Consider the following 211,036-nt stretch of genomic DNA (forward strand, 5'->3'; position numbering starts at 1 on the left):
TACTAAAAACATCCAAAGAAGAAAAAAAAAAGTCAGGCTGGGTAGTTTTTTTGTCTAAGCAACATGGCTCTCCACCCAGGGTGTCATTTGTGTCATGGATGGGTACCTGCAATCCATGCAGATTGATTCATAGTTACAGGGCCTACTCATTTAATAAAACCTAATTCACAATCAGACAGCTGAGACATGAATTGGATTGTTTCACAATGTAAAGATTATAAAACCTTTGCTTTGTTTGTGGAAACTTAATTATTAGAGAGAAGTTTTTAATGTTGTTTTAGGATTAATGGATTGCACAGAAAACCAAAACTTAACCTCAATTTAACTCATTAAACTAGATATATCTGCCAGGTGTGTATTTGTGTTTTTCTTGGAGAACAAGACCTTTGTTTTGAAAGATTACTTGTTTAAGTTTTCCCTGAAAATAGCTGCTTCCAGTTGCATTGAATATCCTCCATTAGTAAAACGTTTTCTGCACATAGGAACTGCTGAATTCAAATTCTTTTTAGATCTTTTTAAACTGTTATCCAACTCACTTCCTTGAAAATGCTGAGTAAAAATCTCCAACAGATATGAAACACTATTTTGGTTTTTAGCCATTGTAAGAGGAAAAAGATGTTAAAGTTTATTTCTTATAGCATTTTCACCCATTCCAAAAGACAGACATAAAATCCAAAAAATACGGTTTAGAAACACTTTTTGAACATTGTTAATACTTGTTGATGGGATTAAATTGGTCATGGTTCATCCTCCAATTTGTGCAGACAAAAAAAAAAATCCATTGTAATTTTATTAATCGCATAATTCTTCCCAACAAATACAAATTTCATTGCCAGTTGCTGAGCAAACATGAATGTGATCAAAAAAAATTAGCCCGGGTAAATCATGAAACGTCCTGAGGAGGGTAGTGTTTGTTTTAAGGTGGCGCGGCGGATGGCGCGCGCGTGAAGCTGCGGAGAGAGAGCAGCGCGTGAACGCCAGGGACCGAGAGGTGGGGTCCAACACGCGGGATCTACTTCACGCCCAACTGGGGAAATTCAATTAACTCAAAAGTTATCGTGTAACTTGAAGTTCCTTCAAACAATAAAGGCCTCCTTTCAGGGCGAACAGAAAGTCCGCGGTGCCTCCTTAACTGAGTGCTGGCACTTCAGAGTGGGGAGTGCAAAGGAGAGGGTCAGAAAGACTGGTGGGTGGGGATAAAGCCCTTTTGGGAGCGAGGGGGGGAAAACTGAAAAAGAAAAAAAAAGAAAAAAATCACGTGTTCGGAGATCAAAGGAGATCCGCTTTGTAGAGGAGGAGGAGGAGGAGGGTGAGAAAGAAAGAGGGAGGGAGACAGCGAGGCAGCGTTGAGGCAATGTAATTGACAAGGCTCGCAGTGGAGAAATAAACACGCTTCGGCGCAGGGGCTCAGCTTTTTTGCACAATCCCGACTCCTTTTTCTTTTTTTTTTTTTTTTTAGGGAGGCATCACCCGCAGCGACTACACCTGATTCCATTTACCTTCACCCGATTAATTAATCCGTGTGAAATTATGTCCCGATCGGCGCAGATCAAGCCGGCAAGATGATGATTTTCCCAAGGAGAGGCTCGGCTCGGCTGCCCGACTCGGTGGTCCCGGTGATCTGCCTGCTGGCCGCTTCTCTGGGCGCCGTCCTCGCCAAGGATACAGCCTTTGTGGAAGTGGTGCTGTTCGAGTCCAGTCCCAATGGGGATTATACTACCTACACGACTGGCTTGCAGGGACGGTTCTCCGAAGCTGGAGCCACTATCAGTGCGGAGGGGGAGATCGTTCAAGTACGTGTTTTTATTCTAAGCTCGTCAGCAGAACCGGGCGACACCAGAATCGGGCTGCAGTTTCACCAAGCTGCCCTCTATAAAACTTTTTTCCACAGTGGCTGTGGGGGAGCTGACAAGATATGTGGTGTGTGTGTGTGTGTGTGTGTGTGTGTGTGTGTGTGTGAGAGAGGATGGTACTAAAGCCTGCAAGCATATGCGGTCACAAGATGGCTCCTATCTTGTGGAATTCATTCACAGGGAAAACATGCTCTTGCAAGTTATTTTGTTGATAACTGGTGCGCACTTTTCAGTTATTTGCGCTGAAATAGTAGCGGAAGTTATTCTAGTAACAAATCGCAGAGCGCTTTGAAAAGTTCGTTCACTTTCGCCGAGTAGGTTTTGTGTGTGTGTGTGTGTGTGTGTGTGTGTGTGTGTGTGTGTGTGTGTGTTTCGCAATAGCAGCGTGTATTTCTGCTCATGTTTGACTTTTTTTTTGGATCACGTTCTAAAGCAAATATCCGCGTAAAATTATTTTGCACACATGAAGCGTGTTCCAAGTTCCAAACATAAACCTTACTTTGTACTTTGCCAAATATAAAAAGGCTTCATTCTCCCACATTAAACTTTATTTTTTATTTTTGTTTAGCTGTTGTTGCATTGAAAAAAATAACTCTCATACAAATATGTAATATTTAATTTCCTGGATCCTTAACGCGTCAAGTGCACTTGGCCGGAGCTGCATGTGTTCGGATCAGGGGAGTCTGGGGGGAAATATATGGAGCTTTTCCTCGCTGCAAGGTGTTTATTTGAAGTTTTATGGGCTAATTCTTTCCTAATCTGCTTGGCCACCGACTACAGGGCAGCAGAGTTCTCTTCTTGTGCAGTGCCAGGGTTTCAATGACCTTAAACTTGATAGAATCCTGATAGATCCTTTTTTCCTCTTGCCCTTCATATTTCCAAGCCTCTTCTGGGTAATGCATATATTTAGTTGCCTTTAAAACCAAAACTGCAGTAAAGTTGATCTGCACTCACAAAATTATAGACACAAGTTCTCTTTTAGTTTCGGGTCAGTTTTCTGGAGATGAAACTCTGCTACTACTGATTTGTTGCAGGGAAGCTGCAGAATGAGAAGCTAAACGTGCCTTTTTGATCATGTTTGACTTTGATGCATCATTTGAGGGATGCTGGGTTGTTGTATTGCTGCAAAGTGTCCACCATGACACATTTATCCTCCTCCTCTTTTCTCATCTACATCGTTTGTACAACTCAGCATCTTCTAAATGCGTCCCTACAGTTTTGTTTTTCGCCAAAGAGCCTTTGACGTTAGGAGAAAGCCGATATGTGGTGATCAGAGGTGGGGATACACAGTGATGGTCACTCGGCGCCACTGCGTAACCGCACAGCCATGCCGGACCTCAGCTTTACATCAGAACCCGCATCTATTTAGGTTTCCTTTCTTTACAAACATAGCTGCTGACCACTTGGCGACGGCTTGGGCTGTAATGAGTGGCGGCCCGTCCAACGCAGAGCAACTGTCTTAAATTTCTTGTACCTTGTATTCTGCCAAAGATTTTCCCCTCCCCCTTTTCGGTTTCTGAGTCGGAACTAGCAATAAATGACAATCTGGAGAACATAATTTTTAAAGGGTATCGCGTTCTATAGCGTTACAGAAACATTCCTCTGAAGTTTCTGGAAATCCTTGTGATGTTTTAAGAAGTGGAATGATGTTAAACCAAATATTTAGGCAGTATTCAGTTATCAAGTGTGAGCCCTCGGAACCTTGACTTTGGGTTTGTGGAGTATTTTGGTTTCCTTTTGCTGCTTGATCAGAATCCTGAGCAGGTATGGGTTCTAATGGATGCAGACGGAGTTGGGGGGGGTCAGATGGGTGTGTTGGCTCTGTTCCTGAGTAAAGATCCAACCACAATCACCACATGTACTCTCCCAACTCTCCTTTTCGAATTCCCTGAAGTTAACACAGCCTCGGCTCTGCCTGAAGAGTGCGAAAAGTGGCACACGCCGCCGGGGCCAAAAATAATAAATTAAGTTAATTTGCTTTTGCTCTCTTTCAGAGGGTCGGGGTTGGGGAGCACGATGATGTAAATTTGGCCCCGGTGCCAAAACCCCAGGCTCTTCCAGCCAGTCCCCACGTTGCCACAGCTCAATTCTGTAAATCATTTTAAAGCGTCAGTGTCTGCGTAGCAACAGGAGCTGAACGGCAACTTTGACTGAGCTTTGATTTATTTATTCAGTTTATTTTATTTTTCAATAAAAACACAGTGCAACATTTCTAAATATAGATAGTTGTGTATGTATGTTGTCTCCTTTTAGGAAAAGAACAGTTTAAAGCTTTTCTTAAGTGTCTTGGAAAATGAAGAAGCAGCAGTTTTGTGTCAAGAGCAATTAAATGGAGAAGCTTTAATGTAGAAAACTGGATGTTTGTTCATTTGATCCACTAAAGTCTACTCAGGTTTTGATACTCTGCTTTCCAAATATATCCATTCATTGCATTTGTGATTATCTCTATTTGCATTTCTCACATCACTATCACAGACTTCAGTGTGTTTTATTGGGATTTTATGAGAGGGACGAACACAAAGCAGTGATTGATTCTGATGTGGAAGGAAATGATGCATACTTTTCACAATTTTTATCAAATATTGTAAGCATGTATTTGTATTCAGCGACCCTGAATCAAAACTTTGTAGGAGCATTGTTTGCTGCAGTTACTAATGTAAGTCCTGGGTTACCAGCTTTCCATGTTTTAAAATTTCTTGCAACAGAATTTTTCTTTCTCTCTTTTTGATTTAGATCAAGGCTTTGACTAGGCCGTTTAAACACAATAATGTGTTTTGGTCATAGCAGTTCTGCTGTATGGTTGAAGTTGTCCTGCTTGTGTCTTCTCTCAGCTCTTCTTCCTGTGTTGCCCTTTAGCTATCTCCATCCAGCTTCTTATCAACTCGCTGCAGAAAATGATGCATTCATGATGCTGCCACTACCGTGTTACACACTGTGGATGGTCAGGGCCAGATTTGAGGCATGCTGTGCAGTCAGTGGATTCTCCTTCCTCAGAGGTTCATCTTCTCTGCTGCTTCTTTTGATTGCTTCATTGCATTTAAAACTCTGTTTCAATGAACGGCCATGTGATGATTTGGAGTTGTTGCATGATTTTTCGGGTCCCAGGTGACTGACTGACTCTCTGAGACGTTCCAAACTTGAAATATTGTTTTATAACCTGATCCTGCTTTAAACTTCCCCACATCTTTCTCTCTGACTGGTCTGCTGTGCTCTTTGGTTTTCGTTGGTAAGACAGATTCTTCAACGATGTTCTTCTGTCCTCTGAGAAGTTCACAGAACAGCTGTATTTATGCTGAGAGGAAATCGCACACAATATTTACAATTTCTTCTGGAGGGAAAGCTGGCTCCTCTGGATTTCATTTAGGGGCTTCAGGTTAAAAGGGGCAAATTCCTTAAACACCAAATGTTTTATTGTGGTCTTCATTATAGCTATGCACCATTTTGTTTGAACCATGCACCATTGAATCCTCACTGGATACATTAGAAATTTGTGTAAGTTCAAAGGGTTTAAATACTTTTGGAAGACACTGCAGTCCAATGCTGCATTTTCTCTAAAACACAAGTAGTATTTAAGCGAGAGATGGGTGACTTACGAAGTAGTTCTCTGAAAGGTTCCCAGTGGGGCTGAAGCTAACGTTTATGAATATGCTGACAATCGGGGAAAAAACAAATGACACACTAAGCAAAATTTTCATTTATCTTCTGAGCCTCTTTCATCCAATATTAAAAATACATTGAAAGATGTGAATGAATAAATATTTAAATTCTCTTTCAAATAAGAAAATGTTTTATTGCCTAAAATGCAGTAACGTAGCATTACTTCAGTGAATTTGAAATGAATGAAGCTAACACTATGCCACTTGAGGAATTCTGGATAAAATATTTACAGACAAAAGTGTTTTTCAGCTTAAATGCTAAACGTGTGTATATTTTATATAGTTGTGGCTCAATTTCTGCTGTGTTGGCTTGCATCAAATGGCCTTCTTTTGAGTTTGTATACTTCAGTTATGCCACGGACGGACGTTTCTCAGTTTTAATCCTTCTCCTCGCTGCCGACAGCTCTCCTGATCGGTACAGCTTCGCAGCGAAGCGCCATCTGCCGCTCATCATTCCTGCGCTCTTCATCGCTGCGCCGCTTCGCCTGTTGCTGGGCGACCTGCAGATGCACGAGCTCACATCAGCCTCTGATTTCCAACGGAGCCGTGCTTGTCGGCGTGCGACTGAAGAAGCCGGGACGTGGCAGGGACACGCAGAACTCCAGATGGAACTCATAGCGTCGTCAGCCAGAACCAGAGGGAATAATGTGGCTTTTTCCTGACTTCCTGTCTGAGAGGACAGAGCATCCCTTGAATCCTGCTTCAAAAAAAGAAAAAAAACAAAAGATCCAGCTCCAGTTTTCTCAACTTCCACGAGCGGTTTGACCTTTGAACTTGATCTCCTGATGCATCTGAAGTGCCTGCAGCCTTTTGTTTCCCACTGACTAAACGTTCAGGGGGGAAAGTGGTGGTTTTCAGTTGAGACAACGATGCGCTGGAATACTGGAGCTCCTACCTTGCAGTTGGCAGGGCTTGTGTCGCGCTGCATTTAGACTATAATGAGAGCTTTAGTGGTTTAAGGCATCCAGCGCGCGTTCTCACCGCAGCCTGGAAACCCCAAGAGGCTATAATGGGGCCCGGGCCCAGACAGTAGGTGCCCCGGTTCGGGGCCACTCCCAGCGCCAAAGCAACAGTAGCAGAGTACACAAACGCTGGTTTCGAAAGGTTGAAAGCGACGCTCCCTACTTTTTTCCAGTTATTGGCTTGGCGGTTGCAGCTGTATTTTAAGTGCTATCGTCTCTTAACCGCCACCCTGCTTCACTTTCATGTCTCAGCCAAAGTAATTTGAGGCTGCGTTTCTCCTCTTTTTGGAATAGAACAGACTAAACTGTTTTTCTCTTGCTTAACACCCCCTCACCCCCTATCCTGCCCTTTCCTACACACTGTCTCGCCCCCAGTGTGGTATTTAAAATGAGCCAAAAACTGTTATGCTTCCTAGGCTACAAGTGGATGATTTCAAGTAATGTTTACAAACCAATCAGCTAAGGCTAAGTAGTCTCTCAAACTAAGTTGAGTCCTTGGGAGCTTGTATATGGAGGCTGTTTTATTGGCAAATGTTCCTATTTACTCCTTTTATATCATTTGATGTTACTTAGGCAATGACAACAGGAAATGCCTATTTAATTTTTGGTTGAAGTAATTGTGTACTTCAACATGGTGTGGTGTTTTTTTAAAGGAATTATATGGAGCATTTGCTGCCAAACCTTAAGCTGGTAGCCGTTTGCACATTCACTTCAGTTGAAGAGCTTCTTTTTGAAACTTCACTTGTCTGAAGGCAAAATAAGTTCAATACATTTTCCAATTAATACATTTTGATTAATAAGTATAGCACTACCAGACTGCTACACTTATTGAATAAACGTTATGTGTATAAATAGAAGACATATTGATATTTTAGCTTGAGTTGTTTCGATGAGAGGTAGACAATGCACTAAGGCGTGGGCTAATTCCTCTGCTCTTCTTTGCTTTGTCCACACCTGATTTCACTCCCTACCAGCAGCAGGTTCTGCACAGTAACAACACAAGCTGGGTTCAGAAACAATGTGGCATAATCTAAAACTGCTTATGCTGTTTAATATTACGTATGACGCTATGGGTTTGGCTTACTAGAACATTTTTAATAACGGATCATCGCAGAGGGATTTGTGTGTAACAGGTGCTAACACTTGAGGCACCAAGTTGTTTGCTTCAAGAACATGTATTTTTTACATGAAGTAGTTAAACTTTTTTCCAACAAGTTTCGAGGTTTATTGAAAATAAAAAAATCAGAAGTTAATACCAATCATTAATCTTCGAAATTGTCATTAATTTACTTGGGATAGCATTATGTAATAAGAAATATTTAAAACACTCTAAAGAGTTTGAGTGTGGAGCATTTAATGTTACAGCAAGAATGTGAAGAATGTCAAAAGTAAACAAAATATACCAAAAAGACATCAAATACTGACCTTATTCTGGGAAGAGTGCAGCAGTGTACGTCATTGTCGATAGGAGTTGCTACAAGCATCAGTGATCTGATGCTTTGGTTTATTTTTAAATGAGGAAATTATTATTATTATTATTTTAATAGAACTGAGAGGCATTGGGTTGGCATTTCAGCATTTTCTGTGTTTACTCGTGAAACTCTTTGCACTTTTCTAATCTTTCTCAAACGTTATTACTGTTTTCTAAACTCTTTCCTCGCTTGCCTCTGGCTCTTTTGTTCTCGACTTCTACACCTGTGTCTCTGAGCCTCACTCTCTCCCCGTCTGAGGACAGATCTACCTAAAACGAGTGCGTGTTGGTACTGGTGGCCCCAGCAGCGCCTGACTGACTGGCCGAGCTTTGATGTCGTCCGACCAGCTTTCTCTCCTCTCAGGGGACATCTGCTCCCTCGTGTCACTCCCCTCCTGATCCAACATTGATTATGTGTCCAAGTTTGTATGTCGGAGTGTCTTGTTTTGTCCCACGATGCTTTTCTGATTAGGAAGCATTAGTCAGTTTGCCCAGAGGTTACACATTTTTCTTGGGAAAGATGCTTGGGAAAAGCATCTAGGCGGGTGGAGAACTGTTTTATCTCCGTCTTCTGTTTTTTTTTTTTTTTGTTTTTTTTCTCGGGTGGCTTTGAAAACTCGCTGACTGACCGGAGTCCTGAGTGGGATTTTGGTTTTGTTTTGTTTTTTGCTCAACGCATGATGCGCCTTCCCTTCGTTTTATGAAACGGCACTGAAAGGCACAGTCCATCCTGACATCCCACATTTTTATCCACTGACACACGGGGTCCACAGAACAAAGGCTAAGGGGTCGAGGGTTATAAAATGACAATGCTTGTAGTAGCTCATCCAGGCAGAGGCATCCTTTTGTTGTTGGTTAGGAATGTGCTGACTAACTGAAAGGCCACAATGCCAACTGCCTCCTTTGTTGAACTTTTTTATGCCAATGGACTAGAAAGGTAGGTAGACAGAAGGGCAGGTTTCCTGCTTAAATGTTCCTTGTTCTGATTATTTTAAGATGTCAGTTGTCTTTCTGATCTCTTTGTTTTTATAAAAGGAGAGCTTGACTTATCAGAGATCTTTCTTACTTACCCAACTCCAAGAACACCGGGTTCAAAGTTCTGTCTTTTGTGTGCATCATTATATAATGTGCAAGTCCATCCACAATGTTGCTGTCAATGCTGTTTTAATGTACAGGGTTTTGTGAGGAATGTCACTTTAGATTCCTGTTGCGACTGGTTGTGCACGTTTCTTTTTTTTATCAAAGGCATCAGAGACGGTTTTTCTTTCATCTTTTCATAAATGCATTCCTTCGCAGCTGTTGCAGAGGTCATTAACAGCATTCCAGTTGATTTCAGGTGAATGCTTCTGGCCCCAAATGCTAATATCTTCTCACATCCTAGTCCCCCCTTCGCCTGTGGGAACAGCGCTTTCCAAAAGTTTTCGTACCCCTTGAACTCTTTTGGTTTTCATGTAAACTTTTTTACTTATAAGCTTAAATAGTGTGCTGTGCATTCATATTCATCCCTCTTTTTACTCTTAAAAAATCTAATTGCCTTCACTCATGTAATTACTAAGTATAGTCTGCTTTCCACATTGTGAACATCTTACAAACCAATGCTCCATCCATCATCCGAAAATGAAAAGACTATTGCACAGACATGGCTGCCCATTGAAAATGACTGATGGGCCAATAAAGAAACAGCCAGGAGGCTTAAGGTAACTCTGGAGGAGTTGCAGGAGAAAACGACTGTTAGTTGTATACTCGCGAAACCTATGAAAGAATGCAAAGACAACGGGGTAGGTTGAAAGAAAGTCACTACTTGAAATTTGCTAGAAGCCATGTAGAGAGGCAGCAAACATGTGGTAGAAACCAGTATGGGACACACTAAACGCCACGTGTGGAGGTTAAGTAAAGGTAAACATCACTTTGAAGACACTCTCCCCAGCATGAAACCTGGTGTTTGCAGCTCCCTGGTGAAGGGAATCAAGAGGAGTTGGACTGTAGAAAATGCAGGGAAGAGATTGAAGAAAAACTGTTAAATGTTGGAAGAAAATAATTAATCAGAATTTTTCTTTGCAGCAGGAGAAAAACAGTCAGAGCTTCAGTGGATCCTTCAAGCATATTTATGTGTTTAGAATGGTCCAGTCAAAGTTCAGCAATAAATCCAATTGGCAACTCTTACAAAACTTGAAAATTGATGGTTGCAGATGTTCGCCGTCCAATTTGACTGAACGTTTTGTTATAGAAAAAAGACTGGACAAGACTGGAAACAAAGTATTGACTCTTGGTGGTTGTCAATACTTGCAAATCAAAACATGCAAATCTTTCACTCATAGAAAAAAAACCTTAAACCACGTATATTCATTTCACTATTATCCACTAATTTGATGTGGTTCGTCAGATAAGAACCTCAGAAAATGGTTTTGTGTGTGAAATGGGACGCTAACCCTTACCCTACCCCAAGACTTAAGTTGTATGAATATTTTCACAAAGAGCTAAAGCAGTAAAGAAGAACTAGCATAACATAATGAGGCCAGAGGCATGATGGATTGGACCTGCTTGGTCAGATGAGAAAAAGCTGGGTTATCTCTGCATGCTTATTTTTCCTGCAGAGCGCTGTACTGTAAGTCTCCTGAGTAATGAGATATCGCTGCATCTATCGCGGCTCCTGCTCTGGCAATAAGAAAGCGGCCTAGATTTTCAATATAAAAAAAATGTCTTTTATATTGTTCCTGTATCAGGGGTACCTCTCAAAACACAGGGGACACATGACTCTTTTTTATTTATTTATTTATTTATTTTTTATAGGGTTTGTCTTTCCTGAAAACTATTTTAAAAAGGCAAATAAGTTCCCTTTCTGCTGTTTCTGGACTGATGGTACAATGTAGGTAGAGTATCAAAACTCTACTTTTCTTCCCCTCTCTCTGTCAGCGACCCTGGCCATGCCGCTGCCGCCGCCTCTTGCTCCGACTCCTGGACCCTGAACAGGGAGGGGCCTGTGTAGCTGGGTGAATAGCTTGCCGGGAGTCTTGCCGCTGGTGTAAACCACATGAATGCGCTGCCTGAGCAGATAGTATCAGTCGAGGCGGGGAGTCCTGGGAGGCCACGGTGCTCGGCGCAGTTCCGCGTGCTAACATCAAAGGCAGAACCAAAGGGGGGGGGAGCGGGAGAGAAGCAGAGCGAGGAAAGAGAGAGTGAGAGAAAAAGGAGCGAAGGCTGGGCCAAACTCTTCAAAGGCCCCTATGACTAATGCCAGCGTTGATATGCGGAGCTGCAAAACTGAATGATGATGTAATTGCAGGCCTTTGAGCTAAATCCGCTCCCATACAAATAAAGGTGGTGTTGCTTATATGCAAGAAGACATACCCATCTAGTGTTTTTAGGCTTAAGGTCAGAAAGTTGAACATATCGCTCTTCTGCTGCAGGTTTGCAGTATGACAGAAAACTTTGATTCTGGTGGACGTTTTCAAAGTACACATCAGGTGGAACAGCACGATGTCTCTGTAATGTTTATATAGAGCTTCTGTTTGTGTTTGATAAAATGTGCACATCTACTTCCCTTGTAATGTGTGCTACGCTAAGCGTGACCACAGATCTTTTTAAACTGCCTCCAGCAGGCTGATAACTCGTAATCGGCTTCCATGATGGCACAAAAAGGTGCTTCATGCCGGACGCTGTTTTGCTTTCAGAGCGCACGGCTATAATCTGCTATTGGCTATTTGCATATCTTTGCACTTGTTTGTCTGATCCCCATTTAGTGATTGTGCTTCCTTTTTGATGTTTAACTGACAGTAAACACCTGCACCGTCTTTCATGTGAAGTTCCTGTATCCTGGGTCGAATTTGGAAGCCAAAGCTTGCAGCATGAAGCCTTTGTTGCTAGTTGAAGAGATGAAGAGACCCCTTTTTTTTTAGGGCAGTGAGACTGTAGCACTTGTCAGCAGTCGCAGGATCGTCCAACTGGTTGTTTTTTCTTTAAAATGGGGAAACGGCACACAAAAGTTTTAATTTTCTCAATTATAGCTGCTGCCATTTGCAAATGTAATTCCTAAATGGAGTTGGAAAAAACTTCTGCTTTGTGCTTGTTAGAAATGTACCTGTCTACTAAAATTTCTAGTACTTTTTATTAAGTAGAAATTTTCTTTACATTGTCATAGAAATATCAACCGCTTTTTACATTTTTTTTATTTCCCATATTTGAACCCTGATCAAATATGGGATTGTAGATACCTAGGAGGTATCTACAATCACTTCCTAGTAGATATTTATAAAACTTCGTCACTGTATTTCCTTACAGTAAACCAAAACATTATTGGAATTATATTGGAAAAAACTGATTTTTTTTTTTTTTTTGGTAACTGATACATGTTGTAATAGTACTGAGATTTTCAAAATTTGACTTGAATACTACTATAAGTCTGTCGTCTTGATGACAAATAGAGATCGTACCTCCATATGTTTTTTGTGTGTGTGTGTATTTGAGATTTATTGCTTGTTTTGCAAAATTTAATGATAATATTAGTAAATGCACATCAGCTTTATTTACAATTGTTAATTGCTATATTGACAATATAGCTGTCAATATAGCAATTGTATCACAAATGACTGTCATTTGTGATGCATATTTTCCTGTTTTCTGTCTTTCTCATGTGCTTAAATCACTGTGCATCACTCTAGCATTTTGGGGGGCATTGTTGTTGTTGGTGTCCAGTGTGAGATTCTGTCCAACTGACTTAATATCACATACACATGGAAACTACAAGTTCATATCACTTGGAATGTATTTGCCAACAACTATTAACCCCAAACAGTCTTTTGCAATATTAATATTGCACACACTGATATTGCAATGACAGTATGTTAATAATGTGTTTTGCAGCCCGAGTACAAAATATCTTCCTGGTGTGAAACACTGTAAAAGTGCCAAAACAGATGGCTCCGTTTTGCACCTGGAGAAACTCAGGGATGAAATGATTGAAAATGCAAAAATATAAAATTCTAGAAGGATGAAAAGACCAACATGCAAAGCCCACATAAAAAAAGAAAGTCAGTCCAATTGTAATGCATAGTTTTGTGTAAAATTGTTCAGAGTCATAAGCATTGATTCTAAATATTTACACACATTTCTTTTTGTAGAGCTTCTTATTCATACTTTCCAGCCATGTGCATTGTACAAAAACATTGTGAGATACTGATAAAGCTCAAAGAATATCACTGAAGTAATTGGTGCTCCCAAAAGAACATTTTGACTTTTCTCTAGACTTTGATCAGTTTGCCTGATCAATTTGACATTTGCTGTCTCGTGCATTGCCATCTTATACTTAATCATAGGATAATTCATTACCCTCATGAAAAGGTCAGGACAATAACTCCTGTCCAGCTGTGGCCATTTCTTTGTCCTTGCACTCCATCTGTTCATCTTACTTTATTACCCATTACAGCAGGTCACTAAGTTGAGTGACAACAGGAAGGAGTGATCATATTTTTGTGGGGGGTACATATATTGTGCACTTCATCATTTATATCGCTCTGCTTCCAATTTAACACGCCTCACATTCATCCAGGTCCATTTCTTTGTCGCATGTCTCTGTAGGAGCAGCACTTTTCATTCTTGGCTGTTTTTGAAGAGGCTAAGCTATTCTGGGGTGATTCCATGGGCAGTTTGTCCAAACACACTTGGCTCTCTAATGACAAGTTGTCCCTTGACATGTCAGGAATGTAACTTCTCAGAATGCTGTTTTGAGAGGAAGTAGAAATGGGTTTTGAATTGACAGGAATAACAGAAAAAGATGAGCCAGTTCAGAGCCGTCGCTATTCTGTCTGCATCCCACAGGCATGTGCCAAAGTCCAACTGTCACCCCGGGGTGACATGCATCCCGCAGGCATGTCGAAGTAAACATCTCTGAGTATGTGGCGCTGACATTTGGACAGTGGCCTCATCGTATACACTTGGAAGGAACATTTTATCCTTCAGAAAATATATGTTCACACCAGATTTATCCAGAAGACATAGTTTCTTTCCTAAAGTTAGCCTTTGGTTTACTTCTAGGAGTATTTATATGTTTACAGCTCTAACCTAAGCTAACTTTTGATTTTAGATGACATGTTTTCAGACATGTCAATCTTTTAATTATTTTCATAAAACCAGTGCTATCGGAGTTTACTTTTAGTTTAGCTTCTTCTGAAGGCAGCATTTAGACATCTTCAGGTCTTCTTTGTCATTTCTTGAAGGAACCTGTAACTAGTTGTTTCTCACTAAGTTGTTACGATTGACAGAAAAGACAAAAATTTTGTCGAAAGTGGTAGGACAATGATGGCACAGCATGTTTTTAAATGACTTACTGTGTGACCAAACTTATTGACATGTGATTTTGTTTCTTATTTAATGGAAACACCACAACTGCAGATTTGTTTTTTCAGCATCAGTGGAACATCGACCAAGTTCTGCATGCATTTGTAAAGAAACACGGCTACTGTTGCACCTTAAATCCTCAAAACAAGGTGGATATGGATCCATATGAATGGCTGATGTCATGGCTCGAAAACGTGACGTCGTATTGATAAAAGCTGTGATACAGGATACAGTTCACCAGGTGCATAAATGTCCATCAGTTGCCCATATGGAAGAGATCGCACTTCAATCCACTGTAAATTGTAGCTGCAGGTAGAGTTTATCCTTGAAATCATAAAACAAAATCAAATATGGGTGTCAACATTGTGTGGTTTGTGGTCAAACGTTTATATGATTTGATACAATTTGAATTGAAAATATTTATTCTGCATGTTATCAGAGGTTTTACCAGTTAAAATCATAGAGATATTCAGCATGTGTTTGTGTCAAACTCCCAAGTGAATTATTCTCCAGACCCATGGAGGTTCTTTATCGTTGGCCTTATCTATAAAAGTGCACACCTGAGTGGGGTACAGCCACCTGTATTAAATCATGCAAGGCCAGAGACTGTGTAAAGACAGATTTTTTTTCTTTGAGGCAAAACTGTTTTATGAAAGATTGACTTTAAAGTAAAACATTACTGCTACCTTTGGCAAAAATGTAGAAGGGAAGTAAACAACCAGAGATATGAAAGAAGTAAAAAAGGCTTTTCTAGTATCTATCTTCACTGGGCATATTGTTGAATTGTTGTTTGTCATCATAGCTCAGTTTTTAGCTTTTTTTAAGATGAACCATCAAAGTTTCAGAAGTTGCCATTGCCACAGTTCAAGTTACAGGTGGAAGCATTTACCAATTAAAATAAAGCAAAGTCTGAAAACTATAACATCAGTTATATTGTTAAAAAGTAACAAACATTGAATTTTAAGGATTAGTTAGAATAATGCTGTGGAAAACAGAAATAAACACAAAAGCATATTGATTGTCTGAAGCTCTAAATGCAGGTATAGGCCATTTGTTCCAGTTAGCCTGTGCATTTCCACTTCATTACAACAGTGTGATGGTTGTTTATTGGAAGACTTATATTGTTGCTCTAAAGAGGGATGTCCTAATTTTCTCCATCTTTTTCCCCACACAACTACAACACAAAACCCACTCATTAGAGATAAGATACTGTGAGGTCCTATACCTTAAAGTTTTGGATTTTCCACTTCATGTTTACGGGTCTTAGTTTGACTGAGGTGTCTCGATTATCTTCAAGTTGCTTTTTTCTAAGTGCATCATGTTGCAGTCTGCACATCTTTGCCATTACGAGAGTTTTTGGCGCAGTTGGTCATCGCTTATTTTGCAGTTGTGGTCCAACCACTGTACTATCTTTCATGATTTGTACTTTAATAGCTGGTTTTAGTTGGCATCACATTCTCTGATGGTGTTTGTCTGCTTTAGGTCTTCTAGAGTCAAACATGCCTCATCCGTTTCAAAAACCCCAAGTTTGTTCAAATCTTGTTGGCGAATGGCCCACAGCTCGACTCCATAGACGAGGCTGGACAAACAACATTGGTCTCTGGGGAGGGTTTGAATTTCTTCTTGGTGTACCATTGGAGGGATGCGAACGCCAAAGCCCAAGAACCAGCTCAGCAGTGGCTTTTCACTTCTGAAGCCTTCTTTTTCTGATTACATTGAGCAGAGGTATTGCAACTTCCACTCCTGTTAAGTCGGAACTCTTCAGGTGATTAACGATTAATGAAAATCACACATTATTAACAAATATCTGTGCTGGTTTTAAAATAGAATGGTGCAGTTTATCTACAAGATACCTGTAGCCTTGACAGCAACTTATTACAGAATTTTTTAATTTCCTTTTAAAATTTCTTCAGAATGAAAGTATTTGCACCAACTCTAGTGCTTTAACTTTAGGGTTGTGCAGTTTTCTAGAATCCAATATCTGAAACAGAATTGAGACATATTGTCTTTAGACCAAACTGTTGAAACATCTTCATAGTTTTTGCTCATACTGACAACATATTTTCTCTCATTGTCAGATTGAAATTTAGTAATCACTCCATTTTATTTCAAATACCTTCTACTAAAAATGTGGTTTGTGTTTGCTCTGATAGTCTTGTATATCATATGAATTTCTCATCGTGCCCTCTGCTCCGCTGAGCTTTTCTGGAGCTTTGCTGCTTCTAAGTGATAAGAGGATGGTGACAATTTTACAGTAGGCTAACTGGCAAAATTCAGTCATGCATTTTTTTTTTATTATTACATCCTCCATCCTAAAGGAAGAGGTTATGACTTTTCCTTTGGCAACCACTTCTGTAGTTGGCTTTTCTGCAACATTGCTTCAAGCTAAGCTCACGGACAGAGGATTTGGTAATGTACTGATGCATGCGTTCATCGTAATTATTGTTTTGCAGAAGCCGAGGTTTGTACTGCCCTGGCAACGAGAGAGGCTCAGAATTTAAATTAGAGTTTGTAGTGTTTTGGACAAAGTTCTTGGTTGGTCTGAGTTGTGCACCAAAACCTTTAAGCTGTGTGTTAACCTGAATGGATGGATAATCCTGAAGCTTTCTGAAAAATCTTCTCCGTAAGATTACAGGTTCATCTATTTGCTTGTCATTTCCCTTCCTCTCTTTCATGAGTTGCTTTTTTTGTTCTCTCTGTTCAGTCCAGGAGGAAAAGGGGGAGGGTGTATAAATGTGAGACCACACATGCTGTGTCAATGTTTGCTGGAATAATTAGAGACAATGTGGGCCAATAACAGGAGGAGTGCAGTAACCTGAACTCACTTTGTTCTGCCCCGACAGCAACACAAAAGCCATTCAGAGTCCCGCGGATCGGCGGGCTCAGAACGGGAACAACTGCAGTTTTCCGCCCGGCCGCAGTGTGCAGCTCCGAGGATCAGCGAGAAAACAGACCGGTTTCCAGGGACTTTGCTTCCTGTGCCAGCTCAAAGTGACGCTGATGTCACTCTAAAGGCTTTTTAAGCACAGCCTGTAAATCCCTGCCACCAACCTCATCCCAAATAAAAAAAAAAGGGAAGAAAAAAACAAAACCCTACCCCTTGTCACCCTTCCCAGTCATCCAACACATGTCCCTGGCTTAGAGGGCCCTCTTTAACTAGAGGATATCCGGCTGCCCGGTATGCAAAGAGCCTGTGGATTCCTGACACGAGTGCTAGAGCTGGACTCAGAGGTGACTTTCAGCATGGCCAAACAACTGTTGGATTAGTGGGACACTTTAAGTTGATTCTGAGCCAATGGGAGGCAGCAAGGCCCAGAGCAGGGCATAATCTATTTTAATGCTGGCTTGAAAGCATCTCCATTTATTTACATCTAAAACATGGCCGCCTACAGGATGCAGTTAAACAGCAAGCACAGCCAAAAGGGGAAATTTTAATGTTGAAATGAACTTAAATAATCTTTATGATTGAGCAAATTTCTGTTCAGTCTATGTTAAGTACCAAGATCATGCCGTGAAGTTGACCAACTGGTTCATCCCAATGGTGTCCATGTTGGAAAGGGGACACCGCTATGGGATGCATACATCCCCTGGAGGTCGCGGGTGTCATTGTGGCACCTGTCCCCACCACTCTCAGCTTGTGTCAGCAGCTCAGATTTATTTACATTTCCCTTTTTTCAGTTTGTTCCGGTGCACTGTCAGCTGGAAGCAATGGCAGACTGGATTGTTCGATCTGGGTTCTTGTCAGATGGATAGTTGCTTTGTTTTCTTTTTTTGTGTGTTAATCCTAAGTCATGGTTGATTGTTCAAACTTCTACATCAGTGAGGATCTCAGATTTCACAACAGGGTTACTGTATCGTCTAAAGACAATTGGTTTAGAAATGTAGCTTTTGCTTCCTCGTCCTTTTTTGTTTTTACCTGCTTCTTCTTCAGTTTCTCCATCCGTCTCCTCCTCCTACCATTCCTCTGCGCTGAGGTACTCACGGCTGGCAATGTGTTCTTCATCACAGCTTGTGTTTCCTCTTATCTATAGCCCTTTTATCATCGGCCGCCACACATGCCCAAAAGAAAAGGAGGGGAGGGAGATCCTGGAGGGCGGCTGATATTATCAGCAGGTGGAGATTTCTGAACAGGAGTTCAGGGGCCCAGAGCAGCCAAAGGAGGGCCCGGCCGAAAAGGGTTCAAATTAAAGCCGACACAAATTCCTGCAAATTTCTAAATCATCCAAGTATCTTTTTTTTTTTTTTTTGTAATATCAATAGACTTGCATAACATTTCCAGTACAACACTTTCATTTGTGATTGAGAAATTAGTATTTTATGTTGCAGTTTTAATGTTTTTTGTCTGACTGTTCAAATTTATTATTTATCATTATTAGTATCAGTGCTTTGTTTAAAAATTAAGTCAAATGAATTTCAGTATCAAAACGAAGAAATAAGATGTTTGAAAGCAAAATGCAAACTATTTTATGTTAAAAATAAATCAAAGATCTCGAGACTAAAAACTTCTACAGAGTCTATTATGAAACAGAATAATTTTTACGTGTAATGCATATCTAATGTATTACAATTATTTTCACTTATACAATTAATATGCACTGGGGAAAACGTTTTTGTAACCAACAAAATGATCAACAGATAAAGGAGAGCAGGGATGAAGGGATTGAGCGGCGGGCAAACTAAAACACAGCCTCACAAAAGCCTAAAACGATATCGCTGGTGGATATCTGGATGCTTGGGATGCCTTGGATGGCTGCTCGTACACTTTTGGCTTTGTCTTTGTGGGGATGAATAGAGGCCTCTGTGGTAGCGTTGACAGGTTTCTCCAGGCTGAGACCTGACTGGCTGGCAGACTAAGGTGCTGGAGCTCTGGAGACTTCATCTCTTCCATAGGGGCAGAAGCCTGACAGGGGATGCTGGTCATCATGGTTCTCCCTACAAAAGGCTCTCTGTTGTCAGTTCTTACTATTGTGACATACTTGTTACACTAATACACACGGGTCGAGATGGCAGCTGAGAATCCACAGGACCAGTTGAATTCTCCATTGTGTTTTTACATGGATATATCGAGAGATCAGTAATAGGTACTGGTAAATATTTTTATAATTTGGTGGGTTTACCTTGTTGTGAACCTGCCAACATAATCAGTGTTCTGAAAATGTGCCTGGGTGCAGCATCAATGCTGGTGATGTAGGTCAGGGTACTGATTAAGTTTTCAGACAGACTGTATGACTTCCACAGTTTTGAAAGGTTTGCTGCAATCTTGTGTTTGGAAGAATCCTGTATGTGACTCAAAAGCTGTGAAACTTGATGTAGCATGTCTTTAACAACATTGTAGCTTTACATGGACAGTCAAATTATAGTAAAAGGTAGAGTGCACTGACACTCCCATGGATATCATTGACATTCTGTTCATTTTTTCCACATACTATGGATTCTGTTCACTTACAGATAACGTCTAATTAATACATTTTATATGCCATTATTTGTATTTGTACACTTTGAACTGCATGTTGCTGAAATGCGCGATACAAATAAAGTTGACTTGTGTTGGTTTCTTTGAGTGATGGTGAGATGAAAATTTGTATTTATAAAACAGCTTGGGGCCTTGTCTGCAGTAAAGCAGTTTACCAGCCCGTCTACTTTCCAAACCTTGCCTGTGGTTATTAGGTGTGGCTCATGAAATAAAAAAAATGAGACCCTAAATTGAAGCAGTCAAAATGAGCTTCCTCTGCAATAAAGATGAGGTGAGGAACTTTTTCCTTCGGGAAATTCAGATTAGAGCCACTGGTTCTCCACCTAAAAATTAGTTTTAAAGAGGTGGTTTGGTCGTCTGATTATTCCTGTCTTTGGACGTCTTCTTCCAAAGGGAGCAGAACCAGAACTTTAAGTTTTTCTTCTATACCACAGACATATTGGGCTCTTAAAGAATAAGTTAGCAATTGTAGCTTGTTTTCCTTCTCAGCTACTTACCTCCTCAAACTAACCTTAGATAAGTTGAAGATGATGGATGGCTGGTCTTAGTCGGGCTAGACAATAACTCAGTAACAATATAACAATAAAATTATAGACACGTCAATATTAATAATACCATCTAATAAAATGTTCAATAATTTCACTGAACTGCACAGCATTCTGGGAGATGTAGGCAGAAAGGCTTTAGCTGCTCCACCTCTCACAGATAATCAAGGTTAGTGGTATCAACTAACTCACTCACTCTTTGGTTACCTAACAACTGCCTGTTGAGTAACTTGCACTGCAGCAGTGTGCTTCACAACTGCTTAAAAATAAAACAGGTGTGATGTGAAAACAGGAAAGGTCAGAGCACATTTTGACAGTATTTCAGATATTTATAGCAAAAAAAAAAATCAATTATCAATATTGACTGATGTGATATGTTTATATTGTGGTGTGTTTTTCATTCAGTCCTAGTTTTATGCTTTCCAACTGTTTTTCAACAACCGTATGATTCACCAGTTCAGATTGAGTAACATCATCCATAAGAAAGATGGTCATAATGTTTCATTATATCAAGACAAAAATACAGGAAAAATGTGCTGAATTTCAGCATCACGCAAATCCGGTTGCAGCTGACCTTCCAGCAAACTTCCCACAATGGTCATCAGAAGAGCATCATCCCGCTCTAGTACCACATTGATGACCAAGAGAAACTGCTTGGCTCAAGTGTCAGCAGACTCATGGGGGCCTGAATGGCCAAGGCCGAGTTAACAAAATGCAGAGGAGCCATATACAGTCTAAGCGGAGCATGGGGCCTTCACACGTGATGCATGGAGAGTGAGCGTTCTCCAAGGCCCTTCACACGCCCTTGCCGTCTGTCCCAACTGCCCATCTTGAAGAGTCACAGTATCTCTTTGATCTGAATGCTGTCCTCCCAGCTGGAAAGCCATTGGGATGCAAGCAGCCCTTCTGGTCTCCCGTTTCAAGTCAGGCATTCTTTCCTAAGGACCCAGAGGTCCTGACCCACAGCTGTAGTGGAATTTCATATGCAAAAATAGGCCCGACTTACCACGCTGCCTGAATGTCCACTCATTCTCTTTTTAGTATGCATTATCATGGGATGTATTGAAGTAGGTGTCATACTTGAATGAGAAGGATCAGAGTTGGAAATGCCTCTCATTGATCGTTTGTCTTCGTCTTTTCTTCTCATTTATTTATTTACTATGTCCAGGTTTAAAAAAGGGGAAAACAAACATTCTATGGATGTTCTCCAAACTCTTTTTTTTCTTTTCTTTTTTTTTGTGCTTTTGATCAATTTTGACCTTTAATAACTGATATTATTAGAACATATGGGAAGAACATTGAAGTTCTGAGAGCTGTTACTGTTAATATATTGGAAATAGAAGCAACACCATGCCATTTTTGAAAACAGCCATTTATCTTATAAAAAAGGGGAAAAATACATAATTTAGCATCTCATCGTGGGGATTAATATGCTTAGCTTGGTTAATATTACTAAAACAGTAGTTACTTGTATATTTCTTTAAATATTTTTTAATTTTTCTTTTTTTTTATTTGTTCAGAACTTTTAATTTCATTTTCGAGGATGCCCTGGCCAAGTAGTGCAAGTTCAGGATGCATCAAATAAAATGTACATGCATTTTCTTTTACATATAATAAGACATCAAAGGGCATTAAAGTCCAATTAAATGTTCAAAATGTCTTTTTGAAAGGTAAAAATGATAAAAATGGAGCTTCTTTGCTGCAATATGTTTGGTCGTTCTGTGATCTACTGAAAGTCCTTGTCAGGTCTGCTTTTTAGCACTTAAATACTGAATTAGTCTGTCACCAGACTGAGGTAATGAAGCTGGAAATTAGCTGAACAACTTCAGGTTGTTCAGTTTAAGGCAGAATCTTAAGAGACAAATAAACTGCAACTATTGTCGTCTAACATGAAATCTCAGCATGAACTGCCCAACATCACTTGTTTTATGTTTTGCTTTTTTTGCCAGACTAATTCAGTTATATTGTGATGCATATTGCACCGTTACATATTCTTGCACATCTATGATTAGGCCTCTTTAAGAGGATTTGGTTTATCTCTCTTTTTTTCTGACTTATTTTACTCTGGGTTTTGTCTTGACTTTTAATAATTCTTGAAAAAAGATTAACACCTGTTATGTCAAAAGTTGAGGAAATTCTTGGGATGAATGAGCCTCCAAATATTTCTAAATGTATGTAGGGAACAGAAAGTCTTCAGCTGAGAATTTTCAACTTGACGTTGGAAGTTTGGAAATTGAGGCTAAAGAAAGTTCCTGTTTTCTCAACTGTGAAACAGCCCGCTCTTTTTAGATGTTGCTCATTAGCTTTTCAAAGCGCACCGTAGTCGTTCCTAACAGAATGTGTGTGTGTGTGTGTTTTTTTTTTATATGAAGTAGGTTTGAAGTTTAACTCTTGAGCGGCAGTTATCCCCAGGGTCTGCCTTTTCCTCAACCCTCTGCTCTCCTTCTCTTCTGCTTTCCTCTCGTTCGGTCTCCGCCGACTCCTACCTCTGGCAACGCAGCCAGTGAGAACGGGGGGGAACAATACTGCATTTGTGCACCGCTCTGCACTTGGCCTGCTGCTAAACAAATGTTCGGAGGAATTCTAGTGGCTGGCCTTGCCCCTGAGCCCAGGCTTATCCCACAGTGACTTCATAAACGCTCTCTGGGGTGATCAAAAGAACAAATAATCCTTTATGTGATAGCTATATGGTAATGGAATTATTTCCACACCAATTAGAACTTGCTTTTCTCTCTCTGTGCCCCTCGTGTATACCATTTATTTTGCCCCTGCTGTGGAAATAGAAAGATTCTGTCACACTAAGGAACAAACTTAAACTTTTGAGGTGAGAGTATGTGTGCATAAGTTTTTTTTTCTTTTCTGTGACAATAACTGCTGCCTATATTGAATTAAAACATTTTATTTTATTTTTTATTTTTTGAAAAATACATTTATGCACAGTCACAGCAAATTTCTTTAAGGCATCAAAAAGCAAAACCACTTGAATGGCCGAACGAAGTGTATGCCCTCCATCACTGGAATGTATGAAATCCACAGAGTTTACCCCCAGGCGGTGGTGTGGGTTAATACTCGGTGGTCGGATGACATGGATCCACGCCCAGACCTTCTGTTCATGACGCCCTGAGGTGACGACCGAAAGCCACTTGCAAATCCATTTTTCTTCCTTTTTCAAGGATGAGTATTACAGTATAGTTTGGGGAAAAAATAACAATCGTGACACTAACGTGACTGAAGTTATGAATAATTTCTCTTGGTTCCACCTATCTGTTCACATCTCCATTTCTGATCACCTTCACCAGATCTCACGTTTGCACCTTGATGTGTTTTTATCTCCCATTAAAGCAACCTTAATGCTTGCACTGCCACCCCTCCTCAACTTTTTTTCTTTTTTCTCCTCTCTCTGCTGTGCCCCTTGACAAAAGGGGCGCTCGGCTGAGGTCCAAGAACTCTGTTTGTTTGATCGCCCCTGCAGCCCCACCCCCATTTTTATTACCGTACACAGAGGGACAGTGAGAGTGCGTAAAACGTTTGTGTGCACATTGATTATCAAGAAGCCAGAAGGAGGTGTGGCTGGATCTTTATGGAAAATTAAATTGGACATAAAAGTGCTTTGTAGTTGCTAGTTTGTGGGATCAGTCTACAGAGAGTTCTAAAAATGGGAAAGATGTTTTAATATGTTGTGAAATTGCACATACAAACGATAGTTAGTGTGACTGAGCTGTTATAAAAATGTCCATTAAGGTTTTTGTTTTTGGGGGAATTTTTTTTCAGCAAACAAGCAAGATAATATTCCTCTGCCTCTTTCTTTCTGTAATAACCCTGCCTGAGGTGGAGGTCAATATTTAGCAAAGATGCTCTGTTAAAAACTGTTTCATGAGCATGTGAGCAGATCAGTCACTTACAATGCTAAAGTTAATGTCTGCATTGCAGCTTCTCATTGGTCCAGTTTTGATTACAGTCTAAAATGTTCAGACTTTATAGACAGTTTTAGTAAAACCACCAAAATGGAGCATTTCCTCTGCTTTTATGACATGGGAACCGTCCTAGAATTAGAAAACCATAAACCACAATGTATGGACTACTCTAACAAAAGTAGTTTCACAAAACAGAAAACGTATAAATGAGATTTCTTGGTTTTCTCCTAAATGGAGCTAAAATCTTGTCTGTGTGTTGCCATCTACTGAGCTTCTTGCACTAATACTCAAACTCAACCCTGCATTGATCTTTAGTTGAATTGATTACTGCAACAATGTCTTCACAAGTCTGCCGAAAACAGTTCCTAGTTTCAGTTCCAACTAAAACCAAGAACAAAAGTTCTCGGGTTTTAGTGAGAATCAGTCTTCTCACTAAAACATTTTTTAGTTTACAAATCACGGCTTAGCAACAAAATGCATTAAATATCTGTTATAGTTGTATCAACCTTCCAGACCACTCTGGTCTTCTAGTTCAAGTCTATTCTGCACCCTCTGATGCAGCATTCAGTTTTTATCCACCACAAATCTATCCAGAAAATAAAAAAAAAATACTGGAAAAAAACTGAGTTCCTTTTAAATCAAGGCTAAAAATTCACTTTATTAGAGCTGATTAAAAACAGCTGGAGCACTGATACATTTGATGTGTGCTGGATTATTACTATTCTTGACGGGTTTGACGCCATTTGACAAACTGTAATGTTTATCGCTTGTGTTGTGGTCTGTTGCTGTGTTTTGATTGCACTGAGCCTTTAAAATTGCTCTGTTGCCTTGACTTAAACCCCCAAACTGATGAGATTCTTATCACTCTGTGAATGTCAGTATTTCAAAAACTCTGTGAAACATTGTATTTTTAGCATCTACAGATGTAAGGAACATATAGCACCTCCCTTTGTGCACATAGTTAAGGACAAGGTGATTCTCAGTGTCTTGAAATAATTGAGAGTGCTTCATGTCGAGCATCCCAGCTCCATTTTTCTCTTATTCACGCAGCTGACCTCCAGGCTCGCTGAGACGCACCTCTGCGGGGCCTGGCCCAAAGCCGGACAGTTGATGTGGACATTGTTGCAGCTCTGAGTTCTCCTCACTGGGGTAACCAGGCCCTATTGAGCCCTTACCCCACACTGTTTGACTGCAGCCACTATTTTCCTACTTGGCCTACTCTTCCTCTTTTTCCATCTCACCACTGAACTTAAAGAAAGCTGGAGAGACAGTGTGCTGTTTTTGTGCTAGCTGCTTGGTTATGCTGCTGGTGGCCGACTTCCTACGGTGCTCCAAAGGTCCCGTTTACTTTCTTTCACTCCCGTTTGTTTGACCTCCTCCAGGGAATGGACCACTGTTTGATCACTTTAGGGGAGAAAAAGAGAGATCAGTGGTTCTTTTGACATTCTTTCTAGCTTTTGACAGCCTATATGCAGCTGATCAGTTTTCTCGGCATCAGCGAGTGGCCTCTTTTGATTTTTCATCCTTTTTTTTTCTTTTTAAAGCCAGCCATTGTGAAGCCTTTTGATTAGATCACGTGGGTAGAGCTTAGAAATACTGCCACATCATTTCTTATTTCACACTTTTCTACTGATTCTGCACACCATTATGTTTAGGAGGAAAGCTCATGTTTTCTATAAATGTCAATGTCTTTTGATCTTATTAGTCCAAAAAGCCTCCACGCTTTGATGCGATGTGCCACTTAGAGCTGCTTTATTACTAAAAAAGTAATAAAGTCAATTATTTCTGTTAACATTGAAATCACAACCATTTGTCATAATTACTCACCAAGATTGGAAACAAACTCAATTTATTGCTTTTAATGGAAGTTTTTTTCTGGTCTAAAAGTTTAGACACCTACACAAATTATTGAACTCTGGTTTTCTTGTCACTTTTGAAGGCCATATGTGTCTAAACCGAGCAGTTAGACATGCGATTTACTGATACATTTATAAAGAAATGGTTCATTTTCAGGAGCTCAGGGAATTTTTCACTTGGCACCACAACAGACTGCACTATAAGTTACTAAACAATCCATGGCAAACTATTTGAGGGATCCTAACAAAATGAAAGTAGTTGAGAATAACTGTAACTTCGGTAAACCAGATGATCTACAGACTCAATTAACTCAGGACAGTGTGTAGAGATATTAATGGAACATGTTTCTCTTCCTGGCAGATTGATGGCTATGGTTTGGTTTGGTTGGCTTATTGGGAGAACAGTATTGTAAAGTTTGGTGGATGGAAGATATGGGTGTCTGATTGTTTTTCATTAGACAACCCCTTAATTTCCATAAAACTAATTCTTAATTCTGCAACATACAGAGACGTTGGTGCCCAATAGTGCATTTTTGGAATGAGTTGGAGTGAAGAATTCAATACCAGAGCACCACAAATGTTTGCATGGTAGAATAGTCAAATATTCCCTGCAGCACTACACTCGAACCCAGTATTTGCAGGGGACATAGCTAAAATCCACAAATACTCAAACGCTGCAAACATACTTATAACTATGTATTTTGATTGTTTTGGCACAAAATATTGACTGATATGAATTGATACACATGGTGAAAATCATCCTGATACTAATATTCACAGGTTTCCTTGAGTAGATAAATTTTCACAAATAATTGGGAGCTGCGTTCCACAAAAAAATCTGTGAATACCAAACCATGAGCAGGCAGGGATCCACTGTAATTCTTAATCTTGTGGGCATGAGAAATGTGGAGTTGTAATAGCTGCAAAGGGTCAATCCTATCTTAAAGTCTCTGTATGACGATTCAGATTTCATCATACTGAAATCTGAAAGTGTTTAAGTAATCAAAGGCAAGCATACCAATGAAATTTTAGTAAGTCAAAAACAAGAAATCCCACATTTATTTGTTTCCAATGCAAATGTTTTCTGTAAAAGTTTACAAACTTCTGCTATGGAAGAACAATTAGTTCACCCAACCACATAAATTGCTAAAGTCCAAGATATTTGTGTACAATCCAGTTCATTGTAATGGAAGTGGACCGTGGCCATATAAGTTTAATAAAAGTTTTTAGTTGATTATATCATCGTCCTAAATGTTTGCCACACAAATCTAAGCTAAATTGGTGCTCATGTCTTCATTTTCTGATTTCTTTATTTCATCTCATTATCATCATGATGATGACATTCTCTATTCTTTTGGGATCTGAAGGGTTTTATGGACGAGTGAGTTATTTCAGGGATGACATTACATTTATGCCAAAAAAGAATTCATGAAAGACTTAAAGGTGAGGGCTTCTGGAAGCTTGCTTTATTTATGCCAAAAATGCTTGGCCACAATTAACCAGCCACAACCTCTCTGAATGTCAATTTAGGTCATTTTCTACCCTCACAAAAGCCCCGGACTTGGAGCCCGTGAAGCAGAAAAAAGCTGATGTAATGGGTTTAAGAAAATCTCCAAGGGGAGTCAAACCTCACCCACACAGCCCCAACTACCCCCACTTGTCTTCTGTCCAAAATCCCACCCCTCATCCAAGCCTTTAAACTCTTTAAGTGGTCTCCACCGTTGGTCAACACCCAGATCGTACCGCTTTGAAACACACAAGTCAGAAACTACTATTCAAACAACACAAAAGTTTATGATAGTGACCAAAAACACAATCAAAGAAGATTTATGATTTGCTGATTTTGGTGTTTGAAATGGGGGAAGGAGAGCAGGAGATGAAGAATGAGGGAAAGAAAAAAAAACGTGGAAGGGGGGGTGAAGAAAAGAAATCCCAGCCTTGGCGTACACAGCAAAACGCACAAAAGAAACCTGTAACGCCTCCAGATTCCTTCTAGTCGACTATCAAAGACATGCTTTGGTTTAGAACAAGAGACTGGTGGGTAAGATAGGACTGAGCGAGCCAGTGAACCCGGCAGCGGCTCGGTTGGGTGCTGCGAGTTAATCTCTCAGATAGGATTTTTCTCCCTTCTTCTCCTCCACCTCCTCCCTCTCTTTGGGGATATCGCTATTGCTGTGTAGCTTTGAATAGAGGGACTTGTCTAACCTGATCACTGGTCAGAATAAGCACAGGGAGAGGCTCAGAAAACACATGCAGAGATGACCGCTGCTTTCAAGTTCAGAGGTGTGGAAAACCTGCCCACTGATCCATCTTAATGCCTTGAGCACAATTCCTGTCTCACACTCCTGTGAAGGCTTTGAAAATGGGCCTCAAATGGAGTCTTCAGGTGAAAAATATCATAAAATTACACAGTTTGGCTTGAAAGCAAAGCGTAGACGGTGCGATGTCTAGAAAAGGTTGCGTCTAGTTGACATATTTTACTCTGGCATTGGAGACAAGAACGTTCCATTATTGTTAGTATATACTGTAGTTAAATTCTAAAAGTATAACTTGATTTGATTTAGTTTGTGGAAAATAAACTGGATATCAAAGATTACATGTTGGTCTGAAGAAACTTAGTCAGATAACTCAAGTATTAGCATTAATCTGTTGACATTTTTCTTCTGATTCAAGTCTATAAGTTTGTTGTGTGACAGAGGGCAAAAGAAAACATGCAGTCTTTTTTTTAAAAGCAATTATCAGTTTGAAGTGTGTCCAAATATCCTCCTGTTCTACTCATTTTCTCCCCTTTAGGAATGCCAGAACAAAACTGATCGACGATGCTCCATTTTCCATGTTTAACTCTATTTTGGTCCTTGTTTTGTTTGTGTTCTTTCCTGTGCAATATCATTAGCTGCTTAGGAAGTCTTGAGCTCCTGGATCTTGCTCTTCTCCGGAGACCCCCCACTCCGTCAGGTTGTCCCAAACATTGATTAAGGAAGCAGAGGAATACAGAAAGATGAAGGAATGACTCTGGGACATTGCTAGTTTTCACAAGAAATATCAACCTGTAAATTCCCCTTTTAAACCACTGATTGATTTTGTTTTCCTTAAATGTCAGAACATTTTAAATGAAATCACAAAGGTAATTGCTGGAGACACTTAAAACATTCCACATGAACTTTAAACGCTCTCCGGTTCCCCAGTCTTCAGTTCCCTGAGATTATTGCAGCGTGACCTTGGCTGTTTGATCCGGAAGTGATGTAGGTGAGCGCTTCCTCAGATGTAGTTGGTGCTCCAGTAAGTGTTTCCTAAAGAAAACAAGTCAGAGGCAGGAGAAACCCGAAACCAGCCCTAATGCTGACTGCCGCTCCACCTTGCTTCCCTCTCCCAGGGCTCTGTGTCCACAGAGGAGCCGATATCGGAGGAAGGGGAGTAGCTTGTACTGCCTGAACCCCTCAGTCTGTGTACACATTTCATTTAGGTGTGTGAACATGTACATGAACTGTAAGGCCAGCTCACATTCCTCTCAGCTCCGACTGGCAGGCAGCAACAATCCTCTGCAAACAGGCAGCGATTGCGGTTGTAGCCGGTGTTCAGGTTGGCCTGACAGACACCGGCATGCCTGGCCAAAACGGCTTGTTTGTGCAGTTGTCGTGAGGAAGGTCAGTCACCAAGTTAAGTGTGTGAGAGGACAAAATGAACCTGACCTTTTGAAGAAAGCCCCGTCTGTCTCCCCTCTGAGAGTGGCTGGATTACAACACTCATCTCCTGCTGTAACTGTCGCACACTCCCACACACACACACACACCCGACACGCTGTGGGAGAGTCCACGGTCACTCTGATTTCATGTCGGGCTCTTCTCTTTGATGCGCCGGGGCTTCTGTGCATGTTTGGCAAATGGTCATCTGAAGTGTTTCCATCCCCTTTAATAATATCTCAAAGCCTTGGGTTTAGGTACAGCTTTTGATTGTGTGCCAGACGTGGATGGTGGGCTGGCCTGAAGCTATCCAACATGTCTGATCTAAAGGACAAATCTCTGTATTGAAGAACAAGCCAGATTTTTCACTATTTTCACTTGCGTTCTGTTCAAACGCTTCACAAAGCAATTTTCCACTGTAGTATGGATGGTTTTTAATGCACATTTGCAGCATTGACAAGCTGAGCGCAGCAGATGCGTTTGATCCCTCAACAGATATTCTTTTGAATCAGACAAAACCATATTTGAGAAGGAAATATGGTCAAAAAATATTTTTGAAACTTAATGGAAGATATTTACTGTTCTCAGTTTAGACAATCAAACATTTGACAATTTGTTTTTATTTTTTATTTGTGAAAAATTACTTTTCATTGTGTGAGCTTTTGTTTTGGATGCATATTTGACAGGCATTACTACAAAAACAAAATCACACCAAGTATTTGTGGTCTAATTTTTACTGCAAATATCTTTGCACACTTGAAATAAGATAAAACTAACTTAAAAGTAATTTTTAGATGCTTGCTTTGGTCAATACTTTCTTAATGCAGATGAAACAGTAGTAGTCATTTGTGAAATAAACTGCCAGTACTTTTTGAATATGTATTTTGACAAAAAAGTAGTTCTTTGCTAGTACTTTCTCAAGATTAAGAAATGGATTTAAATCAAGCTCATATCTCTTTCTGAAAAGTTACTAGTGAGTTAGTGTGTATTATTTCTAATGACCTGATGTCGAGATGTCATACCAAAATATGGTACCATTATGTTTTTTGCAGTGAAGCTCTTGACTGCGACGTACTGCACATTTACTGCGTCGACAGACGAGTCGAGTGTTGTGATGCAGCTGGACAAAAAAAATAATGTTGGCAAATGCACAATGTCAAATGGTTTTGCACTAGGACATGGAAAGTATTCAAAAGCTTCGAGAGCCAGTCCCAAACGGCATCTCTTTTAAATTCTCCAGGTATGGGTTGTATTGCACTTTAGAGCCAAACCTTGTTTGCTTCACCTCGGGTCTTTAGAGGTATGATGTTTTCCGACTTGCATCCGAATAAGGCTGTTACCTTACACTTCTTCTGGGACTACCTTGCCGCCATGTTGTCCTCTCGAGAGGGCAGGGTCGGATAGAGATGAAGGAGGAGGAGGAGGAGGGGAGGAAGGGGCAACATAGTCTAATCCCATTCCAGCAGATCGAGCAGCAGCAGCTTGCACTGCATTCCACAGCACTGGGGGCTTTAAGGGGTGGGGAGGGAGGGCAAGCAGCATTCCTTCATGGCTGGGGCCATCAAAGATGCCGCCTGACTTCAAAGGCCACTCAGAGCCAAGGTGTTGATGACTGCAATCCTCCCGTCCGTCCACTTTTAGCAACCTCAACCCCCTCAGCCCTCGAACGTACGCACGCACCCACACAGAGCAGGCGGGCCGTGGCAGGTATGTGCGCCCTCCGGCCTCCGTCCGTCCTCACCCGCTGGGCTTCAGCAGCATTAATCATAGCTCATTAAGTAGTGACATTGACTTTTGTTTTTGTGGTGGCGGGTCAAAGATGAATAGCTTGAGCCGAAGCGAGGGAAGCCTTTGAACGTAGCTTTGAAAATTGACAAGAAAAGGCACAATTTTGTGTCATCACTGGTTGCAAGTTTTTACTTTTAGGCACCTTACTGGCCTTTTAGAGGTTTCAGTGAATGTTTTTGGTTTGCAAAGAACATGGAGTGCCAGAAGTACCTTTCAAGTTAAAAGTTTGTGATAAAAATGTAGAGAAAAACATGTGCACTCAGTTTTCAGCAGATGTCCCTCTTCCTCTGACGTTGTTAGTCATGCTAATTAATTCACACTTGCGCCTTTATGCTGACAAGGAATTTATGCAGGTGTTCACATTTATAGCTGCTCTTATAGGTGCATTGATGCAATTACCATTGGGCTGGAAGCATTTTTATTGTTTAATATCCTTGAATGAAAAGGTGGAAAGATGGGACAAAATTAATTTACAGCAATTGGATCCAACATTTATGTTAACTTATTTATTTTATAACTAAGCTTTGTATTTGTAAAATTAGTATACCATAGAATATATATATATTTTTAATCTGCTCTTAAGACTATTAGAGGAGCAATCTGCTCATATAGCTAGCTTGCAGTCTGCTGGTTAACAGACGTGTATCGCAGCTTATCGAGCTGAGCACTACACAATGCAAGTCGTAAGTCTGGCTGTATTCGTTTTTAAACAATGACTATTACTTTTCTTGAAATGTATTTTGTGTATTTTAGGATATAGGGATCAGGAAATTTCAGCTGAGTTTGTTTTAGGGAAATGTGCCTGTAGCGAACAAAGTAGGGGGAAGGAGAAGGTTGCACTACGTTTCTCCTGGGATAAATTACACAATTAAACTCTCAGTAAAATGAATTTAAACCACAGAAACGACATGATGGAAAATTTAGGCAGTTTTAAGACTTTAGATTACCTGAATATCAGCTGAAATGAAGCACTTCCATGCTGCCAGTTTGATTCTTTTTCTTTGTAAAGTGGTGCCGTGATGATCCCATCAGAAGCCGGTGCAGTTGTTTCCACCCTGCCCCCTCTCTAACATGGTGGCATCCTGCCCAACGTTGACCCCTGAACTTTGTCGGCCCTTTCTTTGTTCGTGTCATTCTAGGTTTTGAAGCCTGAAGAGCTGAAATTGACACCAGAAAGACTTCTGAATGTGTGTATGCGCACACGCACACACACACATGCAGGCCATTGACGGCTTCAGGATGCACTTGCAGAGAGTTAATAGAGTCACAAGCTCGCCGTCCTGCTCAGTGTTATAGCTGTCAGCCCCACTGACTTGTGCTACATATCGGGACATTTACATGATATTGGGTGTCCTCAGCCAGCATCCCTGGTTCATACTGAAACCATGACACTTGTTTGCTTTGCCCGTTGCTATGAAGATGCAATAGAGGTGATTTTCAGTGAAGGTTAAGCAGGGGCATGCAGTGGGACGGGGAGGACATGCAGCCATAAGGTGACTTCTCTGAAGCACTTATATACACTTGATATTTCATAGGACTTTTTTTTTTTTTCTCGTTGATCGGTTTAGCTTTTTTAATTGTTGCATAACAAATACTCAAGCTTTTAGTTGGTTTATTATAAATGTTGGATGGATGACTACCTTGGCTGATTGTTCCTTTTGGCCCCAGTGGAGAACACAAAAAGGAGGAAGTCTTTATGCGAGAGGAGAAGCAGAGGGATCCCTGATAGTGTTACAGGAGGAGGAGTGCCAGCCCCACCTGTAGGGCCCTCCCAGCTGCTCTGCTGCAACCGGATCCCGATCCCCCTCTCCTCAAGGCTACGAGCACTCTTTGAAGTTATTTCTAGTGCTGGGAAAAAGAGCCAGGGAGCAATCAAGAAGGGGGTAAAGAGTGCCTGAATGAATGATATTGCAAGGCGTACATGTATATGCACCATGCAAAGGAACGCTGTTTAGTGTGTTCTTACTTGTAAAGACTCGTAAAGGCTCATTCTGTTTGCTGTCTGAACTTTTTGGAGAAGACAAGGTTGGAATGGTTTAGAAATTCAAATCCATAATCAGGGATTTTTATTGTTTCTTAATAAGATTAGTATCTGGATACTAATTCACTTCCTCTAAATCCTCATCTTAACTTGACCCAGTAGCACAGACTGAGATGGTTTGGCTAACACAGTTTAGCTTCACAGATTGCCTGATTTTGGGGTAATTTTCTGGATTAGGGCTCAAATTTCCTGATGTCTGAGCTATTGGAGTTCACATAGTTTGACCTAGACAAAGACAAAAACAAAAAATATACTTTTGGGTTATTTTATTTTTTAAGCTTGTGCAATTTGGAACAACTTTTTTTTTTTTTTTTTTTTTTTTTTTTTTTTTTTTTTTAATTTGAAGATCTAAACCTAGTCTGACTGTGTGGAGGAACATTTCAATAGAGATTCTGGGGTTAAGCACCAGCACATTTGTTATGGGATGACGCATCCTTCCATGCCAACCCTTCAGGGCAAAGGATGGCAGGGGACCTGACTATTTCCTGGTGACCAAGCAGCTTGTTAGGTTTAGATTGTGATGTTTTGTGCAGCTTGATTCATACTGCTCACCTACAGCATCCACTGTATGTTATACACATTATGAATAATGTTACATAATATGTATGCTCAAAATTTCACAGCTTAAAGCGCTTTTGTTTATATTCAAGACTAATTATAAGTTGAACATACTAACTTAGACCCTCCTCCAGGCTCTGATTGGTTGTTTTTGGTCGGGAGGATTGCATTTCTTCAGACATCAATAGTAGCTCAGGGAGGAAGTGGAGGAGCTCGAGTTTTCAGATTATCTGTCTCTTATTACACGATATGGTGAGTTTGAACAAATATGCAAAAACCATATATATATATATATATATATTTTTTAAATGTTAGACTTTAGACTCCTTTATTGTCCATTAAACTTACATAAAATGGAAATTTATCTTTGGCAACGGCACAAGAAACACACAACACAACACACATCACAGTCACCACAAAACTGTATGCACAATGAACAAACAAGATCTGTAAAATGAAATCAAGTCATACTACTCTACTCATGTCATTCAATTAAATATTAAAAAACCATTTAAAATTTACTATACTACTGCTAAGAGAGCACACAGAACTTCTACACTGAGTCACAATGCTGAAGCTTTAGCTATATCTTGGATTTCCCAAAGTCTTTCTCTACTCACTGCTTAATAAGTTGGACAAAATATTGGTCGTAAAAAACTCCAAGACAATAAAGGCGGTACTAAATGGTTAAAGGTGTTTTTTTGTTGTTGTTGTTGTTGTTGTTGTTTTAAATAATGGTGGCATACAATGATGGCTTAAGAGACTTTAGGGAAGTATCACATCTTCTAATCAGCTGCATCTCAGAATCTGTTGAATTTTCCTTGTTGAATTTCCAGCGAACCAGGCCCGCATTCATACCAGAACATTGAAGTTGAATTTTTCTTTCTCTGTCCTTAGTTGCTAAATCAACTCCCACTTTACCTTTATCTGCTCTTATCAAGACTCAGTGTAAGAATGAGGGATTGGGGCTCTAATAATGAGCATACAGTGACAGTTTGACAGTGCTGGTTTTATTCCAGGAAGTTTACAAAACTCCCCCAGTAATGGCTCGGAGACGGTTGAGGCGCAGGGCCGGGGATGAGCACTGAAGATGGACTGGAAAGGGGCTGAGGGTGACTGAGTTCAGGGCGAGAGGATGGTCAGGGAAAAATGCCACCGGGTTACCCCTCGGTCAGCCATGATGCATTTCAGGCTGAACACGCTAACCTCTTACACATGCCTGTGCTCAAACAGAGAGATGTGTAAACACATGCATGGTACCGGGGAAGCAGGTGGGTGTGAGCTATGGCTGCTTGCCCAGGTTTTTCTTCTTCAAGATGGTGTGTGCATGTGAAATAGGTGCCAGCAACTCTCCCAAAATGTAGAAAGGATGCAAACAAGCAAGAGTTCCCCAATGCTAATTATTTGCAGCAACTTTTCAAAGATGATGCAGAAATTATCTGCAGAAAACAAAGCAGCTTTTATTGTTACAATAGCCTCTGTGTATCTGCTGAAATGTTAAGAAATGTATACAAGTCATCTCACTAAGCTTTACAAACATCTCTTCTGGATCCACTCACGTCTTTCCCTCGCTTCCCTTTGATGTTCCATTTTAAGGTCTTGCCGTGCTGAAACGAAGATGAGCTGCCGAAAAATGCAAAACCATCGCTCATGTTTTTCCCAGTGTTTGGCCTTAAATAGGCATGCAATTCAGCAAATTTGTACGTTCATGTTCTCCATGGGTTTTCCTGGCTGCGTCTGCTGGAAGCAAAACGGGCCTGTAATCTTTTTGAAGTATCTGCTTTGTTTCAGAAAGAAAAGTTTAATTGGTCCTAGGGATATTCATGTACTCATAAAGATGTTCAAAGAAGCTGCACAACAAATGGAGATTATTAGAGTTTCTGCTCATGTTGTGGTGAGAGCAGCAAAGGTTGGCTGGTTTTAAAATATATAATGGGAAAATGACTTGGGAGATGAGAGGTGGATGTGCCAACATTTCTATCAAATGTTGATAGAAATGTGTCGCAATCAAAGAAAGGTTTAGACGGAAGGGATATTGTAGTTATCATACATTTCTTTTATTTGTCATTTATCGCAATAAATTGCAATTAAAGATGTTTGCAATCACCCAAAAATGACTGTATTCATCAGAGCTGCTTTTATTTCTTCGTGTCCAGTTTACCTAGAGATCAATACTGATCAATTTGCAGGCTTAGTGTCAAAAGTAGTGAAAAAGAAGCCAAAGTAGGTCAGGAAGTCCTGGGAGAAAATGAGCTAGACTACCATGAAATATTGCAAAAGTCTGGCTCCTTGGAGGCAAAAAAGTGGCTTAAGATTATTGCACGGCAGTATCACAAGTACTTTTACCACAGGTGGATGGTTGGAGGGGAGTGGTGAACTTAACTGACAGGTGGAGGTTAAATCCCTGCCAGGGATTCATTGAGAGTGTGGTCTGTGTAACTGGATATTCATGTGAAAGGCAGTTTCCCCCTGAGGCTGGACAGACGGGGGCAGGAACAGATCTGCCTCCTCGTGGCACTAAAGGGGCACCAGACACCCTCACCCATCAACCCTGAGTGCCGAGAGGAAAAGCAAAGTTTTCTGGTAGAGTTTGACTTTTCGGTCCAGAGTTGTCTACAAGGACAGGTTTTCAAATGCGTTGGTGTATCTTTTGAAGGCGTGACCCACTTCAACTCCTCGTCATTCTCTCCTCCAAATCGAGCTCCTTCCCATCCCCACATCCATCAACGCCTACGTCAACATCTGAGAAAAAGGAAAAATCCCCGCGCGGTCAGAGATAATGGCGCAATGGCCAGCCTCTAAAATAACAACATGCTCCACAACAACAACACTGCCCCATTTGGAGTCCAAGAGCCCCTTGCACAATGGCCTAGTGTGCAAGGGCCTCCCCGCTGCCAACCAAACTGTTAGCCAAGCAGGAGAGCGAGGTCACAATCACACAGCCAACAGGGCTCCGCTTCCTGGTCCCCGCTTAAACGGAGACGCTGGCAAACAGAGGCGAAGCGAAACGCTTTGTGTAAAAATTTCAATGTTTTGAAGGAAATCTTGAGATTTACTTCTCCAGGTTTGACACTCCTTACAGCCGCAGGGGAAAAGAGAGCATCTTTAGAAAAATATTCCAACAAACCTGCATGTTGTGTTTTTAGTTATGCAGCAGAATAACTCAGTCTCTATGCTGAGAAAAGTGTAAAAAGGGAAAAAAAGAAATAATATATGGAGAAAATGAATGTTAATCTTTCTGGTGAATGGAGGATGATAAATAGATGGATAATTAGTTCATATCTTAATCCATCAGGTTTCCATTTACAATTTGACATTTTAATTCAGCTTAGAGCTTCAATTCACAGCACTTTACAAAAAACAATCAATTCAACCCAATAATACAGACAGATTCTGAGTCTATTATGCACCATCTTACATGATCCTTATCAAACAGTAACATGAGGTTCACTCTATTATTTAAGTTGATCATTTGTAGTTCTGGACATTCAGCAGATTTCATCAACTCATTAACGTAAGAACAGTGGATTGTGGCCTCCATAATGTTCAGAGTTCATAGATATTACTTTTAGATTTTTACTTAAAAAAAAGAACTCTGGAAATATGTGTCAAAATTATGTTTCTTCCAATAACATCAAAGCAGCTTAAAGAAATGGTCGGTAAATCTATGCAAGGCTGCAGCCTGTGGATTTGTGAAAAGGGTTTTTTTGTGTTTTGCAAGCTTAGCCTGAATTTTTAAAAATCTTTCATGTTTTCCTTTGTGCTGTTGAAAGACGCATCCGTTTGTCTCAAAGGTTTGCAGCTGAACATCTGAGCTCATTCTTTAATGTTTCATCATAGTCCATCTAGTCTGTGTGGGAGGACTGAGGAGGAGGAAACGGATTCAAAGAGGACTTTTTCTTTTTTTTTAATTCTTGCTAGGTCCATTTTAGAAATCCAAAAGAAAACATATTAGACTTGTATTCCTCAGTTTGGTCTTGTATTTTCTGTCAGATCTCCATATTGGGTTTCATCCTTAATGAGAAGCTGCTTCTTCATGACTCACCAGTTGACCATCTCATTTGCATTTAACCTCCTTTATATCTGGGTAAACCCTCCCCAAAAACACTTCAGGTCAGGCGTGTGACCCCCGAAGCCTGACCTGAAGTGGGTCAGGCTTTGTTTTTAGCCTTTTTCTTTCCATTTGGGCTACTGCACCGCTAACCTGCTCCAAGCGCACTAAAATTGGGCTTAAAGGTCAGGTGTCACACGCAAGAGAAGGGTATCTTGGGTCATCGGCAGTGGCCCAGGGGCCAGAGTAGTTGGGAGCTCCCTGATTGGAGAGCCGTGGTCTCTGGGTTAATGGGATAAGTAGCCTGCAGGTCAGCTTGGCCCAGTTCTAATGCTAATACTTGAGCCTGTCTTTGCACTGTTGTCAGGTCGGGTAAAGGATTCAAGGATTTAGGGACTCCGCTTGGTTACAGTTTTAATCCAGGCATGTTTAAACTCATCATCATTTCATCCTCGTGAATGGCTGTCAGCCACTGTTGACCTCTGATCTTCTTGAATTTCTTGCTCGTCTTATTGTTCATTGTTTACTTTTTATGACTCGGTGATTTTGTAAAGGATTTTCTTTTTGTGTGAGACGATGCGCTTTGCAAGAATTTCAGAAATTTTAAAATGTAAGAAATATGTAATTAAGGGAAATAAAATAAGTTTCATCATACCATTAGCTACAACAATCCATCTTCTGTCTGCTTATACATTATCCCTCTCTGACATGCTGATTGTATGTAGCTCTCAAATTAAAACTGAGTAATTACCTTTTTTGTGAAAGTGCCCTTAAAGCAATGATTTAAGCCACTACATTACAGTTTTAAATTTCTAACAATATGAAAATTGCCATTCAGTCGCTGTCTTTCTACATTATTGACCTACTTATAATTGCAGGTAATTCAAACAGTGTGTTCAGTTTTGAATTTTTTAATAATTTAACAAATCCCCTGGAACTGAGACCAGCCCTTTTCTGTTTTTAAAATGGGAAAAAGTTTTATGTTAACCTATATCAGCATCTTTCTATTGCTGAACAAGTAATAAAGAGCCTCAGAGTGAATGCCTTTGTTTGTTTGAAATTTTAGAGGCCACCTACATTCCTGTTCTAGGCCGTTGTGCAGCAGTCGGTGTTTGTGATGTCTGCCACCCTCTTACCTTTAATCCGCTGCTTAGACGTTGTGTTGGTGCGGCTCTAAAGAGCTTTCTGGCTGAGAAGTGGGCCAATTCAGCAGCCGAAAACATAATGAGACAACATCTGAGGAAAGTTTGATACTCTGCATTCAGTGTGCTATAAGACATCTTTGTACTATTTGCAGCATAATGATATACAGAGTAATCTCTACTGTCTCTCACTGATACAATGGAAATGTCAGCAACATTAATCTTTCTAGCAGTAATGTAGACAAAGATTGAGAATTTCAGCAAAAAACCTGCATTCTGTGCAAATAATTGAAGGTGAATAAAAGCCTGTTTTTCTTATTTGCTACAGTAGAAAACCCCAGTGTATCTTTTAGAACCGATAACTGGTTGCAGAGATGTGAAATGGTATTAAGGTCTTCTGTTTCATTAGGAAAACAGTTGATTATGAATTGCCAAATTAGCATATTCTCAACAGATTCAAGTGTCCAAGGGAGAACTGTGCAGCTAAAAGCTGGCGCTTTACTTCAGAACAACAGTTTTATTGAAGTGTGATGGAAAAGACCCCCAGACTTAAAAGGCAATTATTAGATTTTTTACACAAAAGGGTATAAAATGAGAATGCAGCTGGCTACATAGGATTCAAAGGAAGTTGCTCTTCTTACCCATTTCTTTCATCTTTTTCAGATGCATCCTTTGGGACTATGCAACAACAATGACGAGGAGGACCTTTATGAGTACGGCTGGGTCGGCGTTGTGAAGCTGGAGCAACCGGAGCTGGACCCCAGCTGCCTCACGGTCCTGGGAAAGGTAAAGAACAGACTCTTTCTGAATTGAATCGCAGAATAAAATCCACTCACCAAGTCGACACAGAACAAAGATACAGCTGTGCTCTATGTCTACTTAAAATGAAAAACAATATCTCAAAAATTATTTGCCTGAACAAACTGATCAGATAACACCAAACATAAACCTTTTATGACTGCAGCTAGGTATCACCATGAATGCCATACATCCACAGTGAAACACAGTGGTGGCAGAATCATGCTGTGGGCATGCTTCAGCTGGATACAGGGCAATGCTGAAGGAAATTCTGAGGAAAGACGTCTCTTAAAAGATGCTTTCAATCGAAGTATATTAACTGACCAGAAGTTATTTAACAAAGCAGAATTTCAAACTGTAGATCTGCAAAGGTAGATGAGACGAAAGGACTTGTGGTTGCATTTGTAGTAAAAGACGGTTTCACAAAGTATTGACCAGGAGCAGATGAATACAAACAGACCACTTCGATGAAGAGGATATTTAATATCTAATTGATACTCAACGATTTTAAGTGATTTCCTGCCATCAAGTCATACATTTTTATAAGGAATACATAATAAATGCCAGCAAAAGGAAGATCAGAGTTTAGTATTCATTTACATGAGTCATCTGGCGCAGAATCAATGAAAACAATGTATGTTAAAATTCAAATACTGACAGATTTGGGTATTTTACAAAATGTAAACACAAGATGGCCTGTTGACAAATATGTAATGGCAAATGGGCTCTAAACTTCTGACAGAAATGCTGTTGCAATCACAATTCCTAGCGCTGAAGTTAAAGCTAATTCAGCCTTTTTTTGTTCGTTCCTCCTTAAATATCACCATCACCTTAACAAAGGCGATTTTCCAGCGAGAATTTCTCTGGTACAGCTGAGAGGAAATTCTGCTCCGTTTCTGGGTCTCAGCATAAACTCGGTAGCAGGAAAGTGCATTAGCATGTCTAGACGGCATAAGGGCTCCTTAAATCATGAATGGCTGCTCCCTTTCTGTCAGTGGGAAAGCACAGGATAAATGAGGCTGCAGTCATTCCCACCTCATAGCCATTCTCTGGGGAAATGTTGGTACATTCCATTAAGGAAAACATTTAATTAGAGCTTGATAAAATATTGCTCCAAGACTCCAGAGGGGTCCGAGGACAGTAAGGGGGGAGGAAGGAATCTGGGGATGGGTGTGGTAAGAGATTTCGTTTGTATTCTCCTAGCAACGGAAAGCAAGAAACAAAATAAAGACGAGGATTAACTATAAAAAGATCAAGGATAAGTTAATTAGGGGTTTTAATTTGGAAAAACAAAAAAGGATAAGCTAACAAATACACTTGAAGTTATCTGTTTCTCCAGAAGTCTCTTCAAAGTGAATTAGTATTTAAAGTGGCCTTGCAGTAGTCTACCCAAAATATTTTTCCCATTTTGTCACATTAAGTCCACAATAACATGTCAAATATATAAACTTATTTGATGGAGCAGAAAGTTTTTTTGCATTACTTCGCAGTAGGTTTTTAAAGTAAGAGTTGACAAATACATTTTTTATGCAGTCATAAATGTCAAATATATGTATGTATTTAAAAAGCCTCAGTGAAAACATGCTTCAATACTCTTAACTCTTTGGTGCAAAAAACTGATTGAAATTCCATTTATTCAATGTTTATGTCTGTTTGTGAAACTACCAACACAAAAAAAACCACAATGAAAACTGTCAGATGATTTTATTACGCCATGAAAATAACTCATAAGTAGTCCAAATTTTTTAGATGTATTTTTTAGATGTATTATATCTTATGAGATGGGAGGCCTCGTAAGACGGAACGTTTACATTTTGCACATGGATGCATTTTCTATCCTAAAGGAAAAGTTATGAAAACTTCAGATATCTCACAACCAAGATCCTGTCATATGAAATCCTACTATAGCAGAAAGTATGATGGCCACCATCAGACTTTCAGTATTCAGTTATACTCCATGTACTGATCAGTACGTCATTGAGAGCGAACCCAAAACCTATTGCGAGGGAACCAAGAGTTATTTGAGGTAATCCTTCATACTTTTTTGTTTTGACTGTTTTTTTTCTTGCAATTAAAATAAGAGTAGGAGGAAAAATTCCTCCATGTTCATCCACTGTGCTGTCCCACATCCAGACAGTCTTCAGTTCATTTGGAGAATTGGTTTAGTGATGAAGCTCAGATCATCACAAAAAATGAAAAAGAAAAGCCATTGTCACCAGAAACTACTTAAAAAAATGATAGTCAGGTTAGAGCTCTGATTGGTTTATAGTAGAGTATTTGGTGTGTCAAACAGAATCAAAGGTCACCCCAAAGATGAAACACCCTCACCTTCTACTCAGTGGACTCAATCAAAGCAGGCTGCTAATGAGCTGGCCATTGTAGACCACCTCTTTTGAAGTTTTGCTAAGAGACACTTCGGTCAGGATGGCAGGAATCTTGCCCTGTGACCTTTTGGCCTCCATCCAGCCTCCCCAACTTCTAGACCACTCGGTTTCCTCTTTGTTTATCCAGCCAGAACTATAATTAGAGAAGGGAAAGTCCATTGTTGCATCTTGACAATCCCTCGCCCCCGGGCCCAAACACAGCTGGGGGCTCTGCGATTGGCACCGGCACGATTGCCAGGCCAGACAGGGCAATCTGCTTGCCCTGTCTGGTTGCTCTTCCTGGCCAGCCAGGCCACAATGCCCAGGCCTATTCTGAAGCCTGTGCCCTCCATCACCCTGTACAGTCTGGCCCTGTGATCTGAAACCCCTGCCCTGCCCAACTGGCCCCTGACTGAACCCACTTTGCTGCCACTTTGCTGTCCATGGTGTTGATATACATTTATTTCTGCTCAACATGCATTACTCAGAGTTGCAGTGAAATATGCAGAAATACTTTAATTACAAAAATATAAAGTAAGAGGGATCATTTAACATCTGTGGGAGTAACACTATTTAACTTTGTTAGCTGATATGTACACTTTGTACACTTCTGTAGGTTTTGGTGTGCAGTAGCATTCTTCATATGAAGAACTGTTTTTCTTTCCTTTATTTGATTAGTTAGTGAATCAGGAGTTTTATGCTGCTTTCACTGAGACCGAGACGCTCCAACATCGAACATATTTACAGTTGAGGAAGACATGGAAACGAGGTCGGTCACACCACCCTCTGAAGTCTGGTTGCAAACCAAACTAAAGTGCTGCTGTGTCATATAGATGTACACAGTTTTTTCCCATTCTTCCTGTGTGGTTCCTGTGAGAGCTCCAGGACTGTTAAACCTCTGACCTCAGTGTGCCACAGCAGCAGCTCCTCCCCTCAAAGCAGGAAAAGAGTTACAAGAAATCTGTTCCAACTGCAGCAAAAGGCTTTTTCAGGTGTTTTTCATGTGGTTTGATAAAAAAAAATGTTTTTTTTTGTTAAACCCCCAAACGTGTCTATATATTATTCAGGATTTTAGAATCACACTGCATAATTGAAAATCTGCAGAAACAGTTTGTGTGGTGCGGAACATTTTAAAAATGTAGCTTCTGAGCTATAAGCTACTTGATCAGGAAGGCTAAACACAAATAATAACTTCAATGCAAGTCTTTTGGAGTAAATGTCTACCTGCTTTCATATCTACAAACAGAATTTTGTTCTTTTTTTAGTCAGTTTGATGTCCACAGTGTCTGGTAAAACTTGAAATTTGATGTTACCAAAGACTTGTGCTTGAACTTTGGCCAGGTCTTTCTAGCTCATGAACATGCTTTGCTATCGCTGTAGTTTTAACTGCCCCGGTTTCAGGTCTTCTGTCTGACAAGTTTTGATGGGACTGCCCTGTATCAGCTGCTGTAAGGTGAAATGAAGGGGTGCTGTCCTGATTGTAGCAAAACATGAAACTGCTGCTGCGCCAGTTATTAAAGTTGCACAAGATGTGCAGGTTTTTAGGTAACCAAAGAACGAGGTGAGTGGTTAAGCTAGGTGCCACTCACCTCTGCCTACATCCCCCTGAATGCTGTGCAGGTCTGGATTGGAGTTCAGTGGAATTATTGAAGAATCAGATGAAATTTCTACTAATATTGATCACATGCCTATTATGATATATATTGTTAGTGATTTATTTTCCTGCCTTAATTTGAAAAGTTGTGAAACCACTTTTCTTTCCACTTCAGTAATGCTCTTTGGTCTATCACAGAAAATCTATTAAAATTTGTGGTTGGAAGGAGAAGCAAAAAAAAAACGGGGAAAGGTTCAAGATATATGATTATTTTAGAAAGAGTCTGTCTTGCCAGAGCTCCACTACATAACAAAGAGCCCTGGTGTTGCATGTTAACTCGCTTCAGCTGCAGCTTATCAAGTCCTTGCCTCCTCCGGGCTGTTTGTAGATGTTGTAAATCATGCTCACACCTCTGCATGCATGTATCCGTTCTCCAGTTGGACTATTTATTGCATTCGGTAACGTGTTCTTAGTAGTCATTTCCTTCCTGCTGCTTGACTTTCTCAGAACTGACCTTCGTCCCAGCTCTGCGTGATTGCCTCGCACACATACTCTGCAGTCTTTGGCAGCTCCTCTGGAACATAAAGTCATGCCACTGGCTTTCGGACTGGTCGGGGGGTCTTTGACGCCGTGCCAGTCCCATAGATCCTCTTTCAAGGACCGTGGTGTAAGTCCAGCAGGCCAAACCGGGCCCCTCTGTCTTTCATCCTGCCAGAGGCCCTTTTAACATAAAGACAACGAGAAGAAGGAGATTGTGTATTGGAAATTAAAAAGAAAAAATATGACCCATCGTCCCACAGAGTTATGCAGCTTGCGGCTGGCATTACATGTAAAACTCCCTGGTATGTGATTGTTGTGTGGCCTTGTCCTGCCCTTAACCAGTTTGTCTCGAAGTTGTGATCATTTCCACTAAACTCCAGCCAAACACAACAGTCACAGCTGGTCTCAGTCCGGCTGCTAAAAAAGCATTTAAGAATAGCTGGGGCAAGGAGAAAAGTTCAAAAGTCTTTCTTGACATCCTTCCAGAAATAAACCTCACTGCTTTAAAGTTCTTTTGCCAGAGGCACACCACCATAAAAAGCGCATCCTGTGTGGGAAGCGCTGTCTTTGACACAGACGCAAATATGATCCTGAAACCACAGTTGCCATGGAACAATGCGAGTGAGCGAACGAGCGTGTCTTTTCCTACGAAGCTGGCACTGCGGGACAGCGGGCCAGAGCAAACAGCTGCTGCATCTTAGTGCTAAGTGGCTTTCGGACTCTTAACTGTGTCTGGCATGTCGGCTTTAGCTGCCAGAGTGCGCATGAATGTTTGCAAAGCAGCGGGAGAGAGGGGGAAGACCAGGGTGCAGAAGGCACACAAGAGCATCTAGGAGAGGGTAGACGCGTTTAAAAAAGAAAAAAAGACGAGGAAAAATTGCAACAGACAGATAAGTGTGATGTTACTGGCGACTGGTTTTCCAGCCTTTGGCCAGGTTGGCTGTTCTACACACTCAGGTGTGTGTTAGAGGTCACCCCGAGGCCACAGCAGTGCCAGTAGGGTGTCATATGGCTTGTTGTAACAACTTTCCTCTAAAAAGGCCTGTGCTTGACCTTGCTTTCAGGCCCAGCTACAGTAAAAAAAAAAAAAGGAATCAGCCCAATCAGTGAGATGATTGGCTACTTTGAATGAAAACATTATATATGCTCATCATCAAGTGTTGAGTGGTGTGGAAAAGACGAGCAGAAGGCTGGCCTGTCAGCTTGTTTTGGTGTGCAGACTGCTGAATATGACTCACCGTCTCTGTCTCATCATGATCTTTTTTCTGTGCCTTTTTCTTCTCTCACTGGAGAAAAAGTTGGTGAAGAATGGAGCCTAAAAGAAAAGAAAAAAAAATCAATACAGCTCTTCTTTCTGCAAACTCCAGACCCTGTGTGTAAAGTACTGTGAAGCCACAGTAGTTATCGATTAACAAGAGGCTCTTTTGTTCGATGCAGAAGAACTTTGATTATGCTCCGACTTTGTGAAAGAAATCTTTTCATGGTGCACCGTATTGACGAGACAATTTTTCCCTGTGCTTGTGCAAAATTGATGGGGCTTACTTCCTTTCAGTCGGGAGATGAAAACTGAAAATCAATATCTTTTGTTGTGTAAAACACTGTGGTTAACTCAGGCAGCTGTTCCATGAACCAGAACTGAGGCTAATTACTGGTAACGTCACAAACCTCTCGTCTTCGTCAATTAAGCTCCGCTGGGCTTCAACACAACTAAAGTTCCCTTTCAGAAGTCCTTTTCTTTCACTCTGTCTTGAAAATATTTCATAAAATTCAAAATAAAATCATCTGCACACTCATTATCAGGTTGAGTTCTAAAAAGATGTGGTTTAAAATTTATAAGTGGAAATCAAAATTGGTCATGTTTGTTCAATAAAAATTGAAATGACAGATGGTATCTGTATAAATTACAGGCTGAGTTTGAGTGTCATCCAAACTTAAAAGAGAAGAGATGCACCAATCAACTGGCCAACATCAAAATTGAACAGTTGTTACTTGATAAATACTGAAAATGCATATTAAATGCATGATAAAATAATAGCTGGAATTTGGGGTTAATAAGCAAAACTGACAAGATGTGCTTTGGTGGACCTTTAAGAGTTTGAGAGATTTGATAAGACTTGCATTGATCCATGAATAGAGCTAATCTGTTGAATTGGAAACTACTAACTCAGTCAGAGTGTCTACAGGACATTATAGTTCAGACAGGAAAGAAATCAGAATCGGTAAGTAGAACCATAAACAATATAAAAAGAAAAAGTCTGGTGTGTCTCTTTTTTCTCGTTTAAAAACAAAAATCACTCCAGACTCCACCTGGACTCTTAGTTGCCAAAAAAAAAACTTTTTCTCATTCAACCAAATCACATGACCCAAGTTCAAGTCCCATTAGAGTATAGGACATCTAATATGCGCAGTAAATCTTTTAAGTGGGGAAAATATGCAACAGTAAGAAAAGATGAATGTAATTTCAAGGCTATTTACACATCTTTACAGAGATGCCAGAAGTTGTGGAGGGTGATGCAGCTTTCTTCTCAAGGATACTCTTTGTTTCCTCTGATCCTTTTAAGACTAATGCTTGTGTGTTAACACTTTGAATCCAATCAACACGTTATTAAATGAACTTTACGACCAAATCCAGCTCAGCTCCGCAGCTGCATTCTGGGCTTGCGGGGTAAAGTGCGCGCTAACAGCTTAGCCGTTTCTCCCCCTGCTCCGCGCTTCAAAGCCACTGCACAAACACAGCAGCATGGAGGGAGGGATAGAAAGAGAAACTGCAAAAGAGAGGAGGAGCAGCAGGGAGAACACAGAGGGGAAAAAAAGGTTGAGGAAGTAAAAGGAAAAAAAAACTTGTGAAGCATGGAGCACTCAGGGGCTTGCCTCCCAGGCTCTCCTTTCATGTTTGTGTACGCCTCAACTTGCTGATATTATCTTGGCCGCTCTTCCTGGCGGGGTGTCGGGAGAGGTTTCCACTCTGACCAGCCTATGAGCCCTCACCTTCCTTCCTATTTCAATCCCAAATAACCCCCACCCCAGCCCTCTCCTCTTAAATCACTGCTTCACCACGTTTCACGGCAGTTGGAGGCACCCGGGATCCCACTGCGCTTGTTTCCATGGTCACTGGGAAGCTCCTTGTGTCATGTGGCTCAAAGTGAGCCGTTCCTGGGCCGAATTACCCGCCTTTCAATAGGAGGCCAAATGACCATTATTAGACTTCACAGCTCAGGCCTCTATTTAAAGAGAGAAGAAAGGAGCCCCGGGGACCTGAGATGAGAGAGAGATTGGGGAGAGAAAGTGGAAGGTGATGGGAGGCGACAGTCGGAAATGATGGAAAAGAGGAAAGTTTGGTTAGCGTCTCTGACAAGTTGTTTTTCTCCTCTAACCGTCATGTTTCATAATTATAATTATTCAAAAAGTCACACTCCAGTTTTAGGATAAAAAACGCCTCAGAGATGGTCTTGCGTTGGATCAAAAGATGAGCTTTGGAAGGAGTAAATCTCAGAAAAGACAGACATCCGCCCACACCAAACAAAGCCCCGTCTTTTCTCTCTGCTGCTCCCACTAAGCCCACACTTGTGTGGATGAGGATCTCTGCTCTCCTGGCTGTGTGAATCAGAAGGGAAGTTGTCTGAAACCTGGGCACATGGCCTGGCAGTGCAGCTGGAAACTAAGGCTTCCTGGTCCCACACAGCTAATCTGATGCACACACAAATCCGCTGGTGGAGGGTTAGCAGGGGTGAAAACTATCCTGCTCTTGCGGTTCAAACGCTCTCTTAAGTTGTGCCAGGGCGGCAAAGTTGGAAACGGCAGAGGGAGACAGACGATGTGTGTGCGGATATATGGGGGCAACATCGGAGCTGGCTGCACTTTAAGACGGTGAGGTAATGGAAGAGGAGAAATGAAACATGTAGATAGGAAGCGGACGGAGAATAGGAATGTGTCTGGCAGAGAGTTGGGCTTTTACTTATTAGAGCCCAATATGACAATACAATTAAGGGAACACGACGGAAATGTGGCAACACATGATAAATCTGATGTATTTTGTGAGTGACAAAACTCTTACATTTGCAATTACCAGCCACTTTATGGGAAACTCTTAGCTGGAACGGCCTTACTACTTCATGACATACATTCAGAAATTTCTTTCATTCATTTTGACATGATGGCATCAAGTTGATGAGGATTTGTTGGCTTTGCATCGATGACTCATATCTGATGCTCCATCCTGAAGGAGCTCTGTTGGATTGACATTTCATTGTTGATGTCATTGGACTGTTCACTCATGTTCAAGAAACCAGTTTGAGATTATTAACTTTTTTATCTGGTACATCGAGAAGGGATTGGTACACTGTGGCTACAAAGGGATGGAGATCACGACCGTCAGCCGGAAGTGTTGATACAAGGCAGGATGGATCCATACTTTTTATGCTGTTCACACCTGAATCTGAATTTTGAATCTAGACTTAAGACTCCTTTGTTGTTGGTTGACAGAAGTGACACCTAGTAACTTTGCAGTTCAGAAATTGTTCTTCTGGGTCGCTGGGTGGAGTCATCAATGCTGCATATCTTAGTTTTCAAGCGTGTGTTTGTGACCTGTTGCTTGTTTTTTTTGTTTTGTTTTTTAATCTGAAACCAGTCTGTCCATTCTTCTCTGACCTCTAATGTCGATAAGGAATGTTTTGTCACAGATCTGCCACTCAATGGATATTTTCTCTATTTTCAAACCATCTCCAGCAAAACCGTGATAAGTTTGTGTGTGGTCAGCAGTTTCTGAAGTACTCAGACCAACGTTAAAGCCAAGCATGTCTTTAACATGCATATGCATAAATCCATTGAGCTGCTGTCATTATTGAATGATTTACTATTTCTGTGGGCACGAAGTTCTCTTATGTTGACCAATCTGTTGTATAGATCACAAAAGATGAAACAACACACCAGATGTCTTAAATTTATATCTGAGGAAGTGTTTAGTACTTTGGATTCAGCAGGCCCACCAGGTCATGTCTGCATGTGTGTGATTAACAGGAGTCATCACTCTATTATCAACTTACTGACTTTTCATACAAAAATAAAAAAAATGTATCGGCTAAAATCAGAATTGGCCGGTCAGCTTTTAAGATTCAGAAAACGGTAATCAGCGCAACCCTAATGAAATGAAAATCCTTTTCTTTTGTTTTTTTATGCTCTCATCTGCTTTGTGATCAGTTGGTGCGTCTTCTGGAAGAATGCAAGCCTGGCATTCATCACTAAAAGCAGAAAAATAGCAATGCATTCTCAATTAGTGTCTACCTGTTTCCACCTCGATAAATGCTGCTGTGCATGTTCTAGTGTGTAACATCACTTTGTTCAGGAAGGATGAGCTAAATTAACTTTGTAGGAGCCTCCTCCAGCTGTAGGCCTGAAATGTGACTAATGTAGATGCCAGTTCTGATTTAGATGAATTCATGAACTAAAAACAATACATCTCGCTCTGCTGCCTCGATTTTGAGCAGCCAGTGAGAAAGAAGCTGTTTGAAGACACATGTTTGAAGAGAGCGAGGCACCAGGAGCAGCAGCAGTTTCCGCTTAAAGCAGGGAGGGACACGGTTCCCTTGAGCAGATTCAAAGTGAGATTAGTGAGAATCTGACTTCAGACGAATTAGGAGTGAAGGAAAAGTGGCAGTTTGTGAAGAAGGCTTGGCTAAGATCTGTGTTTGGATTTTATTTGAATAAGAATAATCATCTCAAATGGCCATCACTGACTTTATCTTTAAAGATCTGTAAAGACTTACCTTCAGTTAAAAGTATAAAGCAATGATTACAATCTGTCACAGACATGCACATTTACTGTGGTTCTTAGATTTCTGACCTGATTTTTCCTTTTAAAAAACGTGCAATAAAATAAATTGGTCACATTTTGCTGATCAGTAACAACAATGTGTACACAGAGAAAAGAAAGATGTGTTGCTCAGACCTTGATGAAGTTGTGAATCAGACAGAAAATGAGTCAAAGGTGATGATCCTTATTTTATGCATGAAATCATACATCCCTGACCTTAAACTGATTTTTACTGAGCTCAAAACAAACAGCACATTGTTTGTTGACCTGTTTACATACTGAAAGAAATGAGATTTCTGAGTCTTTACAGATGTATGTTGAGTGTTGACTATATTATTGTTTTTACATTTCAATTTTGTTTTTATTTACAGTAAAAAACATAAATGTTCAGATTCTTCTATAGTGACTTGATGGGAAACAAAATTTTCAGCTTGACCTTCTGGTCAAAGAAGAAAAATTGTTTTGTTTTCAGTTAATATTGTAACCAATGACCACAATATGCTTGTGCAATATTCTTTCAATGCTTCTGGTTTTGTTTTCTACTTTCTTTGTCTGTCATTGTTTGAAAGATTTGAAACACTTTGTTGTAGGGAAAGCTCATCCCACCATTAGTTAAGAAATCTAAACTTCAAAAATAAAATCCTGAAACTGAGATGAATAGAGCTGCTTCAAAGGGAAATTATGTCTTCTATGAATTCATATAAAGCAGTGGGTAGCAAAACTTAACACAAAATAATAATTTAATCAATATGCTCCACAAGAAAAGGAGGAAAAAACGCCGTTCATCTGTCATCGCTTCAGAGACTTATGTAACTTTTCTCTAAACAACTCCTGTTTAGACAGTAGGAGGAGAAAAAGGCACTTAAAGCGTAGTGTTCCTGGGCCTCGCCGGAAACCATGTTTGTTTTTCCTGTGAATCACAAAAGACCAGAGACCAAAACCGGTAACAAAACAACATGGAAGGGGACGGGGAGGAAAAGAGGAGGAAATTTAATTAGCGGTTGTCCGCTCCTCCCGGCTCGGTGTTTGTTCTCAGCAGGACGGGAATGATGGGCTGCGGGAGAGGGAAGACTAAAGGGCTTGTTGATTAGTGGTGGTCTGAGTCTGTGAATTTGCATCTGCGTTCTTATTTTGTGTGCGAGCAATTCTGAACGACATCGAGCCGCTTGGAGAAAGGCAGGAAATGCTTCCTGCGGTGCACAAAGCAGAAGAAAATCGTATGTTTAGAGATGTAAACGACTCTGCGCTGCTCAGGAAGGTGGAATCAAGGGATTGAGACTCATCCATCACTTTATGTTTATCCAATCTCACGAGTTCGGAGAGAACTAACATCATGCTCCAAAAAACCTGGGTTCTAGAAAGTAAAAGAGCTTAAAAAGGAAATCTAACTCTGAGCTTGAACAAACTTTGAAATGTGTCACTTTATAAGAACTTCTGAGTTCAGTCACTCAAGTTGCATAAATTAAACATGAAAATGATTAAGAGTGTGGATGAGATGGATGTTGTTGTTTTGACTATTCAGAGAAAACATGGAGAAAACCTTCTTGCTGTGTGGTCAAAATGCTAACCAATAATCCAACATGAAGCCCTGATTTATATTCTCTCTTTCTCACATAATTCCAGATTAAAGCTCTGCGCTGGTTCATTTGATGTTGAAACTTGGTGAACTTTGTTCTCCAATCAGTTGTTGGGTTTCAATCTCCAAAACATTTGTTTAACTTTCACTTCAATGTCTTGTTTGTGCATTAAACAGCTATTGGGACATATTTCATCCCCCAAAATATGATCAAGGTATACAACATAGATTTGATTTTGCTTTAATAACAAAGCCAACATATTTTCTTTATGGGCAGAAAATAGTGCCAATATTTATGGGATTTATGTTTGAAATGGAGCAAGTTAGCTCATGTTGGTTTTCTCAAGCTAATGAGTAAAGGAGAAAAATCCACCCCAACATCCCAAACTTTCCCATTAGGGATGCCTATGTACACTTTTGTCCATCCAGGATATTTATTTCTCAATTTTTTTTTTTTTTTTTTTTTCCCGCCAGAGCTGCATATAAAAAATTTAATATGACAAAAATAATTGCAGTTTTGCTAAATGGTATTGAAAACAGAAGAAGCTTAGACTATTATGACAGTATAATAACTTGAATTTTTTTTCTCAGATTGTTTTTTAAGAATTTTTGGTATTTATAAGTGATATTTTAATGATAAAGCACCACAGTTTTATCTCTACCCATGTAATTTATAAATCAAATATTCGCTACTTTTGTCAAAAAAAGGTGAGACAAACCCCAGAAAAGTTGCTTATTAATTTTTCTCCCAAGTTTCTGGTTCTTTTATTCCCCATCAGCTTCTTTTTATTTAAACTCATGATTTAAAATTACATTTTATTTCAATTTTGCAATCAGGCTGTAATAGAAAGCTGATCTATGTAGGATTTTTATAGTAGCTGCAGTGGCACTCATTCATTATTTTTTTTCTTTTTCTTTTTTTATTTCTGATGTACAATGTTTATTTTAGTGATTATAGCTGCCATGGCAATAATCTGGGAAAAACTTTCTTCTATAAGGACATGTGACAGGAAGTTATGCTTGGCAAACATTTGATCTGCTCATGTAATTATAATTAGTAGTGGCAATCACATGCTGTGAATTACCCACTGCACACTGCTCTATATACTCTGTAGACATTCAGCATGTGATGATTTTTTTAATGGACTTTTTTCAAAGTAACATCTAACACTTGCAAAGACTTCTAATTAGATTAGAAACGATTCATTTATAGGAGAATATAGTCAAGAAAATTACCCAGTTCAGACAACTTTCTGTTCAAATTGGACACGTTTTGGAAAACCTGACAAAGCAGCTTCAGTTCTGTCACCTGAATGTTATTTCAAGGCTTAATATTGCTCGTAAGTCACTGTAACACAAGTACCAAACACATGTCTCATGATGAGAGAAAGCACCTCTCAGTACACCTCTCTCCCTCCCTGAACTCTTTAATGGGGCCGGCTGGCTGCCAAGTTACACTGGCAGGCCTCCTGAGAGGTGCCTCCACGCACACATACATGCACGCCTGTGCAAAAACACATTTTGATCGCACAGTTCACTTGTATAATTGATGTTACGCAATGTTGGGTGAATAGCCACCCTATATTGTGCGCTGAGGCAAATGCAGAACAGGAGAGAGGTTGTTGTTTAAGTTTTTAGCTGAGATTTGAAGATAGCCTGAACTGGAAATGGAGGCAATCAAAATGTGTAGCAAGTGATTTTTTCTTTTTCTTTTTTTAGCTTTAACAATTTGTGGATTTGGAGAAGTATAGAAGCATCCAGAATTGAACCTCTGATGAAAACCGATTCCAAAAAGTCTTCATGTGGCTTTGTGTTTGTTGCTCAGCTCCTCCCTGCGCTTGGGGATTTAAACCACCCATGAGAACGGGTTCTCCCTCCTGACTGGCATCACTGCTTCACTTTTTGTAGTAGTGTGTGGATACTGGTTGGCACAGACTGGAATGAATCATTGCAGTCTTACCTGGATGTTTCAGATCTGTCGCTCCATGTCTCTCAGTTCTTGGGTATAAATTAATCTGGCTTTCAAATCAACAGTTCTTATTTTTCATATTCTTGCTCAGATATTTTCATATTTTCTGAAAATATCTGTGAAGGCACTGTTGCAGTAAGCGATTTAACCAAAGATAAACACATGGATGAGTTTCTCAAGCTCTTTTTGGGATGTTCTTCAGGTGATAAAAGGCTGACTTTGTCATTATCTTTATGCGTCGCTGAAGGTTCAGTTACGAGTCCATCGTTACACCCAGATTTCAGGCCTGATCTCTGGTTTTGAGCTGTAATAACGAGCTATTTGTTAACTCTGTAACGCTTTATTTAACAGGTTGTGAATAAGACTGTCATGACACAGTCATAAACATGACATAACACCTGTCATGAAAATGAGTAAGTCTTCATGAATGTTTATGACTGTTATCATTATTTGGTAAATCATGACACTTTTAATACAAAGTTGACATCATTCAAAATGTCTTTATGACAACTTGACATTAACCAAGAAATCATGATCTGACATAAATTTGTTATAAAAGTAGTACTGACTAAACTTTCAAAATGATGTAACTTTATGTTATTAAAGTTAAAGTTTAATCAATATTGAATCAGGGTGAATAATATTAATCACAGCCTGTCAAATAAAGTGTTACCTCTAACTCTTGATCGTTCCTCTTTTAGATCCAAAGATAACTTCAGAACTTCAGAAACCTTGGCACATCCACGCAATAATTTGTTCAGTGTTTGGTTTGGTTCAGAGTCATCTGGTGACATCACAATGTAGAAATCTGCATCATCTGTGTAATCTTACTTGTAGAACAATCTGAGACTTTTCTTAGTGACTTGCGACAGCGAATGTCAAAGTAAATCATTTTTCATATTGAAATGATTTTGAGTAACAGTCAAGCTAAATGCAAATCTTATAATTCTAGCTTTGCATTTAGACATTTTGCAGTTCAGCTGCACTTCTGGTAACTCAACACCAAACTCAAGCTAGCAGCTTAGGGTTCATGTTGTCTCAGAGTCGGCTTGCTAGGGATCAGACAACTTTAGTGAAAGATTTTCTCAATGCTGTAAAATGTAGCTATAATACCACTTATGGTGGATATTTAGTCATTTGTTTTAGTTTATATGGTGGAAAATTGACTGAATGTAATATATTTTGCGTGGGTTTCTGAATGATTATGTGCCATATTTACCAGACCAGCCCATTAACTCCTGACTTGTGGGGACATTTTATTTTTAGTCTATTGCATCAACATTTTATTGGTCTCTGGGAAAGAAAGAAAGTCATAGTCTTGCAGCCAATTTTAGGTCAGTTATCCCCACTTGTTAGAAGAACAGTGATCAGTTCACCCTTCACTTTGTCTCCCTACCTCCTGTGGGCATGTTTGATATTAGAATGGTGGTCAAAGAGTCACAGAGTGGTTCAAACCGTCTTTGTTTTCTTCATATTCAGGAAACCTTAAGTTTATATGCAGTTGTTAAGAGGAGAGGTGTTTGAGGAGACGCACTCACCAGTAGGTCAGAGGAGAGGCTTTTAAGAAGAAAAGATGCATCAGACTCTCCAAGAGATTGCTTTAAAATGTCTCAACTGAAGGAACATTAATATTAAACGGGAAAAAAAAGAGAGTTCAAGAGTTTGAGAATATGCAATAATTGTCAAAAACGACAGTCAGACATAGGATTCTCCTTTCTCCAGCTGGAGACGTAGGAGAAATGTGGAATCTAACTCCAATAATGTTGAGACAAAATGTGCTCAGATATACTTAAAACTGCAGTGGTCAGGTGTGACTGCATTAAGCTGTGACTTTTTCCTTCATCTTTTCTGCATGCACAAACTCTTACCCCCTGCTTGCATCAGACCTCTGCTAAGTCCCAGGAGGAAACAGAGACAGTTTATGAGATGAGTGCATGAGTTTTCTGTTGATATTATGTTTAATATCAACAGGAATATGATGCAGAAATACATTTTCAATATCATAGAGATATATGGGGAGTGCACAAAAAACATAGCATTCACCACTTGTAAATATTTAGGATCTTTTCTGCATTTTATTATTTTTTTAATTCTCCGTTCACGTCTTTCATTTGCTCTGTGTGATATCAGGGAGAGGTTTGCTCATCTCAAACTGAAAACTTTCAAACAATTAAAAAAAAAAAAAGATGAAACATCATCTTTGGTCTTTAGTATAAGGTGAACTCTCAAACTAATCTGTATGACCTGAAGAGTGGTGTGGAGGGGTGGGACTTCTCAGGCACTTCAAAACACTGCCAGCTTAGCAAACTGCCCACTGGCCCTAAGGCATGAGAATTAGGGAATGATCTTCCAAGAGCGAGCAGAAAAACCACAGCAGAAAGTACTAAGAGCCCAGTCTAGACACAGAGAAAAATGAAAGCTATGTTTAGCATCCCTAAGTAAGCCCGCCAGCTTGTAAGATCTGAGGGAGAGACGTTTTCGCTCGTCTAGAGAGAGACTTTTCTCAGCCTTGCACCCTATCCATCACTCACACAGACAAAGGCTTCTCGGATTTCACACACCTGCAAAATAATGCATTTAGTTATGAACACATGAACGAGAGACTTGCTCAAATCCAGCCAAACAAACACTGATACACCTGCAAAGCATGGCCGACATGCTTGTTCCTTTATCACATTACTCCCTCCGTCTTCCCTGCTTTCTTTTCATTTGCTCTTTTCTTTTTTCCCTCCTCCTCTCCATGCATTCCCTTCCCTCTCTCTGCACTGCTATAATTAAGGCAATTAAGTCTTCAGAAGACTCTCCACTGCTATTATGCCGTAATTTCATGTTGCCTCCTGGCTTTACGGTTTATTAAAAGATAAAGGCATACTTTTCTCCCATGGATTTTCTCATATGTGGTCTCTCCTCCTCCTTTTCCCCCCTCTATCCATGTCGCAGCAGGCGAGTGTGCCAGGGCATTATTTTCATTCAGCTAAAATAAAATCCTGCTTTTCAAACGAGAAAGCAAAAATGAGAGCTGCTGTATGTTTAGAGGGATGACTTTTGTTTTTTATGCTCCCTCATGAAGTCATCAGTTGTCCAACATCCAGTCAGACAACATTAATCACTCTGTTTATCATTGTTTGATGTTGGCGTATAATGTTGATGTGTCAAAGCATGTTTTTTTTAATAATTTATATTGGCTGCGGATCATTTAATCAACAGGTTTGGTACTTGTTCTGCTGGATCTGCTCACTTGCAAAGTGCAAAATTAGGACTTTCTTGTTCTTGCGTACGCTCAAGGTGTTCTCTGCAGGTGTTTCTGTGAAGGCAAATAACCTTTGAATCTGCTAGTAATGACTTTTCATAAATCCACTTTTACTCGGATGATGAGAACTACTTTGGAAATGTGGAATCTAACACGAGTTGGGATTTGTGGCAACTCACGAGTTTAACCAATCATCCAGAGTTCATAGCAGCTTGACTTTTTCAGATTTGTGGAAGTTCCTGGTGCCAATCTCCATGAAAATACAGAAAGGACTGCTTTTTTTAATATAAAACAGTTTAGCCTCATTAGAATGACATTAGAGTTAGACGTCGGGTTGCAAATGCTCTGCAGTTACATTTCATGCTGTATGCATTTTTAAAAACGTAAATATGTTGATTCGTGATTAGGAAATAAATTGACAATGAAATCATTTCAGAATGATTAATATTAGTGGTGTGGAAGAAATTGGCACAACACTCAGATATTAATTCCCATCAATAAAATTTTTGATGGTTGATGGGAAACTTTTTGTGTTTCCATGACATCTGGATTCTTACAAGATCACAGGCATGCAAGGATCCTTGCAGGCTTTCAGCACCAGGCTACACTTACAGGCCTGGTGATAATAAATTACAACTACAGCAGTTTGCAGTAGATCATCAGCAGGTGGTGGTGAAGATGGCTTTACAAGTTTGTCATCAAATGATCAGATTTTGCTAAGTAAATTAGAAATCTAGCTGTGCTGTCATAAAATCTCCATGAGCATCTCACAGTCAGATGTTGGGGTGCAAATCCTGGATGCCCACTCCTAGTAAGTCTAGCTGCACTCAAGTTTTTTCCACCTATAAATACTTTTTCTCTCTAATGGCCCTAAATAGATTGTAAATCACATCAACAATTGTTCCTCATCAACATGTATGCTCTAAAACAGCAAACTGGCTGAGAACTGCTTTGATAGAAGTCATAAATACTGATGATCACCTCGTGATGTACATTAGCAGCTGCTGGCTGCTACTTTCAAACTCAACTCATTTGGAAGTAGCAAGGTTGCACTTTCAATCTCAGCTTTTTCATTTCAGCTTCCTTGTGATATTAGAAAAATGTGTGATATGTGATAATGAATGTCTCTCTCTTGGTTCTCTGTGCTAAATAATAAAATTTCCAACAGTGTTGATATCTTTTTGAACCTAAGACTTTAGGTAAAGAGAAGTCTATCCAGCCCCAGAAAAATATTGAATTCATGTTTTTGGTAGATAAACAAATTCATAAAAATTATCAAGAATTTCAGCTGCTATGCAGTTTTCTGGAAATTTGTTCCAGATGTGGTGCATAAAAGCAGAATTACTTTATGCTAATTGGCTAACATTAGTTGCAGTCCAAGCATTTCTCTCCACTTTTCATAATATATTTGCCATAATTTTACATTTGCAACACTTAATGTACAGCTCTGTTTTTGTGTTTTATTGGCAATAAGGGATTTGTATCAGTGTTTTCCTTTAACCTTGACGGTACGACTGAAGAAAAAAAAAACTTTGCTAAAAAGTTGCAAGAGGAGTTTCTTGTTTTCATAACTGAATCTATAAATCTGAGTATTACTGCAAAACTCCTCACTGCATGAAGCTTTCATCCATCTTGACTCGGTGTCGTCTTCAAGCAGAAGCACCTGGTCATTTTACTGAACGCATTTCCTTAAAAAAAAAAAAGAAGAAAATCCCCATTTGGTCTCAATAAAAAGCGTATAAATAAAAGCTTGCATTTCCTATGTGATTCTGCCTTTTAAAAAGTTTTCCACAAAAGACTGAATGCCATCTCAGATTGCCTGAATAATATCTCCTTACACAAGAACGCTGCCACTTGAAATTCTATAGCCGGTTTGAGGCTGTGAAGTAAACGGCATTTGCTCAATGAAGCGTTTGGGGTTCTTAGCAATCTTTTAGAGAGTTTATCCTTCCTGTGGTGTCCGAGGTTGTAGTTTTGTGTCATGTTTTTGAAGGAGGAGAGGTTTGCCTGTGGGTGCATTTTTGTTGTCGTCAGGCAAGTCCCTGCAGTGCAGGCCTGCCCGAGTGGAGATTCTTCAGGAGGGAGATCTCTTTCTTCTCAAAGCGTCTTACCAAGAGCTATTAATTATTAACTGTGAGAGCTAACATCAAAGCTGCAGACTTGTGCTGAATTAAATGTCCGGGGGGGAGGAGGGGGGCCGCAGCAGCATCAGTGTGGAGCTGAGAGAAAACTGGGTGAGAGGGAAACAGCCGAGCTGAGATTCTGCTCTTCCCTCTTTTGAACTTTCTGAATACAAAAGTGGATAAAAGCATGAAAAGGCTGATGTTAGTTTATGTAGAGGAGGCAGGGCGAAGGAACAGGAGACTCGTATTTATGGCGCTTCGCTGATTTCACTACTGGGAAAGACGGAATCGGCTTGCTGGGTTAATTGGCCTTTAATGAGATCTGAAAGACTGATTCATAAACATCTTCTCTGTGGATTAAACCGAGGGGAAATCTAATTGAGTCAGAGGGTCATGATGTGTTTACATTCAAAATTAAATCAACAGAAAATGATAAATAAGCGTCTCAGCATTAGAGACCTCTGATAGTTTGGTTATGTAACTTTTCTATTCAGCCCAAATGATGAGCAGATTATATCATAACTGACGTATACATTATATAAAATGAATAAAAATAATACATTTGTAAAAGAAAACAAAAAAAACTTAATTAAATATATTTTCAAAGTGAACATTACGGATCTTTATCCAGCTGCATAATACTTGACAACATTGACACAATGTTGTCAATTGACACTTTTGTCAATTGACACTTTTTCTTTTTCTCTAAGGAGTCTTTTCCAGTTTTATCAAGTGAAAAAGTCAAATGGGACAGTCTGATGCATAACAGGTTTCAAATTTTGTCTTTTTCTTGTCACGCCAAATTCAGGTTAAATCCAAAAGGGCTGCAGGAGACTATGTGGCTCACGGCTGAATTTGTTTTTAGCACAAACCAGAAGCTCTGAGTGTTTGATGTATTAGTGTTTCCCAACCCTGGGCCTCAAGGCACACTGCTTGCAGGTATTTCCTTGCTTCAGTCCAGCTGATTTCAATCGATGACTGATTAAGAGGTGTTTGTTAAACTGCAATCAGGTGAATCAGGCACATTAAAGGATGGAAACCTCTAAAACATGTAGGACAGTGTGCCTTGAGGACCCGGGTTGGGAAACGCTGATGTATTAGTCATAGTAAGAAAATGCGTAAGACACTTCACAGTTCTGAATAATCACAAAGTCAGAGATATGACTCATCATACGATCAGCAAAAGTCACTTTACATTTGATCAAGTTTTTGATGATTTAAAAGATGAAAAGTTAATCAAATCTTTGGAAATATCCGATGTTAAAGTTACCTAGGAATCTGAAATGTATAATGTATAACGTCTTAAGACTTTAGCTTGCATCCTAACGCCATTCTGTTTGAAGTATGATAGATGACCCTTGACCTCTCCAAAATAACTCGAGGCAACAACTGTAACCACATTTTCTTGTCGTAGACTGACTAGATATCAAAAGGTTTCTTGTCAAAGCATGAAATGTCCACAAGGCGGGGATGAGTTGTCCCAAAGTCGGGACATAATGTCGACTTTTCGTGGACAAAAAGATTTGCTATGAAACGATCCCCTAAAAGTTGAGTTTTGCCTAGATTTGAAACAACCGTTAGGGATGCATAACTGAGGCTTTTGCGATAACTGACTTGAAAAGGAGATTATATCTTCTGTTTATGGAGTAAAAAATGAGCGACTAATGAATAACAGTGCAGTCTTTCAGAATTCCTTTGTTCTTAAACGTCACTGAAGTTTCTTTTTGTTTTAATTCCTTGAACCTGTTCCTCTCTGGGACAGATTGTCCCGAAACTTGCTCCACATCACATTTTTGAAAACGTCACCACAGGATTCAACGTCACACTCTGTGAAAGCCTCCCCCACACATACCACCATGCAACCGCTTTTCAGCTGGCCTGCAGATTGGCGTGGAGACACCATCCAGCCAGGCGGCAGCAGAGTCGCAGCATTGCGCGTTGTCACTTTGATCCTCACCCCCTCCTCTTCCCGCCAGTTATTAAGAGTGCTGGCAGGAACCCAAGGGCACTTGATAATACCAGGATATGATCCTAGCTGCAGTCCTTTAGATCTTGTGGAGCAGACATCAAAACGTTGTCTAAATTGGGCAGTACGAATCAAGATGGTTGAGGAAGGATGGTTGGGGAAGGCAGGAGTTAAGATAAAACAACAGCTTTCCTTTCCTCCTTTTTGACGAGGGAATGCCAATTTGGATTCTGCAAGGAGATACCTTGGGTTCTGCAATGCAAGCTTTTCTTTTATCTCTTGCCTGTAGCAGAACTCTTCAAAAGGGCCTCTGCGCTGTAACTTTTCCTGCCTCTCACATGAAAGACGCTCACATTTTCTAACAGCTGGAAACCCCTGATAACGTTGTTCAACTTTTCGAGCGCGCTCCGCAGACTTCAGTTCAAATTCCACACTTGCTGTGCAGGGTTGCATCACATAAAATTGGTGTGTTAGTCCTGGCTTTGGGCAGGGGGTGAATAGGGGTTGCTTTTGGTTTCTGTCACATGGGTTTGCCTTAATGTGGTGCTGATTTACATGGGATGACATCACGGGACGTTGGAGGAATGAACCAAAGGACCACATGTGCATCACAGCAAATGTAATCACTTGACTTGTTTATTTCTCTCTGTTGGTTCCCTCTTTGATTACTCTCCTTTCTCATGGCACGCTTGTAGAGGGTTAATCTCTGGGAGACGGCTCCCTCTAGTGGCTGTCAGTTTAATAAGTAAGATGGTTGCAGATGATCATGCAACCTGTTGTGTACATTTGTTGATCATGACTAATTACTCCTGTGCTCTGTGTTGGCAGGCGAAGAGAGCAGTGCAGCGCGGAGCCACGGCCGTCATCTTTGATGTATCCGAGAATCCAGATGCCATCGATCAGGTTTGTACACACCTAGAATTACCCAGGCATTCATTCTCTCCACTTAATCCTTCTTGTTTGGCTTTTTGATTTTTCTTATTTCTGAAAGTGGCTCGGCCACATACCCTGCCCTCCTCGCCGCATCTGCATATTTGTTGTTTGTCTAAGCAATATACTTTCTTTGCTGCTGTTCTTCTCCACAACTCGTACTTTTGAAGAATTCATGCTTAGCTTCTACCTGACCATGACCAAATGCTGTGAAGCTCATAATTGCACAGGTAGAGAACATTACCTCACCTTCTGAGACCTCAAAGCATGCTGTACAGTCACATAAATCTGCTGTCACATACATCCACATGCTTGCCCTTTTCAGCCTTTCTGATTCCCATGTCTTTGCTGCATAATGCCTCAGTTGCTCCCTTAAGCGCCTTTGTCACAAGAATTCTCCTGTGGTATTCATCCCTGCAATGCCAGGCCTGGACTTGCAGAGAGAGTTTTTTTTTTCCTTTCCTCTTCTTCTCTGCTGCTGGGTCGTAAAGTGCGTAGCTGAGAGATAAAAGGGATTGCGCACAGACCACATGAAAGGCAGCGCTGGGCGGCTGTGTTATATTCCCCCGAGAGGCTTTTCCAGTCAGAGCAGAGCGATCAGCAGAGACAGGAGCCGCAAGGCCGAGGGGCAGGGAGGAGGAGCTCGGGGAGAATTAAGGTCCCTGGGCCAAAATTAGATGAAGTCTTGTAAAGTTAATACACTTGACCTTGTTTTTTTTTTCTCTCCAAATGTGTCATATAATGCAAAGCTGACTGCTGCTTTGCAAGAACTTTCCTGAAACGAGATGCAAACTGAAGAAATGAAACCTGCAGAGGGGAAAGTAGGACAGAGAGGACAGATAGGACTGACTGAAAAGTCTTTCTAGTCTCACTGGAAAACTGGTTTCCATATCTTTTATCCAATGCGTAGTTTCACCTTATAACTGAGAGGAGACGTTACCATTTGTACTCAGTGATGTCGATGAAAACACGTCAGACTCTGTGCTGTGACACATCTCTGAGTCATGGCTGCATACGTTTCATGCTGCAGCGTCTTTAGCATGAATGGCGTCCTGGTTGAGTGTGTGTGTTTTTGGGGGTTTTTGTGTGTGTTTTTTTTTTTTTACCCTCTGATGCAGTTTTATTGGTTTGTGTCTCTGTGAATACCATCTGATCAGAGGATGATTTTTTGCCTCTATGTTTACACTTTATATTTAGAAACAATAATATGGAACAATCTTTGTGCAGAAAATTTACCTGGAAAATTAAATGTTGTCGTAAGTCATATCCACATATCTTCAAAGAGTTGTTGTGGCAGGAAAGATTTGTGAGATACTGCACAGTTCTTCCTTTCTGGATCCACCCAGAGACTCATGCTGGTACAGTGGTGCAAGCTGGACCGAGCGGGTACACAAGCAGTTTGACTGGCTTGTTGTTTGGCACTTTGATTTATGTCAAAACATCTCCACCACCATTTTCCCAATCAGACCATGTGAGCTAGCAAGAGGCAGAACCATCATTCCATGGTCAAATCTTGATGTCCAAACCTTTTTATTAATTGTGGTGCATTCGGTGTCCACAACAAACACCGAGAGACTTTGGAGAAGCTGACTACACGCACAAAATGACATCATCAGAGTGTCGACCACATGGTGAGGAACACTTTACCAATGCAGACACACCCATTTTGGCTAAAGCTGAACCATTAACTGTTTAGTGCCAGACTTGACAGTTGAGAAGGGTCTATAGTAATATTTTTGAGTGATATCAAAATACTTCACTCAAAATATTTCAAGTTAAGTTTTGAGTTAGACTTTATTGCTTCTAACCACAAAATGAAATAGTTAGACATATTGCCCCTATAAAAACTGCAGGTGGTTTTTTGTTGCCAATTTGTTTTTCCCTGGCGGAGTCCAACTCTCACCAGAAACGAGCCCGGCTTATTGCCGGCAATGCGGACCAGACTCTGACACTGGTCATACAGGGACCTGACAGCCCGTATCAAAGGGTTCAGTACCCCATACTCCTGGAGAACCCCCACGGGGCTCCCCGAGGGACACGGTCGAACGCCTTTTCCAAGTCCACAAAACGCATGTAGACAGTTGGATGAACTCCCACGCAGCCTCCTGGATCCTGCTGGTACAGGGTCCTGGTGTGTAGGACCAGAACCGTGTATGTATCCTGGTACATGCTCAGCAAAATGAGCAGCATTTTAAGATTAACAATATTTTTCTTCTGTCTCCAGCTCAACCAGGTTGCAGAGGATCCTCTGAAACGGCCGGTGGTTTATGTGAAGGGCAACGACGCCGTCAAGCTCATGAACATCGTCAACAAGCAGAAGGTGGCCCGGGCTCGGATCCAACACCGGCCGCCAAGGGTAAGAGTTCACCTTCACGCCTCCAACTTCAGAGCAAAGATGCTGCTCTGAGACAGATCTGAAGCACATGTTGGATCACGACAAAGACGTGGAAAATGTCTCTGAGCTTCTACTGGTGGTGAAAGTTTCAGATGTAGGAAACCCGTGTAAATTCCAGCTGTGAAATCATTCTGTCTTTCTTCTGAGTTGCTTGGTGCCCCGAGGCTGAAAGCTTTTTCACAGCTCTGTGACAGATTAATATCAGTCGGTCAAAGGCCTGTTTGTTTGCTTGGCTATTTGATAAAAGGCCAGCAAGGTTGGAGGTCAAATAACTTAGCATAATGAAATTCTGGGATAAAAGGCCGTTTTGTTTTTTTTCTGGTGAGGAATAAAATGAACTTCTTTGAAGTATTAGTATTCGCCTTTTATTCTAGATCTTAACCCTCAATTAAGAACAAAGCAATGAGTTTTATGAGTTTAATGGGACACAAATAATCAAATACTGGAAAAATTGACGGAAAAAAATGTAAATCTGTCTTTCAGTTCTGAATTTTGTTTGCTACATAACAAAACAAAATTCAGAACTTTTTTCAACCGCAAGATGACAAAACAAATCTGTTAAAGGGAAAGGTAAAAAATCAGTGTGACAAAATTTCAGCACTCAGTCATCATTTAGTGAAAGGATCAGGAGCGTTGAGTCACGCTGTGAAGAAAAGTCATTAATAATATTAAGCGATGTTGGACAGCAGCGACATCGAAAAGTGAGGAAAAGAAATGGAAGCTGATTCAGGCAGGTTGCCGAGAGGGTCCATTTTCTACAGGGTCCATTTTCTACATAATCTCCTTTATTCTCATATTCATGGCCTAAAGCGAATGGCTGGAACAAGGAAGCCTTTTCCTCCAAAGAAAGCATCTACGTCCATCTAAAATCTCCCAAAACCTGGAGGGAGAGTTGATTATAGTCTAATGAAACCATTCCTGACCAATTCCTACAGTGAAACATGGTGGTGGCTGCATCATGTCAGGCTTTCTGGTTGAGCGGATTGAATTATTCCAAAAGACCAGTACATTTTCTCCCAATATGCTCAGCTTTCTGATTAAAGCAATAGAATAAGAGGTATTTCAGTAATAAGAATCACAATTAGTTCATTTTGACTGAAAATGTCTGTGGTCTGCTATAGGGAGATTTTCTCAATAACTGACAGATGAACTGATGAACTTTTGCTCAGCATTTTGGGTAAATATGACCAAATCACTTCTACCAAAGAAAACTGAAATCTAAATCTGAATAAAAAGAGGGTTAAACAAAATATTGCACACTTTCTTTTCCCCATAACAATTTGTCTGTTCAGTCGCGTCAAATTTGGTTGTTAACCAATGCAAAGTTGTAACTTGAGAAAATTAGTGTCATAAAACTTATATACAAGGGAATACATATTTTAAGTGAATAGAAATAAATAGATATGTCTTTGCAGTCAATGTGAACCTTTTTTATTTGCTGCATGTGGAAATTTCTTAACATTGATTATTATTTTTTATTAATTTTTTCCACAGCAGCCTACGGAATATTTTGACATGGGCATCTTCCTTGCTTTCTTCGTCGTGGTGTCGCTGGTTTGCCTCATCCTCCTCATCAAAATCAAACTAAAGCAAAGGAGAAGTCAGGTCAGTAACTCACTCAGCTACAAACATGTGAGCGCCGAAGCACAAGTCTTTTTTTTTGTTGTCTTTTTCTACAGAAGCTCCACTGCAGGCGTCGAGTCATGCGACAGTAGCTCCGCCGCTGATGGATTCCTCTTGTGTGTTGACAAAAGCCTCTCAGTGGAGGCTTATGTCGAGATGCGTGAATTGGAATTAGCATTTAATTAATGCTGATGAGAAGCCGGCTGACGGCGCCAAGCACACAGATGTCACGACAGGGCAGAAAACCTGCAGGGGCATCCGTTAAGATGAATGTAATCCAGCCAGGAAATGAGCTGCCTGGTTTAGATTTTTAATTTTCCTCAGAGTGAGCTGATGCGCTCTGATATAGGCCAATGTCTGGCTCAGTTTTGATTTTTATTATTGATGAAATTAATTCAGAGCTTTCCTCAAAGCCTCGTCTTGGAATTATGTTTTGGCCAAAGTTTTATTGTTGATCTGTTGTCTCCATCTTAACCATCTACAATTATCAACACAATGAAGAGGCAGAACACCCACCTTGCGGTTTAATTAATTGTTAACAGAAATATTTCTTTCTTGAGTTGCCATCTGCTTTTAATCATCAAATCTGTTGGACATGACTCATGAGTTGACCTCTACAAAGTCATTTATCCATTAAGGTTACAGGAAGCAAATTATAGACAAAGAGGATAATTAGACATCTGGCTCCTAATGTGGCTTCTGTGAATGTTCCTTACATGTCACCAGGGCAAGTCTTGACTTATAACCTCCACTCTCTGCCATAGCTCTGATCTGGGATTTATAAATGCTTTAGGAAATGATTTCAGCTATTGTGCAGATTCCACAAAACTTTCTCAAACAAAATATATATCTATATAATTTTTATTTTTCTGTGTACTGCAGAGCTCCATGAACAGAATGGCCATCCAGGCGCTGGAAAAGATGGAGACGCGCAAGTTCAAGGCGAAAGGGAAGGGCCTGCGCGAAAGCAGCTGTGGAGCCTCTGATTCGCTGAGCAGCAGCTCCACCTCTGACTGCGCCATTTGTCTGGAGAAATACATCGATGGGGAGGTAAGAAAAGAGTCCATTTTATGGATGTTGTGGCATAAAACTTGATTAAAAAAAACTTTTTTTATTGTCCTTTCAGCTGTTTCATATAAGTGTCACTATGTTTTATTGGAATTTGGGAAAGTAGTTAAAAGCTTTGAAGTATAACAAAAATGATGCTTGTTTTTCTAAAATCCGGTGCAACAAATTACCTTCAGAAGAATGCTGATTTGTAAAGTGCCATTATTGGGAAAAAAACCCAAAAGAATAAATCTGTTTGAAGCTTATCACAAGCCGTGTAGGAGAGATTCTGCAGCTGCTCTGGTTAAACAAATGTAAACTAACATATAAGTTTTCATGATTACTTTTTGTTTAATTTTTATTTTCAAAATCACTAATTTTGTGGTGCTACCTTAGAAATATCTGCAAAGGATTTTGCAATATTTGCATTTCTGTATGATGGGAAATGTGACTTTTTGTTACTCACAATATTTATCACACTCTATAACTTGGCATCAAGTAAGACTGATGCAACAGTGTAGTAGAAGTAAGAAATACTGCCGCCACCATATGGGAGTTAGCTGTCACTTAACACTTTTTTTAACCATTCTTTGCTAAACAAATTGCAACAAGCTCATAATCTTACCGTAGTGTAAAAAATGTGGAGATCTGTATTTTTTATTTATTTATCTATTGCATGAATTTCTGCAATTGTGTAGTCACAAAAAGTTTGATTTACAATGGCCCATTAAAAGTCCAGGGTGAGTTCTGAAAATTCTTATCTGCAGATGCTAAATTAGTCTGAATGACTTTTGCTATTTTCCAAGAAATTATGAGAAAACGGAGAGATCTCTAGATATGCAAGATATACCTTAAAAGCCTACAAATGTTCCTCCTTCAAGCATTCTCTACTTTCAGTTATCACTAAAACTAATTAAAACATACTGAAGTTCAACGGCTGACAAGGGTTTTTCAATGTACGTTAAATGTTTGGCTTAATGGGATCATATATAAAGAAAGTTGACCTTTGTGTTCATGGAGCCACTGAGTTTGTTTTCTGTTCATGACATATTCTGCAGACATGAAACAAAATTGCAGTGGACAATAGAATGGAAGTCCCCCTGATGTGCTTGGGGACTGCAGCCTTGAGGGGTTTTTTTCTTCTTCTTCTTTCCGCCACCTATTTAGACATTTAGCTCAGTCTTTCACAGCACCTGGAGAGATAAGGGGTGCCCAGAGTACACCAGGCTGTGATTACACTTCCTGTCCCAGCAGCCCCTAAATATGACCTTCTTTAAATCTCCATGGAGTTACCGTCAAAATATGTATCCCAGTCTTGAACTTTAGGGTTTTACTGTAACTGCATTGCTCATCATTTATTCATGGATGCTGGAGGGACAAACCCTGCTGCCTCAGGGGGCACAGAGTCTGCGAGTGTGTGTTCTCTGTGGTTATGAGTTTTTTTGGTGAGGAGAAGAAAACACAACAAAGCATGGCGCCAGGATTGCACAGAAGGAAGTGGCGATATAAAAGGCTGAATGGCATCAAAGCAGTTTTTGAGGAGTGAACTCAGCGACAAAGGCTTTGATGGAAAAGAGCTTGAAGATGAGTCATGTATTAAGCCATCGAGTTTTAAAGGCAACGAGAGACTTCTTGGTGGAGAACGTTCTAACTGTTCCAGCTTTTGTCTTCAAATTCCTTTTAGCCAATATGGCAACTAAATCCAATTATATTTATACTAATACTCAAGCGTGAGCTTCTTGTTTTGTTGAGAAAAAACATGTTATTTTTGTTCTAAATCAGTTTAGTTTGAGGCATGTGTTGAATCTTATTCTTCAAGCTATGGGCTGTATTAAACCCTCAATTGGGAATTGTGTGGCTCTGCTGCCACCCTGTGGACAGAGGCAACATAACGCATTCCCACAACCAAATAAATAGCTAACAGATATTTACACCAAATATTTGATTTGAACCATTACTCATGTGATCCAGTAGATTTTTTTTTTTTGATATGCATTCATGAAGTTGGCCTTTAAAATATAATATTTTGGGCGATTTTATTAATGACTGCTCAGATGATGAGCAGGAGGGATTGCTGCAAAGGACTCAACTAACCTAATCTGAGATTGACTGGTTTATGTTATAATTAGGACTAAATTCAAATAGAGCTATACACATGCATTGTAGTTCATTTAATTGATCATATACTTATGCTTATAATGAATTAAAACCCCTCTGTTTTGGAAAGTACTTCAAAGTTACATTTTTTGTGAATTGGTGTCACCTAAATAAACTGAATTGATTAATTCCTCCTCTTTTCATTTACAGGAGTTGCGGGTGATCCCTTGTGCTCACAGGTTTCATAAGAAATGCGTTGACCCCTGGCTGCTTCAGCATCACACCTGTCCCCACTGTAGACACAACATCATCGGTATGTTTTCTACATCAAGCCCATGTGCTTGGGGTTCTAAAAACAGCCCAACCACTTAAAAATGCCGCCTGTTTTTTTTTTTTTTTGTTGTTGTTGTTTCTTTGGTGTCTACAAAATTAGCGGAATATAAAGTCACAAATTAGTAGGCACTGCTCGTTACCTAGTGACCTCAGCAGAGCTCAAGCACGTTTTACAACTGTGTGCAATACAACAGCTGCTGGAAAAGACAAGTGTTTTGTTATCTTAGCATCCGGAAACCACTTGCTGCACTCTTGCTGGTTGTGCAGGAGGCTCCGCTTATGCTTTTCAATAAATTGTGCATCTATTTGCAGCTCTTCTCATGTGCAAATGTAAAAGTTGCATTTTGAGGAACGTGGTCAGAAGCAGCTTATTTGGATTAAAAGTGACAGGAGGCTCTACAACAACTTATTCCAAAAGCTTAAAATGGGCTGAATTGAGCAGACAAAAGTCATTATCTAAGAATTTGATGTTGTGAGAAATTGTAATGAGTATGTGTTTTTTATATGGACCTGTTTGAACCTGTTCAAGGTCAAGCTTCAGTCATTTTTAGCAAATGTTTAACCATTTGTTATTTTCTTTTGTTCTATGATGCAGAACAAAAGAAGGGAAACCCAGGACCAGCATGCATGGACCCTGGCAGCTCGCTCCATGGCAGGCAGCGGGTGGTGCTGCCGGTCCACTATCCTGGCAGGGTGCACCGTGCCGGCCAGGTAACGGCATACCCGACCAGAACCAGCATGGACCCTCATGGCAACCCTATCACCGTTCTCACGGTGGACCAGCACTCGGACCCTCAAGGCCTGTACCCACCCCAGTCGACGTCGGCTTTCCTCCGGAGTTACCACCCCGCCCTCCATCTGGAACATTCACTCAACCCCCACCACTGCAGGTTGGAGCACCGCGGGCCCCCTGCCTACTCGGCGCAGCAGCATCATACCGCTTTTAAACGACCCAAGTTCCATGGTCGCAGTTTCTCCCGAGCAGCTTGTTTTTCCCAGTATGAAACCATGTATCAGCACTACTACTTCCAGGGATTGTCATTCCCTCAGCAGCCAGAGGGGGCGCAAGGGCCTTTGGCTGGGCAGCTGGGAGGAGGGGCAGGAGCCCACAAGGGCCACCACAGCAGAGCCTTCCAGCAAGGACTCCTGTACCCCACAGTGGTACACATGGCGCCTCCTTCTTCTTCACGGGTAGGGGACAGTGGCAGCACTTCTGGCCTGAGTTGTTACCATGGCCACCGCTCTGTGTGCAGCGGTTACCTGGCCGACTGTCCAGGTAGTGACAGCAGCAGCAGCAGCTCAGGCCAGTGCCACTGCTCCTCGAGCGACTCCATGTTGGACTGTACCGAGGTCAGCAACCAGGGGGTTTATGGAAGCTGCTCCACTTTCCGCAGTTCGCTGAGCAGCGACTACGACCCTTATGTCTACAGGAGCAAGAGTCCCTGTAGGGGCTCCACGGGGGAACCGGGTGCTTCGGGTTGCACCACCGCTCCCACTGAGGACTCAGCAATCCCCGCTCCACTGGGACATGACTGCCTCCAGCTTCCGGCTGGCGCATCGGGATACAACTCGGGGGACCATCACTCCAACTGCAGTTTGGAGCCCAACTACAGCAGTCGTTTGTCACTGGAACCCAGGGAGAACATTAACACGAGCACTACCTCAGCTGGGGGCCCAGAGGCCGCTGCAGCCGACAGGGGGACGGGGGCTCAGGAGGAGTCGGGAGAACTTGGGGCTGCAGCCTGTAGCTGCTGTTTTGAGGTGATTCCTCCCAATGCAGAAAGCAAAGGGCAGGACTTGGACCAAGCAGGGCCTGTAGCCTCGGGACACTGTCAACGGGGTGTAGACTTTCAGAGTTCCTCCCCTAAGAACTACTTCACACCCGAACACTTGTATCCTCCTTCTGAGCAGGTGAGCTATGAAGGGCTGCCCTGCTGCTTCTACAAAGAGATGAAGGTGCACAGGGCCACGGCGGGACATTTCACGGAGGACTACGCCGTTAATGTGCAGTACGCCCACTCGGACTCGGATGCCTGCTCAGGACAGGGCTGCTGCGAACTCAACCACAGGATACCCATAATTCCCGAGGACACAGACTGTGAAATGGGTTTGGGGGCAGAGACCCAGAGCAGCTTTTTACCTGTGAGCATAACAATGGAGGCAGAGCTGCAGACAGGGGAGCACCAAGAGCATAAAGAGAGGTACTTCCCCTCAGGACAGCTGGGTCAGGCAGAGGAGACGAGGGCTTTATTCCACCCTCAGCTCTCTGCGAGCCTGACCATACAGGGAACTAGTACTTCAACAAATGAGGGAGATCTGGGAATATGAGCACGAGTCCGGAAAGGTACGCTGTCAGCAAGTCGTTTAAAACCTTTAGTTGCCTTGCTCTAAAATTGCTCTCTGAGCGCTGAATGTTATCATCTAAGATTGTGTGGATTTCTACTGAAATGGTATCGTTTCCCCCACCCCCTAAGATAAGCAATGCATCATGTTCATTCCTGTGGCCCCAAATGTCTCAAAGCTGATTAGGCTCATTGGCATCGACTCAAAGGTTGTACGCCACCAAGAAAGGCCCTAATTTTAGATAAAATCAATATTTAAACAATTTTGTAAGTGCAAGCTGAAGGAACAAGAACACAGTGGACCTCTGCTTATTCAGATTTTTCTTCTTTTTTTTTTGTAAAGCAAATCAAAAAATATTCGAACGGATTGGGAAATAAAATGCCTTCACTTTTCTTAGTGTTGATTGGTGTAACCTTGCTTCTGCAGTAGTGCCAGGACCGTTTCCACTGAGTGTATTGTTGCATATTATGATACATTTGGTGTCTGAACTATTAAAATCAGACAGTTAAGCAGTTTTAGAGGGACCCCCAAGTATACATGGGATCAGCTCCTACAAATACCAGGGGTCCACTGTCTACTATTTATGGAAGCATGTCTGCATTTGTATATTTTCTGTATTTGTGCAGATGAATAATGACAGCCTATAAAGCTAAATAATTATATGGATATAGCTATACCAAAACAGAAAGACATGTATTTTTTTTTCTTGTTTATTTGAAGAGCAGAAAAATGGGTCTCTAGTTGTGGGCCCACATAATAAAATACAGAAGAGCAAAGAAATGTGAATGCAAGGCTGACACTGGTTTATATTATAGTCACTATAAAGAATTTGTTTATGCATTTCATTTCTTTACATTGTGGCCTATCTGTATGACATAAGCAACATTAGAGCCTTATTATAGTGAGATATTAACAGTGATCTGAAACACTGCGTAAGGTCAAAATTCAGACTCAATTTGTGTCAGGTGTTTTGGAAACCCGAAAGAAATGTATTTTTGCTGTCAAATAAGCAGTTTCCTCTATGAGGTGTGCTCTTATACCAGTAAAAGATTCTAGTTTGCATCTTAAGGCCAAAGGAAAGTAGCTAAAGTTGTATCTCATAAGGGTTCCTTATTGTACTGTGACTTTTTGTTAAATGATGCAGTTCTACATACCACAGTGTATCAGTTTGAATCATAACGTGCCGTGCATAATACATTCATGCAATATCAATGCTTGTCATTCATGCCTTTCTGTTTGTACTGCAGACTGTTTTGTTTTTATACTGTTTCTATGAAATATACATGTTCTCTACACAGAGGAAAACCTGAAATAACCCTATTTATGAAAGTTAACCCAGTGCTGTAATCAAGTGAGAATCTAATCTTTGCCTTTGCAATAGAGATATGTACCTACGGCAAATATAACATTTTCGGGTACTTGAGTCACTATTTAATTTTTCTGTTGTTTCTAGCACTTAAGATTTAAAAAATGTGTAAAAAATTAATATTTTTTAATTTTCTAAGAATAATTATTTTCTGTCATACGATTACAAATGTTTAAAAAGAAAAAGAGGCTAGAAATCGATCTGTGTATATTCTGTACCTGTATAGCAAACACATTTCATAAATGGAACTATGTTCTCTGAATATTTATTTGCTAATATATTTATCTTTAAGCCATGTCTTATGTTCAGTGTATGAGCGTTTGAGTTATTTGGTTGCTTTTTGTTTTCTTTTTGAGAGAAAAATCACTAACATGAGACTTTGTATATACATGGTAATTGCACACAAGACGATTAAATCTTCTCTGACCAAAAAAACTGATTTTAAAACTTTAGTACTATACAGTTTTGTTAAAGTGTACAAAGATGTGTAAAATATACAGTTTAATTCAAGCAACTGTGTGTATATTCTGTTTTATTCAGATTGTACAGAAGGTATCAAGTTATTCTGTTGTACTTTTATTATAACTTCATTGAAATATCTTTCCTAGTATTTAAACTTAGATTATTTTGGCAAAATTCTAGTTTTAAAAACTATTCTTTTTTTATATCAGTTTATGTAGTTTATCTCCATTTTGCAAGATGTCAGCAAAACAGATTTACTTGTGATTGTTCAGGTAAAATCTTTTGCTACTGAAATATTCTTATTGGTCAAATGCATTTTTCTGATTCTATGAAGCTGAATCTTGGATTTTCACATTAATTAAAACATACCTCATGTGTAATAACTATAAATTTAATTTAAAAAAACAACTATATTTTTACTTGGTCATGAAATAATGAGAATCTCATAATTGACATCTTAATTGGAGCAAAATAAGCAAACTATTGTATATGAATGACAAATTCAAACACTAAAATTAGTTATTTAAGGTTTGATTTATTCAAATGAGACTAATGTTGCAAAAATATTTTTGTACAGCAGAGGCAGGACAAACAAACTTTAGTGCGGAGTTATCTGAATAACCATAAGTGCAAACACAAAAAACACTTTCCACATATTACAATAAATAACCACTGACTTCTGCATTTCTGTCATTATGCAGCAGAATCTGCCAAGAGCCTCTGAGGCTTCGTGTCTGAAATCAGTCCGTGACACATCAGCTTCGACAGTTTTTTTTTTTTTGACTTCCTACGGGAGGCATTTAGAGTGCAGCTCACAGTTTGAAACCTGAGTGAAGAGCCACCACTCCACCTGTGAAGTTGAAGTACTGCACACAGAAGAAACCTGCATCTTCAATCATTCCTTTGAACTCCTCCTGCAGAAGAGAAGGATAAAAAGGAGAATCCACAAAGTGACATGCTGTAAAGTTTCTGAGTTGAACTGCAGTTAAGCTTAACTTTGGAACTCCTTCAGCAGCAGTCTTTGAAGCAAGTTTTTTTCTGATTTTATATAAGCAAACATTTCCAACATGTTTCCTTTTAATTTGGAAACTTATTTTTTCTTTCAGAGAACAAATTCCGACTTTAAAATGTACTAGTGGGAATGTGGCCATGATGGTGCTTCCAGCGTTCACAACAAGACAAAACAGAAAAATTTTGTTCTCTATTAAAATTAACTACAATCAATGTGTCAAAGCCAAATCCAAGACTATATTTCAATAAACCCAGAGGTTTATTCACTTCACTGTTGCCACAACACAGAAATAGATTTATATTTCAAACCAGAAATTTACAGAGTTGTGCCTTAATCAACTCCAAAGTTTCCAAAACAATTACATCATCATTTGGTCTTCCTCTCATTGAATTAGTTTGTATGTAAACTTAAGATTTTTAAGACAATCAATAAATCTGACATTTTTTCTTTCTCATTATTGTGGCATTTAGCAAATAGAAATTATTTTGGTAATTCCAACTGACCTAAAACAAGGAAAGCTTGGACTGATTTAACTTTATACAGTGAAGAAACAATTTGGTGTATGTGAACTTATGCTTTCAAATGCATATACTATTCAGTACATGTGATCTGTTCCCTCAGTTTTATTAACAGCTTAAAAAATCAATTTAAAATGCATCAATAATTTTGCCAAAATAATCTAAGTTTGCTTCACTCATTTAATATCTTGTCAATTCATTATTAATATTATGCAAACTTCAGATAAATGGTCAAATATTATCCTAAGATAAAAATATTACCTTTCTCAATGTCATAATTTTTGTCTTTACTCGTTGCTCACAAAATAAGTATGAGCATCAAATACTGATAAAATATAGAATAATCTTTTTTAAAATGTTGATAAGAGTCACCTAAATACTACAAAATAACCATACTGGAAATACAAATCTAAAAGAAATGGACAATTTTTTTCACCTGATCAGGGAACTTGCGAATGCTCTCCACCAAATACTGATATGACTTCCAGTCTCCAGCGATCACCTCTCCTAAAACTGGGATCACCTGGAAGCTGTACGTATCGTAAAGTCTGAAAAGTGAAAAGAAGACAAAAGTTATCATTTCAGCTCAAAAGAAATTAAGCTCTAAATCTTTCAAATGTTTCAAACATCCAGCTCCATCCAATCATACAGTGTTACATTTAACAATGAGACTTACTTTGCAAGTACAGGATTGGTCACTTTGCTGAACTCTAAGCACATAAATCTTCCACCGGGCTTCAGGACACGCAAAGCCTCTTGAAGGGCCTATAAACAATAATGAATGAATTATTAAATTATTTATTAGGATAAATATTTGTTAGCTTTTTATAAAATCTGTCAGTGTTTTATTTTTAACAAGGCCTAGTTTGAGGATCCCAGCTCTAAGTGGAAAGTCCTGATCGCGAAGTGAAATTGTCTTTTTTTTTAAATGAATGTTCATTTATATAAGTGTTCTCTGTCAGGAATGCAAAAAAATAATTCCATAAATAAGCTGGCTAAAGCCAAAAACTAATAAACATTTGATAGAGGACTGAGGAATATAATTTGTTAACATTTTTCTATGCATTTAGATTTTTCCCCCACCTAAACGTGGAAAATGCTAAAAGCAAATTCACTTTTTCTAAGAATGTGCATATAAGAAGTATTTATTCAATAAAGCTAAAAAAGAACGATATATCCTAAAATAAATATACAAACTTCAGGCATCTGAATCACAGTTTTCAGTTAATGCTTCGACTGTGGATAAGTTCACAAGATATAAAATTTACACAACAGTACAATTTTCATTATTTTATTATCATAAAAAAATTCTTATGGATCACATCTGATAACATTTTCCCTAAAAAAAATGTCAATTTCAATCTTTCAATTTTCTCTTGATTTAAAATTTGCCATGAAAAAGAGGTCAAATGAATCTAAAAAACAGTTTTTAACTAACAGGCTGTACTCTTATGTGTTTAAAGTAGAGTTATTGAGTGCAATTTCTCCAGGTTTTCATAATTTTCTCTGTTACCTGATCAATATGAGTGACGTTTCGAATGCCAAAGGCGATGGTGTAAATATCAAACTGGTCATCATCAAAGGGCAGCTCCTCTGCATCTCCCACCACCCATGACAGCCCTGGTACACAGAGGCAATCAACAAACAGCAGCTGTTCATCAACTGAAGTGAGTCTTCCACAGTGCTAACTTTTATTTAAATTCTGATCTGCTTTTCAGTCCTTCACACCAACTTAACCTGCACTCGTCTGAAGCCTACCCGATGTGATGCCCAGGCTGTCCGCTCTCTGTTTGCCCACTTTCAGCATCTCCTTGTTGATGTCACAAACGACAGCCCTGGACTCCTGGGGTCTGTCCTGAGTGGGATACTTGTCAGAAATGTCCTTCCATGATGGGGTCTGGCTGGACCCCGCTGCTCTGCGCTTCTGTCTCTCTTGTTGATACAAAACATAGTCCAGGAAACGAAAAGAAATATCGCCTGGGGGTGGATAAAGGCACAAGATGCAACTGTGATGCCAGCGGAGGATTCAGCTGGACGATCAGCAAACTTGTGTCTACCTGTTCCACCGGCCACATCGAGAAGCCGAGCGCCAGGCTGTGGGTGCATGACATGCAGCAGCATGTCCTTCCACAGCCGATGAACGCCAAGGCTCATGGCGTCATTCATGACGTCATATTTCTGCGCCACATTCTCAAACACCTTGTAGACTGAAATTAAAAACAAAAAGGACAAACTGTTACAGTAAAAGCTTCTGCAACTAAATAAAAAAATACAGATTATGGAGAGTTTACCATGCCAAAGAGTCAGAGCCAAGGTTAAAGAAGAAATTAGAAACAAATAACATCTAAATGTAAGAACTAATAAGCTGCCTTTTGCATTATGTTATAACTCTCTTTTTTCCATAGGAATGATCTTTAATCAAGAACTTAAATTTAAGTTGCTATTTTAAAACCACAATTTAGTCAAACATTTCCTATTGAAAGTTCATTAAACATGTTTAACTCTTTTATCATTCTTACATCACATGTGTTTTGGGGAGTATGCAGCTACATGCTACTTTTTGTTTCAGCTCTTATCATTTTAAAGTACTTCATAAATAAAGCTGGTAGGTCATCTGACTTTTATGTTGTGAGGTTATAAATGTCTTGTCTTCTGCATGTGAATATGATCATAATACTCAGTGTTTTGTTTGCTTAGGTACTTTTCATTAAGCATAACCAGTCAGTCAATTGAGAACTGGAATAATTTAACTGATTTTAATAGCAAGTGAATATAAACAATTTTAACTTGGTTATCTTGCATTCAGTAAATATGACGGAAAATTACATATTTGCAGTTTATATGAAATTCCGTCCTTGTGTGTGTTAACCCTGCATTAGTTCACCTGGTCTGAGCACCAAAGCTGTCGAGATTAAAATAGTTAAGGTAATTATAGTAGAACCATAAAGCTAAATTATAAGCCGAACTTTCAAACAAATCCTCAAGCTTTGTTTGAGGATTTGAACTCCCCCTAAAGGTTTACGACGAGAAAAGAAATAAGGGTGAACAGCTATAAACAACGAGATTTCCAACGGACTTCTGTGAGGGTCGACCTGTCTTCACTGACTTACCTCTCTTCGCCTTTTCTGCCTCGGGCACCGTTTCAAACCCGAAGTGTGTGCTTCTGTCCTCTGCTGTGTCGCTAATGCGGCGAGAGGAAGACGGGCCCAAACAACAGCCAGTGGCAGCTGAAGAAGTAATGCTTTTGTGGGAAAGGCGAGCCAGGCGACGGACCAACAGCCTCACGGATGCCGCCATGTTGCCAAGTTGCGCAACCCAGCTCTTCTTCCTCTGATGAGGTGACGATGGATTGCTGCGGCTGCTCTCTGCTGGGCAACTGTGGAATTGCAGTGAAATGTTAAATCCTAATCAGGTGGTTTAACAGTGTTGTCGTTTCACTAAAATCTTGAATCAATCGTGATAAAATTAATTTGGGTCCTACCGTAGCGATGCATTACGAAGCAAGGCATTTCAATGCCTCCATGCTATGCATTGAAGTCACTTATTACTCAAAATAAGTGCCCCGTCCTTTCACCGTTAATGCAGCTGTGCATTTTCTTGTAATGAAGTGCCACAAAGTAGACATCTGATTTTTACTTTTCCAAAAGTAAAAATTAGAAGGCAGTGCATTAACATGAGCACAAACATTAGGATTTTATTTCCAAATGTTTTATTAGAAGGCAACACATTTGAGAAGCTTCAATAAGTACATATAGCATTTTCCTAAAAAGTTCTTAAGTATTTGTAGTACCTTGAGGGCAAATCTGTAATCTGATTCACTTTGGCCACTTCTTGGGGGGGGGAACACTGAAAAACATGACAATATTAAAAAGAAAAGCAGATCGAAACAGTCAAGTTGCTCCATCACCTGTGAACTATTTTCCCAAAACATATTTGACTAAAATCTCAGAGAAGAGGAACTAATGCAAATCTGCCTGACTCCAGATCTCTGAGTACAAAAAGGGGCAGCTTTTGTCCCCCTTTCTTCTCACTTTCCTATCCCTGCAGTAACCAGACACTGCCTCCTTTTGTCTCATTGTTCCCTAAATTACTTGTCGTCTTGGATTCAGAGGGATCCGCTTACAGCGGAGTCTTTTCCCCGGCTTTGGGAAGGCTGACCACAGGGGAGCTGCAGGCTCTGACTTTTTACAGGAGACAGAGAAATGATGAGAAAGCTCCGCTTAAAATTTCTAAATCAAAGGCCGTAGTGGAGATAGGCTCTGGTAGCTTTACAAATGAATGGAAACAACTGTTTTATTATAGAGCTGAGTTACAAAGATAGCTCTTATATTCTGCCACCATTAGAGGGAGCAAGAGGATTTTGTTTTCCAACAGATGGCCATTCCTGCAGATGCTTAGGAATGTGAGGCACCGTAGAAGTTTCTTATAGGATGTAGGACTGAGATGGTTTAGCTATATCTTTTGGATCAGATAATATTTTTTTCAGCTAATATGAGTATTATTCAACAGAGAAACAGTCCCATAGCATCACAGATCCTCCACTGTACCTACAAGTGGTGATGAGGTCTCTGCACATGTTTGGCACGTGATGATTTGTTTTTACAGAAACTGACTCATTCTTTTGGTGTGATGCCTTTGTACCCAGACGTTGGATTTCACAAGCACCCAGTAGAAAAAACAAGAATCTCCCCCTGCTGTGAATACAGAATGATGTGATTATTGCCAGTATAAATCCCCTTTTATCAGCTCCGACTGTGTTGTAAAATATCTCCCCTTTGGTGTTTCAAGACATAAAATAGAGAGAAATATATGATCAATTTCTGTGGCTCTTACTGGAAACTTAAAAACAACAGCAACAGCAAAATGAGTCAGAAAATAGTTGTGAAAACAAAATATGTGTGTAGGTTTATGTCTGGTTGAACGATGTCTGTGCCCAGTTCATTCTTTTTTGGGGGGATTTTATTATAATCCGCAGGGGGGCCCAGAAAATCTTTGGGAACCACTGAATTAAGAAATAATCTCCAGAGTGCCAGCTTATCCCACATCTTCCTGTGTTTTCTTTTTTTGCTTTTGGTCCTCAAATTATAAAGCTGGTCTCCTGCTGATCCCTCCAAAACACACACGTTTCACCTCAAGCCCAGAGGGAAACCAACAGGTCACACATGCTTCTCCAAATCCTTATTGTGTGATGGGTCTGTGTCATCATTGCATATGTGTCATAAGTATCTAGCTTCATGAAAAAGTAAAACAAAAAAAGAAACTAAGGAAGGTGGAGCAGATGCCCAAACCTGCAAGCAATGAAGCCCTGATCCATTAAAGGAAAAAAGATGTTCAGTTTTGCTCTTTTTTGCGCAAGAGGCTTTAAATGGATTGCGAGGGAATGGGATTTGCTTGATCTGATATTTGTGGCCCATATGCTTCTCAGGGACTGACGCTGATTATGGTGATGATATGAGGCCTGTTTTTTCATCATGATGAAGCAGAAAAAAGAAAAAGAAACAAACACAAGTCAGCCTTAAGAAACATGCATACAGTGTTTATTTACAACCAGGACACATTAAATAAAACTACAAAGATACTTCACTTATACAAAAGATAGATTATATCCCATTCACATACAAAATAACAATAATTTACTGTATAAATTAACATTTCACTATATTTTGCTATTTACAATTTGATGAAAACAACGTTTTGGCCCCTTGTGACAGTTTCCCACAGGGCCTATGCTATTGTTTTCATGTCATTGAGCACTTCAGGACATTCGCAACAATCTGAAGGGGGGGAAATGCAACATTTTTGAGTACTCCGAAAGAGACGTAGCGTGGAATTTTCCGACCGACTGGAGGACGGGACAGAAGACGGGAGTTTGCATAATTCACCGGGCTAGCCAAACAAATATACCCTTGTTAGATACCAACTATCACATTTGGTTAGTTTGTGTTTGATTTGAAAGCGCATTAATTTCCCCGTCCCACTCCTCTCCACGCATGGTCAGCTCTGAACATTGCAGACCCAGGGGCGTCTGCAATGCAATGACTGCAGCTGAGCAGAAGACAGCATTGAGTCAATTTTTTATTTTTTTTTTTTACAAACTTCTAATTGGGAGACAGCGATGCATTATTCTTGTTTAATTGATTCAGATCCTGCATGAATCTGCGCATTGCTTCAAGTGCTCAGGTTGTTGATCAGGTCATTTTGGTTCATTTTCACCATAATCTAAATGCAACCCAGGATAAGTACCATTTTGTTTTGTAAGTACGAGCAAAACTAAGTGCATTGAGTGAAGAAACCACCTCAAGCATAATAACCCTATGCAAGAAAAACCAACTGCTGATGGCACAGTAGTAGATTCTGACCTTTCTGTGGTGGTTAATATGTCACAGCTGCAAACTTAACGGCGGCTTGCGGGTGGCACCGCTGAGCACTTTCTGAGTGTACCGTTTATTTCAACCTATCGGGCCTGAAATCTGCGTGACAAGTCCAAAAACTCGAGAGTCTGTTGATTCTCAAGACACTTTAATGCTGCCTAAGCGTTCCACTTTTGAGCTCGCCAAATGAGGACGTTTAAAATAAAAGCAGATGGGACTCTCGAATGGTTTGCTGAGACAATAAAATCAAAGAGTGGTCATAAATATCTCTGTTTCCACAATGAATTATAGGGTATACAACAATATTCACCCCCTTTCTCCTGCAATCAAAAGACTGAGAGTTAATGCGAACAATATGTTCAGTAAATGTCCAAGACTACAAGTAAGAGCATACAAATTAAACAAAATATAAGTTTTTTATGAAGAGTTGCTTTCCTGATGGCGGCAGATCTACTTCCCCTCACACACAAGGTCTGGCATTTTTTCCAACGAGAAATCCTGTCTTGGGAATCTCACTCCTCATATCTTCATCAGTTCTGAAGACTGTGAGGGTTCCCGGTCGATATAAAGACAGAAACAGATGTGTGGAATCTGATGCAGGGGAAGAGGAGATCCTTAAGGCACTTGAACACCATGAAACCGGAAAGACTCCCACCCACAGCCCAAGCAGGAAAAACAAGCCCCCAGATCTTCCCAAGACTCCCAAACTGGCAGCTTGTCAGGAAGAAAACAAATTCCAAACCTTCCTGTGACTTCTTCTGTCCACCCAAACGTTGGAGCAAAAGGTGGGTGAGGGAACTCTCCTCCACTCTGATCTGCACCTAAAGTGCTGTGATATCTCAGTGTACTATTGATTTCCTCTCCTCATATACCCAGGTTATCATGTCAAACACATCAAAGAGAAAAAGAAAGAAACTCAAGATTAGCATTTACAAACAAAATAGAAAAGACAAAGATATACAAGTCTTTGGAAGGAAACGACTGGCTTTTGACAGAAAATGTTCTTCTGTATGAGGCAGTTAGGAGTTTAAGTGAAACTGTTAAGCTTTGACTGCAGATGTTTAGGTGTGAGTTTTCACTGACAAAGCTGCAGTCTGGAGGGATTTTAGAGGTATGCTGATTGCTGAGGACGGCTGTGATGGATGAAAATGGCCCCCTACGTGTTAAGATCTTCTTCCATCCAGTCTTTTAGCTCTCCTCTCTGTCACTGTGGCCCCTTATGCCCCTGTGTGACCCTCCTTCTTTGGTGTTAAGAGGAATGGGAGTGCCTTGTCTTTTTTTGTTGTTGTTTTGGCCAAAAGGCCATTTAAGCTGCAGTCACTGAGTCAGTTGCCATTAGTCACTCAGTTGTTTGCTTGTTAGTGAAGCGCCTTGTTGGATTTCACTGTCTCAGGGCCACATTATCCGACGGCCCTTGAGCAGAGTATTTGTGGATGGCGATAAAGGTGGAGAGCAGCAGCAGCAGCATTAGTGGCCCACTAGAGGGCTGAGGTCCCCATGGTGGTTCTTTAGCTTCTTCTTGAAGAGGGAGATGGTGGAGGGCCGGTACAGGATGATCCATGGCTCGGAGGACACTGTGCTCTGGCTGCAGCTGTCTGAGCCACTGACTGTCGGGATGTTCGGCGTCCTGGAGGAAAAGATAAGCGGGAGATTAAACAAAAAGCAAAAAAGAAAACTAAACTCAGAGCAAATACAGAAAACACTCTAGTACTTGTTATTAATGTTAATTTTTGACAGTTTAATCTTTCTCCAATATTTCCGGTGGTCAACTGGAGTTCACAATTTGAGCCACTAGATGGCACTACATCCTTCAGACTGGATCTTTAATCGTCCACCTTTGGTAATTTTGATATCAAAAATCTACAATAGTAACAGTTAAAATGGTGTAAAGTAAGGAGTTTATTGAAATAAGGGGTCAATAGAAAAAATATAATGATTCTGGTGTGGAAGAATATTTATTCAGTTGTTTTTTTTTTTTTTTGCTCGTTTGTTTTCGTCCAATTTAAATGTTTCAGATTACAGAATAATTGAGGCAGTTTCAATCATTTATTTATTCATTTTAATCTTCTGTAATAAAACTGAATTTCAAAGAACCTCTGTTCCTTTTGCAGTTCAGATTTGACCAGTAAAAATAGAACATTTTGAGCTGGAGACGATTAAATGCTGCCCAGATTCTAAAAGCCTTTAAATGAGGAATCTCTGAATCACACATCAGAATGGCTAGTCAGGTCTTTAGTTTAATTTTGTTCACATTGTTTGCAACACCAAAAATCAGTCACAGAGAAAGTTCACATCGACTGGAGTTGCCAAAAGCAACTCCAGGTTTTGCTGCCCATAGTAGATTAAACAATTTTGTTAATAAAATAAAATCAGCAACAAAAATAATGGACAAATATGTTATTAAAATAGAGGCATACAACTAGTCACATTTCATGATTTAGGAAGCATAAGATGATGATTTTAAATTAGCTCAAGGTGACATTTAAGTCTGTTTATACTGAAACTGAATGTGGACTTACAATAGTCTGATCCAAGACGGACATTGTTGCAAGCTACTCATTTTGCTCTTTTTGTTTGTGAAAGCAGGTAGCAAAATATTAGCAATACACATGGCTAATATTTCATATAAATACCCTATTATTCTCTGCACAATTTACATTTTTGTTTAACAGCAGATTTTTTAGCTCCCACAGTTTGTAATTTATCTAAAATAGTTACATTTCCTTCTCAGTAAAGTTCCGTCTGAACTGCTGTGAGCCTAAAGTTCTCCTAAACAGCATTTCATCAGTTTTCCCTTAGTAGGATTTAATATTTAGAAAAGCATCATGGTAAAGGGAAACAACTTTTGAGGCTTGAGTGCACAGAATGCTTCACCTTTTGGGAACTACTTTTCGCATAAATATAACTTTTTACACTCTGAGGTTTGAAATCTGCAAATGTCATGTCAGGAATGCAGTGAAATATCACAGATGAAGGGTTTAACATTTGTCGCTTGGAGGCTCTCGGTTCTAATATCGTCATACTTACTTGACCGTGACGTGGAGCAGCAGCTTGGCCACCATCGCCACCACCGTCAGTATAAGCAGAGCAGCCAGAGCGTAGATGGTCCACACTGCAGAAAAAGTGGAGCGACTTAGTAACAAGACATCAAACATCCTGTCACAGTAACAAAAACAAACCCAAGCATGCTGGAAAGATTAGCAAGAGAAGAGCTATTTGAGCGCTGCTGGCACACCTGTTTATAGTGTTCAGCCAGCAAATTGTCAAGAAATGGTGACACATTATCAGTGCACATCTGTTCTCCTCTGGCTGAGGAAAACACAAGGTAGTTGGATGAGGCAAAGCATGTGGGACTCTGGGAGAGGAATGTTTGCAGGAATCGGCAAAGCACAGGACGCCCGCGCTTTGCCTTGACAAAATGTCTGGTTGGGATAATTGGGGGAAAATTCAAAGTTTCTTCACTTCTGAGTGATTGTCAGGTAGAAAAAGCTCTTCAAGTTAGAGTCACACTTGGTCTCAACATGTAGAAACATTTCTGCGGGAAAAAAAAGTTAATCTGAACAGTTTCAGAGGGAAGAGTTCGTGCTCAGATTTGAGTACGGTGCGGTGTTAACATACTAGCACTGTGGCCGGTGGTCTCGCCGCGTCCAGCCCACTGACCTGGCATGTTGTGCTCGGGTTTGCCGGGGCTGGACGTGATCACGTAGAGGATGTGTGAGGTGCGTCCGTTGGCGGTGCTGTTGGATCCCTCTGTGACGCTGCTGGACAGCTGAGGGCCCAACGTGCTCGAGGCGTCTTTGCTTTCTTTTTCATCGGAGCCTCTGGGAATCGTGGTCCTGGTGTCCTGCCTTCTGAGAGCTACACAGACACAAACATGAAAATTAATATGCTTTTTGAAACCATCTTCCAGCAGGTTTAAATTTTATATTTTCTCTTGAATGAGCTGATCCCAAAATTAACTGATGACCTGGAGGAGGATGTCAAATTATACAGCAAAGGGAGGAGTGAATATTTCGTGCTAACATGATTTTCAACACCAGTTCAGAGTTGTGAGGCTGATCAGTGTCTTCAAAATTTGCCTAAAATTGGCAGCTGCCCACATGTACAAGCCAAATAAGTTTCAGAAAATGGATAAAGAATTAGTTAAGTAGTTTTTAAAATTATTATTCTTATTAATTCTTCTTCTTTTTCTTCTTCTTCTTCTTCTTATTATTATTATTATTATTACACCCTGTAAAAAAGAAACTGTTCAAATAAATGGTTAAAATTTAGGTAATAAGTAAGTAGGGTGTATTTAAACTTTACATACTGATATAGTAAAGTGCCAGTTAAAAATGAGAAGTTTAATTTGACATTTTTAGCCTATACTTTATTCATTCATCATTGGTTGTAATTTAATTAGACTTTGTTCAGGAGAACTTGCACGTTTCTGCTTTTTTAATATCAAATATTATGTTGTTTTAAATTTGATGCAGTTTTTCTTGTAGAAAACCTTTGAAATTAAAATCTGTTTATCCTACATGTAATATGCATGTGTGTCTTTGCCAATGCTGTTTCAAATAAATGTACCTCAAACTGATAATGTATTGAAGATTATGAAGAAGTTACTCTCATGAAGTCAACAGCTCATTAAGTAGTCTTCATTAAAAACATGGACCCATAAGTAGACTTCTCTGTCCCTGCTCGTTTCTGTCCTCCATGAATGGTGGTCGGATTCGAAAGCAGCGTGGGATATTTTTCCTACTTTTCACGTAATCGCTCGACTTGACTGTGATGTTCCCGGAACGTCCCACATGTTTCCCATTTGCAGGCAAAATGGCATGCTTCAAACCCAGTCACAGCTGAAATGCACCGCCATCCTCATCTGAGAGCATTTACCCTGAAATTACAGCCCAGCCTCCCAGCCTGCCACCGTGGAGATACAGAGCGGATTTAGTGGCGATAATCAAACTCGGTCATCTTTCTTCTCTCTCTGCTTGGCTCCTTCTTCTGTTCACCAACTGTATCGATGTAAAGTTTGCTTTCAGCCTTTCAAAACAGAAGCTTTGACTCTACGTGGTGACCTTTTCCTGCATTGCGTCTCTATTTCTTGGCTACACAGCGCCTCAAAGAAAACAAGAACCATGCCTGTGAAGAGGTCAGGAGATTCTGACCTTCTGATATTGTTTCAGTGTAACTCCACCGAGGCAGAAAAATGACAGGAATATAAATAGCGACAGAGAGGGAGGAGCAGGAACAGACTGCATCGCTCTGTGCCAGCCTGTAAGATTAAATGTCACCTATACCTTGTTATATTATCTTACAATTTATGCATCCCTTGGAAATTAACATCATATTAAAATTGTGTAAAACACAATTAAAAAAAAACATGTAGCTTTAAATTCACTGCAGTTTTTCCAGCTGTGCTTCACAGCAAAATTTGATTATAAGAAGGTGCATTGACAGAACTATGTACATAGTTGTCCAACATATTTTCTTTGAGGTTCAGCAGGGAGCAAACTCTGGAAAAGCCAAGCAGCCTGCTGACAATGGAGCAAGTTCCTTGAAAAACAAATTTATCCAGACACGCGGGATCATCTGCAGCTGCGAAGAGAGATCTACAGCGCCTTGCGAAAGGTTTCGCATAACTTGAACTTTTTCACCTTGTCATGTTACAGTAATGAATGCCAATGTATTTATTGCAAATGTATGTCACAGACCAGCATGAAGTGGCTGAAAACTTCAAAATGGAAGAGGAAAAAAAACATGGTTTCAACATTTACACAGGTAAGATCTGAAAACTGTGGAGTGCATTCTTATTCCTGTGAGCCAAGACTTTGTAGAAGAGTTTAAACACAGTCGGGTTGGATGGGCAGCATGTGTGAACGGGAACTTTCAACTCTTTCCACAGATTCTCAGTTGTATTTAGAGCCAAACTTTGACTGGGCCATTCTGAAACCATGATCTTGTTTCTCTGTACATGTCCCCGCAGTATGATGATGCCAATATGATTTAGTTTAGTTTAGTTTAGTTAATTACAACTCATATCTCATAATATAAATTTAGATAGCTATTTTCTTGAAAAGGAGTTAGGAAGAAGTATAAACTTATTTGATCCTGCCAACTTTCTGTTTCTATTTGTTTCTTTTTGCACATTATTAATGTATTTGACTTTAGACATTATTTTTTGTGGTATACTTCAAAGTAAACTTATATGGCATTACTTTAGCAATGTTTTTCTTTCAGCTAGTCTTTCATAAAAGGCAGACTTGTAGGATAAATGACTGATAGTTTTACCTCATGAGCATCAGACCTAACAGGAGATAACTTAACCAAAACTGCCGAACAAAATACTATCAAGTCAGCACACAAAGGATGCAGTAGTAATGGTTGTTCATTGATCTTACCTTGGTACAAAAGAGCAAAGCCATGAGCCTGATTGGTGCGATCTGAGAAGAAGTACAGAATAACAAAGTCTCCTGTGATGTTCACCAGCCCCCGCGGTGGACTGCGCCAGTCGAAGCGGGCAACCACCTCCCTGGTGTAGCCATCCAGAAGCTCCACCATGTCGGTCTGGTCGGAGATGTCGAAGAAGGTGAAGTTGAAGAGGATGGCGTAGGATCCGGGGACCTGGATGGTCCAGTAGCAAACGCGGCTGGCCGCATATTTGTCAGGGAAGTCGGGGGAGTAGATCACTCCAGCGGGGGACGTGTAGTTTCCACCACAGGCGCCAACCCGGACTGAGGGCAGAAGGAGACGAAGCACGGTCAGAGATGAATGCTTTTCTAAACTTGGTGTGAACCTAAAATAAGCTCAGGTATGAACTGATAACAGCTACTTAGAGATACTCAAATGGCAGCACAGCATTGGATTTGAAAAAAACCTATGTAATGTAGAAGGTTTCATATAGGTAAATAATTTAAGAGCAGTTTTAATCCTGATAAAAACATTTTTTTACATAAATTGTCTTCGGCTGGTAACTAAAGCTGCAGGCAGACAGGAGTTGAATTACATCATAATTTCAGATTTTTACAGATTTATTTAAGGATTTAACAAACAACTAAGCTAACTCTGAGAAATTATCATTATTGGTTGATTGGTACTGAAAGTAAAATATTAGATTTGTCCATGATGTCATTGCAAAAGGAAATTTGTACAGAAAAGCCTGAATAGGTCACCAATTTATTTTAGGGCAACACAGAGACAGACATGACAAACAACCATTCACAGACACACTCACACCTAGAGAGACCAATTAACCTAACAGTCATGTTTTTGGACAAGCAGGCATTGGGTGCTATATTTTAGGCTCACAGAAATAGCTGCACAGTTTTCACCACAGTTTTTTCAAACTTTCCCCTAAGAACTTAATTTTTCCACCAAACTGAAGCACAAGCATGGGAAAAATGCCTCAGTGGCGTTTACCGTCAAAGACGATGATCCAGCCGTCTCCTCCGCAGGGCTGAGTGTGATCGCCGAAGCAAACGTGGTTACACTCCATGCTGGATGACTCCACATGGTCTTGCAGGTTTGCTTCGTTGCCACAGAAGCAGGCATAACCTGACTCCATGCCGGCAAGCTGCAAAACAAAAAGTTTGGAACAAACTCCAGTCAGTGATTTTCATTTGAAATCAATTTGGCAAGGCAGACACGGAGACAAACCCTTCGGGGTCTCAAGTCTGCTGACTGAGAAGCAACACAATGAGATATTCTCAGCTGCTGGAAAAAAATGCTGAAAATATACTAACATACACCACAAACTGTTGACTTTCTGTGGTCTTCTAAATATCAGAAATCACATTTATGTTCATTGCTGTTTACATTTGATTTATATAGATTAGCAAACAGTATTTTCACCCATTGATCTTTTCACATTTTCCCAATTTACAAACATCACAGCTAAAGATCATCTGTTGGAAAAATGACAGTATTAATTTGGGAAGTCTAAATATAAATTTATGCCAGTTTTTAGGTTTTTTTTGTTATAAATAAAGTAACTCAAACAGTTTTTACCATAAAAATAAAAGTTAATGATAATTAGCTCCTTAAAGATTTGGAATATAGTGGCAGAAAAACTAAAAGCTTCACCCCTAAACGTCCTCCCAGACACTGGGAACGCTTGTTCTCAAAAGAATCATTGTCTTTCATTCGAAAAAGACACCATTGTTCCAATTTGTGGGCTGAGATGAATTTGGTGAATTGAAGGTACGGGCAACATTTTTGTGTCATGAAACAGGAATTCATTCAGCCCCTGCTCTCCACACAAGCCGTTCAATGAAGTCAGGGAGAGACAGATTCATGGCGCACTCAAAAAGTCATGGGAGCTCTAGATTCTCAAGTGGTGATTGTTCGTCAAGGACAATAACAATAAAACAAAAACCAGTAGCCTCTTTCTGCAGCATGTGCGTAGCGAACAGGTGACGAAGTTAGGGCGGATCTGCTGGGACAGGAAATCAACACCTGGTGCAGTCTGTGGTGGGCAACAATTGTTGTGATGGAAAAATGAAAAAACCTTGCAGAGGAGGTGTCCAGTGGGCTAACAGCCATTCATTTCCTGCTGTCAGGCCTAATTACTGGGATAATTTGTCATCTACAGACTGATTTAAGGCAGCATGTTTTACAGCTAAATAATAAGGTCATTCAAATGACAATAAAACAAACCATTATTCATATCAAAACTGGGCAGAAGACTAATTTAAGTGAAATATGAACAGTTTTCTGGACAATATTTATTCCAACAGGTGGATGAAAAGAAGGATCCCATTGTCCTTCAGGTGTTTTTTCGTCCTTGAAGTTGCACGTTTTCGTTTCTTTCAGCATATTATGACGTCATGATAAGTCTCACCGAGTATTTCTGACTTCGACAGAAGTTGATGCAGGTCTGGATGGTGAGTTTGTTGGAGATGTCATGAACGCCAGGAAGAGTCGGAGGATGACCAGTGTCTTTGAAGCAGCCCAGATTCCCAGGCACTGCAGAGATACGGGAGGAGGGAGATTGGGATTATTTTTAAGAAATTTATTGAACCTTTAACTTAACATTGTGCAATGTCAGAATTAAATACACATATACTCCATTGAAATTGGTCAATTATTGAATAAATAAACTGTTTGCACTTCTTGATATTAGCATTCTAGAAAAATATGCAAAAAGAGAATGAGTCTGGAGAGGAGCAATATGTATGAATAATTGTATTTACTGTCTTTCATTCTCTACAAACTGTTTCCCTCCTTCCTGACCAAACAGATGTAGAGAAGAGATGGAACATTTTAATATCACAGCTCTGTAGTTTTATCTGTTTGCCTCCTTTAATCCACAGTATATTTACTAAATGGAGTCCCATCTCAATACTATCTCTTTAAATCTAGCAAACTGATTACACACTCCAAAGCCTTTAAATTCAGCATAATAGCTCAAGAAGAGCCAATAAAGCCTCTGGCAGTCCATGTCCCATTTATGATTTGTTTTTCATATAAATTGGCTTTCTTGTGTTTTACTGCAGCAAATTTGACAAACAGTAATACATTCACAAATTGAAAGCTATTTCCATGGGAAGCAAGAAAAATCCAGGGCGCAGAAGACCTCATTAAAACAAAGATGGACGAGACATGAGCAAAGTTTGTCAATCATGTTTTAGGACACAACTGAAATGCAAAATCGAAAGCCCTGAGATATATATTGCTGTTACATATCAAGGGATTTATTTGATCACAAGTTGGATATCACACAGAGGAACGTTTGTTTTTGGCGCAGCAACAACATCTTGGTCTCTGGATGCAAAGTTTGACAGTCCGGAGACTGCAGGGCTGTTCGTCCCCCGATGCTGCATCCTCCCAGAACTGAGACTCCCAGCAGCAGTCGTCAAAATAACAAACAGAGCCGCTGACGACAGCCAACACCAGCGAGAAACATTTTCACTCCGCTGTCCTGATTCTGTTTTGGAACGTACCAATAATATGCAAACAAAAACATCATGGACAGACCACAAATTTGGAATATTTACAGCCTCGCTGCAGTCAAAACATCTTGCGTCGAACTGACCTTGATGAAGACCACACACATGCACGCACGCGCACACCCCCCCCCCCCACCCCACCCCCACACACACAGTTTTGGTCTATGGTGCTGGTGCCAGTGTTAACTTTTCAGCTGGCACGAAAGCTCGCTGCCATCCCCAGTCAGATTCTGCAAATTCTTTCTGTTTATGAAGGAATTAAGCACAAAGGCTTTACAGAAAGAAAAGTGTGACATGTTTAAGATTCCGCCACAGACTGGTGGGTACAAGGAGAAACGACACAAAACAGACACATTCTCAATTGTTGGCCGCAAAGTGACCGTTATTTGGTCTGCCATCGCACTGTGTTTGACAAATGACTCCGCATTTGAAGACAAAATCATTTAACTCTGTCGCACAAGCAGTAAATCATGTGCAACATTCTTTTTTTGTTGTTGTTTTTGCTGTTTTTTTGAGCTCCAGCCAAGCCACAGCTTCAGAGGAGGGTAAATATGGTTGCCTGGGTCATTTACTGTGACATGAAGGAACACACTGCCTAAGTTAGGAGCTGGATTATATGACAGGTTAAAGGGAAATAAGAAAGTAATGAGAGTGTTTGAGGTTTTCAGTGTTTCATACAGAGCTCTCTTTGCTCGGTTATGCACTGGACTGACCCCTGAGGTGTGTGCTCCACGGGAGCAAAGATAAACACCTGGCTGGAAACCAGCAACCTCCCTCCAAGCAAGGCACTTCAGTGATGCCTTATGAAAAGCAGAGTGAGGGGAAAACTGCTACTGCAGGACTCAGCAGCTCAGATTAAAGGCAGAAATAATCTTATTCTTCACTGTGCTTTGACATGATGATTTCAGACTGCAGTTAATTTATCGCTCTTTGTCCTCGTCTCGTCTCACTTCGCGTCGTTGAGCAGCAGGTGGGGTCGTATCACGCCGGAGCAGCTTTGCATTTTACGCGGATCTTGCAACATCGCTGTCCGTCTTTATTCCAAAAGTTGTCCTGCCTCAAAACTTCCAGAGAAAACAAGCATCACAAACATCTGTGCTGCAGACTCAACAAGCACAAATATCCACTTAGAAAAAAAACACAAAAATGTTTAACACACTTCAAAGCTGCTGGTGGAATTTGGGCTTTAATGAGCCAAAGGGGAGAAATGGAGGAAACACAAGCAGCTCCAATCCAGACCTGTGAAAACCTTTGGAGATCCCAGCAGGACTGGGGCTCAGTTGGACTCTTACACTCATAGCTTGGTTTGTTTACCTTCCTGCAGAGAAAGGCAGTGTGCCTAACCTCAGATACATGTTCCTCGGTCAAGAACCCCCCAAAAAACACAAGAGTGGTAAAGAGAAGAACAAAACACACAGGGATGGGGTTGAAACATCAAACATTTTGCAGCAGGCAGGCACTGGCAGCGAGTTCATGCAAGCAGGTTGATGAGCTGAGGTGACAAACGTGTTATTATGGGAAAAAATCAGAAATTCCTACGACATCTGGAGGGTTAAAAGCAAACACAGAAAACTCCAAAAGCACATTTAGAGGTTGTCCCTCTAATTATAATAAATTGACACAGTTATGGCTTTCTGCTTGATCTTCATAACAGTGTTCAAGATGAGGCAAGGCAGGGAACATGAGGTCAAATATTAGGTCATTGGAGTGCTGCAGGGATTCAGTTCAAAAGCCAAGATCACAATTTGTTCCAGCCAAGAAGACTACAAAGACAAGCATTGATTGATTTTTAAACATGGTTATTTTTCTCTATTTCAAACAACTTGATTACTTGGAATTGTCTTTCTTGTGCTCTACTGAATGTAATAAATCAAGGAAGTGTCCTTCGGGAGTTAAAATATAAACCAAAAGTCCACAACAAAAGGCTTTAATGTTGTTTATGGGTGTATTTTTTTTCCCACTCTGAGCAATAACTGGGACAAATCTTGATGTTTTATGGGAATGGTTTTTGATTTACGTATTCAAAAACAGGAACATTTACAACAAGTTAGCAAAAAGCATTCAACATCCCTCTGTCTTAAGTAATTAAATGAAGTGTTAATGACATCTGCCTTACATACGGAACTATGTAATGCTGTGAAATGAGATTCTAAGACTTAATTTTTTATGTCTACAAAAAGAGTTAAGGTTTTTGTTAAAATTCAGACCAGATTTAGTATTTGTCTGATTCTAATTTGGTTCTAATGCTGAAAATACATCAAAAATTCAGTTTTTTATGTTTTAACAAAACATAAAAAATGTTTTCAATAAATCTGAAACTGTATTTTAAAAATTCTACGTTCAATGTGTAGTCACGTATCGACTAGACTTATGTAAATGCTACTTTAGTTTACCCTGATAGAAAGCTTGAAATCTAAAGTTAACATTAGCGGCTACCTAGCTATTCTGAATATTTGTAAGTTGGTTCCTTTTTCTGTCCAATATTCAAAATACTAATAAAAATAAGTTGCTGTGGTGAAGTTGAATGCTGTAGTTATCAGGTATTGTCAGCTAACTTGATGAGAAGCCTATATTTTCCACTCCATCTGAAGAAAAGGGAAATTCAAGAGCAAGAACACGTTTAGCAACTAAAAAAAAAACTAACAAATCAGCTAATGAAGTAGAGAATCTGTTTTACTTGCTCTAAACAAATATTAAAAGACCTACTAACTTTTCTTTTTGATTTTCTTCAGCAAGGAACCACTGTGAGTTTCTGCCTGAACAGCTCTGGGCGTGGGAACATGAAAGGTCAGTTTAAGGAGGCTGATTGGCAGCACCCACACAGATCAGAGATGAAGTCTCCCCCAGGGGCCTTTAACGTGTGGGTGATGGCATGAGGTTTCCATAATGAGTAATTACCTCCACATAATGATAAATGAACATTTTTCTTCTGCTCTCTTAAGTCGATTTGGTCATTTTACTTTGTTGCTTCAGCAGGTCTAAGTATGGAAGTTTCATAATTTTAAAACATATTTACATTTAGCCAAAATTACATATAACTGTTCAACAGGTAAGAGAACTGAATTAATATTTCCTCAGATATAACACCCAAAACAAACATTTGATCTAGAATTGAGTGATTAAGTCACACTCATTTGAAAATTCAATCCAAATGAGTGTTACAACACATGTTTAGTACATGTAAAGGTTGGAGTTGTGAACATTTTTCTTAATCTGAATTATCTTTATTGGCCAATGTTGGGTGAACAAACAAAGAATTTGACTGTAGAGGAAATAAAATAAGAACTAAGAAACAATATACATATGTAAAAGTTAAATCTTTTTTTTTATTCTTGAAAATAGAGAATCGGTTACAAAAAGTGTCCTTTTTGAATCGTAACTTAAAGAACATTTTAAACTCCTCCTTCTTATAAGAACGTCTTTGTTTCTACCTGCACACTATTTGCATTTAACAGGCAGATCAACACTTAATACGTTGCAGCAAATTTTTACAAGCCACGACGGCGTGGCTTGTAAAAACCACAAACAGTCCTGAGTTTAAGAGAAGTCCAACACCTGAGGATTTTGCAATAACTGAGGCTGCCAGAGACAAAACCTGCAGAAAAAATAAATGCAGGCATGATGAGACAAAGCAAAATACTACTTTGCTCTGTACTGTTTCACATGCTTTACATTCTGGCAGCTTTGCAAAGCAAAACACATTATTATTATTTTTATTATTTTTTTATTAGTAGCAGTCTTTAACCTTCAAGCACCTTTTAATAGAAGTCAGTGTAGTTGAACAGAATCTAATTTAGTTTTTGTTTGACTTAAGGGTGAAAAAGAAAGAAAACTGAATAGACAAAATAGACAAAAATAACCAGTGTGAAAAATTAAAAATGATCATTTTAGTTGCATCACTTCTTCATTAACATCCAAACCAAAATTCATTAATGTTTGCACTAAAGAGCAGCAGTTAGGTTGAAGGAGTTTATGTGGGATTTTAAAGGATCATTGCAAGTAATTTAAAACAAAGGTGCACTGAAAGTCTTGGAAAGTTTTCCAGCAGCTCATGAACAGGTTAAATGTTTAAGTTTGATGCGCTGCTTTCTGTGTCTTTATTCCCTGCTTGGCCTCGTTTATTACCGCTTTTGTAGTACGGTATATTCAATACGTAAACAAATACAGCTGCTGCATTTTACCAAGCCTGTGATTACTCCAGTCGACTGCACCGCAGTCCGCCAGAACATAAGGAAAATGGAGAAATGTGCCGCAAAGCTCCCCCAGGAGTTTCTGGAAACCCAGCACGGTTTGTCAAGAAGTGGGAGTTGCTGTTGTGTGTTTTAGCTGCTTTTGTTTTTCTATGCGGACCATAAATTCTCCAGCCACTAAATGGAACAAGTTTGCGACTTAAAGTGAACGGACTTATTAGTGGGCAGGAAGAAAAAAGGAATTTGATCTAACATAGAGATTTACCAATGCATGTTTCTCTGTTTGCCTTTTATGTATACTACACAGGTAACAAATACAGTTGCAAGTGGAATCTGTGTGAGTGATTTTTCTTTGTTTGTGTGTGAGGTGGAGATGCTACAACAAGACTGAGACAGAGCAGATCAATGTCCCCGCTTGGGGCCTTGGGATAGTGACTAACCATCTAATTAGAGGGAAGGGAGAAGAAGCAGGGCTTTAAATGAATAATTAGTGTCTTCTCTGAGTCCGAACAATGCAGGGAAGACATGAAAAATGGCCACCAGGCTGCATCGTCGCCTCTGCCGGCAAACTAAATAGGCCGTATCCCGAGGAGAGCCAGGAGACCTGATACCGGAAGATCTGGAGATGAGAAGATGTGCAGATACTTTGTGGCCACCTCAGGTGAAAGATAAGAAGTCATTTATCATCACATACCTTCCAAGACAGTAAAGTCTCATTCGTCTGTAGTGACAGTCTCCACTGCTTATCTGGGCACCAGACCTTAACTTTAGAGTCTCTCACTTTCTTATTGCACATTTTCAAACCAATGTAGATTTCACTCTGCTACACTGCAGAGTGAAATCTCTTGATTCATATACATCATTCAGAATGAAAGACAAGAAAAGAAAACACTGCATTTCTTACGCAGTGAAACCACAGAGGGGCAGAAGGCAACAACTGTGGAAAAACACGAAGACCTATTTTGTAAGAAGATGAGAGTAAAACACAAACATTTGAAATTCCCCAGTCAGTCAGTAGCAGGAGTATTAGTTTTGCCAATAACTTTGAAGAACAGCATAAAATTATGATCATTATTTCAGACATGATTGTTTCACTGAGAGTTCAGGTGACAGATTTAGGACTAAACTGAAATCTCAGTTTACAATTATTATTATTATTATTTACAATTTAGCTTGTCATTTAAAAAAAAATTGTTTTTTTTGTTTGTTTTATCTTTTGTATTAGACTCCTACTTTGCCTCTTTCACCCTAAGTACCTTTCTACGGATAAAATAACCAATGCTTATATCCTTAAACAGCTTAAACTGACTACACTGTTTTAATTAATTGTAAAAAAGCCCAAAACAACTGCCAGTCTACTTGTTCTCATTAGCAAACATCCTACGAAACCCGCTGCCCTCATGATCAATACCTCTAATTCCCTAATGGTCCGAATGATTTAATTGAACTATGTCCAAAGAATCAGGAGCCAGATGAGGGAGAAAATCTCCATGGTGCCCTCCTGGTTGTTTATGGAGGACGTTTCTGAATAAAAGGTTTCTTCACATCACTATTTCGTCTTTGAAAAGATTAGATACCACAGAATGTGTTAAACTCTTTAAAATACACTTTTTGCTTACTTACAAGTAAAAGTATAACTACTTTATGGCACTCCTGGTTAAGATATTGGGAATACCCATGAAATAAATTAAACTTTTATTGCAATTCAAATCTCTACAACCCAACAGTGACATTGTCAGAATTCCCTTCTAGCCCTTCACAGTTTTGAAGCATATATAAAAGAGTGATCAAGTCTTGAGTCCTGCATTCTTCACTTCAAGTTACTCCACAGGTTTTTCTGCAAGATTTACATTTGATGAACGAGATGGTCATGGAAGACGGTTGACATTTTGCCTTTTGGACCATTTCTGTGCTGAAAGCCAGTCAGGGTTTCATCCCGCAAGAGCGACTTTATTTCAAAAACATGTCTTATTTTAATTCACTCTTTTCTTCTTAAGGCAATTAACTATTAATTTTGATTTATTAAAATTGTTTCAGTCAATTAAAGTCAAATAAATAAGAGAGATATGTAGGGATTTTTACACTTGTGTCATTGTAAGGAGGCCCCCATAACAAAGAACATTTTAGAAAATGCTGTCTGTTTTCACAAACAGAAAAAAGGCTTTCAACATCTCAAATAACATTTTAAAGAATCTCCATTCTGTGCAGAAAGTTCAGTGAAGTTAAAGTAGACTCTAACCAATGTAATCATTTAGGATTTTGAACTACAGATGGTCATATTTGGTCCAGACACCTTAAAAAGCCCAACTTAGCTGCCCTTTAATTTAACGCCATGGCATAACCCATAACTTTAGTATTAGCAGGCGGCTCCAGCATACAGAAACAACCTCCGACAGGCCAGTGCTTACAGAGCAGAGCTCTTCTCATGAGTTGACATGCAAATACGCAAGGAGAAAACTTATTTGGCAATTAAACTCGTTCCACTCTCTTGTAGAGCGCCACTCTGGCAGAAAACCGTATTACTCTAATTAAAACATATCAACGTTTTCAATCATTCTGATCATAATTTCTTAACAGGGGTGCCGATAAGTGTTTAGGGTTTTCTGTCTCTCACCACACGATGACCTCTTCAGCAGATTGCCTTCATTTCTTCACTATGTAAATATCTAATCATTAATATTTCCAATACGTATCAATCAACAGAGAGGTTTCCACTAAGTAAATTAGTAACCTTTGAAAAACTTAAACTGTATGTAGTAAAATATGCTTATGTACACATTTAGACAAATAACTTGGTTTTTTAGAGACTAGAAACAAATTAGTTGATGTCCTCATGATAAGCATTTATTTACAATTAGCACCCTTTTCTGAACTCTTCCCCCAAAGGGAGTCACATGATAAGCCAGTCAGGGTTTCCTGATTTGCTAAAGTTGCCTGGAATAAATCCATCTTTGTTTAAGTCCCAATCTTAATTTTTCTCTATTACTAATATGAGTGGAAAAAAACAGCAACCCTCTGCAGCCAAAACGGCAGCTTGCATGACTGACCGCAATGCAACATCGGAAAAAATATACTTTATTTATAAGAGCCTTTTAACAACCAAAATTAACCCAGTGTGTCAAAGGATTTGCTGTCTCATAATGTGAATATCTGACTGGATTGAAACTGTTGTTTCTGGAGCAGAAAATGAACTCTAGCATGCATCCTTTCTCTACACAGTGATGTCTGAACCTGCTTTAGTGTGCAGGCAAAAAGCTCTGTTTGTGGTGACAGCTGGCATCAGACCACCTAGGGAAAATATTCTGTCTCTAAAAACAATAAAGAGTGAGATAAATTATGCAATCACAGAAACCCAAAAGCATCACAAGGTCAACCGCAACCGCTACGAGGCAGAGCCGAATCTCAACTTCAGTCTGGGTTTGATTTCTAACCCACAAGAGCGACTTTATTTCAAAAACATGTCTTGTTTTAATTCACTCTTTTCTTCTTAAGGCAATTAACTATTAATTTTGATTTATTAAAATTGTTTCCCTCCAACTGTATTCCCACTGCAAGGTTTTGATTCACAGACATTTGGTGTTTGGAAGCAACAACTTGCATAAAGTCACATCAAGATTTTTAAAAACAGCTCATTTGAAACTTCTATAAAAATAAATAAATATACGAATTGTTTTCTACTAAATTTGATGCTGTTTTCTATGCTGTCATGCATGCTCACATTTTGAAAAACATTCAATGTAGAAATAATTCAAGGCTCTCTGAGAATTTAAAGTGTCTTATTGCTTCATTTTCCTGTTGTTTCATTTTTTTTGCTGCTCATTCCCCTCATTCTGTTGCCGCCCTGGGCATCTGCCCATGTTAGTGAAGTTAATCAAACCAGAAGAGACGCCACAAGTTTTGCTTTCAGTTTCAATCAGCCTGGATCCTCATTTGAATAAACTGTTTTCATAGTTAGCATAAAAGAATATGTAATGTTAATTTTTTTGTGATTTTTATGATATTTGAGTGTTTCTCCATGTCCAAATAAATCAGTGGTAGGCTGCATTCTGTGGTGATTAGATTGTGTACGGTAGAGCGTAAGATGCGTTATCAGGTGATGCATTTTTTCCCTTTGGCATCATGTCATCTGACGGCATGGAAACAAAAACCAGATGAATAATAATACGACACGGTTATAAACAACCCACACCAGTGGCATCCGCGCTAAATTTAACCGTTTTAAGCTGCTCTATTCAGAAGCGTCAAAACGTCTGATAAAGATGCTAAGGTAGGCAGAGCTTATTTATACAAGTACATAAATTGAAATATTTAATAAATTTAGCTAAATTTGTGATAATTGGTTAGTCTGAGGCATTAAACTGACTTGCATCAACTTATGTAGCACTATCAGTATTAGAGTTAAACATGATTCTGGACTGCAAGAAGATCCAGAGCACCTACAGAAAATACAGATACTTTTTTTTTTATGTAAAGTAATTTGCAGATCAAGCAGAGTCAGAAATTTAAGAGAGAAAGCCTCTGCTAGTCATTCTTTCAACAGTCTTTCTTCAAAGGCTTTTTAATCTTCAATGTATTTACTGAACAAGAAACAACATCTGTACCACAAACATCGTTTCCATTTCCTCAGACTTTATCAGCTTGTACTTCTTCAGAAAAGACAGGCGTTTATTGCAGTCGGGGTCAGAAAGGTCAAGAAAGTCTTGGTCTTGTAAAAACCCTTGGTGGACACGGAGCATGTACATGCAGAAAACAGCTGGTGGCACTCATGAGTTCTTCACATGTTACTCAGGTGTCACCTCAACTTCAAAAGGCCATGTGGCGGCACCGTAAATCCGTCTTAATTAAGCAACATCTCATCACTGCATACTTTTCTGAAGGTTCTGCAGTAAAAAAAAGGCCCCGTCCCGACCTGACACATTACTTGGTTTTAATGTGTTCAAGGTGCGACAGCCTCGCCAGATGGATGTGATGTTGTTAGCATTAAGTCTTTTGTTACGTGGTGACAGATGGTTAATCAACCCTTCCTTGCGATTGTCCGTAAAGACAAAAGCGGAACCTTCTTGCAGCGCTGCATCCTGGCAGTTAGATGTTCAGATGCAAACTCTCTGACAGCTTCGTAACAAAGACGCATCTTAAAATAACTCAAAACAGGTGGGAGCTGTGACATGTTGATAATAAGACTCATTACCCATCACTGCAGGTAATGTCAGCCACATTAACAACATATGGTACAAAAGAAAGCAACAAAACACAGCGACTCATTCTTTAAAATATATATAATTACATTTGTGTGTGAAATTGGCAGCTTGGGAGTTTACACAGGGTTTATTTTTAAAGGAATTACCATTTATGATTTTCTTTACAATGGAGTGACATGCAGTTTGTCTTCCACTGCCTTTTTACTTAGAAAAACATTTTTTGTTTGACACATTAAAAACATTCACAGCTGCTGCACTTCTCTGTAGTTAAGAAAAGGCACTGCGGCATAACACGTTTTTCCTGGTTATTTGCTGTTGACAGATGAACTCCCAATGTGGAGATCAAAGCTACGCTGTCTTGGCAGACGCTTGAGGACTTCACCCTGAGAGTTTCACTTTGTCAGTCGGATTCAGTTAGGGCATATTGTTAATGCATGTCAGCTAAGAAGAGCCACACCAAACACAGAATGCCTTTCCATCGTGGAGCACTGCGGGGAAAACATATCATCAGACTGTTTCAAAACCAAGTATTTCAGAACAAAGACACACAAAGACAGAGAGGCATGCAGCAGAATTGTGCTTGATATTATCCACAAAGGGCGGCTTTAGCAGCGAGTTGTGTGAGCGTATTGGAAAATTCTCCTGTTCCATTTTTTTGAATCTGCCGGAGAGAGATGTCACATGAAGAGGAGGAGCTTCAGCAGAGCAAACCTGATCAGTTATGCATGACCTGCATTTTAAAAAAAAACAATCAGAGTCTTGACAATAAAAATGCATTTGATGGTTTGGACCTCGAGTTTGTGGGGAATAGAAAACAGAAATCCTTTATTCTGCTTGTTTGGTCCTCACCAAAACCTGACTTTATTTGTTCGGGGGTTTTTTATGCAGTTTGCTATACCATTGTACTTTTTTTTTCTTTTTTGCAACTGGACTACAGTCATATTCACTAAATTAAATACACATTCCTTCTTATTTGCCAGATTGAAGGTACCTTTTAAAAATAACAACTATGAAGCCGTTTTAATCGTATTTTTCATTAAGCCCAAAAGCATTTCTTATTGGTCTGATGTAATATTATGATTTTAAATGTTGTGTTTTCATTTGCTGTTAGCAGGAATGATTAATTAAGAGAAACAAACATCAGTTTGCAGCAACTTGTGATCTCAAAAGGACACCTGTGTGTAAATCTTTTCTGAATCAGACTTCACTCCATCTGCTCCCTTGTTTCAAAATTGTGATAAACTTATCCCAATGCACCTCAGTTACAATTTGTAGTTCTGAATTAAAAAAAATAAAAAAATTTAAAAATCACCAATTCGATTTTTAATAATTTGATTATGTATCACTGTTTTCCTCCAGCTTTCAGGTGACGGTATTTTTTCAGTGCAATCTGCATTGAAAGAATGTCAAGCAGAATGCTAAGAGGAATGCCAAGCAGTATAAATAAATATCTTTAATTTAAATAGGCAAACTAAATCAGCACAGAAACACATTATTTGCTCAGTGCAGCTATAATAGGAGCAGTTCTGCATCTGGGTCGAGTTTAACCTGTTTCATTGGGCCCCTATGTGCTTCTGGCTACTTATGACTATCCCCTCGATTTACTCTCAGTGTAACTCGGGTGGCATGACACCCACTGACAGGAAACCCAGCTGGACAGAAAATGAACTTTTGGCAGGCAGCGCAGGTGCCACAGTAAGTGGCGATGATCTACAAACCACACAACATCAAACATTAGCAAAATAGCAGACAAAACGAAGGCAGAGACAAAACAAAAGCCAGACAAAAAGAAAACAAAGATTATTGTTGCCTTTTCCTTTGGCATCCAAAAGGGTTCTCTTTTTTCCGCTGCTACTTGCCAGCCGCTGACAGGGAACATTGACACTGAAAGATCATCAAGTTCTTTCGCTTGGCAGTCAAAGCTGTTAAATTAAGCAGATTGAGAACAAGAAGCGCCAGAAGGTGCGGCACCACGTGGCGATTGTGGTTTCACAAAAGAAGAGACAAAGCAATCATGTCTGAAAGCCCCCTGCAGGGAGAAACCATCTCTGCTGGGTGAGATTGTGGATGCAGCGCTCACAGCAAACCTCTGCTCATGTTCTTACTGAAAGAGCTCAGATAGAAAAGGTGTGGCATGCCAAACACCATTTGATATGGGCAAAGTCTCACTCATTCAAAAGTCTAGCTATTTCGTAAGACAGAAATATGTTTAGGACAAACAAAACTGTCCCACACAGCTGCATAATATATTGCAAATATACCATCATCACAATATCTGTGCGTGCAATATTCATATCACAAAGCACTTTTTAAGGAACCAATAATTGTTGGCTAATATATTCCAGCTGTTATGAACTTGCATGTTACATGCTAGTGAAACATTTAGCATGTTGGGCAGAGTTTCACAGCACACTGCAAAAACACAAAATCTTACCAAGTAATTTTGTTCTAGTTTCTAGTCCAAATATCTTGCTCCTTAAAATAGATAAAACTAGCTTACAAGTAACTTTTCAGCAAAAAATAGAGCTTATTTTAAGCCAGTAATTTCTTCAAATTGATGAAAAAGTACTAGTTCCATTGGCATTTATGACAAGACTTTTTTAGTTGCAGCCCTATTATTGAGTCTATTAATGTAGAGAGCAGACCCAGCAAATATTCTGGGGTTGAAAAGATGCCTGTAAATGTCAATAATTACTAAGTGATCAATAACAAGAGTGATTGGCTCCAGAAAAGCAGGAGTCTCTTAATCTAGAACAGCAGAAAAGCTGCATCTGAATGACTCACAAAACCTCAAGAAAAGCCTGCTTTGATCAGCTGAAATGTTTGGCTGTTATGCACAGCCCCATTGTTTGGAATGAAACCCAAACACGACATTAGCAAAAACATATTTTGGACTTGTTTTGCAGCAACGGAACCTCACCACCTCGCAGTTATTGAGCTGACCAGGATCTTATTTGTTTAACAAAATATTCTAGATTAATATGCGAGGCCATCTGTCAAACAGCTGAAACTCGGCCAAAGTTGGGACAATGATTCCATTTGGAGCAGCAAATCTACAACAAAATATTTGTATGAGAAAAGATAGGGTTTGCAATGGCCTACTCAAAGTTTTCGAAAGGCAGCTCTGCAGAAACAAAAGCCTAAGAAACCTCAATGAAATGTAAGAATGCTATGAGGAAGAACAACTAAGCCATTTCCAGAATTGTGTGAAAAACTTTTTCTATTTCTATTTCTTTAGACTTAATCCAACTTTTCTACTTTTCACTTTTGTTATTCAGCTCAGCCGGACACCTACGGATTAATGGAAGCCCTACCGTGCCAAAAAACTGGGCATGTTGGAGCAACAGATTGTGTTGCAAGATTCTGTGTCAGTTGAGTGCCATATTTTCTTAACTATGCCCTTCATTCTGTCCTGGAGGCACTTTGTTGAGAGCATGAAACCAGTTTAGCCTGAAATCATCGTCAATGACACATAAAATTTTATTAAATTACATCTTGTTTCATTTGCTAATTTTCTAGTAAACATATGAATGAGAAAACTGTTGTTCTTGTTCAAAAATATTATTTCTGACCTCATAAATGCACTGTTTTGGGTAATATTACAGTCATATTTTCAGCAATAAAAGCAGGAGTAAAGATATTATTAAGAATAAACTTTTTAAATCAGCTTTTGATATTTCTTTTATCATGCTTTCTGGCATTTTTACTTGATATTTTTTTCTGTAATGAGAGATACCAGTCTAATTTCTGACCAGAAAGTAAAGTTATCGGTTAAATTCAAATAATTTTACATCTAAAGCAGCTAGAACTATGACTTATCTTGGGTCCAATTTGTAGCCTAAGTCTCCCACATGTTTATATTTGGTTTTTATAGGACAAATAAAAAAAAGAAATGCTCAAATGCTTGGCTTAAGTGCTAACTGTGGAGATTTACATCCAAGACAAATAAATTAATCTGTGAACCAGCTCAATGGATCTGTTGCTTTGTGAATTTGAAACCCAGGTTTGCACTTTCAACTTTGACCTTAACGAACACCTAAAAGGTTTTCTATATAGCACACTGAACAAAATACACAGTCTTGTGACAAAAGCCACTCATATTCCAGTAGAAAACACATGAACACATAATGACTCAAAATGTACCCTGGACAAATTTACCCTTCAGACCCAAAGAGGCCATTAGCCAACAGGCAGCGCTGGATGGCCCTAATGGGCCTGAGCCATTCAAACAGCAAACTTTAGTCACGTATGCAGCTCAAACATGATAATAGTGGGATAGCTGAAGGGGCTGAGATTCGTTTTTCAGGCCCACTGGTACCAGAAGAGTCTAGTCTTGGTGTTTTCAAATTATTACCGCTGCTCATCAGTTTAGCTCAGGCTCATACATGTCAAACCCAGAATTGTTTCTATGCTCCTGCTTACTCTGATTGAAATCTACGAATGACTAAATGAGCCGCAGGCCCATTTTTGTTTAAATTCATGATTCAGTGATGACACTTTTATGTTTAAAGACATTATTCCAATAAAATAAAAATGCGTAACCAATTATCACCTTCATTGTCAGCTAATTACTTTAAAAATGCTTTTCTGTCATATTTATTTTTGTAATTTGTCTTATTTTGTGGTTGTGGTTTGCAGCATGTTAACTTTTATTAAAAAAAACTTTTTTTTCACATATGTTGAAACTGTAACTATGTGGTGACCGTATGGTATGAGGTGAAAAAAGCTCAGTGCTCCCACTGCTCACTAGAAACAACCATCCAGAGCCAGGAGGCGGGTCTTGGGATTGTCAATCAACCTCTATGTGGCGCTACTCATTTTCCCCCAACCGTCTCCCCCTTTATCTCTCTGTCATCCTGCACCTTCTTCTTGACAGAAGAGCATTTTGTGAATGCCAACATTCACAACATGTTGGCATTCACATGTGCACAGTGGATAAACAATTTCCTGAAAGAGTAAGTTGTTTCTCTGCTATTAGCACATTGAGCAGCGAGTGCATGGCGTTGCTTGACAGCGGTAAGACCCTCCTCCTGGCTCTGATTGGTTGTCTTCAGATGGCAGTAGTAGCTCAGGGAGGAAGTGGAGGATCTTTTCACAGATTATCTGTCTCATATTAAACTCACATTGTAGTAACAGTTTTAAGAAATATGTAAAAAATATATATTTAAAACAGTTGGATTTTGCCGTTTTAACTGTGCTAATAGTAGTTTGTACGTTATTAGTATTATGAATACACATATTCCTGACTTCCAATAACCTCTCCAGCACACTTCATCACCTTGTATCTTTAGTTACCAACCAGACGTTTTAGTGTTTCTTTAAGTATTCACTTTATACAGCCACATTTTGTGGGGCTTTCATTTTTAAATAATGTTTTTGTACAATCTTGTAACAATATGGAAGATTGCAGCGTTCTGCAATATCTCAGTTGCAGCCACTTACCTCTTTGGAGGCAGATCGGAAGCCCTGAGGCAATTTCAGCTGATGTGAGGGGCGGACAATACGGATGCAGACTTACATTTACAAAAATCCATGTCAGGGTTGTCAGTGAAATGAAGTAGTGTGTGTTCAGGCTGCAGCTGTTAGAGCTAGCTCTACAAAATCTTTCATGCTTCATTCTAGCTGACTTAATAACTAAAATGTACGCTTTGCAGAAATAAAAAAGAAGCATTGAATTAACTCTGATTAATAAACTTAGTCAAAAGACACAAGTCTCACACTTGTTTCATATTAATATTTAAAAAATATATATTTTACTGTTATTGCTTTGAATCCTCAACATCTTAACTGTGATGTTGATACTTTTTCAATACGTTGTTGAAAGTAGGACATTGAAAATATTTGTTTTTTTCAACTAGACCAATTTCTTATTACATTTTACTATTTCATATGGTTATTTATATACTTTCATTTGTATCTGCAGGCACTTTTAGCTTATAAAAATGTGCAGTTTAAATAAAACTGACTAGATGCAAAACTGGGCACTTTTAACAATAATCTCAGAAGCTACACGCTGTAAAAAAAAATAGCACAACCACCATAACTCAAGAACCGCAAGTAAAATATTGAATGTATAACTTAACGAGAAAATGACTAATGGACATGAAGAAGATGAAAACAAAGAGACGGGAAATGTAAACCAAGGAATAAATTCCCATAAGAAGCTTTTTGCATGACAATAAAGAAAGAATAAATATTTATTTTTGATGAACTGAAGAGTTATGCTTTGTTTTTGTTCAACAGATCATATTAACTAAATACAATACAACAGCACTGATCTGATTTAACCAGTTTAGGACTTTTCTGTCACTATTTATGCTGCCTTGTATTTGCCCCCCTTATTGGTTTTTACTTTTTGGTCACACTTCCATGGTTCAGATCTGCTCATATGTTTTGGTATCAGGCACAAAATAACCTTTCAAATCAGTTTTTGAATCAGAATTTCATTACAGAATAACCTGAGGATTGTGATCTGCTTTTAAGCATCTTTTAAGTTTTATATGGAGGGATTTTTATCCATTCTTCTTTGAAGATCTGAATGAAATATACAATATAACTCTTACAGGTTGTAAATTTGCCCTCACTGCTCAGACTCTTATTTTTTTGTTTGTTTTTCTTGTATTTTGCTGATTGTCCAACTGAATTTCACCACAGTTGGATGGTAAATAATATTTATTGTCTACTTCTTCTAACTGCTATAAAGCATAAATCAGACTTTCATATAATTTGTAAAAAATTAAGCTAACATGGAGTAAAGGAATATTATGTCAGTTTGGGTTGATTTCTTTTTTCATCCCTAAACAAATAACATTATTTAAAAACAACTTTTTGAAATTTACCAGATTATATTTGTCTTTGCTTTTTTTTTTCTTGATCAGAAACATTAAAGTGTCACTAAATAGAGAGCAAAAAAAATGTTTCATTGCATTTCACAAGAAAAATCATAACAATTGTAGCAAAGCCTTAAATTAAAAAGCTTAGCCAAATGCAAACACCTGCAGTATATCACTGAAACCTGCCATGTAAGAATTGTGATCTTTGACATGAAAAGCACAATAGGAGGATCCATCCAAGTCTTCTATTTAAACAGGAGCGATTAAAAAGGTGAAAGGAGAGAAAGTGCAGGTATTAAAGGCAGACTGCTTTGTGTTTGTTTGTGTCAAAAGTGCTAAGTCTCTTGGAGCCACAAAATCTCAGAGTACAAGCAGTCCATCACACATATTAATCTGAGATTTACTGGACGGAGAAAGTCTCACACCCACATAATGCGAACTAAACACACAACTGCATCAACAAACTGGAAAAGACACAAGAAGCATGTCAAAACACGCTACGAAGCCAAAGGCAAAACCTATCAGTGCTGACAGACACGTGTCCATGTGGATCCTGGGCCGAGTTAATACAATCCTGTGTTCTTAAGGGAACTGGACTTTTTAGTTCTTGAAGATGATCTACCCATCCCTAGCATTCAGAAACCAACATAAAAAAGACGTCCAGTTTCTACTCAACCATGTGGGATGCATACAAACACAAGCTGGAACTGACGGTTTGAATTAAATTAAAAGCAAGCCCAGACAAGGCAGCAGGAGGGGCGACGGGAGGCAATTAGAGACATTTTTTCGATGATAATAGCTGCGTACAACCACTGCACACCACGAAGCTATGCATGGCAGGTGAGAAGATGAGCTCAGTGATATAAATGACCGGTCTGTAAGCTCATTGTTCATCCCCAAGGGCAGACAAGAGAGAGGAGTGGCAGCTTCTTACTCTGGCATGAAGGGATGTCACAATATTTCCAGTAGGAAACGTCTTCGTGATCGGTGATGTAGCACCAAGGCTGGACGTCCCCATCAGGATTCCTGCAGCCACAAAAAGGGAAAGAGAAAAAGCACAGATAAGCTGGTGTACAAATTAACAGAGGCATTTAGAGCTCTTCTTCTCTTCTTTTTTATAAAATGAGTATAAAAATGATACAGAGAAGGAACTGAAGTTCTTCACTTTGAAAAATTGTAACAGTAAGTTCCCACCAAAGGTGAGGCATCAGCCAAGAATTTATGATGCAGATTAACTGCTAATAAAAAAGGTCATTACTCCTCACAAGTATAAAATAATATAGCTATGCAACATTAAGTCTAGTTTTTTGGTATTTTTGCTTGTCTTTTTTTATATATAAAAGGTTAACCTGGAGCTGTTTAGAGCAATCAGAGCCCTGAAAACATTTCCAAAATGTCTCTGCAGCTTTCAGTTTCCATCCACCAGCTATTCTATTAGGGTTTTATGTGACAGAGCAAAACACAGAGCATAATTATAAACGGAAAGCAGAAGGACTCATGGTTTCCAAAACGGCTTACAAATGAAACTCTTAAAGGTTAGAAAGAACAACCACTTTTAAAGCTTTCCACCGATTTTCATTTGGATTTAAGGTTGGTATTTGACTGGGCTGTTCTCACACATAAATGCTTTGATCAATTTGATTATGTTTTGGGTTGTTGTTCTGCTTCAAAGTAATCGTTCTCTATACTTTCCAGTATTTAACAGCCTATAAATGATTTTCATCCTGGGATAAGCATTTATTTAAAATGACCTATGTGCCTCTTTCCACCTAGATTTCCTACAAGATCTGATTGGTGCACAAATAATTTTTCTCCTCCAGAGTTACCAGTGGCATTCTTTTGTTTTTGCTGCTTCCATGATTCTTACGTCCTTTGCACTGGTGATTTATTTTTTTTTGCAATGTTTGTAGTAGTGCTGTCACTCAATTATAATGATTTAATCACATTAGTCACTCTCTAGCTGTGTGTTTGTCCTAAAAATGCTAAAAATAATAAAAATCTTACTATCTCAAACCGAGCATCTCAGTTTTGCAGGCTTTTATCTTCACAACAGTTTAAAAGGAATTACGTTTTTAATTTCAAACATAATTTTGAAATGTTAACTATATACTTGTGTAATAAATTCATCACTGCAATAAGGTTTTTGTCCAAATATGTTTTTAAAAGTGAAATTTGCCATTGAGCTCACCAGTCTGAACACTCAGTCTGTGCTTTGCTGACCGCAGTACAAGACCTCACTGCTGTGAACTGTGTAACCCTCTGAGGAAGAGTCTTTTTAAGTCAAAATAAGTCATACAATTAACTGTTGTTATATAACAAAAATGCATTATAATTTTTAGTTGATGACCCACATTAACAGCCTTAAGTTTTAGTTGTGCTCTCCATTTTCAGATGGAAAACTGTTAACAGATCTTTTGTCTCCATGAAGCTGTATGTTCACAAAGGTTCTCCAAAACCATCTAATACCTTCGTGGAGCTGCTGTGGTTTTACTGAGATGAAATGAAATGTGGTAGAGCATTAACTAATTAGAAGCAGGTCTGGGAAATAATTAGGGTAAAAAAAAAAAAACCCTGAAAGATCAAATAGAGGAGGGGGAATAGATTTTCACATGGATGTATTGTTGCAAAACTAACTTTATAAAGACAAAAAAAAACTCCATTTATAGCTGAATACTCAACAGTATTTCCAAGAGTGATTATTTCCCATGTCAATCACTATGGGTTACATGTATTGGGACTTGTCTGCTCAGCTTCTTTCCTTGAACTCTGGATGCTCAGCCATGCCAGTCAAGTCCAGACTAAACAGTCTTCTGGAGGTCAGAGGGAAGGCTCTTTGTTCTGGGCCAGACAGACAGAGACCCAAAAAAAGAGAGAAAGGGGTGGTGGGGCCAAGCTTTTGTCCGAGTCTGCAGCTTCTTTTGAAACTCATCAAGACACTTTCAACCCATCATAATAACCCAGAAAGGCCCCTTGGTGCTTTTCCTTTTCAGTTTTCTTATAAAAGCCACGAGGAGTGGGATGGGACAGGAGGCTCAACATCTCCAGGGTAAACCAGTTCTGTAAACCAGGACCCTCGTGGCAACTTCAGAATGTTGGGAAATGAAAGAAAGGTAGCCGTGCTGTGAACTGGAAGCTCATCTTAATGCCGTTTCAGCTTTTAAACCTCCTTTTTAAGAATTAACTGCAGACTGTAAAAGTACACTGCTTGCTTAAAAACAGCCTTCTACAGTGACTTCTTTAGCCACAAACCTTTTCTCTCATGACAGCTCATTGTAGCATTTTGAAAAAGCCCTGCAGCGCTGCGCGATCCTGTTTCCCTTTTTTTCTGTGCAAAGTTGTGAAGGGCGTTTCCATTTCTTTTCTTTTCCAATAAAAAACACTATCCGGAGTATCTTCTCCTTTTTACGCTCTGAATGAACACTGAAGTTGTTTTGCAAGACATTTTGCTCAGAATCCAATCATCGCTGCTTCCCTTGAAGCCTCTCCACAGTAGCTCATCCCGCAACATTTTTTTCTTTAAAGTTCACAAGCTTGACTTTTATCGTATCATGTGCTGGGATCTATTTGTTGCCTCACGAGATGGGAAGAAGAGACCTGTTTGTTTGGCTCCAGGCTGCTCTTTAAACAGCAGAAACTGGGCCAAACAATAATAAAACGTCGCTGTATTACAAACCTATGTTTTATATGGCTCGCCTCCTCTCTCTTTAACACCTGTCAACACAGTATAATCATTTTTGAAATATGAATCCAAAGAATGCATAAAAGCCAATTATGAAGTTTAATGTGGTTTCTTAATCACCCAGAAGGAGGCAGACATAAATTAAGCATTTGAATCTGAAAAAGAAAAAAAAAATCTCAGCAGACCACCCACTTCATGTGTGATTCACCAGCTTCTTTGATATATGATTAATTTAGTGGGTTCTTTAACCCGGAGCCTCTTTCTAGATCCATCACACAATCATGCAGCCGAAAGAGGCGTGGGTGGATTTGTCATTTCAAGGTATAGTAAAGTTTGAAAAAGTTACAGTTTAATCACTGCTTAAGTATTGTTTTGTTTTGGGGTTTTTTACATTTTGCTCCCACATTTGAAAGTAGTGAAATGAGAGAGCTGGGCCGATCTGAGAGTTTTCCTCTTGTGTGCAGCATAAATTAATATAATCGTGCTCTTTTCCTGCCTGCTGCTGCACACTGCCAGTCAGCTGAGAAGTTTCTGTTAAGAAATGTTTTTGCCGTTTTCTTTACTTCTGTGCAGGATTTATGTGCTACATTGCACTAGCCACACGAAGAAGCACAACAGCCCACCAAATCCAGCCCACATTTTCCTTGCTTAACTTTTTCTTTTTGCTTTTGGACTTTCACTCTCTTTTCGCTAAAGGGATTAACTTTGGCTAGCAAGAGTGTTTTGGGATTAATTTTAGCTTTTAATGACCTGCTTTTTATTGAAGTCTCATAAATGCCTTTTTAACCACGAAAACAATGTTTCCGTTTGCATCCCTTTGTCTCTGAACCCCAATCAAATTGTTTGTTTGTTTTTTTTGTTTGATTTCTGCTTTCAATTTTGCTATTTCCTTGGGGTTGAGATTTTAAAAAATCCTACTGCTATCCGTCAGAGGAATAGTTTTTTCTTTTCTTTCTTTTTTATGTATATCAATCAATTTCATAATGTGTAAAAAGCATGTTCTCTTGATTGTTTGTTTGTTTTTTATCTTTCTTTCAATTAATTACTAACAGTGACAGAGGAGATTTGGGGATTTTAGAAAATTAATTCACCAACTCAGAATAATATGGCAAATCTGATATTTATATTGTAATATTAAAAAGGGACCCAGGGGTTTATGATCCATATTTCTCACAATTCTTAAAATTCCCACTTGGGGTTAATAAAGTTTTATCTTGTATTATCTTATCTTATAAGATATGTTCAGATGATCATTGCAAAGGTAATTTATTTTGTAGTCCCTTTAATAAATTCAGCACATAAGTTGACAAAATTATTTTAAAACCTTATTAGATTATTTACAAGAATGCAGAGAAACGTCCCTAAAAGACAGGATTACGTTCACTGATGTTTTTTTGTTTGTTTGTTTGTTTTTGGGTCTTTTTTTTTTTTTTTTTTTTTTTTTTTGCAATGAATGGTGTTAGTTTCCCCCCTTTGCAGCAATATTATCATGTTTGTTCATGTTCTTTTTTTTTCACAAAAAAATTTGCATCACACCAACAGTTTCCCTTGTGAAGACAGTCCTGGATGTCATTTAGATGGATACATGTAAATGTGTTTGGAGTTTTCATTAAATGTATCCACAACTTATTTGAATGAGGGAAAACTCGACCTTGTTTGCTTGGGAAAACCATTTTCAGAGCAGACCTACTTTTAATGTCCAATTGTAGAATAAGAAAGCACGTCCAATCTCATATTTTCAAACATTTAGCCCCTGCTAACAGCTTTGTGCATTTGCCACATTATGTATTATTTGTGTGTTTGTTTGCATGAGGCCTAAGAAAAGTTAAAATGTCAACAATGTCTGATAAAGAAACAAAAGCAGATTTAGATTGATGGATATTTTTCCATTTTCCCCTGCAGCAAAGAGAAAAGATGTTAACCTAGAAGAAATTGCTAAATGTTATTCCCACTGTGTGTTTGTCCCTGTGTGAGGGATTTTTGGGGGAGTAACATTCCCTTTGCTGCATGTCAGTAAAGGGCTGCTTTGGCTCAGATCAGCAGAACTTGTTGAAACACTCCCATACCTGGAGGAAGAGTACTGGATATGTTTGGACTCTTAATTGGCACAATTACGATGATTGAGTCATTTTGCTCAGAATGAGCCACACATTTCAGTACACAGCCAATTAGAGCCACAGGGCCTCTTAGGCTCTCCCAAGCCACACACTTGAAAGCAGGAGCGGTGTCCATCAGAGCACAGCCGGAAAAACAGCTGTTCTTAGCTGGCGCTGCTCACATGTTTTCCTTCACTCAAAAATTTATGATCAGTTTTAAAAAACGCCTGGCGCCGTGAAGCTAGATATAAAAAATCATGCTATTTGTGGAAAGACCGGTCATAACATGCAATAAAATGTTCACAAAACAAACATTTAGTGAGATTCTAGGTTGACTTTTGTTTAGTTTTACTAGCAGACATGGAAAAAGGAGATGAAAGCTCTACCTCCCTCATTTTGCAGGATTGGTGGGAGGAGAAATGCTGATTGCACAGCAGTGATGAGAGGCTTGTCTGGGTAGGGATTTGAGGTCAAAAGCAGATCAGAGTCTGGTAATTTACTGCATGAGAGAAGACTCTTTAATTGACTTGGATGATTTAGCATGCAAACTGCTCTCCGACGCTGTGAATGTGGAGGACACATATAGCTGGGGAGGGCTTCCTGCCGCCTGCTGGGGTATTTCTGCATTATGATGACGCGCTAAACTCAAAATCACGTTACAATGCTACGAGTTACTGTTCTTCACTAATCAAACATTAAGACAGCATCCAGACGGGGTAGTTAGAACCAGCAATCATGATTCCTTTAAGTGCAACTATCAGGAAATATGCAACTGTACTCACAGTCTGTAAAGAAATACTTTAGATGTAACTTTGTCATCATGGTAACCCACAGCACATTGTACAGAGATGATATAGTCAAATCATAATAGAAAGTAGTACATAAAGGCAGCTATATTGAAAAGTTAATTTATTCCAGTAAGTCAATTCACTAAGTGGAGACATTACATACATTTATTACACAGACTGATGCTTCGAAGTCTTTTCTTCTGTTAATTATGAGGATGTAATGATTTCTTCACAGCTAATGAAAACACCTTTAATATTAGAATATTACGTCAATAAAGCAGGTCAATTATTACATTATTTTCTTACTGTTATGTTTTAGAACAGCAAGAAAATATTTTTAATACAGAAATCTGAGTTTCATAAAAAGTAACTCCTTGACAGTCATTTTCAGAAAGTACTCGTTTTACAAATATGGTCATAAAATCAGTGGACATCACGTTTGCAGCCTCCTGACCTCTGGCATGAGCCCCGCATCATGGAGACTCACTTACAATCAACTTGGGGAACACTATTCACTCTGGCATTTCCATTATCTAATCCATGTAAGGGAAAAGCATTAGAAGCACGGTGAGCACTCATAAATTCTGCAGAACACACACCTGCATATAAATAGCGGTCAAATGGCAGACAAAGCTATTCAGCCTCTTACTGAACCATCATGCGCTTCACACGCTCCAACTAATGCACCGGGAGGAGAGTCCAATATCAGGCTGCAGGGACACGAGATTGGGCTGAATGTTAAAAGGGACATAAATCATAACTTTGATTTGTGGGATACTTTTATGAAATATTACGAAAAGGTCAAAGTCGTGCTTTTGGAATAAGGAAACAGTACTTTATCATTCTCATGCTTTAAAATGAGAACGTCCTTCAACGATATTAATTCTTAGTAAATATATAAATTTATATAAGACCTTTTCCATTTGTGTCTTAAAAGGGAAATAATGCAACATCTCTAACCAGTTTTCCCCGTTTTTAATGGAGTATTTTTTTTTTTTACCATTTACCATTAGAATTTAATGACTCATTTTTTGTGGAGATTTCCAGCCTCTGATATCACAGCTGTGTGTTAAAGTTGAGACTCATAATGATTAAATATCCAGAGGGTGTTGATTATTTAAAATCAAAATCAGAGTCTCTCCAGGTGAAAACTCAAACATCAGAGAGGAAAAAAATCCTCCAAAGTGATGAAAACACTCATGGTCTGTTATTGCAAATGCTTAAGAGGAGTTTTAATTTGAGAGGGTAATTAGTTTTTATGCAGGGCCAGGATGATTTTTATGCAGGGCCAGGATGAAATATAAAAACTCAGGTTTTTATATTTACGCTACAATAACACAAAATATAGTATTTGTGTCTAGTTTCAAATGCAAATATCTTTGTGCACATAAAATAAGATAAAACTAACTTACAAGTAACTTTTTAGCAAGATAAAGGAGCTTATTAAATTGTATTAAATCAACAATTTCATAATGAAGTACTAGTTGTATTGATAGATTATAAGTGTTATAAGTGAAATAATCTGGCAGTGAAACTAGTACTTGTTCCACTAATAAGATATTTGCACCATAAATTAGACAGAAATACTTCTGTTTTTACAGTGTTCATGTGTTTCACATTTCGAATATATTTTTAAATATGTTTCTTATATCAATCCAAAGGGGACAAAACATTTTTTATGAACCAGAAAAACTTGAAAAAAAAAAATCTGAATTGCCTAAAAGTGCTGTTAGCTAGACAAAAGATTCAAAACTATGATTGTTGCATATTCACAACTTGTTCCTGAACTATGCCACACATCATCTAAGTTTTCATCTTTTAATTTTCAACTGGCTTCAGAGCAAGGGAAGCTAAAACTACCCCTCCATCGTGGTTCCCTCTACTACCTGTCTCCTATTGGTTTTGGATTCCCTTCTATTGTGGAGCTCAAGAGCAAACTAAACCTCAGGTCAGGAAGAGACACAAATCAGGAGGAAAGATGTGAAAGACTTTGAAGGTTGCAGGAGTTTTAAAGAAATATGAATTGATTTGAATTGCAGTCTGCACCTTATGCAAATCAGGCCATTTGCAATCCAAATTAGATGACGAGGTACAAGACATGACTGCAAAAGTTCACCTCACAGGGAAGCTTTCTCTGATCAAGCAAATCGAATACAACACATCTTCTGGTGAACTCTTTTTATCAAGCAGCGCATGTACGTGGCTGCAGAAATGGACAAACACTTGACCTTGTGCAGACATGCCACACATGCAAACCCTTATTTTCTGACAATGAAGTGTTCGCCTGGGTTGTGCTGGAAACGTGTGAGACTATCTCGAGCTTCAGCCCCGTGGAAAAAGAAGCCATTGATTCTGGGGTGGGGTGGGCGAAAATGTGAGCTGTCGGTAAGCTGCCAAAGCTGCTGATTGTACGAGAGGCCAAAACAGCAGCCAAATCCAAACAATGAAAATGTAGTTTCTGGACATAACGAGCTCCTAATGTGCAGGGAATGCTTACCTCCATACTCCGCCTAAATCCAACTCATAAATCTTCCACAATCCCATCCTGTCCAAGTGAAAACAAATTTGCCTTACTCCACTTCAAAGCACGGCCGCATTATACGTCTACAGCCAGAACTGTTCTGGAAGGTTTGCTCTGTTTCCACGAGCCTGGCAATCAGGACCAGGCCACCGTTCTGGACGTGTCCGATATTTTCAGATGACTCACAAAACACCGTGGAAAACCCCCAGGAAAACCTACAACTTTGACATTTCTGCTCGTAGTGCTGACAGCTGCTGTTGAAAGTGTGACTGATGAACTGAAATGACTTTCTGGACACCCACAGCCACTGCAAGCCATTCACATTGCAGTGACGGAGATTTGCTTACACGAACTCCGCTCGGTGTTTGCACGCTTGTTACAGCAGAGCTAAACGCCGTCTTTAAAATATTCAGAAGCAGAATATCTGTGCAGGCCCTCTGGGAAGAAAAAACACTTTGACAAATGACAAAAAAAAAAAAAAAAAAAAAAAAAACAGGCACTAAATTATTCAGAAAGTCAAGCATTTGGTACGCCAACAATCAGAGAATCTGGACGTCTTGGAGGGCAGACTTTGAAATAATTTACAACTATCTTGAACAAAAAAAAAAAAAACAGGGAGATGATGAAATGAAAAGATAAAGGAGGAAATGCAGAAAGGAAGCGAAAAGAGTTGGATAAAGATAAAAGATGTGCAGAAGAAGCACACAAAGAGGATGTTTGTTCAAGCCAAAGAATAAGAAGGAGCGGCTAAATGGGTCTTTCTGTAAAACACAGGTTCTGTCAGAACCTCAACATGAAATGACAGCGCACAACTTCTGAGAGGGACAAGTTAAATGCTTGAGCTAATATGTCGGCATTTTATGGTACAACAAAAAAACGTTCTGTTACCTTTGAAGCCAGGAAATCTACTCCTTTCCTTCCTGTTTCCAATTTTGGGGTGTTTTGTTCCCTTTGCCAACTGCTGGCATCAACCTTAAATTTTAATCTTAACTGTGTCCGACATTCCTCTGATGGAGCCACGACATGAATCTAAAGCGGGTTATGAAGTGATTAATGAGATTTGAAAGAATAAAAAAAAAAGCACTCTTGCAACGCCAAAATATGTTTTTCATGTAGTTTTCAGACTTCTTCAAATCTGTGGTTGATTTCCTGAGTAAATGTTTAACTTCTGGAGGCTTCCTAAAATGTTTGCACAACTCTGCATCAAGGAATCACCAAATGCAAACACTGGCCTTCATAGATGCACTCCTTGATCTGATTAATGTTGTATAATTTGTGATTGCTTAATCAGTAAAGTTTGCACTCATTTCCAATATACAAACCTAAGTGAAGAGTGAAGAGGAACAAAACTTTTTTAGTTCTGTCTGTTTTAATCTATTCTAGTTCCAGAAAAAGCCAAACTTTAAAGTAATTTTCTTTATTTTAAGAAATCTGATCCTAGTTGGCAGCTGGTTGGATTGCAAAGACTCCATCATGAGACTTAGAAGAACGAGATGCTAACAGGTTGTTAGCGGTTAAATCTTTTCTTATTTTTGATTCATGAGTGACACTTCATTTTTATGATACACTAACCTGCAGTAGTTGTGGCTTCCCAGACCTCCTTCTCCATTGGGATATTTGAGGGTGTTGTAAGGATGCTGGAAAGTCTCATTCCAGAACAGGCAGGGTTTCCCTCCATTCAGGCTGGTTTGGTTCTGGAAGCCCCTGTAGTCCTGTCCGTTGGCAGTGTAACACTCTAAAAGAGATGAGAAAATTTGAAATTAATGGGGAAAAAGAGGGATAAATAAAATAATATCAAAATCACATGTCTGGCATGAGAGATCACGCATCTATCAAGATTTAAAAAAAAATTCTTTATTGGGCATATCTACATTCTGTACGATGACATTTATGCTTTTAAAACATTTTAATGTGTCTGGAAGGATTGTAAACGGTCGTATTAGTGCACAGACCCACTACTTTTAAACTCCAGCCAAAAATATGAGAGCAAAACCAATAAAAGCCCTGTTTCAATTAATACCAACATACAGTGAGATGGGGCGAAAGCCACAGAGCTATACAGCAAGCGCAAGTATGGCTTGAATTTAGACGTATATAACAACCATATGTGGATTTCCAAAGAAAAACAATGATTGGTGGAAGGGATCTCTTCCCTGAAAAACAGGAATTCAAATAAACAAAGCCTGATGGAGAGTCGATGAGCTATCACCGCTCGCTACGAGTCCACAGGGTTCCTCTTACAACACTTAAAACTGGTACAAGGAAAACCACATTCCTCTTTCGATGACATTAAAAGAGAAAACATTAAAAATGTTATGATTAATCAGGGTGCAGGTGCTGATATTTGGTACGAACACCTAAGAAACCAACGACAACAAGAGAGCAATTTTGCAATGAGGGCTGTGTTGTTTTTTGAACTGACAGATCATTTTTGTAGAAACACACTGCAGGTATTAGACCTCACCTTTTGACTTTGCAACCTCTGACATCAAGAAGGTATTTTTATTTTTCCAAGTCACTGCAGATCCCTGGATAGTTTTGCTTTTTCTGACTTTTCTCTATAAACCAGACATGATTGTTTCAGCAATTTCTGAAACACTCAGAGCAGACCATTTGGGACCAACAACCCTGCTATCACTAAAATCTCATTTCTTTCTCATTTTGGTGGTCGACTTGAATTTCAGCAGGCTGAGAAGAAGACTCCATGCATGAATTGCCACTGTCCGATTTAGCCGATTGCTCTTTATGCTGCCAAACAGTTGAACTGGTCTCCCTAAAATGAGGAATGCAAACAATATATTTGCACATATATATATATATATATATATATATATAATATATATATATATATATATATATATATATATATATATATATATATATATATATATATACTTTAGTATTAAGATTATGGAAGGACAAAAAATGTCCAGATGGTTGGAAAAAGGAGAAAGTTGAATTTCCTTAATAATTTCCATGAATGTATAGATCATGATTGTGTCAACAAGTAAAGACTTTGTCACAGCTGTAAACAAAAGTTGCTGAGAACAAAACTCTGAATGTGCTTGCTATTATTGATGAAACGAATGAAACATGCTGTTTTTGGTTCTATTATAACATCAATTACCCTCAGTGTCTGTCAATCAAACATTAAGAATGAAAGAGGAATACTTGCTTGTCTGGCTTGTCTCCAAGGGTCTTGTTGCTATGTATGTGGTTAGCCAATAACCGGCCTCCTTTTATCAAGTCAAGCTGGACTGAGTATGAGCTAATTCATTGCAATATGACAGTCATTATTCCCCTTGGTGAGCCAGCTGTGACCCATCACTCTCTATCATTCTGTTTCAAGGTTTCAGAACTTCCTCTCTTGCGTCCTATCGTCTGTTCTCCTTCAGAGTTTAACTCCTCTCAAGCTTCCGCATCCCAACCTTTCAGTGCAGAAACAAACATTTTTCTTCGGGGAATCCTGCACACCTGAGAGGCTTTCTGTTCCCGGGATCATTCTGATGTTCCCGCTTTGTTTTGCTTCTTTAAGGTGTAGTACAGAAAAAAAAAAAAAACTTTAATCCAAGATGTTTTTGTTTTCAATGTGCAGCCTGTTCGAGAATGAACAAACTTATCACAGCCAAGAACAAACTAAAAGAGAAATAAAAACTGGATCCGTATCATAAACATACAGAGCAATAAAGTATTTATTTTTTTGTTTTGTTTTTACTCACTCGTCACGCTTAAAAGCTGAAGACAATGCAGTTTACAAATATAAATGTATTTATTTTAGTGAAAAAGAAACTATCCAAACTTGTAGGCGCAATGTGAAAAAAATAATTACTCTCTAAACATGACAACTGATTAGAAAACATTATTAGAAACTTGTTTTTGCATTTACTCAGTTTAAATTTGTGTGATATGATTTTTGTGTGTGTGTGTGAGCGATCTGAAACAAGATAAGAAAGCATGCAAGGGGCCAAACACCATCATAGAAATGTTCCTGAATGACAATCTGGGCGTCCATGGAAAGAAGGAAACTGCCAACGACATTTTTGGCACACAGTAGGGGAAGGACAGGTGCTGCAATAATTATTCGGATGGCTGACAATTGACAGGTGAGTCCAAGTGTAAATAATGGAAACACGCAACATTAAAACAGAAGGAAGAAGGAACAGGTAATGCAAAAGCCACATATTTTGAGAATTTCATAGCTCTGTGTTGAGTGAAACATGACTTCATTGAGCAGTTGCTTTGCGTTACCTGAAAGACACAATTAATGATTTAACTTCACTTTTTAAACTAAATAAAAGCTGTGCATTATTAACAGTAGCTGGCTTGCACTCACACATGCATTCCAGCTTCTTGCATGAACCTCCTAAGCCCTACTAACACTTCACTTCATTGCGAGTCAGGAGCCCCGACTGTTCTCAGTGCGACAGCCCGAGTTACTTTTAATTAAGGTTGCTTTGGCCGTGCTGCTCAGCCGAGCCCGTCAGCCATCCATCGTCTGCCTGACAGGAGCTCGGCTGGAGTGGAGGAGCGCTGGGGTGTCAAGTTTCTGCAATTATGATGCCTCTCTATTGTTGGTAAGTGTCTCCCATCTCTCTGGGCGCAAATTAATGTTGTCTTGACATGCAAGGATATCCTCTATCAGATCATAAATTCACCTGAGATTGGCTGGCGGAGAACATGACTCCATAAAGCTACGAAAACAACTTAACGAAGAAGCAACCGAAGTCACGCCCTCCGAAGCGGACATAAGGGATATGTAACAGGGATGGTGGTTAGAATCAGGCCCACGCCCAAAGGACATACAAGCCATACTAATAATGAACACTTCTCACATCTGAATAGATGCACCTGTAAGCAAATGGAACTCAACACGTTCATGTTGAAGATTTTGAAGATAACACCATGGTGTGATATGTTGATAGGTAACTGCTGTAATATGATCAGTTCAGCTGTGGTGGAAATTTAAACTATGGTGCATTATATGCACACCACAGTCAGAAGATACACAACTCCTGAACTTTTGCCCATTTTGTCATGTTACGAACACAAAATGCTGTGGATTTTATTGGAATTTTATCATAGATTGACAAAATTCAGCATAATTGGAAAGGAAAGGACCCATTGTCTTCAAAAGGTTTCAATTACATTATATATATATTTTTTGAAAAAGACATGTAAAAATACCAAATTTTCTCTGCAGTTCAGACACTGTTGGTCTGTCACAAAAATATCAAGATGAAATGTGAAGTTTGTGGTTGTAAAATGGATAACAGCTCGAAGGAAAAAACCTTTTGCAAGGCAAAGTGCATGAAGATTTCATCCTATATTTACATTTTGTTCTGGATTCAGGCAGTCGGGACAGCAGAGCAAAAAGACGGGGAAACACTCCCACTAAGAGGTTGGCACCAGCACAAGCACAATAATGAGTAACTACTCCCTGAAAGCAATCATGACTTCCTGAGTCAAAGACGATGCCACAAGGAAAGGGCGGCCAGTTGCTTCCTAAATGAGCTCATATACTTCAAATACCTTCTCTTCAAAAAGAGCAGGTTCTGAACTGATGAAGCTCAGCTGCTCGATGTGATGAATCCATAAGGATGAGATGATTGACACTTGTAATGTCTTCCTTCCTTTCTCATGCTTCAGGAAACTTTCCTCCTAAGTTTCAGGAAGGAGCATGGCCCGTCTGGAAGCAGTTGCAGCTGGCAATCCCTCAGCCGGTTTGCGGCCAAGCCGGGCTTCCCGGATTAGACGGCGAATATTGCAGAGTTTTTGCCACCGTTAAAAAAAATGTGTGGTTGCTTGTGGTGGGAATGGGAAGTGGAAGCTCTGGAAGAACCGAGAGATAAGTGAGGTCATCGTAAAGATGAATAGACTATTTAAAATCCCTGCGGATAGCCACACATCTATCAAGCTAAAGAGAAACGCTGCGCTTTACCTTGGAGAGGAGCGGTTTATCCACGACCCGCAGAAATGAAGAGATCATCCGCCGATTGGATCGTGACCACTTCAACTTCCCTGAGAACACGCCCTGCACCCCCTCGCTCCCCTCTCCCTTGTCACCAAGCAACTGTTGGGCTCTCGTCACATGGGTCTTGGCTTTCTTGTGGTTTCATCACAGGCCGAGATGGGAAACAGAACCTCGACCGCATGAAACACATGGGGGAGAGGATTGGGGAAATAAAATCCTCCAATAAAATACACGCAGATCTAGAAATAGAAAAAAAATCTAGGAAGGGAAAGAAGAGGACTCGCCCTCAACCGAGCCCGGCGCTCAGAAACTCCAGCACCGCCCCAGCAATGAGAAAAACAAGAAAAACATGCAGAGGATCGCTGGAAGACAGCTAATCGCCCTGTTATTATATTTGCTGGGATTTACAGCTAATCACTTCCATATTGCAACTATGACTCTCTAAAAAAAATATTGGGGTGAGATGGAAGGAAACGGGGGGCTTGGCTTCAGTTCATGTGATCTCAGGAAATAAACAAGTTAACAAACAAATTGTTTCTGTTAAACACGTTGTCAGGTCAGATAAGTGCCAGAGCGATTATCTGTTGTGTTAGCTACGAGGAATGAAAAGCAGCGATAATTACAGACAACTGCTTCCTCCCTCACAGAGGGCTGACATAAAGAGCTCCCTTCCATATTTATTATATGCGTTGGGCGTTAGGGACAAGCTTTGTGCACGAGCGTTATTTCCACTCATAAAATTACACAAAATGAACATAAGCTTGGACAAAAACATATTTGAACAAGCAGCGACAGTAAAAAAAAAAAAAAAAAAAAAAAAGCAGCTGCACTCACGGGGTTTTTGCAAAACCTTCCAAAGCATACAAACACAGTTGACAAGAGAAGCAGATTACTCGTACACAATAATCTGCTTCCTCTCCGCGGTGCACTGGTAGCTATTACTGTTGTGGTGCTCATTAATGTCAGCAAAGTAAGAACAGAGGCCAGGGTCAGGCCAAACCAGGCCAGATGCGAGCAGGTTAGAGAGTTCCTTTAAGAGTAAAGAGGCGGGTGTGTGTATGAGGGGGGAGCACAGCTGGCTGCAGCACAAGTCTGGTTCGCCTTTCCCCTCGAGCAGTATCCATTTCCACACCAAAACCACATCAGACCTCAGAGGATGGCAGCGTACAGCTTAACATTTATTATCCACGTTTCACAGATATTTGCATGTTCAGTGGGGCATAATTTAATGAAGTTGCACTGCAAAAACACAATCTCTTACCAAATTGGGTGAGTTTCTAGAGCACTTATCTTAGTATTCTTAAAAGAATTCAAAACTAACTTAACAAGCACCTTTTTAGCAAGCTGTGGGATCTTGCTTTGAGTCAATAACTCTTTAATATCAATGAAAAAGTTACAAAACTGGAAAAATGTCTTGTTATCAGTGAAATAATTGACCACTGGAACTAATACTTCTTATTAATATTAAATTAAATATGTAACTTTTATTTTAAAAAAAAATGTATATATTGAACTACCACTATGTCGTGACCGTATATTATCAGACAAATGATCGGTGATAAAAAAAAAAGAGCTTACAAGCTCCCTTCTCCTAGTACTAACTAGGAGAAGTTAGCACTAGTACAACCACTCAGGCTCTGATTGGTTGTACGTCATGTTGTGAATGCTGAGGCTAGTTAGCATAGCCACCAATGATGGCAGATAAATGGCTTCCTGTAAGGGTGGGGTGTTTCACTGCCATTAGCATATTTAGCAGCGCATACATGAGTTTGAGTGAAAGCATTAAAGCCCTCCTCCTAGCTCTGTTTGGTTGATGACATTTTAACAAATGTTTAAAACCATATTCGGTAACACTTTATTTGACGGGTTGTGAATAAGATTGTCATGACAGCGTCATAAACATGACATAAACTCGTCATGAACATGAGTAAGTCTAAATGACTATATATGACTGTTGTGATAAAGTGTCATTCGGCAAATCACACTTTTAATACAAAGTTGACATTATTCAAAATGTCTTTATTATGACAATTTGTCATTAACCAAGAAATCATGATCTGACATAAATTTGTTATAAAAGTATTACTGATTGAACTTTAGCTTTAATAGCATAAAGCTACATAATTTTTAAAGTTTAATCAGTTTTAACACACAACACTTATATATTTCTGAAATATATGTATTTTTTTTCTTTCTTCAAGAGCATTACGATATTTGCTGCAGAAACAAGTCCAACTGGGTAAGGTCTTGTGTTTTTACAGTGTGTATGTTGCTTCAGAGAGAGGAATTCTGCAGTTAATGGCCCCCACGTTCTCACATATACCCCCTATTTATCCAGCATTCTTTCAAAAGCATCCTCTGCAAGAAGGTCAGTGAAAGTACAAAGACAAAAAGATTCTTGAGAAGCTCTTCATACGTGAAATTCAGGTGATGAAATACCAAAGTTCTTTTCATTTTCCTCTTATGTCGCTTATGTTGTGGCCCAAAATAAACCGAGACTTCACTGAGGCCCCAAAAATAGTCTTCATCACCACAATTCTTCCTGCAGAAAACCCTCTGCTGCACCACCCTGTGAGTTCACCGCCACAGCAGCCACAGACCCACACAGCTCCTTGCCAGAGTTGCAGGGTAGCACCTATAAAACGCGGCCCCATCTCGTTTTTGCGCGGCCCCTATTATTTAGCTCTGTAATGGAAAGAGCTTAATCTGCTGGAGCCGATGGTGGGTTGAAACCACAGCCTCTGTTTGAAGCTGCACTTAGCAAAACTAGAAAGTGTAAAATAATTTTTTTTTCAGGATTTTCACTTCCCCCACAGTTGGATCTGAAATGATTTTATAATATAAATAAATAAAACAGGATTTCCTGGAGTCGCTAAAATGTTATCAGACAAAACAGAGCGAGGTTTGGTGCAGGCTCTGTAACAAGAATGGACGATTTGAGGTTTTCCTTGGCAGTAATTCAGTAACTGATGGATTGCAGGTTTTGACAAAGGACATAAAGGGCATCAGAAGACTTGCTGACACGCTTCAGAGAAAGATCTGCTGGCAGAATGTTGACACTAGGCACCCGCTGACCAACCTGACATGAGGGTGGACGAGGTGACGTGTCGCTTTATCTATTTGTGGCATCTCGTTGAGTAACACACAGCACAAGCCAAAAAAAAAAGAGGTCATGCTTCCAAACTTCAAAGCTTCAGCACTTTTTCTATCTTGTGATTTTGTAGTGTCGTTCCTGCTACGTTGCGGAGATTCAATAAAAATGGAAATGCAAAATGGGTTTCTTTGTTCCCCTGGCACACACATCCAGATGACAAAGAGCAAAAGGTTGAATAAACAGAAAGATAAATCTCCTGTAACGAATGCCACTAAACCTGCTCTAAACCAGCTCCGACTCTCAGAGCAAACAAAGTCCTGTGCAGCCTCAGAAACGCTGGGTCTGTAAGAAATAAGGTTGGTTATGTCTGCTGAGCAGACAATGCAATATGCAGATCTGATGTCACGCAATAAATCAGAATGAAGCAAGGGAAGAAATTACAAGTATTTCAGTAGAATGGAGCTTTTTGCTCAGTGAAAAATCTGCCAATGTGACAGATGTGCCTCTGAGTAGTAAAAATATCTTCTAGAGTATGAACAATAAACAAATTGGGTTTGTCTGGCTTCTGTTATTCACAGAGGCAAAAATAATGTCATTTTTGCACGGGTTTGTTATTAGCATCAAGATATACTGAAAAAAAAAACAGTTTCAAAAAATCTAAGAATTTCCATCATGCTGCCTGTATGGACAGTCTACGGAGAGTGAAGAGTGACAAATCACAATAAATAACTTTGTCTGAACTGTTTTGTTTAGTAAATGGATCTATGTAAAAAAGGTGAGTATATTTTAGGTGACTACATTTATTTATCCATGCTTAGGTAAAGTTTTTGTATTGCTCATTAAATCTGGAACAAACTTCCAGAAAACTGCAAAGATGAAAGGCTGAATTTCTTTAAATTAGGGCTACAAACCTAAAACATTGATCAATATATTTGATGCATATCTTCTTGATAATTTTGACAAAAAGTAATGTATACTGCTTGTTTCATAATTGGTTCCTGTATTATGCTTTATGGAATAAAGAACTTTGAATTGCTGTGTTGCTGAAATGTGCTATACAAAGAAACTTTACTTGACTTAATACCAGAGATGCAATGATCCGATGTTAATATCTGTATCTGTCCCAATATTGGAAACTATTCCAAATCAGCTACCAGTGACAATGTGCCTGATATAAAAAGGCAGATCTATTCAGTCTAATTCTATATTTTGTGATCTGAGGAAAATCCAGCTTTATTATGTGTTTTACATTATTTTTAGGATTCCTAATTTCACTTTGAAAGAAAATTTGTTGCATTTTATACATGTTTGACCAAGGTGGTCCACCTGTTGCTTTGGTCAGTCTCTTTATTATTTATTTGACAATGGCTGTTGTTCCTCTAGTTACACTGACTTATCAAATTAAAGTCATTACATGTTTTGACCAAGCCATTGGTGTATTTAAGTGTGCAGTATTGATGCAGAGTTATTACATAAATGTGGAATTCAGTACATTGATGTTAATGTTTTAAAAAAGAAATGTTTTCAGACAATTCAGCTGTTTTCTGTATTGGATTTGTTGCGGCCTGAGATATCTGTATCAGTATCGGAAACAAGAAAAGTGGATCGGTGCATCCCTGCTTCATAATCCCCCTTTATTTAAAAGCAAACTGATTCCTTGCCTTCTATTAGTATGTAACAACTAACAGAAGAACAAAAAAATTCAGTCATCGCTTTTGGTTTAGATTATCTGGCAGGCATCCATAGCCACGACTGCTCTACCATTACGCTTCTCTCATTCATAGTTACGAAATGGTTAAGTTTTGCATCTCCAGATGAGGCAAAAAAGGGAAAGAAAATCACTGAGATGACTTGAAGCCTTTCAGCTCAGAAGTTTTCAAGGTGCCCTGATTTGAGCATCTGGGATCCATCCATCATAAACCCAACAGCCAGTTAGAGAACAGTACGGATTGTGAATGACAGAATGATGGAAGGAGGCGGGAAATGGAGCGAGATGGAAGAAAGAAGAAAACGGAGAGAAGGGAAACACAGAGGGAGTCAGGGTGGGACAAAGACGGGTTTTATGACACCGCAGATTGTTCACCCGGGCTTTCATTTTCTCCCTCTTGTGCACAGCTCTGCTGAAGTGAACACTTTATTTCACATTTCCCCGTATATTATCGACAGGGGTAACGAAGCCCAGACTTGTAAAATTATCAACAACACAGACCCCAACGCCAGGGGTCTCAGCTTCAAGGGACAGATCTCATTCCAGAGGAGCTCTGTGGCGCAGCTGCGCGCTGGGGCCCTTCCACAGCAAACAAGCAAGTGAAGCAATGCCTAGGAGAGCAAAACCATGTCCTGCTAATGCATGTCTTCTGCAGGGGAAATAACACATACACATATGGGTTCCTCATTGTAGGCATCCTTTCATAACCGCACGATCTACGAATTGTGATACAAGTCATGATGGCCCACTCGTCCTTGGCTCTCCTATGAGGGCTTTTCAAGGTCACTCTTCTTTCTTATGTTTCTCTGCAAAAGCACAAAATCTTACTAAGTATTTTTGGTCTAGTTTCTAGAGTAGATATCTTTAAAACACTTGAAAACTAACTTACAACTAAGATACAGGAGCTTGATTTTAGTTAATAATTTCATAATTTTGATGAAAAAGTACAAGGTTTGTTTGTAACATGAGAAAATATCTTGTTATAAGTAACAATGGAATTAGTACTTCTTCATCAATTTTGAGGAATTACTGGCTCCGATATCTTGCTGAAATTTTGCTTGTTAGTTAGTTTTGCCTCATTTAAAAAAAATCAACATATTTACAATAGAAACCAGACGAAAAATAATGGTGTTTTTGCAGGGTTGCCTGTAAGCAGACGGTAAGATGATCGCTCCGTTAGCTTACAATGTCAGATTCTTAGATAAACACAAGCAATGACAAAACACGCGTTAATATTCACTCCTACCCACATCATTCCCGCTCATTCCGCCTTTTTCCCCCTTTAAACTCCCATAGTTGCCTACAAACATGCCCACAGTAAGAATGAAAGGGAGCAATTTTCACCAGCGCACAAGCCGCAGTATTTTAAGATGGATCCGATGTGGAGGGAAGGAAGGTCACACACACATGCAACACTGGCTTCCTTTGTTTCCCTTCTGGTAAGGCCAATGCCGCCGCCGCGATGCCATTCCCACCACTCATCGTTGCACTGATATGGCCCACTGAGGGTGTGTGAGTGTGAGAGCTCACGTCTGTCAGTTTCCTAACCCCTCGCTTCACAAAGCGCTGGTTTCGTAAAAGCAATAATCAATTTGTGGCTCCGACATGTAAACAGTGAAGCCAGCACGGTTCGCTCTGTAATTTCATAAAATTACGACCAGAGACGGGCCAAAACCATATGAGGCATTAAGCAGAATTTATACCACTAACGTCCCGTTTTAGATTGATCATTTATAGATTGCACATTTAATACAACTTGTTTTACAGTTAATAACAATAAATTACTCAAGCTGTTTGTGGAGAACAGTGTGATTTGCTTGAAATTACATCAGTCGCATTGCATTGTTCATTTAATCAGTTGTACTGGAGAATAAATGGATTCAAGAGGCGACAACTGTAAACAAGTGGAGGAGATAAAAATATTTTTCTGATTCATTTGAAATGGCTGATGAGTCCAGTGTGCAGTGGAAGTTTAACTGGTTAAAGTTACATGCAATCATGATTCATTTACAAAAACATAGAACCTCTGCTACTCAAGCAGCAGGAAAAGGACAAGAGCTCAAGGAATTCTGGGTAAATACAACCAAAAGAAAGACACGTGTCTAACATAAGCTGGAAAAATGATTCATTGCCTTTTAAAAAATGACACAAAAAAAATCCTACAACCCCTAAAATCTCATGCTACTCCATTTTGTTTGCATTTTGTGAAGAAGGAAGAAGTTGCACTCATGTCTTCTTCTGAGGTTTTCATGTAATTTCCTTAAGTAGTTTCTGGTGCAGCGCCACCACAGGTGAAGAGGGGAACAGGTTTTTCAACAGTGCAGAGTAAAAACAAACCGCACCAGCTGGAAATGTTACATATGCGCCATTTTGGTCCCAAATCAAACTAAGTCTACTGGACAATTTGGTGCTAAAACATAGATAGAATACTGTACATTAATCACATAACTATGCATTCAGGCATGGTGGTGGTGGTGATATCATTTTTGCCCCTCCGCCCCTCATGCTGAGCCTGGAGCTGTGCCGAACAGAACACCTCATGATCAAGGGATTGGTTTGCCACCAAACACCTGTTTTTTATCATCCTGTTTGTGTTCAGGTTCACCAGCATCTGGGGAATGTAAATTATACATGCTGTAGTTTGAGGTGCAGTTCCGTGAGCCTTCTTGCAGGGGGAGTTGTGTTATCTCCCACCCACCAACTAACCATGTGGCTCTCGGTGTGCCTGTGTGATTACAGGGTCCAGGAAAGATGAGGTAAATAAGGAGTTCAGCTTCTGAGGAGCAGAATGGATGTGACTCAGCCTGTTAATGCTAAAATGAAATGAAAACAATCTAAAAGTCCCACACCGCGGCACAATCAAAGCACAGTTAACTCTGCTGTTTACTTTAACAGACACAGTTATTAAAACAGATGGCTTATCTTTCCCTATATTGAACCATAGCAAAAGCGTGACATTCGATAAGAGAACCAGCAGCCTCTTCAAAGCAGCACCAAACATTTCAAGGATTAGATCTTTTTTTCTTTTACCCTCTTCGCTTTGAAAATAATGACCATTATCCCAGTAAAATGCGCTATCATTTCATTGTGCCTTGTTCTTCATCTTGTTTTTCTCTTTTTGTAAGAACTAACCAGCTTTGAGGTATTTTCTGTTTTATTATATTTTGCTGCACACTGGTTTAATCAGTCATTTCCTGTTGTGGAGATTTTTCATGCCAGCAGACAAACATTACACCAAAATTTAATTTGGAAAATGAGTAAATCAGTAGCAGCAAAGGAAAATGAGAAACTCTACTCTGTTTAAGAGTGGAAATTTTCAAAGAGGATACAGCGGTAGTTTATTTCGTACTTTTTGACCAGTAACAGCAACTTAGTATAACCATTAACAAATATTTAATGAGTTAGAGCACAATGGTTCTTAGAGTGAATAAGATGCCGGCTGCCATCTGTTGACATTGAAAGATAAACATACAATTTTTTTTCTTCATATTTTGTTGTATTTTATTGGGATTTCAAGTAGTAGATCAACATATAACTGCCAAGAGAAAGAAAAAATGATTTATCATGTTTTATATTACTGAAAATAACAGTTAGTTATATTAATCGAAGCAGTAGCCAAGAATCACCATGAAAACTCCCCCTGGTAATGGCTGCATTATGCTGAGGGAATGCTTTTCTCCAGCAGGTGCTGAAATGCCAGTCAGCAGAGATTTCTACCATCAATCAAGTTAACACTAAATGTGCAGTTTGAGCTACAATGGACTGTTCATGTGTTAGAAAGGTCCAGTTAAAGCCCAGATCTAAATCCCCAATAAAAGTCTGGGAAGGCTTGGAAATTCTTGTTCACAGACTCTCTAAATCAGTGCTGTCCAAAGCCAGCACTCAAGAACAGGTGTCCTGCATATTTTATACGTTGCACCCGTAAATCAAGCAAACGGTTTCAACTAAGATCTCTGCAGAACTCGGTAACAAGCTGAGACAATGAAGCCAATTGAATTAGCTGTGCTGCAGCGGAGACATTTAAAGGCATGTTCAAAATATCTCACATTTAAAGCATGCCATTCCGTAAAAAAGACTGTGCAGAAATGTTCTGGATGTGCAAAGTTAGTTCTACAAAGTACAGATTCAGGGAACCAGAATGTAAACAATTTGTAAAATATTTCACTTCAAATCACAATTATAAGCTACTTTAAGTTGGTCTTTCAAATAAAATCTTTATAAAATACATTAAGGTTTGTGTTAAGAGTGTGAAATGGGGTTTGAATACTTTTGCAAGACAATGTTAATTTAGACAAATGACTTCATAGCAAAACAGTAAAATTGTAATTTTTTATCTAATAAATACAAATAATGTTTTTAAGCCTTATGTATCTATCTGATATCTTACATATGTTCAAAATTGTAGAACTCTTTACAAATACTCAGAATAAATCAAATAAAGTTTGAGCTGTTTCCTTAATGACTCATTTGTTATAAGAAGAGTTCACTTTATGAAAGCTGTATATGTTCTTTAAAGCAATTTTGACAAGATCTGACAGGTTCTTGTAAACCATCTCTGGACTGCGGTGTGTTATGTACACAAATACCCGACCAGTAGATCAGATTTTCAGGAGAGTGGAGATCACATCATTTAGAAACAATTCAAATGCTCACACGTTAAAGAAAATGCAAAGGAAAAAAAGGATGTTTTAAATTTAACAGATATAAATGCAGTTTTCTTCCATTTGGGATGGTTAATCTCTGGGTTACTCAATGAAGGTGGAGTGGAAAAGGTAAAAGTTACCTTCAAAATAGGTAGACCAATGCGCCAAAGTCGAGTGGTAAACCAAACTTACAATTTTTAACCTGTCACAGCTTTAAATCCTTTTCTCATTAACCGCTCAAGTCATTTGTGCTTCGTGAATCACTGACGATGCACCGAATATGGGAGTTTGCACAGGGGTGGTGATTGTCAACAAAAAACGGTTCTAACGTGTATCAAATCCAGAGGTTTCAGCAACTTTTACTTCTTGTTTGCATTGACGGATAAACAGACTCCATGTGTGGAGCACAAACAAGCACCCATCTGCGTTCAATGACTCTCCATCGTTTTTGTTTGGAGAGAGTGGTAAACACGGGGGGAGAGGGCCCCAGTGGGTTTGTTTCGTCTATCATTATAAGCTATAGATGGAGGAACTGGCCTGTTTAATTTCGCTCTTTGGCATGTTTACATAGATTTTTCTCCTCTTTAAACTCAGACACACGATGAAGAAAATCTACAGCACATCAGTTAAGTTATTTTTTGGGCTAATTCTTGTTGATTTTAGAACAATCCCCCAATTTTTTTCTTATGAAACCCATACTCCCTGACCTGGTCAGAGCACCGCTGCTAATGCATGAAATAACAAAAGGTTGTCAGATAAACCGCAACTGAGAGCAATTCTGCAAACACAATCCTAGAAGCACAATAAGCTGATGAAGAGGGGACCGCAGTGTTTAACAGAAGACCCCCTTTTAAAGAGCTCTGTCTCTGGTTCCCAATCCCGACTGGGACGGCGATCGTTTTTCATGGTGGTTTGTGCGGCTCTGGGAAGAGCAGCAGAACTGGGAACCAGATGGTTGTGCTAAAACACAGGGGGCATCTCACTGGGATCCATTACGAGCGGAGGGTGGGGGGATCCATTCAGCACTGGTAGATTCTGTTTCATGGCATCGGCCGAGTGTGACCAACGCTCGGGTTGGGGTGGACCGTGGGTTGGTGCCACATAGGCTGTGGCAGAGACGGCCCATTTTGTGTTCACCTCCGAGAGCCGCACTCACCTTAGACACAGGACAGACAACTAAATCAGGGCCCCTTTACGACTTGGGTTACATCCCTTTTGACTTAAGGCCTCTTTCAAAACGCCTCATGTTGCAATAGGATATGATAGGCTCCGCGGCTTCAGGGACAATAGCTGTTTCTGGAAATGACGGACTGAAATCTTCCTGTGATCTAACCTCATTTTACTGCCGCCAAAGCATCACAGCTCGACTTAATGGATGTTTATTTGCATATTCTTGAAAGAATGACGACGGGGAAACGTGTTCTGCGCTCCCTGATGCACCAAGCCTTTCCCTGTCACGGCCTCTTTGCTCTATCCATTGCTGGCTTTGTTCCTCTGTTTGCTGTCCACTTCGCCAGGCCTGCCTCCTTCACTTGTCCAAATGTTTGCTCTGTCCACTTTGCCGTGTCCACCCGTTCAGCCCCATCTGCGGACGTTTCAACAAGCAGGAAAGGCGACAATTTGCCTCTTCAGCCACAAGCTGTTGCAGCTGGATGCAAACCAGACCCTGTAGCTGAACAGCAGATTACTCTCCATTTATTTAAAGTGGTTGACTTTCTCTGCTGCAGTTTCAGTGGGCTCCAACCCAAATAAAACGCTTGTATAAAAAGAAAGTAAAGTTCGTCAGATGGGTCATGCCTCACACAGTAGCAATTCAATATCCTCCTGTTATGTTCTTTGGTTTTGGTCCTCAACAGTCCAAACTAAAAGTTACAGCACAAAATTATTGGTTGCTTTGAAACTTCATCTTCATCTAAACCACTCAGCCAATTCCTGGTAAAATCTTTGGAACACGTTGAATCAAAGAAAAAATACTGCTTTCAAAGACTATATCAATAATTTCATCAGAAAGAGAAACTGGATGCTAGGATGATTCTTGGGCTAATGCTACACACACCAAACCAGCTTTTAGTTCTTCCTCAGTTTTCCTTGGGAGAAAGCATCGACAGTGAAGACTTTTATGGCAAAGCAAAACTTAATTGTCTTCTACAGAAGGCTATAGTTTGTGCAGTGTTTTTATATGTGAGCTGCTTCCTCCTTTGGGGCCTCAAACCTTGGAAAAATGCCTTCATCTGCTAATTAAGTTGAGTTTTGATTTAAACGAGAGCGGAAATGAAGTCTAGATTACTTAGAAAACAGAGGTCGGAACCATTTACAGCTATGGCCTTCAACTAAAATGATTTATATTTCAACTGTGATTCTATTCTAGGTATAGGAAATGCTACGAGAAACTATTTTAAGTGGTGGATGATCCTTTAATGGTAATATAGCCATATGTTCTCAGTTGAACTTTGTGAACAAAACAGAGCAGTTTGCATGTGTTTTCACTTCTTAGCTCAAAATATGACTCTCAAACATTCCCAAAAATATTTGATTTTGAACTAAAAATGAAAATATGCAGTTCAGATTTTCTGAAAATTGTCAAACAGCCCTTTAATATTAGTTAGAAGCACAGAAAACGAGGCTAAATTTACCATTGTTTGTGACAAACTTCTGGCTAGCTTATTTATTTATTTATTTTGTTAATTAACTACTTCCTGTCTTACTTCAAAATAAGACTATGCTGGCTCAATCAGCTGAATGGAGAAGCTAAATTACTACAATAAAAATAATATGTTTACTGCTCGGACATCTCCCATTTATATAGATATTTAAAACATTTCTTTAAATCCATCCATCTTTTTTCAATTCACCTCACAAAAACTGGCAGAGACCATTTTAGAAGTCAGTTTTCATGGACAAACTTAAGACGATTTTGGGAGATCTGCTTTGTCCAAAAATGTAAACACTTTCAGGGGGAGATTTAATCTCATTGTTTTTGATCGTGAAAAAGTCCAAACTGAAAGTGAGATGACAAAAATACACAGTTGCTTTATAACTTCAAACTGTTTACTAACACACTAACTCAACCAATCACTGATCGTCCCGCCTCCAAAGTTTATCAGTAATGTGATCAGAAAGACAGAAAACAGATGCTGGAATGATTCAGAGCCTCAATCAAAACAAAACCAACCAACTTCTAATTGTTTTCTGGTTTGGTTTGACTTGGAAAAAAATAATACATCAGCCTCTGAGCAGTTTTACGGCATAGTAATGCTTAATTTTCTTGTACAGAATGCTGTTTCTTTTTTTTGCGCTGTGTTCATGCATGAGCCACTTCCTCCCCTTAGGCAGGAAACATTGCTTGAAATTCCATTGTCTGGGATTTAAATTGAGTTTTGATAATAAAAACAAGCATTTGTTTTAGAGTTAATAGCATCCAGGGAAGAAGATTAGTCTTCATGCTACTTCATTTTAGCTCTCTGAGTATTTGATTTACCCTTTCACCCTGGAGTACATTTTCAGCTGATAGACTCAGACCGCTGCAGGGAGTACCAGCGAAACCGATGAAGAGAATGTCATTTGGCAGCGACTGGAGTGGGTCTCCTCATGCAAATGTCAGTGTGCATGAAGAGGCCACAGAAATACAACTTATGCATATCAGTATTCAAATGGAAAAAGAGAACCAACTTTAATGCAGCACAGAAGAGCAGAAATCTGGACACTTTTCACTGTAGAGAGTTGTGGAAAGCACCGGATGTATAAAGCAATGGATTCAACAAAACACTGTCTGACCTTAGAGCTGCAAAAACCACACAAACCGGCGCTGTGACCACATGAATTGCACTCTCCCACCTAAGCATTGTTTATCTCCTTCAAGCCTTACAGTTGTGTACAGCCTACTGCAGTCTGACAGTTTAATGCCACGCTGTCTGGCTGGACCGCCTCTGAGGATCAGGGACCAAAGTTAAACACTTTCTACTGGGACCCTCTGTATTTTTCCAGACCGTCACATCTGTCATGCCTTGGTATGTTTACGGCTGGTCACAGGTTTAATACGGATCATCAGCATCGATGCCGTTCTAGTTTGGGGCTTTTTATGATTTATTTAAAGGGGCAGTATTTTGTATTTTCCATGCACAAAATGCCATTTCATAGCCCAATCAAGTAACTGTTACCTTCTGTTGTTACGAAAGTGCTATATGCATCAAATATGACTTACAAGGAATTTGACTTTGCAATGTAGCACCTTGAAATTTGGCCTACATACTGAAGGCTCCTGCTCTACAGTATGTCATCACAACACTCCTCCATAAACTTTTAACACTGTTTTAAGGAGTTTTGCACTGAAAAGTAGTTTCAGCAGATGCCCATATTAAATATGCATGAAAGAATCAAAGCAACACTCCAGGTGTGTTTCTCATGAGAGAATAATCTTTAGAACATTGTGCAAAACTCAAAAAAGTCTAATTTACATAACACTGTAAATATTTTTTCCAGAGAAATTTACATTTGTTGTGAGTTTTCTTATATTAACACAAGGTCGACAGTGCGCAACTAAATGCCTCCAATAGTATTTGGATATACGTTGCATAGAAAGTCGCCAATAAAGTCACAACTTTCAAAGGCATCAAAAGACTTTTGGCAACATTTTTTGCTGAATATTTGACCAGAAAAACAATTTTAAATTAACTCTACAATTTTTGTCAGCAAGGAGGTCAAATACCCATCCAAAACTCAGACAGACTTATTGGTTGGTGGCTACAAAACGTATGTTGACATTATGCAACTTTTACCAAAATATTAGTGGAGGTGTGTCTGTATATTTGAACATCACTGAATTATTTTGACCTCAGATGATTTGCAGAACATATGAAATGTATATAATCTTCTAGATGCAATGAATGACGTTTGTTTCATTATTCAACCATAGAAAAAAAAATCCTTCAAATTCTTCATAAAGATTTATTATAGCTTCACGTTTAACCCTTTCATGGATGAATTATTTTCCTTTCTGTCATGATTTTTTTCCCATTTTTTTCCTAATTTTCTTAAGGCATAAAAGAAAAAGAAAAATTGTTTAGAAAAATTTATTATTTGATTTTTTTTTTTACAAACTTATTTGAAAAATACATCAGCAGTATTGTTCGTTAGGGGTTATCTGATGTCACAATATTTGTTTTATCTGCAAGAGTCGTCTACAGTAGACAGGACAAGATCGGTTGGCTTGCTTTTTTGACTGTCGGCCATATTGGGTTTAACAAAAATAATTTCTTGCATTTGCAGCTGATGGCCAGTAGTTGATAGTGTATTTTATGATGTATTAGTGTCCACTTCAGTGGACTGTGTGCATTTATGACATAAAAATCCACAAGAAGCATAAGAAAATGGCTTTTAGACAGCTGTCCACTGTAGTGACCACTATGCATGAAAGGTTTGAGATCAGTTTATGTGAACTTCTGACGGGGAAGAAGGCAATAGGGACACCCAGGCATCACCATCACAGTCTTAAAATACTGAAGCTGAAATTCGCCTTACTGCTTTGCATTGTGGTTCGCCCGATCAACCGCCTGAGCAGGTGGTGATTTGCACAAAAAAAATGAGGGGCTGCCCTCAGCGGAAGTTCAAAAAAAGAATCAAGAGAGGGGAAACACACAGAAAGAGAGGTACTTCAATCAAAGGAACGTAAGCCCTTTGAACACGACAGGATGAGAATCACAGTGGCACCATAATGAGCATGACTGTGTTTATAATAACTGGGTCTGTTTCTGTGTCTTAGTGGTTGGTGGTTTCTTTTTTTTAGGGCAGTCCAGTCCCTTGGCATGGGAAAACCAGGGCGTTGCCCACAACCTGACCCTTGACGGGGCAACACCCAGAGGTCAACAGGAAGTAAACGGGCCGACGTATGACACAGACGGACGCAGTTCAAACCGTGAAGGGTTTTTCCCTCTGCTCTTCAGGACTCAAGCTTGATCCAGACTCAACTTTAGACAAAGTAAAATAAGAGGGTTCTTCAGAACTTCTGGCCTGTCTTCACAAGTCAAGGCCTGTGGGGTGTCAGGCGTGATGAAAAGAGGAAAAAGAAAAATAATCCTCTTTGTTTGCTTCTGCTTTAGCCTTTCTAATCTGGATGAGTGGCTTCTCACTGAGCGTAAATTTGCCTGTCTTTCCATCTGTCATCACTATGTAACTTTAGGGAGCTGCTGTCTGACTCTCTTGTTTCAGTTTTAAAGATTTACACATGTAATGCTTGTGATGATGCTCAGAGGATGCGCTGCGAGGATGTGGATCTTTTTACTCATCAAATGAGATGACAGCTTTGTCCAAGCTTAACAGTCCAACTGCATCTGAATAGATAGGTCTGTCACAATAACAAATTTGGCTGGACGATAAATTGTTGCAAAAGTTATTGCAATAAACAATAATGTTGTTGCTTTGAGTCCATTTTCAAGTCTTACACTGCTAATTATGTCATAAGCAAGTACACCCTTTCAAAGATCAGTAAGCTTTTTTCAAATATTCAAAATATACAAACAAAACAACTGAAAAAATAAATAAAATTGATGTTAAAGTCTTTGAAAACACAATTACAATTAAAACACAGGTGTATATTACTTTGGTCATACAGTCTTTGATAGATAGAAAGAGAGAGAAATGAGAAAAATAATCAACCAAACACCCATCTTGTTTTATCACATATCTAAATTTCTTCATGTATAATAAACTCTGAGTTATTATTATTTTTAAACCGCTAAGATATCTACCCACAATAAAGTGACTCTGACTTCACAAACAGACAGCTAATTAGCATTTTTGTTTTCAGATAATCCCAGTTTCAGATCAAGTCCTCGTGTATTGTCTGGTTTTCTTAGTGTCCTTTGTTGTCTCACTGAAGTCAACTTCTCAGGACATTCCATTGAAGATTTATGGGGGCTCCATATGGGCTAGAGTGCGACTCATTATGCACGGATGTGACACAAAGAGCAGACATACTGAGTGAGTTTGCTGTGAAAACAAGCGGGTCGAGCAGGCTGGATCTGTGCGTTAACCTCCAGGACTTTAAAAGGAGCCTTCAGCGAGAGCTGCACAAGTTTTAGCGAGATTAACCCATTTGTCAGAGAACTCATCATCACACTGAGTGATGACAGAAAAAGGACAGCAAAAGCAACCATGTGTGCCCAGACGATTGTTGTGCCCGCTGATTAATGCAGACACTTCTGCGTGCCCTTGAATGAAAGACAAGGGACTCACAAAGTTTCTGCTGCAGCTGGAAAAGTTGGGTTTTGTCCTAATAAGCATGGAATCCTTTCATCCAAATAGTTTTAGTGTGATGTTCCGAAATAAGAAGACTAAGGCCAAACCTGGAGGGGATTCTGGACATCACATGTTGGAAGTTATTCGTGGAGAAAAAAGTATCTTAAAAGATAAAACGCTAATGTCAGAAGCTTCAAATAAAATGCATCCATCTTACACATGCTTATCACAAATTACGTCAACTACAGCTCTGGAAAAAAATCAAGAGACCACTTAAAGTGATCAGTTTATCTGATTTTAATCTTTATAGGTATATGTTTGAGTAAAACGACCATTGTTCTTTTATTTTATGACAGCATGCCTCAAGATTAAAAGCAAAAATGTAGTATTTGTGTGAATACTGCAGAAAATGAGAAATGGTCAAACTAACAAAAAAGATACAGTATTTTCATATTCATTTAGAAACAATAATAATAATAACAACTCGTTTTAACTCAGAAAGAGATCAGAAATCAATATTTGGTGGAATAACCATTAGGTTTTCAATGGGGTTCAATAGGGTGGTCTCTTCATTTTTTCCAGAGCTATGTATGCTTTTCAAAATGATTAACACCACTGATAAAAAATTTAGAGGAAAAAAATCTAAATCCTTAAAATAAATGTATCTGTTATTGTATAACATAACAGATGTTAGCATAAATTTAAACATTTTTATGCAAAATTTTATTTAGCTTAAAAGCACATCTTTAATTTATCTTGCAAGGTTTGAGCTGAATCTGAACAGATTTTCTTCCTTTGAGTCCTTGATAGTCTCTCAGGGCGTTTCCACGCCATTAGTTTGTTTACTTCAGTCCAAGTCAGTTGATGAATTTGTTAACTTGTAACGTTTTCGGATGGTTTGGTTTCTTTTCACACAGATAAAACTCCAAGTGACCGTGGGAACGTTCGGTCTGTTTATTGCTGGGATGTGGGAGAACCAACTGCAAATATAGGAAACAGATGGCGTGTTCGTCTCGCCACTATTTTATTCAAAATTATCAAAGGAGTTGAACATGGCTTCACGTTTCACAGAAAAGACGCACCTTCATTTTTATCAGTTTGTTGTACTCCACTGCATCCCACAATGCAATGCATACGTACGGAAAGACATTTGGCTCGAATTTGCACCATACACCTGGCAGATCTGTTTGATTGGGGTCGAATCACTTTTGTATGTGACCAGGTGAAAAATGGGTACCTGTGATTTTGCCAAATATGTTTTGCTTTAATTTCATGTACATGGCTTAGTTCTTCTTTTTGCCAGAGAAAATGTTTAAATTACATTTATCTAATAAGAATTATTAGGAAAATATTTCACCTTGAGGCCTGTGTGGGTGAAACGTGGGCTCAAAAGAAAGGGCCATATGGGAATGTTTGTGGGTTTTATATATGTTCAATATTGCGCATGTGGATTTGATGCAGGGCTGAAATGTGTGCTAGGTGGACCCCACAGATGTTCATATTCCCCGTTCTGAGCCTATGCATACATTCCCCATTAGTCATCCATTTAGGACCCACAGAAAGAGCTTAATTGGGTTCTTGACCTTGAGTGGGCTGCACATAAGATGCCTATTTGGCAATAATATAATTTCAGTATCCATTTAGTCCACCAAAACAAATTATATAAGATAATCATATCTGCTCAGTATAGTGAAAAACCCATAGAACAATGAAATTCCTGCTGTTGCCTCCGTAAATGTTGCTGCAGAAGAAGCAATCCAGTTTCCTATTAGCTGCAGATAACAATCAGATGCACTCGCTGTCTTCCACTTAAAATAGATTCTTCCACTTCGCTGCCATCTTTTTACCAGAGTGGTATAAAAAGAGCATACACAAAAGCAGAGATTGTGTCCCTGTATCTCGCCTTGAAGAAGTAGTAGTGAAGCTGAAAAGATAAAATGAGCTGAAAAATCAACAACTTATCTTCACAAACAGGGAGTAATAACAGTTCATAATATTCAGTCTTTTTTTAACTTGTCCTTTCTGGCTTTTAAGAGAAAAATCTGCTCATTCTCTAAATGACTCATTGTTATTTCCAATGGTAAGAGCATCGTTTTTGTTCCCGTTGAGGTAATTGTCTAGCTTGGAGTTTTATGGCAAAAACAAGTGCTTGCTGTTGAAACAGTAAGTTAACTCGATGACTAACAGAGAGTCAATTTAACCTCGGAAGACTAAACTAATTAATATATGAATAAATTATGTTAACTATTCCCCATACTCAGACATAGGCCACTTTATTAGGTACCCCTTGCTGAAAACAGACTGGACCCCATTTGCTTGCTCTCCCCTCTGCCATCAACAGATTTTTTTTTTTTCCACACAACTAATACTCAAAAGGTAGTTTTCTTTAAGTAAACCCAGGAGACAGTTATGTGTATAAAACCCATAGAACAACAATAAGCCAAAATCTTCTGAATGATAAGACACTCATCACAATAAATGCCCAAATGTAATCAGCAAAATAATTTTATACCAAATGTTGCATCCAAAAAGCAACGTCTAAGAGCTGCTCACTCCGCTACAGAGCCTGCAATGCTCCTGTCTATGAGAGCAGCTCGTCTGGAGGTCTGCCTGCTGCACAGAAGCTCACCAGGAGGAGAGGTTTCCGTCTCCCTCTACAAACCGGAAAAGCTCCAGGGACCACAGCGCCCACATCTGAGACCCAGACCCAATGCATCTTCTTCCCAGAATGCCCACTGACACCCCCCATCCAGAGCTCAGAGGGCTTACCGACACACTAAATCCCTTATGTTAAAGTCTTTAAAAACCCGCTGTCTCTTCGGAGACTGACGCTCTGTCACGATCACCTCCGCCAACACAAGCTTGTGTTTCTTCCACAGCCTGAAGAAGGTCTGTTATTATGTTTCTGAGGCAGACGAGTCATTGTATCCATCCTTCGTGTGCACACTAACAAGGATCCCTCTGTCTCGGAGGTCAAAAAGGTCAAAAGAGACAGGCCATAAACTGAACTGTATCAGCTGCGTTTACAAGTTGAGGAAAAGGATTACATCGGTGGAGAAATGCTGAATGGGTACATGAGGGAGAGTTATGGGCCCAGTCACAGGCATAAAATGGTGTGTGTGCTGTTCTATGTGTGTGTGAATGCTGCAGAAAGGGAAGGAGAATGCAAGACCTTTTGACACTCCTAAAATCTTGAGCAGGAACACTGAAGGTTCACAGTCTCCAGACGGTTACAGCTGCTCGACATCTGAACTTCACTGAAAACTTCACTTCAAATCAGAGTCAAGATAAAAAATTACATGAAGTTAAGCGATTTACATAAAAAGAAAAGTGATTTTTTTTTTTGAAGACCTGACATCACTTAAGGCTGTCAATGTTAGCATTTTAACGCGTGTGATTAATCTTGAAAGTTTAACGTGGTAATATTACACCATGCCAACTGATTACATTACCTATTTTAACCTAAAGGCCAGTTTACAGTTTCTAAGTTCATATTTGAAACAAAATGATTTATTTTAAACATTTTTTTGAAAATGTACATTTTTACATTTCAATCACTATGTTTTATAAAGTTCAGCAAGGTGATGAATCCTAATTAATCACAGCCCTACACTTTGATTGTAGGGCTTTTTAATCAATTGACAGAATTACAACATTATCAGATTCATCATATCGGGAAAGCAAGTTTCCTACCCAATGCTTCAAAAAGATATTCTGACCATTTAGGAAAAATTTAAAGTTGCATATAAACAGACTTGCCATTTTATTAGGTACATCTGTTTCTACCTCTGACCGCAGCAGAAGGTCAGAGCAGCTGAAGAAACTGAGGAAAATCACTGCGTGGTCTGATGTTTCCCAAAGCACCAACATTTGGATTTATTACAAATAACCTCTCCCAAGAATAAAAATGGGCCAATTTAGATTTGTATTTTGCAATATAACACATTTTATTCTCATAACAGTCATAATGTGAAGTTTGGCGTATCCAGAAGAGTATCTGCATCATTGTCAATTGTTCTCAACACAGCAGGGTTTTCAACCCATTTAGCCCTCAGAATGCTAATTTAATTCTTCCAGACATGTGATTTGTATCTTGAAAATGCACATTTTCAACATTATTCACCTAATAAAAATAAAGGAAATTAAAATGTTTTGTTCAGACCCTTTAAAATATGTACCACACTCACAAACACAGTCATTTTTAACATAAAGAAGCATTATTCCTCACTATAAACATTGCTACAAGCATTGTGTGGTGAAATATTAATGAAACAATAAAAGTTTAAGGCTCTTCACATCATTTTTTATAGCACCAGTACCGCTGACGTCAGTTTTTGCATCACAGGCGCCACAAGCTTCCCTGTTCCAAGGCTCTCTAAGCACATTTTCTTTACCCTGTGTTCCAACATGTCACTAAAAATGCGCCATGATATTGTTAATATGCAGATTTATGGCTGCATTAGGCGACAGCTTTGTTTGCGTGATGCAGCACTTTGCACTTTTCTACACATTCCACACACCTCTTCTGGCCACCAGAAAATGAGACAAAAAATTAAAAAAAAAAAAACCACAACACAACGTGCATGAAGTTCCAACACATGGAGCCAACTGGCAAGGCAAAGCTAAGGATAGTACGGCAGGCTGGCTTTTCCACTAGCCACAGCCATTCTCGACCTTAGTGTGCAGAAGAAAATTAGTTCCAGGAGGCAGAAGTCCATTTCAATTCAGAGAATTTGAGTTTGAAGTTGTTCTTATTTAAAGAATTGACTGTATATCATAACTACCCCAAAAAGTTCGATCTTGTGTCTTAAAGTATTGCTAACTTTGTGTGTGTGAATTGGTGGTTATTGATGTTTTTCCAATATTACAATCTAATTTCCACAATGGACCAAAAGCAGTTACAGCATATTAGCCTGACGTGGTAATGCGACCAGCACCATTCTTTAAAGCTGGGAGTGTTCTGGATTCTCCCAAATAAATAACTTTATTGTTTGTGTTTGTCTCAGGGCTCCATATGATTTCTTCCCAAAAGGAATTGGGTTTGTCTCGGTGGGAAGCTGCAATTTCAATCATCGGGTGTCAAGTTGTGACGCACTCTCAATCCATGTTGATAAAAAAAGAACTTGCTGCTGATGACACTGGTGTTCCAGCATTTTGCAGCTTATGACATTCTTGGGAGTGCATGGCTGCGCTGTGGCCTTGCAGTGGAGATTCTAGGTTCAAATCCCGGCCTGGTGTGTTTCTGCATGTAGTCCCTGTGCACGGGTGGGTTCTGTCTGGCTACTTCCACCATCCAAATACATGACTTTTAGGTTAATTGGTCTCTCTAAATTGCCCTTAAGTGTTAGTGTGTGTGTCCCTGAGTTGCCCTGTGATGGTATAGACATTGGAAGGATTACGTTCCTGAGCTTTAGTGGTTTCTGGATTGTTTGTCAACAGTTTGAGTCTTGTTTGAAACTTGTTTCCTACAACAGAAAAATAGTCATTAAACAAACATGAAAGAACAGATAAAGCAGGCCGACATTAAGCTACAGGAATGACCTTCCTAAAGGATCTGACTGCAGACCTATTAAGCTGCCCAGACTGAACCAGGAAACTGACTAAAAGAGAAAAAACTCTAAGCTGACATCCTCTCTTTATGGCCTGAAGAATCAGTGAAGACAAATGGTGCATATCGCTGCTTTATGAAAGCTTGCTTGTATTTATAAGTACAAAAAGCATAAAAAGAACCTCAACTGTGCCTTTAATTTCTGCCACATGATCTACAGGATCTATGCAACACCTGCTTTCAATTTCAATTTCGATCCTAAGAAACAGTCTGTAAGAATGTAGCAAAATTCAAGCATAATCTTGTCAAAGGTTTAAATGCCTTAAAGGCTGATTAAAAGCAACTGAAATCGTCTCTTATGCTACTTCAAAGATGCTTGAACACATCAAAACATTGATTTTGAATTAAGTGTGTGCAAGCTCTTGCAATGCCAGTAATTCATACAAATCCTTTCATCAAACAGTCAGCAAGAAAGCACATGATGTTGATTTACCAAAACGTTCAAGAACTCCCAATGGCAGCAAGTAGAAACAGGACAACGTTGTGCTCAGCCCTGCACAGTAACGTGGAACACATCGCATTTACTTCATCAAAAAAAAAAAAAAAGCTGCCACAGTTTCAATTACTACAAGATCATGCATATTTTCTCACACACATCAGACTTAGACACACACATAATCTGTGTTTCACCACTGACCTCCACTGTTAACCCCGAGCAAGACCAGTCATGGTTACAGGGAAACATCAAGAGCAAAATAAATCTCTTCTGATTAACCAGCTTGGGCTTGTTCAGGCAACCAACATCATGAGCCGCATCATTACCGGCTTAGAGAGCAACTCAATTATGGCTCATCCTGACAGCTCTGACAGGAGTCGGCTTCCCCTCTCGTGTACATTTGGTGCGAACGGCCCACCGAGTCGCCAAGAGAGCAACCGCAAGGATCGTTCTGACCCGAGATTAAGTGGGATTTTCTTTATGAAGCTTCTGAAAACAGGTCACTGTGTTATATGAGGAGAAGGAGATTTCCATCACAGATGGTTTTGTTTGATTATAAAACTCCTTGCAAAAGTATTCAAGTAATCAGAGATTTTCACGTTTTGTCATATTGAAACTATATGTATGCTATTAGAATTTCAAACAAATTGGTTCATGACAGTCAAATGGGTGGAGAAGGATCCCAGATTTAAAGTGTAACTCTGATAACTGTGACGTAAAGTTGCTTTCAGCTCCACTGACTGAGTTATTTCGGAGTATTTCTCAGCTTTGCAGATTTAGAAACTGACATTTTCGCCCATTCTCCTTCCTGCTGTTGGCTTCTCCCACTCTTGGGGGAAACATAAGATATCACTACATTTGTTCACTGTAAATGTAGTGTTTATCAGCTGATGTTACTTTCAAATTGTTCAAGTAAGACAACACGCTCTGTTTTCCAAAATCCAGATAATCTTTCTTTGTTCCTACCATGAGGTTAAAATCAGCAGCCATAACAACACCATCATGATGTACATTAATTACAAACAATGCTAATGCTACTCTATGTACTGTATGTATGTCGTACATAGAGTAGCTCAGGGGGGCCCCAAATGAAAATCTGCTCAGGGCCCCAAAAAGGCTTGGTCCGGGCCTGATGTGGCCGCTTCTGGTCAGTGCTCTCTTTACAACTGAAATTTTTTAGATTTTCAAATAATGCCTTAAACAGTCGTGTTTACAGGTTGGTATATTGTTGTATAGATTAAAGCTACTTTAATCTTCACCACAACTTTGCCTCTGATCTGTCTGCTGTTCATCATTTGCCCTTCCACCTTACAATCATGTGGTACTTTGCTTTGGTCTAGCACACCAAATCTCCATAAATTGAAGCTTGTGCTTAGCACTTGACCAAAAAGAAAAAAGCACACAAAAGTTCAAGAGGTAGGAATATCTCTACAAGGACCTGTAGGTGGTATAAAAGTAATTTAGTGCCCCACCGCTACAATCATGCTGCTGCAGAGCCTTGGATAAACGTATGCGTCTGTGTGCGTGTGGGTGTGCTTTTCCGCTTGTGTGGCCGCAGCACAAACTCAATGATGTTTCTCCCTTCTGGTGAAAAACATTTATTAGACTTCTGCTTGATGCAATTCTGCAGTCTGCCGGGACACTGGAATCTCTCCGGCGTAATCGTTTTAGATGCACTTTCACGAAAGCGAGAGCAGCTGGCTAGCGCTGATAAGATGATGCACGTCTCGGTTGGAGGAGTCAAAGAAAAATCACCACCTGCTGAAGAATTTCTAATAAATGAATAGAGGCTCTAACTTTTTGGTCCCAATAAGATCACAGATGTTCAGTGGGTTCTTGTAACAGACTATCGTGCTTGTCTTGTTCCTCAAACTAGAAAATCGACTCATTTGACCAATTCTGCTTGCCTGGGTTTTTGATCAAATGAAGCAACATCTGTGTTTCATCCTTTAGCTTTTGATATTTACATCTACTTCGACACTTTATTTCTCCAGACTAAACATATCAACTCTGTCTTTAATACAACCATAACGTGCATTTAAAATGATTTATTTCACATCCAGTGAATTATTGTTTTACTGTACAGCAAATGTGGCACAGCTGACTTAAACTAAACATGAACTGGGTTTTTTCTGTCTTTCCCCCCTTCGTAGTGTTATGAGGGGAATGCCATTGCTTTAAATACTTTGTTAATACATAGGTACACATGGGAGCACTTACGCACTGGCCCAGATGGTGGACCCTCTAATTTGAAATCCAAGGCTATAATTAAGAGACAAAAAAATTAAAAAGGAAAGCAGAGGATTTGCTGCTCCGACATGAAACGCGGCGCAAATTACAGCAAAGTGGAGCGCGGTTTGCGCGGTCATCATTATTAGATATTCACATTAAAAACAAAACGCACTCCAGGAGGAGACTTTGAAGCTCTGCGCACAGACGCAAACAATTTTTCTGCTTATTAATCTGGTCTCGGTGGCGAATTCAATGGATAATATCAGATGACTGAGGTTCACTTCTGACTGACCGATGTCTGGATGGTTCAGTGAGATTAACAAAAGCCAGCAGCGCTGTGCGGTCTGTGTCGGTGTCATTAAGGAAAATAGAAATATTCTGCTTCCATTGTTAAAAACTAAAACTGAGAAAAGCTACAGATGGCTTTGAAGTTGTTCAAGAAGAGTAGGTAAACACGCCAGGATGGTGCAGAAAAGTGTGCGTAAAAGGTGAAGTTTAATGTCAAAATCTGTGTCTGACTGATTCAAACTGAAGTCATCATTTTAATGCCATCTAACACACACATACATATATGTATTATGTTTCACAGTTATGTGCGCTGGTGTATTAGGGCTGACTGAGATGTGGGGGGACAAGTGATCATCCAAGCGTCCCGTCAGATCAGTCACATTCAACTTCCAACTTCATCTCAGCTGATCTTCCTTTGAGCTTTCACTTTAACTTGCAAACATTTTAACCAAACTCTTCATCCAGTTGAAGCTGCTGATTCTGATTTAAATCCATTATCTTCACGCGTTATGGTGCGTGCCATTTCTTTTAGACAGCAGCTTATCGGCGCGTAAAAACCGTAACTTCGTCGCATTTCATCTGGCCCAAAAGGAGAGCGGGAGAGCTCCACTTACCGCTGTCGAAATGACGAAAAGCCGCCGACGTGATAAAGCCAGCCAGGAAAAGCGCAGAGGTGGCGCTCCAGGAATCCATGGTGTGAGTAAAAAGTCTGAAGCGGCTCTTCCTCTCAGGTGAAGTACAGCCTGATGCGCACGCTGGCGACCGGCTTGCTTGGCTCGCTGCTTGCTTGGCTGGCAGGAGTCAAGGCAAGAGTCCCTTCAAAAAAGTGTCTGAGCGTCACGGCAGGTACTTCAGCTACAAAACAACTCTGACACCGCGGGGACGAGAGCAGATAGTAGAAACCAGGGATCCTATTTCCACGCCATGTGACAGGAAATAGGGGCAATGGATTCAACCTGCAGCGCTAAAGAGACAGCAGAGGGGAACTAGGAGGAGGAGTAGGAGGTGGAGAGAGGAAAGAGGGTGGAGGTGCGGAGTTTGGGGAAGGGGGGAGCTGCTGTGCAACAAGCTGCAGGTTCAAGCAAAGCGGGATTTAGAAAATCTTCATGGAGAAATAACCTGATAGTGAGACTTCAATCACTGCAAACCCTACAAATCGGATAAGTAGGTCAAAGGCTTTCAGCCCTTAACTGCTGCCATGCGACTTGTTTAGAAAAATAATTGTTTGCTTTGTTTTCAGCCATTTTTTGTTTTTGTGCTGTTTTTGTACCGTGACCTCCGGTTTTTATTATCTTTTGGTTACTGATGTAATATTGTATGCATTGATGTTTCACACAAAGGCAAAGATAGGCTTACGGTGTGATCAAGAGACTCCGAAAGACCAAAAATGCTCATTTGTTCATCAATGCAAATATGTTTTTACTATCTCTTAAGATCCTTGATATTATTAAACGTAAATCAATGCAGATGTACTGTAAAATTCTTTGTCACAGAATAAAAAATTTGTATTTTACATGTGACCCACCTGTGTCTATGACCGCTTTACCACTTAATACAATCACATAAGTTGCAAAAGAAAGAATTTCTAACTATAAAAAATAAAAATAAAAAGATTTCAAGAGATCAATTTGAATTTTGTTCACTCAACTGGATACTGTCTCTTTTTCAGACTGTTTTGCGTAAACCTCACAAATGTTTTTGTGTGAAAATTAAGTGGATCAACACTATCTGAAATCCTCCGATCAGTCAAGGGGGGTTTAAACAGTGTTAAGTTCAAATCCCCTTTATTCTGGTTTCAGACGGAATATGTGCAAGAAGACTGAACGTCTAAACGTAGAGTTGGTTGATTTTGGCTATTTGGGTTAACCATCAATTGAAGAGATGTATCCAAAAAAGTGTCACGCCATCAAATCAAAGCAGCAAATGTAAGTCATTGTAATGGAGAATAATAATAAACACATTTCTTTCCCAGCTTTTGAGTCTTGGTGAGGACTCAAACTAATCAAGATGTATTATGTCTGGAAACCCCTGCTGTGTCAGATATACAGTCACTGCTCAGACAGTCAGTTAAAGCACCTAAGCAGTGCTTTTTAATAGACAGAAATGAAAAAGGAGAATGTATGTGAAGAATTTGCACATAATTCTTTCATTGCAGCAGCAGCAAAACAGATTAGAAAGAAAAATACCAGATGAGGACAAAACAGGAAACATACTAGCATTTCTTTGGGAAATAATGATGTGTTTGTTCCTGCTATTAATCAAAGAATCCACTAATCATAAAACATATTGTCTACTTCTTGACTGTCTCAATAAAATGTTGATCTTATACTTTAAAGGCAACTATGATTCAAAAGCGGTTTTGGTTTCAGTTACACCTTTTTAAGTAGTAATATGAAATATAATTATAAATAATAAATAATGTCTATGTTTTTTCTTTCACTCATGTCTGCTTGATGTTTTCTCTTTTCTTTCCCATTCACTGAATCTGATCTATGGGGGGAAACAGCGCCCTCTGGTGTTTCAAACAAGCGCCACCCAGTGCTGTGAATGAGCTTTTCCAAGCCAAGAGCAGCCACTTATCCCAAAAATAGACTCCCAGTGATGATCTCACCAAACCTGGAGAGTGAAATAAATAAAAATATATATAAATAAATAAGAGGGCTCAACATTTAATTTGCCAAAACCAAACTGGTTGAAATGAGGCGTAATGGGAAAATAATCCAGCCTGACGTGTGCCCTTTTGAGAAATGTAAGTGCATGGCCTTGAGGTATACTGGCTGCTGAAAGCTTTCCTTTAACTGATCTGAAAGACTGTCTTGATGAGACAATGTTTCTTAAACTGAGGCAGTATTTACTTGGCAGTTTACAAAGATGATGCCCAAGTTGTCCAACATTTCTAAAATGTCACTGGTGCATAACAGTTAATTGTCACTCTGTGCATTATTTATCCTATAGGAAATAAAAAAAGAAGAGGAATCTACAGTTATTATGAAATGTACGCACAATTTTATTTAAGCTGTCCAAATCTACTGCATCCACACACAACTAACACAACTATATCCAAAAGTCTTCTGAAAAGGATCAACAACAGCTGAGAGCTGATCAGGAACTATTTTAGATTTCAAAAATAGCAGGTCATATTCTGATTGGCAGTAAGTCAGTGGTTCCAGTTATCTTAGTTTCTAAATGTTGTCTTAGCAATTTAAAAGCATAGAAGTCAACAGCTCAAGTTTAAAACAATTATATTTATAAGTTCTTCGACTGTAATAGAGAAGTTCAAAAAGTAGCTAAATATGCCAGGGGATGAAATCGAATCCATCTCTTTAGTTCATCCCCTCAATCTCTGAAAGATGAAGGTGCAGCTGTAATTATGGTGTCACATTTCCTCTAAGAAAAAATGTTATGACCCGACTCAAAGGTCATAACAAAAAGCAAGACACACAATGTGTGTAAGCACTGTACAATTAGAACTGTGATTTCTTAGTTAATTTAGATGAACAAAGTATGAAGTGTGAAAGTCCACTAAATCAGCAGGGTATGAATGTATGAATAAGGTTGTAATGTGTAAAAAGACATAGCAAACCTATGAAGGAGAACTGAAATGAGTTAGTCAAGCTTGAAATTCCTGAGGGAACTCACAAAGTCAACAAGTGTTTTGTTAAACAAAATATCAATTCTTAAACCAACCACTAAAAAAAAAACTGAGAAACTTTACATCTAGGAATACCGACACAAAAATCACAGACCAAATTCACTAAACATGCCATGTCACGGGTTACTGGAGTTAGATACAGCCAGATAAATAAATACAAAGTTCTGTAATTTTGGGTTTAGTTTTGTCTGTGTTCTGTTTGTTGTTCATTGTTCCAACAATCCCTGCGTTTCTCTATTTTGTTTTGTTTCCACCTTGTGTTCCCTTGTGGTTTTAATCACGCCATTTAGTGTGCGCCATCAGGTGGGCTTGCTTTGCACATGTCCAGTGTCGATCAGTCAGGCCATTATCCAGCTGGCCTTTTCAGATCCACCGGTGGGCGCAGCTGGACACCCACTGCTGCCAAGCAGCTGATAAAAACAGAGATTTTTGGGTTTGCAGATAAAAACTGCCACAAATAATAAAAGAAAGTTAATGATTTGCCAGAATAAATCCTGGTCTGTGTGGACAGTCCCGTGTTTTATCTTATTTTTGCAAATTTACATTGACAGTTGCTGATGAAATATTAATCAGAATGCTCTGACAGTTAATCTCTTATATTGCTTTGCTGGCAAAAGGTTTGTTTACTCTCCATTTAAGGGAAATGGACTCGTTTTCTCCAGTAACTGAGTTTCTTGTGAAGGTAGGTGTTTTTTGCTTTTGCCTTTGAATTATTCTGTTCAAACCTCAGACACAATTTCACAAAGTTATAGTTGAGTACAAAATTAAATAACTTAAATAACATATTAACGTGGTTTATGTGCATTTATTCTAAATAAACTGAATGCAAATAATTGTTATTTGAGAGCAAATCCAAACATTATCTTGAGAAACTGCAACACAAACATTAACTAACTGTGCTACATCACTGTAATTGTCCAGGTAATCACCTTTCTTTCAATTTAAGCTCCTGATTATCATTCCTTCATTGTCAGATCCTACTGTTGCAAAACACATTTTACAGTTTTGCTATCCTACGCTCCATCTGTCATTTTCTTATATTTTATTGTGTAATACATTGCAACTTTATTTCCAAATTTATCCTACCTGCCTGTGACAGTAACTGACTAACAAGGCTGCACAAGCAGTCTAGTTTAATTTGCCATGATGCACACTGAGGAGGACAAGTGGGATTAAAAAGAAAAAAATCTCCAAAACATGCTATTACACTAGAGCAAATAATACCATAATGGGGTCACAAAGCTTCTGTGACAATAATTAGATGCTGATTAGATCTATGGGCTGCCAGCACGTAAACCTAATGTTAACTATCAGGAATGGTAGAGGATCTATAATGCTGTGGGCCTGGTTTTTACTCACCTTACTTAGGTGTTTTAACTCACAGTTTTTAAAACACCACAAGATATTATGTAATAGTATGTAACAGAAAAGATGTAGGTGAATAAGCAAATTAGTGTATTCCGACAACAAGATGGACAATTTTTAGACAAAAGACAACAATGAAAATAATCGCGTATGTGCTTCTTTAACTTGTCAGATTTTTTTTTTTGTTTGTTTATTCTTGGACTTAATATGGAGATGAGTTCTTCTTCTTCTGCTGCTGTATTCGCTGTTTACGGGAGGGATTAAGTGTGTGCAAATGGGTCTGTCGTCACAAAGAGGAGACTGTGGGCCAGAATGAATATAAACTACTGTGTGTCCATTTAAAAATGCTTTGCAGCATGATAGGCTTCCTTTGTCTCCTTTGACTCATTTTCTTTCCCTGTGTATGTGCGTGAGCATGCGTGGGTGTGTATGTGTGTGTTCACTCCTTGTGCTTGTCTGTACATGCTGCTTGGCCACATTCCTTGTGGTCCGCCGGAGTTAACGTAATTTTCTTCTTTTCTTTTTTCTCTCTCCAGATAAACCTTGGCACTTCAACACATAGCATTCCGACTCTGACAGTTTGGCAGCTTTACTCAAAAGGTGAATAAATAAGATGCAACATTTCTTTCACATGCATATATTTCTTTGCAGGGTGTGTGCAATTTAATTCTATTAGTGAATCCTCCCTGCTGTGATATGCAAGGTTAAGGCTGAAGATTGTGATGGGAATGCACAGGTAGGATGATTCAGAAAGTATCTGGGAATTCAGATACTTGTTGTTCCAATGAGAGATTCTGCATGTGTGGCTAATAGGTTAACCCAGAAACTTAGACTTCACAAATTCAGAATGTGTCCCATGATACGTCTTTATTCTCTCTGGTAATAACAAGAGTGCAGCCTGAAAGTTTACTCCTACTTTTTTTTAAAATTATTTTAAAGGTAGAATTATTGTCTCCTTCCAGTTATGTTTTCAGCATTATAGAGCACAAAAAACTAACAATTCATTGGCAAACTTAAAAAAGTACATATATTAAGATGGAAAGCAAAGAGCATGTGGTGGTTAGACTTCATTATGAATCATTTTTCAAACAGTTTGCAATCAAACACAGACTAACCAATCAATGAGGATAAAAAGGGGGCGTGGTTTATGACACATTTGGACCAGAACTTAAACATACTTGAGGTTTGTCCATCCATTTCAGATGACAATGGATGGACAAAGTTTACAAACCTCTGTTAAGTATAACATTTTTATGGAGAAAATCAAAAAGATTATCATGAAGGCAAATTTAAAAAATCAAAACCAGTCCGATGATATAGATATGCACAAAGTTAAACTGATAACTTTGTTAAACCAGCTTTAAATTAAATTTCTGGATTTGTCTATCAGCATCCGACATCTTGACTTGGAAATATTTAGCTACTTTGCCGTTCCAAAATTTTTTAAGTCGATCAGACCATGAACATGTTTCTTGTCAATAGTCCTCCTTGCACATTGGATTTAGGTTTCTACTTTGGATAGGCCATTCCAAAACTTTTAATTTATTTCAGTGAAAGCCATTCTTTTATTGATTTGGACTCCATAAGGATTTGAAAGTTAAAATCCCTCTTTATCTTCTGCTTCTAACGGTTCAAACATGTTGTACTTGGAACCGTTTTCATCTACTTCAGCAAAAAACCTATAAAGAAAACAGGAGATTGTTGTCACATAACGAGCACAACGAGTACTTGTTGGATATTGCGTCAGATGTTTCAGTGTTACTACTGATCTCTTGGCAAAGTTGTTTCAGTCTTGTATTCCCTTCATCAGTTTAGGAAAACCATGTTGTTGTTTTTTTTTTTTTGTCATTGTGGCTTCATATTTTCCCTATTGTCTAAATTATGAAATTGAATCAGAAAGAGATTCTGCAAAGTATTAGTTTTTGATCGACTTAAACCATACTTTAAACGCTCCCTATAAAGATCTACTTGTCGACAAGCTGTACTAAATAAACGTCACATCACAATGAAAAAACCTTGAGAAAGATTTCTCATATTTATTTAAGCCTCACAAGCCACTATGTCTTTATTTGAACACATTTTATGTTGCTTTTGATGACGTGAAAATTCGTATGTATTTTGAGAGAAGCATTTCAGCTTGGCAGCAAAAAAAGTAAGTATTGTAATGACATTTAGTGTCATGTAATATATTTTTTAATGTGTCAATGAATGCATGATCATTCTCTAAATTGTTTGGCAGTTTTAAAGTTTGCTTGCTATTTTTCCTGTCCCTGATTTAGGAAATGGTAAGCATTAATTTTACATTTACAGTCTGTGTTCAGAGTTTATCTCTCTTATTCTCAAAAACTCCAATTAGGTTAACAATAACCAAACTTTTTGATGCTCTGGTGACGGTTTTATGGCAGCACATAAAGAGCAGAGGTGAGTTTGATGGGTTTCTTTTTATCGATGGATATTTATGTTTTAATTATCTGTGATCTGTAATATTACATCATGTTTGGAGGGGGTCTGGGTCTAAATGGTTTGACCAGTGACAAATATACTCTGAACATACAGCCAAAAGACTCAATGATGTTATTGTAAAGAAACAAATAGCCATGATAACAAAACCATTGAAATACCCAACATAAAAAACATTTTTAGTTGCACAGGCAACTAAAGGCTTTAACAGATTTTTAGCTGCTTTAATCATAACAGAACTCGTGAGTTGGATCTGACTGGAATTCTTTTAATGTCCATAAAATCTTTGATTCAAGCACCTTTATGCTTATAATCAGCGAATTTGAAATAAAAAGAACATGTTTTTTTTTAGCCACAACATAATTTTGCATTCATAATTTCATAATACAGTCCCTCTTCTGTATTTTTACCCAATGCAGTGTCAGGGGTCCAATGAGTTTTATGATGCCTGAAGGTGTCTTGTTAATTTGCTCCAACTATTTTTACAAATTTTAACGGCGTAGGAATATCCTGCTGAGGTTCATACAGATAAAAGAGTTTTGTTCCCCAGAAATGAAACTAAAGTTTTATTCGCAGTGAATTGAAATTCAGATCTAAAAAGCAGATTACAGTTAAAAAATGCACTCAGGATTTAATCCATAAAGACAGATTCTGTGGTCTACAGGGTGGCAGCATCATGATGTGGAGTGGTGCAGATGGCATCATGAGTGAAGTACACGGAAAAACTGAAGCAACATCTCAAGATTTCATCCAGAAAGTTCGATTTTATCCAAATGGGTTTTCCAAATGGACAATGACTTGAAGCATACCATCTACTTAGTTACAAAAGGCCTTGGGACAACAAAGTCAAGTTTTTAAATGCCTACCACAAAGCCCTAATCTCAGTCTCATAAAAAATTGTGCATGTGTGTCTGAGCAAGGCAGCCTATAAACCTGAATCAGTTACACTGGTTCGGTCAGGAGGAATGGGCCAAACTTTCAGCAAGCTACAGTTAGAAACTTGTGGTAAAATACCACATCTGAGCAAAGTAAGACTGTTTAAAATGCAATGGGGCAGCAAATGGTGGTGGAAAAACTGTTTGTCCTCTAAACTTCATGTGAAAATCTCAATATTCAGCTGGTGACAGATGCTGTTTTTAATGCTGCTGTAATGAAAAAAGGGGCTGTGATTTTTCACTCAAAGAAAAAAAACATTTGAGTTTTCTCTCCTTTTAGCAGTTATGTGAAAGACAGATTTCCTCTCTGTCTTTGAAATGTCTTTGAAATGAAGTCCCTGTGTGATGCCAGAATAATTTTCTCCTTTGCCAAAATAATCACTTGTCTCATTATATTAATTAAAACCATAACACCTTGGCAGACACAATGACTCAGAAGTTCTTGTGTCTTCTTCTACGGGGAAACATAGTGAGTCAAAGTGATTACTGAACCAAAGCATCTGCTTGAAGTCTGTTCACCCTCTGAATGGCCACATCAGTGTCTATATGATGCAGATCATTTGTGGTTTCATAGCCACCACCGTGTCACTCGGTGACCCCAGCAGTCGCTGCTCATCTTGACAAATCGCTGCCTCTGGCCCTTTTTCTACCGTAACTGCCGCCACCATCTCTGAACTTTCAGCCCCTACACACACACACCTGTGCAGGCCCCTGAGCTTACCTGTGTTCAAAGCCAAGATAAAAGCTGACGAGCACACCCAGCCACCTGCATTTAACCAGCAGCCGCTGGAATGGCACGACCCCCTCCAACTCCACTGACACACACTGCAGTCATCTATCTTACTCAGCCTCCTGGGTCTCTAATTATGCACCGGGTGGGTGACTCCCTCTGGAATGTTTATTGTAACATCATTCAGCTTTATCCTCTGTAAAAGATTAAAAAAGGGGAACATTTAAACAGATGCAGAAGAAGAGATGTGGATTGGACAGTTTCTTTTTATGCTCATCAAAAGCCGTCTCTCACAACTGGTCTGTAAACAATGAGCACTTAAATTTAACTTTGGAAATCTGGACAAAGATTTACAAAGTTAAAAAAAGTTAAAATTAACAAAGTTAAATTAACACACCAATTTCACTGGTGGTAGATCCGTCTTATCTGATCATCTTCGAAAAATGTGTCCAACCGACAGAGCCGAACAGTGCACCCAAAAATTGTATTTAAGTACAAGTAACACTACCGACTACTACTTTATGTAAAAAGGAGCTGTCCAAGAAATTACTAAAGTAAGATTAAAAAAAGTATTTGGCAAAAAAAAAAAAAACTTGTTCAAAACATAAATTAATATTTTAAAATTATACAATCAAATGGATCAAAACATAAAAGTGGAAATATTGGTGATTTAAAGACTAAAATGGAAATCATTCATGTAAATATTATAATTAAGAAATAACAAAACCAGACAAGTCTTTACTTCTTTGAATACAGGACTAACTAAATGTGTCTGTGTCTGGTGACTCTTTAGTTAAAACATGTTTGCTCTTCATTCAGTGAAGTTAGAGTGGGTAGAAAAACAAATTTTACTCAAGTAAGAGAAGCAATTCTTCGTAATAAAATTACTCAAGTAAAAAGTACAGCATAGTAAAAATACTCCTAAAGGTTTTTTTCTTTTTCTTTTTTCCCCAAAAGTTGACTCAAATAAATGTAACTCACTAAATGTAACTACTCACTACAAACTCTGCCAACTGACAGTGTTTTTTGTCAGTTGTAGAAAGTACATTTCACTTTCTAGAGTCCAGAAAAAAATACTGTAAGTTCTTTGAAAGTATCCTTATAATATAACTTGTTAGTTTTGTGGAAAATACCTTATAAATTCAAGGAAATCACTCTAGGTTCCCGCAAAGTAGCATGTGACGCCTCTCCGTTTATGTTTACGTTTTGTGAGGACGGAAGTAGCGCTCAGTGTCTTCTTCTGTCGTTTCCTTCGTTATTTCTTTATGCAGCGCCACCACAGGCGAGGGATGGAACAGGTTTTTCGAAAGGTTCCGAGTCCACCACACCAGCAGGGGTGAAAACGCTCTTAGTTTCAGTAAAATTCTTCCATTTGAGAATTTTGAGTGTAAAATGATGAGTCAGCAATTTGTACAGTAAACAAGGATAATGCGGAACAAGCCGAAATAGATGTGCAGTCCAACATGTACATGATGTTGACGAGAGAAACAAATTCTAAGGTCCAGAGGAACCAAATGTGAACAAATCCACTTTGATTCCTCTGATCCACCTCTTTCTAGAAATGGAGCAATATTTCACCACAAGAAGAAATGACAACCAGATGGATGTTTTTTAAAATTTGAATAGTTCTCCTTGCACAGCAAAGTGGCTTTCATTTTAGCCTCTAGCTGTTCGTGCTACTCTCAACTTATTCATCAGTCACAAAGTGCAAACACAGCGAAGCCTCAAAGGTTTATAGGAAACCCAAAAACCAAACCTAAAGTATACTATTTCTTATAAACCACAGCTTGGTTTCTGCATAAGTAATCAATCCCATTTAAGAAAATCATGTCAAATTGACTGATGCATTTGGTTTAAGGTTTATTTAAAGAAGAAACAGGAGTACAAAAGAAAAAGCACAGGACAGTTATTAAATGTAATTAATTGGATTTAACGCAATCCATGCTCCACAACAGAAATATTGAATTACACACAAAAATGTAATTTACTATGAATTTACAGGAACAACAACTTTCTGAATAGCATGAAGAAGTACTGTATAAACCCAATATTATCTTACTTTGCCTTAAAATTAGGCAATTGTTAGCTGGAGATTAGACGCTCTTTGCTTAAGTTTCAACTCATTGTAAAATGAAGTCCTGTAAGGCCTTTTTAAAGTGTGAGGCAGATCTCAATAAGGGACTTCAAGCACTTTCAGGAAGAGGATTGAAGAGCAGAATCTAGATTTATGTCGGCGGCCGGAAGCAGACGGATGAAAATAAACTTTTACTAAAAGAAAAGGAAAGGTTAAAACCTTAAGTCCAAGAGAAAACCAAAAAAGTAAACCAGAAAATACAATGAAAATGGTTGCAATAACAGGAAGATCTGACCAACTGAGAGGTATTTAAGCTCGATAACTCATGTTTAAAGTACCCAAACTTGTCAAATTATTTACTTGTTTTGCGTTTTTAATAAATCAGAAGTTAATAAATAGTTTATGATGAAAAAAAAAACATTTATGAAAAAAACGAAAAGGAAAACTTGGAAAATGGGAAGGTATAAAATTAAAACTAATACAATTCATCTGAAATATAGTATATTTTTTTAACTAATTATATTTCTCTTGTATAGCGCCCCCTTTATCTTACTGCTTGGTAGCAGTAAGGACTGTCTGCCAAGCTGCATTTAGTCTCTGTGGCAACCAGCTGTTTTAGTGCTTAACAGGTGGGGATGATCCCCATGAGTTTTATTACTACATCAGGCTTGAATTAGACATTCAATCAGCTGCAAAACTTTGCAGTGCTCCACAATCTTTGTTCTCACCCGTAGAGAGATCTATGCGTTCCCATACAGCGATCTCCTTCAGCATCTGGTCATTTAATTTAGACCCTCATTTACAAGAAGATAATATTTCTGCAGTCCTGCTTGTTTGCAAGTCAGCTATCATTCCTTTATATTTTTCTTCCAAAAAGTGAGATTTAAAAAAAAAGTCACAAGAATTAAAAGCTAAATAACTTTCTGAATGATGTTTTTATTATTTTTGTCTATCAGGACACATAACATAAAGTGATTAACAAATGTTTTATAAATGATAAAGAACTTTGCAAAGAACGAGGCTTTAATTGGGTTTTTTGTTGTTTAGGAACCAGTTCGTACCAGGCGTTGAATACCTCATAGGTCCTGCTTCAGGTCTGAACAGGACTTGCTGAACACATGGTTTCTGAAAACGTTTATTTGATGGGCATATATTTTTTTAAAGCTGACATTAAATTATCTTCAGAGGGTCTTGAGAATTCGCTGAGCTAGTCTCATATAAAGAGGAAGTTGATTTCCATGAGAAGAAGCCAAAGATGCTTTATTCTTCCCCTACATTTCTTTGACTTGTAATAATTTTTGATGACTTTTTAGAATTTTGTGAATCACTTGTGGTTTGGGGTGCTTAACCAACCCGCCAGATTTTAAATGCAAAATGAACCGGAGACAATGTGATTGATGTTGGTGACTGTATGGCTCTGATTCAGAGATTATTTGCAAAAGTGCATTGTATTCAAAATCTGTGAACGGTTAGCATGAAGAACTGACTGACCTTTTGTGACAGATTTACTGCACATAATAAAATATAAAAAAATACAGCGGATCTTGTTTGGATGAATCCATCAAAGATGTAGCTGAAAGCCAGAAGGGTGCCGTGATTACCGCCGTGACGTCCACAGCCACTACAGCAGCTTGTTAGAATCAGCCTGTGATGAAACTTTGTTGTGGTCCGACTGCGACAGCACATCTGAGTCACAGGATGGTAAACGAGCATTTAAAACATCTGCTTGGGCAACAACATTGACCCGATTGACACACAAGGCAAAAAGAACCCATAAAAGATTGCAGTGTTTCTTTACATTTGGAAGTGATGCATGCTCTCTTCAGGGTTATTATGGACGCTTCAAAGTATAACAGAAAGTGGTTTCTACGCTCAGTCAACCTCAATTCAAACGCTCTTTTTTTAACACAAACAAGGTTTTCGTTTTTTTTTTAAATACACTGAGGCCAGACTTCTCTTTACTGTTGCCTCTTCTCTTCCACGTTAAACTTAAAGAACCAGGAAAACATCCTGAGATCAGCGTTTCTTTTCATTTTGTCCACTCAAGGGAAGCAGTAGGAGAACCACAATCCGCCATGCGTGTAATGTAAACTGCTGATGAAAAACACTCTTTCGAGAATGCTTGGCTTGGAAGGGCGACGTTGTTTACAAGACTTCAACACAAAGAAGATGACAAGAGCCTTGACGTCATATTTAATGTCAGCAAATAATCACTCCGTGGCAGAGTGAGACAAAAACACGATTTTATGGTGTCACAAATCTACAGCAAACATAATCCATGAACCCAGTTTAAAACCACAGTAAACAAGAACAAATGGATACAAGTTGGAGTTCCAAATCATACATAGAGCAATCTTTTTAGCAGTTACAGCTGAAATGCATTCATGTTTGACTCATACTAAAGAGTCTCAGTTGTGACTGGAAACAAGATGAATGAAACTGGGGGGGTCTGTGTAATCCTCTCACACTTAATGAGAAAAGCAAGATGGATCTCTTTCTGTTCAAATCAAAGCAAAATTAAACACAGGAAGTGGAATATTTCCGTACCAACAAGATTATAAGATCACGAGTTGAAGAAAACAAAGTGTTGTGTTGTAAATCTGTCAGTAACCAGCTGCCATAAACTACACAAAAAGTGAGCAGTTTTTGTTATTCTGCTTCCAAAAAGAAAGAATATCTTACTATCGTCCAACGTGGTTTCCATCAACAGTTCTACTTGCTTTCTGAATTTCTTCCTTTCAATGTTTGCTTTGAACTTTTGCTGCTTTTTTCATTCATTATGTTTCTAATAAACAATCTTACATAACAATACCTTGCAAAATAGCCTTGAAGTTTGTCATAATTTATTGTATTATGAGTTTTGGGATCCAAATCTAGGCAGAACCTGAGAAACAAAGACAAAGGGTTTTAATAAAAAATAAATACAGTGTCACACTTTTTCTATATTCAGATGATGGACTGCACAAAGCTTGGGACGTCACAAGCTGTTTGTTCCCTAATTTTCAAATATTATTGTTTATTCTGAGAGTAAATTACACTCTTGCTAGATAACATCTGAAGGTAAATAGGTCAACTGGACTTTGTTGAGGGATAAACTGGGTCAAATGTTCATCACTTTTCAAATTCTTTATGGTCTTATATGGATATAGTCAAAAAATTGAAAATGTTTAAGAAGTGTGAATGCTTTTGCAAAGGTTTGCAGCTAGTGGATGACTCAATTATTTAATTTCTCCAACTGATGCATTGTTCTGATTTCTCATGCAGTTTATTAAGACCAGGCTTAGATCTCTCAGTCAGCGATGTTTTTATGAGAATCTGCAAGAGGAGATTGATAATTATTTTATTATACTAAAATCTGATATTATTATTTTAGAATTTTTTTATCATCTAGTTTTGGCTGGTTGAACAAGAGCACATCTGTCTATGGTGTGACAAACTCAGAATCCATTTTTATTTCTGGTTTAACATAACGGAAAACGTCTGTTGCGTCCACCTGGTGTCCATCTGTACTAACCTTCCTGTCATGCTGTTTGATCATTTCCAGTTCTTGAAATGAATAATTGAGTTTTACACTGATTTAATGAACCTAGCAATAAAAATAAAAATAAAAACTCTTTGAATCAATTGTTTATAAGGGGTGGAAGTGTTTTAAGTTAAAATGTCTGGTCTTGGAAATTCCATCCATTTTCTTGAGCAATTTAGAGTCCTGAGATGCATTTATATGAGGAAAACATCATTTTCCAAAGCACCTAGTCACGCAGACAAACAAAATTAACAAAGCTTTGACTTTATTTTGCATAAATGGAAAAATGGAAAGATTGAGGTAATTACATGACTACACAATATTGCACACTAATCTAATACATCCCAGCCCAAAATGATGCACACTCCTTATCAGCTGAACCCTACAAGTGAAACAGAAATTGTTTTTAAATTGAATGTTTAATAAGATATGAATATTTTTTGACGCGCTACTTTTAATGAGATACAAATATAAATGTGGAGTGTACATTTAAAATCATTTAAATATCCTTTATTTTTTTTATCAAAAGTGACTTAAAATGTCTTACTTGTTTTGCTTTGAACTTTTTTCTTCTCTATGTCTAAATGCTGCTATTTTATTGGCTGGTTGGATTAAACAATTGACCACTGGGTGCTGAGTCGATAAGGTTTCTCGTCAAAGTAAAAGAGTTTTTAAATTTGGTGACAATTTGAAGTTTTGCCAAGAATACTTCACTACAAAAATCTTAAGAGTTTTTAAGAGTTCCCCCTTTCATAAAATCATAAATCTACAAAGTTTGGATTTTCTCACTAAGCTTAGTAAGGGCAGAGGTCTGACTGGTTATAAGATCTTTGACTTTGTTCTGATCTGTAAGGGAACAGAGAGCAAACAATGAAGAGCAGAAGTAAGAATTCATAATGAGGCAAGGAAAATGTACAAAGACCTTCAACGCTCCTGAGATATTAATCACAGGTTCACACACAGATAGATACACACACAAAAACGGCGGGAAAAGAAAAAAAAAAGCACAGAATACCACAAGCAAACTCGTCTAGACAGTAAACAAGCTCTGCCTCGGGGAACTGAGCATGTGGGCAAACGAGATACAAACCTGAGCACAGGAGACTCTACTGATGGAGAACGTCTGGATAAACAATCTTGAACACAAAATCATTACGACACTGCTTCAGCATTTGCAATAAAGAAGGGAACATTGCATAAGCTACTTAATAGACACCACCGTAATAAAAACACAGATATCTTAAAAGGAATTAATAAGACAGGTGAGTCTGGGCATGTTTCAACTGATAAGTTTCATTTCAAAGATATGTACTCTGTATGTATTCAGTGTCTATGTCTTATGTCACTTGCTTCCAGACTTCGTGCATGTCAACACACACAACCACAAATAGATAGTTCAAAGAAAAACTGCAGAGACAGTTTTCTGTCATCATATCTGCATCGTACACGTTGCACATCGGCTGATAAGGAGAAAAACTGCTGGAAAACAAAAAACCAAGCATGGAGGAGTGTGCTCCTTTTGAAGTTGTCTTTCTTCTTGCAGTTGAGTTGTGGCGTAACGCTGCTGGTTAAGCAGATCATTAAGAGTAATGGTTTCTGAGGATTGCAGGGCTTTATCTTTAATGGCAAGAACAAAGTTGTTGATGATCTGGGGGGATTCTGGAGCTGGATTTGATGGGAATTCCCTTGCTTGCTGGAACAGTTTATGTTGAAACATTTTGATCTGTGATAACAGACAGGTGCTATCATAAATTTAAAGTCAGGGAATTACTGGCTCGGCTTTACATACTGAGACAGAAAGCATGTGGGGTTTGATATCTTGACAGCGGCTGCAGGTTCTCCCTTGAACAGATGCACAACTTTTATCATTTGGCAGGAGCATGTCCCAGTAAATTCTTGACTTAGAAATTAAATGAAGACTGGATTTTACACATGTATGGACTTTTCTTCAGAGTCAGAAATGTACTTTAGATTTAAGGTAGAAATAATAAAGCTAATATCAATATGTAGAAAATACGTCAGCAATTAAGCATCTACAGTTTGTGGCACAGCTGGTAAAGAAAACGTTTACCAAAGAAAACTAAATATTCTATGTCTGTAAGACTAGAACTATTTTTTTTTTAAAGTTTTCAATTTTTCCATCTTCAAGAATATGTCTTTTACCTTTTGGGGTTTTTTTACAGGAAATCATGTGAACCACAGTTAACACTGGGGTTAAAACAATTAACTGCTTTAATTGTCATGGATATACTGACATAAACGTCAAATAAATTAGTAATCAATTTACCGTCGACTGGAGTAAACAGACACAATACAGCGACTTGCTACAAAAACATTCTTCTCAAAGCAGTAATTAAGCCAAAATTTTATTAAAAATATTTGCATTTTGCACTTAAGTTAAAAAAAAAGACCTTTATCTGTAAGTATGTTCAAGCCAAAACCCTTAAAGTGCTATAGTTTTATTCTCACCTGCTTCAAATCATGTAAAAATGTCCTCTATTAATTACATTTTGCTATGCAGTTATTAATCAGTTAATCCCCCCAAAATAATCAATAATCCATCTTTGTTTTAAGCCAGACATATCTACAAATTTTGTTAGCAGACTTAGTGTCATCTAACTGAAACACATACACTATTTAGCCAAAAGTATTTGCTTCCCCATCCAAATGATCAGAATCAGATGTTCCAATCACTTCCATGGCCAGGGTTGTACAAATTGAAGCACCTCGACATGCAGACAGTTTGAGAAAAAATGGGTCAGTTGCTTTTTATTCCAGTATGGAAACGTGATAGGATGCCCTTTGTGCAACAAATCCAGTCATAAAATTTCCTCGCTCCTAAATATTCTGCAGTGAACTGTCAGCTGAAAATGGAAGTGTTTGGGAGCGACAGTAACTCAGCCACTTAAATTAACAGAGGAGGCTCAGCTGATGATGACGCAAAGAGGTCGCCACCTTTCTTCAGAGTCAGTCACTGCAGACCACCAAACTTCATGCGGCATTGAGATTAGCTCAGGAACAACCTGATAGAACACATTTGGGATGAATTAGAGCAGAGACTGAGAGCCAGACTTCTCGTCCAACATCAGTATGTGACCTCATAAATGGATTTCAGGAAGAATGGTCAAAGGTTCCCATAAAGATTCCTAAACCTTGTGGACAGCCTTTTCAGAAGAGTTGAAGTTGTTCTAGCTGCGATAGGAGGACCAACATCATACTGAACCCTATGGACTAGGAATTTGATGCCACTTAAGTTCATATGAGAGTCAAGGCAGGTGAGCGAATACTTTAGCAATACAGTATGTTTACCAATAGCAAACTCCACATTGATATTCATCTGATCCCTCTACTTAATTACTTGAAAACAATCCAAACTGTTGTCAAAATACTGAAGCAGTAAAATCCTATATTTGTATCACTGCCAAAATGTTTCTTATTTTCACTGTAGGTCTGATACTCAACTCCAATAACAATGATCAGCAATAAAAGTTTATGAAGAGAAAAATATTATCTCATGAATATTAAAGAGTGAGGGCAGCAGCAGATTTGGAGCTCCATGTGAAGTTTACTCTATTTGAAGCTTGCGGTTAAAAAAAATGCAGCAGATATTAAATCTATGAAAAGCTGCAGAAAATTTCTGCACAATTGTGGATACTGAGGAATTCATGTCAGAAAATGACATATCTTGAATATAATAGTTCCATGGTCCTTCAATTTGAAATTAAAGGAACTGCAGCAGGAATGAGGTTTTATATGTGAAAAATGACAATTTCTTTACGAGGAGAAAGCAACACGACAAACATATTTGAGATTCTCTTTTCAAAGCATGTAGGGCTGCACATCTTTATTCATGGGGAGCTGCTTATCTATGAGGTGAAGAAAAGTTTATATGGAAAATGGTTGGCATTCATTGCAGCTTTTAAATTTAGATTATCACTGCTAAAATGCTTTTTCTCTGGATGAAACAGAGCTTTGAAAACCTTTTCCCCTCGAGGCAAACAAAAGGGCAAACACCAACTATTCCTTATTTATTTTCTCCTCTCAATTTCCCTCCAAATCAGGAAACTCACTTCCACAGAGTTCTTGTGTTTATGAAAACACGAGTTTCCAAGAGCCTGCAGTGAATTTATATTTGGTACAAACTCCGTTGTGCGTCTTACTCCTTGGCATTGTGCCCTCTCACAAGATTTCCATGGGGTTTTGTCCCCCCACAATTTCCACAGTGATTGATTTGCTTTTTAAAGGCTTCCTGTGTCGGGCACGGCCTGTGAGGCACATCTGTAAGGGTGCACTGGTCATGCTGGGTCTGTTTTCCTCTGCTGTGCTCTTCTGTGGTGTAGTAAAGTGAGGTATCTGCCTTTTCTGTGGCCTGGGAGAATGACGTGCTCCATTATAAAAAGAACTGACTCCAATGAAAAATGAACCTCGGGTCCTAACGGGCGTTGGTCGCTCGGCGGATTACAGCGCCTCAAGGGATGTAGCCGAGCCTCTGATGTTGATGCCTAAAAACGGGGAACAAAAGCAGCTGGCCTGTGAGTGATAAAGTTATACTGAGTGTTCACGTCAAGTTTAGTTAAGAGTTTGAGGAGTCAAATCTGAGCCCTTCCAGCTGCTGAGGATCAGCTTTGGGTTGTAATTAAGCGAATTTGAGAATGGATTCTGTCTGCTTTGAAGCCAAGTAGTTCCAGTTTTGTCAAGATAAGTAAGAATCAAGTTAAGGGGAAACAATCTGGGATGTTAAATTGTGAATTCAAACATGAGCAAAAGAATATTTAAACATTTTATGATTTTTTTGTTTGTTTGTTTTTATTGGGGAAGTTTCTTCACAATTTTTTAATCAGGTGAGCAAGTTCAAGATCTGAAGGTGATTCCAGGTGTTGCATTAGGAGCTGGAAGCTGCACTGGGAACAATGGGAGTGACCAAATCACCATTTCACACATTCTAAGAAAAGAAGGCATCCACATGTTGAGCTGGATCCCAAACCCCCCAAAAATAAGGTTATGTTCACATAGCAGGCAAAAGCAACCCAAATGCACCTTGGGGATTTTTTTTCCCAATATGTGACTCATATCCAACTTTAGGTGCCCACGTTGACCACGTGGGCACCTAAAGCAACAAGTGGTTAAAATTTCTATCTTTTAACCAAAAACATAAAAATAAAAAAATCCGACATTTTCGACCCATAAATACCTTCATCCATTACGACTTCTGTAAACAGGGCGCTGCTGAGTGACGTGTTCTGCGCATGCAGGTCGCATCGGGGACGTAAACCATTAAAGACGTCTCATTACTGTTGTGTTCAATTAGTAGCATGAACAACTTAGCAACAAAAAAAAATCACTGCTATGTTTTGTGACCAGAAAAAGGCGGCTAGTTTCTTCAACATTGGTTTTTGAACTGAATAAACAGCAAATTAAAGCAAAAAGAGAAAAGGCTTTATTAAAAAAAAATTTAAAAATACCTTAGAAGTACAAAAGAAAAATACAATGTTAAACCAGCAAAAGTGTAATGAAAATTAAACATTTCTTCATAACAAAAGAACCCCATATTTTGCATACTTGAACCTGGGTGAGAAAGCTGCTAAAATATGCATTGCATTTCAGAAGATTGCAGAATCCGAGGTGCGACGCTACAGACACGTTTGGAAAGCCCAGATAATGTTGACCACGTGGGCACCTAAAGCAACAAGTGAATCAGGAAATAACAATAGAAGGTGGTTTGGGCTGTGAAAGTAAATATATGCTAATTAGACTCTGTAAAACATTCTGCTGGGAAGCCTTGGCTCATTTCGTTTAGGTTTGCTAACGTTGGCTCAGTTCTCCATTCCCAAGCACTCGTTTCATGGAACCCCTCTTCCTTGTTGCAGGTGACTAATTTTAGCAGGTGTTGTACTTTGCTACGCTGCGAACTTTATACAAGAAGAGTTTTGCAAGTTTTGGGATGTCTACTTGGCCTCCAAATTCTCATTTTCTCTGTGATGTCAATATTTTTGGGACTGCGGGAGAAAAAATATTAATTTACAATAGTTACAAGTCTCAACCTAAAGGACAACAGATCTTCACTGCCTTAGTACAAGCATTCCTATGACTGTCTGTGTAGCATAAAAGGCAGGAAGAGCCGGCACAAGGCAGTGCAAGCCCCAACACCAACAGGGCATCATGATTTTATTTTGTAGTGATTGCACATTTCACACATCCTTCCAAATTAACTTCTTTACTGTAAATGTAATATTTGTCAACAAACATTGGATTTAAATACTTAAATTAATATGAAACATAAATGCCAGTCTGCGTTTCAAAAGGCTAATTAATTAGAGCATCTTTGCTTGTTTGCTACTGAAATTGAAATCAATTACCGTAATAACACCAGTATAAGTTAATTACAAATGGGATTAATAATAACAGACATATTACATGCATAGTGTAACCTGGGAATGATGAATTATCTGGCATTTACATGGCCTGTACACAGGAATACATTATGCTAGATCATCAGTCCACACTTATATACTATCCATAACAAAGAGGTGTAAAAAGCCATAATGCGTCTCAAGGAACTATTAATTCATTTCAGAGAAATCTGAAACTTAAACTACAGTAAGGAAAACTTAACATGACAAATATTTTCTTCAGTATTAAGTGTTACGTTGTCAAAGGCACAACCTTTGGTGGGCCAATTCCCTAATCCTGATCCAATCTGTTTCAACCTACACCTTAAAATTAGGACTTATCTTCAGAAGACGCTGCTTAACTATGAGGCATCAGAAGGTAAGGGTCAAAGCACACCTGCAAAACTGGAGCTGACATTAAACAAATAAAACCCCATCCAGAACAAAAGAGCCTGAGCCATAAGCCACTTCAGAAACCTTTCTTCTTAATCCAGGGATGTAAAGCAGATCTGAGAAACAGGAAAAAATCCCACCTGAAAGCAACAGGCGTCCACAGAGCCCATTAGCATTTACTTGTGTTTGAATATGATTGAGCTAATTACGCCGGGTTGTTGAGATGTTAAGCGAGCGTAAACATTCAGGGGGTTGGAACAGGCCCCCGCTGAGATGAAAAACCACCTATTTTCATCGAAAGGTAATTAATCAGCACCTGAGTCTGAAAACAGACGCTGCAGCTCGCTCCATTGCCTTTCTTGTAACCACTTGACTGACAGATGAAAGCGAGGAAATTTGCAACCAGTTAGGCGATTAGACATAAAGTGAGTCAGATCTGCTCTAACAAAGACCTCAGATGTTGACACTCAGTCCTCTGCTGGGTCTTTCACCATACGTACATATAAATGATTGGATAAATTATTAAAAAGGAATATTCCATCATATTTCATTGCCAAGAACCTGGCAAATCTTGACAGGATTAACATAAATAAATTATATTGTAGAATCCCGACCCCTTTAGGGACAAGGCTGTTAGAAAATGGATGGATGGATGAATTACACTGTAGAAATAGTTTTCATCTTTTGTGGTTCTTTGTTTTTCTTTGGTTGAGCAGCTCTTGTGTTATATCAGTGTCAGATATTTTCATGCCAGAGTTTGATACATGCATAGCCAGATCTCGGCATCACATGTTTATCAAGAATCGACCGACGTTTAAATTCAGTGTCACGGTTTCAGAATGAAAAATCTAGTGACAATATATGACACTATAATTGATAATAGTTCCCTTAACTTTTGTAAAAAGATCTTATATCCGATGCAGCTTGTTGGACATTAAATAAATGAAAATATAAACTAAGAGCTTATTAGAGCTCCTTACCTCATTCAGAATAATACTTTTAGCAAAATCTTTTTCTTAAGTCATCTAAAATAATGAGAAATAATTATTTCTCATTATAATGAGAAATAATTCAGTGAAGGTTTGACTCGACCATCTATTGTTGACGGCTAGCATCTACTTTTTCTAAAGGCGCAATTATCAAATTGAAGTTTGATCAGTTTAGTTATTTTATATGTGAAACTAGAGATTATTTAATACTCTTTTAAAAGTTAGATTCTTGCACACGTTTTGAATCATTTCAGTCTTGCCTTTCGTCATTTCGTTTTTCTACCGAGGATCCAAAATACTGCAAGATAAACAACTCAGTGTGTTGGAGTCACCTTCAACGCTTATGTAACCGAGTGACGACAACCAGCTTCTTTATCAGCCAGCTCTGTCAACACAACAGTTCAAAAACACCTGGACTAGTTTCTTCTACACTTCAAAATAAGAATTTGAAAGATGGATACACCCCTGTTCAAAACCGGGAGAGGAATTACAAGTAATCACTTGTAAAAGGAATAAAATGGAGCAAGAGACAAAACCAACTGAGGGGCCAGGGATTGTTGTGTTGCATAAGCAAGGCGTTTTGCAAGACCTTCTATGCCTGTTTTAAATTTCTCAAATGGTAGAGCCAAAAACATTTCATTTTCTTTGAATGATACATTTTTATGGTACATTTATCCACACAAAAACTAATTTGTGTGGATAAATTAGTTTTTGTGTGGATAAAAAGCCACCTGATTGGCTGAGGTAGATTTTAGTTTTGTGCGACTCTGGCCCTTGTGATGCTCAGGGGTGGAAATGTGTGAGTTCATGTGGATGAACTGTTCCTCCTCTGACCTGCAGTTTACAAACTTCTGAGTTTCCACCTCACAGAGCATCCTTCTCCCACAACTCCCCCACTGAGCTCCTTCAGACTAGTGAGCAGCAATTAGCAAACGCCTGGGGGAACTGCACATCTGCGCAGTTGTTAAAGGGTTAATAGGGGAGCAATTTGAGCTCACTTTCATGAAGGGGGAGTGTCATGAAGAGCAGGCGTTTTTAAAAAGACAGAGGCCCAATTTTAAGCATTAATTACAAAGTCAAATTTCCTTTAAGTCATATTTGATATATAAAGCATTTTTATAACAATTAAAGGTAACATGGTTATTTAGCTGTGCTAAAAAATGGCATTATATGCCTGAAAAATACATAACACTTCCCCTTTAAAAACAACAAATGGTATCAAAGACATTTTCTCTTCCACACCACAAACATACTGATTTGATCTTTGCAAGACTGCACCAAATATGGAAAATTTGAAGGCAGAAAGAAGTTTTAGTCACTGACAAGAATTTATTTTCATCTGGATGGCTTTGATAGCTGCGAGCATAACTGGCATCGCAAGGAATTTCCATTGGTCTAGTTTTGGACACACTTTTAGATCTGTTTTGAGGTTTTTTGGCAACCGCTCCTCAACTTATTACCAGCTGAGGAACAGATTACTGAAATTTAAATGCATTCTTTTATATAGTGTATATTATATAGTGATAAAAGACACTATATATTTGCCTATGTTTGCACTAAAATCTACTGACAGAAAACTGAAATACTTTAAAATCTTCAGATAGTATTTGGGAGTGTACAAAGAGTTTCCCTTCATGCTCACAATGATAGTCTTTTTACTAGATGGAGTGGTATGCTGACAGTAACTTGATATCGCTTTCGTTCACAAACTTCATTTTGACAAGAAATATCACGCCGCTCTGATATTGCCTCACATCTGCAGGACACATCTGTCATATCAAATGGACAAGTGGGAAAAAAAGCCTTCCACATTGTTTATCTCTCACCTCCTAAAACACTTCGTCCCTACTGCTATTGATTTAAGAAATAATGCCTAGTGACTGATGTGACTGTGAAGCAAATAATATTGTAATCTGGATTCATTTAAAGAGTATTATTTAGTTTAAAAAAAAAGTTATGTTTAGTATGCAATCTGGCTTCAAGCTGCTTGCTCTGACATTCTTTTTAAAGTTTCTTCTTTATTTTCTTGTTTGCAATGGAAAAACATCAACAAGCAGAAAAGGTGTCGCCTTCAAGTTTCATTGTCATCTTTAAGGTTAACAACAGGTAGTTGGCTCACGAAAGAGAAACAGAGCTCACATGTTGCAAAAAAAAAAAAACTTCAAAATGCAGCAGGCCAGGTTATTTCAATTAGTTTTTGACTTGAACTCTAAGCTGGACCCCCACCTATCACTGCCAGGGCTCAGCCACAAGGGACCCTGTCACTGTTTCCTTTGACTGCACTTTGAGTATCTTGTTTTGTTCAAAGTAGGAGATGGGACGGAGAGGTAAAGTGATATGACTGTCTTCCTGACGGGGCGTGCTGCTGTACCCGACCGTGCGTGCCTGCAGGCTTGTAGAGGGATGATTCCTTTATCCCTCCATGAGCTCTAAACAGTAGTGTGCACCCACACACAGTGTACATACCACATGTCAAACACAGTATTATTTATTGCCTTGCTGTTTTCAAGTGTTTAAAGAAACTTTCGCTCCATCATTATTTTCATGCAAATATGAAACAGAACAAAGATTCACAAACAAAGTGTCGATACGGTGTAATAGGCTGACCTTTATGTAACACTGGGAGAGATTTTATTTTTCTCCCTCCCTCAGTCACTCAGCAAAACTCTTCGTTTGACTGAAGCATTTGAGGCCACACAAACCCTGCGTACGAGTTCAAAGTTGTTCAACCGAAAAATGATCGGGTTCGCTTCACAGTTGACATGAGCAAGAACACATCTGGTCCCATTTTAAACCAGCAGGGAGAAAGGAGTGTTGATGGTGAAGATGATATCGCCGTGTAGTATTTATACAACTTTCTTTCTTGACAAAATCAACCGTTTGGCTATGCAAATCTGTGATATGAAAACTTTTTTCTTTTGTTGTTTTTCTCCTCACTTTGGTTGCCACAGTTGTCACTCCACGCACCATTTGCCTCAACCTGGAGTTTCTCCAGACTAAACATGGGAGAAAACATCAGGCCAAGCACCATGCCTGAAAGTTTATGCCTCAGGCTTTTCTGATAACATCAATGGGTCAAAAGAACAAAAAAACAGCAACATCCAAATGGGCAAATGAGTTTCATGTTAGTTCCAACTGCTGAGTTCAAAACAGAACGATCCGCCATAATCCAAGAGGACTTTGAAGGTTAATCAAGTCTGCGCTTGGGTCACCATCTCAAGAAGTTCCTGCTTTCTCTCTCTGAATATGCAAACAGAAACATGACAGAATTAGACATCTTACAAACAAGTTAAATCTAGAGCCACAGCTTAAGACTGTTCACACTGATAGGCTGTTGCAGCTTTGTTATATTTTTTTCCTCTTGTGTTTTTCAGTTGACTTGTATAAGATATGTCATATTCAGAATGAAAAGATTCAAAAGGTGGATGCACTTTTGAAAAACTCTTGAACTTGTAATGATTGGTGCAGTTTGACTAAATCTACACATTTGAATTTTTACAAAAAGACCTGCTGGAGTGTTAGCTTCCCTTTAAAAGGGCAATATTATTTAAAATCTGCTTTTTTACCTTTAAATCCTATTAAAATGTTATTCCCTCATCAAAAACAAGCCTGAAGTGTTGCTTTGGTTTTTTTCATGCATTTTTTCATTCAGCTGTGTAAAACGCTACCTATTTGGAGCTTATGCCACACAGAGCAGCCTCCCCCATGACTCTCCCACTCAGACCCTTTAAACTAGCGAGAAACAATTAGCAAACATCTCATTATACAAGATACTTCTCAGTGCATCCCTGGTAAAAACATTGTTAAAGGGTTAATAGAGGAACAATGTTGCGATGACTTCCTGAAGAAAGTGACAGAGGCCCAATTTTAAGATATTAAATTATGAAGTCCAATTTTTTAAAAATATAGTATTTTTATAACATCGGAAGACAATACAGTTACTTAATCGTTCCATAAAATGACACTATGTGGCTGGAAAACACATAATTCTGCCTATTTTACACATTTTTTGTGAAAAAACCGAGGAAGAATCTAAAAAAAACTTGTCAGCTCTTCCCGACGCTTTTTGCCATCATTTTCTTTGGAGCCACACTGGAGATATTGAAATTTTAAGAAAACATTTCTATGCTTGGAGATCAAAAACAATTAATCTAATGCATGATGAAAGTCTGGCAGACAGCTCCCAGAGCTCCATGTAAATACGTGGATTAAATGGGAGGGAGACAGACTCACTCCAAATCTGCTGCTGCCCTCACTCTTTCGATTCATTCTGAACCCTTTTCCACAAACACACAAAGCCCCCTCCATCAACCTTTTGATGTGTCATTAAGCTAAATAGGAGGAGACATGATGGAAGAGTCACACACACACAAAAAACCCACAGTATCACTTCATGGTGCAGTGACTTTTATCCTCCTGTGGTGAGCTGCCACTCCGCCTGTTAAAACCTGCTAAGTAACCCTAGACGAGGAAAGTACCCCTGGAAGCCTGAGACACAAGGAGCACGTGGACAGGAGGCCTTCACTGTCTACCTGTTTGGCACACACACACACACACACATACACACACACACACCCACACACCCACACACACACACACACACACACACACACATAGTTGTGAAGTATCAGTGCAGCTTTCCTCCAGACACGCAACCCAGACAAGATCTGAAATACAGTAAGACCCCCTGCTACTTACATCCTGCTCTGCTTCTGTTGTTGCAGAGAAGTCAATCTGTCTGCACTTGTTTGAAGAGCTCATGCATGTCAGCTAACCGCTCACTCAGAGAGCATATCAGATGTCTCTGGTCACATTTTGACAACTGTAGGTGTAGCGTTTTCTGGCCAAGAGTGTGTTGGGACTCTGATGCAAGCCTGAGCATCTCCAAGGTTTCAGACACTTCTCTCCGTACACCTGGCCTCCTGTGATCCAGGCATCAAGAAGGGGGCAGGTGGGTTTGCTTTTCGCCCCCATGACCCCAAAAACAAAGCAGTTTCAATTGAGCGCCCACTTCAAGAGCTGCTGACAGTGTGAGGAGGCCTCCTGACTTTGAACATGCGTCGTTTTTTTTTTTTCTTCTCTCCTGCTGGAGTTATAAAGAGGGAAAGCCCAAATGAAGTCAGTGAGCCCATAAAACAAGCCTTTAATTTGTTTGTATCTGCCCAGGAGCTACCAGTACTGTTGGCCTCTTGCTCCTCTGGACTGCAGTCATGAATACAATCCCACAGGCTATCTGGTTTGATCAGATCAGAAAGGAAATTTACGAGCAACATTTAAGAAGGCCCAATTTGTTGGATATGAAATGAGCAGGTGGGGCTCATCATTGTCTTTGTACGTCTCTGCTTGCACAGCAAAAAGGTGTGCTGGAGCGGAATGGGAGGGTAGGAAGACGTCTCGCTATGTACCAGTTTTCATAAGATAACAAGCCGCTCTCACTTTGAACGTATACAGCCGAATGAAAGATATATGGCAGTCTATAGCTGAAACACGCCATCCTTAGGGACTGTACAGCTCGTTAAAGTTGTGAAACTATGCAGTGATGGTTCATATATAGAGAGAGACACAAATAATTAAAAGTCACCTGAAAGTGGATTTTTTTTGTGGGGGTTTTTTTGTTTGTTTTTTTTTAATCTAACCAAACCAAGAATGACAATAAGCCAACATGAACTCAATGCAGTGGCTTTTGCTAATTTTGCAGGGCTAAGATTGAGATCATAATGATTAATTTCAGAACTAATTGCGTCTGGTTTTGATGTTTCTTTTTGTTCTATTAGATATTGCCAGATTTTTTTGTTTATCATTGTTTTGGGGTTGCTATATTTGTGCTACTTTCTTTATCTTTGTGATTAGTTTGTTGGATTCCACTTTTCCAGTGTTGTGTCCCAAAACCCTGAGGGTTATAAAACCTTTGTGTTCTCTTTAGTTAGCCGTGGTTTTCACTCTGGAGCTACTCCTTAGATGCCAAGAATTTTTCCTATTGTTAAATCATGGACTCTAACCTTAAAATGAGGGCAGCAAAACCCAGAGTTGCTTTTTTTGTCTCATTAATTATCCATCTCAGATGGATATAACTAGTAAAAATTCATTTGTATCCCTTTCTGTGGTTTTTGTTTTAATAGCAAAAGCAGAAATTTTATTTCCTTTGTTAGAGATTATTGTTGTCTTGAATTGTTGAACGTTTGCTCATCTGAAAAGTATCAAAAAGTGAAAGAACGTCTTTTTGCAGCAGTGTTCTTAAGTAAAACTTTAAAATAAACCATAAAACAAACCTAAGTCTCTAATCAAAGTTTAGATTTTAGTGGCCTTTCTTGTGCAGTGATTAGACAAAAAAAGTCAAGAATCCCAAACCCAAAGTTGCATATTGACTTGTGCATATTACTGAGTAACATTTATATATATTGTTTGTAATGCTACATTTTAGAGCAAGATTATTGTCTATTTATTTTAGGAAAAAATGGTTTAAAACTTACCTGGTTTGCTTTCTGTTGTGTAATTTTATTGCTATTACCATGGTGACCAGTGCTGAGAAGGATCCAAAAGCCCCAAGAAAGAATCCCAGTTTATCATCTGCAAAAAGAAAACGTTGATATTAGTAACTGTTGTTCATCCTGCATGACTGAAAAACAAATAAATTGAATTTTTAAAAAACTTAAAAGGTCACCAGGAAAGCACCTACTGGAGATTTACAGGAAACGGGATGCTGAGTAATGGCTGCAGAGTAAAATCCCTCATGTAAATTAATTAGTAAGTCTAACAGAGGTTAATCATTCTGTGATGAGAGAAGGATTGCAAGTGCTGCCAAGTCAACAACAGCCCAGCAATAGTTTGATTATTGCATGTTGTCTTGTCGTTCCCATTTTGCAGCTAAGTGATCAGGAAATGAACAATAATCTCATCTACTTTGCCACTTGCCATTTTTAAAATGTGTATTTCTATATTTTTTTATTTATTTGTAAAATTATTGTAGTATGTAATATTTGTTGCATCAAAAATTTTGCTGAAAGCAATTGCTTCTTTAAGATGGATTTCTTTTTCTAATTTTAAACCATACCAACTGCAAGGTTGATTTCTTGAAACTGTTCTATGTGAGATTATGCTGCTGAAATAAAAAAACTTGAACTTAATTTTATGTGTTAAAAGGCAATAGTTGTGAAAGCCAGTATGGTGTATTTATCTTTCCTTGATAAACCTTCCCTTTTCAAGAATGCAGGACTAAACGAAGCTATTATTGTTACACTGTGAACTTTAATGCTGACTGAGTGATTACTCAATGCACCGCAGGAATTAAGCTAATAATTACACCAAACAGTCTTTCTGTCAGACACCGCCCTCTCTGCCCAGACCAGTTAGCTAGCTAAGATTACAAATGTTTTTTTCTTTTGCACTCAGAAAAGTTGCCAAGAAGCAAGTCGGATCGCACTTTACTTCCAAGTAACCGTATGTACTGCCTGAAACTGTTTGAACCAGAGTTTGCCCATTTTCCCACATCACAAACAAATCCAGCAAGTAGACTTTAATAAAACATAACACACAGTGCTCAGTATTAAAAATGGTACATTTTAGCAAAGAATCGTGGCTAAATACTATGTCCTGATGTTAATAAAATAAAATAACCAGTCATCACTGATTTTCATCATTATTGTGACTTATAGATAGTGCATATGAATTACTGACCCATTCAGGACATAGATTAGAATATGATTGCTAATAACATTTATTACTAGATCTGCTCCTTTTTGTTTTCATTTAAAGAGTGTGAAAATTGATTTACATCACAATAAAAATTCAGTTGGGAATATGAAAAACAACAATCAGATATCAATAAATATAGCAATTTTGACCAATCTGGTGATTCCTGAAGATTTTGGTACAAATCTTACAAGATCCACCAGATATTCATGGACTTTCTGCATGTGGAGAACTGACACCATCTCAACATCCGGCTTTCTCCACCTGGCTACGCTCAAAGTTACCCCATTATTCCCCTGATACATCTCTGATCACATTATGCAGGTTAAAACTGAAATATCTACGTTTCAGTCTCATATCATGGTGTCAGGAACACAAACAGCATTCAGAAAATCTACATATGGAATTAAATCATACTCAGGTATTCATATTGTTGTCGATAGGTGCAATAGATCAAACATTTGCAATTGATTCCCAACTTTTGCTTGTACATGTTATGGTACTAAACTCTGGAAACATTCCTGTCTGGGGCCTGACTTTCTGACTGCAGACAAGGTTGATCTTGTCCATGGACAATCCTCAGCTGTACCACAACAATTTATTCTCTGGAAGATCCAAAAACATCTGGGGCCTCATGCATAAAGTGTGCGTGCGGCGCCATATTTTACGCACAAGTATATGCATAATTTATAATCTATAAAAATGAACTTTGCGTCAAAGTTTGCAGAAATAGACGCACACTTTTTTGCTGGCGTGAAAATGTGCGGCAGCCACGCAAACTTTTTCTGTGGACAATAAACTATGAATCGTCAAAACTCACCTAAATTCACTGACATCTGATTACGTTCAATGTGATTTAGACCAAGAAGTTTCAAACCCGATGTTTTTTCACAATTCTAATATTTTATTGATGAAACTGAACCGCATTTTTCCTCAGACAATAACATAACACTCACACAAAATAAAGAAATAGAAAATGAAAGGATGTGAAAACCTTTATGTAATGATGGGTGGCAACAGGGCGAACCAGCAGCTACGCTCAATTTCCCAGAAATTGGGATTTATAAAGGAAAGGTGCGCCGCCGTGTGTGTGCGCACAGCTTTATGCATCCGAATTTTCTGTGTGCCGCACTTTTCTAAATTTTTGCCTACGCCAAGTTTTAGAGTGAAAACTTCGCACTCTTTTATGCATGAGGCCCCTGCTCATTAGCTTCACCAGTATCTGCACAGTTATTGCTACTAATCTTATTGCTCGTGGTCTGAGATAGCACAAACAGGAATATACTTAATAGGAGAATGAACAAAAGAAAACAATGTGCATGAGACATGATTCCAAACTGTCGATATGAAACTGCAAGTAATGATAATGATAATTTCCAGCGTTTATCTTCCAGGAAATTTGAAAGACTTGCATATTTGTGCTCCTCCCAGGCTCCCCAGGAGATGAGAAGTAAAGCTGATTTTACAGTAACAGTGCATCTGTACTAAGAGCTACACCCGAGGTGGATCTCACCCTGCATGACTTATTTTCATTAATGCAACTATCCTTGGAATTTGAAACAGGTTAAGTGGAGACATCAGTCAAACAACGCTCTTCATAAAGCGCTTAAACAAACTCAACTCCAACTGGAAAAAAGAGAACAACACAAAGTCAACAAAAACAAGGCTCTGCACCTGCACCTGGCCTCACTCATTTAGACGGGGTTCATTCTCAGACATGTCACAGACGCATCAATAAAACTCTAACCTGCAGCAGGAGCCGTGGAAAATCAAGAAAATTAATAAACAAAAACAAAAGTTTAATTAATTTTCTGAAGCAGAGACTTTCATTTTACCGACACGCAAAATTACTCAAGTAACATGACAGGTTTTAGAGTCACTTGATGTCCTTGGTTGGTATTTCAAACAAAGCTTCTTTACATAAAAGTTCAGTGATTCATCACTGGAAGCACTTATTAAAAATACACAGAGGGTTTGTTTTGAACCATTTGTACCCGACTGGCAGACCATTTTATTTCTATATATGTATATATATATATATATATATATATATATATATATATATATATATATATATGCAGCTGAAACTAGAAGTTTACACTTAAACAATTTGAAAATGAACATAGATAGTTGAGCTAAACTTCAAAAGAAAATGTAAGGTAGTTCTGCATTGACATAAAGACACAAACCAAGCTGTTTAAGTTTTAGTCAAATACAATTTTTATAAATATATATAAATGTGCTTCCACCTTCATTGTCCCATCACATGACAGCTACATAAAAAATTTTGAAATGTGTGCCTCTAATCCAAAAAAGGTTAAAACATTACTTTTTCTTCTTTTTCAGTAAAACTTCAGAATCCATTAATACTTTTGCAAGAGCCTTTTTGCCCACTTTTAAGGATTTTGCTGCAAAAATCAAAACTCATACATTGTGCCCAGTTGTCTGTTTTCCTTCCAATTCAACTATAGTGAAAACAGATCGACAAAAAGGAGTATAAACTTTAATGGATATTGTCACAGTTTTCTGAGTTGATGTGTGGCAATACCGACTTAAATGCAAACAGGATTCCATTGGAGAGTTTCTCTTCGAAATGCTGTAAAAACCGAAGTAAAGGTTTCATTCATAATTTCAGATTAACTTTCTGGATGGGCGAAGATTTATTGAGAACACTGATTACAGTGATCACTGATAACAGGAGTGAACAAATGCATATAATCAATAAGCTGCAATGACAAGGTTGAAAATGCTGTGCAATTATATAGGCTAATTGATATGCTGACTGGAGCATGATGTCATAATCTACGTAGTTTTTAAACTTCATTTCATTGAAACATTATAAGAGAAAAGAAACCCTAAGTTCAAGTAGAGGCTGTGAATTTAGTTCACAATGTTGACTATAAAAGTGAATTAATTTAACTTCTCCAAACCAAGCCGTCTTCTGGGAATTGTGAATTTCCACAACCCTTTTTGGACTCACTGTCAACTCTTCTGACAGGCAGCAGCGGCTCATTAAAGTGACTGAGAAGGAGTCAAACTGGAAGTGGTGGTATTTATTGTTCAATGGCACGTCCTTTTCAACTTAATTACGACTTCTTTTGAGCCTACACATCGTGCCGCAGTGATTCATATGAGGGAAGGAGAAGGAGGGCTGCTGCTGCTCAGTCTGTATTTAGCGTTGTTTACTTGGCTGGAGGTCACATCTGCACGGTGGAGGAAAAGGAAACAGCTCCCGCAACACCTGCCACTGAGCTCCTCAGGCCATGTTGACAGTCGTTTGCTCCGATTTGTGTAATGAGAGCCATAGAGCGAGAGCAATCATCGTCACATACTGTAGCTAAAAACGTCTGCCATTGTCTGTTAATGGGAGTAAACTCAATTATCCCTGGAGAATTTTTTAAATCACGCAACTCCCTTGGCATAGATGCATGCAGTTAAACCAAGATGAATATTTATTGGTGAAGAGCTTCATGAACGTAGTAATTAGATGAATGAGTCCAACTCAGATGGGAATCAAATGTAATTAATTTCAAGTTTTCAGAGTTTTATCCAACATAAAATACAAAAAATATAACTTGGAATAAAAACAGACACAAATAAAAAACAAACGAATCTGAGAAATACTGTCATCTGCTGGCCAGATTGAAAAACTGCACCAGCGCTCCGAGAGTTTGAGGACTGAAAAACCAGTTCAGGAACCCAGATGTTTCCAATTCACCAACACAGAGGCAATCCAAGCTCCAAAGCATGTCGTTTAGTTCAGGGGTTTCCAAAGTGTGGCTCGGGGGCAATTTGAGGCCCTGGAACAATTTCATGTGGCCCCGACTGCAGTTCAAGAAGAAGAAGGGTGGGTAATTTTGTCTTTTTTTTAAGGTAGAGTATTCCAATAACAAATTTAATACTTTAATGGAAAATATTAGGCACAATGTATTTTCTTTTAATTTTATTGTCATAGTAAGAACAGCTATAAACATCCACTGACTTTTTACTCAAAAAACAAACAAAAATCACCAGAGCATTAAAAGGTTTTCTGAATGAAGTTGTCTGTCTTTTTGCTGGGAATAGATCAAAACATTTTATTGAACAAAAAAAAAAGACTGACAAAAAGATGACAAACATTTTTCCCACTTTGCTTTATTAAAAAAACATTGCATGCGAAATTTATTGCGTAGCAGATAAAAAAGTTTGGCCACTGCTGGCTTATTTGCCAGGTGTGGTGTGGTCATGTTGATGTGTGTCTGTCTCTAATTGGTTCAAAATGCTGCAGCACAACTTCAGACAAGAAACCTCTACTCATTGTAAAAGGAGAGACTGTTGTAAAAGTTTAGTCTTGATGAGACGGAGGTCTTTCAGAGTCTGGCAAAAATAACAAAAATCTTCAGTTTAGCCATAAACCCTCAGTTGGAAAAGTTAGTTTTGGAAAATATGTTCAGTTTTAGTTTTAGTTTTTCAAATCAAGATGCGTTTTCAAATGATAAAGTCTCAGCTTTTGCTAAAGACATTTTGAAAGCGTCCAGAGGCTCAAGAGTAAACAAGGTTATTTTTGTTTGAGATAATTCAACGCTATCCAAGGCTAAGGACATTCCTATTAAGATTTTAAAAAATTCACAATTGTCCACACAGCAGTGAAATGACATTGCATGCTTAACTATGGAAGATAATTAAGAGAAGAAAAGTTGACCAAGAATGGAGCCCTGTGGAACTCCACAGGGAAAAACTGAGATAATAAATGAGTGCATCAGTAAAGCTGTAGTATTTAAATTTAGTTTAAAAATGATCTGACTTCTAATGTGGTTCTTGACTACAGCCACTGTATTAAAAAGTTGGTCTCAAATCAGGGTTTTTACCCAAATTTACCTGAAATACAGTAGGGCTGCTCCCCTGTCCATGTCCCCTCCTCCAGACAGGTGCGCTCTGTTGACCTGTACAGTATGTAGCCATCATTGCAGGTGAAGCCCAGGGTTTTCCCCTGCAGGTAATTTGTTCCATTCTTCTTCCCATTCGTGGGTGTGGGAAGCCAGCCACATGATACCACTAAGGAGCAACAATATGTCAAGAAGTCATCAGCCAGTGACAAGAAGTGAATATTTGAAGAACTGATTCTTCTTTTCTATAGTGACAATGACTGTGTTCACCTCACAAAAGCGAGCAACGTCATTTCAAAAATTGCTATTTATCTTTTACCAACAAGGAAAAGAAAAACATTATTACTGACAAGCAATATTTGACCAATTGAGTAAGAAATAAAATAAAAACAACTGTTTTTCTCTTGCTTTTGCCCATGAGCTGAAGGAAATTAAAGATAGACAGACAATGATCTTGTGACATGTGGTACCTGGCTTCAGGGCTTCCATTAAGGCCTGATGATGTTGATGGGCCCTGAGTGTGGCGTTTCCCACCGCCAGGCTCCGAGAGATAAGGGTATCATGTATACAGAACTGCGCCCCTTCTCCCAAACACATCGACAACATGTCTCCTGCCAAGGGGTCATCAGGTTTCAGAGGCAGAGAAAAGGACGGAACAAAAGCAGGGTCGTGGCTTAATGGAAAAAAGTATGAATCCAAAAGGTAGTGGGAGTCATAGGTGAAAAGGGAAGACATGTTTGATATGTTCCCTGGAGGAAAAAATGAACAATATCAGTGAGGTTGTTTGGGAGTTTTGGTTACTGAAACAAATTATGGGTTTTAGACTATAACCAACTCCTGAGGAAAAACATGAACGTACAACTTCACAGTTAAAGTATTGGGAGTAAGTAGGGTGAACTGAATCACTGTTTATCTTAAATGACACCATGCCTTTGCAGCATAAACAAATAATAGTAATTAGTTAGGAAAATAGAATTACTGTGGTTGATTATTATGTTGGGTCGAGGTTAAGCAAAGGCAATGTAACTGAAACCGGTCATAATCTGAAAAGATTAGCAACATTTGCTTGAGTCTTTCATTGATCGCTTTGGTAAAGATGTGTAAAAGTCCTGAAAATAAATTAATGCTTCATTGTAGAATAACTGAAAAGTAAAAAGGAGGATTTTGTTTTTCTCCTTTCTTCATGAAATCTTGCTTTAGAGTTTTAAATGTCTTAATGTCCCGTAGATAAAGGCAAGTTTACCTATTTTTCTGACTTAAGCTGACTTATGCTGTAACCAAATGACATGTTTTGGTTACCTCATCCATAACAGACACTTTTGGATCCTGTTCTCCTGTCACAATACCCAATGTAATTCAACATTAAACTCATTTAACAAAACAGCTCCATTATTTGAAATTCCTATTTTTTAGTTTCCATGTGACTTTACAGAGATGAATATTTGTGTTCAGTCTGATTACTGAGTTCACCTAACACTCACATCCAGCTCCGAAGGTAAAGATTTCCTCCAGCGTGGCGTTGGATGATATGACCTCTCCAGGCCGGGTCATTAAGTCATCGGATGGATCTGAGTTCATCCAACCAAGGAGACCCAGGGTGAGGTTGGAAAACTCCACAGGAAGCAGGACGGTTGCCATCATGGTGGCTTCATGCAGACGGAGCTCCACAGCAGCACCAGAGGAAAAGATTACCGTCACATTCTGAGGACTGGGGACAAATACAAAAACACCTGAAACAAAATAAGACTTTGATTAAAATCTGGATACATAATTACTGAATTAGTATCTTAAATATACAAACTAAACACCTGTAATGACTTAAATTTACAGCATGTTTGCTCATGAACAGCATAGATCAACAGTATTGATCAGGCTACAGTAAGAAAGATTTGCAGACACATTTACATTCTTGTCAGACTTCAAAATCCATCACTGACAGCTGAATTTGAAGCAGAAATTGCTTCACACACAAATATATTTAAGTAATATTTATCAAGCACAAGACTGAAAACAGAAGACAATTTGACATTACAGGTTCTATTTTTATATAATTTAGAAAACATATCTTTATGAGGTTTCTAAATTTAGGCCAACTTTATAACAACAGAGCAGGTAAATATTCAGGCTGCAGCGCCACACTTGAACAAACCAGAGTGAAATATTGCCATCTGCTGGCAAGAAATAGGATCTACATCTCTCGGAGAGTTCATGGTCGGGGTAAGAAAATCAAAAACAAAAATCCAATTAATCTTTGCCACTTATCAAAATTGTAAGTCTTATTCCTAAAGCACAAGGCTTTATGCTTTAGAAAGTAGATGCTATCAGTGCAATATCTTCCTAGAGGTCAAAATACATTTTAAGCAGCCCACCTTGCAGATCCATCCACCTTTGCTCAGTAAAAGACAGAATCTTCTGGTTCCTCAGCACTTGAAGATGGTCGCCAGCAGTTCGTACCTCGATGACATCAGAGGAGTTCTCCTTCATGGCCACTGATGACAGCTGGGTAGCTTTGACTAAAGTCCCTTATTGGTAAACACAGACATCCTTTTTGATCTTGAATTAAACCATAATTTACTGATGCTTGGATCTAGGCAATTTTAAATAATAAAGGGAATAATATTAAGTAATTCTGATCATCTACAATCAATTAATGTCACTTCACCTTCTTTTCTCAGAAAGAGTCCCATGAAGTTTCTGTTAAGCAGGGTGCTAACAGAAGTAGACACAAGTCATAGAGAAATATTCTGGAAACCAATAATCTACCTCCAGGATTAACAGTATAATTCACATCCAGAGAAAGCTAAAGTTTATAAAGGTATAGTGAAACTACTGGGATGAAATAGAGGTACAAACAGAGGTTTTGCATTAAACGTAGACTTACCGTTCTTAAGTTTCAGCTGTTCTGTTCTGGCCTGAACACTCAGGTTTTTGTCTGTTGACAGCAACAGGTAATATTCTCCTCTGCCGCAGAAGGTGTAGCCGAGGCCATCGAACGTTATAAAATGTAGATTTCCGAAAACAACACCTGCAAGATAACAAGGAGTCAACACTGATAAACTTATAGAGACAATGTGGCACAAATATAATTATATACTGAAGGTTCAACCTGCTCTGGGTGGCTGGTATCTGCGACATCCACTGGAAGGCCGATGGTTCAGGTAGACATGGCAGAGGTCGCTCCACAGGCAGCAGTAGCAGAAGCTGGTCACGTCGTAAAGCCAGTGGGAGAACCCAGGAACCCGAGGGGGCTCCCTGTACGGCGGTGAGCCCCAGTCGTGAGCCCGGTCCGGGGTGCTGCCGCCAACCGAGTCCCCGGTCAGGACCAGGCCACCTGTGGAGTCATAGCAACACTGCTGCCCTGACCCATGACTTGAACTGCAAATTTAAGAAGGAGACATCAGAGTTTCTCAGATTTAAAGGTTCTTTCTTGTTTTTTCTTTTTTGCGTTTCCTACCTGGCCTGAACGGCTCTGACACAGTGGACACTGCCAGGGTGGTACGTGCACACACTGCCCGTCTCAATGTTACAGCTGTAATCAGTCTGACATTTAAAAAAAACATTGAAATTATAAAAAATAACATGAACTTCTTCATGTTTTCAAAACAAAATGATCAAGATAAGTAAAATGTAGCTAAATGTTTTTGTGTCGCAAGTGATTAGACGAAATGATGAAATTTTATTGCTATGGAAGAGGATTAGGACTCCAGGGGGGGAAATCTGACATTTTCTGACAAAAACTGACTTTTATCTCAAAAGATTGAGGTCAAAATTCAGAAGAAAAAAGTCTCAATTTTGAGAAAAAACAAAAAATTCTGAAATTGACATCAAAATTCTTAGACTAAAAACAGAAATCATGGAAAAATTACAGACAAAATTTGAAGATTTTAGACTGAATTGTGAGAAAAAAAGTTTTCTTTTCCTCTTCCATACACTGTTGTGCATAGACTCACATGAAACCTTCCTGTGTCTGCGCGGGCCTGAGCCAGCGAACAGGGACAGTCGATGAGCTCATCCAGGAAGTCAGGCAGCTTCCTCTCCAGGTCGTCCCACTGCAGACATTTCCTCTGAGCCCAGGCTGACGAATCGTCTCTGAAGGACTGCTCCAGGTGCCAGGCCAGAACATGGCCCCCACTCCACAGGGACTGGACGTTCCTGAGAAGAAATATCAGTTCAAACTGTGATTTAAACATTTAGTTTAAAGCCAGACATTAATTGGATACATTTTTGTATTTTATCAGATGAAAAAACACATTGTATTAATGATGATGTGAGAATGTGTGACATTGTCGGCACTTAAAACTAACAAAAACACAAAAATATTAAACAATGGAACCAGTAAATGGTGGCATATTTCATAATAATCCCATAAAATATTAGATCATGTGGAGAAATATTGGTAATTGCTGTAAACATCTCCTGAATTTATGCAATGCATGTACTAATATTTACTAATTTAGTTGTGCAAGCTGTAATTCACGAAGGAAAAAAAATAAATAAAAGAGAATGCAGCTCAAACTTTAAAACAGTTTATCAAGCTTACTTTATTTACATTTGTTTAACATGACAACTTTATAAACTTAGTATGTTTAATTGGATTAATTTGAATACTTGTAACAAATGAATTCAATTTTTGTAAGTTGGAACATCTGTTTTCTTATTTCAGTGCAAAGTAAGGTTCACTAGATTTTCACTAGATGTGTTGGTTTTAAACCAACACCAGTAAATATGGTGGCACCACTGATAAACAAAAAAACCCTTTAAATAATTCATTGATATTTTATTTATTTCATAGCATACTTTCACACTGAAAAATGTAGAAGATTGAAACTTCAATTTGAGTTCATTTGTCAAAATTACTTTAATCCCAAATAATTGTTGTCAACAAACTCACAAACAAAAAAGTTACTAAAACCCCTAAAAACACTTTTATAACCAATGTGACTAAAATCTATTTCAATTTGTTCTCCTTTTATAGACGACACTTTTAGAAACTCCAAGCAATCTAAGCGTATAAACATTGTAAAATGTGTAACATTATACAAAGACCAAATTATAACATATTTAGAGCAATGCTACCAATAAACTAATTTTGTAAAAAAAACATAGTTAACATAGTATTTTCCTATTCCAGTAAATAATCAGTAATTAATTTAAATGCCTTTTCCACCTCACCCTTGTAAAAAGCATGGAGAAACACATATGTGAAATTTAACAGCATTTGCAAAGACACATACTGTCAAGTCCCGTACTGTCGAGGAGCTTGAGATGTGTTGTGGTTACCTTTCTCCCTCTGATTTAGAAGTGGCGGTAATTCGAATATTTCCCAATTCCCATGTCGAAAACTGTTCTTTGGGTAAAGGAACGAAGCTGAAGTCACCTGTGTTGGAAATATTCCTGCCGAGAGAGTACAGGTAACTAATCTCTGCCTGCAGAGAGGACGACCCGGCGGTGCTCCTGCTGACCTCTCTGTAACCCCACAGCTCTACATTGACTCTTTCTAGTTTGATTAAAGAGCTGTTCCAGGTCATCCTCAGCTGTCCGCTCATGTTCGGAGTGCCATAGTTCTGCCACAGTGTTGAATTCACCAGGGTGACTTCAAATAGGGGATCTGCTTTACTGGGATGGACTGATACAGAGAAACAGAGTGACCAGTGAATAAAAACTCAAAAAAGAAAACATACTAATATTGTTGGATCAGAGTACAGCTTATTTTCATCTACAGCATTAATAATATGTAAGAAAGGATTCATAAAACTGTGCAAAGTGTTGCAAAATATACTGAACTCGGCAAGGAACATTGAAACAAAAATTTAAGTACATTTCTGCAAGATTCTATAAAAGTTTCATGAGATTTAAAGTACTTGAAAAACATTCTGATTCTTAAGACCACAATCTAAAAGAGAGCTACAAGCAAATCAACAAGAAAATCATCCTAGGTTTTTTGTTGTACCTGACAGATATTCCCCAGATCTGTTGAAATTTGTACCATCTGTCGAAACGTCAAACGATATCCAGCCCGTCTCATACAACAGGGGAGATATGCAGTACGGATGACCTTCTTCATCAATAATCCCCTGTTGTTCAATTTCACCTTCGAACCTGCAACAACGACAGACAAACTTGGATTTATTTGACCTTTTGACTGGTGTTGCAACACTTTTTGTTCCATCTCAGTTTGCCGTCTATAAACAGAAAACACTTCAAAATATGCAGCTTTTGCATGAGAGTCAATCACTTAAACGAACAAGATGTCAGTAAATTAAGTTTAAAAGTTAAATATACAGCATGCAAAATACATGTTTTTTTACACTTAAGAAATAAATGTTTTAAAATTATTTAAATATTCTCCAGGAATCTCCTTCATTTATTCAAATTGCCTGGAATGTTCTCCTTTAATTTAAGGCTTTTTTTTTTTTACAGGATTCTTTAACTGATACATGTAACAGAATACTTATCAAATAATAATAATTGTGACTTTAAGTGTTTATGGTCTCAAACCTGCAGAGAAGTCGGCCATCAGGAGGAAGAGTCAAACCGAGGATCCTAAGCGCTCTTCCTCCCAGCATGGAGCTGGAGTAAGGCGACACCTGGAAGAAGGACTGGTTGACGTCTGAACAGCAGTTTGTCAAAATACTGCTGCATGCTAGACGTGATTAAAACATGCGAAAAATCAGAAACCTTTCTGGAAAGGAAGACCGGATTTGATAAAGCATGAAATCCTGCCTCCATTTAAAATAAATCCATAATTAGAAATACTTTCTGAAAAGTTTTCACAAATAGCATAACATACCTGAAGTTTTAGATGAGAAGAAAGTCAGAATTATCCAGAAAGAAAGGAGCTCTCTCATGTGTGAGCCCATGTTTTGGTTTGGGAACACTGAGTGAACATTCATGTCTGAGTGAATCCACCCTTGACGGAGACTCCTGCAGAGATGCAGAGTGTATCAAAGGTCATGCAAAGTAACAAACAATCCAGATCACATGAGTCAAAGTTAATAGCTTAGTAATGATTTAACAGATGTTAATTTTAAGCAGCGTTTAAGCAGGATTTGCTCCCTCTTTGTGTGCCAACACGACACACATTCTTTAAATTTCCAGAGATTTACATGCCTGTGATTCCAGTCACATTCCAAACTTTAGTTCAGCTGCAAATCATTTACATTTCAATTCCAGCTTTGTGTCACTTGTGACCAATCTGGTTCTCAAACCAAGCCATTTGATTTTAAGGTAATTTTCCCCTTACTGTGTATATCAGATATAGACAAAACATTAACAACGCAAGTTCTCAAGCATAAGAAAGTCTCATGCTTTCATATTTAATTGTTTATCATAAAATTATAAAATTACAGTGATTGATTTATCAAACCTGCTTAAAGGTTTTGCTCTGAATAAGCACATTAATCAAAATTTGGTTTGAATATTGACGTTAGAGTAATACATGAATTTCTAACTGCAGGTTCACTGTAGTTTAGATGAATAGATATTTTTTACAGTCATTTTCTGACTTGTGACAATAAGCACCTCTTGTCTGAATAGCATGTCCTTTTGTCTTTCTCATTTGCACTTTATTGGTCAAATTGAGTTTTGTAGATGTTAAACGTTTAGGCTTTTTATAAACAACAAGCAAATGTCATGTCTTTGTTTATTGTTGACGTATTTAATATATTTGACTGTTTCTTGCACTCGCTCGTCAAATATTCTCATCCTGTTTTATTGTGATAGAATAATCTTAGACTTTTACTTTTCAAACAGTAGAAAGCTTTTTAATGAATTCAGTTTTTAATTGTATTGTTTAGATTGTTAGTTTGGTGTACCCTATATTGTAAAATCATTATTCACCAGAATTAATAAGATACATTCATTTTAAGGCGGCTGAAGAATATTAACATGTCTGACAAAAGCTACACTAAGTCGCATCCGTTTGGGAGCAGAAAAAAGTCGAGCCAAACGGACAGGATCTCGAAGAGGATCCGGAATTTCTATGATCGACTCGCGATACTTGAATCTTCTCGCGAGATCCTTAGCTTAAGAGCACATCATTTGATAAGCCAAAAATGGGTTGTAAAAAAACAATTGCAAACTGATTCCTTTATATTATTGCGATTAACAGAAATGCACGACCATTGTTTGTATTAAGCTTAGTTCGAATTATGCCCGGTTACGGCTAAAAGATCCGGAATGTCGGAATATTTGGTAGCGGTCATTCAGTTAGCATGCTAACAAGCTAACATTTGTAGCAGCATCACTGTCGAGCTAACTACAAAAATGTATCTTCTCTATACAGTTATTGCCTCTTTAAGTGTATTTTTACTTTTAAAATGGATGAAAAGGAGGAGATATTTCACGGAGCTGAAAAGACTTGATGGCAAAACGGTTCTCATTACAGGTAAATAAACATTACTTCTATTCATCTTCATTGTTTTTGCAGTAAACCTTGCAATTAAATCGTTGTCACTAATTTCTACTGCTGATTGAATTGTGCTAATAACAACAGGATCCCTCTTTGTTATCAATTGAAAGTTTCTAAGATAAATAACGCATGTTTTTCGTGGTGTAGGAGGTAACTCTGGTACTGGCAAGGAGACAGCTGTTGCCCTGGCAATGAGAGGCGCCCGGGTCATCATTGCTTGCAGAGGCCCTGAAAAGGCTGAGGAGGCCGTGAGAGACATCAGACTTCAGAGTCGATCTTTTAATGTCTTCCACATGGAGCTGGACCTGGCCAACCTGCGCTCCGTTAGAGACTTTTGTAAGAAGTTTCTGCAGAAGGAGAAGAATCTGCACATCCTGGTAAATAACGCAGGTAAGTTCATAATTCCTGGATATAAAACACATCAGATTAAAATAGATTCTATCACGCCCAGGTCATGTCATGTAATGCATTTCCCTACTGGGTCTTCCTCAGGCATGCCCGGTGTCCTTGACTGGACAGACGACGGCTTCAGCATGTGCTTTGGAGTCAACCACCTGGGCCACTTCCTCTTAACCAATCTGCTTCTACCGCGGCTGAAGGAGTGCGCCCCCAGCCGGGTCATAACTCTTACTTGCTCCAGTTACAAATACCAGAAGCTGGACTTCCAGGACCTCAACTACAACCTGCTGCCCTTCTTCACCTACTGCCGCAGCAAGCTGGCCAACATCTACTTCAGTCAGGAACTGGCCCGCATCACCGAGGGAAAAGGAGTCACTTCCTATGCCGTGCACCCCGGTAAGAACCTTCTCCTCAAATATAATATTGGATAGTAGGGTGCCCCTAAATAGTATCAATTTAGTTAATTAGTATCAATTTAGTTAATTTTGACAAATCTATTCCAAAACTTTGTTTTTTTGTTGGGTTTTTTCCATCCAGCCAACGTTGCCATTTATTACATACTAAAAAGGTAAACTAAGAATTAGGCCATTATAAAGAACAACCTGTGTGCATAAAATGCCAACTCCAGTCAAACTCTGATCAAATGCCCCTAATATTATCTACCCACTAAAATGTTATATTTATTTTATGCTGTCTGGTTTGGTGTAACCTTACCACTGGATGTTCACTACTTATATTTTGTATTTGTCAAATACAGGAACGTAAAAGAGAAAATACTAAATTGTTTAAAAAAATAGAATTAAAAAAATGAGTCTGTAGATTAATCAAATGAAAAAGTGATAACCCTGCCGTCTGCTTGAACTCCAGACTTTAATATCTTAAACAGGAAACATGCTTAGTTCCTCCATCAAATTTTGCAAATTAATATTTGTGTCAATGTTACACCAAAAGTTTGAGTTTAGATAAAAGCTGCTGTTATTTTTGTGCATTTTTGGTTGTGATTTTTGAATATTTAAAAAAAAAAATACGCCTTAATAGTTTCTCGTTTTGTTTGCAGGAACTTTGTTTAAAGATGGTTGTTGAATTGATTGTTTTGATCATGTTTTTAACCGTTTCATACGTTTTCTGATTCATTCTGTTTCCAGGTTTTGTCCAGAGCGGCTGGACGTGCCACTTCTCCTTCCTGTTCCGGATGTTCATGCAGGTGATCATGTGGATGTTTTCTGTGCCGTGTGAGATTGGAGCTCAGACCGTCATCTACTGCGCCGTGTCGGACGAAGCTGCCAAGCACAGCGGGGGTTACTTCGTCGACTGCCATCCTGCCACTCTGTGTCCATTTGCAAGAGACGCAGGTGTGGCGAAAAAACTGTGGGAGGCCAGTGAGAGGCTGGTGAAACTGGGATAATCAGAAAAACCACAAGACATTTACACTGAAGTTATTTATTATTATTATTATTATTGTCATTATGTGTTTATTGTAAACTTTGTGAAAATTTTTTCTGTTCAGTTGTTTACGTTTTACCAAAAAATCTGTAACATTATGTTTTTTATGCTTTAAATGAACAATAAAAGATTCAAAGATAAATGTTTGGCTGCTTTAAAATCTGTTTTATTGGTTGAATTTTCTGTGTATTTTAACAGAAGGATGGATGAAATATCCAACAGTTTTACTGCTGTAAAAATCAAATATTAGTAATTAAAACACACCAATTTTGAAAAAAGAAAAAACTCAAAACTATTAGATAAAAAGTTTGAGGTGAGGTGTTTTTTTCTCAACTGCTAACTGGAGGTTACTACTGGCAGAAAAGACAAAGAAGACAACAGGAAGTTGTAGAAGGTGTGTTTTTTAATTATTTAAATTTTTAAATGCTTTTCTTATTTAATGGAAATACCATATTTGTACATTTGTTTTTTAACATTCTAAATTGAAAGTCAAACATCATTATAAGGTTTATGATTTGGAACAAAATGTAGCTACTGGTAATTGGATTCTGATTTTAAAAAAAGACCTTGAGGTTCGATGTTGTGCATCTTTAAGATTTGTCTCTGGTAGTAAATACCTACATTAAATGTCTGGCTGCCTGTCCAGAATGCGGTCTAGTTCAAGTAAACACCTGCATTAAATGTCTGGCTGCCTGTCCAGAATGTGGTCTAGTTCAAGTTAAGATGTTTCAGCATTTCACTAACTAACAATTCAATCTGTTCTGTTAATAATCATTTAACCTGCTGAAGAAAGCAAAATGAGAAGACCTGAAATGTAAGAAATTATTACAAAAACATGGACATTTTTAGACCACATTGCTAGATATGCATTCATGTTTCATTTGATTAATGCACAAATGTCAATCATAATAATAATATTTTTGCAAAATTGCTGAAATTTTCCTTTTTGCATTCTCCAGTTAAAAACAACAACTATGGCAAAATAAGTTCTTAGATTTAAAAAAAAAGAAGTAAAAATTAAAGCTGCAAGCAGCCTCGAACGGCCCTCGCAGCCAAGCGCCGCTCCGGCCTATTGTCCACCGCGGGGTACGAGCAATCGCAGTACCCCGAAGCCACCACAGAAGCTCTCACGCAGTTTTCAGCACCTCCGGCCGCACTGCGGAAGCTGTGGCTGAGTTTCCATCAATGCTTCCCACGTTCCAACACAGAAGTTGTTCCGCAGTTTCCACGCCCGTCCACCAGGCGGTACGCATCTATGCGTTCGGCGGCTATCCTTGACGATGCAAAAAAAATGTGGTATAGATTCATTGCTTTAGCGAGGAAATATAGCTGGCGGATTAATGTAGGACGCGCAGTGGAGTCAAAATATATTTCAATGCTGTTGTTCTCTTTAGAGGTCAACAAAGGTCATACGTATCCAATTTGGCGTCAGTCGGATGATCCACGTGACATTTACAGCCGATCATATGCACATAGCGAAGTACTACAGTTCGTCATTTTTCATCATTTTCAGCTGTGTTTCTAAAGCACTCTATTTCATTGTTGGAGTAATACTTACTCAGAGTGGCGAATTACTGAAATGGTTTGGAAGAAGTAAGAAAACGCTACATTTACTGCATGATTTAATTCAACAAAAATTATCTGAGACATTTCTATCCTTTTAGAAATGTCATGGCAACACACTCACAAAGTTTTCACGCCCATCCGCCCGTGGATCTGTTTATCATCGGTGGAGGAACACTGACACCTACTGGCGAAATACTGATATTGTTCTTCATCCTGATTATCTGCTGTTTCATTTGTGGAGCAATACTGACCCCAAGTGGCGAATTACTGAAATGGTTAATAAACGGCAAAAATGGGATCAAAATCTGAACTTCAATCTAAAATGGCCGACTTCCTCTGGGGTTTAGACCATGGCTCCAAGAGACTTTTTGTAAGTCCTGACATGGTACACATGTGTACAAAGTTTCGTAATTGTAGGTTAAAGCATGGCTTGTGGCTGATCATTTTAAATTTTCTAGGGGGCGCTATAGAGAAATTGGGCCACACCCTACAAATATTGTGATGGATTCCTGTCGGGGAGTGGATGAAGATCCACCCTTGTGAGTTTGGAGCAGCTGCGCCCAAAAATGTGGAATTGAGAGCCAAACGTATGGCGATGGCGTTACAGGACACTTCGCCACGCCGCCACGCCCACCTGCTCCATCGTAGCTGGTCGGGATTAGAATCCTCAACACACCAACATGGCTTCTGTGTCTGGGCACAGTTTCATGTTGATGAGGTCAAAGGGGTCAGATAGCGACCTTTCAGAGTAAAACTTTACACTTCCTGTTCAGGGGGCGTGGCCTAAGTGATGTCATCATTCGACCATAAGGTATTGTAGGACACCCGATGATGATCAATCACAGTAACTTTGGTGCCTCTGTGAGTTTCTGTGTAGGAAATATAGCAGTTTATGTTTTTATGGCGAGTAGGTGAACTTTGACCCCTGCTAACCCTCCTTCAGCATTCTCAAAAACTCACCGTTTTGATAACTTTAGATGGGACATGCCTTATGAACAGACTGACCGAGTTTGAAGCCGATCAATCGAAATCCCTAGGAGGAGTTCGATCAAATACGGAGGCTGTAAACGGCAAAAATGGGGTCAATCTGAACTTCAATCTAAAATGGCCGTCTTCCTGTGGGGTTTAGACCATGGCTCCAAAAGACTTTTTTGTAAGTCCTGACAAGGTACACATGTGTACAACGTTTCGTAATTGTAGGTTAAAGCATGGCTTGGGGCTGATCATTTAAGTTTTCTAGGGGGCGCTATAGAGAAATTAGGCCACGCCCACCAAATATTGTGATGGATTCCTGTCGGGGAGTGGATGAAGATCCATCCTTGTGAGGTTGGAGCAGCTGGAACAGAAACTGTGGAATTGAGAGCAAAACGTATGGCGATGGCGTTACAGGTCACTTGGCCACGCCGCCACGCCCACCTGCTCCATCGAAGCTGGTCGGGGTTGGAATCCTCAACACACCAACATGTCTTCTGTGTCTGGGCACAGTTTCATGTTGATGAGGTCAAAGGGGTCAGATAGTGAAAGTTCACAGTAAAACATTACACTTCCTGTTCTCAGGGGGCGTGGCCAAAGTGATGTCATCATTCGACCATAGGGTATTGTAGGACACCCAATGATGATCAATCATAGAAACTTTGGTGCCTCTGTGAGTTTCTGTGTAGGAGATATAGCAGTTTATTTTTTTACGGCGAGTAGGTGAACTTTGACCCCTGCTAACCCCACTTCAGCATACTCAAAAACTCACCGTTTTGATAACTTTAGATGGGACATGCCTTATGAACAGACTGACCAAGTTTGAAGCCGATCAATCGAAATCCCTAGGAGGAGTTCGATGAAATACGAAGGCTGTAAACGGCAAAAATGGCCTCAAAATTGGACCTTCAATCCAAAATGGCTGTCTTCCTGTGATACTTGCACTATGACATTAATTGTAAATTATGAGCGTCCTGGGGAGCTCTACAAGTGTACCAAATTTCATGTCTCTAGGATAAAGTAAGTAGCAAAGGGTCCTTAGAAAATTTCTAGGTGGCGCTATTGAGCCATTTCTTGTGGGATTTTTGTGATGACCTTAAAAATCAAAATTTTTAAACAGGCTTAAGGCCTCCGCCAAGTTTGGTGAGTTTTCCAATATGATAAGGCCCCCAAAAAGCCCCCCAAAGAGGTGGGAAGAAAAATAATAATAATAATAATAATAATAATAATAATAATAATAATAATAATAATTAAAGCTGCAAGCAGCCTCGAACGGCCCTCGCAGCCAAGCGCCGCTCCGGCCTATTGCCACCGCGGGGTACTAGCATCCGGCGCCTCACGCCAGCCACCACAGAAGCTCTCACGCAGTTTTCAGCTCTTCCGCCCGCACCGCGGAAGCTGTTGCTCAGTTTCCATCAACGCTGTCCACGTGCTAACACAGAAGTTGTTGCGCAGCTTCCGCGCCCGTCCACCAGGCGGTACGCACTGATGCGTTCGGAGGCGCTCCTTGACGATGCAAAAAATGTGTTGCAGATTCATTGGTTTAGCGAGGAAATATAGCTGGCGGATTAATGTAGGACGCGCAGTGGAGTCAAAATATATTTCAATGCTGTTGTTCTCTTTAGAGGTCAACAAAGGTCATACGTATCCAATTTGTCGTCAGTCGGATGATCCACGTGTCATTTACAGCCGATCATATGCACATGGCGAAGTACTACTGTTCGTCATTTTTCATCATTTTCAGCTGTGTTTCTAAAGCACTCTATTTCATTGTTGGAGTAATACTTACTCAGAGTGGCGAATTACTGAAATGGTTTGGAAGAAGTAAGAAAACGCTACATTTACTGCATGATTTAATTGAACAAAAATTATGTGAGACATTTCTATCCTTTTAGAAATTTCATGGCAACGCTCTCACAAAGTTTTCGCGCCCATCCGCCCGTGGACCTGTCATTGGTGGAGGAACACTGACACCTACTGGCGAAATACTGATATTGTTCTTCATCCTGTTTATCTGATGTTTCATTTGTGGAGCAATACTGACCCCAAGTGGCGAATTACTGAAATGGTTTATAAACGCCAAAAATGGGATCAAAATCTGAACTTCAATCTAAAATGGCCGACTTCCTCTGGGGTTTAGACCATGGCTCCAAGAGACTTTTTTGTAAGTCCTGACATGGTACACACGTGTACAAAGTTTCGTAGTTGTAGGTTAAAGCATGGCTTGGGGCTGATCATTTAAAATTTTCTAGGGGGCGCTATAGAGAAATTAGGCCACACCCTACAAATATTGTGATGGATTCCTGTCGGGGAGTGGATGAAGATCCATCCTTGTGAGTTTGGAGCAGCTGCGCCCAAAAATGTGGAATTGAGAGCCAAACGTATGGCGATGGCGTTACAGGTCACTTCGCCACGCCGCCACGCCCAGCTGCTCCATCGAAGCTGGTCGGGGTTGGAATCCTCAACACACCAACATGTCTTCTGTGTCTGGGCACAGTTTCATGTTGATGAGGTCAAAGGGGTCAGATAGCGACCGTTCAAAGTAAAACATGACACTTCCTTTTCTCAGGGGGCGTGGCCTAAGTGATGTCATCATTCGACCATAGGGTATTGTAGGACACCCGATGATGATCAATCACAGAAACTTTGGTGCCTCTGTGAGTTTCTGTGTAGGAGATATAGCAGTTTATTTTTTTACGGCGAGTAGGTGAACTTTGACCCCTGCGAACCCCCCTTCAGCATTCTCAAAAACTCACCGTTTTGATAACTTTAGATGGGACATGCCTTATGAGCAGACTGACCGAGTTTGAAGCCAATCAATCGAAGTCTCTAGGAGGAGTTCGATCAAATAGGAAGGCTGTAAACGGCAAAAATGGGGTCAAAATCTGAACTTCAATCCAAAATGGCCGACTTCCTGTGGGGTTTAGACCATGGCTCCAAGAGACTTTCTTTTAAGTCCTGACATGATACAAATGTGTACAAAGTTTCGTAATTGTAGGTTAAAGCATGGCTTGGGGCTGATCATTTAAAATTTTCTAGGGGGCGCTATAGAGAAATTAGGCCACGCCCACCAAATATTGTGATGGATTCCTGTAGGGGAGTTGATGAGGGACCATCCTTGTGAGTTTGGAGTAGCTGGGCCTGAAAATGTGGAATTGAGAGCCAAACGTATGGCGATGGCGTTACAGGTCACTTCGCCACGCCCCCATGTCCACCTGCTCCATCGAAGCTGGTCGGGGTTGGAATCCTCAACACACCAACATGTCTTCTGTGTCTGGGCACAGTTTCATGTTGATGAGGTCAAAGGGGTCAGATAGTGAAAGTTCACAGTAAAACATTACACTTCCTGTTCTCAGGGGGCGTGGTCTAAGTGATGTCATCATTCGACCATAGGGTATTGTAGGGCAGCCAATGATGATTAATCACAGTAACTTTGGTGCCTCTGTGAGTTTCTGTGTAGGAGATATAGCAGTTTATGTTTTTTTGGCGAGTAGGTGAACTTTGACCCCTGCTAAACCCCCTTCAGCATACTCAAAAACTCACCGTTTTGATAACTTTAGATGGGACATGCCTTATGAACAGACTGACCGATTTTGAAGCCGATCAATCGAAATCCCTAGGAGGAGTTCGATCAAATACGAAGGCTGTAAACGGCAAAAATGGCCTCAAAATTGGACCTTCAATCCAAAATGGCTGACTTCCTGTGATACTTGCACTATGACATTAATAGTAAATTTTGAGCGTCCTGGGGAGCTCTACAAGTGTACCAAATTTCATGTCTCTAGGATAAAGTAAGTGAATAGCAAAGGGTCCTTAGAAAATTTCTAGGTGGCGCTATTGAGCCATTTCTTGTGGGATTTTTGTGATGACCTTAAAAATCAAAATTTTTAAACAGGCTTAAGGCCTCCGCCAAGTTTGGTGAGTTTTCCAATATGATAAGGCCCCCAAAAAGCCCCCCAAAGAGGTGGGAAGAAAATAATAATAATAATTAAAGCTGCAAGCAGCCTCGAACGGCCCTCGCAGCCAAGCGCCGCTCCGGCCTATTGCCACCGCGGGGTACGAGGAACCGCCGCCTCACGTCAGCCACCACAGAAGCTCTCACGCAGTTTTCAGCTCCTCCGCCCGCACCGCGGAAGCTGTTGCTCAGTTTTCATCAAAGCTGCGCACGTGCTAAGACAGAAGTTGTTGCGCAGTTTCCGCGCCCGTCCACCAGGCGGTACGCATCTATGCGTTCGGCGGCTATCCTTGACGATGCAAAAAAATGTGGTATAGATTCATTGCTTTAGCGAGGAAATATAGCTGGCGGATTAATGTAGGACGTGCAGTGGAGTCAAAATATATTTCAATGCTGTTGTTCTCTTTAGAGGTCAACAAAGGTCATACGTATCCAATTTGGCGTCAGTCGGATGATCCACGTGACATTTACAGCCGATCATATGCACATGGCGAAGTACTACAGTTCGTCATTTTTCATCATTTTCAGCTGTGTTTCTAAAGCACTCTATTTCATTGTTGGAGTAATACTTACTCAGAGTGGCGAATTACTGAAATGGTTTGTAAGAAGTAAGAAAACGCTACATTTACTGCATGATTTAATTCAACAAAAATTATCTGAGACATTTCTATCCTTTTAGAAATGTCATGGCAACACACTCACAAAGTTTTCACGCCCATCCGCCTGTGGATCTGTTTATCATCGGTGGAGGAACACTGACACCTACTGGCGAAATACTGATATTGTTCTTCATCCTGATTATCTGCTGTTTCATTTGTGGAGCAATACTGACCCCAAGTGGCGAATTACTGAAATGGTTTATAAACGGCAAAAATGGGATCAAAATCTGAACTTCAATCTAAAATGGCCGACTTCCTCTGGGGTTTAGACCATGGCTCCAAGAGACTTTTTTGTAAGTCCTGACATGGTACACATGTGTACAAAGTTTCGTAATTGTAGGTTAAAGCATGGCTTGGGGCTGATCATTTTAAATTTTCTAGGGGGCGCAATAGAGAAATTGGGCCACACCCTACAAATATTGTGATGGATTCCTGTCGGGGAGTGGATGAAGATCCATCCTTGTGAGTTTGGAGCAGCTGCGCCCAAAAATGTGGAATTGAGAGCCAAACGTATGGCGATGGCGTTACAGGACACTTCGCCACGCCGCCACGCCCACCTGCTCCATCGTAGCTGGTCGGGATTAGAATCCTCAACACACCAACATGGCTTCTGTGTCTGGGCACAGTTTGATGTTGATGAGGTCAAAGGGGTCAGATAGCGACCTTTCACAGTAAAACATTACACTTCCTGTTCTCAGGGGGCGTGGCCTAAGTGATGTCATCATTCGACCATACGGTATTGTAGGACACCCAATGATGATCAATCACAGTAACTTTGGTGCCTCTGTGAGTTTCTGTGTAGGAAATATAGCAGTTTATGTTTTTATGGCGAGTAGGTGAACTTTGACCCCTGCTAACCCTCTTCAGCATTCTCAAAAACTCACCGTTTTGATAACTTTAGATGGGACATGCCTTAGACTGACCGAGTTTGAAGCCGATCAATCGAAATCCCTAGGAGGAGTTCGATCAAATACGGAGGCTGTAAACGGCAAAAATGGGGTCAAAATCTGAACTTCAATCTAAAATGGCCGACTTCCTGTGGGGTTTAGACCATGGCTCCAAGAGACTTATTTGTAAGTCCTGACAAGGTACACATGTGTACAACGTTTCGTAATTGTAGGTTAAAGCATGGCTTGGGGCTGATCATTTAAAGTTTTCTAGGGGGCGCTATAGAGAAATTAGGCCACGCCACCAAATATTGTGATGGATTCCTGTCGGGGAGTGGATGAAGATCCATCCTTGTGAGTTTGGAGCAGCTGGGACCGAAACTGTGGAATTGAGAGCAAAACGTATGGCGATGGCGTTACAGGTCACTTCGCCACGCCGCCACGCCCACCTGCTCCATCGTAGCTGGTCGGGATTAGAATCCTCAACACACCAACATGGCTTCTGTGTCTGGGCACAGTTTCATGTTGATGAGGTCAAAGGGGTCAGATAGTGAAAGTTCACAGTAAAACATTACACTTCCTGTTCTCAGGGGAAGTGGCCAAAGTGATGTCATCATTCGACCATAGGGTATTGTAGGACACCCGATGATGATCAATCATAGAAACTTTGGTGCCTCTGTGAGTTTCTGTGTAGGAGATATAGCAGTTTATTTTTTTACGGCGAGTAGGTGAACTTTGACCCCTGCTAACCCCCTTCAGCATACTCAAAAACTCACAATTTTGATAACTTTAGATGGGACATGCCTTATGAACAGACTGACCGAGTTTCAAGCCGATCAATCGAAATCCCTAGGAGTTCGATCAAATACGGAGGCTGTAAACGGCAAAAATGGCCTCAAAATTGGACCTTCAATCCAAAATGGCCGACTTCCTGTGATACTTGCACTATGACATTAATTGTAAATTTTGAGCATCTTGGGGAGCTCTACAAGTGTACCAAATTTCATGTCTCTAGGATAAAGTAAGTGAATAGCAAAGGGTCCTTTGAAAATTTCTAGGTGGCGCTATTGAGCCATTTCTTATGGATTTTTGCAATGACCTTAAAATACAAAATTTTGAAACTCCCTTTACGCGTCCGCCAAGTTTGGTGAGTTTTTGAATATGATAAAGCCCTCAAAAAGCCAATTCATTTGGGTGGAAGAATAATAATAATAATAAGAAACAGTACAGAAACAATAGGCCTTCGCAGCGCTTAGCTGCTCGGGCCTAATAATAATAATAATAATAATAATAATAATAATAATTAAAGCTGCAAGCAGCCTCGAACGGCCCTCGCAGCCAAGCGCCGCTCCGGCCTATTGCCACCGCGGGGTATTAGCAACCATCGCCTCACGCCAGCCACAGAAGCTCTCACGCAGTTTTCTGCGCCTCCGCCGCGCACCGCGGAAGCTGTTGCTCAGTTTCCATCAACGCTGCCCACGTGCTAACACAGAAGTTGTTGCGCAGTTTCTGCGCCCGTCCACCAGGTGGTACGCATTGATGCGTTCGGCTGCGCTCCTTGACGATGCCAAAAAAATGTGGTGCAGATTCATTGGTTTAGCGAGGAAATATAGCTGGCGGATTAATGTAGGGGGCGCAGTGGAGTCAAACTACGTTTCAATGCTGTTTTGCTCTTTAGAGGTCAACAAAGGTCATACGTATCCAATTTGGCGTCAGTCGGAAGATCCACGTGTAATTTACAGCCGATCATATGCACATGGCGAAGTACTACAGTTCGTCATTTTTCATCATTTTCAGCTGTGTTTCTAAAGCACTCTATTTCATTGTTGGAGTAATTCTTACTCAGATTGGCGAATTACTGAAATGGTTTGTAAGAAGTAAGAAAACGTTACATTTACTACATGATTTAATTCAACAAAAATTATCTCAGACATTTCTATCCTTTTAGAAATTTCATGGCAACGCTCTCACAAAGTTTTCGCGCCCATCCGCCCGTGGATCTGTTTGTCATTGGTGGAGGAACACTGACACCTACTGGCGAAATACTGATATTGTTCTTCATCCTGTTTATCTGCTGTTTCATTTGTGGAGCAATACTGACCCCAAGTGGCGAATTACTGAAATGGTTTATAACGGCAAAAATGGGATCAAAATCTGAACTTCAATCTAAAATGGCCGACTTCCTCTGGGGTTTAGACCATGGCTCCAAGAGACTTTTTTGTAAGTCCTGACATGGTACACATGTGTACAACGTTTCGTAATTGTAGGTTAAAGCATGGCTTGGGGCTGATCATTTAAAATTTTCTAGGGGGCGCTATAGAGAAATTAGGCCACACCCTACAAATATTGTGATGGATTCCTGTCGGGGAGTGGATGAAGATCCATCCTTGTGAGTTTGGAGCAGCTGCGCCGAAAAATGTGGAATTGAGAGCCAAACGTATGGCGATGGCGTTACAGGTCACTTCGCCACGCCGCCACGCCAGCTGCTCCATCGAAGCTGGTCGGGGTTGGAATCCTCAACACACCAACATGTCTTCTGTGTCTGGGCACAGTTTCATATTGATGAGGTCAAAGGGGTCAGATAGCGACCATTCAAAGTAAAACATGACACTTCCTTTTCTCAGGGGGCGTGGTCTAAGTGATGTCATCATTCGACCATAGGGTATTGTAGGGCAGCCAATGATGATTAATCACAGTAACTCTGGTGCCTCTGTGAGTTTCTGTGTAGGAGATATAGCAGTTTATGTTTTTTTGGCGAGTAGGTGAACTTTGACCCCTGCTAAACCCCCTTCAGCATACTCAAAAACTCACAGTTTTGATAACTTTAGATGAGACATGCCTTATGAACAGACTGACCGAATTTGAAGCCGATCAATCGAAATCCCTAGGAGGAGTTCGATCAAATACGAAGGCTGTAAATGGCAAAATGGCCTCAAAATTGGACCTTCAATCCAAATGGCCGACTTCCTGTGATACTTGCACTATGACATTAATTGTAAATTTTCAGCGTCCTGGGGAGCTCTACAAGTGTACCAATTTCATGTCTCTAGGATAAAGTAAGTGAATAGCAAAGGGTCCTTTGAAAATTTCTAGGTGGCGCTATTGAGCCATTTCTTGTGGGATTTTTGTGATGACCTTAAAAATCAAAATTTTTAAACAGGCTTAAGGCCTCCGCCAAGTTTGGTGAGTTTTCCAATATGATAAGGCCCCCAAAAAGCCCCCCAAAGAGGTGGGAAGAAAAATAATAATAATAATAATAATTTAAGCTGCAAGCAGCCTCGAACGGCCCTCGCAGCCAAGCGCCGCTCCGGCCTATTGCCACCGCGGGGTACGAGCAACCGCTGCCTCACGCCAGCCACCACAGAAGCTCTCACGCAGTTTTCAGCGCCTCCGCCCGCACCGCGGAAGCTGTTGCTCAGTTTCCATCAACGCTGCGCACGTGCTAAGACAGAAGTTGTTGCGCAGTTTCCGCGCCCGTCCACCAGGCGGTACGCATCTATGCGTTCGGCGGCTATCCTTCAAGATGCAAAAAAATGTGGTATAGATTCATTGGTTTAGCGAGGAAATACAGCTGGCGGATTAATGTAGGGGCGCAGTGGAGTCAAAATACATTTCAATGCTGTTTTGCTCTTTAGAGGTCAACAAAGGTCATACGTTTTCAATTTGGCGCCAGTCCGATGATCCACGTGTCATTTAGAGCCGATCATATGCACGTGGCGAAGTAATGCATTTCGTCATTTCTACACCCCAATGCGGTTCGGTCAGCAGCCAGCATTCATAGTGTTCATCATGTTATCGTTTTTAGTCAGTATTCACATGATGAAACCCATATAAATTATAGAATAACAGTAAAACATACAGCAGAAAAAACATGTGACTGCCTCTTAAAAGTGGGCGGGGCTACAGTGAGGTCATCAAGTGACCATGGAAATGTGTTCAGGGCTGTTCTCTAGAAAGACAGAGGAAGTGTGATGATGCAGCTGTGATCTTGCATTTGGAAGTCATTTAATGTTGATGTTTCATGGTAAATAGTGAAAGTTTTACACTAAGCCACACCCACATGCTTGATGTTAACTACAACTGAGATCTAAATGCAGTGCAACTTTAACGTTATCGTGAAATGAGCCAGGAAAATGGTGAAGGTTAAGATGTATCAGTTTAATAAACCGCACTGTTCAGTAATAAACCAAGGGCAATGCACAATAACAGAGCACAGTTAACTTTCAGCACTTTAGAACAATAGCACAGGCTGAATCCCATCCATTAATAGGTATTAATCACAGGAAGTGCTGCAACTAAATATTACAACCCCAATGGATCGGTAAAAAGATACTTAGCATTTTCTCAGAGCTCTTTCAAACGACATTTTAAACATCTTCTATACATAATAACAAACAACTCTGAATTTATGAAACTGGATGTATCACACACACTATTCAGTTTATTGAATTAGTCAAGCGCTTCGTTAGCATTAAAAACGTTGCAGGCCTCAGGCATTGGCTTAGCATCCTCCTCAGAATAACTGTTCCAAAATGACGGCTTCCAGAAGCAGGAAGGAATAAATTACTCACCGCACCGCGAGTTACGACTGTTTAAACGAACAGCAATGGGCTCTTTGCACCTGCCGCGCTGACGTCACAACTGTATACCCGAATGCGGCTCTTTTTTCCACTTTCAGAAACTATGACTGCTATAAAAGACAAAGTCGTACTTAAGACACAAATAACAATACTATGTACTTTGTTTAAGTTTTCATGGATTTCCAAGCCATCCTCAATTAAGACAGCTTGTAATATTCGTTGCTACAAGTTAAAGCTACCACTTGAAGCTAACGCCGTACACACCGCTCTAAACACTGTCTTAATGAGCCATTCACAACAAGCATGCAAAAGTAATAAAACGAAATAACACAGAAATCTTAAGCAACACGGCCATATTTTTCTAAAAGTAATAACTCTGAATCTGAACAGTCAGCTGAACTAGAACTCCGATACCAGAGTAAGCTCTGTGCTCGTTTTTCTTCGTCATACTTCAAGCAAAAAGTCTGAACTGTAATCTGCCCCCCCCCACCCCCTCTCCAGTTAACAATAAACACACGTAATATGCTTGAAAATAAGGCACAAACAGTGTCCGTTAGAATGGCTGAGAAATCTTTAGATAATTAAATAGCAGATTTTTACTAGAAAGCTAGCAGGCTTGTGCTAGCAGTTTAAAGAAAATAAAACTCACCTTCATATCTGTGAATGTATAACGAGGCGAACATCTTAAAACCTTTCTTTGCCTTACTTGTTGGGGTTTCGGATCGATGTACATTATTAATTGTTACCTTGGAAAAACATTTCAGCCGTGTTTCCCGAACGTGTAAGCTGAGGTGCAAAGAGCCCATTAAACTTCTCCAACTCCGGTCCAACAGAGCCTTCTTGCTCCAAAGCGTGGTTCGTATTTGCAACTCCAAAATCCAAGCAAAATGTTGAGCGTAGTCCAGTTCTGTGGCTCCAAAAAGCAAGCAAAATGTTCAGGAAAACTTTGCAGCTCCAGCTGTCGCCGGCTGACTGTTATTACGTAGCGTCGATCTGTTTTCTCATTGATGGAGTACCACTGCCTCCTGCTGTCGCAATACTGGTATTGCACTAGCAGTACCAGTATTTCTCCACAAGGTGCCAGTAGTACTCCATCAACACTGACCCCAGTGTGTTCTTACTTCGCTGTGTCATAAGTTTTGCTGAATGACTTTGTTTGTATTATTTCTAGCAAAAATGAATGAATGTTTGTACTTTAACCCACAAAATAAACTTATATATATATAAAAAGTTATAATAATGTATATTTAAATAATTAATAACAACATAACCTATGGGCTGCTGTTTTCTAGGGGGCGCTATAGAGAAATTAGGCCACGCCCTACAATATTGTGATGGATTCCAGTCGGGGAGTGGATAAATATTCATCCTTGTGAGTTTGCAGCAGCTGAGCCCGAAAATGTGGTATTGAGCCAAACGTATGGCGATGGCGTTACAGGTAACTTCGCCACGCCGCCATGCCCACCTGCTCTATCGTAGCTGGTCGGGGTTGGAATCCTCAATACACCAACATGTCTTCGGTGTCTGGGCACAGTTTCATGTTGATGAGGTCAAAGGGGTCGGATAGCGAACGTTCACAGTAAAACATTACACTTCCTGTTCTCAGGGGGCGTGGCCTAAGTGATGTCATCATTCGACCATAGGGTAATGTAGGAGACCCGATGATGATCAATCACAGAAACTTTGGTGCCTCTGTGAGTTTCTGTGTAGGAGATATAGCAGTTTATTTTTTTACGGCGAGTAGGTGAACTTTGACCCCTGCGAACCCCCCTTCAGCATTCTCAAAAACTCACCGTTTTGATAACTTTAGATGGACATGCCTTATGAACAGACTGACCGAGTTTGAAGTCGATCAATCAAAATCCCTAGGAGGAGATAGATCAAATACAAAGGCTGTAAACGGCAAAAATCGGCAAAAATGGGGTCAAAATGGGAACTTCAATCAAATATGGCTGACTTCCTGTGATACTTGCACTATGACATTAATTGTAATTTTGAGCGTCTTGGGGAGTTCTACAAGTGTACCAAATTTCATGTGTCTACGATAAAGTAAGTGAATAGCAGAGGGTAAAAAAGGGTGTTTTTCCAATTTCTAGGTGGCGCCGTAGAGACATTTCTGTTGCAATTTTTGCTACGACTTTAAATACGTAAATTTTAAACAGGCTTAAGGCCTCCGCCAAGTTTGGTGAGTTTTGAATATGATAAAGCCCCCAAAAAGCCAATTCATTTGGGTGGAAGAATAATAATAATAATAATTAAAGCTGCAAGCAGCCTCGAACGGCCCTCGCAGCCAAGCGCCGCTCCGGCCTATTGTCCACCGCGGGGTACGAGCAACCGTCGCCTCACGCCAGCCACCACAGAAGCTCTCACGCAGTTTTCAGCACCTCCGGCCGCACCGCGGAAGCTGTTGCTCAGTTTCCATCAACGCTGGCCACGTGCTAAGACAGAAGTTGTTGCGCAGTTTCCGCGCCTGTCCACCAGGCGGTACGCACTGATGCGTTCGGAGTCGCTCCTTGACGATGCAAAAAATGTGGTGCAGATTCATTGGTTTAGCGAGGAAATATAGCTGGCGCATTAATGTAGGACGCGCGTGGAGTCAAAATATATTTCAATGCTGTTGTTCTTTTTAGAGGTCAACAAAGGTCATACGTATCCAATTTGGCGTCAGTCGGATGATCCACGTGTCATTTACAGCCGATTGTATGCACATGGCGAAGTACTACAGTTCGTCATTTTTCATCATTTTCAGCTGTGTTTCTAAAGCACTCTATTTCATTGTTGGTAATACTTACTCAGAGTGGCGAATTACTGAAATGGTTTGGAAGAAGTAAGAAATGCTACATTTACTGCATGATTTAATTCAACAAAAATTATCTGAGACATTTCTATCCTTTTAGAAATTTAATGGCAACGCTCTCACAAAGTTTTCACGCCCATCCGCCCGTGGATCTGTTTTCATTGGTGGAGGAACACTGACACCTACTGGCGAAATACTGATATTGTTCTTCATCCTGTTTATCTGCTGTTTCATTTGTGGAGCAATACTGACCCCAAGTGGCGAATTACTGAAATGGTTTATAAACGGCAAAAATGGGATGAAAATCTGAACTTCAATCAAAAATGGCCGACTTCCTCTGGAGTTTAGACCATGGCTCCAAGAGACTTTTTTGTAAGTCCTGACATGGTACACACGTGTACAAAGTTTCGTAATTGTAGGTTAAAGCATGGCTTGGGGCTGATCATTTAAAATTTTCTAGGGGGCGCTATAGAGAAATTAGGCCACACCCTACAAATATTGTGATGGATTCCTGTCGGGGAGTGGATGAAGATCCATCCTTGTGAGTTTGGAGCAGCTGCACCCAAAAATGTGGAATTGAGAGCCAAACGTATGGCGATGGCGTTACAGGTCACTTCGCCACGCCGCCACGCCAGCTGCTCCATCGAAGCTGGTCGGGGTTGGAATCCTCAACACACCAACATGTCTTCTGTGTCTGGGCACAGTTTCATGTTGATGAGGTCAAAGGGGTCAGATAGCGACCATTCAGAGTAAAACATGACACTTCCTTTTCTCAGGGGGCGTGGCCTAAGTGATGTCATCATTCGACCATAGGGTATTGTAGGACACCCGATGATGATCAATCACAGAAAATTTGGTGCCTCTGTGAGTTTCTGTGTAGGAAATATAGCAGTTTATGTTTTTTTATGGCGTGTAGGTGAACTTTGACCCCTGCTAACCCCCCTTCAGCATTCTCAAAAACTCACCGTTTTGATAACTTTAGATGGGACATGCCTTATGAACAGACTGACCGAGTTTCAAGCCGATCAATCGAAATCCCTAGGAGGAGTTCGATCAAATACGAAGGCTGTAAATGGCAAAAATGGGGTCAAAATTTGAACTTCAATCTAAAATGGCCGACTTCCTGTGGGGTTTAGACCATGGCTCCAAGAGACTTTTTTGTAAGTCCTGACATGGTACACATGTGTACAACGTTTCGTAATTGTAGGTTAAAGCATGGCTTGGGGCTGATCATTTAAAGTTTTCTAGGCGCTATAGAGAAATTAGGCCACGCCCACCAAATATTGTGATGGATTCCTGTCGGGGAGTGGATGAGGATCCATCCTTGTGAGTTTGGAGCAGTTGGGCCCGAAAATGTGGAATTGAGAGCCAAACGTATGGCGATGGCGTTAGAGGTCACTTCGCCACGCCGCCACGCCCACCTGCTCCATTGAAGCTGGTCGGGCTTGGAATCCTCAATACACCAACATGTCTTCTGTGTCTGGGCACAGTTTCATGTTGATGAGGTCAAAGGGGTCAGATAGCGACCGTCCACAGTAAAACATTACACTTCCTGTTCTCATGGGGCGTGGCCTAAGTGATGTCATCATTCGACCATAGGGTATTGTAGGAGACCCGATAATGATCAATCACAGAAACTTTGGTGCCTCTGTGAGTTTCTGTGTAGGAGATATAGCAGTTTATTTTTTTATGGCGAGTAGGTGAACTTTGACCCCTGCTAACCCCCCTTCAGCATACTCAAAAACTCACCGTTTTGATAACTTTAGATGGGACATGCCTTATGAACAGACTGACCGAGTTTGAAGCCGATCAATCGAAATCCCTAGGAGGAGTTCGATCAATACGAAGGCTGTAAACGGCAAAAATGGCCCCAAAATTGGACCTTCAATCCAAAATGGCTGACTTCCTGTGATACTTGCACTATGACATTAATTGTAAATTTTGAGCATCTTGGGGAGCTCTACAAGTGTACCAAATTTCATGTCTCTAGGATAAAGTAAGTGAATAGCAAAGGGTCCTTTGAAAATTTGTAGGTGGCGCTATTGA

At 39.3% G+C, this 211,036-nt stretch overlaps 5 protein-coding genes and 1 long non-coding RNA gene across 10 annotated transcripts; 2 read left to right on the top strand and 4 right to left on the bottom strand.

Annotated features, from left to right (window-relative positions):
• The first annotated feature begins 1,112 nt into the window (after positions 1 to 1,112).
• On the top strand, positions 1,113 to 73,955 carry znrf3 (zinc and ring finger 3). Of its 3 annotated transcripts, none has more exons than XM_055039999.1 (8): positions 1,113 to 1,793; positions 39,987 to 40,109; positions 62,140 to 62,214; positions 64,466 to 64,597; positions 66,134 to 66,241; positions 67,142 to 67,309; positions 69,614 to 69,716; positions 70,332 to 73,955. In XM_055039999.1, exons 1-8 carry the CDS (start codon positions 1,563 to 1,565, stop codon positions 72,062 to 72,064), a joined length of 2,673 nt encoding a protein of 890 aa, XP_054895974.1. In that variant the 5' UTR covers positions 1,113 to 1,562; the 3' UTR covers positions 72,065 to 73,955. The 3 variants fall into 3 exon arrangements, with proteins under 3 accessions (XP_054895974.1, XP_054895973.1, XP_054895975.1); XM_055039998.1 differs by having other exon boundaries at positions 1,114 to 1,793; positions 66,131 to 66,241; XM_055040000.1 differs by lacking the exons at positions 1,113 to 1,793; positions 39,987 to 40,109; positions 62,140 to 62,214 and adding an exon at positions 64,294 to 64,392 and having other exon boundaries at positions 66,131 to 66,241.
• A 467-nt stretch (positions 73,956 to 74,422) lies between these two features.
• coq5 (coenzyme Q5, methyltransferase) lies at positions 74,423 to 78,740 on the bottom strand. Of its 2 annotated transcripts, none has more exons than XM_055040002.1 (7): positions 78,548 to 78,740; positions 77,495 to 77,644; positions 77,196 to 77,369; positions 76,951 to 77,057; positions 76,114 to 76,202; positions 75,874 to 75,985; positions 74,423 to 74,821 (listed from the first exon to the last, which is right to left on the bottom strand). In XM_055040002.1, exons 1-7 carry the CDS (start codon positions 78,732 to 78,734, stop codon positions 74,720 to 74,722), a joined length of 921 nt encoding a protein of 306 aa, XP_054895977.1. In that variant the 5' UTR covers positions 78,735 to 78,740; the 3' UTR covers positions 74,423 to 74,719. The 2 variants fall into 2 exon arrangements, with proteins under 2 accessions (XP_054895977.1, XP_054895976.1); XM_055040001.1 differs by having other exon boundaries at positions 77,196 to 77,414.
• A 2,212-nt stretch (positions 78,741 to 80,952) lies between these two features.
• Positions 80,953 to 149,222, bottom strand: kremen1 (kringle containing transmembrane protein 1). 2 transcript variants are annotated; one of them, XM_055040005.1, is made up of 9 exons: positions 148,873 to 149,222; positions 118,618 to 118,780; positions 108,896 to 108,987; positions 90,633 to 90,757; positions 89,213 to 89,366; positions 88,195 to 88,527; positions 85,469 to 85,666; positions 84,836 to 84,920; positions 80,953 to 83,435 (listed from the first exon to the last, which is right to left on the bottom strand). In XM_055040005.1, the coding sequence occupies exons 1-9, from the start codon at positions 148,949 to 148,951 to the stop codon at positions 83,276 to 83,278; spliced, it is 1,389 nt and encodes a 462-aa protein (XP_054895980.1). In that variant the 5' UTR covers positions 148,952 to 149,222; the 3' UTR covers positions 80,953 to 83,275. The 2 variants fall into 2 exon arrangements, with proteins under 2 accessions (XP_054895980.1, XP_054895979.1); XM_055040004.1 differs by having other exon boundaries at positions 85,427 to 85,666.
• A 4,998-nt stretch (positions 149,223 to 154,220) lies between these two features.
• Positions 154,221 to 158,609, bottom strand: LOC129366260 (uncharacterized). The gene is made up of 3 exons (XR_008606597.1): positions 158,534 to 158,609; positions 157,392 to 157,596; positions 154,221 to 154,954 (listed from the first exon to the last, which is right to left on the bottom strand). It is a non-coding gene; the product is annotated as an uncharacterized LOC129366260 (long non-coding RNA).
• Positions 158,610 to 173,240: 14,631 nt separating this feature from the next.
• susd2 (sushi domain containing 2) lies at positions 173,241 to 190,253 on the bottom strand. Its single transcript, XM_055040020.1, has 14 exons — positions 190,113 to 190,253; positions 189,821 to 189,965; positions 189,273 to 189,421; positions 188,603 to 188,948; positions 187,273 to 187,474; positions 186,777 to 186,862; positions 186,429 to 186,697; positions 186,204 to 186,347; positions 185,692 to 185,844; positions 184,804 to 185,052; positions 183,793 to 184,071; positions 183,315 to 183,491; positions 177,239 to 177,335; positions 173,241 to 174,008 (listed from the first exon to the last, which is right to left on the bottom strand). The coding sequence occupies exons 1-14, from the start codon at positions 190,213 to 190,215 to the stop codon at positions 173,960 to 173,962; spliced, it is 2,448 nt and encodes an 815-aa protein (XP_054895995.1). The 5' UTR covers positions 190,216 to 190,253; the 3' UTR covers positions 173,241 to 173,959.
• Positions 190,254 to 191,298: 1,045 nt separating this feature from the next.
• Positions 191,299 to 193,705, top strand: si:dkey-174n20.1 (uncharacterized protein LOC796174 homolog). The gene is made up of 4 exons (XM_055039027.1): positions 191,299 to 191,708; positions 191,880 to 192,122; positions 192,225 to 192,527; positions 193,277 to 193,705. The coding sequence occupies exons 1-4, from the start codon at positions 191,588 to 191,590 to the stop codon at positions 193,534 to 193,536; spliced, it is 927 nt and encodes a 308-aa protein (XP_054895002.1). The 5' UTR covers positions 191,299 to 191,587; the 3' UTR covers positions 193,537 to 193,705.
• Positions 193,706 to 211,036: the final 17,331 nt, after the last annotated feature.

The sequence above is a fragment of the Poeciliopsis prolifica genome, unplaced genomic scaffold, assembly GCF_027474105.1.
Source record: "Poeciliopsis prolifica strain line A6 unplaced genomic scaffold, Auburn_PproV2 SCAFFOLD014, whole genome shotgun sequence".
NCBI lineage: Eukaryota > Metazoa > Chordata > Actinopteri > Cyprinodontiformes > Poeciliidae > Poeciliopsis > Poeciliopsis prolifica.

Excerpts from the sequence above, each read along its gene's own strand:
- znrf3 (XM_055039998.1), top strand. The coding sequence starts at position 1,563 with ATGATGATTTTCCCAAGGAGAGGCTCGGCTCGGCTGCCCGACTCGGTG. Across the intron at positions 62,215-64,465 it reads ATCCAGATGCCATCGATCAG|CTCAACCAGGTTGCAGAGGA; the intron begins GTTTGTACACAC and ends TTCTGTCTCCAG. Across the intron at positions 64,598-66,130 it reads TCCAACACCGGCCGCCAAGG|CAGCCTACGGAATATTTTGA; the intron begins GTAAGAGTTCAC and ends TTTTTTCCACAG.
- coq5 (XM_055040001.1), bottom strand. The coding sequence starts at position 78,734 with ATGGCGGCATCCGTGAGGCTGTTGGTCCGTCGCCTGGCTCGCCTTTCC. Across the intron at positions 77,415-77,494 it reads CGATGTGGCCGGTGGAACAG|GCGATATTTCTTTTCGTTTC; the intron begins GTAGACACAAGT and ends ATCCACCCCCAG. Across the intron at positions 76,203-76,950 it reads ACGTCACTCATATTGATCAG|GCCCTTCAAGAGGCTTTGCG; the intron begins GTAACAGAGAAA and ends TATTGTTTATAG.
- kremen1 (XM_055040004.1), bottom strand. The coding sequence starts at position 148,951 with ATGGATTCCTGGAGCGCCACCTCTGCGCTTTTCCTGGCTGGCTTTATC. Across the intron at positions 90,758-108,895 it reads TGACATCCCTTCATGCCAGA|TGCCTGGGAATCTGGGCTGC; the intron begins GTAAGAAGCTGC and ends GTATCTCTGCAG. Across the intron at positions 83,436-84,835 it reads CTGCTCCACGTCACGGTCAA|GACGCCGAACATCCCGACAG; the intron begins GTAAGTATGACG and ends CTTTTCCTCCAG.
- susd2 (XM_055040020.1), bottom strand. The coding sequence starts at position 190,215 with ATGAATGTTCACTCAGTGTTCCCAAACCAAAACATGGGCTCACACATG. Across the intron at positions 187,475-188,602 it reads TCTAAATCAGAGGGAGAAAG|GAACGTCCAGTCCCTGTGGA; the intron begins GTAACCACAACA and ends ATTTCTTCTCAG. Across the intron at positions 186,698-186,776 it reads GTCAGAGCCGTTCAGGCCAG|TTCAAGTCATGGGTCAGGGC; the intron begins GTAGGAAACGCA and ends TTAAATTTGCAG.
- si:dkey-174n20.1 (XM_055039027.1), top strand. The coding sequence starts at position 191,588 with ATGTATCTTCTCTATACAGTTATTGCCTCTTTAAGTGTATTTTTACTT. Across the intron at positions 192,123-192,224 it reads CATCCTGGTAAATAACGCAG|GCATGCCCGGTGTCCTTGAC; the intron begins GTAAGTTCATAA and ends GGTCTTCCTCAG. Across the intron at positions 192,528-193,276 it reads TTCCTATGCCGTGCACCCCG|GTTTTGTCCAGAGCGGCTGG; the intron begins GTAAGAACCTTC and ends TTCTGTTTCCAG.